General features: G+C 41.0%; 18 protein-coding genes and 1 pseudogene across 50 annotated transcripts; 11 read left to right on the top strand and 8 right to left on the bottom strand.

Annotated features, from left to right (window-relative positions):
* Positions 1–33,215: 33,215 nt before the first annotated feature.
* On the bottom strand, positions 33,216–35,529 carry ppk15 (pickpocket 15). Its single transcript, XM_065866880.2, has 5 exons — positions 35,303–35,529; positions 35,025–35,249; positions 34,787–34,967; positions 33,815–34,503; positions 33,216–33,647 (listed from the first exon to the last, which is right to left on the bottom strand). The coding sequence occupies exons 1-5, from the start codon at positions 35,428–35,430 to the stop codon at positions 33,386–33,388; spliced, it is 1,485 nt and encodes a 494-aa protein (XP_065722952.1). The 5' UTR covers positions 35,431–35,529; the 3' UTR covers positions 33,216–33,385.
* A 12,015-nt stretch (positions 35,530–47,544) lies between these two features.
* Positions 47,545–48,925, top strand: Ald2 (Aldolase 2). The gene is made up of 3 exons (XM_017085977.4): positions 47,545–48,446; positions 48,508–48,707; positions 48,769–48,925. Exons 1-3 carry the CDS (start codon positions 47,648–47,650, stop codon positions 48,862–48,864), a joined length of 1,095 nt encoding a protein of 364 aa, XP_016941466.3. The 5' UTR covers positions 47,545–47,647; the 3' UTR covers positions 48,865–48,925.
* An 11,549-nt stretch (positions 48,926–60,474) lies between these two features.
* LOC136117035 (uncharacterized) lies at positions 60,475–60,832 on the bottom strand (annotated as a pseudogene).
* On the bottom strand, positions 60,475–61,442 carry LOC108018419 (uncharacterized). Its single transcript, XM_017085976.4, has 2 exons — positions 60,896–61,442; positions 60,475–60,836 (listed from the first exon to the last, which is right to left on the bottom strand). The coding sequence occupies exon 1, from the start codon at positions 61,440–61,442 to the stop codon at positions 61,146–61,148; it is 297 nt and encodes a 98-aa protein (XP_016941465.4). The 3' UTR covers positions 60,475–60,836; positions 60,896–61,145.
* A 176-nt stretch (positions 61,443–61,618) lies between these two features.
* Positions 61,619–61,946, bottom strand: LOC118876775 (uncharacterized). The gene has a single exon (XM_036819638.3). It carries the CDS (start codon positions 61,944–61,946, stop codon positions 61,758–61,760), a length of 189 nt encoding a protein of 62 aa, XP_036675533.2. The 3' UTR covers positions 61,619–61,757.
* On the bottom strand, positions 61,619–63,086 carry LOC108018418 (uncharacterized). Its single transcript, XM_065865709.2, has 3 exons — positions 62,990–63,086; positions 62,038–62,485; positions 61,619–61,978 (listed from the first exon to the last, which is right to left on the bottom strand). Exon 2 carries the CDS (start codon positions 62,471–62,473, stop codon positions 62,288–62,290), a length of 186 nt encoding a protein of 61 aa, XP_065721781.2. The 5' UTR covers positions 62,474–62,485; positions 62,990–63,086; the 3' UTR covers positions 61,619–61,978; positions 62,038–62,287.
* A 7,185-nt stretch (positions 63,087–70,271) lies between these two features.
* Positions 70,272–71,032, bottom strand: LOC108018422 (uncharacterized). The gene is made up of 2 exons (XM_017085978.4): positions 70,956–71,032; positions 70,272–70,886 (listed from the first exon to the last, which is right to left on the bottom strand). The coding sequence occupies exons 1-2, from the start codon at positions 71,001–71,003 to the stop codon at positions 70,386–70,388; spliced, it is 549 nt and encodes a 182-aa protein (XP_016941467.4). The 5' UTR covers positions 71,004–71,032; the 3' UTR covers positions 70,272–70,385.
* A 9,945-nt stretch (positions 71,033–80,977) lies between these two features.
* tx (Helix-loop-helix protein delilah taxi) lies at positions 80,978–90,086 on the top strand. The gene is made up of 2 exons (XM_065865707.2): positions 80,978–81,945; positions 88,616–90,086. The coding sequence occupies exon 2, from the start codon at positions 88,616–88,618 to the stop codon at positions 89,771–89,773; it is 1,158 nt and encodes a 385-aa protein (XP_065721779.2). The 5' UTR covers positions 80,978–81,945; the 3' UTR covers positions 89,774–90,086.
* A 262-nt stretch (positions 90,087–90,348) lies between these two features.
* Positions 90,349–91,807, top strand: Hex-t1 (Hexokinase testis 1). Its single transcript, XM_017075889.4, has one exon. The coding sequence runs from the start codon at positions 90,379–90,381 to the stop codon at positions 91,780–91,782; it is 1,404 nt and encodes a 467-aa protein (XP_016931378.3). The 5' UTR covers positions 90,349–90,378; the 3' UTR covers positions 91,783–91,807.
* Positions 91,808–92,130: 323 nt separating this feature from the next.
* On the top strand, positions 92,131–93,821 carry Hex-t2 (Hexokinase testis 2). Its single transcript, XM_017075888.4, has 2 exons — positions 92,131–92,743; positions 92,908–93,821. Exons 1-2 carry the CDS (start codon positions 92,234–92,236, stop codon positions 93,757–93,759), a joined length of 1,362 nt encoding a protein of 453 aa, XP_016931377.2. The 5' UTR covers positions 92,131–92,233; the 3' UTR covers positions 93,760–93,821.
* A 691-nt stretch (positions 93,822–94,512) lies between these two features.
* LOC108020307 (golgin subfamily A member 7) lies at positions 94,513–96,485 on the top strand. The gene is made up of 5 exons (XM_017088439.4): positions 94,513–94,653; positions 94,851–95,019; positions 95,081–95,233; positions 95,487–95,832; positions 95,897–96,485. The coding sequence occupies exons 2-4, from the start codon at positions 94,858–94,860 to the stop codon at positions 95,625–95,627; spliced, it is 456 nt and encodes a 151-aa protein (XP_016943928.1). The 5' UTR covers positions 94,513–94,653; positions 94,851–94,857; the 3' UTR covers positions 95,628–95,832; positions 95,897–96,485.
* A 185-nt stretch (positions 96,486–96,670) lies between these two features.
* On the top strand, positions 96,671–96,992 carry LOC108020308 (uncharacterized). Its single transcript, XM_017088440.4, has one exon. The coding sequence runs from the start codon at positions 96,708–96,710 to the stop codon at positions 96,936–96,938; it is 231 nt and encodes a 76-aa protein (XP_016943929.1). The 5' UTR covers positions 96,671–96,707; the 3' UTR covers positions 96,939–96,992.
* A 514-nt stretch (positions 96,993–97,506) lies between these two features.
* On the bottom strand, positions 97,507–98,121 carry Pdf (Pigment-dispersing factor). Its single transcript, XM_017088442.4, has one exon. The coding sequence runs from the start codon at positions 98,037–98,039 to the stop codon at positions 97,734–97,736; it is 306 nt and encodes a 101-aa protein (XP_016943931.1). The 5' UTR covers positions 98,040–98,121; the 3' UTR covers positions 97,507–97,733.
* Positions 98,122–99,114: 993 nt separating this feature from the next.
* On the top strand, positions 99,115–99,554 carry LOC108020311 (protein new-glue 3). The gene has a single exon (XM_017088443.3). The coding sequence runs from the start codon at positions 99,133–99,135 to the stop codon at positions 99,499–99,501; it is 369 nt and encodes a 122-aa protein (XP_016943932.2). The 5' UTR covers positions 99,115–99,132; the 3' UTR covers positions 99,502–99,554.
* A 1,531-nt stretch (positions 99,555–101,085) lies between these two features.
* On the top strand, positions 101,086–104,436 carry LOC108010907 (transmembrane protein 26). The gene is made up of 7 exons (XM_036819628.3): positions 101,086–101,524; positions 102,342–102,887; positions 102,954–103,105; positions 103,166–103,364; positions 103,570–103,638; positions 103,702–103,908; positions 103,970–104,436. Exons 1-7 carry the CDS (start codon positions 101,331–101,333, stop codon positions 104,175–104,177), a joined length of 1,575 nt encoding a protein of 524 aa, XP_036675523.2. The 5' UTR covers positions 101,086–101,330; the 3' UTR covers positions 104,178–104,436.
* Positions 104,437–105,058: 622 nt separating this feature from the next.
* On the top strand, positions 105,059–114,882 carry LOC108020314 (uncharacterized). 2 transcript variants are annotated; one of them, XM_036819803.3, is made up of 7 exons: positions 105,059–105,214; positions 111,167–111,651; positions 111,712–111,926; positions 112,412–112,955; positions 113,017–113,672; positions 113,730–113,876; positions 114,148–114,882. In XM_036819803.3, the coding sequence occupies exons 2-7, from the start codon at positions 111,191–111,193 to the stop codon at positions 114,264–114,266; spliced, it is 2,142 nt and encodes a 713-aa protein (XP_036675698.3). In that variant the 5' UTR covers positions 105,059–105,214; positions 111,167–111,190; the 3' UTR covers positions 114,267–114,882. The 2 variants fall into 2 exon arrangements, with proteins under 2 accessions (XP_036675698.3, XP_065721778.2); XM_065865706.2 differs by lacking the exon at positions 105,059–105,214 and adding an exon at positions 110,031–110,171.
* A 77-nt stretch (positions 114,883–114,959) lies between these two features.
* Positions 114,960–185,258, bottom strand: plum (IgSF transmembrane protein plum). Its single transcript, XM_036819802.3, has 11 exons — positions 185,127–185,258; positions 181,543–181,852; positions 122,888–123,043; positions 122,614–122,814; positions 122,256–122,406; positions 122,029–122,097; positions 120,397–121,382; positions 119,842–120,290; positions 119,444–119,744; positions 119,111–119,280; positions 114,960–119,052 (listed from the first exon to the last, which is right to left on the bottom strand). Exons 2-11 carry the CDS (start codon positions 181,655–181,657, stop codon positions 117,769–117,771), a joined length of 3,882 nt encoding a protein of 1,293 aa, XP_036675697.3. The 5' UTR covers positions 181,658–181,852; positions 185,127–185,258; the 3' UTR covers positions 114,960–117,768.
* A 1,643-nt stretch (positions 185,259–186,901) lies between these two features.
* scrib (scribble planar cell polarity protein) lies at positions 186,902–254,451 on the top strand. Of its 30 annotated transcripts, none has more exons than XR_011604068.1 (30): positions 186,902–187,126; positions 187,827–188,259; positions 200,844–200,961; positions 211,432–212,014; positions 212,464–212,882; positions 213,466–213,540; positions 216,445–216,659; positions 217,296–217,592; positions 217,659–217,738; positions 218,099–218,361; positions 223,989–224,593; positions 224,678–224,878; positions 224,951–225,137; positions 225,568–225,896; positions 226,754–227,038; positions 228,904–229,014; positions 229,311–229,490; positions 230,096–230,254; positions 230,351–230,564; positions 230,625–230,713; positions 230,776–231,069; positions 231,141–231,461; positions 234,541–236,496; positions 240,505–240,631; positions 241,061–241,325; positions 248,194–248,667; positions 249,103–249,238; positions 249,621–249,806; positions 251,603–253,304; positions 253,967–254,451. XR_011604068.1 is itself a non-coding variant. In XM_070995990.1 (30 exons), the coding sequence occupies exons 2-30, from the start codon at positions 188,098–188,100 to the stop codon at positions 253,223–253,225; spliced, it is 9,714 nt and encodes a 3,237-aa protein (XP_070852091.1). In that variant the 5' UTR covers positions 186,902–187,126; positions 187,827–188,097; the 3' UTR covers positions 253,226–254,451. The 30 variants fall into 30 exon arrangements, 29 of the variants coding, with proteins under 29 accessions (XP_070852091.1, XP_070852089.1, XP_070852093.1 ...); XM_070995990.1 differs by having other exon boundaries at positions 234,541–235,986; positions 236,227–236,496; positions 251,603–254,451; XM_070995988.1 differs by having other exon boundaries at positions 186,902–187,117; positions 251,603–254,451.
* LOC118878096 (uncharacterized) lies at positions 192,141–196,666 on the top strand. Of its 3 annotated transcripts, none has more exons than XM_065865708.2 (3): positions 192,424–192,474; positions 192,766–194,588; positions 195,278–196,666. In XM_065865708.2, exon 2 carries the CDS (start codon positions 192,872–192,874, stop codon positions 193,391–193,393), a length of 522 nt encoding a protein of 173 aa, XP_065721780.2. In that variant the 5' UTR covers positions 192,424–192,474; positions 192,766–192,871; the 3' UTR covers positions 193,394–194,588; positions 195,278–196,666. The 3 variants fall into 3 exon arrangements, 2 of the variants coding, with proteins under 2 accessions (XP_065721780.2, XP_036675308.3); XM_036819413.3 differs by lacking the exon at positions 192,424–192,474 and adding an exon at positions 192,542–192,704; XR_011604070.1 differs by lacking the exon at positions 192,766–194,588 and having other exon boundaries at positions 192,141–192,474; positions 194,907–196,666.
* Positions 254,452–262,652: the final 8,201 nt, after the last annotated feature.

Here is a 262,652-nt window from a genome sequence, read left to right as displayed (position 1 = left end):
CCAGCATCCGCTTAACACGAAAATTCAACTTAACAAGCGAACAAAGTGCCAAGGAAATGAATAGAAGGAGTTGCTACCCAGGTGCACTTGGAAAAATAGGAATAATACAGTAAATCCACTGAAAAAAGGGCATATAGACTTAAAGCTGTAGAAAATCGATTGTGTTATACAAAACGACAAGGTTTACCCGACATTGAGAAATTGGTGGTAAGGGAAGTTCGAGTTACGACAGTTAAATGGTGGAATCCATGTAATATAAATATTATCCACCTAAACTAAAATACCCACAAATGTTGTAAAATAATAATAGTAAGTATAGTAAATAAGGGAAAAGTTGTAATTTTCGGAAAACAGGAATGAATAATTATAAAATTCGGTTTCTAAATCGAACGTTATATAGAAGGTTTTTAAGAATTTTTCCCCGTGTAGATTGGCCATAAAAAAGCAGAGACTCACACACATGGGGACTTATGCTATTAGGTGTTACATATGCATATGTAGGTCAGCCAGCAGGGGGCGTGGCTGGAACAACACTAACTGGGTCCACATGTCGTCCGGTTCCGTGACTGTCGCTCTCCATCGCATCGCATCGATGCCAAAGTTCGGACTCGATTTATCCGTTCGATGGCCAGTGGATAGCAGAGTCCTCTATCCTCACAAATCAGTCAGCCCTGCGCTAACCAGAGGTCTGCTCCTTCCAGAATGGCGCCCAATACGTGTGTACTTACAATTAGATAGCCGTCAGCAATCGATAACATTTCAAAGCTTCCCGGGAATGGCCAGGACATTCGAAGGAGCCACATTCGCCATTATTTTTCTGGCATTCCACTTTGGATTGGCGGCGTCTGGGATGCCGATTCCGATTCCGCTGCCGATGCCGATGCCTCGCCCATCATTGATTACTCGAGTGTAGCTGACGGCGGCACTCGAGCACACAAATTGGAAAATACAGCAGCGGAAATCTCATTTTCGTTTTCATTCCCATTTACCCATCCCCCGCTTTCCACTTAATTGAAAGTTCAAAGTTTTCGACTTGCCGCTGAATTAATTTTTCAACTTCATAATTTCACGTGCTCCGCGAAGCTTTAATAACCTCTACCCAGGCCATTTTCCGTTTTCCATTTGCCGGTTGCCATTTTCATCGCCAGCTGCCTTCGATGGCTTTTCTTCTTTGTTTGCGGCTCAGGCTGAGTTGGAGGTCCCGGCAATCTGAGCCTTTTGCCGCCATCAAATGGAGGTCCTTCGTCGCCCCTCCAATGGCGTGTTAATTAATTGCTCAATTAATTTAATGTTCAGAGCACTGGGCTGCCTCTTTGTTGCCCCTGCAAAAGTCAATTGTCCATCTTTTCGTTAGTGGTTTGAATTTTACAAGAAATGTCAGCTGGCCAACAAAGACCTTCATCCCTTTTCGGTTTACCCAGGGTCAACATAATCATGTAAATTAATAGCCCTCCTGGGCTCAGGTAAACCAAAGGGATGCCATCACACACTTGAGACGGCGAAGGACCATCCAGGCTGTCCAGTTGAATTATTGCCCACCGGATTGTTTGTCCTGCTCATTTTTGCATTATTGATGCTCAATAATTAACCATCGGGCGGCCATCATCAGCCAAGATATCTTCAATTATTCAATCGCAATTAAAATGGGCTTACTTAAGGCAGACATGGCCTGGCTCGCTCATATGCACTTTATTATTTTAATGATTGGCATTAATTATTTGCGGTGCATAATGTGCAATTTGTTTTCCCGGGGCAAACAGCATCCGAATCGAGAAGCCGTCGAGGCAGCCCGCTCCATTTATCCTTCGGTTTGCTTTGTCTGGCAAATTGTGTAATGAAAATGTCAATCAATTTTCCCATGATTTGCCATTAAAGTGGGAAAGTGGTAGTGGGGAGTTTTCCGGCCACATCTACACCTTGGCACACTCGCACACTCAATGCCAATTGCAAATTGAGTTCATCTGCTGGCGGCAAATATTGACATGACAGACACATTTTTATTTTATTTTATTTGCATTTTTATTTCACTCGCTCACTCTTTACCCTCTGGCAACCGCCAACCACTCACTCGGGCCTCCGTTTCTGGTTTATTTTATATTTTTCGCCTTTTTTCAATTTTCCCCCAGCTCGTGGGGGAAAAACTCCTTGGCTCTCCTTGCTGGCATGTCCTTCATCTCCCGGTTGGCTGTATTTGTAGTCTGTGTAGGTGGCAAAAATGACATATTAATTTCCAAAGGGGAAACGAAGTAATATAAATGGAGTTGTCGCTCCGAGCTTAAGCGTGTAAGCCGTCTTTGCTTTCTGGCATCGCATTCGTATGCAAATTGCCTGGCGAAATCTAAGCAAATAATATGATCGGGGAAATCAACACTTTGGTCCCGCCATCCTAGGTAATTGTTTGGGCATTACATTACGCGTATGTCTCGCATGAAAGCCTTGGCCGTATTTCGGTACATTTTTGGCGTTTTTGATGAAGTCGTTCGCTGTCAGCACACCAGAAGACTCCATCAATCATCCTTCGATTTTCCCACATGAAGGCAGTGCTCCAAGAAGGAGCGGCAAGGACTCGAGTGGCAGGATATGACCGTCAGTCTGTCACTGAGTCCGTAAGTCAGCCAGCGCCTCTGTCCATACCTCAATTGAAAAGCACTTTGGAAAAGGATAATAACGATAAATTTTTTATTGTAATGTGCCTTGCAGTGTTTACATGCCGGCTGCGCCTTATGGCAGATGGCGAGGGGAGCTTTAGGAGTTGTATTTTAGGTCATTAGAAACATCCTTATTTCACAAAAATATTTTAAGAACAATAGGACAAAGTATTCCAAAAAAGAAATGGGCAATCCTCTTATATAGTGCTTTAATTGGTAGCAACTAGCATATAAAGATGAATCCGATTTCTCAATGTAATGTGAAGTTATAACCAGAACATTGCCTCTTGCTAAGAGTTTTCTTTTCTTTCTTGTTATGATATAAAAAAGAGACGATTTATCAATGTCATGTCAAGGCTTAACCAAAACATTGCCTTTGGTTAAGAGTTTTCAGTCAGATTAATATTTTGTTTTTGATAAAGCACTTTAACTCTGTGTTAAAAGCTAACATGACATTAAGAAATCAGATCTTAATGTGCTGTTATTTTTTAAAAGTCACTCATATCAGATATATATCGAGGGTTTGTTTATAACGGTTATAAAAGAAAGCAAAATGGGTTACCAAAAATACTGGATTTAATACTTTGAAAGCTTAATCGGTGAAGTGTCCTTGTTATCCGCATCTCTTGTAGATGAAAGGAAAAACTTGGCCAGCAACCCTCGCTCAGCCATAACAACTGCCAAAATAGCGTGTATTGCCATTATTTTCCAAGCAGGGTCTGATGTCTTCGCCGATGCTTTTCCTAGTCCTCCGTTCTCCTGGTCCCCGCCAGTACCCTCCCCCCCCCCCCCCCACTTTCACCCCTCCCCCGGTCCTAATATGAGGACAATTTGCAGTCTCTGCCGCTTTCATGCTGTTGCGCGCGCTTACGGGCAACACTTAATCGGCTTCCGGGGATATTTGGGATTTGGGGCGGAAACCTATTTGTGTCAAGACGCAGCCAGCGTTCTGCTGTTCTGCTCTGCTTATCCGAATCCCGCCTGCCAGTCCTCGAGTTCGCCCTCATTTCCCTGCATTTCCCCGCCTTTCATTTTAGGCATTTTCCTTTGGCAGGCAGCATATTTAGTCTTTTGTTTCGCCACAATTTGAAGCTTGCTTTTTTACTTAGCCATACTTAAAATTTATAACAAAAGAGGCTCCATCTTAAAATGAACTACTTAGTTTTTCCTTTTCTTCTGGTGGCGGCTCGAGGCGCAAGGCATTACCACAATGAAGCCAATTCCGTCAACAGGCCGCGGGCTGTTGTGTACATAAATACACATTTCTTTTGGCTTCTGGGATAGTACGTGATAATGGCCAAGGAGCGAATGACACCGAGCCAAAAGTCAGTCATGGGGAATCGAGGGGGAACCATATTTCTTGTCCTGCCACGCCCTTTTCCGTAGGACTAATAACAGCAACCAGATGCTGCGGGGTCCATTGAAAAATGCTGAGCATCCTGACACATATATGTGTGTAAGTACGATGGCGAAGGGATTCCCCGGCTAAGCAGGACCCAGCCATATACGACTATATATGACTGGCACTGTATGCTTCTGCTAATGGCTCTTTTGTGAGCATTCCCACAACTTGGCTCAATGAAATGCCAGCGGCAGTTGTTCCACCCGTCGACTGGTCGCTCATTTTCAGTTATTTCCTTTTAAATATTTATGATTTTCGAAATGCCAGAGAGCCGTTCGGGAACTCGGAGTATTTATACACTCCCATTGCTGTGAAAGTCGCTGGACTTGGGCAAGGCAAACCATATACTTCAGCATATAATATAAAATAAGCCCAAAAGTATACAGGGTTAATTTAATTTTTAGTTAGCCCACTTAATTTATAGTAACAATGGTTACAAGTTGATCCGATTTTTTATTTGCATAAATTAAAAAAATGCATGCAATATACCAAAGAGCCATATGCACTGTATTACATTGCTGATATGCAAATTTGTATAGTGAATAGTTAATATAATCCCCTACCAAGCCAATAAATTTATCAAAAGACCCATATTTCTTTCATGGGTTTTCACCTGTGCAGAGCATTAAAACTCAAAAACGTGGTGTACACAATCATTATCGACATTTGCCCTGCCATTCCTTGTCGTCATCATTTTGAGCCATATTAACCGAAAAAATGCCTTCATTAATATTGCTTAAAGCATCTTAGTCTCTATCTGCCGTCTATTGTAATCATCGTTGTACCAAAAAAATCAAAAAAACGCGAGGGAAAATATGCAAAACCATAGAAACGTTGGCGGCGTCTAAAAATCAATAAGTGACACGTGCCTGGACCGAATCACGCATACGCCATGTGGCACGTTGCGCTGCGACATGATGCCTGCCCCGGGGCAGGGCTCATTTATTAGCCGGCACTCAAACACAGACGCATTTGCGGACACGCAGCGATAGAGGCGAATAAAAATTAAATAAAAGTGCGTATTCGACATATTGGTGTAATCAAATGTGCATCGGACATTACTCAATCGATGCAGCGGCATGTAATAATTTATGCGATAACAGAGATTATCATTGCCCCGAGTGCTATATTTTGGTACGCAAAAACACAAATAGTATTTTAAGCCATAAATTAGGGTTCAGTTACTTATGGCGATTCTATCGAATCACTTAAGCCACGGGCTAAAACCCATATACTCCATTTATACCCTCACCCTGCCGACGAACAGCTTATCAAACTGCCGCCGCTTCACATGAATTAATAACGTTTTTAATGCCATTTTTAAATGCAATTTAATTGCCACCACTTGGGCAAAGGGATGGGATGATGATGGGGCTTATCGATGCACATGATGCGCCTGCAAAGCACTTTTAAATTATCAACACAATTTTATTTTATTAATAAAAAACAAGAATGAAAAACGCCAGCAACAGAGAGCGCAGTGTGAACAAAACATGAATAAAAAACTTCCTCCAGCGATGAATGCAGGCGACGTGTGCCAGCCACTTACAAAACTTTTGATTATTAAAATGTAATCAAAAATTAACTTAATTAACGGTGCAGAAATGCGAACAACAATTTTTTATTGAAGCGCTCGCCCGCCGATGAGAACAAAAAAGCAGGGCAGACTGATAATAAAAATCAAAAATAACGCATACGCAACGTGCGCCACGAGCATGACAATGAAGAAAGGCGCCCCCGTAAACGTGTGTCATGCATAAAAATTACATATTAAAAGATATTAGTGTGAAAATTGATATAAAAATCAATGAAGCAGCATCGACAGCCGAGCTGACAGCCCGGCGACAATTTTAAAGGGTGACAGCACGGTCCTCTTGTAAAGCGTCATGGCCGTGTACTGTAAGTGTTGACATAATCATTAAATTTTATTGTCCTTTTATAGTTGGTTGGCTGTAGCTGTAGCTGTAGCTGTTGTTCTTCCTTGCCCCCCGGCATCTTGCCACATACTTTGCACTTTAGTTTCCATGCTGCGAATTAACGAGCAGGTTGCCCCGCCCTCTCCGCCTTTCCCAATATAAATTAGTTGCCCGGTCCGCCCACTGGAAAACACACACGCATGACATTAAAGTGGCTTTGGCCAGGACATGTCTTGAGGCGCGTCCTGCTGGGCAATAAAACGTATTTTTACGAGTCCTGCCATTCGAGTGGCGCACTTTGCATGCAGGCCAGGCCACCGAGATGCCGGCCCGGCCCGTAAAGGGAGTCATATCAGCGACAAATAGCGCCACTAAATGGCCACGGATTATAATGATACAAAGGTTGGCCGGAGCTTGGAGGCCGGAGTCCTCCGCTTGGAAAACTGGGCAGACTGGCAGAGCCATTAAAAGTATGCCAAACTAGCCGTGAACTAGGCACAGTCACAGCCAGAAAGTCATCAGCTATAAATGTTAGATTTTACGAGCCACTGAGACTTGCGACTGGGCGGCATAGAATACCCATCGGAGGCACTAAAAGAAATATTCTAGGACATGGATTCCAAAAGGGGGTTCGCCAATTAAGCGAGAAAATTACCAAGGTAACACCATTTTCAAAATGGTTTAAAAAAATACCCTAAATAGGATAAATGTTAAATAATTTACTTATAATATGCACATTTTTCTATAGTTTATGTTTTTAGCCAATTTTAGTATTATAAAAGGAGTAATATTTGCAATAAAAAAAAACAATATTAAATCAATAAATTTACTTATCAATAGAATATAAATAATAATTAATTTTAAACAATAATCTTGCTTTAAGGAAGGACCTTAACAATCTTATACCTTTCAAGCAAGGAGAACTTGCATGGTTGTTTAAGGACCTATAATTACGAGCAACTAATAACCCAGTATTTTTCTCAGTGCGGTGAAAAGCGACAGGTCCCAGCACGGGGCACTGAAATAGTTTTTGGTCTGGCGAACATCAATGTCAATTGATTGCAACCCTTTCCAGGACCGGAGCGTCCTGCACCACTAAGTGTTTTGTATGCTGGCCGATCCCATTGCCATTTGCCACCCGGCTATTTGAGAGCCAGTGGAGCATGCCGGCTGGACGCTGATTTCTCCATCTGATTTCTTCTTATTTTTTGCCCGAGCGCCACGGGATGCTTAAATAATTGAGCAGTTAATCGCACCAAATTGCTCGAATAGAATTCCCTGCACTCTCCACTTTTTGCTTTTATTTTTCTCGCTGCTTTTATTTTTTTTTGCCTGACCACGTGCATGATTATGTGGGCTGCCATTGATTGTATGCTCATTGAATTATGCAAATGTTGCATGACCTTACAGCAAATTGTCAATGCAGATGCCCTGGCCTCGCTCATTTCGAGTCGAGTGTGAGCAAATTATCCAAAGTGAAAGTGAATTGATTGCCCGTATTCAGCAGAAAATTTCCAGGACTTACGTGAGCGTGTTTTGGGTCAGCGAGCAAACTTTCGCCCTTAGACGTCCTTAGACGTTTGGCCTAAACATCTTGGTGACCTTTGGTAGAGGAGAATTAAATCTAATAGGTCTTAACTTAAGAACTTACGTTTTTTGCTACATTTCTTTAGGCTCGAATTAGTTTCTATAGTTAATTTTTATATTTTATAAGAATTTTAAATGATTGAAAAGACTTTACAGGTTTCACCCTTGACATCCATTGTCCGACCCGGATTCCCTAGTTGGATTTACCAGGCAGCATAAATCTTTGATTGGCTCTGAACGTTGAACGTTGCCCCCACTGTCAACACTGGATCTCCGCAATAATTCTCTTGTTTTCTCCCCTGTGGCTGGCATTGTTGCAACTGCAACAGCAACTTGCAACCGGCATACACAAATTCCGAAAGCCCCACCTGTCGTTTTCAGTTACGCACTCAGCAAAGCCAATCACGTTCTATGTGTTACACATCCAACAAAAACCCCCACGAACCGAGTTCAGCAGCTAAAACAATTCAATTGGAGCCAAAAATCCAGCGCGTATTTGTTTTTTCAATGATGCCTGATTATTGAAAATCTAAATTCCACGCGCTGATGATGCCCACGTTGATGATGATGACGTATACGTATACGTATGCCCTGCCAGCAGGACGATGCAGCTGTTCATGATCCTGGGTGCCACGTAAACCCCATTTCCCATTTCCCACTTCCCATCCTAAAACTCAACTCGAATCGACTCGAATGTCGCCCTCGCTGCCAGTTTTTGTTTGTTTTGGTCATAAAGCTGAGCTGAGCTCAGCGTTAAATGCGCGGGGATTTGTCGGGTGGATGGAAAAGCGTCGCCGGCTGATTGGAAAATAGCTGCAGGTGATTGCTTGCCATTTTCATTTATGAGTGAAGCGAAATGAATCGCAAGCATAACGCAGCAGTTTTCCCGTTTTTGCCCCCATTGGTATGTTGATATTAGAGGCGCTGAGAGCTGGGAAAGCTCAAGTTTTAATTCTATGATTAATCCATTTTAATTGAAATACGCCTACAGGTGGGCAACTGTTTTGCGTTTTTATAATCCGGCTTTTTCTTTTGAAATTGAGTTGCTTCTAATCTGTTTTCCTTGCCAGAAATACCAATCTACAAAATAGAAAATTTGATATCCTTAAACTGCCATTCATTCTGTGCGTAGATTTTTGTGTCTTCTGCTTCAGTAGCAGCAACTCATTTAATTTCTGCCTGCAACTGCAAAGATTTTGGTGTTATTCCGCGGCAACCAGCTTGAATGTAAATTTCTGCGACTCATAATTCAAAATTCCCGTCACTCAAGAGCTGTCGCCTCGGGGGCAGTGAGTCCTTGCAAAGAGCGACAAAATTTCGAGCATTCATAAAACCGCTCGGATACAATTTATTACCAATTTAAATATAATTTTAAAAGATATTGCGAGCGGGTTATGCTCAAGGAGAAGTTTCGAAACTGGCTCATAAAAGAACATAAATGTCAGAAGGAATTGTGGCAAGCGTCGTCTTAATGTTGTCATCGCTCGTTGAAACAGTTCCCAGTTCCAAGTTCCCCGAGCTGCGACTGCAGCTTCATATTGTGCTTATGTGGTGGCCATGATGAACTGCACGAGACAATGTTGGAATTTTTATTAACCATCAAAAATCCGCGCTTACTGTGGTCGGGAGCAGTGTTCTGCGGGCATCCCCAGGATCCCCAGGATCCACGGGTCCTAGGCAAGAACGCCTGGCGTGTGGCACGCACATAGCCACAGATTATCTCATGCAACGCGCATTCCGAACACACACAACCACTAGCAGTTGCCAGTTAGCACACTGAGCGAAAATGGTTTGTCTTAAAAATACCTTATTCATCTTAACAAGAAAATGTGGAAGCGAAATATAGCCCTAATAACGCATTACTTACAACAAATGTGGCTGCAATAGAAGGTATTTTTAAGAAGTGGTCAATATTATACTAATTTTAATACTTTTTTTAGAGGTTATGTAACATATGTCGAGAAATCAAATTATGTACATTTTTTTAAGCACTATTTACTTTACTTCCGAATTCTTGCAGTGCAGCCTCCGTCTTGAAAAACGCTCTTGAGCAATCAGCGTGCCCTGGTAGTCATCATAATGGCAGCAAAGCGGTAGCACACAGTTCGTTGCAGTGGGCGGAGAAGTAGGAGGCGGAGGATGGGGGCGTGGCTGGGTGGGCATGGTCGTGGTCGGGTTGCAGGCACTTGTGGTCTTAATATAAAAATCACTTTGTGTGTTGTGTTTGCCTCGCGCGCTGCTTTGCATTTCTAAGCAGGCTGAGCGCAGGCAACATTGTTGATGGGGCAAAGAGGCGAAAGAGTGCAGTTGTGGAACGAAACCCACCCACCCGCTTTGTTCTGCGGAAACGGAAGTACAGTGAAGCTATAAGGCTGGGGGAAAACTTTGAGAACGGGCCTGCATATGTTGGGTGCACTTTAAGTGCTGGTCCTCTATTCCGAATAGACAGAAGCTGCAGGGGGAGGCGAGACGGATGACTACCACTCGGACGACGGCCACTGACAATGGGTCCAGGGGTCAACGAGGCGTATGAGTAATGTCATAAACAGCTGCCGCCATCGCAATCACAGCAGCAGAAAAGCAGAAAAGCAAACCGAGCGACATTTTAAGCTCTCAGTGCAGTCAGGCGAAAATGTCGCCAGGCCACACAGACAACTCTCCGTCTCTTTCGCCCCCTATCAGGCCGTCTCTCTCGCCCCCTATCAGGCCATCTCTTTCTACTTGCGAGCGTCTTACCAATCCTCTTTTTCCCGCCATTTGTTTTCAGCTGCCTGCCTGCGTTGATGGCTTAAATGGATAAAAGTTAAGTAGCTTTGAAGTTGGCCAGATTAGCGCGCATATCGCGTTCGCCTGAAAAGGAGCAGCCAAAGAAATAATGAAAGCATAAGGAGCCTGAGGGGCCCTAAGCACTTGATGGGCCTGAAGAAGGGATACCCTTTAACATATCCGATTATGGAGTAGTTTTTCAAAATGCACATAAGGATAATTGTTGGGTAAAATCTTCTTTTTATCTAAAAACTATAGGTACTAGTTGAAAAACGATTTATTCTGACTATAGGGAAGAATATTGTTGGAGGTCTATCCCACTATAATCAGATAACTTTAAAAAATAATAATTTTGTTATAGTTTAATATTAACCTACAGATTTGTTACTTTTTAAACTTAACTTTGCTTACTTTTCACAAATTTATAACAAGCTTCTATTTATTTGATCCATTTTAAAACAAGCCGTCATAAATATTCCCAGAAGCGAAAAGTTAAACCCGCCTAAAAGTATGAGCCATCTGTCTGCGTCAGAATCCCGTGCAAATATTTTAAGCAGTGGGTACAAGCGGACTTTCCGACAAAAGCCAAACAATAAAAGTAAGCTCAACTTTCAAGCAACTAAACGCAGAGCCAGATCCACAGTTCAGTTAGTCAGTCAGTCGAAGCCTTTTGTTTGGAGTTCTCTTACCATACAAAAATGCCCCAAATTTTTTTCGTTGTAAAATTTTCATGAGCTCGGTAAAGTTTTCATAAGCTGGCGGCAGTCGGCAAACGCAGCACCAACAACCGAACAATAAACAATATCCATTCGGCGAAGGGAGGCTGTAAAAACTAACTGAATTTTTAATTATTCGATATTTCCACTCAATGAAACGAACTACTTTTTGGACAGATCCGGTGAGAGGTGGGTGGTGAGCCATCAAGGAGGGCATAAAATATTTTGAAAGGTTTTCATTTATTTATAAAAGGCAAAAACTAGAGTCCGTGGCGGTTGAAAACTCTTTGGCGACAGTCAGGGCGTATACTTAACAAAACGGGGAAGTAAACCTCTTGGTTTTTGCTGCAAGTTGAAAGGAATGAAAGAAAGAGTGGAAATACTGAGTGAAAGGAAATTATATTTTCTACTATAGCTTTTCTTTTAACACTATACTGTTTCACTTGGAAGAAGAATAAAAAAAATTAAGTAGAATTCTGGAAGTACACTTTTACTTGGTCATTGTAAGTCCTTAAAAGGCATGGATAAAATATTTTCTCAACCCTAAAAAATGTGCCAGTGTAAGCAGTAAAATTTAATTCAAGGCCAAAAATCCTCTTTTCGATTCCTTAAAGCAATTGGCTTTAAAACGGGCTCAACCCTAATAAACATTAATGGCCATTACTGGCAGCCTGCCCATCAGGAACTCAAGCTGAGTGTGAAACTCGCATTGTTGTCGCTGCTGATTGTTTGGCATTGATTTGGCACAAATTAATAACAATTTATTTATGTGCGCAATTAGTCGAGCCATATGAAATGGCAAACAATGTGAGGCAAAGCTCTGTGGCATATAGCGACAAGATTGGTTGAACAAATACGCATAATTTGCATATTTATGCACTGGCCAACACTCGCAAAGCCCAACAATTGCTTTTATAGCTATTTTTTGTGTGCTGGGCCTCAATAAACAAACAAACAAACTAACGTTATCGTTTCGCGGTGGCTGTGACTCCATTTATTGTGATTCTGTTTAATATTTATTTATTTGGCTTGCATTTTGTTTGCGGCTGCCAGCCTAGCTGCCTGTCAAATGATAAACTTTTTAAACAGTATGTACGGCATGGCTTCTTATCAACTAAAAAGTGAGTCGGTTTTTATTATGCAGAAATATGAATCAAGAGAATGTTATTAAAGAAATATTATTTTTTAATTAAAAATCTGAATTTCTATTTAAATTTGACTTTAATTTGTCTGCCACTCAAATCAATCACTTTTAAATTCCATTATTCTTTGCCTAAAAGTATGCAAAAATATATTTAAAACTGAGATGACAATGAACTTAGTCAGAAAGACTTCTATCAATTATTTACTGCATACTTTTAGGCACCTAAAATTACAATAAAAATGATTTTTTTTTTTTAGTCTCAAAATACTATGAAGTAGCATTTAAGTCATTGTATTCCACACCCACCCATATTGAATACTCTTGAAACCGAGTTCCGGGAATGCTCAATTAAGTGCTAGGATGGCGGAAGGCCTTGGCGTATTTGTTCCCGGAACTCGCACCCAGCCAACAACAGCGGGCCACATCCTTCATCCTGTCGAGTGTCAGTCAGTCATGCTGGGCGAATAATATCCTTCGAACAATTTGCACAACTGCCGTGCGCTGCCGTGCCGAAATTAGCAGCTAAATGCTACAATTCATTAAGGTGCCACCGATGCCAGGTAAGACTTAATGAAGTTGGCCTAGAAAACACGAATGGTCCTAGCATTTGTGTTTGCGCAACGTGTATTTTTCGGCACTGTTTGCTGTTTGTCCCCTTGTTTTTGGCACTTTTGTAATTGGACTGAAAAATACTCGAACACCTGCTGGGAGCGTGTGCAGAGTGTTGTGCTTTCTGAAGGGTGTGCGCGTTATGCCATTAAAAATGTTGAAATCACACGAGCAGGGAGTAAATATTTTACATTTGCATTTTGACGCTAGTTTTTTATAGTTCTCCCCCGCAACCCCCGTCAACAAATTTGCATATTTTTTTGTGACCTAGGTACTCTGGCATTTTTTTCCCGATTTCATATTTTATTCTCACTTTCGTTTAATGAAGTCAGCAAGTCGTATGAAAAAGTAATACCCTTACTCCGGAAACGCAGGAGATTTGGGTCACCTTTGTGTTTCGGCCAACTAAATATTTGTTACAAATTATGCTCTTAATTAAGTGACTCTGCTGTGACCGGGGGCTATCCAAACACATGCGCAGCGCTCGAAAAGGACTAAAACAAGGACACGGAAAAGGGGTCCTGAAAAGGGGGAAAAGTGGTAAAGCCAAAGGGGAAAGGCTACGGGATAAAGGAAGCTACGTGGCAGACGCATGACAACCGCACAAAGCGCCAACGAAACGAAAATAAATACTGCAGAACAGTGGCTTAAGGACACAGAATGCCTTTGGCCGAGTCCTTTGGTCTGACCAAAACAGTTGGCGGAATTCGTCAAAAGGCTTTTGACAAATGCGCGCTACTTTGTCACCTGGGTTGCTCATTAATTACCTTACAAAAAGTGTCAGGCCTTAGAAAATACAAAATCCTTTTACAGAATGAGTTATAACTATAATATACATATTAATTTATACATCTTATGTTATTACCATAAAAATACATACATTATAACTATTTAATATGCAAATACAAGCTATATACTTTTTAAGTAATAGTCAAAGAAAAGTTATGAGATGTTTTAGGGTGTTCTTATGTAATTAAATATTTTCTAGTTACATTTTAAGCAGTCCATGGTAACAGGTTACCTTTTAAAGCTAAGTTATAATACCAGTTGAAACTTCTCCTCATTACCAATTGCCTTTCAATTAACCCACATTTCCCACTTAATAAGCCAAATTAAATTGCAGAGTATCTCCCCAGTTCCTTTACCCAAACACAGGCCTTGGAAAAATGCTGGCCTGGAAACAGAAACCCTGTCGAATTGGCAGCATTCTTTGGTGTACGTGCTGCAATGACTGGATCTCCCGATGCTGACCAGTTGGAGACCACTGCGAAGGTAACCTCCAATTAAGCTCATCAGTTTAATGTGCTCTCCGTCGCCGGGCGGCATTAATATGTGTCATGCCCTCAACTGTGAACCCTGGACCCAGAACGCCTGACCCCTTGACCCCCTAACCCCATGAACATTCATCGAGCCACGTAACTAGCATGTCGACGCTTTTCCGTACGTGCTGTGGAATTGGGCGGGCCAAAAGAGTGGGTGGCCAGCTGGCTGGCCAGATAAAATGGCTTAAATTTCAGCTGGACCGAACCGAGAGTCGGACTTGGGATACTATTGACACGTTTTGCTGTAAACTTGGCATTGCTCATAAGCCAGCACATGGAACAAGCATAATCTCCATATATCCCAGCGCACACATTTGCTTATGACTCATGCAAACACAAAACAGACACCCTCACAGACACCAACACCAGCAGATAGAGCACTGGAAAAAATATAGCTATCTTTTAAAATGAAATAATGAATTTCAAATCTGAAAATGAGTAATTAGAAATTGTTTGAAGCCTATCATAGCATATATTTTGGTAAATAATTTTAAAATAGAAATACCATGATATATATATTTCCACTAAATAATGAGCTTTTTGCTGTTCTATGGAGATAACATTCAATATTTATGTCATTAAATCAATTAATTTAAAATAGTTTAACGAAAATATTACGATTTTCCTCTCTATAATGCACTATTTTGAACAAAAATTTAAGATAGAATAATAATCACCATTGTTATCATCTATAAATTTATAGCTATTGTGTGCATTAATAACTCTAAACTCTATTTATTTGGTTCCTCTCCACAAATTGCTTAGTATCTAAATATTAACTGAAGGGTATTTTCTATCAAAAGCATCATGCAGTAATATGATAATCCTATTAAAATGTATTTCCCTGCAGTGGAGCAGGAAACATCGACAGCTCTCAGTGCAGAATCTGGCTTACGGGGCGTATGTGTAATGCAGAAAATGTTCTGTTCCTCGTTCTTTGTCCTTTTTTCCCTCCTGGCTGGCTACTAGCTATTGCCTGTTTATTTGTTGCCATTTTTAGTTGCTTTAAACTAGCAGCTTAATGGCAATTCTCCGCTTGGCCACCACTTGGTCGGCAGGGCAGAGGCAAACCTTTTTCGGAGCACTTGACTTGTTTGCCGTACCGTTTGTCGTTTGCCCGCTGGTCGGGCGGTCAGTTGGCCAAACGCAGACGTCTCCTAAATGCACTATATGTGCTATATCTGCTATATGTACTATATGTTTTATGTGGGCCAGGGATCCGGGATCCTGACTACAGGCTACTGGCTGCTAGCTGCTGGTTCCGCCTGTTGCCTTTGACAGTTGTCCGGGCTAATACAGCATTTTCCCCGCATCTGCATGTTGAATCAGTACTCGCTCCACTCGAATATGTGTTTTACTTAAAGTGCAGCAGCAATATCTGAATGGAAAAGGGCACTTGAAGCATTTTGATTGGCTTCCAGCTGGCTTCCACCCATCCGTTGCTGATGAGCAGTTCACCAGCACAAATCTGGGTTATAAGGTGCATCATTTGACATTTGACTTGCAAAAGCAGTTAAGTGAAATTCGTTTTCTAAGGATTCGGTTTCACTTGAAACTCGCTTGGCGGGGTAAATTAATTTTCATTTCAAAGGGCTGTTTGATGAATGAGCTTTCCTTTGCCGTTTGGTTGCATGGCAACCGTGGAGGTATCCCATTCAGATGACATTATATCGATTTACCCATCCACGGTGGTGTTAACATGGCATTATCTAAGGATAAATTGTAAAGACAGATCAGATACTTTAGGAAACAGAAGGTATGCTACGCAAAGCCTTAAATAAGTGGTTCCTTAAAGTAATAATCTATTAATAAATATTAAACTATACGTAAAATAGAATTCCTATAAATCAAGTGTCTATTTAATTGCTTGTTAACTGAAGCGCCTAAAAGTATATACTTTTTGTTTTGATATTTCTGTGGTAACCAAAAGGAATATGCTTTTTATAATAGACAACAATTGGAACGTGCCGCAAAAACGTGTCAGATAGAGATGTCCCCTTTTTTGTGTGGGTTTTCAGTATATGCGTATAGACAAAGCCTGACTATTTGAATGGGCCAAAAATAAATATGTCGTTGTTCCAGATACAAAACATCCCAAAAGGGATCAAGGGAAAGGATATCCCGGATCGGCACGAAGGGAGTTTAAAGCCGCGTAATTTGTTTGCCCGACGGTGGAAGGGTCGCTTTGGTCAACAGAATGCGATTGCCATGGGGGCGCGGCTAAATTCCCTTTGAATTTGGCTTACACACTGCCTGGCAGGCCGGCTCTTTAACCTAATTAAACCGACAAAAGGCCGCGAGTCCTTCAACAGGCTGCCGGAGCCACGGTTCGTGTCTTTTGTAATGTACTAAAAATTGGTTTATAATTTTGTGAAATATTTTCGCACGGGCTGCATAAATTTTGGCAGGCGAAAATTTAAATATTTCGCCAACGAGAATTAATGCCATTGTGCGTTCAACGAAAGTGCTCTCTGTACCGTTTCTGCGGCAACTTTGTGTTTATATTTTTAGCCCTCCCGAAAAACAGACCCTAATTGTTATCTATGTAATGTCCTGGTTTTCATCTTTTAGAAGAAATTTTAGCAGCATGCAGCGAAAACATTTTCCTTTGCCATTCGTTAGAATTTTAAATATGTTCGCTGGCTGGCAATGTTGATGAAAATTTAATGAATTTAATGCGCCACTCCAAGGAAAACGGCCATTTCCTGGGGAAAAGCTGAGGCGAAAGTAAAGGAAAAGGGCTGTCTTTAAAAATATGCGGCAAGCGCACGCCATTATTTAATTAAGGTGGGAATGTTATGTATAAAGATATAAAAATAATCAGAAATGCAGCCTTCAGCGGGCAAAGAGGTTCTTGGAATTTTCTGTTTTGGTGGCCAGGGGGCAATGATATTTCCAGCAATTAAATGACTCAGATTTTTACTGGGGGTGGAACGAGATAAGCCTTTTATAAATAAACATGAAAGCAAAGCGTGGTATTTTAAGAAATTGAAAATATTATTTTAGGATCCTTTTAAGGAAGACGGTGCATAAATTACTTTTCAGGGTTGGTTGGGAGAATATATTTAGATAATTTAGGGAAGGTGAGTTGGTATAAATATTTAAAGGGTATATAATAGGGAAATCCATTTTTTGTCAAATAAAATTATTTATAATTTTTAAGCTCTTCTGAATCATTAATTTCCGCATTTCTATTGGCTGTCTTTTAGAAATTACTCTTTGCAAGCCTTTCCAATTGAATAAGCGCAGTCAAACAATTTGATGCACTTAATTTGCCCATTACCCCCACTTTTGATACCCAATTTCCTTTTCGCGTCACGCGCTAACAACCTCAAATAACCTCATGCCTCATGGGCCAAAACCCCGGACGCAACTTTGGACCAAGCAGGCGACCATTTATGGCATTTCAACAATTTCAAGTAGTTGCCAACGACCACTCCCCCAACCAAAATAAGGGGCCCACCGCCCCAAGGACGCGGGAAAGAATTTTTGTTTATGTTGTAAACACATTCCGAGCGCCTACTACAAGCCAAAGCTTTAAAGTACAACAACAGCGGAAAAATAGAGGGCGAAGATGAAAATCCAAAATAACAACAAAGGCGCGGTGGGAAAATTGTCCTTTTGTCAATGGCCGAGACACCCCATGCACCCCATCCTTTTCTCGCTGTGTATCTTTGCTTTCCCTGCCCACGAAGTCTGTTAACTGTTTGTTAAAATTTTTTGGCATTTTAGGTGTTTTTCCCATTCTGTTTTTTTCTCTTTGAGGCGGATGACGAGGACCCGAGTGTGTTTACCCTGCGATGGCACATCTGTGTTTTATAATCGAGCCTAAGCCTAGGCAGCCGCCAAGAGTGGACGAAAAAATCGTTGAATCGTGGCCAAAAGAAGATGGTCGGGCCCCCGAGCTAAGCTTCAAAATGCACTGGGACTTGTCAATTTGTAAAGGTACTGGTACCCACCATCGAAAAATTGATTTATTTTTCTGTACTCTTTTTAAATAAATGAAAAACTGCAGTTTAGGTATATCGAATAATATTAAAATATTTTTTGAGTTAAAGAGTAACGAATAAAAATAAAGGAAAGCTGCCTAATGATGTTCTATATTATCTAGTAGCTAAAATCTCCATTAATTAATTTTTGTATCAGCTTCCTAGTAAGAAATATAATAAAACACGAAGGAAAGACACTGCATTGATTGGTTTACATTTTTCCCTGTGCATGTGCAAAACGTGGGAGATCGGGAGAAAGCTGAAAAGAGAAAGTCCGAGAGGGACCAGGGAAAAAAGTAAATTAGTGTTTTGGCACTTTCGGCAAACAAAGCGAGCAACCCACTCGCAGCGAGTGACCCCGGGCCAGCCACCCAGTGACCCCCACTCAGGTGCTAGTTTATGCCGGACCTCCTCCACTGGACGCTGAGTTATCGTCCAGTTTTCCCCGGGTTTTCCCTCCACTCCCACAGTTTTCCACCCTTGCAGTTAGTTAGTTTCAGTGTCCTTCAGTTTCTGTTGCTGTTTGTGCTGTTTGCTTTCGCCTTGTACACTTTGTTTTGGTTTTTCACGACTGCCTTTGTTGTTATTTACCTTTTGGCGCCTTTATTATTACGTTGCACCTTGCAAAACAACAACAACAACAGAGGTCGCCGACCAAGTGACACGTGGCCATTAGGCGAAAGCCCCCAAATGAGCAGCGGAATTGCAAGGGAAATGCCTCCAAAAACACAGCATCCTGGCTAATGGAAGAGTTATGAATTTATAACAAATACGCATTAGGGGGCCCGAAAGGGAGAGAAAGCGAAACGGGTCCTGCACATAAATTAATTAGCCCGATAAAGAAAGCGTTTGGCTGATGCTGTGCAGACAAAGGCGGAAATTAATTTCAAATTAGGCAGGCGGCGAAACCCAAAACCGAAAACCCAAAAAGTGCGAGAGAAAAGAAAACCAACATCGAAAATTAAACAGATACTTTGTTTATGCTAGATACTTTGTGAATTCCCTTGCTTTAAATACAGAATTATTTTATATTATATTTGAGAGACTTCATTTCCGTTTGGCCTATAATTACTACTTGTAAAGTTTGAGCAGTTTATAAAATATATATATATATGCAATTAACTTGGAGTACTATTTTTGACACAGATATTGAGATACTGTTAGCTTATAAAAACCACGAACTTATATATCTTTTAGTACCATTTCTGAAAACCTTTCTTCGCATAAACGGACAGACAGATCTCCAGCTAGAGATGGTGCTATGGAGGGAGCAATTAACATGAAGGTCCTTGGACTTTGCCACTGCCTTTGCCTGGCCACAATTAGCGATAAGCCATGGCCAGGACAGATCTGAAATACCGCCCCTCGAGGGAAACAGCTGCTCAAATTATGGATAATTCCACTGTCGCAGACGGTGTCCTGATTACCCGATAAGGTCGCCCTCACTCAGGGAAAATTGAGTGTAAGCTTGTCCCGAATAGATAAGAGCTGAAAAAAGGACCTGGGGTCCTGGGCTGTGGGTTAGGGAAAATAATTTGGAAGTCACTTAAATGTGGCGGAGGCTTCTGTTGGAGAAAGGTGAAAGTGGGCAAATGAAAGCCATGAGTTTAGTCAGATAAAAATAACTGAATTAACATTTTGATTGCCTAACAAATACTTTCAGATGGAAAAATAAATAGATATTTAAATTAAATAAATTGAATTGAAGATTAAGAGATAAATGGATATGGTGAAAAACATATGATGTAAAAATAAACAATAAATAAGTTACATATATAGAGATATTTCTGTGCATTCATTAGAGAGATTATAAATAAAGGGAAACATTATTATAGTCGCATACTAATAAAGCAAAAAAACATTAAATAAACTGTAATTTATGAGCTTTGATTCAGATTTATCTAAAAAAATTTAATAGATAAAGTAATGTAAGTATATGGAAATGTTACAGGTTTTTTGGTTTAAACATTTTTGATGTAAGCATACGTTTTATTCAATGTGTTGTATATTCCAGCCTCTAATTTTCATTTTAAAGACTTAAGATAAATGCATATACCTAATTAGTCAGTAATTTATCTTGACAGCTTAATAAAGAAACTTTTTTTTAGTATTCCTGTTGCAATCCTTATCATTTGAATAAACTTGCAAATGAGTCCCATGTTCAGTGAGCTAAAACACTGATTCAAGATTCAAGATTACGCGTTTACGCTTCACTGGCAGTGCATCTGGGATTCGTTGTCGGAAACGCTTAACTCGATGTTTAAATTGTTTTTAATTAAATATGCAGTGCAATGAGTGCGCTGGCTGCATCCACATCCACATCCCAGTACACATCCCCATCCCAGTCCCCATCCACATACTCGATTTCATCCTCTTCATCGGCGGTCGGCGGTCGATGGCTGCCACAGACATCGGAGGACGCACAGCACGGAGCAAACCGCTTGACAAATGCCTTTTTAATCCATTTTCACAACAATTACGTGTAGCTGTCAGTTATATAAGCAGGCAGCGAGGAAAAAAAGAACTCCGCCGAACGGAAAAACAATGGAAAATGGCCAAAACTATGCATAAACATAAATCCATGCATGACAAATCTGTGCGCGCCGCAAAACTGTCAGCCTCCCGTCCATTTGGCTTTTTGTCTCATTTTGATGGCCAAATGGCACACATTTAAGTTTGGCCCTTTCTCCTTGGGGCTCGGTTGGCTCACATATTGTGCGAAATGCTGAAATACTGCAGCCTCCCATGTGTTTGTTTGTGTTCATACAAATGGCGTGGTTCGGTGACTGCATGACAGACTGTTAAAATGTCAAAATGACACATTTGCCTAGCGTGTCATTAATATGCGACAGTTTCCCCCACATTTTCCACTCCCCAGTCTCTCTGCAGATGTGGCATTTTAATTTCCAGGCTTCGGCATTGGCAACAGCCGCGCACATTGACTGCTAACCGACTGACACAGAAAAGCCAAAGGAGCCGACACACGAACGGAAAACAGCTAGCGGAAAATTGGAAAACTCCCCGAGTGGAAGAGAGAATTTCCCAGAGAGCCCTCTCTCTTCGGGCGGCTTTCCCCCTATTTTCCTCAGCTCTATTTTGGCATAATTAGTAAAAGAGGAAACTTCATCAACAAAGGCAAATGCAATTTCAAGACTCCTTCGCCTTGGGTGTGAATTCATTTTCCTTTTCCCGTTTTCCGACCACTCCCACCGGCAGCGAAAATTGACAATTTCGGTTGTTGACTATGTGTAAACCCCATTACGTTGGCATAAGTACATATTTAAAATTGCACTTGCAGTTCACATGGAATTAGAAATTATGCCAAGACTATTGTCTCCATTAGCACGGGCAATTCGTCTTTTTGGGCGTGAGTTCTTGGGTTTGGCGAAAAATTCAATTTAGCAAATGAGGCATCAGCATTTTCATTTGTTTCTGTCAAAAATGTTTCGTAAGAAAAAAAATACTTTGACTTTTGTAACACTTATTTTAAAGTGCTGGAAGGTAAACAAAAATAAATAAGGGTATGCTGGAACCAAAATTCCACGTTTTAAAGATTAAAGTTAAACTATGTATTGTAGTTAAATTTAATTTAAGTTATTTCTCCACACAAATTGCTAAAGTACAAACTCGCGTTCGACTAAAATGTGTTTTCAAATTCCGCGCAAAACAAACACAGTTTTATTAGAGTTCCCCAAACTTAACATATTCATTTACTTGAGGCATCTACGACCAAAGTTTTCCCCGTTTCCGCTGTGCTGGGAATGCCCGAGGTCTGGCTTTTCGCAAAACCCCAAAACTCGACGCAGACACATTTTCATTTCTTATAGCCATAATTCTTAACTAAATTGAGAACAAAAAAAAAGCAGGAGAGGCAGTAAAAGGTTGGTCTGGAAAATGACTGGGGTTCCGGGGTTAGCCTGCAATTTCCACAAACGGCCGACTGCCAACATTTTTCCGTACTTTTCGAGCGCCAATAATTCATTTTTGGCGCAATTTGCTTAGCGGACCCCTCGCCCGAGATACTTTGATCTGCTGTCGCTGCCGCTGACTTGGTCGAAAAACAGGATTACCATCTCTGGGCCCCGTTCTCAAGATACCTTTTCACACGTCTCAATGAGTTCATGAAATTTTTAAAAACCGAAACGAAAACAATGCGGAGTAAGAGCATAAAGCTTAAGTATAATGCAGGGCATAAGCGTGCGTGCCAGGGTCTTATATATGTAAACACATATATAATGCTGGGGATATAATGGTTTGGGGGGTGAGAGACCCAACTTGGGTACAAATTGCTTTTCAGCCTGTTTGCGCCTTAGTTTCTGGCTTTGCATTCGAAATTTTCACAACAATGCCCGTCATTATTATGATTATTTTTCAAAATCACACGGGCGCACGGGAGTCACAGGTGCTGTCAGTTGTTTTCCTGCGATTCCAGCACTAATCAGCAATTTAAATCCATTTTGCTTGGCCTTTTTCCCCGCTCCTAGCTCAGCTGCTCATCATTCAGGAGGACCAGGACACGCTCTCGCGAAGGATATGTCGCTTTAATGGCTGCGGAAGGAAGTCACGCGTATTTTGTTTATAACCCAAAAACCTGCTCTAATGTTTAATGCTGCTCTCCTGGCTGCTGCACAAAGGAAAAAGGTTTATAACTATATTTTCTTCTAATAAATCAATTTTTAAAATTGTAAAAAAGGTATAGTACCTAAAAATGGTATGGAAATGTGTGTTAAAAAATTGCAAGTTAAAATTATTTAATACATTTTATCACCCATCTAAAAAATATATATTATTCATTTTTATACTCACTATTATGTCTTGAAATAGTATAGCTAAAGTATATTAGAGGATTACCCAATTTTTGTGTACATATTTTTCTCAGTGCAGGAGAATGTGTACTCGCCTAGATGGTCCTTAAATCACGAACGGATGTACAGTCTTCAGCAGCGACGGCATCTCCAGATATTCCCGTCACCCCACTCGCGCCCTCGTCTATTGGGTATAATTAGTTTCAAATATTTGCACAGAGGAAATTTAATTTTTCCCAACGCACTTTTGGTAATTTCAATTTTATGCGCAAATGTAACTTGACATTCCGGACCGCCAAAAAAAGGGGGCGGGGCAGGAAGTGGGCTAAGTAAGCCCAGGTAATGAGCGAAAGACTGTGTATGTGCCCCGGTCTAATGATGTTTGGAAGTTTTCAATTACCCCAAAAGATTTTTGAGACATTTAGATTCGGGGCGATAGGAACGTGACCCGGCATGGTCTGAATCGCTAAAAAAATATATAAGAAAATATACCAAATCCGGATTAGTTAACCCATACTCAAAATTCAGTCACGAATCAAGATCTCCGTCTGAATATTCTTCAAGCAGCCAAGCCATTAGGAAAATTGTAAAACAAGTTTTTGGGGTTAGCCAGATATTTTCATAGCCAAACTTACGCATACAATCAGAGCGAGAGGCACGCATAAATATTCAATCAAAGACGCAGGAGAACTTCCCAGGCAAACTGCAAACAACAATAAAAACTCTATTAAATACGCATAAATTAAGGACGAGCGTGGAAGATATGGCATGTATATGGGCTGCAGATGGGGGATTCAGAGTGCTATCTGCACAGACACTTGAGAACTGAGAACTATTAGAGCCGTGTTCACCTGGATTTTATGACCAGCCGAGTTTTTAATGCCGTCTCCTGCCGCCGGGAGAAGTTCATGTGCGAACTTTTATGCCTTTTCCTATTTTTCCCTCCGCAGAGACTCATTCGCATTCAAATCAAATGAACACATCTACGGCTGAAGCCGCAGAGTGGAATAGAATTCAATGGAAAAGTTTTTGGGCTTACCACACCAGGACAAAGCCACAGTAAATCTAACAGTTTTGGGCCAGGCCTTAACGCCTTACCGTGGTGTTGGGCCCTGAAAGTTCAGACAAATTATGCATTAGACCGTTAGTTAGTTAGTTAGTTGGCCAAGTTGCCCTTACCCTCTGCTAAGGCAACTGTCTGTTCTCTTCAAAATTTTGGAAAACTCCATGGTTTTGATAGAAAATAGTAACTTTTCCATAGAGTACACTTAAAAGAATAGTAAGGGAATTCAGAAAGTTACTTTAAAAGTGATATATGCAAATTTTAAAGCGATTTGTCGACGTTTTCTCAATGGCAGGTTAAGATGGTAGCTTGTTAACTGGCGGTAAAACTTAACATGCTGTTTAATGCTTTTGAAAGATTTGTGTAATCGGCAAATAACGTTGGATAAAAGTTAACCAGACATTGAGAAATCGGCTCATAATATGCTACTTACGTTCGAACATTTTACATAGCATACTTCTTGGCACCTAGTCGTAATGACTCCTTAAAATGTAAATATTACGGGGTAGGCAGTCTTTTTTTTCCAAGTGAAGATGGCTAAAAACCTGCCGTTTCCAGGGCTGCGGCTAACCTCCGACTCACCTGGCCGGGATGTGCTCCGGTTTTGGAATCCCGATGACGATGACAGACAGGCAGCTGCAAAGCGCCCGAGCGAAAGTTCAACGTTGAACAGAATTGGCAGCTCCCAGATAGTTGCATTAGTATCTGACAGCCTGTAAAATGCATTGAACGTGTGAGGACGAGTTGTTGCTAGCTACTTCGGCAGAAATTGTGTAAATATTTTACTGCGAATTTATGGTAGAGCAGATGCCAGCTCAAGATAAACATATTGCGACATATGCCCCAAAATAAGCAGGAGGTTAAGCCAACAACATTGTGTTTCTTGATAAACATGGCTAAAAATGGTACATAAATAATTAACAAAGCTCTCGATGTGCAGTTCGGTAAATCAATGCACACTGAGCAAACTTAATAATAATACGCCCTGCAGTCCCCCTGGCATTGTTTAAAAGGTCAATAATTCTGGCAGCATGTGAAGCATAAAAACAAATGGCCCAGGGCCCTGAAAACTTTACTTTCACAAAAAATGTTTAACGAAACTTAGGGTAAATATACAGTTTTTCCAGGGCATATTAAATTCTCTACGGCAAAAAAACACGCAACTGTACATCAAATTTATATGGCAACAAACAGATTTGCAACTTAAACAGTTCCGAAAGTACACACATGTCATAAAGTCCTGCGAACCATAACAAATTCTCGACGATTTCCTACCCGAACCATCAGCCAAGCATTCCGGGCAATAACTTCCCGTTCATATCACTCAAAATGAAGATTTCCGAGCAGGAAGTTTCCACTGACACCGCCCATCAGTCAGCGGCAACTTTTGATATAAATTTTAATTTTTCCGACTGGCAGAAAGGATTTCTTAGGCGTTTGCCCGCCGGCAAGCACACACTAAACGCTAAATATCAGTCACTAAAAAGTTATCAGGATATTCTGAGTGAGTGAGTGTGTTTTGGGTGCCATTGAGGGGATTTATTACGCTTGTCCTTTTAACAAATTTTGCGCATTATTTACGGTTCTCCTTTACGCCTTTACCGCACTCTTCCACGTTTCATTTCACTCTTTTTTCCCGACCCGCAGCAGCTTAGACATTTTTTAAAAGTCACCAACACGCACGCATTTGTCAATCTCTATCAAAGGGCAAAAGGACTAAAAAAAGTTTAAAAAAGGGGAAAGGAGGTCTGAACCAACCCGCATGCTGACTGCCAATCCTTATTGACAGCAGCACTTCCGCTTTGGCAGCCAAAATAGCTGCGAGTCCCATAAATTAAACTCGTGTGCCACGAATTCAGCTCTTTTCAAACTGTCTGCAAAAAAATAAAAAGTAGAGAAGGCAGGAACTCTAAACCCCCCGCAGAACGAGAAAGCCTGGCTGAAAGGCCCTCAAGTGCCGTGGCCACAATCAGGGCATTCAGGACATTCGGGACACTCGGGACGCACTTGGCGTAAGCCCTCTCACAGTTTAGTATGCGGTAATTGACATGTAATGCGGTTGCGATTGACAACACCAACAACTGCGACAGCAACAACCAGGACATGCAACAATGTCGCCCACTTCCGGTGGCCATTTTGACTTGTCTGAAAAAGCGGAAGGGAGCGGGGGACTTCCTCCGCCGCGTGTCCAGTTGTGTGACAAATTTCGATGGCATTCCAAGGCGGCCACCAAAAAGGATCCGGATCCGAACTAAACAGAAGCAAACCCAACCAAACCGAAACGAACCAAGCCGAGGTGAACCACAGAAACGTACGCCACCTAAAACTTGGCCGGAGGTTCGGCAACTGACTTATACAGTGGGTTCTTATTTAAATAAATACAGAAAAAGTATAGGAAGTTGTAAGATTTATTAAGGTTTTGGTAGCTCACCTACCAAAACATGTCATAATACCTCAATATATATTAATTTGAAGAAAGTGCAAGGTATCCGATTCTTCTCCAACTTTAAACTTTGAGGAATCAATAAGTATACCTATTTCTGAAAATTTAATTTCATTGTATGGCTATCCTAAGTAAATAAAATATTTCAATATTATTTTCCCAAACTTCCATATTTTCCCTCACCTGCTTCCACTGTATTTTTAAGGCCGTCTTGGCTGGCAATAAAAAGCAACTCAAATGAAATGAACCCCATGAAAAATGGGCAAGTGTTTGCCAAGAAATGTTTGGTTAGGTCTCGCAGCTCGCTCGCTTGCCCTTCTCATTTCCAGCCTTATTTTCTTCCCTTTTTTGGGGGCCAACCACCTGACCATTGAGGCGTGCACTTGGTCCCTGGCAATCGAACTGAAGCCACAGCCAAGTCCAATGGCAAAAACAACTCCAACACCAAAAAACAGCGAGTTGGGGCACAACAACCACAGCTTGTCAACATAAATCAAAAGGCCGAAAGCAGAAAGCATCCCAGACGATGGGCCAAAAGTTTGTGGGCAGGGACAGGAAGCCATAAGAAATCATTTCTAATCCCAGAAGTTCTCTGCTAGCCCATTCGACATTGTGGTCGTCGTCGGTTGGCAAAGAAGCTATCAGCAGGCTGGCCATGAAATGTTGCTTACTAGCAACCGATCTAGAAAAAAGGAGGGAGTAGGTCTAAACTCGACTATCAAGTACTCGTTACTCAATTATTTAATAACTAATTAGTAGTAAGACTGATTTTTTGGAATTTTCGTTTTTTCATTGTATACTTTTAGGAACCCTTTTAAATACATTTTATTTCACCAGAAAAATATTCTTCAGAGAAAATCTACTTATAGTACTCGGTATTAAAGCCAGTGTTCAACAAAAGGGGAAGCCTAAAAAAATCACTATAACAATTTAACCAACCCTCAACCCACCGATTTTAGACTTTCCGACTTGGTTTTCGCTTTCGACCCGTTTTCCCACACCCGAGGGAACGCATAAATTGGACAACCAATTTAAGGCCTAAAAACCACTTTTGCGTTTATATACGGAAGCTGAACGCTTCTTTTTTCTTCGTCCTGGAAGTAACAACTTAAATGCCAGGACTCTCGGCCAGATACCAATGGCCCAAGACCAGAGGGATTTGTTTGAGCGGCTTCGGGGCTTCTGTGTTCTGGATTCTGGATCCTGGCTTTGGCCTGCTTTATGGAGCAGGCTAAGGTAAAGCACGTGCAAACATTTGTCGTGGTTATTTTGTTTGGATTTGAATCGTCCTTGTAGTTTACAGCCGCCTGATGATGATGCCCTGACACTGATAATGCCACGTCGACACTTGGCCATCAAAAGTGGCCACGTGGTCGCTTTGCCGGCCTTAACTTGGCTTCCATGGATTGCTGCGTTAATAGCCGGGGCGATAAGATTGGCTGACTGACTGCCGGGCATTATTTTGCAATGTTTACGGTGTGGACAATATTTTTTGGCCGGAAGATTGGCATGGCAGTGTGGAAATGGCATTTACAACTGCTGTATAAAGTAAGACAAAAGAATAATAGGGCATGAAACCTGCAAGCTTAACATGTATTGTTCTATTTTATTAAAAGCTGGCTTTTTGCAAGTTAATTAATGAAAATATTGTAGTGGTGTATGGGAAAGCTTATATATAAATTGCAGAAAATTCCTTGCAATATTGAAATGTTCCACAGACGAGACACCTGTCTTGATGTTCTACTGGAACTACTAAGCTTCGGGCATATCTTGCTCAAGTAGTTGGATAACACATTGAAAACCAGTCAATATTTGGAGAGCTCTGCAAGAGTTTCGCTGCAGCGCTGTAACCACTTTAGCAGCAGCCAGAAGGGCTAAAGATAACAGGCCAAAATCCAAGTATCTTGGCTTGGATCCCGCCGCTTAGCCATTCAACTCTTTCTGGCAGCAGCAGCATCAGTATGAAAAACACTTGCCAAAACAAGTCGCGCACTTTGGCATAACTTGACTGGGGAGGGGAAAAATGAGCAGGGATACAGCAGGCAGACGGCTCGTCTCAAGGACCCAGGCTATATGCATACGAGGCACTATAAAGTTTACCATGTATTCATATTTCACATATAGTATATTTCTTGTGCATGTGCAACTCTTTTGAAGACATAAATTTGCAAAATGCCGTGCGTTAAACAGCTGATGTTTTATGGCCTTCCGAGCAGCACGAACGTACAGAGAAAAAAATGACTAGGGGGAAATAATTTATATTATATTTAAGTCTTTAAAACCTTAAGGATTTAAACGTTTTTTAAATATATGCACTTCAATCTATCTCTCTTGTTGTTATGGCTAGTGCCCATAAACTTTATGGCAGTCATAAAAATGAGCCAAGCTCTCGTTAAAGAAATCCTATAAACTAGAAAATCTTCTTATAATTCCTTAAAAGCCTTTTAAATGGTTTGAAAGCTTAAAAAATATTTCAAAATAGTCATAGTCAAGTAAGAAATATATTTGAGACCATAAATGTATTGTTTTCTGCGTGACATTGCGGCTAGAAAGGCCGTCGAACTGCCTTGGCAAAGCAAATTGCAATGCATTTCCACTCAACGCGCCGGGCGTTAGTTGGAATTTCAAATTTGTTTTCGGTAGTCGTACTCCCCGGCCAAAAAGGCAGAAAAAATAAAGACAAAATACAAAAGAGATAAAAACTCATGCCTTGCCTTAATTTGTGTATAATAAGTGCTCTGCCCGGGCACCCTGGCGTATGATGAATATTTATAATGCAGAGCCAAAGGCAGCGATAGCGGCAGCATCTTCATCGCTCACAAACTCAAGCTCTGGAGCTCTGAACTTTTTAAGCAAACAAATGAAAAATGAATTTCCTGCTTATGTTTATGCTTGGCATATGCTGAATGCCCCAGCTCACACACTTTTACCCAGCAAATACCATCAAGGCAGACAAAGGCAGAGCGTGAATAAATATTACTCATACGCAGCGTTGTGCAACATTGTGCAAATGCCAGAGGCAAGTATTTACACCTAGACGGAGCACAATCAAATGCAGCACAAATGTGTGAAAAATGCATAATATCCACAAGCATGTGTGCGTCCGTCCGGGCATCCATATATCCGTACATCCCACTCCATATATATAGTTATATGGGAATTGGTGCTGCAAAATGGCTTCCATGGCAACAATGCTGTGTGGCAGCAAGTGCCGTCAGCAGCAGCAGAAGCAGAAGGCCAAGAAGAAACAGCAGCTCACGCTCATAATGATTATCCATTGAAATGGAAATGCCAGCCAAGGATTTAATATAATTCTCCATTCGCCGTGCGTAGAGTGCGATCTGCTCGGCGCAAAAGTTTTCGAAAACTTCATCTCTCGCCAAGAAAGCAGCTCAGACACAAGGATGCACCTCAGCATGAGTTGCAGGCCCGAAGAATAGAATTCAATTTAAATAGATTTCCGCTTAGGGGAAATTTAAAGGAGGCAAAAGAGCGTTTCCCAGCAGAGAAGGCAATTGTTAACACCGAGCCAGCTGGCTGGGGCGTTTCCGTTGTTGTGGATGTGTGGGCGTGGCATGCTGATTGAAAAACTACTAACTACAAACACTTAACACACCCAACCATATCCGTGAGGGCACTGAGAAAAAGCGGGATATCTAAAGGAATTTATAAGAGAAAAATCAAAAACTAAAAAAGTATATAAAATAAAGTAGGTGTGGTATTTTATTTTATTTATTAAATATATCTCTTCATAAAAATACTGAGAATAACTGGGGATTTATCTTGGAATTTATTTGAAAATTAAATGTTTCTCTGGTTAAAAAATTCAAATTAAATATTAACAAATACAAATAATTTAAAATTATAGTTTTAAAATAATTCGAGTCATTATTTCTCCCTGTGCATATTTGCACTGAGATGCCACACACAAAAAAGCGATAGAAAATAAATACGAAAATGAAGAGCTGGCATAACAATTGAATGATGTTTATTTAGGCGAAATTGATATTCTCTATGCGATTTGAAGAGCTGTTAATTTAAATTGATTTTGAGCCTTCTTGTGGCTCAGAGTATGTCCATTTTATAAATATAAGCTATATAAATTTTAAAACCTAAGCTGACTAGAGCCGAGGATCTTCGCCAGTGAAGTGTACCAACTAGTTAGGGCATTTCCCAGGATGTCTTAGCACTGCCCTCTTCGCTGGCAAATATCCTGCTCAAAGGAGCCGAATGCTAAGCAAACGTGCGTGCGAAAAAGGTAATTGAAAAATAGTTACCATTTCCTGTGCTACCTGGAGAGAAGGAAAACTTCAGTTTTTCTTTCGCTTTTCACCAGGGCCTTTCGACGATTTCCTTCGTGAGGAGAGGAGAAGTTCGCATTGGCAATTGCTTATTTTAGCGTTTCCCATTGGCAATTCGCAGTTGCCAGTGCTGCAATTGAAATGCAGCCAAGAGCCTGCCCACTTACTGGCAATTCCCTGGCACTCGAATTAAATTTTAATGAAGTTATTTGAATTTTAATTATTTCGAACTGGTTCGCGACACGCTGCTTCTTTGGCGCCGCTTAAATCAATGACCGGAAAGCATTATGCAATTGTATTTATACGCATATATATGGGATTCGTGTGGCTGTCAGCTGGCGAATGATTTAAGTTGCCATCCTGGTGCAATCCTGGGCTTTTTGGCCCGCTCAACCGACCACATGCCGGCAGCATATTTCAAACTGTCCGGCTAAATCACGGGGAAATGCAAAATAAAATCACAAAGGAGACCAGACCAGATGGACGACTGACTTTCGAAGGCAATAAAACATAATAATTAACATTTTGCGAGCCGTTTTGATAAATGACGATGCGGTGTTTCGCTTAAAATATACATGGCGTAGCATACTTTCCAGCGTTATGCTAATGGCCAAATGGCCAAGCTCAACCGCAGACTTGCATGGCAAGTTTTAATTACATTTCGCCCAAGTGTGTGACACATACACCGGCTGTACATACATATCTGAATTCTGGTGTGTGCGGGTGTGTGCTGCATTTCCCTGGGAAACTGACAGACAGGGAAAAGTGCGAGCGGAAAAGCAGAAAATGTAAGTAATGACTAAATGCGCACTCTGACAGTTTAACATGACAAAAATGTTCTCGTTTCCTTATTTCTGTTTTGCTTTTTTTCCCCCGTCATTTTTCCCCCTTTTTTTCGCTGAGCTTGATAAATGATAGTCACTAGTAACAATGTCCTGTGAAAGTTTTCCTGGACAGATACGGTTAACATTGTAGCTGGCTGGCTGGGTGGCTCTACACTTTCACTGCACTCGGGTCGGCAATTCGTTTGACCTCTTTGTTCGGGGAAAGGAAAACCTTTGAGTGAACGAGGGGGATTTCCATCATAAACCAAATACAAATGCACCATAAACGCGAGTGCGGACATGAATGTGTTAAAGAAAAAAGGCAAGAGGCCAAGAAAAAACAGTGAAATGAAATGGAAAGGAATGCTCAAAGAAAGCCAAAAAAAAGAAATGTAAATATATATACAAATGTGTGTTTGCCTGAAAAGGCGAGAGTATTATTTATGAGTTTGCGGCAAGTGGCGGTCAGAGATTTTTATTTCGTTTCCTTGGGTCCTTTGAGTGCAAAAAGTTGTGTGGGCCCAGTTTTATGGAGTCCTTTAATGCCCTTTAAGTTATTAAATTGTTTTACAACTGAGTAGTTTGACATTTCCATTTAGATTCCATTTTGATTAAAAACTTAAATTACATATAAAACTGTTGACTTTAATAGCACTTCATTATTAAGAATATTATAAATGAAATAAAAAGGCTGTTCAGCAAGTACCACTTAATTTTCATTACGATTCAGTAAAATGTTTATTGTAAAATAGTTTTCATTACTTTTTATATAGACACGATTTTGAACATTATTTCTATATTTTTTGTAGGTATTTCCTTTTAGTTCGCCGTAATTAAAGTTTAATTAGTTCCAAACGAGCTTTTCAAATATTCCCAACGACCCACTTCTGGCAGTGTGGCACATTCCTTTTTGAGACCATTACACTCGAATTTTGCAGCCGCTAAAAGCTTAGGCCCATTTCGTGTCTCTTTAATTGGTGTAGAGCATAATTAATTAACCTTTGTGGAGGTGACCAAAGGCAACAATGCCCGAAAAGGCAAAGGGCAAAGGCTAGGGCCTGTGGCAGAGAATTAATGTGATTACATTTCTCCCGTTTGCTTTTAGCACACTCTTCTATTGTTGTGTCATTTTAAATATTTAAAACTAAGCTACATGGCCCAGGCGAATGAAAAACTTAACAGGCTTGAAAGGTGGCCAAAATCCGAAGCGATATGCATGTATATATAGCACGATATATATATATATATATATCGTTGCAGTTGTCGCCAAGAGGCGTTTGCTGACTGTGCAAATTGTGAGTTCCATTGATTTTCAGTTTCACACTTGGCTCACATCGCTTTTCGGTACGAAGAATATCCTTGACATCCTGACGGCATGCCATGGCTGCATTTTTAATGCGCATTGCAGTGACCGAGCCGAGCAAATATTTAATAAAATTTTTAAATTGCGCATACGCCGCTGGTGGCCGAGGTCAAGGCACATCCAGCTCGGAAGACCGTATCCCAGTCTCCGTTTTCAATCCACTCTCCTTTGCACAACTCCGCGAATACACTCCAACAAAAGGGGTGCCACTATTCGGGGAATGATACCCTTGGAAAATTTTATAGTTAGCAGAAAAGACAATGTGGAAAGAAAGTTTTTTTTCATTTTATTGAACAATATCCGTTAGTTTAAAAATAGAAAAGCTTAAATTGGTTTGATAATACAAATTTAACGTGAGGCATTTAAAAGATAAGATTATTTTAAAAAGAAGAATCTCCAAGGTTTTTTCAAATATTTTAAACAAATTTGTACCTACAAAATTTTAAAAGTACTTTCTTATAAATAATTACATATACTTTTGATTGCTTTACTCCCTTTCCTGAAGTTGTATTCGGTTAGTTCTTTCAGTGGCGGAACGTTCTCGCAGCATGTTGTTAAGGGGTCGCATTGTGAAATAGTAGATGAATTCGATGGCACTGAGAATGCTGGCCCCCAGGAAAAGTCCCAGCATCCCGCCCATGGAGACCACGACATCCAATCGAGAGCGAATCGCCTGCCGCCGATACTGATCCGTAGGCAGGAAGGGCATATCTAATGTGACGTTGAAATACTTGTTTCCCGTTCGAGTCCTATCAAAATAAGAAATTTGGAAAGGATTAAAGATCATGTTCAGACCAAGAGTTAATGAAAGTCGAATTTAAATATAGAAAATGAATGGTAACTGACATACTGACAAAAATCTCTGTAATTTTAAATTAACACTTTTATGTCAATGTTGTTGTAAAGACATACTCACATTATGTTGGGTTCGTAAATGGTATAGATATCGCCATCATTGCAGGAAGGCAGGCAACCGCAGCTTTCGTTGTTTCTCTTGTTGTTACTCAAGAGAACCCTGGAATCCGGCTTGATCGCCCGTGTCTTCTCCAAACAGAAATACCCATCCAGATCGCAGTCCGGAAAGCGTTTATCTGCATTTGGATTATACATAAAAGCTGTGCAGTTGCACATCTTCATCTGCAATTCCCTGATGCACTCGGTGATGCAGACGCTGAAGCTGTAGGCCTTATAAACGCTTGTCGGTGGATTTTCATCGGGAAAGAGGCAGCTGCGAATCTTCGAGTCGACCTCCCTGACATCCGGATCGTTTGTCATGATTACCTGATTGAATTGCATATACTTTCCCAGTCCCGGAGTAATGGCCAATATACCAGGCGGAGCAAAGGCCGTGTGCGGAATATCCTCGGCATTCATCAAGTTCACTTGGATTTCCATTTGTGTGACCATGGTTATCACGGCCTTCCGATCGGCTGGATCCAATTGGTTGGGCAGCCAATGCTTCGAGCCTGGTTCATTGTTCTGCAGGGAATTCAGCATATAGCAACGGCCATAAGGCGTCAGCAGGGGTCGGAAGTACCGGCAACAGTCGAAGGGGTCTCCTGATAACTTGCACTCGACGAATAAGTCCGAGCAGTTGGCTCCATACTGTTGATATAAGGAAAATTATACAAAAACAAATATCAGAAAACCTAAAGATTATACTAATTGCTAAAGCGATTTGAAATCACCTGCAAGTGTGTCTAAAAGTATGCAACAAAATTTATTTTTGTTGGAACAGACGAAGATCCTAACTTTATTGCCTACTTTTAGACATCTTCATGAGTGATATCAGAACAATTGTTATACAAAATAAAATAAAATAATTAAAATTTGAAAACTATTATATTTTAATCTTTTTTTTGTCCTGTTTTTTGTTTTTAAAACTCACCCATTTGAGAATTTTCCGATAGTCTTTCGCAGGACAGTCTGCACATGGCCCTGGGCACTCCGTCGGGGCTATTCCACATTTGCCCTTCAATGCGTTTTCATTGTATAATACGGGGAAAAGAATGCTCGCTATCCCGGACTCCACTTCGTATGGGTACCCACCGGCCACATCTATTCCCAAACTAAAAGGAAACATTATTTTCTGATTACCAGACTTCAAAACCGTTTATCCAGCGCACCCTTTTATGAACTCCTCCATAGTGTGAAACAATTTGCCCTTGTGGGCAACTTCACAGACGCTGACCGAGGGAAATTGCCATTTGGAAAACGGTGGTAGACTCTCGTACACAATGCTCACGGCTCTCGAGGGAAAACTCCGCTGATATTCGATGATCAGATGGTAGCAGCCCAACGAAGAAACGATCACACAAATCAGCCAGAAGATGCGTTCCGTAAAATGTAACCTATTCAAGGGGAATACTAAGATATTGGCCACCCAAAACTGTGGGAAATTCACCTGGAATTGGCCATGTAGGCGAATCCGGCCAGTGTGCAATTGGAGCAGTAATCCTTAATGTGGGCCACGAATCCGTTGCTCTTCTTCTCCCTTTGGGCATTTTCCTCTGCATTTATAGTTCGAGCCATCTCTGCTCGAAAGAGAAGTTCTATAAGCCGATCTCCGAACTCTGGGCCTTCGTGGCGGACTGACCGGCCAGATAAATTGGTCTTGACCAAGCACGACACGGTCAGCTACTCGTTGGGTAAATTTGTTTGTTGTCGGCTTTCAAGTGGATGTGGCTCCATCGAGAGAAAATATACACAGACACTTTTCAGAACTTTTAAAATATTATAATTTTAAAAAATGTTTACTCTTCATACCTTACAATATTTAGAAGAAAGTTAAGCAAGAGCAATACTATTATATTGCAAAACAAGCAATTTATAAGTCCTTTCTTAGATTAATGCGCATAACGGCATTTAAAGGCACTCATCGTTTATTTTTCTGAGTGCAACAAAGAGAGTAACTGAGTATGGGGCATGCAACTTAATGGCATGCAAGTGCGGTCCCCTTTCCCCACTCACAAATTTCTTACCAACACCCCGCCGCCCACACAACCCATCCAAAAGTTGGCATGGGACTGCATGTGTAAAGCCTTTAATTGGTATTTGCTTTGTGCAGGTGTCGCAATAAGGATTTAAATGCACACTCACCCGCAAAACAGCACACCTCTACGAATGTGTGTATATGCATTTATGGCCACTTGAATTTCATGCATTTTGCGGCCCAGGTGACACAGAAATCAAGTTGGAATTGTCGCACTTAAGCTGCTGAAACTGAAATCCGATAATTTCACCAAGGTCGGTTCACAAAACATGCGTCACTGGCTGCACACGATCGAAGGCAAATATTTTTAATTGACATTTAAATGTAAACATGCAGGTAAGCCATTTATTTACACTTTAAAGCCGCATTCAAATAAATGCAATATTAATTTGATATATATGAAAATATTAAATTGACACAAGCGGTTTAACTTTTAATAGATTTATTGAGTAAAAATAAGTTGTGGGTAAGCATTGCACTTGGTTGAACAACTATATTTTGTTTTTTAATAATTATTTATTTAATATGTGATATAATACTTTACTAAGTTATAAGAATTATAATAAAATTGTAAATATTTCCATAAGGGGAAACCTTATATACTGGATTAAATATAATCAATATTTTTAACCCTATTTATTAAACATATATTATTAAATATTTGTATTCTTTAATATATACTTTCTTTTTTTCCCTCCGATCTTTGTATATCAAGTTCCTTTGGTAAGCAGTTCGCGCCACTTGCTGCCACCTGGGCTTTCTGCGAGTACGTTAAACTTTCCCGACGACGTCCCGACACCTTTTTCCACCCACCTCCCCCCCGATTTCGGTTGTTAACCCAGCCACCCACCAACCCACACACAGACCATAGCCAGACCTTAAACCACCTCGATTTTCCTGGCCAAACTTCAAGTCCTGTGCAGAAAGCACCTGCACTTACAGTGAGTTATTAAGTAAAATGAGTGAGTGCACACACGACACCGCACCCACACCAATGCAGCCACACCCACACCTGCGCACTCAGGCACTCACACACGTGCATTAATTGTAGTCAACATGTTTTTGGTGCTTAGAACTCGACGCTAAATTAGAATTATGCAATTACGGCTCATTTGCGCTGCACACGGCTGCTGTTGTCGCTGCTGGAAAAACACTTAAAAACAATTAGAGTGCTTATTGAAATTCGAGCTGACAACATGCGAGCTGCATGAAAAACTAATGCGAACGTTTTAATTATTTATGCATCTCTCTCTGAACACGCAATGAGGCAAATTGTTTTCTAAATCGCAATGCCAACGCTCGGCGATTATTTTCTACCATTTCTGTGACAATTTCCATTTGTCAATCGTTGGCTGCCACGGATGACTAATTTTAAAATTGTGCTAATATTTATTTTCCAACCAGTGTCCAAATAATCAAATCATATTAAATGTGTTAGAAATAGTTATTATTAATTTAAATTCAAAATATCATGTTATTCTAATGGTAATAAGAAATTAAATATTGGGTTATAGAGTTGATAACAAATTATCTTGTCCCATTTAAAGATTCATTTCTGCAAAAGAAAAATACAAAATTTCAAAAATATTTTAAATTATAAATATCTATGTTAACGAATCAGTTGTGGAATCTATGAGTATTGCAAAGTCTCGAAAAAAACAAACTTATCCCTCACTTGTCAAAATATTGTCAAGTTGTATCCACTCGACTCAGTTATTGGTCACATTTGTGTGGCAACACAGGCCAAACAAAGTTGTTAAATTTTTTGCATACTTCATTTTGGTCATTTCCTGAGAGATATTTCCAATTGAAATCGAAAATTGGACGAGCGACACGAAACCAATAAAAGTCCAGGGTAAACAAATATTTCAAAAATAAACAAACAAAATCTCCTTACCGGACTTGTATAATCGAAAATATAGCTGGCAGATTGCTTTCCAAAAAAAAAAGAAAAACAAATATCTTTGGACTGAGTGAGATGACCGAAAAAATATTTGCCAACTCACAAATCTGAATAACAAATAAAAAAAATCAATAGATCTTTGATAAGAAAATCTTTGCTTTAATCAGCGCCATTTTAGACTGCAGATTTAATTAAAGCTACCCTGTTGTTTGGGATTCACATATAACTCTTTTATAAATCCGCAATTTTTACATGCTACCAATGTTGAAAATAACAACGCATTGTTTGAATTTATCTTTATTTCATAGCACCTACACGTGACTGCCAAAATATTATTGTGTAGTTGCATCGATAGAACACCTATCAAATGCAGGAGATACAATACCGGCGGCATAAACTAAACAACTAAACAAGCGACAAGGCAATTTAAATACAAACAAGCACGCAAAATTCGGTAGACCAACAAATGTTGGAGTGTTTGGAAATGGGAATGGGATTGGAAACATCGTTGACGTCGACACACAATTAACTTCAAAATACTCCAAGCCATGTTAAGTGTCAATTAGCCAGAGCCATGGCTTGCCAGCCATGAATGCGAAATCATGCGGCTAAAATATCAAACATACACAAGTATTTACATATGCAGATATAATTTTATATATAATTGCGTATGCTAAACAAGTTAGCCAAGCTGATTATCGCCTCCAGATAGACAGGCCAACAAAATTGCAGGGAAATAATGAGATCTGCTATCAAGATGGCTTGCTGGGGAATGTCTAAATAGTAGAAGACCTATCAAGTTTAATGTGGGCAACCAGTGAGATCATCACGGAGCTCATCAAAGTCAGCCTTATGGGATTTATTTTCCCCAAAAACGAAAATCAAACCCAAACCATTCCATCATAAAAAGCCAATAATTTATTCGGGACAGACATTTAAAGTTTCTCGGCCAAATTATATATTAAAAAAGTTTCAATGAAGGCGAGCCTTCAACTAAATGACTTTTGCTTTTGACTTGAACTCACATAATCGGCAAACATTTCATTTCTAATAACCAACAGACCCAAAATGGTCAAAACAGCGGCAATAAATAAAATCGAAAATCGGAAAAAAATCAAAAATGATATTGGTAAAACATGGAATGACCAAATATAATATGCAGACCGCAGAACAATAAAAGTGGACAGCCAAAAAATTTGGGCAAAACAAAACCGAAACACACGGCCGGCGAATACAGCAAAAATCGTGTCCAAGTGCCACGTTTTGTTTGGTCTAGGCGACAGGGCGGGCTAGGGCCATGACCCCGCCCCCTTTTTTTGGCCATACCGTACTCCCACAATCCTGAATCCCCCTCCTAACCAGATCCATCGGTTATGTTTGGCCCGGCACGCTTTTGCAAACAAAACGCCGTTGTTTGTGTTTCCCACATGCGCTGACAATATCGCAACAATGTCGGTCGACAACATCCAAAGAACAACGAACGGTGCTTCACTGCTGCCCCAAACTGCTGCTAAAAGAAAAGCGCCCGAAAAAAGGAGGAAAATCAAATGGCAGGCAAAAAACTCCATGATGGAAATTTCAGCAGGAAATGCACAGGAAAAAAGTATATAAAAAACGGATGAAACCGATTTTAGTTCATACAAAAACGATATGATATTTATGATTGATATGACATTTATTTAAATAAATTTCCTCTTTTTAATTGATGTATTGCTTTAATATTAGTATTTAATGCGTTCAGTAGAACGGATACAGTTATAAAAAGAAATACTTGATAATAAAAAAAATAATATAAATATATGCTAAAGTATGTATACTTATAATACTTTAATAAGTGATATATAAAATATATATACTGTCTTTACATTTAAAAAGGTCATATCTTGGTCTTATCTTAAAGAAAGTATTAAAAAATCTTTGAAATTATTAAATCAAAGATATTTCATGTATTTCTCCCAGTGCCTCCCCGTAAACATTGGTGGAATGACACTAATGGCAGCTCCATTTTTGCATAGCACAGTGTCTTCCGCTTCTCCGGGCTGCTTCTGAGACAAGAAAATCGAGTGCAGAGGCAATAAAAGGCCAATAACAATGCAATAATCATAATAATACCAATGGCAAACCAGCCAGTCGGCAAATGTTGCTGCCGCAACAGCAACTTGCAACTGGCGACAACCAGTGGCAACAGTTTGCTGCAGTATCAGCAATAAAAGTTGTAACAATTATCATTTGAAAGTGCATTGTTCCAGTTGTCAGATGCGGCGCCTAAGTACTTGCAACAACAACTGGAATAGCTCGTGCCACAAGCAACACAGCCACAACAATTGTCTACGTCAGCGACGGGTAAAATTAATATGCACAATCCGCTGCAATTGCAATTTGTTGAAGAAACAATGAAGCGCGCAGGCAGCAAAAAGAAATATTTTACATATTGTCGCATAAATTTCAAAACGATAATCACCGAAGAATATCAATTAGTTGGGTGCTCTGCTGCCCCGGGGCCTTTGAGTCTTTTGTTTAATGTGGAGCAGAGCCCACATGTAATGAGTTATAGATTTGACTTCCAGTGATATATGACTAAGCCAGGAATTAATTGGTCCCATGCACTGGGAATACTTAATGGAATCAGCCAGCTTCGATGACAAACGAAAGCTGCTTTTTTGACGAAGAGAGAGAGATTTTGTGAACTCACTTTCGAAGTATTCAATCTAGACCCGATAAAGCCCTTGCTGTCAGGATGCGAGTGCAATTAAAACCAATACAGAGCAATTAGCCCCAGTGGCCATAACCTGTCGGCCGGCTGCTCTCTGTTGGCTTTTAATAATGAAACCACATAAATCTTTTCATTAAAGTTCAATTAATCAACAGCCTTCCTGTCACTGCGCATAAATCTCATAATGCACCCACCCACACATGTGGCTTTGGGCTTTGGGCCCCGGGTTCCGACTGCAGAATGCAGAATGCAGACACGGATGCACAGACACAAAACATGGGCCCATGGAGCCCGAGTCCCGATTCCCGCTTCCCGGCTCCATCCAAGTTATTTGTCACCATTTCCCCATTTCCACATTTCCCAGCCGACAACCGACTACGGACTGCATATACACCCCCTCAATGGCTTCGCCAAACAAATGTGCCATGTGTTGTACTTACAACGAAATTTGCCACGCCCACGGCTCAGTACCGCCCGCCACGCCCCCTTGACCAACGCCCCTTCCTAATATTCAGGCGGACAGGTAATAACACTGAACGGCTACAAACATTTGCATTCGAGCTGGCTGCGTGATTTTCTTACAGAAGGGAAAAACCAAGGAACAATTGGGGTTTTTTTTGGAATTTCGTTGACTTGAATACTGAGCTTTATTAATGTATATTTCGTATATTAAACTTTTTTTCAAGAGTTCATTGATTGTTTTTAAAATACCTTTAGGTAAAATATGTTTATTATCAAGAGAACACATTACCCAAAGTAAGAAAATATCTTGCATAACTAATACTTTAATTTAAATTTATTAAGTGCCCTTATTATGGGTTATTTTGTAACTAATAATGAACTAAGTACTAATAATGGATACATTAAAATCGAATAACTTAGTACCGCATAAAATAAAGCACTTTCTAAAAGGGTTAAGCAAGTTTTCAAACGGATTTCTTTGAAATATATTATAATTTGTTTAAGAAACAAATTTAAACCCAACTTAATTTCCTTGTGTAGAAGGCCTAATCGGAAGTGGATAATCCAGGCTAAGGATCCAGGGACTTCTCCCCAATCGTGTCACGCAGCCAGAGGCATTTTCGGATTAGACGGAGCAACATGGAGCATCGAACACCCAGTTGACCACCAATTCCTCGCAGCCTGATTACATTTGGCCCATTTTGGGCGGATGAACAGGGGCTGGCAGGTGCACGGCAAGGGCGTATTATGGTTTGTGTTTCTGCTGGGCAATTAACAAGCAATAAAAGCATGCAGCCAGCAGCCAAGTTGACAAATGCCAACAGACCATCGAAGGGAAAATCGGGTGAAAATCGGAGGAAAATCGAGGGAGAACCGGAGGGCGGGCTGTGCAATTAACACAGAGGTTTCGCAACGCCCTGCTGAATAAAGTGTCCCTGGCGGTGCCCGATTGATTTGGTGGCACGTCTTTGGCCTGAACTCTTGCCAAACGAGACGCTGCACTCTGAATGCCAAATTCGCTGTGGACTGACACCTGCGTTCCGCTGCCCGAGTCGCTTGTGGCTTTTTATGAATGAAATGCTTGAGTCACTGGCCGGAATCGCGTGGGTGGCCCACCGCCCACCGCCAAAAAGGCCAAAATGCAAATGCACAAAAAGACCAAGACCGCAGTGGGTAACGACAACAACAACGAAAACAATATGCCAGCGACAACAGCAGCAAAAGTGTTACACGACTTTACGAGCACATTCATTGACTGCAAATCAAAACGTGCGCCACGCCAACGCCAACGATATCGTTCACATCCACTTTTATGCACGGAAAAAAATATTGTGGCAAGATATTTTAACCAAGAAAAATATATTCCCATTCCCAGATTCCCATTTTTAAAATGTATGAATACTTTTAATAAAAAATGCACAGGAAAATATATTGTATTCATTTGTAGTGTGTGTCTACTTTTTTAAAAGATCATACAAAGTACTGCGACCTAAAATCACCAGCTAAGAGAAATATTTTATTATAATATTTAAAATTTAATAACATGAAAAAAAAATTGAACACCATCTACAAATTAATTTTGAAATTTAAATGAACATTAAAGTGATTTTTTAGTACAACCTTTAAGCCTTTAATGATATTTTTCAGTTTAGATTTCCAGTTAGGGGCTTATAAAGTTTAAAAAAAATATTTCAGAAAATATATTCCTCTTTTTCCAGTGCACTCACCTCAAGTTCGTAGCAAGTTGAACGCCAACGCCGATAGCAATTACCAGGTGACTGCTAACTGGCAAGGTTATGGCTCTCACAAAAACGCCGCGCAAATGTTTGGCATACCACACACACAAATACCTCCAGGCATTACGCATACGCACTGCATGCCAAGCCAAAAAGGTTTTTAATTTTTATTTCTGAGCGCATTACCAGGAACAGCACTTTTAAATTATTGAGTGTGAAGCATTTAACATTTCGTAAAGGAATGTGTTGGCTGGAACAATGGTTATTAACAGACGGAAAACCAAAAATCAGAAGGAAATCTTAATAGGGTTTCTAGCTTCAGTCCACTGTATAAGAAATTTGAGTAATAATTAATATAATATAATTAATATGATTAACAATAATCAATTTTGTATTAAGTATCAACTCTATATCTATCTATATCAACTCTATATAAGTGTGAAAAAAATAAAAAATATTAATTAAATTTTATAACATATTGTAAGCTAAAGTTGGACTAGGGCTAACTAAATGTAAATAAATTTTTAAAAAAATTATTTTTTACTTAAAATATATCTCATTCAGTTTTAAACACGAAAGGGCCAGGCTAGAAATTGCTTTAAAATACTCTGTAAAATTCCTCTGTCTGGAATTTAAAAGATAATTTTATTTTCCTCGATTTGTAGCCACTGTACCGGTGATTCCCCCTCGCCTGTTTGTTCCGCACACAGTTTAAAAATAATTGTTATTGGGCCGGGTCCAACGCCTCCTGAGTCCACCTTCGAAACGAGGTCCTGCCCCTCCTGGATCCTGCTGGAATTTCCTGATCCCGCTCCTGCAGCCAGGCCATTGTCGGTGCTAAATGTCGCACGCACATAAGCGAAATTATGTGAGGCATTTTTAACGACTGATATGCGCCGGGCGCGATATGGCAAACACACTGCACAGCCCGTGGGCCCATAAAAAAATACGTCGCGAAATTGAAACTGCCGCCCAAGTTGGCCATTTTACATGCCAGCCGCCCATTTTGGCCCACAGACGGTAAACGCGACAAACGCATGGCCGATGTACGTGAGATTGGGCCGCCGTTAATTGGTAAAAATTGGGCAGAGCCCCGCCCAAGTACTTCAGCGATAATGCGTAAATTTTAATGAAAACTGAAAGTACGAAAATACGAAAACAAAAACGCACTTCTTTCCCGGGTCGTAAACTTTGGTCCTCTGTGCAATCGCCTGGAAGTTGATTTAATGAAGATTTCACAAAATGAGCCTTCAGCCGTCGCCGTCTGACATGTTGGGTAGACCAGTGTATATGGTATGTCATCATTATTAAGATTTAGATATTGAAGTATATGTGTTTGGCACGTGTCCTGTCTGTCAGATCGTGCTGTTGGAATTTCAATCGGAGGTCTTTATGAACACAAATTCTAAAGACCCTCCAAAGTGTGAGTTATGGGGTATAAATCCGATAAGCTTAGCTAAATGAAGAACAAAGCTGATAAACTAAATATAAATGGAGTTATATAACGACCCAATGCAATGACCTATATATATAAGAGGTAAAATATAAGATAGAGTATTAGTTATGTTTTCTTTAAGCATTTGATGAAGAATTTAATATTAAAATACAAGTTATAAGTCTTTATATTTACAATTTTTATATTAAAAACTAAAATTAACTGGAATGTTTGAAAAGCAAAGCAAAAAATGGTTACATATAATATGAAATCTTTGGATTTACACCAATGTTGTAGAGCTCTTATTAAAAATGATATTTTCTTATTTTATCATCTATCAATTCAACTGATATAAGCTCAGCTAAACTTGAATAGATAAGTATTGGGAATTTCCAAATTTCCTAGTAAATTTATTTACATTTCATTGGTGGTTTCCACAACAGGAGTCGAAATTATGCAGAAAGTGGCTGCCCACCTACAAGACACCCAATCACGCTGGCCCCAATCATAAATCCCTGTCCAAGCCCAAAGACCAACACTCATTTCCATATCGAACAATGCAGATGCAGTGGCAAATCGCAAAATCGGAGAGTCGGCAACACAATGGTTTGTTACAACATGACCACACAAGCCTTTTCGCGCCAAGAAATGCCAAAGCAAACACCCCGGGCCGTGTGCCTAATTATGCAACAATATGGCCTCAAAGACGGCTCTCTCCATCCTTTATCCTTTTTTAGGCAAATTAAGCACAATGGCCGGGCCAAAATAAGATACGAACACAAGAAATTATGAACAACAAGCGGACGCAACACGATACCGAAATTATGAACGTGATTAATTCATAGATGGCGTCTGGCGCCTGTTTGGCCATTGTTTTTGGCCAGCACTGCATTTTGGCTTTTAGGATTCAGTAGGGGGATGTAGTAGGGGGATATGGCAGCACGATCCACGACAATAGCCAGCCGTGGCCTGCAGTTGACATCCACGAACGATGTGGCCAAAAAGCTAAATATGATTATGTGTGCTCGATTTAATCTCAGTCTGGCCAACTTCCCTCCTTCGCTTCATTTTATTGATTTTCTTCCTATTTTTTGGATTTACTTAAAGTGTGTGTGCGAGGTAGGCACATTAAAAATTAAGAGATTTTCCTTGAAAATGATGTCTGCGTATGGTTTTTGGTCATAACGACTGTGAGCTCAAAATTGAAAATCCAAAATCGTACAAAAATGCACCAAGAGCGTGAGTAAATCCCCCCGCCCACTTCTTAATCGCCCCCACGCACACCCAAAATCAAGAAATCCAAAAAAAAAATGAAAGAAAAACTACCACTCCAAGTAGTTGCCGGATTAGAGTCGTCAGTACAGTGGCTTTAGTCTGATAAAGAGTCGGAAAACCAATGAAAAAATTGGCTACTTAATTTGGTAATAACAATAATTACGCCTGACTGACTAAACGCTGACCAGCGGCCAATTTAATATTGAAAAGCCCGGAGCCAAGTGGCTGTCCATTGGATTCCCTAACCGATTTTGTGGGTATTACCAGCTGGTAATGCTCATTGCTTTGGTGTTTGGAGAAAGAGCCGAAGACAGTAAAAAGCCAATTACCGAAACTTTATAATTAGATAAAACTGGGAGGAGGGATATTAATAGTTCAAGGAAATGGATTTTCTGCGGGTTATTTAGTATACCGTCTAAGGGTATACTTAAAGTAATATAATAGAACTTATAACTAACTAACTTTAACATGAAATGCAAACAGAAAATATGGTGTTACTTAAATGTTAAGCTTATAAATATAGATTCATGGACCATTTTTCCATATATAGAGCATCTTTTGGATACCCAATTTCTGCTAAAGTAATTTAACTTGAGCTGTGTAATTCTGGTACAAAAATCGAAGCAATAAATAAATCAAAAATATTACAAACTATAATATATAATTATAATGTATATATATTTTCACCGACTTTTCCCGCACATAGAGCATCCCATTTTCGTTGCGTCAATTAGGTTTCCTCTCCGATTTCAATTAAAACGTTTATAGATAATCAATTAATAAGTCGAAGCCCCTTTTCGAGTAACCGGTGGTTACTTTACTGGCCGGCTGACTCAGCCACGCTCAATTAGGTGCAAAGACATCTCGGCTGGCTGAGCTCCGACCGAAGTCGAGGATTTTCGATTTCGCAGTTGATCATATTTATTGGCGTTGCGATTAGGCTCGGCGGACCCGATCCAAACCGATCCGATCCGGCGTCTTGCCTCTGGCCTAATTGGGGGATCTAAACTTGAATATTGATGACGGTGTCGGATCGAAACGGCAGTAAAAAAACAGACACACAATCCAAAATGCGATGCAATTGTTGGCTGCTACTAACCGTGTTGTCTGATATTTATCGTACTTAATTTTTCGATGTGTTTTGCTGTCTTGGCTATTTTTGGAGAATTTCACGTACGAGACTCATAATTCGTGCGATAATTTACACAAAATTAGGCAACTGTCTAGCCAGCGGACCATTTAAAGCTTTTGGGGCACTCCGATGCGTTTCCCACGCCAATTAGAATTAGTCGCCGGATCGAGCCGAGTTCAATTGAATTTCGAGTGGACTTCGAGGTCTCTCGATAATTGCAGGAGAAAATTGGGGAATTCAATTTACGCCCGGCAAATGGTCCGCAAAATTCAACATCACCTTTTATTCCGCTTTGTATCGCCTCTCGTTTTATGACACTTCGCACGGCTTCCGCTTATAATTTGTGTTAACAAAACTTTGGCCATAAAACGTCCAAAGTGAAACTCATAAAACGCAAAATTTTCGGTGCGGTCAGATATAATTAATGTGGGGCAAGTTTATTCTTCCAGCGGTTAATCTTCCACTCTAATCTCGGGCTCTGGCTCCTGAAGTTTTTGACTCCCATACTCTGCCAGAGCAATTAAAAGTCTAATTAGAATGTCATTAGACGGAGGCAAGTGCTAAATGGTCAGGTACTATTCGAGTATCACAGTAAATCAAAGTGCTCCATCTTGATTTGAAAATATCTAAATAATTGGCCAATAAAAGGAACTGAATAGCAAGCACTTTGAATTATGAATTTTGGAAAGAGCGTATAATTATACTAAGTGAAGTATGGTTTTACCTTAAGGGCTAATACAGATATTTTCAAAGGCCAAATAAAGTATCTTCATGTCATAAAACTTTGATAAGGTAGGTGGCATTTGGCCAGAAATTAAATTAAGCTATATAAAAGATAAGTTTAAATTTTAAGAATCTGTGCAAGCACAAACCAATAAAACTATAAGCTTAAAATGTATACCAATTAACTCTAGTGGTTAAAAAATCTGTGAAACAAAACTTTTAATAATTTTTAGAAAATAATTGTTGATTTCAAATAAATGTTTTGAGTTCCCATGATTTTTCTCTCACATTTTTTTGCATTTCGAAAACCCCCTTTGGCAGCTCTATCTCTGCTTCCAAAAACAACTTTCGGCAAGTCCAAATTTAAAGTCCACCGAAATGACGACGCATTTCTACTACCCCAACAAGGAGCTGCAGGAGGAGCTGACCTGCATTTCGAAGGCATTGGTGGCACCTGGAAAAGGCATCCTGGCGGCCGACGAGTCGAGTGCAGTGATGGGAAAGCGGTTCCAACTGATCGGGGTGGAGAACACGGAGGAGAACCGCCGGATTTATAGGCAAATGCTGTTTACCACCGATCCAAAGATATCGGAGAATATATCCGGGGTGATATTCTACCACGAAACATTGCATCAGCGGACGGATGATGGCTTGCCCTTTGTAGAGGTCCTAAGAAAGAAGGGTATCCTCACGGGAATCAAGGTGGACAAGCACTTCTCACCGCTTTTCGGCTCCGAGGATGAGTTTACCACCCAGGGACTCGATGATCTGGCCAATCGGTGTGCCCAGTACAAGAAAGAGGGTTGCAGCTTCGCCAAGTGGCGATGTATCTTGAAGATCACGAAGAATACTCCTTCACCGCAGGCTATTTTGGAAAATGCGAACGTGATGGCCCGATATGCGGCCATCTGCCAATCGCAGCGTTTAGTGCCCATCATCAGTCCCGAGGTCCTGGCCACTGGAGATCATGACCTGGATCGCTGCCAGAAGGTCAACGAAATTTTGTTGGCTGGAGTCTACAAGGCCCTCAGTGATCACCACGTCTTCCTCGAGGGAACTCTTCTGCAGCCCAGCATGGTGATACCAGGTCTGCAGAGTAACAAAAACCATCCACCATCGGATATTGGAATGGCCACAGTTCTCTCTATTCGGAGAACTGTTCCTCCAGCTGTTATGGGTAGGGGTTCCTTTATAAGTTGTATAATATAATCTTAATTTATACCTCCCTTTCTTTCCAGGAGTCCTCTTCTGCAGTGGTGCCCAGTCTGAAGAGGAGGCCTCAGTAAATTTGAATGCCATTAACAATGTTCCCCTCTGCAAACCCTGGGCCATGAGTTTCGCCTTCGATCGGGCTCTTCAGACCTCTATTCTGAGGACTTGGGGTGGCAAAAAGGAGCAGATCACCCATGCTCAAAATGAGCTTATCAAGCGATGCAGGGTGAGTGGGAACTAAAGTACTTACTTTATAAATTTAAAGTTTTCTCCCAAAAACCATTTAGGCAAACGGTCTGGCCAGCATTGGAAAATATGTAGTTGGGTCTGTGGAAAGCTCAGCTGGCACCGAAAGACTCATTCAAGAAGCCGTCGAATTCTAGGGACTCACTCATTGTTAGTTAGGGTTTTAAATTTAGAGTAGAGAAAAATTTTAAAAAATTTTAACCATGTATAAACAGAGATTAACTTAACAATAAATCCTATTTTTGGAAGGAAGATGACACATTTGTGTTAGTGGATCGGATAAACTTTTGTTTTACATATAATTAGTTTTTCTTTAATTAATTTGTTTTTATATCTGAGTGTTTTTCCTGGAGTGGGCGAGTTAAACTGCTCCTCGGTGACTTCTGGCAGCCACTTGACCGCAGGCCGCGTGTTTGATGCCAACCAGTCGGGCTGAACAAGTCGAAATATTGTTAACAAGCCCGAAAAGAGCAACATGGCTCTTGGAGCGGAGTGTCGGCTTAATCCGCGGAGATTACCAGACGACCGCGCGACACGCAGCTGCGTTCGGAGGTTCGCAGTTCCAGAGCTCCGCTGCAGCTTAATTAACGCAGGCGCATGCCAAAAACCAAAACGACGGCTATGTGCAACAGCAACAGCAACCTCTACAGCAGCAACACCAACAGCAGCAACAGCAACATCAACCCCGGGTTGAGTGTTTCGACTTAATCAGGCGGTTCAGAGCCGCTCAAGTTGGTGTCATGTTGTTGGCAAATTAGTCAGGCTGCCACCAGGAATCATGGTTGTAGACGGGGGGCGGGGAAAAGCAGGGGGGTTTTGCACACAAATCGCAATAATTAAAATTAAAGCAGTCACTAAGTTATAGCCTCGCCTTTCGCTGCAACGTCAACTCCTCCCAGTTGTCACGCACAGAATTTTTAAGCAGCCAAGGGGCCAAGTTTTCCATTGAGTGTAAAGACTTGCACATACTGTGTATTATTAAACATTTCGTAATAAAAATTATACAACATTTATAGTTTATAAAAAATTTTTAGGATCTCTGTGTTGTATTTTACTATATTTTGTTAACAGATATATTTACTTAAGCGTAAAAAAATAAAATCAGAAGAACTTTGTTGATTTAACTTAATATTTATATATAATATGTTTCCGATTTTATAAAATATCTGAATACCTTACTCTGCACAAAATATTATAAATATTATTTGAAGAATTTGTTCACCTCTCTCATCATTTCCTTACCATATTCCAGGGTACTTTTCAGGAAGTTTTGACCCCTTTAAATTGTTGTCTTTTCACCTGCAGCTTCGAGCAGCGGTTTGCGGTTAATGCAATCGCCGTGTATCCCGGGGCCGTGGGATGGAGTCCCCGTGATCCGGATCCGTCAGCACCCTCAGTCCCCGAACTCCCCCACTCGAATTTAATTCTCGGTCCCAATCAGGCCAACGCGTACGACATGTCATGTTAATTGGGCCCCCGTCCATAGTATATATACACTTGCGAATGTATTCGCGCGTGGCCGGTTGTGCTTGTGTGTAAATTGCCATTATGCTCATGTTTGCTTAATATGTGGCACACAACAACACCCACCGAGTTCCGCTCGATTCCCGGCCATATAGCTATGGCCATAGCCACATATACGTACTATAACGACGGCAGCACGCGACGCGTCAGGCCAATTAAAGCCAAATTATGGCAGCGCTTTTTTAATCACATGCATCGCTCTTCGCCGCTCAGTCACTCACAATCACAATCAGTTACCCACTTGCCTACCCGCCTATTCAATCACTCATTCATTCACGCAGTCATTCACTCAATCAGCGGTTTCAATTTGCCGCTGAAGATTTATGGGCGTGCCGAGCGCTAATGTGGCAGTGCAAATACAACCACTTGGAAAATTTTGATACATTTTAAAGGATAGAAGGACTTAATCTTTAAATTGTCTCAGATTAAATATATCTGTATAGTATCATTTTAAAATGATTTTTAGACACATACTAATTTTATCTGATGTCGAATAAGGTATGAGTATTTAATGCAAACAAAGATAGTTATGTTATGGGAAGTATTTGATAAAAACTAGGTAGTTATTGCATGGTAAGTTAGTTTTTCTTCTGTGTATAGAAATTATTAATCACAATTAAGCATCGATGGCTTTACAATTGTACTTCGCATAGATACTAATTTATAATTATATTATTAATAGTCATATTTATAATTTTTTAATGGCCTTTGATTTGTTATGGTATATCTACTGTGCACTTAAGTACAAAACTGCCATGATCGCGACTGCAAAATGTTGCTCATTGCCGGCGGCACGCGTTTGTAAGAAACTTCCACAGTCGCCAAAGATCAAAGCCAAATAGCCGACCAGCATCGAACCCGATTTGAGTTGGTCTTTAACGAGATTTCCACTTGCCAAGTGAACCGGCGGCTGTTGGCCATAAACGAGTATGCGAGAAGTGGGAGTGGGTTGGGTTCGGGCCTTTGGCCACCAGGCGGCAACCTGGCATAATTAGAAAAACCCAAGCCAGGCCAAACCGACGGGGCTGTGGCGCCAAAGTTTAATTCACAACTCCGGACGGAGCGGACACAAATCACTCAGCTGTCAAACGCTTGTTTTGATTAATTTGGTGTTTGGTGTTAATAACGCGAGCCGCACAAATCCTGTACCGTTCGGCAATTAATGTGGCCTGGTCTTTGCTGGCCTGCTGGCCAGGCCAAAAGCAAAGTCAAAGCCATACTTGGTCATCAAGCGTGAAAAACGAACGCTTTGCCCCACGGAGCTGCCACTGAGGATGCGACTTGTGTTAATTGAAAGTTTCGGCCCGGCCATATAAAGTGAGGAAGCCAAAAGTCTCCCTCTCGTACGACTTCGATTTCGATTTGGTTGTCTGCTGATAGCCAAAATGTGGCCAACTCAAACGGCCATAAATGGTGGCACACGCGTCCGTTTGGCAGATGGCAGGACGAATGGCAAGAATCGCAGGTGCACAAAGAGAAAAACTTGATATTCACAGGTTGGTGTACACGTTTAATTTTCAGCTTTGAGTAATGTAAACTTAATATTGAAAGATTCCATTTTTTGATTTGCTGATGAATGTTTAATAGAAAGTAAAAAATGCAATTTTCGGATATCCCTTTAAAAAGTAATTTCGAATTTAATCGAATTGCTTATCATTTTTCATCAATTTTTTATCAGTGTGATCGTGCTGGAGTTAGAGGTGGCCAGCTAAAAAGCAAAATATCCACAAAAGCGGGACAGTTTCGATTTTGGTTTCGCTTTCCATGTGCGCCACATCATCAGGCCAAAAGTAAGAGGTGTTTAAAATGCTAATTTGGGCAATGCCACCAACTGAATCACGTACAGTTGTCTCCATTTCTCACATGACTTAATGATGCCGGGTTTTGGATTGGCCAAAAGTTCAACTTCCCTAGCTAAATTGGCAAGGCGCTTGATTGGGCCTTAATTTCTGAAATTGATAGGCCTGCAGGGAACTCACAGTTCGTGGAAATACAATAAAGGTCAGGCATTTTCAGCGCAACTTAGGATTCCTTTAGGGGAAATCACTGAAATTTCTTTAAATCAAATTGTTAATTTGGAAGTCCTTGAATTTTCTCTTAACCTTGAAGTTAAGGCTAAAAAACAAAATAAATGTCTCTAAAAAATCAAGACAATGATGTTTTTAAGTCATATATTTCAAAAACCTTAAACAAATGACTATTATAATAAATGGGTATAGTCAGAAAATGCAACCATATTATTTAAAATAATATATATATATATATATAATAAAATACAGAATCATCTTGATATTCCAATAACACAGAGATAATGATGTTGTACATATCGCCAATAGTTGTAAAGGTTTCTAAATATTTTTCAAATTTTAAATGTCTTCTTGAGACGAAATAAAAATGTTTTTGGTATAAATTAACAATGGAAAAAATGGAGAAATTCCTTAAAAGTAAGGATCATTTTCCTTTCGCTGGCTTTACCATCTATCCAAGAGCTTTCACTGCCATCCTTACTATTAAGTCTGGGATCGACTTTAAAGTGACCCACTGGCTGCGTCGTATGCAAATGATTTCGGTTCAGTTCGGTTGGCTCCTCGACTCCACGGGATTGAGCTCCCTTCCTGCTGGGGGCTGTTGCCCATCAACGCGCTTGTTCAGCTGTCACCATATGCAGCTTCCTGGCCAGGACAGTAAAGGCCGAAACGCTACTGACGTCGCCGCCCCCGGGTACTGAATCGAAATTTGCTATGCCAAAATGTCAAAATGTCAATTCGAAAACGTTTAGCAGAGAAAAAAAACACGCGAATAAAGAGGGAAACGCAGCGGCGCTGCCAAATGTTGGCTAAGTAAACTTTTTGGCTATTGAATGGCCGGTCAGTTGGCCAGTTTTTTTGTATATATAGGTAGGTATATATATATATATACACGATATATATGGAGGCGTGTCGCTGGCAGTCGCTCAAGAGTTGGTCAGGTGTAGGCTCGTTTGTCTGTCACTCGTTACATTTGCTTACCTTTCCTTTATGCAAATGCGGGTGAATTTTCGTCTCCAACCGCTGATGGCATTGCATAAAGTTAAAGCTAGACTGTTAGTTGGTTGGGTTTTTTATTGAAAAGTCTTATTTCTTGGGGTTCTGTCAATGCCCCACAAGATGCCTCGCAACTTGTGTCGTCTGCTTGACAATCGTACGACATTTCTGACAAATACTGCCGACACAAAACTCCTTTTTTTTGATTTTCTTCTCTTTTTTTTTGGCTGACTGACATGCATAGGCAAAGCAAGTTGACAGGCCAACAGGCCAGAAATAAAAAAAATACTTATAAAAACTTAAACTTTTTGTTGCAAATTTTATGCAATTTTTCAGAGGTACTGTGTGTGCTCGGTTGTTGAAGGAAACAAAAATAAATTATACACCCAAGCTATTTCGACAAATTCAATGAGAAAAATCTGCAATTTAAATAATGTTAACTGGCATTTTGAAATGTATCCCAAACAGAAAACCATCTTGGACAGTTGTTGCATCACTTAGTTGGCCCCATGGAAAACAAAATAATATGGGTGTGTCCAGGTGAGGCTATTATAGCCACAATTCGATTTAATGTTAGTTAATAGAAGAGATTTAAATCGAACCACCAGGAAATAAATTATTTAATTTGGCCACCACACCAAACAGTTGCTTTCATCAGTTTTATTAGCATATTTTAATAAGAGAAAATTCCGGGAATCGAATCGTATGATATCAATCATGGAGTAGTAAATTAACTGATTTGAAATGTTCTATTTATTTTAAAGCCACATTTTCCTGTAAAAAAACATGCTTTCCGGCTAAGCGAACTACTCAATAAAATCCAAATAACCGCTGGCAAATTCACAGAAATTATCAAAATTAAAACATAAATAAAATACAAGGGAGCACGTACGCAAACGCTGGCAGATACCTGAATATATATATATTTTATATATACACTGGCACAGCAAATGAATTCAATTTCGAATGAAAAATGGCGGCAGTGATGAAGATGGCGACGTCGACGGCATCGCAAAATGCGTGCCTGCGTGAAAAGCGGGTGGAAAAATAAGAAAATAATGGGGGAGGCACAAACTTTATTAACATTTTTCGCATGCTGCACGTGCAGCATTTGTGGCAGGAACGTCGCGTCGCCTGGCGCCGCGTATTTCGCGCTCTTTAATGAAGTTTCATAAATTGTGAAAATCGAACGTTAATCAAATAAGGAGCGGAGAGCCATGTACAAAAGGTGGCGCCTTAAATGGCCGACAAACTGCAGACGTGGCCAAAAGAATCTGTCAATAAATCAATTAGTGTAATATAAATCAAGTGACAAACGGAAAGCGCGCAACCAAAAGGCCCGCTAGAGGGCGCTGTGGTGATGTTTCCATCTTCGGTAAAATGATATTTGTGGTCTTAATTAATTGCAACAAATTTTATGTCTGACATGTTGGCCGGGGGAGAGGAAGTTGTAGCAAACAGAGGGGGAAAAAACAGCAATAGAAAATATAGCATTAATAGTGGCCCAGAGCCACAATTAGCCAAATGACAAAGCCGACACGATTGCTCTGGCTCATAACTCATGACATTTTGCGGTTGCTGCCCGTCGCTGTGGTTTTTCAATTGTCAGTTGATGGCTACAATTACAATTGCCCTGCGTCCTGCACTCCTCATCCCCCCGAACCCTCCATCCACTTGATGGTAACAATATATTCGCTTCCTGGCAAACTTCCGGTATTTGCGAAGCGTTAGAGGGCGTACCATAGGGCGTATGCGCAATGCCCTGAAAACAACGTATTTTTTACCTTTTTGAGGGGAGAATACTTGACAGCTAAGGAAAAAGGAATTAATTTAATTTGCATACAAGGTAAATATAATTAGGTATTGTGTTACCGTTCTAAAAATGATTAAAGCTATTTATAAGAATAAGAATAAAAGGTATTTAAATTTTTTATAGGATCCTTGTTTAAGTTCCCACATAAAAATGCACACTTTATATATTCTACCTCGTAAGAAGTACTTTCCCTGGCTACCTAGTATTTTTTCCAGTGTACCAACATACTTCCTGGACTTGACTACTTTTCAAATTGTTTTTCAAGTCTCCTGCCGAATGCAGACCGAAAGCAAACTTCCTGGTCCGTGGCAAACAATTTTGACATTTGACTAATGCGGGACATTAGTTCTGCCAAAAATTTCTTAATTTAGCGTTAACACTGCTCCGAACATTTCCTCGAAGGTGAAATGAAAGGTGGGTGGAACGAGTCGGCTGGGATTGCATGGTGAATTTTCTTTTGGCCACAACCCCCTGCTTCAAAGTTTCCCGGAGCTTTATCTGCTCAAAATTTGTCACAGCAAATAAAAAGTTTTGCTTTTCGCCTTGGCGCTCGTTCTTTTAGTTTTTTATTTTTCGTATTTGTTTTTTAATCCGCCGAGCAGGGAATAAAGATAAAAACTTAAGCTAAAATAAGTTTCTATAAAAGTGTGCGAAAAAAATGGGGGAAAATGAAAAAAATGGTACAAAGCCAAAAAGCCAGCGATGAAGATATTTGAAGTGCAGCAAACTGCAGCAATAATAAAATAACAGAAAAGCAATTAAAAGCCAGCTGCTGGTGATTTGGCGGATTAGAGTCCAAGTTGACCAAGGGCAGAGGCGACATTGTCTCGCTGATAACCTTGAGAAGGGGTCGGAGGGCACTGGGATGATATATAAATTTTAACGCGACCAAGTGTCGCAGCTCAGTTGGACAATTAGTATTATGTAATTGCTCGGACATTGTATAAAAATGGAGGGTTTTGCTTGCGGCTTCGGAGGGGTTAAGGTGATAAAAATATTGGCTCAAAACTAAGTAAGATAATAATTTGTAACTGAAACAAAGAAATTCCAAGGGGGAGAACGAAGTGAATTTAACCAGGAAATTAAAGAATTCTTCTTATTATCTCCTAAAGAATACACCCACAAAAATCTCACGGTTTTAAAATCTCTTATACGGGTGTTTAAAAGTATGCTGTCATAATGTGTCGGATTACAGATTAAATGTTGCTGCATACTTTTAAACAATTTTTAGAAGTCACCTTTTTCAACTAGGGCATGCATTTCTAAACTTTTTGATTTCACATATAAAATTAAGTTTACAATTTTGTTTGTACTTATATCCAGCCTGTGTAAATGCAAGATGAAAGTCTATTTTATGGAGAGCATATGATTTTATATTCTTATCTTAAGTTTTAAAAGGCTTTATTCTGCACTCGACAGATGCTACCCAGAAAACCTCAACATTTAAGCCCGAACACTGTGCACCGCCGATTAAGCCGCTTTCATTGGCCAAGTTGTTGACAGCCAACTCGATATTTTCCGCTAACTCCGTTCAGGTGCAGCGTTTCAATATTCATCTGGCGAATATTTGCGTCGCGTAGTTGGCGAAATTTTACCGCTGCGCTTATTGGTCTTGTTGTTCTTGTTGGCTAACAAAACTTTTGGCCCACAAAACCGCACACTCGTACGTACACACACATATATTTAAGCCACATGCATAGACATCGCTTTTGCATTCATGGAGCATATGTTCCAACTCCCGATTTAGTTTTCGTTTTACGGTTTGAAGTTTCACATTAAAAGCATTTCTGGCAGATAAATAGAGCATGGGGGAGTGGGACAAAAACAGCCACGAAAGAGATAGAAGGAGAGATAGAGCGAGAGCGAAGATAACTCCCGACCTCCCTGGAACTCTGGGTCCCCTTGTCACTGATAAAGTTTTTGTTTTTGCCCTGCTGCTGGAATTATATTATAATTTCAACTATGAGTACTACTCATGCAAATAACTCAAATTAAAGTTTTTATGCCTATGGGGCACACACACACACACAGGGTCGCAAGGACAGACCGGAAACCGCCATCTTGTTTTTAGTTTTTGGATAAAAGTTGCCAGCACGCACAAGACTAGCAGACAAACAGGGCCAAAAGGGTTACAGAAATACTTGGTTGTAACTGGGAAGTGCACTGTGTAACAAAATAAGGGATCAGAAAAAAATTGCGCAAAAATAATTCCCGTTAAATACATTGATTTATTGTTCTGATAAGCTATGGTTATACAGTAAATTTAATTAGACAGATGTTCACACTATTTTGTTTGACTTATCACCTTATATATTGTAATATCTGTTGTCAAAAACATTTTATCAATAACAAAAGTATGGATTAAAGCTAATTTTCCAATTCACAGCACATTTTTTGTTCATCACACACATTGTTTTGCAAACGAATTAAGCCGTGTAAACAGCGATTTAGCAAACATTTTGATAAGCAAACATATTTAATAACTGATTAAAAGTACTAGTAAACAAGGCAATGGCAATAGCATGGCGATTTAGGCAATTTAACGGATTATTAAATTTGAAAACTGACAAGCTTCAAATGCTGTGCATGTTGGCAACTAATTAGCATAGTGTGGCAGTAATTACAGTAGTCTGCGTCGCATCCATTATCACTTCATATGCCGAACAATTACGACGGGTTGACGTCGTAAAAAGCCTGTAAAAGTGCATTTAAACTATTTCGAAAGTAGCCCCCGTTCTCGGGCCGCCTTTGGTGAGCCTCGTCAGCACTTCTTTTTGGCCAGCAGCATCAATAACGGGAAAGTTTTAGCCAGAAACCGGGGAACACCACCGACGACCACAACAGCAACACACCCGTCGGGCAGGACGAGCTCAAAAATTATGGCCACACTTTCGTTTTTACCAATGGACGGCTGGCAGGACGGTGGACAATGCCCCAGTGAGATAAGAAAAGTGTGGAAGAAGAGTGCACTGAGAGAAAATACGTTACTTTCGGATTCCAGATCCATTTATGGACAGTTACAACTGTATATGAAAGCTATTTTATTTATAAGTTTGATTATTATATTTTAATCTATAGATTTCTACATGTATTAGTTTGATTATAACCTTAATTGTTTTGATATGAGAGATATATTTTTAAAAACAATTTTTTTTCCCCTTTAAAAAAACATTTTGTAAATCAAATTTACTCTGTCTATCTTGGTTGGTTTGTGATAGAGTTTTATAAATAAAAATTTGACCAGTATTTTTTGGGATTGTAATAGATCCACATACCATCATTTTTCATGCCGCGATTTGATTTGAATTGTTTAGATATTACCTCCGTTTATTTTTAATTTTTTCCCAGTGCATTCGTGCTGCAGTATTCTTGAAATGCAGCCAAGCCGCAACTATGTGGCCGCCCATAAAGTTGAGCCGTCACCAGAGGAAAGTCCCCCTTGCTGGGCTGCGAAAGTTTTTTAGGGCCAGCTTGTGTTTATAAGATGGCCAAGTAGCGGCGTTCGGCTATCAGTTGGCCAGAACTTTACTGCTTACGTTCATCATATTTGCGCGAGAGTTTGCCGAGGCAACTTTTTCCGGGCAGCCCAGAAGAGCAGAAGACCAGAGATACCAGTTACCAGTTACCAGATACTGTATGCTATATGGCGAATGTAAAAGCAGCGATTGCTGTCAGCTGCAAGTGCTCCGGGCGGCAGGCACTTGAGACTTCTTTTGAAAATTGTCCAACAAGAAAACCGAAGCCCAGCTACAAAACCCAACCTGCACCTCAAGCCCAAACTCCGGGCCATCGGCCCAGAGGACACTGCAACAACTGACTGATAAATGTCGCTGCCAAGGCTGCAAATACGACTGAGGACATTTCCTTATTTCCTGCCGCCGTCCGCTGTCCGGCTGGCCGACTTTTGCTACAGGAAACTTTTAGACCAAAAGGAAACCCAGAGCAGCGGAAGGCATTCTGGGGAGAGCCCTTTTTTATGCAAGTCATAGAAATTTACAAGCCCCAGTGACAAGGACGTTTAGTTTATGGACGCGCAGCGGCTTCAGTGCTGACAGTTTGGTTATGGCTTTTAAGGGATTTATTTTGGCATTTTAACTTCCTTTGTTTAGCTATTTTATTTTTTTAGTTTTTATAGATAAAGGTGCAACTCTTAAAACCTTATTATAACATTTTCCCTATCGAATCATAAACCGTAAAGATTGGTTATATTTTATTGCTCCAATTTGTACCAACTTGAATGATTTTCAACTTGAAGCTATTTTATTATATATAAATTATTACTTTTTTTGTATTTTTTTAATGTTAATATATTCTGATATAGTTAGACAATAATGCGTTGTTATATGTGTGATATGAAAAATACTTGGTAATATATAATATTGATAGTACATGTTTGGCTATTTTATTTTGATAATATCCTGATTGAACTAGACTCTTTTGTCATGTTTCCATAATTTCCGGCGTTTTTCCTGCATAGGAAAAAACCTTCAGGCCTTGGCACTGCCATCACTGTTCGGGCGTGGGACATTTTGCTGTTGAAAACTTTGTTACATTGGCATATGCAATTGGGTTTGCTGCACATCCTGTCGACAGCTTGGACTTGCCAAAGTTTTTGCCACTGTTAAATGTTTTCTACGTTTTTATGTCTTCGCCAACGTTTTTTGGCCAGAGTTAAGAGGGGGGTTCAAAGTTTTTAATGAATTTTATAGCAGGCGGTGTTGGGCGATTGTGAGACGATTCAATCCGAAGGCGAGTCTTACGAAACGCTGTAGATGAGGTGTGGGTCCGGCGATAAGGGGGGGCCAAAGGTGAGGACAGGCAACGGGCCAATCAAGCTAATCGCAGGCGGGCTGAGATAGACAGACAGACACATATACACAGTACATATAGTGCGACGATCCGACTGACAGACAGACCGCTTTGACTTTGATGGGCTGTCGCTGGTGTTGGCCTGGGCATTAAATGCAGCACATTAAAGCCGCAGGAGCCATCGCCGCTGACGGCTGACAAGCGTTGAGTCAATTACATGGTAATAAACTAATGGGCAACGTGCCCGCCTGGCGACGACGTCACTCACCATCATCGTCATCACCATCGCCACCACCAACCATCCTCATCACCACCAGCCTCATCAGTTCTGGTCCTCACTCGGGCCCGTTTAGCCCCAACACTTGTTGATCTTCCCATGGCCAGCACATAAGGCCAACTATAATTGGCCCAAAGCGGGGCTGATTCGCAAATGGCACTCGCCTAAAGGCGAAAGTTGAAACCTGAGATGTTAATTGGCGGATGATTCGGCAGTGATTTAATTTGTTTAGTATTTATGTGAACCTCTTTTACGAAAATAACAAAATAACTATATTTAATTATTTTTCAGATCATTGATATTTAGTTTTAGTATTTTTGCACTATTTTATTTTATTTACTTTTTCCATGTTTACACACACTTTTCTAAGAAAAAGAATTTTCTAGACTGCAGATAGATCAATTTAAATTTCCTGCATCTTCATTTTAACATGGAAATTAGATCCTTAGTTGAGATCCTTAGGAGTGCCCACACTTGTTGATGTTGAGGCTGTAGGTGGATCCGGTGGGACAGGATCCGTGGATGGGACGCTCAATAGTGCATTTGTTGCTTTCGGTCGGTGGTGAAGATGGCAGGCTTCTGCCATCAAAGACAGGACCAAAAGCAAAAGCCAAGTGCATTTCAGCAGCATATTTGAAGATTGTATGGTACCCTTTTCGCTTTCTGCACACAAAATAAAACCACTTAGTTTGGAAATGGAAAACTGGGCAAACTCAACTCACCTCTGTAAAATACAAAATGCAACTATTTCAACGGATGCAACTGAAATGCAACTTATATAGCAACATATATGTTAAGTTGATGATTCCATCGATTCGACCTTAGTCTAGTTCCACTGATCTGAACTGGCGAAAGGCAGCCCACAATGATAACACCTCGCTGATAAGCAGCTAAGCAAAACAGTTTTGATTTAAAATTGTTTTAAATGTGTTCAACGGCTGATTAGTTTTTATTTAATATTTATTTATTCATTTAGTGCTTGTAGACACACAGGTTGACATTGGCACTGTATTGGGATCCAGGGGGGCACTCTCCTCGAATGGTGCGCTTGGCGGTGCACTTGTTACCACTCTTCTCGAAGGGAGCTGGGCAGTTCTGGGCCAAAACAGTCATGGCAAAGAGGGCCAGGACGAAGATGGTGAGCCACGAGAAGTTCATGTTGCTTGGAGGCTGCAAGGTAATATACAAACCATCCTCATCACCACCAGCCTCATCAGTTCTGGTCCTCATTCGGGCCCGTTTAGCCCCAACACTTGTTGATTTTCCCATGGCCAGCACATAAGGCCAACTATAATTGGCCCAAAGCGGGACTGATTCGCAAATGGCACTCGCCTAAAGGCGAAAGTTGAAACCTGAGATGTTAATTGTCGGATGATTCGGCAGTGATTTGATTTTTTTGTATTTATGGGAACCTTATTTACGGAAGTAAAATTATTTCAAAACAATTTTTAATATCATTGATATTTAATCTTAGCATTTTTCCAATATTTTATAAGAAATAGAATTTTCTAAGCTGCAGATAGATAAATTTAAATTTCCTGCACCTTCATTTTAACATGGAAATTAGATCCTTAGTTGAGATCCTTAGGAGTGAACACACTTGTTGATGTTGAGGCTGTAGGTGGATCCGGTGGGACAGGATCCGTGGACGGGACGCTCAATCGTGCATTTGTTGCTCTCGGATTTATAACCCACAGGACATCCGCTGCTGGCAAAGGCTCCTGCCATCAAAGACAGGACCAACAGCAAAAGCCAAGTACATTTCAGCAGCATATTTGAAGATTGTATAGTATCCTTTTCGCTTTCTGCACTCAAAATAAAACCACTTAGCTTGGAAATGGAAAACTGGGCAGCCTTAACTCACCTCTGTAAAATGCAAAATGCAACTATTTTAACGCATCCAACTGAAATGCATCTTATATAGCAACATATATGTTAAGTTGATGATTCCATCGATTCGACCTTAGTCTAGTTCCACTGATCTGAACTGGCAAAAGGCGGCTCACAATGATAACTCCTCGCTGATAAGCAGCTAAGCAAAACAGATTTGTTTTCAAATTGTTTTAAATGTATTCAACGGCTGATTAGGTTTTACTTTATATTTATTTATTCATTTAGTGTTTGTAGACACACAGGTTGACATTGGCACTGTATTGGGATCCAGGGGGGCAATCTCCACGAATGGTGCGCTTGGCGGTGCACTTGTTACCACTCTTCTCAAAGGGAGCTGGGCAGTTCTTGGCCGAAACAGTCATGGCGAAGAGGGCCAGGATGAAGATGGTGAGCCACGAGAAGTTCATGTTGCTTCGAGGCTGCAAGGTAATATACAAATCTTGTAATATACTCAAAAGTTATTTAACTTAGTATTTTCCCGTCGGTGACATTTTTCCATTTAATTTATAGTGAGTAATGTTATTTCATGGGAACAGATAATCGAACTGTGATTAGCTTTGTTTTGATTTACATTTATTGAATCGAATTTGTGTTTACATATGTAAGGAATAAAAAAAGAGATTTTCTTCTCGACCTACTTTAATATTTTTTAAAGTATATACAACAATTTAAGTTGGTAATGTGTATGAAATGTATTGTGAACTGATTGAACATTTTGGAAATCAAACTTAATTGCGTCAAAAATGTCTATCTTCTAATTTAATCACAGTAGTCACCAATTTTTAAATTATACAAATATTAAAAGTGAATGCAAATCATCAAAGTTCTCTCAAAAAACAGTTTTCAATACGAAAAATTTTAAAAATTCAACAAATTTAATTTGAAAACATTATAACTTTAGCTGGCCACTTTAAAACACTTACTTTCTTGTCTTTACTTTTTAGATAATCAAACTGAACATTTCGGCAGCCGGCAGCTGCTTTTATAGCCGCCGGAAAATAAAATTTGGGTTCCTCTGTCAATCGGGTGCCTCTGTCGACTTTATCGCGCACATGACGAACCTTTGACACAATTAGTGGCGTTTAAGCCGGCGCCGATAAGGAGCAGCGAAGGCTTGACACATGTGGCCCGCTGGATGCCTATCTTCATCAGCCGAAGGAAGCGGGCAACAATTCACGGGAGAGCCCCCATACCATACCATCCCATCCCATCCCATCCCATCCATACCTTACCATACCATCTCATCGCAGCGAAACAAAGGACATTTGCGTGGGGTCGACTGGGCCCAGAAGTAGGCGTGAAAAAGCTGCGATGGCGAGATGGAACTGTCGAATGGCAACAGAAAAATTCCGCATGAAGCAACTGACATCAAATTGTCGAGGGAACAGGTGAGGCAGCATTGTCCAGGTCCAACAATGGACCCGAGGATTGGGAATGGGATGGTGATGGGGCTCGGGATCGGGATCGGGGGCGCCTGTCAGTTGCAGGAGCACAATGGCCAGGACGGCAGCTCTCCAGCGCTTTTGTGCGTTCAGCATATGTCATTCATATACAATTACGGTCGCAATTTTCGATAGTTGGTCACAAGATGCGAAATGTGGGTGCAAAAAAGTGCAGTGCAAGAAAAAAGCTTTCAGAAATTCGAGTGCTTCGTGACAGCAAGACATTGGAAACTTTTTAAAGTCCAGAACTTTTGACAAGCTTTATATGGATAAAGTACCTTTTCTCTCAGATTCTATTATTATCTTACAATAAGAATGATATTATAACTTGTAACTCTTTTAAAAGACTAGAAATTTCTTTGTAAAAAATCATGTTCCTATAATAAGAATGATATTATGATATGATATGATATGCCTTCCAAAATATAGTTGCGCTCATCAATTATGGTAATAAGTGTACTTATAGTTGTTTTAAAGGAAGTAAAACTGATAATCAGTTCCTAAATGATAGTGGCAAACATTTATAAATAAACTATGGGGCTTTCCAAAATTTCTATTTGTGCGTAAACATGTATGTCAAACCATTCAAGCCTGTACCAGCTGATACCTGAATATTAAATCAGTGGTTTTGTTTACTCTATCCACAACAGTTGTTCAACGCCAAGCTGAGATTATCAGCTCTTGAAATACTGAAATATAGAAATACGCAATCTGGGTATTTCCCAAATCCTGAATAAATCAAATGCTAACGAGCCATAAAGTTTCAGTGTCAGGCGAGGCAAGAGTTCAGTATTTGTACTATACGTTATAGTTTGCATTTGATGGACGACAAACTGTTTTCGAAGGCGGCCACTCCAGTTCAGGCGAAAAGGAAAAGAATCGAACGTGGAGCCCGTATAGTGCGTCATAATTCACTCAGCACTCGGGTCTGTTCGATATATGTACTATATATGGTTGCGTGTCGAAGGCGACTTCTTCACTTGGCCAAGTTGGGGTTTTCGGGCTTAAGGTGGTTGCTTTTGACCAGTTGGTCATGCCTTTGGCTTTGAATTATTGATGGGCGTATTAAGAAGATTAATGTGATGAGCTATGGGGCACGGAGAGTTTTGTCGTTGGCTGTTGTCGTTGGTCATGTTAATGTCTTCATTGTCGGCTTCAAGCTTTACCTTTACCGTTAGCCACCACCACCCCCCACCCCCTGGGGGTGTATTGATGTGCTGGTTGTGTGTGTGTGGGCGAATCACTTCGATTGAGCAGCACAGCAAAAGAGCAATAACGTTCATCACTCGAACCCAAGTTCCCGGGAAATTCCCTCCTTTGGGGCCCGAGGTCGATTGGTCATTTTGTTATACCTCTCAATTCGGTGAGCTGCTTTTTTGGTTGCATTGCGCGTCTATAAGCCATTTTTCTTCCTACCTCACATAAGTTTTAAGCTGTGTGTAATTTATTTTTATAGCCATGTTGCCGACGTAAAGATTGCAAATATGTAGTTGACCAAGCCTCGGTTACGGTTGGAGCGCTAAAGGAATCACTATATAAGGGTGTCAAGATTTCTCCAATTTGGGGGTACAATGCGTACAACATGTACTAAAGTATGGGCTTACAGGCTGAGAAGCTTTTTCAAATTTGCTGCTTAAAATAGAGTTCAGAAAATCTAATAAATATAGAAATTAAAGTGGAATATGAACCTGAAAGTTATTACATAAGGCCTATCTTGGCAATAATAAATGCAGACAGTTTTTAATGGCCCTGCTAAACTGCGCCGCATTTCTAATTATTGCAGTCACGGAAGGATGAGTTCTGGTTTTTAGCTCTTAACCCACTGCTTATGCCCAGTTGGTGGAAGTCCGGTGGAAACGGCAACCTCAGACATTGACTTTGGTAAAATTGTGGCACGCCAAGCACATTTTGAAGCTCATCAGTAATACAGTTACACAACGGGCCGCCGGGGGAAAAGGCGGTAAGTGGAGGACTCCGCTGGGGCAGAGTCAAAGCCAAAACCGAAACCAATGTTGATTTTATTGCTTGCCGCAATGTTTTTAACTTTAGCAGGAGCAACGCCGCCGCCGCCTCTGTTGCCACTGGAATTACACAAAGAGAAAAAATACCACAGAAAGTTAATTAAAATTTTTCCATCAATAGAGTCCTTAGCATCGAAATGGTTTCTTTTAAATTTGTGAAATTACTCCAGTTTAAAAATATTTAAAATTCTGATTTAAAAGATAAAGATTTTATATTACAAGAATATTTTACTGAAATACAAAGTCCAGACTTTAATTTCCTCACTAATTTGTTTTTCGTTTCCATCAAACTTGGCAATTGCGTTTAGAGTTTTTAGCCGAGCAAGAACTATCAAAGTCATGATCTTAAGCTCGAAGTCAACATCAAAGCAGCATAATGTCCCAGGGAACTTTCAGTGATTTTTTCGCCGTGTTTCGAGAAGTTCCCCAGGGTGTAGGCAACTGTCGCGTTGCATGTTGCCTTGTTGCTGCTATTACTGCAGCACAGCTCCGCACAGCATTTAACCACTCAGGCAGCAGGGCAACAAGGCGGCCAGGCCAAAACAGCCAACGGCCAACAGCCAACATCCAGCGGCCAACAGGCAGCAGCCAAACTGCCAGACAGCCGGGCCAAAAGCTGGGCCATGCGATGGCAAAACGTGCTGAGTTTTCGTAATTAGTGCACAAGAGTGCAGCCCGATGGCCACGTGCAGGGATTTCCAGGGGTGTTCCGGGCTCCAAGGGGGTTTTCGGGGGATCTGAGGACCCAAAACACTCTCCAGCCGCCGGAGCACGTTTGTGTGGGACCGGTGGAGCTGCCTTTTCGGCCTTTTAGAGTGTGACATGGCAGTGGCAGTGCCTGCGTCATCTATCGCCTCCTTCTGCGATGAGGAGTGTGTGTTCCTGTTTCTTTGCAGTTGGCTTAAATAAGTTGTTAGTCGATGGCCGCGTTGCCTTTGCGCGTTTGACACACAAGTTGTCGCCTTTAAGCCACTGCCGTCGAATATTGAATTCCCAATGAGATTTTCGTGGTCCTGGTGCCCCAAGAATAAAGGGATAAAGGAATATGAAAAGAATACAAAGACCCGAAAGTTAGGGTTGAAATTGGCCCTCAGAATTTAAAATAGCATTGTTTATTCATGAAGATAATCCTTAGATGAAATGATGTTTTTAATAAATAAACTGATGTATTAAATAGCTTAAAATTAATGCTTAGACCTACTTTTAGTTTAATCTACTGATAAGAAAATGGGTAAAAAATTTGAAAAGAATATATAACTCCCAAGCAAGTAACAATGACCACAATGAAAGCCACCCCAAACCCATTTAGTTCTTTATGTTCTGTTTTTTAAGCAATCAATAGATACGAATAAAATCAGTGGCATAGTTTTAAAACTTTCTAACATCGCTCTTTATGTCTGCCAGAATTTTTTGTGGACCATTCGCTAACGACATTGGCAGGCAGCAAACAGTTTTCAGCTGCCATGGCCTTAATTTTACTGATTATGGCAGCAACCAGGCAAACTTTTGGCCATTAAAAAAGATTCGTTTTAATGAGTTTGGCAGACAAGGCAACAAGGTCCCCAGCCCAAAGCCCAGAGCCCACAGCCTCCCATCGCCCCATTCGCACCCATTCTCCATCGAGGTTCCCTTTATCGGGGCGAAAAACTGTCGCTGTTTATCTTTTGCCGGCTGGCAGTCAAAATGCAGCCAAGGTCTGCCGAACTGGACCTCAGATGCATGTGCAGATATATGTAAATAAATATGCATGGGCACTCGAAATAAAAATCACTATGGAATTCAGAAAATACCTTTCTTAAGATGTTAATAAATTGTGTTGAGGTGCTCCACAAAAAACTCACCCATTGTCGAAGATGAAAAATTGTGTTCCAGCAACTAATACAATTTTTCAAATACTCTGCTTTTAAGAAAACTATTTCTTAAACTACAAATTAACATATTCCCAAAGCGAAAGAAAATATTTTTAAGAGAAATATATATTTAATTTAAAATTTGTGAAGAACTAAATATAAATATTTTAAATATTAATATATAATAACTTCCGTATGTGCTAGATACTTTCCATTAAAGAAATCTCTGAATTTGGCTGCTTTTTGTTTACTTATTTAAAGAGTATTTTATTATCTGTATATTTATTATAGATGTTATTTTTAAAATTAAAATGCCTTATATTCCTAGACGGTTTGAATTTATTCTCAGAATTTTATTCAACATTTATTTTCCAAGTGCATGAGAAATCTGCATTTTAGTGCAATTAACATTTGGGATTTCATCCCAATGGGCTGGCATGGGGCGCATCGGTACCGAGCATTGTCCATTCCATAAATCAGCATAAATTGAGTGCGCAAATAAAGTAATTGTCCTTTTGGCCGTTTAAGGCTGGTAATTTCTGGGCCAACACCCGGAGACAAGTAAGACTTTTACCTGACCGAATTCGAGAGGAGTAATTTAAGTTGAGGGCGCTATAAAATCACTTGTTCTGCTAATTGAAAGCCCGGCACAATTAAAGTCGTCGCCAGGATGAGATGGGGTTTCCCTGCGTAAAAAACTTTCTCGTTCGCCGGACTTTTTCTGCCTGATTGACAGCTGTCATGGCGATAACCGCAGTGGGACTTGTTTCTGGTCTCCTTTTTTCCTTTTTGCCCGATTGGTTGGGTTTTTTCCTGCAAACTGCATAAAATGCAGATGCACAGCTCATTTTCTCACTGGCAAAACTCTAGCCATGGGTTGTGGGATCTTGTGTAATTTCAATATTTCACAATAAATCCGAACGCCGCCAACGCGCCGGACTTTCTCCATCTCCAAGTTGGCCAAGTCGCATAACGGTTGACAATTTGCAATGCGCCTGCGCCGCCTGTCACTCCAGATTTTGGGATCGAAGTCGAAGTCTCGGGATCGTCCCATGAAAAATGCATAAGTGACAAAAAGCAGAATAAAAAACCAAATCAGGAACCAACAATGGAACTCAAAATGCCGCAGAAAAAGATACTGCTGACCGATTTGACCGTATATGGACTTGTTTACTCCTTATGTTTATTAGTCCAAGTCCAGTGCAGTGCAGTTTCAGTTCGGTTTCAGTTCGAACGCCTACTGACCGAGTGACTGCCTTCCCAGCACCTCTCCTTTCCATCTTTCCATCTTTAGCTGGGAAAAAAGCCACTATGGAGCAGGTTATTGGCCATCGTCTGGGGCTTTTCAAGTGAAATTAAGTCATTTTTCAATGCATTGTATAAGAGAGCGTGTGGCAAAAGAGTGGGAGTCTTGGGGAAAATGTAAAAATGAGGGGAACAGCTTTTTATATGGTTCTTTTTTTTTTAATTTTATAAGATTATAAACAACATTTTTTAAAACCATATTAAATATTATATTTGACATCTTAAATAAGCCTTAACATAATTTCAGTTTAATTCTTAGTTATTTAAGATATTAAGTCTTATGCTTATTGAAAGGACATGATGGATAAAAATAGTACTCTATAGAATTACCTTACTTTTATTAAAGTACATATCTCTCAGTTCTGTGTTAAAAACTTAAATCCGAATTTTCCAGACCTCCCCTGCTAGCCACGTTTAATCGACGTGAAATCCATCATCAATTTGGCCTGAGTTCTCCTTCAATAATTTCTCACAATCTCCACCTTCACCACTGGGTGGACATTTCAAAGGAAAACCAACCAGCCACTTTCCACACCACATTGTGAACCCAATTTAACCCCACACCACCGATGTCCCCCGGCTTTATAGGGCCACTTTGGGCCATTTGTGGTTGCCTTGGCCAGTTTGCAAGATAGTTGGACTGAGGTTTTCCCCGGGACAAAGGCGGTACCCGCAAATATTTGTAAGATGGAAATGTTGTCATGCCAGAAACACTTAGTTTGGGGGTCGTTCTTATCGGGGTGGTAATTTAAGAGCAGGATAATGACATAATCGGGAGGTATTGCCATTTAAGTAAGTACGAAACTCACCTGGCGGCCATTTCAATTGACACAGATTTATGTGGGCCATAAAATCGATAATTACCAACAATCATGTGAAATCGCTAATTTCTACGTCGGAGCAATTAATTGAAATGAAAAAGGCCTCAGGGCTTTCTTGGAAGGGGAAAATGGGGAAAAATATAGACCGGGAATGGGGATTATGTCTGTTTCAGGCATTTTCTTTGACTTTGACTTGGAATCCCCCTCGTTCCGAGTTAATTAATGCGTGCAATTTAATAAAAGCATAAACGATATATTTAACCGCCATCGCCGACGGTCCCACACAACCGAACAGGCAATAAAATTAATCAAATAATTACGCAGAGCCTCCGGCCAGAACGCCCAGGAACATTTGACTTATCAGCGTTCCATAAACGAGACATTAAAACTGGTCAAGAAAAGTCGGAACAAGAAAGCCACTGGGTAAATATATATATATATATGGGAGTATTTTCTTCGTCGTGTTCTGTTTTCACTTGAGCGCAGCGAGGCATTTATCATTTTTAATCGAATGCGGAAACAATGGAGCGCGTCTAAGTGGAGCATTTGATGTGGGCGATGGTGGGCGCCTGTTTTCTTGGCAGCAGAAACCAGCCGAAGGCGAAGCGAAAAGGCCAACGAACAGCAGTAAGTGCTCAAAACAAATCTATAATAATTTCTTTTAATTGTTGCTCTTCCACTGCAGAAGCTTATGGCCAGATTGATCGAGTTGATGGCAGCTTAATGAGCTTATTGTACGGAGTAGAGTTATTTAGACAAGGGAGGATGTAAGTAAAAGATTTGTAGAAAATGGGAAGGATTTATTAAGCCTTATAAAAAAATGGTATTGATATAACTTTGAATTTTAAAGTAAATTAACAAAAATCTTTTCTTTCCTTAGTCAGAATTTAAGAACGCGGTCATCAATAGAGGAGGTTATATTATAGGTGCCGGATAGTACTCCATTTTTAAAAATTGACGCAACATGCCTGATATTTCCGCGGGCCAATATTGGCGGCCAATTATCCGTACTGATGGCAATGTTTTTCAGAAAGTGCGTTCCTTTCGGAAACACGCAGTCAGTCTTGTTGATGAAAAGATCAGTGTTCTCTTTTTTAATACTATCCGTAAAGTAGTATCCATAGTCATTGAAGAAAGTGCAAACTCCCATAGCTGGCATAGAAAAGGGCATGAGCTTAAAGTTGCCGTCGCGAGCAGGATCGTGGTAGATCTCTGTGGAGAATACACAGTTTTCATCGTTAAGATCCTCGAGAATTGTGAAAGTTCCATTCACTAAATGTTCGCGGCCAATGAGTCGGATATTTTTAAAGTCATAAGGCCATGAGTTTTCTGCCCAGGTAAGGGATAGCAAGGTCACTTCATAGGACTTTGGTGTCAGAAACTAAAAAAATGTTTATTCACCGATGGACTACTAAAATATTTATAATATTTTATAACAAGGATATATTACCAGCGCTTCGGGGATGACCACGAGACAAACGAACAGAACGAACAACATAACAACAGAACGATTCAGCTACTGACACCAGGGCTAAGTTCGCTTAATCTATATATAGGCCAGCTTTCGCTTATCCCTCGAATTCAGAATGATCTTGCCATGCCTAAACCTTTTTATAATTAGAGCTTACTTAATACAGAAACGTTACACGCCATCCATACTTTTAAGTGGAATGTTAACACGTCAATTATATAATATGGGGAATGGGCTATTATATTTATACAAACTATGTTGAAGCTGTAACAAAAATGATATAATACTATTTTTAATTGTATTAATATTATTGTATATTGAATATATTCAATCAGATCATTCCCAGTTCGACTTGAAGTGCAGCGCGTAGTAACCACAAAAACCCGGCCAAGATTTGCTCAATTTTTCCAACTTATCGTAGGCTCTCCCCTTGTAATTCCCCCCTTTGAGGGTGAGGGTCCAAATGGAAGGCGAAACCTAATGTAGCAGAAAATTACTTTATATGCACATGGCAGAGCTGCCGATAGATGGCGCTACGAGTTCATTGGCGACCCAGCCGAGCCGAGCCTCGCCTATCAGCAGGCAATAATCGAGCCGAACGGCAAATTTAATTTGCTTTAAATTGTTGTTAAATGCGAGCAATTGAAATTTATGCCAACAAAACACAGCACAACGGCAGGCAGTGGAAAACAAAACAAAAACCGTGATAATCTGCAGCTACAAAGCCTTTGCCACAGCCTCCCGGCCACCATCATCGCCATTATTACCATCGCCATCATCATCATCACCAATTTAGCCAGATATCGGTGACGCCGCCAGTTGCACACTGGTTTGAATCTATAAGAAACTAAGTACAATTTCACTAATTGCCCTGTTGTATAAATAGATTGACAGATTTTATTAAATAAAGTAAGGAAAAATCAGGAATCGGTCTTAATGCATTCGGAAAATTAAAAATAGTCTGTTCTACCTTTAAAAAAAAAAAATTTTCCTTCAAGGAACTTGGAAGTATTTTTTAAAATATTGTACTAAGTAGCTTAAATTCGCCCTTAAAGGTTATTAAAGGTTTTTAAAGGAGAATAGTTCCATTACAAAATTCTCAGCACAATATATTATTATTAACTAGTTTGAATGAGCTGTTTAGACTACGTTTCCAGCAAATCCCAAGTAAATTCAATCTATTTTTGAAAAACATATTTTTAAAATCATGGTCATTTTTTGAACCCACCCTCGTAATAGTAAGTTTACAGATGGTAAAAAAATATTTAAGATGACTTTATTATTTAACTATTGTTTGACCTTTTCCCGTTGACACTTTTGGTAATATCTCAGCTTTTGGACCAGTGTATTATTGGCCTGGCTCTGCAGTTTCGTTTTGGTTTTGCCATCGACGGTTTGGCGCCGTCTGGGGGCGCATGCGCGAATGTCCTTGTGCGCTATTTTCATTTTTTTCTTCGGTTTTTTCGCTCTTTTCGACTCGAACATAATAATTTTATAGTGAAAAGTGAAGTAAAACAAATGCGACAAAGCAAATGGCGCAAATTGCCGACTGTCTGCCGAGAGCTGTCGGACTGTCTGTCCGCGTGTCTAACTTAATACGGCATGAAATGTCAATTGGGCTGGCAACTGGCAACCTGCGGCCTGGAGACCAAATAGCCACATATCCATACATCCATTATAGCCTGCTGCACTCTAATCAAATTCAAAACAAATTTGTGCGAACAGAACTCTTTGGCTTTGGTTTGTGTTTATACTGGGTAAGTAACATGCGAAAATTGGCAACGAGGCTGCGCCATTTGGAACTGGTTTAAAGTTATTGTCCATCTTTTGATTTTCCTGGGCCTTCTGATGGCTGTGGTGTGCTGTGTGTTGTGTGTTGTGTGCTGTGTGTTTGGTGTTGCTGTCGCACATCGACAATGTCGCTGGTTTCGCTGTCTCTGGTTGGTGGCACTGCCACTTGCCGCCGGTCGCCGTTGTCTTTCGTTGCTGACTCTTATTGGCTTTTTGGCTCGGTGATTAGTAGGTCAGAGTTTTTCATTTCCAATTGGATATGTTGCACAAGCACACACGAAACAAGTGTACGAGTGTGTGCCGCCGCTTTTGGCCATATTAGGAAGGGTACAGGCAGCCAACTAGAAAACAAACAAACCAGCATTCGACTACATCGGACATGGCCACTATGACTAGACTATGACTGCGCGGACAAGGCAGTAAGAACCGCACTCCAAAACCAGCGGTTTGATTCATTCGATCCACTCGCCGGTGGGAAAGTGTCGAGCCCGTCCAACTCATCAGTTTTATGCCAGGGAAATGTTACCCGAAAATCACAGAAAGACTTGTCAGTGGCTTGGGATCGATGGGAAAGTCCGGGAAATTGTCAAGATATTAAAAAGAAGACACTACAAATCAAAATGGTATCTTAAAATAAGGTTGTATGCTAAAAAATAACAGTATTACGAGGAGTAAAAATTTAAAAAACATGTTATATATGTTATTTTATATATATATATATTGTATAAATATTACAAAATTAAGTTATGTTTTGTATTTTATTTAAAGTATGGCCTTCAAGTCAAAATATACCATTTTAGTACTTAATGAAAAGTAATACAAGGTATCATATTATAAATGTTTTATTTTAGTTCTAGGTGATAGTAATATGAAGTATAAAGATTAAAAAATCATATTATGTGTTGTATTCTATTTTAAGTACTTCAAATCTAAATATACCATTACAAGGAATGAACTAAAAACCCATCTTCGTACCCCAAGCTCTTTATACAAATGAGGAAAATCATAGTTTACACAACCTCAAGAAATCCACATATGATTTGGAATATTTCATTCAATAATATTATTACAATCGAGTACCTGGCACTCATGTTACACACAAAAAAGCTGACTCTAATTGCCTTTGGCAGCACTTTTGAATTGGTCAGCGAAGGCAACCAAAAACACATATACTTTACCCCGCAAAATCAGTAAAATATTTTATTTATCTTACGAGTGGGCCAACGCCTGAGACTGAGACTTTAACTTCGAGTTCGATTGAGTCTCACCTCGCCAATGGCAATGCCAGCGAGAAAGCATGAAAAACAAATATAAATTTTTATATTTATTTTCGTTGCCGCACTTTTGTGGGGGTGGCGCCAAGCCAAAGACCCAAACTCAGATCGAGACTCAGACCCAAAAAACACTGTGGTGGCCTCCAAAAGCACAAAATTCGCACGAGTATTTAACACCAAGAGCCAAATGACACCAACAACAATGACATTAACAAGCTGGAAAAAAGAGAAACAAAATAACAATAAAAGCACACAATAATAACATTCGGCCGGCAATCAATTTGAAATTGAAACGGGCTTTTATTGCGGTAGGTGGGTTGGTATTTTGCTATACCCGATATTACGACCGTGCGTAGGATTGGAGTCCCCCGTTAAGACTTACACCAAAAATGTGACTGTGCAGGCCTGACTTCTTTTGGCCATCACCAATTGAGGCTTATTACTTGCAATTAGAGCCGGCAGCCCAAGGCAATGCTGCTCTTTTGCCACTAAAAATAAACTCTGCCATAAATTTGAGAGTTTATTTATATTCGTTTTGATTGAATTTTAATGTGCGTAACTGCCAACTGCATGCAAACATCAAAGACTGGCCAATTAATCATCACGAGTGCTAAGTAGACTGATTCTCATTTTATGCTAAGCAATTTAGGGCGTATCGCCGGCAATCGATCAAGCAAAATGGCACCTTGGCCGATTTTAACCTATTTTCGATACGCTTTGGATAATGAGAAAATTATTTTATTTATTCATTTCTCAAAATAAACTAAAGCCGTGCCAAAGACCGAGCCAAAAAGGGAAACTCCTTTTAAGAACCAAACCCATTAAAACCACAAAGCCTCTTCTTTCAATCATTTAATCAAAGATCAGTAGACACACTCCCACGTTGAATCAAAAACTGAATTTAAAACTCCTAATCTTGATATATTATTATAAAAAAAAATCAAATTGACTAAATCAACTTACAGCCTAAAGCAATCAATATAAATTAATAAACCAATTAAAAGCATATTACACGTTTTTTGTCCTGTTTAATTATTCAATTAAAAACATTTTATTAGTTGTAATTGGATAATACATTTTGATTTAGTTAGTGTGAAAGAAGAAAGAAGAAAAGAAAGTAATTTATTACCCTTAAATAATCGATATATCCCAATACTCTGAATTATGATGCATTTACTGTTCTCATTTATTATCACAATAAATTATTTTTGAAAAATTCCATATTGTCCAGTTGCATTGATTAAATTTTTTTTAACGAAAAAATAACATTTTATCTTTAAAGCTGCTGTTTTCCCCATACATCGTTACGATTTTGTCAACTGCAGTCCGACACGATTCATATAAAATATGTAGATGATGACATATGGCCCCAATGTTGGACCGCTAAATATATCAAAATTTATAGTCTGTGCTCCGAGGTAGCCCCAATAAAAAAAAAAAAGGGAAATAAAGAAAATAACCAACTCACCTGCCGCCCTCGAGCACACTTACCTCTTTATTTGAGCCCACTTATTTATAAAAACAGACACGCACCCATATACATCACTCGAAACGGATCGGATGGATATATATTGTGTGTGCACTCGTGTACATAATGTCGAGCAAAACCAATCGCTGATGTGAGACGTCTCGAATGCGTTGGCGTTTTGTCAACACTTTTGGGCGGGGGAGGTACTATACCATATACCATACACCATACCATACGAACATGGGAACCTGAAGCAGACGCTGCTGCAGAAATCACTTTGATGAGCATCGGCATTGACATGTCGTTGAAATTATTACCCCGACTGTCAGTTGGCATCCACATTTATTCACTCGGCGGCGCATTTCGAGTGGTCTTTTATAATTGGCACTCGGACAGGAGTTGGTTTGTGGGTGTTGGGTGTTGGGTGTTGGCGGGTGTTGGGTGGCTGGTGGTTGTGTGCTGCCAAGATGCGACACCAATTCGAAATCCAAATCCCCATCTCCCGAGCACCGGGCTTAAAATCAATATTTATACGTCCTCGCTCACGCCCATTGATCCCCTGCCCCACCCAATTCCCCCGGCCAATCATGATGAGTTAATGCCGCCAACAGTCAGCCATTAGACGGGCCAGTGGACACTCCAATCCCCACGAAGCCCCCTGTTCACCCATTTACACAGCATGTCTCCCTGTCATTTCGAATGTCTGATGATGTCACACAGAGAAAAATAAATACATCTGTATCTTCCCTATAAAAATAAATGTTTTCCGTGATGATTTATAATTTTTAAACTATTATAAGTATATTTTCAAATAAAGATGAAAATAGTTTTTGATACAGCTATATATACCAAACTGATTTTGAGTATCTCAGTATTTTATCAAGAAGTATGTAAGGATATTACCTTTTATCATAATAATAAGGTGATGATGATCTAAATACGGGTTTTGAAAAAAAATTAATTTTAACTATATATATTTTTTTAACTGGGATAAAAAACAATACTCAATTTATTTAAAATACTATACATTGTAACTTGGGATTTTAAAAAATACCTGCATATCATACTTTACCAGGGGTAAATAAAAGGTGCTTTAAGTGTCTAAACTCATTTTTGATATACCTCTGATAATAATATTTTTTGGAAGCTTCGCATATATAGAGAATATTATAGACAACTATATAATAGTGGTACTTTTTCTCCCAGTGTCCCTGTTACTGTCCACGGAGATTTGCATTGGTTATTAGCTCAGCTGCTCATCGGGACCTTATATCTGCGTGTGTGTTCCTGTGTGCGATGTCTGCGGTTTCGATTTTGTTGACAATTTGTAGCGTAATTAATTGAACCAAAATTAATAAAAACAACAACAAACCGACGGGCAGACAGACGATGACGACAGCGAGCCATTGTTGTTTGTTGTGTTGTGTAGTGTTGTGTGTTGTTTGGTGTTCCTCGGGTAGCTGTGGTTATTGTTGTGTTTGGGGGACAAATGGAAAGGGGATTACAATTGGCAGCGACGAGTGATACATAATGTTAAATGACTTAAATGCTTGATTGACGGGGGCCAAAATCACGTTTTTCGCAGGCGGCAGCACCAGCAAACCAAGCTTATAACCACCATCCATATAGCCACCATCACCATCCGTACAACCACCATCGCTCACGATTAGCCACGATCTTTGGATCGCTGGGTTCATATTGCTTTGACTTTTCTGCAGTTTCACTTTTCGCCTTCTTGTGTGATTTGTTAGGCTTTGTCAATGGCCGGACATATCCATTATTCTTCACACACGATTAGTTTTAGATGCTTCAGTGGCGAACGCTTTTCATGGCTAATAAGCGTTGATTGATATGAGCAGGCCAAACTATTTTGCCGAGAGTGATCCATGTTTATGTCAATGGGTGTTTAAATCAAAGTGGTATTAGCATATCACAGATTTGCATCCATTTTCCCATACAATGTGCAAAAACAAGCAAGGAAAAACATACAAAATTAAATAAAGCAGTTTTTGTATGACCTCAATTTGATAGTAACTAATGAATTTTATAGAGACTAGTTTAAGGTATTTTTTAATAACCTTTTATAAATAAACCTTTGTTTTTACTATTCCATTGATACATGGATCAACTAATTAAATCAGAATGTCTGGCAAATGTTTGCGCAACAAACAAATAAAAAACACACTGAAATCATCTATTAAATTTATGCATGTAAATGATTTTGTATTAATTGCTTATTGTCGACCGCCTGAAAGTTTTACAAAGTAACTTTACTATGCCATTCATAAACTCACCAACTGATTCATATGCCCCGCACCCACGCGACCCTCACTTATGCAAATTAGAAATATCAAAGTGCTCACAAAAATTAATTATCACTAAAATGAGATGGATATACAAGAAAAAGACAACAACTTAATCGTTTGGCATTTCCGCTCGTCCAATTCCACTCAAAATAGCCAGCTTCCACTTCCCCAAAGCCAAAAAGCCAACGAAAGAGAACCTGTGCAGGTGGTTATGACCATGAGGGAGCGTGGGCCGGCCAAGTCGAGTGTATTTCCGCTTGAAAGCGGCAATAATGATATTTGTAATAATAAATTTACGTGAAATATAAAACAAAATCAACGTTGACTCAAGTCACCGCCCACTCAGCGACACCAACGCTTTTCGAGGCAGCAGACAAAGTTAACAACCGGCAAGGTAGCAACAAAAAAGTAAAAAGAGAAAAATCCAGCCAGAAACACGGCTCAGAAGCTTGGCCCAAAGCCTCACAATTAGCCAGTTGAGAGAGTATTTTCTGTTTTTCTCTGCTTTCTCACCGCTTTCCCATGTGGCGGCCTTAAATGGTGGCAGACACGTCTCACAGACTTCCTAAGCGGGATCTCCGGCTTATAGCTATGGTCTCGGGATCGGACTTATAAACTGGGCATCGCGCTCGCTCTGTGACCATATTAAGGCAAATGCGATTTCCGAAGCTGGCAATTAAAAGCCAGAGCCAAAGTGGTAACTCAGAATATTTGCATAAGCAATTGAGCGACATGGCAGGTGAAGAGGGATTATTCGCACTCAGATCGGTTTATAAATAATATTCAAATAAAAAAAGATTTATAGGTGTTGTTAGGAAGAGCCATAAATTGTACCAAATCAATTTAGTAATTGTAACACATTCAGTTGAGGAAATTATAATTGTATCACTATGTAAGGGAAACAATATAAAAAATAATAAAATACATTTTAAAATGGGTTTATTAAGATGAAAGCAAGATTTATGAGTAATAAGAACAGTTTAGCAACAAAATGTATGTCTTTTTATTACTATTTTAAAGAACATGGCTCTACATTTTTTTATTTCGAAAACTTTCATTTTAATGTTTGGTTTGTTACTTTATTTTTAAGTACCCCCTACAACACCCATGTATTTTCGGAAACAACCACCTCTTGATCATAAAACAAACATTCAAATGTGACGTTTGTTTTTTAATTATGGCTCGCTTATTCATGTTCTTGTCTTGGGATTCGTCGTCATTCAGCAGATTAAGCTGTCAGCAGAGAAAAAAATCAAAACACCATTGGCCAATTTGTATGTATTTTTGGATATGCTCAGTTAATGAAAAACATTTCTACACATATAATTTTTAGCTCACTTCGCACGCAAATCAAATTAATGTTGCATGCGTTACTTTTGACTCTCTGGAAATCCGTGTGACGACCTTGGGCCGTGCAAAATGTATGCTTTCTGGACAACCAAACGAAAAATTGTATAATCAAATTTAACTGTTGTCATCATGATTTATTTACTTAAGAACAAAACACGACAAACGATGACGGACTCGCCGTCAGACAGAAGCACAAAGATAAATTAATCGCCAGTCAGTCGGGGAGTCGATCGGTCTATTGCCCGCAGTCATTATTCACATTATTCACAAGTGCTCACATATATGAGTATATCGGAGCAAACTGGGGATCTGAAGCCCGAGTATGTCGTCATGGCAGCAATAATAAGAAAACAACTTGTTTCGCCCGCAGGAGCAAATCCATTTTGCAATTATTTGCCCGTTGTCAGTTAATTATAATTATTTGTGAAGCAACAAAATGCTGCGGAAAAAAACTATTCGAAAAAAGACTATAAACAATATTGTTTGTCGAGAAACAACAATAAAATCGGGTTTCAACAAATGAATTGTGACTTTGAAATCAGCTTAGCAATTCGAAATTAGACTCGATGTGAAACAACTTGAGAAGTGCACACACCCAATACATCACCTGAAACTGATCGAAACGAATTAGAATAAATCATAAGATCAAAATATTATTAATCACAGCGAACACACTCACACTCTGTATTTAATTTTATTATTATTTATGACGTTAGAAATCTTAACAGATTAACATGCTCTGTTCGGAAATGTAAATTAATCATCCTTGAACTTTATTTCGGTATCATGTTTAAAATAATTATCTACAGCGAGTTTCTTTTATGGTATGTAATAAAAGGTTCAACTTTAAAATGGAAGCATCCAGAAAAATAATGGAGCTTTTAAAAAAAAAAGAAGACTGATAAAAGTTAAAAATAATATTATTCATACACTACAATTGTTTATGAATTTTTCTTGACTTAAGATAATTATTTTTTTGTGGTTGTTATCTACTTTAATAAAAACCACAGTTTTTTTTAAAATATACTTATAAACTAAGTTTAAACATTATTAAAATTTTAAAATAGGGAATAAACAAAATAAATTTAATGTTATGATGAAAAACCAAAGAAGTTATTATAACAAACAATACCAAATCAGCACATTTCCTTGAACTTTAGTTCGACATGCATCATAATTCGCCACCAAATCCAAAGTTAATCCAAATAAATATCAAGACTGAGCATCATTTATGGTCTGGCATCAAAAGTTCAACCTTAAAAACGGAGATCCGACAGTCGAGCCAAGCTCGGTAGCCCCCGATACCATCTCAATCAAAGACGAATAAACATTTTTCTCAACTATTTTCAAGTGAGCTCGAAAACGCTGTCTGACTTGTACAAATGAATGTCAAGCGCTGCAGCAGCAGCAAATAAAATTAGCAATAAATTTAAATAAATAACTGCCTGGCGATATTAGATCATACGAAATCTCAGGGGGGCTGTTCCAGCCAGCACTCAAAGCACTCGAAACGAAACCGAAAATCTAACTGAATTGGAAATCACTCAAGAGAGTGCGCGCTGAAGATGAAGACCCATACAATACGATCCGATACGATACGATACGATCCGATACGATCCGATCCGGCCAACGCAAAAGGCACCCACACATCATCGGGTGGATGTTTGGTTTTGGGGAAAGAGAGAACGGGTTTCTCTTCAGTGATATTGTACTGGGTACTGGGAACTGGGTACTGGGTACTGGGTACTGGGTTATTTTGTGTTGGCGTTGGCGAGCGCCAGTGGGTTTCTCGGTCGTCGCTCGGTAAAAACGAGACTTGGCTGCCTGCTGCCTTTTAATGCGGCATTTCATTCATTGATCGTTCCAATAGCGCGCCGCACGCTCAGCGCAGCGGACAAGTGAGCCAAAAAGCCCGACTTCGACTGCCGCCCACTTGGTGCCACATAAAAACCTGGCTAACGGAGTCAAAGCCAACTGAGGAGCAGTCAGCTGATTGGGCCGCCAACCCATCCCATTCCGTAGCCGTTGCCGATGCCGCTGCCGCTGACGATTCCGATTCCATTCCAAGCACACTGACGATCCGCGAGATATATATCTTTTCAGTGCACAGCCGACAAGCGCAGCAGGCGGACGCAGCGCAGCATTTTCTCCGTTCTCCGTGTATTTTCGTATGCCAACTCGGGATATTGGATATACAGATACAAAAACAGACTCCGAGATACAGAGATATAATAATATACCCACACACTATACCGCGCGACGCGTACTCATAGATATTTTTAGCCACCGGCCTCACGCATACCGCCGCATATTTTAGTCCCGTCGCACTGACACACGCGGCTTGCACGTTTTTCACGGAAAATCCACTCTTCGAGGTTTTTCCTGCCAGCACCAGCCAGCAAATAACAAACAAAAATTCTTATCAATAATTAAATCGCCTAAAAAAGCCGAGTCAAAATCAATTCAAAACAAGTTCTCCAGTTTTTGAGGAAATAAAACTGAAAACAAATCTCTTTTTTGTTGTGTTAATATGCCAAATATATGCATGAGCTAATAACTTTAACTCGGATATAAAAAACAACAAATACCAAGGAAAGATCGCATATCAGAATTAGTTAGTTGACTAATTATTCGGTGCGTTGACGCAATTTTAATTTGCATACTTCTGCGCCACTTAATGAACCAAAAATTAAAATAAAAACATCAACAAATCTTAATCAGAGTGCCCAACTAAATTCAAAGCCTCAGCCGCATATTGTTGGATTTATGAAATCAAAAAGGTAAATATACCACCTCCATTTATCACACATAAATATAGAGATAGAGATATAGGAGAATTCCTCGATCTCCGGTTGCCGCCCCAATAAAAATAGACAAAAGGCATTCCTTTGGCCAATCACGCTGGTGGGTGGCAAGATGGGGCAGGGCGGGTTTTTGAGAAACTTCTGAAACATTTATTTGTCCAAGGTGTCGAAAGCCCCGATGTGTGGCAGGGAGAATGTTTTCGAGATGTTCAGCAGGGAAAACGGTGACGACAGCAGGTTGTCAACTGATTTTCAAAGGTTACCGAAGGGAGCAACAACTTGGCTTCGTTTGTTTGCGGCTAAAATAGAGGGGGAAACAGTTTAATTAATGTGTAAACAAAAGCTGTGAATTCATTACCAATGAGTAGAGTAAAGTGTCCCGGCACTCACTTTTACTCGAAAATGTGCTAATCAACGACTTCATGTATTTATTTGCTTTAATTTCTTGCGTTCAAATTTGCTTTTTTATTTTTATCATTGCTTAGAAAACATTTTTTTATAAAGATTTTAAAATTCCTGCTATCAGTAATTACTCCTTTTCCTCATCTTCATCACAAGTTGCTTAAAACTAAGTTCAGATAATACTTAAACTGTATACAAGAGCTCCAAGAAATTATCAACAATGGTCTTGACTCATGTTCATTATAAATCGTCTAAGTGTTGTCAGCATGTTATAAAAAAAGTTGTTTTTTAAATTTGTATAACACAATCTTTTTCATAAGCTCCAAGGGAAAATTCCAGAAATGATTTAATTACTCAAACAAGTCAAAATTTAATGATCTTAATTTTAATCCCACGGAGGAATAAATCAAAAATTAAATTTAGATTATGGACTCATGTATAAGTCTTCCGCGTTTTTATATATACTGGCCTACCTCATTGTTTGCTGTCCCCCTGACCCAAATCTCAGTCGATATGTGGGAACACTTCGGCGGCAAGGCGACAAAAACAATAACAGAAAATGGAAAAAAATCGAGAAAAATAAAAATTAGCCAAAAGGCAAATGCCAGAGACCTGTCAAAAAATCAAGCAAATCAAAAGCCGATGGGTAATACAAAACCACACCGAAAGCTATCAAAATATAACTCAAACGTGGGCACACAGCGATAAAGGGAGACAGAGAATGTAAACACGGCCACATCACACATACGCAGTGTGTGCCAATTTTAATAAACAAACTCAACGTAAATGGAAAATCAAACAAAATCATTTGGCCAAAGCAAAGGCAACAAATCAACAGCATAGAAAAAAAAAGAAAAAAACGCAACATACAAAGGAAAACAGCAGAAAATTAAAAGATGGCAAAAGGAAAAAATAAGAGAAGATACAAATAACAAATAAGAACTCGCCGCAGGCTGGCTAAAAATAATAGCTGCCAACGGTAGCACACACGAGACAAAAAAGATACAAAAAAAGATACAAGTTGCAACTGGCAACTGGCAACTGCCAAAAGCACGAGACAACAACAAAGGCTATATCCCCACCATATCGTAAAAGCAACAAAGTCGAACGCAAATGAAAGATTTTGACGCTTTCCACAAAAAGCGAATTAAGAATCACAAATCGAAAAAGATAAAAAATAGACAGAGCGCTACGAAAATAAGAAAACAAAAATAGTGGAGGTAAATTCAAGTTGCATACAATAAAAACTAATTTTAGAGCTGTGGCAGAAACAACAACAAGAACCGAATCAAACTCATGCCAGGCACAGAGACAATCTGAATCAGCCAGAGATTATATAGCGGATCAACTGAGAAGGCAGATAGAAAAGTTTGAGAAAATATTACATATATTGTTAAAGGAATTTAAATAGGGGAATATAAAAGACCCCAAGTTAAAAAAACCAATGTCATACATTTTCTTGTGTGAAAAGTTGGAAATAAAAAGTAAGAAAATAAAAAAGATAGAAAAACTAAAGAGGTATTTAAAATTAAAAAAATTAAGGACTTCAACACATTTTTTAAGCGTACCTATTATGATCTTAACGAATCATATTTAATTTAAAATATTTCTCCATTTTCAATAAAAATAAATTTTACAAAATAGTTTGTATTAAGATAACAAAAGTAAAAAAAGGACTTAATTACCAATTTTATGTTCATTTTTTATTTTATTTAAAGAGAACTGTATCTAAACTAAGTGACCTACCCTCGTTCTTTCAATGCCTCATGTGGTTCGGTTCAGTATTTTTTGTGCCCAAGCAGCAGACGCTTCATTTTCCATTTAACCGCACCCGACTGCCCGAATCCTTGAATTCTACAATGCCCCTGCCCCCTTTTACCCCCCTGTAAAACCCATGGGCGCGCAGACAAGCGTGCAGAAAAAGTTCTAAATTTAATGGCTACACCTAAAAATGCAGCGACTGCAACCGAACCAAAAGTGAAGGGCAGACTGGAGGGGGATCGCTCGCCGGTAGTTTCAAGTGCACTCCGGCTAGGCCTGGCTAACTTCCCCTGCCCCTTCCCCGTTTCCCCACTCCACTCCATCCGATTTTCCCAAAAAAGAAAATATATCTGTGAAACGGTCCGACCCACCCACACGCCCCTGCCCCGCCCCTCGACCCCTTCACGCCTCGCCGCACGCACGGCTCGCCTTTTGTCTACCTTGTTGTTGGTAAAAGAGAAAGGAGAGGGGAAAGGGATGCACTGAGAAAAATACATGGAGATTAAAACTGGAAACACCTTTAAAAATAAATTTGAACTATCCGCCAAAACTTCATTTCAATAAACATGTTGCTTACGTCTACTAGTAGAGAATGTTATAAAATATGTCCAATCACTTGTTTAAAAATAAATAAAATAAAGAATAAAAAATATTGAAAACATTTCTTACAAAAATTTAAAATAATTATTAAATAACCATACATTTTTATATTCAACTGCAACATTTTTCATAGAGCCAAGAGTGTGCTTCTTGATTTAAGAGCTAGCTCAAAACAAAACTAACATTTCAAAATCTTAGTAAAATATATTTTTGAGTACCTAAAACCAATTAAAGTATTATTAAAAAATTTTAGTTTCAAAACATTTTATGTATATTTAAGTAATTTTTCCATGTCACCATATTTTTTTCTGTGTAGGAATAAAGCGGATGGTTTTTTGTTCAAGAGGTAGAGGAACTGTTCCATGTTTGTTGTCTGTGCATTTCAATTGGGCGCTTTCTGCATTGTGCCGGCGTGTAATTGAAAACTTAAGCAGAATCGCCCTCCTCTCCACTCTTTATCCACGAAAAACGCGCAACAAATTTTCCAATCAACAGAGAACGAAAACAGGGCCTAAACACCCACGCCTTTCGCCCTTCGCCCCGCGCCCCCTCATTTCCCGGCTTTTCCGACTTCCTTCCTTCCTGCATATCCTGTATCCCACCCGTTACGCCCCCGAAAATCAGGAGGCCGCTTGTTGCTGTTTGTTCAACAAACGTTTATTAGCCGCGAATACTTTTAATCGCATGCAATTTGTTGATTGTGGCCAGTCGCTGCACTTTCCACGCTTTTCCACCCATCAAAACCCCACTTTGAGCGCACGGAACTAGGTAATTTTCACGTCGTTTTGGACCAAAGGGCGGGAAAAAGGAAAAAGGGGGAGTGGGCAAGTGAGCACAACGGTTGCCGCCCCTCTCTGAAGACGGTGCACAAATTTTTCTGTGTTGTGCGCTTAATTGCAGCTTGTTTGTTGCATGTCGCAAACTTTAACGATGCCCTTACAACTCAAGTGGGTACATTCCATAAACCTAGGGAGGGATTTTCCAGGAATGCTTTCTGTCTTGGAAAACTGCCTTAAAGCAATACAGATATAAATAGGTCTTAAATATAGATAGATCTGTGAGATTCTTCTTAAAATAAAATGTATACAAAAAAATATTGGGACAAAACATTGTAAAGGATGTAGTGTTTAGGGAAAACTATGTATAGTCTACAAAAACTGTGAGAAATGTAAGTTTTTAAAAAAAAAAACATACGAGTATATATCTACAGAGAATAAAATGTTACCAAAAGAGGAACGCTTACAAAAAAATTAACTTTTTAGGAAATACTATATAGACCTTTTAAAAATATATATAATTCCAGAGTATAACTTTAAATCATTACCAAAAAAATGTTAATGGAGAATAGATACCCACTTAACATTTCCTGAAAAGTTTTTGAAAATCACTTAAAAGTTTTCGAAAGGGCATGCAATCCGTGGGCGCATTTCCCAGCTGGAAAACTTCTGTCTGCAGGGTCTTTAAGCATTTCTTGGGATTGCGTGGTAAAAATTAATTATAGCTCAAATCTGAGGCGAAACGCCGCAGAAAATGCCGGCACGAAGAGAAAAACCTGGCCACGTGTTGAAAGTTGTGGCAGCGAAAGGTGATTTGAATGGACTTAGCTGGGATTTCGAGATGATCTCGAGGAATTTGTTCTCTCTTTTATTTTTTATTTCGCCCCGGCCAGACAAAGCAAACATTAACGGTAATCGAAGAAGAAAAGTAAGCACTGGCAATGTCTTAAGGAGAAACACCTCGCAACTCGTTTAGGCCAGGCCAAGAGTGAGCTCTGGGAATGGTCAGAGCTATGCAACAAGTGTCGAGCGGGCCAGCAGGCCAGCAATCTGGCAATCTGGCAATCCAAGCCGGATCGGGCAAGGTGGCCAGAATCGTCGTCTATAGCTATACATATGGCCAGGCCAATTTTGGACAATCTGCACTAAATTGTCCATTTAAGTGGGGCCGACTGAGCCGACTGAGCCGACTAACCCGATGTGAGCTGCTCCCCCAGATCAACTGACTGCAATCAATCTGCTCGCATTTACACCTCTGCATTCAGACTCTCAAAATGGCCAGCGATTTATGAGGCCAAGGCACAATTGCAAGGGCGTTAGCATCGATGCAGAAACATTTCAATCTCCATCTATTTCTGTGTGTTTGGGAGGTGGAAATGACGCCGTTGCGTTGGCCTCATGTTACATTTTCCATTTTCATGTAACTTAATTCTAGCATTAAAATGCATTCATTAACTGTTGCTTTGTTTTGCTGCCTTTGCTTTTGCATTTCCAAACCGCCAACAGCCACCGCAAAAAGTATCTCTTGATGGCGGGGGAAAAAGCGAGTGGAAAATATTTTCGTATAGCTGACCTACCGCAAACAAAAGAAAATAGTAAACATTTTACTCACCACAGGAACGCAAAACTTTCCCAATATGAAATGGAGTAGATTGTGCCCTTGGCAATGATGGGGAGTGCAAAACTTGTCAGTTCCCTCTCAGGGCTTCAAATTCTCTTGAAATACTGTATCAAGTTTACTTTTAAACCATTTTAGAGTTAAGGCGTTAACATTCTTTTGTGTGCTTTCGAATTTTGTTGTTGCTTTTAATCTTTGTGTGAGTAATAACAATTAGTAAACATTGAATTCTATTCTAGAAACGATAAGAACTTCCTAAAACAGCTGGCCTCAAGCTTAGATTTCGGTGTTTCACTTTTAATTTGAGTGTAAAAGAGTAAACACAATGCTCTCAACAAGTTGTAATTGCTTAAAATTAAGTTAATAGTTTATAAAGCCTTTTAAAAGTGAGCCGCAGGTAAATAATAGTTTAAAATAATTAAGGGACAATATGTAGACATAAAGAAATATAACCCTCTTGATAAACCCACAATTTTCTTTCACGTAGGCGTCTGGTTTTTTTAACCACACCATTTTTGCGGTATATACAATTCCGTATTTAGCTTTTATCTTTCTGAATAAATAGTGGTTTGTGTATTTCAAATAAGAATTTTAACGAGGTCTTAAAACATTTTTATTAGCTTTCCCGTATACGAATTTATTGCATTAAACGGAATTTTTATTTATTTTCAAAGCTATAGCGAAATCTCTTTGTAAATCAGAATGATTGTCAAACAAATATATATTTGTTCTTTTTTAATAAATTAAAAAAATATTTGGGAACAGGAAAAATATAAAATTTTGGTGTTTGCTATTCTAATATTTCAGTAATTATTTTTAATTTTTAAACTTCTGTTATATGTAAAGTACCTTTTTAAAGAATTGCAAACATCACTACACAACCGGCATTTGTGTACCCTTACATTACTCACACGCTGAGAAATACACTAAACTAATATGGACTTATAGAATGACCAGAATTTAACAACTTGACTAAACCATTTCTAGGATTCCCGGCAGCCAGCTCACAGAAATGAGTCGGATTTGAGGGGGAATATGACTCAGGAACAGATCTCGAAGATACTAAGAATTTCGTAGATTGCGCAATGCAATGAGCAATGAGAAATTTCATTTGGCAGGCCAATTTGTTCTTGCCCCCGCTAAATTGTATTTATGAGTTTTTTGGTTTGCTGCGTTTCGTTTCGATTCGGTTTTTCGGCTTCAGTGGGTTTTATGACGGAAGCACTACTCAAGAATCGACTTCAGTTCATTGAAGCCAATTCGAGAGCCGTTTACGGAAGTTTTCGGCGGGGTGGGTCTGGTCCGAAAAAAAAGAGCCGTTTCGCCTGATTGCACAGGCCCCATATGCTCCCCGATGTCTTTAAAAAAAAAAAAAAAAATAATGGTACAAAATTGTTAATTGCCCCGGGATGGGATGGTTTGGGATGGGTTCTAGAAAAGCCAAAAAGAAAACCCTCGACTAAAGTCTGCCTCTGCACTCCACTTTCAGATGAAGTCCAACACGTACGAGCTGCACAACTACGCCGATCTGAATGACATGGATGTGTCGGAGGACTCCAAGGATTCCCGGAAAAGGAAGACAGCCAGTGGTTCCCGAGGTGAAAAGTATTCCCTGCGACAGAAGAGGAGCCCCACCGATGAGAGCCTACCCGACTTTCATTTGGAACTGGATCATATAGTGGAACCCTCGAGTAAATCACGGAAAAATGCATCCACCAAGTCCAAGGCGAAAGCACCGCCTTTGAGCAAATACCGGCGGAAAACTGCAAATGCCAGGGAAAGAACTAGGATGAGGGAAATCAATACGGCCTTCGAGACCCTGAGACATTGTGTTCCCCAGGCGATAACCGGCGAGGATGCGGCCAATACCAACGAGAAGCTGACCAAGATCACCACCCTGCGACTGGCCATGAAGTATATTACGATGCTGAGTGATTCCATCAGGGATCCCAGCTATGAAAGTGAATTTATAGGAGAGTGTTTGGAGGAAAGTGCCAATCGAGAGGCCAGAGTGGACTATGATATTAATGAGGAAGCTGAGGTGGAAGTGGAGCTACCAGTCCCAGTGGTCAAAAAACCAGCCAAGGCCAAGGGTAGTGGCAAGAAGAGTTCCACAGCCAGCAAAAGACAGAGCCAAAAGCAGGCCAAGATGGTGCCCCAGGCTCAGGCTCAACCACCAATAAGTTCCGGGGAGTCCTGCTATGCCACCTCCTCGATAGGATCGCCTGCCTCCTCCGCCTATGCCTCCCTCTCATCCTCTTTGTCCTCATCAAACAGCCAGAGTAGCAGTCCAGGATTGGAGGTGGACAGCTTGGTGGGTCTGCACGAGATCAGTGCCCTGGATTCCCTGCTCCTGGAAGCCTCCGATGGGGATTCCCTGTCCTGTTTGAGTCCCGGCTATGGAAGTCTGTTGACTGGCGGTGGGGAATCCCTGTTACCCAGCTGTCGAGGGGATCTACCCATGTCGTGCCTGGAAAAATCCGATGTGGAACTTAGTCTGCGTTTAGATCTAGATCAAAAATCCATGGACTCCTTCGACTTCGCCAGCGATCAGCAGCCTTCGTCCTGTATTGCAGCGTTTTCCACGCTGGATAGTTATCCCTATAATTTACTAGACACCGATCTAACGGACATGTTTCTCGCGTGACGCGTATTTTTTAGTAACCCCACACTGAACTACTCTCTTCTTAAGTTTAACCCTCGTTTTAAGTTAGAGTGCAAGTTTTAACCCGACTTTCACACTTAGCCATTACTTTGCGATGCGCCCGAGTGGCGGAATTCATTGTGTCATAGCGAGCAGCTCCAAGGATACCCACTTATATCCACGTCCTGCGAAGCGAAGAGCTGCTCACCGCCACATCCACATGATAACTCAACTCAACTAGTGATCTAAGCATTTCTTTGTGACGCATTTCTCGTTATCGTGTAAATAAAGCACCCAGTGTTGTTTCATGAATCAAGTAACCTTTTTTATAATGGAAAGGGAAAGCCTTTTTCAGGAATTAAACAAAAATTTAGAAGAAAGCTGTGAAGAAAAGAGCGTCTTCTTTGGCATAAATTCCCATGGAGTTATCCGGATTATAAGAAATTCTTGCATACTTTTTTACACCTTATTTCTATTGAACAGAAAAATCCGTGAAATCCGTGAAAAATTCAAAGAATTTTTAAGAAAGCAGTAGTCTTTCAGAAAATTGTTTCTTAGGTATATTTTTAAATAAATAATAATCACTGATACTAGAGGTCCACAGCGCAATGGCTAGCGACAAGGTATTTATTCCGGAAGAGGACTTTCCGGAGGTGTACAAGGTGTGCAAGCAGTTCGTACCGAGCGACGACGACCTCGAGAAGATGAGGAACCTAATGGACCGTGAGATACACATGGGACTGAGTCGTGATCACCACGATCGTTCGACGGTTCCTTGTCACATGAGCTATGTGCAGGATTTGCCGACGGGCAGGGAGCGTGGTCAGTTCCTGGCCCTCGAGATGATGCCCACCAATTGCAGGATAATGCTGGTGAAGTTCAGCAGCGAAAAGGACATCTATACCAGTTCCAAGTGTGTTATAATGCCGCACACTGTGGCGGCGGGAAAGGGTGCCGAGGTCTTCAACTTCCTGGCCACCAGTATTGCCAATTTCGTAAAGGACAAAAAGGTGGAGAAGGATAACCTCCCCCTAGGCATTGCCTTTGCCTTCACCCTCAACAAACTAGCCTTGGATGTGGGTATCCTAGTTTCGTGGACCAAGGAATTTGGAGCCCAGGGAGTCATCGGCAAGGATGTGGTTCAGCTTCTCCGGGATGCCCTGGCCAAGTTCCCCGAAATATCTGTCGAAGTCATGGGCATTATCAATGTGGGAGCTGGTTCTCTATTGGCCCTATGTTGGGCCCAACCGGATACCAGGATTGGCTTGATAATGGGAAGTATTGCCAATTCCTGCTATGTGGAGAGGGTCGAAAAGTGCGAAATGTACGATGGTGAAGAGGACCGGAAACTAATGATCATCAACTCGGATTGGGCCCATTTCGGGGATAATGGAACGTTGGACTTTCTGCGCAATGAATTCGATCGCCAGTTGGACAACGAGTCCATAAATCCAGGTCAGCGGATCTACGAGAAGTTCAGCGGTGCCCTTTGCATGGGGGAACTGGTTCGCATAATAGTACTTCGGCTGATGAAAGCGGGCGCTATTTTTGCAGAAGACCGCCGTGATTATATAGGGATTCAGTGGAAGTTGGATATGGTGTCGCTGATCGAGATAGTCTCGGATCCGCCGGGAGTCTATACGAAGGCCCAGGAGGTGATGGACAAGTTCCGGATCCGTCACTGCAAGGAACGGGATCTGGCTGCCCTGAAGTATATCTGCGATGCGGTCACTAATCGAGCTGCCATGTTTGTGGCCAGCGGAGTGTCCTGCCTCATAAATCGCATGCGCTTGCCACAAATCTCGATCGCCGTGGATGGGGGCATATATCGTCTCCATCCGACCTTTGCCACGATCCTGAACAAGTACACCCACATGCTTACCGATCCCAGGAACCGATTCGAGTTCGTCATCACCCAGGACAGCTGTGGCGTGGGAGCGGCCATCATGGCCGGAATGGCACATGCCACCAAGTACAAAACGGACTCCAAGTTGTTTAATATGGATTACTAGAAATAAATTGTTTTTGCTTGCTAAATTTGTTGACTTTTTTTAAATGTTCCCAGAAAATTGAGAACGAATAAAAACAAAAGATCAAATGATCTCACTAATTTAAGAATAAACGTTCTTGAAATAAACAAGAGAGTGCCCTCTCTTGATTTTCAAATAGAGATGAAAGTACATTTTTTCGAAATAAATGTGTTCTTACAAACCCAGAATTCTTCATTTCGATTTTGAGAATTTAAGATTGAATCAAAACCGAGAAGGATTGTTTTAGTTCTGCAAGACTTTTTTGTCTCTTAAAAACGATACTTCAAGAACGTTTCTTCTTGTTTATAATTTTTTATACAGCACAATTAGTTGGCTATACATTTTCACTTTGTTTATTCGGCACTGTAGTCAAAATTGTTTTTCAAAATTTTTCATTTGGAAGTGGGCCATTTCTGGCGGTCGTGGGAGGACAATGCCGAGCCTTGTTAACATGGAAGTGGAGCTGGCGGTCAAGGGCTTCCTGATCGACCAGGAGAAGATGGCCGAGGTGGTGGAGCGCATGACCAAGGAGCTAAAGATGGGCCTGGCCAAGGACACGCATCCGCGGGCGGTGATCAAGTGCTTCGTCACCTATGTGCAGGATCTGCCCACTGGCAAGGAGCGGGGAAAGTACTTGGCCTTGGATCTGGGTGGCACCAATTTCCGGGTGCTCCTGGTGAACCTCGTAGGCCAATCGGACATACAGATTACGTCGAAGAGCTATGATTTCCCCAGCACCCTGATGACGGGTACGGGCAAGGCACTATTCGACTTTCTGGCCGAATGCCTGGCGGAATTCTGCAAGGAAAACGGTCTGGAGAACGACAACCTGCCACTGGGCTTCACCTTCTCGTTTCCCCTTCAGCAGCAGGGTCTTTCGAAGGGCATCCTGGTGGCCTGGACCAAGGGATTCAACTGCGAAGGAGTGGTGGGAAAGAATGTGGTGAGTTCTGGGGTTTTGGAAAAGAGTATATCAATTTATAGAAATATAGATTCTATTGATATGAAAAACTTTTTTTTCAAATTGAATAGAATGTTTCTAGAAGAAATCTATATTCATTTTAAAATATATCATAGATTAAAATTTAATGTACGATATACCTGTAGGTACAACTTCTCCAAGACGCCATCGAGCGAAGGGGTGACTTAAAGATCAATACGGTGGCGGTACTAAATGATACCGTGGGCACCCTCATGTCCTGCGCCTTCAACCATCCCAATTGCCGGATAGGTTTGATTGTGGGAACCGGCAGTAATGCCTGCTATGTGGAGAAGACCGTTAATGCGGAGTGTTTCGAGGGATATCAGACCAGTCCTAAGCCGTCCATGGTCATCAACTGCGAGTGGGGCGCCTTTGGGGACAATGGTGTCCTGGAGTTCGTGCGAACAGCCTACGACAAGGTGGTGGACAAGGTTACCCCCAATCCCGGCAAGCAGACCTTCGAGAAGTGCATCTCGGGCATGTACATGGGTGAACTGGTGCGCCTGGTGGTTGTGGAAATGATTGGCAAGGGCGTGATGTTCGTCGGAGATAGTTCCCAGAAGATCCAGCAGCGTTGGAGCTTCAAGAGTTCATATATATCCGATATCGAAAGCGACGGACCTGGGGAATATCGCTCCTGCAACAAGGTCCTCCACGAACTGGGCATCATTGGTAGCCAGGAAGCCGACAAGGAGGCCCTGCGGTTTATCTGCGAGGCGGTCTCCTCGAGATCTGCCAAGATGTGTGCCTGCGGACTGGTCACGATCATCAACAAAATGAACATCAACGAGGTGGTCATCGGCATCGACGGCAGCGTGTATCGCTACCACCCTAAGTACCACGACATGCTCCACTTCCACATGCGGAAGCTCCTCAAGCCGGGCGTCAAGTTTGAACTCGTTGTTTCGGAGGACGGTTCCGGCAGAGGAGCTGCTTTGGTGGCCGCCACGGCAGGCCAGAGCAAGCCCAAAATGTAAAATTAAGGCTTATGCAGCTTATCAAATCTTAGTTTGATTATAAATATAATATTTCTTTGAAAACAAATAGTGAATCCACTATTTTAAGCAAAACACAATATTAAAAAGTCACAACAACATAAAAAAGAAAATATAAAGTTAAAAGTTAAAAACAATACGATTTATTTGAAATTTAATATCAACATTTCGTTGCTATAGGTAAATATTAAATAGTATTGAATACAACTTTAGTGCCTCACAATAAAAAAAACACTTTTAAATTTGGCGCCAAGATCCAGTATTCTTTTTCTGACGATGTGGCAACGCCACACATTCACCGGATCTATCGATAACTGTACCATCGGTACCTTTTGATTTTGGTACTTCTTGTATTTTTTTCGTGCTTTTATTTTACAAATTTAAAAATTGTACACTAGTGTAACGTTTCCACTCCATTTCATGCTCTTGCTAACATTATAGTTTTCGCACAGCTGCTACAAAAAAGTACCTGTTTGAAGGAGCTCACTGTTGCAAAAAGGTAACTAAACAGTAGGACATTATGAAGAGGGGTAGTATTAATATTATTAATTATTTTTTATATATTCAGAAGAATACATTCTAATTAGCAAGGGACTACATTTTGTTCTATTATATTCAAAATATGGCTGTTGTAAAATATAGTTGCTGTTGCAGATGCGCAGGCAGTGTGAATGGTTTTTTAATGACAGTGTTGCCAGATCGTTTAGGGAACTTATTGTTAATAGGTAGCGAGAAAATAGTGACTTCCACATCTGGTAGCACTGCTCGGTTTGCAAACATTTGTCTTTCAACCAATTTAAGGGAATTTAAGGCAATTAGAGGATTCCTGCGAGCTCTTCGAGGCCAACTGAGGTTACTTTAAGCCAAGATAAGCAGGTATGTCACCAAGAAGGCCTTGCCTTACACACCAGTTCAGTGGAAGCGCCTATATTTGGGGCTGCTGGAAAAGGCAAGGCCAGCTGTCCATTTGGGATTGGATTGGGACACTACTCCAATCCCAAGATGATCGCCCTAAACCAAATGCATCGGGCGCTGCAGAGCGAGGCCATTAATGCCCTCGTCCGCCTTTTCAGCGGCAATATGTCCCAAGGCGGCGGCACTACTCCAGCGGGCGGCAATCCCACGGCGCTCCAGGCAACCCAAGGGGGCGTGGTCTTCAGCAAGGTATTCATACAAAGGGACTACAGCGAGGGCACCTCCGTGAAGTTCCACACCCGACTGCCCACAGAACTGGAGGGCATGGTGAGTGTGCCATCGGTATCTCCAGGAATTACAATCAACATATGTCTCCACTCCCGTACAGATTGAAAGACACGTCTTCGAGGCCACCATCAACAGGCTAAACGAGTTCTACGCCGAGGCGGAGGAGGGATCCTGTGGCACCTACTGCGAAGGATGCATTGGCTGCATCACCGCCTACTTGATCTACATGTGCTCCGAAACGCACTACGAAAAGGTGCGTCATTCGGGTGGATGATACCATAATCAGGGGTCAAAGTAATAGCACTGGAGATATGTAGCTACACCTATATGGTTTGAACTGTTAGTGGCTTTCTATGTGACCTAGTTTCACAGGCCAGTCATCACAAATTATTTCATAGTTCGTGGTTTTTTGTTAGGACACCAACAAGGCAGTTTCCAGTGCTATTGAATTGACAACAACCTGAGTACAATTACCACCCCTATTAATGTTCTGCCACCCCCAACAGACCCTTCGCAAGATATCCAAATTTGTGGCTTCCCAAAACGAACGCATTTACAACGCCAAGGGCCTGCAGCTGATCGATCCAACCTATCGGGGCCTCCGCGTCATAGAGATTACAATATTCGACCGTCCGGGGCGAACGTGACTTCCACTTTCCCATTCAGCCAACGAGTTTTTCATGTGAGATCAACCAACAGCCACAGTCGCATCAACAGGAGGTAGAAGGAGGAGAGTCCGTTTCAGCAACGATTAAGCAAAAGTCAGCGCCATTGTGTGTGTTTCCAAAAATATATAAAAATCAATACAAAGCTGTGGGATCAGCTAAAGCTTTATAACCTATAACCATATGTGTGAGTAGCTATGATAGCCCATATAAATTCCAATCCATAATAATGCATTTCCGCATCCTTGCAGCTTGGCAGAGCAGCGGCCGGAGCGTTTTTGGGGCATGCGACTTAGTCACGGGTGTGCTGGGAGACAGCCTCCGCTGCAGCCACATACGATATGCTAGATTAGCCGTTAATGATTAGCCAAGGCAGTGTACGGCCAGTTAGTTAGTATTTATGCATTAGCAGGCATAGTCATGTAAGTGAAAAGCTACCGAAACTGCATTTTGAGCCGAAGCAAGCATCAACATATACACACATTCGCATATGTTACCATTGTTCTACTTATCAGCCCGAAAGGCCAGCGAGAATTGATTGTTTTGTAATTGAAAGAAATTGTATACATCTTGTTTGTAGTAGTTACTAACAATTCTATTGTCTAAAGTTTTAATTTTAATGGCATAACACATAATACATAAATACATAGTTCAAGCTTAATCAGACAAGCATACGCATAACGTTTTCTATACAAAACTCTTACCGATTTCAAACAGCGCCAAATGAACTTACACATAGACAAGTGGATAATTGTTCGATTTTAAATATAGATCAGCAACATTGATTAAAATAGTTAAATATCTTATAAGGAAAAATATATATTGCCGTCATTTAAAGAAGCCTACAACTGTTTTTCGGCGGAGGGTAAACATCAAATGAAAAGCAAACATTTTAAAAAATGTGTGTACTTTGCAAAATTTGTTTTGCAGATTTTCATTGTGTTCCGCTGTTTACTTTTCATCGCTGGCTGTTTTTTTGTTTTCTGGGTTAGGGATTTCTCGGATATATAAAGGCCTCCTGAGGTCTACGGAATACAGTCACTATTGTTTCAACCCACAACAATGAAGCTAGCAACCTATCTCTTGGCCCTGGTCTTGTTCGCCGGATTCTTCCTGCTCCAGCCTTCCTCTGCGCAGACGAACTCCACCACTAATAGCACTACGGAGGCATCTACAACCACGACCACGACCACCGCCTCGCCCAGAACTGTCAATAGGAAACATGTCACGATCACTAACATGAGATACAAAGTCGTTCGCAGGATTAAAGTAAACAGGAACAGAACCGGTTAAAATAGACGCAGGTTTACGAACGTTTTGACAATAAACAATACAAATTTCTAAAAACAAACATGAAAGAAAAATTGTTTAATTAATTAAAAAAGTTATGGAGTTCCTCTCCTGGTTTTGGAGATCATAAAGATCTAAACCAGTGGTCGACAGGGTCCCATGATCGGTCTTAGAAAGTAATTCTGCTCAGCTACCAAGGTTTTCGTAGATAAGATTTTGTATGAGTTAAAGCCTCGATTCCAAATTCAAGAATAATTCATTCGATTTTCCTTTGAATTAGTTAGTTAAATAAGTATTCTCCAGAGATTCCAATATAAGTTAAAAATATATTTTTATTCCAATTGTAGCAACAAAATTACTCTACTTAGCGAACACCCTTGGCTTTAATTGGTTCGCTGTTAACAGCGTGCTGACCAATGTAATTTAACTAAATTTAATACCACTAAAGTGTCTATAACTAAAAAATATAAGAAGACTAAAATTTTTTGATAATTATTGTATAATATTTGGAGTTGGGAAACATTCCAGGGACGTTTATTTTCGCAACAAGCCTAATAATATACAACACATCTAAGATTTGCTATTTGTATATTTTTCTATATATTTTTTAAAGCAACAAAATTCATACGGTCTTTGCTCTCTATTAGACTACACCAGCTCTTTTCTGCGGATTTTCCCTTTCCTTCGACGCACCAAAATAAATAAAATGTAACACTAAATGATAGGTTCTTGTCCAGGTTCCGTGGTTGCAATGGTGCGGGCTTCCGATTCCGTCAACATATCCAGATTAAATCCCGCCTACTTTCCGGCATCGTTCATGTTCTTGGGCAGACTCAAGAGCGAGTTGATGAGCTCCGAGTTGCGCTTCCGGATGGGCACAGCCGGACCCAGAGAGTTCTCCAGGATTAGGGGATAGCGGCACAGGGTGGCCACCTGGCCGGGACTGAATTGCCCCACGTTGTTGAGCCAGTCGAGCAGATCCCGGTTGTACTCCTTGCGCACATAGCGCTCCTCATCCGGCAAGGCCATGGCCCCGGAGGATCCCCATCGGGCGGAAATGGCCAGGAGCACAAGGATGACGACTGCGAAGTTGTAGCGAGCCATTTTCCTAAAGAGCTGCTGGAGGGAGAAGCTGGAACAGGAACAGAGCACGGGACACCTGCAGCAGGAGACTTGCGAATGATTACTGGCTGGGATATCCCCGACTTATATAGGAACCCGGGACTAGGCAAACCCCAGCGGGAGACCGAGCAACCACGCAACCCGAAAGCGTCAGTATCGGTGTCAGCTGCAGGACCAATACATGTCATCCACAGTCCTCGATGGTCCTTCAAGTCGGGCAAATACGGAGTCAAGTTGGATCCACGCAAATATTTGATTATGCAGTGTTTTATGTGCCAACATGCAGCCACGCAGGAACCAAATCCCATTCGGGTCCAGCCATATTTGTTCGGGAAGGAAGCTTACTGGCGACACTATATGGCACTCAGAAAAAGGGGGTCTTAGTAGGAATATTATAAATAAATAATTGAAAAATTAAGTTCTTCAATAAGTAACGTTTCCGGAATGATAATGTGACAGATATAAAATTGTTTTTAGTTCCTCAGAGCTTATTATATTCAAAGAGTTCGCCAAAATAAATAAAAATATAAAGCTTTTAAGTAATAAGACTTAAACTCATTAAAAATTTGACCATGTAGCAATGACTTAAATTCCATAAAATCCTATAAATCAAGGAAAGGCTAGTAAAAAATAATTTATTAAAATAGAATAACAATTATTTACCAGAAAAAATGTGATTATAAAGTACTCAATAATATAGAAAAAAGTACCATATATTTCTAGGGAGAACTACTAAAACTTTTAAATAAAATCAGTATTAGCTTTAGCGTAACCCCTTTGTTTTCCTTTAAGTGTAGTATATGATTAATTTTAGAACAGGGTCGTAAAACTACAAGCTAGTCTTATATCTTATTTAATAGCTAGCGGATGTTGGCCCATTCTGAGGAATTCCAGCTTGTTCTTTTGTTTGATCACCAGACTGTGTAAATATGGCCAAAAAATTTTGCGCAGACGTAATTGGCGAGAGCATAATGCTTATATTTGCCAAGCAAATCTACCGATTGTCTTGGCCGCATATAAAACTGCCAGCCGGTGAGATGGAGTTAAACAGAGCAACAGCATCACACACCACAAGATGAGGACAGGACAACTGGCACTGGGATTCCTGGCGTTATGCCTTACCATTTGGCTAACCGACGGAGCCACGTCGACCACATCCACGGAATCCTCGACGTCCACAACAACCACCACCGCATCCTCCACATCAACCACCACCGCATCCACCACCACCACCACCACCTCGTCCTCGTCCTCCTCGAAGAGCCATCGCAAGAAAGTCTACATGACCAATCTCAGGTACTCGGTAAAGCGGAAGGTCCGTGTCAACAGGAACTCCACCTCCACTTCCAAAAGCAAAAACAAGAGCAGGAGGAAGAACCGATCTTCAAGACGCGTCAACTCCCGAAGAATTAATAGGCTCCTCAATCGCCGCAATCGGGGATAACTTACTATACCAAAACATGTCAACGAAAGCAATAAAATACATTTCTTAAAAAAGTTATATTTGGTGCTAAAATTTTCTAGAAGGTAACTAGTTACTAGTTATTAGAATACTTGATAAAAGGTATTGATGTAGTCTTTTTATAAACATGGTTCAATTTTGAAAAAATTCTCTAGATCAAGGGACTACCGCCTTATTTAAAGAAAGAAATAATTAATTATATAGCTCTATTTCATGAAAATACTATTCATTTTAAACTTATTCTATTATATATAGGATACCCATAAAAGTAGGTAACGTATTAATATATTTCGTCTTATAAACATGATACAAATCTGTACAAAATTAATCGATCTAGGGGTTCTCTTATTGTAGCTCATTATACTTAAAAATTAACTTCCATATGTTTTCCTTATATGCATGGCATAAATCTGTACAATTTAACCAGATCTAGGGGTTCCTTTGTTGTATTTTAAATGGTATTGATTTCTATCTTAATACCCATAAAAATAAGTAACTTATTAATACTTTCCTCTAAACAAATATTCTGATTCTATGGATTCTCTTGTGCATTGAAGGAAAGTTAACTTATAATATTTTTAACTTATGCCACCTTATATTAAATACCCATAAAATATGAAACCTATTAGTATTTAGCCTTAAACCCAGTCCATTATCTTAAAATTTCTTTGTTAAAATCAACAGGTGGCCCGTCTAGCATGGCTCTGCGCATTTAGACCACAGCCATCATATCATCCTTCACTTAGCCCTGTTCAATGACTTCACGTGCGGCGAAAACATTGACCCAACTTCTGCCCACATGAGCGTAAACATCAGCTATATCTTCGCGGGTGGTTTTACGATGACTATAACTTTCCTTGCAGCCACATTACCACGGTTTTGATGGCCAAGGCTCGGCGTCGTTCACTCCGGCGATTTGTTTGCACTGCATTTGTGACCGACCAGAACCAGACCCAAAATCCGGTGGGTGGAACTGGGACTCCTCGTTTATCGTCCGCCAATGTCCACCGTTGGCTGTCTTAAAAGTCAGCTGAAGCATTTAACGGTCGTGTGATTTCTAGGTACACATGAGTATAACACGCATGGGTTCGATTTCGTTTGGGATGTCATTACCAGGAGCGTTTCAGTTGGGAAATATAGAGATATATTGGAAATAATATTGAAATACGATGGAAAAAAATTTTATTTTTATCAGAAGTAAAAGTTTTTGTAGAGATATATCTTTAAAATATCATGAAGATAGAGATCCTGATTTTAAAACCTTTTTTGGGCATCAAAAATATTGTATATATTTTATAATTTTAACTTAAAAGATATTATTTCTGTACTGTTCTGATATGATATATCTGATTCTGATTCTTCATCATCATCATCATCTTTCTCGTTATTAAAATTTTGGAAACCGAGTGAAACTGTTTTGTTTTTAAACATTTTCCTCAGCTTAAAGAAACACTGAATCATTTTGGTATTCCTTATAGCATGTACATATAATAATCGTTCCTTCTTTTCTAGACCCTCCATTTCGTCCCTGGCCAAAACGAAGATGATTCGTCCTGAAACGCACACACAGGTATACGGACATCGGGACAGGGGTCCGCGGCCATTCACCAATTACGCGCCATTCGCCGCGGTGTCCTTAATTTCTTAAAAAGCGTTTAAACATCTAATGAAAGCATTTCGCAGCCCAGCGATTTCTGCTGTCGGTGGTCTCAGTTGCGTTTGCCTTTTCGCCGTGTGCGGTTCGGTTTGATTTTAGGTCCTGGTTGGCGAACTGCAGGCAGAGACCTTCGCAGGATTATGTCATTGCAGCCATGGCCAAGATAATCTCCACGATCAAGGCCATCCTCACGAGGATCATCTTCAGTGCCCACAGTCTGCTGGCCATTTGGCAGGTGGTCGCCCTCAAGAGTGATATCATATACTGGGCACTATGTGGACCCCTCTTGCTGCTGCTGCTCGAGGGCATCTTCACCATCATGATCAAGAAGACACAGGAGTGGCGCTGGTAAGGATCGTAACTGTGGGATCTTGGGAACTCTGATCTGATTAATCTCGCGAACCGAAATGTAAACAACAGTCAGCCGACGCTGACGTCATGCCGCGGGCTTTGATTTTCAATTAAAAGTGAAATCATGTGTTTAATGTGTGGCTAACCTTACCACCCACTCTGAGGAAAATCACACACTTCGGGGCCACACCTCCACACTCAGAAAAAAAGTATCCAAAAATATAAAAAACCCACAGGAAAAAGGAACCGTAATGAAGATTGTTTTTTAATCAATCCGCAGGGTTTTAAAATACATATTCGAATTCGAAATTGGGTTTCCCAAAACTGAAAATTAAGATAACAACCAAGATAGAGTTGATAAAGTTCAAGAAAAAAAGTTCACTGAATATAAAAATTACACAAAATTAAAAAAATCGCATAAATAAACATAGCATATTAGGTCCACAACAAATGTAGAACTTAATGAAATATTTTTTGAAAGTTATAAATTCAACACAGAGCTTTAAGCATAGTCTTCTTCAAAATCGGCTTACAAGAAACTAGAATTAAAGTGAAAGATTTAAAACTTTTTAAGAAACTTCAACGCATTCAGCAATCTATAACTATTCTAGCTAGATTTTAATGTGTAAGATGTCCACCCCCGGTTTTATATAGTAAAAACTTTAATGGAATTTCTTGTGGAGCGGGTGGGTTTCGAATGGATGGAGGAGGAGTGGTCTTTCGACTCTTGTTTACCTTTCGTCGCATCACTCAGACTTGTTGTTTGTTTTGGCTGTGCGGTGGTGCCACCTCATTTGTGTCCCTTGCCCCGCAGGTTCTGCCCCTCGGTGTTCCTCTACCTGAGCAGCATTGTGCCGGCTATTTGGCTCCTGGAACTGGACAAGGTGGCCAAGCGAGTGGCCAACATGACTTCGACCAACACGACTGTCTACAGCCCGAGCAACTTCACCATTCCCGGAGGGGGCAATACCACTGGGTTCTTGATTAGCACCAACAGCAGTGTTCCTCCGGTGGCCACCCTGCTGGGACAAGCCGGGGTCACCCTCTCGGTGACCCCGGACACTTGGACAACCCTCATCGAGCAGTTCCTCATGCTCATCCTCATCGTGGGTCGCTGGCTGCTGCCGAAGGGAGATCTTACCAGGGATCAGCTGAGTCAGTTGCTGCTGGTCTACATTGGCACGGCGGCGGATATCATCGAGTTCTTCGATTCCTACAAGGATGACTCGATAGCTAGAATTGGCTTTCTGGTTTACCTTACCCTGGGGATTTGGTCCTGGAGCCTCATGCAGTTCACAATTGTGCTATCCGCCACAAGGGGAAGAAGACCAAGGGGCAGTGGATCCCATCACAAGGAGGAGTGAGTAAAATGTCTTTAGCCTGTTCTTAATTTTTTGGAACTATATTTTAAAATTGTACCCTTTAGACATACAGACTGTTGCCAAAACTGCTGTTGTGGAATAGATGTGTGGGGCATTGTTCTCAATGTGATCCTGCAGGATGCCCCCTTCCTCACCTTTCGTTTGCTGATTATCTTCCAGTACAAAATTATAAACTACATGAATGTCTTCTTCACCTGTACGATTTTTATTGGACAATTGCTTGAGATTTTTCTATTAATCATTTTTACATATTCAGGCAAAAACTCCTTGGTTATAATTCTCCAACTATATCGTCTCTATGTGGTCAACGCCGAGTTCTGGAAGAATCGTCGGGAGAGCCGTATGGCCAAGTCACGTCAGTTCCAATCTCGACGGAAAGTTCAGGATGCAGATCAGAATAGCATTTACATGATATCCAATGAACGAAGTGGTGATGTCAAAAAGAAAATCAGAAAGTGAGTATTCATTTTTGAAGATGGTAGACTTGGGAAAAACTTAAGAGTAACTTTAATTTCTACTCGGAATATTTGTTCAACTCATAGCACTGTTACCAATTATTCAAAGGTTTTACCATTTAAATCTAATATAACTCTTTTTAGGTTATATATTATTTTTTCGAGGTTCTTTGAAAATTATAAACATTTGTTTTTTTACTTTTAGGGCTAAAGACAAGGAATATGTGGAGCAGGAGGCGATGTACAGCAAAAAGAAAAAGGACAAGAAGGACAAGTGGGTTTTCCGTGATTAATAGGTTTCCACAGGAGATTTTTATAAATAACCCACTATTTCTAGGAAAAAGCGAAAGCGCAAGGATACTGGTTACTCCACGGCCAGTTCGCAGAACTTGTATTCCACCAAGGCTAGTGGTACGGATAAGGAATCACGTCGCAAGGACAAGAAGGCCAAGAAATCGAAGCGCACCTGCAGCAGTTCCCCAAGCGATTGCGACTTGGCCAAAAAACAGAAGAGGGTCAAGAACGGGGATAAAAACGATAAGAAGTAGGTAATACTCCGGGACTTCACAAGTTATCCCTCCATTAAAACTCGCATCTTTCCATAGAAAATCCCGCAAAATTGAAGCAGTTGTTGAGGAGTCGAGCAGCTCGAGTAGCAGCAGCTCAGATTCCAGTAACTCCACTTTGCCAAGTTACGAGGTTATTGACGAGAAGAAGGCCAGGCGGAGGAAGCACCGCGGAAGCAGTAGCGACACCTCTTCCGGGGACAGCAGCTCCTCCAGCTCCTCGTCTTCCAGCTCGGACTCGTCGTGAAGAAGGCATTTTTTTGGAACTAACGCCAGACGTTAGGGAATCTGTTTTTTGGTCGTCACTTGGGCACAATTTTTTAGTGATTGAGCCACCCTGCTCCGGAAACGCAGATCTTTTGTAAGACCTTTATGAGCAGGTCGAACCTTTTTATCATCAACACATCGAGCTTTAGTCTTGCAAATATCAGAAGCTTACAAGAACATCCTTGAGTTGAAAAATAATAGTACGGAAACTAAGATATTATCAAAAATGGTTTTTCTAAAAAGTTCATAACTTAATATTGCGTAAAGTTTTATAAGAGGAGATCTTGTATATTACTATTTTTAATATTTGATAATATAATAATTAATATTTCGAAAATTTAATATTCGGTCTCTTAGCAGAAAAAGACTAATATTTTCCATGACAAAAAAAGCTTAAACTTTTTTGTGGACAAGTAAAAAATATAAGTAAATATTATTCTTGTAATTGTGACACATAAAAAATTAGCACATATGATCCCCAAATAGAAGGCTTCCTAATAAGTTCGCTTTTGCTATTTTCGTGGTTGGAGCTCGATATATTTTGATATATTTGTATAAACTAAACTATGATATATTTGAATGGATAATAAAAGTGCGGGCTACTTAGCGATAAGTTGGCAGCCTCGCCTTGAATATATTGGAGCTCTTTGGGGTTCTCTTTATAGAGGGTTCGCTTGGGTCTCTTGGATGTATTTAAAGGGGGTCTGCTCTCTTTATAGCTCTCTTTGCCCCATGAAAAGCTTAGCAACGCGAACAGCTGCTAAACTTTTGTTGACACACTGATAGCTGTGATATTTTATGGGTGTCTGTGTGGGGAGATGGGGCTGTTGTGGGGGTATTCTATACTGTCTGTTGGAGATTTTTCGTGAGCGTGTATTTTTGTAATAGCACCATAGTTGCTGCCGAGCGTCCAAACGCTGCGGACGCGTTTTTCGCTTGGTTTTTTTTTCGTCGGGTTCGTAACGCTTTTTAAAAAAAAAATCGCGTACCGCCGAGAGCTTTGTTGTTGTCGAGTGTGTAAGTTAAAGAGTGTGTTTGTGAGTGTGTGAATGAGCGTGCTTTGTCGCATCCACCACATATGTACTTTGATATATACAAATGTACGATAAATTAAGAAAGGTTCTTGAAAAGAACTCTTGAGCATGTCATCAAGTGCTGTCTGTCAAAGCCCCCTTCTACAATCAACCCAAGTTACCCCCTCTCTATATAAGATATACAACCCAACAAACCAATAACAAATATCTTCTCCCCAAAAAACTCTATTAAATATTAACAAGACACGCGAAAAACAGTTGCCAAGCCAATTACAATGGTGTTTTTTGCTCTGTGAATAACTCAATTAATACTCGTTACGAGGCTGACAAATGTTTGGCGAATGGATTCATCGCAGATACAGTGCGAATTCCCCCGACAAATTGGCTCATCGTGGATTCGTACACCCCACACACGAACTATATATGGTATATAAACAGATATACAGGGGGTGGACTGGACTGGACTGGAGAATCACGAACTCAAAACACGTTCGCGGCCTTAAAGTTCAGAAATTATAGCTCCTTGGTCGGCTCATTTCGTTTTCATTTTCATTTCAATACTTCTTCGGAGGCATTTCTACCTGGGCACGCGTGCTGAAGGTGAAGGTTTCAAGTCTTCGAATTTCAACTCCCACGCCCCCTTGGCCCCCCAGCCCCCTTTTGGCCCCACCCAGCACGTGTTGTTTTGTTTTCGCCAACCGTTGTTTTGCGTTTTAGCCAACTTAACCACCCATGTATGCAATACCACAGCAGCTTTTGTCCGAGAATTATCCCGCTCTTCGAGGGTTTCTTTGAGAAAATCCCTCAACTCTCCGCTCTCATTTTGGCGGTTTTCATCGGAGAGTCTGAGTGTGAGCAATTGTGGAAAAACCAGCGGAGCGAGAGCTCTCTTACAGAGAGAAAAACGTGGGAAACTCATTTGCATAGCGCTGTTATTGGTATTTTATTTCAATCGATATTTGTTTTTTTTAAGTGTTCAAATTGTTTGATGTATTTATTTTTAACGGGAAAGAGATATATTTTATACTCATAGCTAACAAGGTAATCTTATTCTACTACTATCTGTTGTTGATTGAAAAAAACGCAACTGTATAATAGTTTCCAAGGGTTCATCAATATGTGCATATATTTGTTTATTTCTTGTGGCTGAATTCGCATTTCCTTATCGCATATGTATATTTGTTCAAATGTTATTCTGTAAGCATTATTCTTAAAAACAATGCCTTTGGGGCTTTTCTTGTTTTCAAAGATATCTAGTGGATAATGTTTTTTGTGCTACGCATACGAGGTCTACATATTTAATGATATTTTACAACAATGTTTTTTTAATGTGTGAATTCATGATATCTTATAAACATCATTTGAAAGCTATATCTACATATCTATTTATGTCACACCTGTCTGGCATTTTCTTTACACAATTAATAATAAGATTAACAGATTGTTTCATTTTCTTACGCTTTCATTTATAATCAACAAAGACAGCGTTGCTGTGCCCCAAAATAACCAGTTTGAATACGAAAATCGTTTGCAAGTATGGGACATTTTCCAGATATTTTCCCCCCGTGTAAACATTTATATTTGTGTCTGTTTGCCTTTCATGTTGGGCGATCAAAGTCCACAGCTGGCCGGCGACAGTTGCCAGGGCTTAATCAAAACAATCCATTGCAGGATAGTAATTAATCTCCAGCGCGTTTTTCAATCCATTCGGGAAAACAACTAATTAGCAAAGAGAATGGCCCGTCAAAGGCCGCAAAGCAGGCTAATAACCACCCACTCAAGGTTATTCGGGTCAGGGTTCCCCATCACCGGCGGTACAGTTCCTCATCGTCGTAGTTCATAGTCATAAGCCTCACCTGACAGAACCTTTTCAGTACAGCCTAAGCCATGCTCTGCAGATACAGATACAGAAACAGCCGCAGATATACATAATCTAAATGAATTGCCACTGGCTTTGCATAACTCGTTTTCGAGCTGGTTGCCAGACAACTTGTATGCAAATTATACAAATGTATTTCCAAAAAGTGAAAATGATGTGCAGCTGGGGGGAATGCTTTTGTTTGGCTGGGTGGGAAATGATTGTCGTTTCAATTGTTTACCAAAATAAGTTGACACTCTGATTAGTTATTACAAACAAAGAGCTGGATAATGAAAGTGGCTGATAAGCAATATTAAATCAAATTGTTATTCGAGGTTTTCAGCTCTTCAACGAACGAATCTTTATTCTCTTTTCTTGCTTTTATTCTATAAAGATATATGTGCCTTTTGCGGAAGACAAAAGGATAAACTGGTCATGATTTTCCGTTGTCTTCTGACCCAGTTAAGAAACGGCCTTCCGCAGTTCAGTGCTTATCTGTCAGTGACCCGTTAATGGGTTTGATAATTAACGAAATAATTATCGCTGAATGCTGCTGTTTCCTTGCTACTGATGTGATTTTTAAGGGTAGACAGCTGTTTTTGAGCTAGTAAATTAAGCTTTTAACGTTTCGACGTTTTGTTGTCCAAGTATGACAAATAGAAATGCCTATCTTATCGCTATGGATATTTCTTGAACCTGAAAATCGGTTATTTTTTGATTAAGCGGCTAATCAATTGCGATGGTTAGTTTTATGGATGAAAGACGGCTAGTTATCCATATTTTAAAATACCTTCGAATTAAAATGATATCTTATATAACAACTATGACATAATCGTGGTCCAGTTTAATGGCATTGTACGCGGCATTGTTTGGCGATGTTTGTTCCAGTTTATTGCACATTTTACACAATAATGAAGGAGACAAACAGGTGAATTTACTGGACCATTCGAGCATGCAATCTCCGTCACTAAATTCGCCAGTTCACGTGGCTGCAACATGCGACAAATTAATTAGCATGCGGAACGCCTTGCGTGCCATGTTGGGCATTCTGCCCGCCCCTCAACATTGGAACCCCATCCGCACGGGCAAATCCCATCCAAACCAACCCGATTATTATGCATAATAACAGCCAATTTCCAGCTGACAAATGTGCACACATTTAGCAGCTTGTTGGCCAGCAATTATGCATCACAGATTGCATTGGATTCAGTAAACACACCCATGCGATAATGAAAATGGCAAATTTGGGTCTCGCATTTCAAAACCCTTTTCCCCTGAGTTCCATTTGTTGACAATATCGACACTGGTGTGCATTGAGCTTCGATAAAGAGCAGCGGACAAAAGCAAAAGCCATTTGCGACTGCACTTGGTACACCGACACGATAAAAGCTGCTGGCCAAAGTCCACGCGGCGAATGAGTAACTCGCGCGGCAGCCAGAGTTCAAATTAAGCATACGCCCAGTTGGTGGAACCACTGATCGAGAGAAGCGCTGCTCGGCGCACAAGCATGACCACCTCTCCCGATTTCAATAAACATATACTGCACTTTGCAATTGCAATTCTTGTCGATTGCCATTAGATAAGAAATTGTTTTTCTACCTCCCAGGGGCGTAGATTTAATGAGCAATGGGAAGTGACATTCACACGGATTTCTGCGCCTCAAAAAGTTTTCTAAGAAATTTTAAAATAAATTATAAGATATGTTTTTCCCAAAAAAAACTTTCGCTAGCAAGCTTTTTCAAGCATTTTCATAAATCTAGACAAATAGTACAGGATTTAAATTATACAATTAAAATAATGATATTACAGAAGTCGTTGCAGTACAAATTTGTTTCTTATTCTTTGGTTCATAACATTAAAAATGAAATATTACAAGCAAACAGACGACATTAATTTTAAAATATGTATACAAAAAAAAAAATTAATGTTATACAATATAAATATATATTATAATGGTATATAGGTTCGTTATACCTTTCTTTATGGCAATAACATTATGCAATAAAAATATGCTTTAAAAAATAATGCAAACAAACAGAAATTGTCACTAAATTATATTTGAATTTTATAGAAATAATAACTATAAAATCAGATAAGCCACACTAAATGTGAAAAGAGCTTTTAAAATGCATTTGACACATTCATTTGGGATTATCCGGGCATAAAGAAATAACTATTGTTGAATAAAAACTAAAATGGAGAGTGCATTTAAAATGCATTTAACTCATTCGTTTGATATTATCAACGTATAAAGAAATAACTTTTATTGAAAAATAAAAAACCAATGAAGAGTGCATTTAAAACGCATTTAGCATAATCATTAATTTTTATCAGTCCCAAAAGATCTTATTTTTTCCGTGCACTGCCCACTGAACACCTACCTCACGCCACTTAATAGTTTGCCTGCTCGGCTCGCATAACAATAGCTCGGCACTTGATTTAGTCTATCTGGGCATTAGCATTTTATAGGCACCATAAAGCATACTAAGTGCTGTCCGTCCGAAGAGTTCGCAACCCCTTCAATTGGATACGGGAAAATAAATAAATTCGCATAAGATAAGAGCGCTAGTTTGGATTGGCCCCGTGCGCCGCCATCTGGGTGATCCAATTAATTTAGGAAAATTTCCATAAAATCAATTTGGCTGGCTAATCCATAAGGCGATGCCTATCGGTGGGTCCCTTGGCATTTAGATAAGACCACTTTCCTGCTCTCCAATTAGTTGGGGGGAACGCAAATAACTCTTCCAGACAATCGACTTCGTCGCACTTAATGAAACAATGTACGATAAGGAACGCTGTGATGTGTGCCAAATGAATTGAACTCTCCGTTGTCTCTTCAATTTGTCGAAAGGCAGACAATTGCTGCTCTGGGCACTTCAGGCCAAAGTATTTTCCTCAATTCCACTGCGGCAAGTGGCCAGTGCTTTAGGGGCGGGTCTATCTATAGGGTATAACCGCAGAAACCAGGCCTCGTCAATTCGTATCGTCAAGGTGCCGTTCCAGTCGGTCTGAGATTTCCACAGCGAGCGGTTTGCATTTCTCCGGTCCTCCATCCTACAATCTTGCAATCTTACAATCGAGTGTAAGTCGAGTGGGTGTGCGGTTGTCATTGTTATAGTACCCGTACATAACTGCCATTCTAACTTGTTGAATTTTTTAATGTACATCTCTCAACCACTGTGTTTTGTGGGTTTGCATATATTGCAGCATATTGCGGCATTTTTTTGCTATAAATAGCCGCGAACAAAAAGCGATGAGAATATTTTCCCAGTAGAGAACCGTCTTCTTTATAACGCGACCCTCAACTTGAACCTTTTGCTGGCTTTTCATAACCTGAGGGCGTTTTCCACCGAGCGCACGTCACTGTCATTATGCGGCAGTATAATGTGTATATCTGACATTTGTTGCTTCGCATCTAATTGGATTGCAGCGGCAGGGGAAAGTTCTTTATAAATACCTGTGCTCACGGAGGGCAGTAACATTTTGTAGGCTAAATTGAATGGTGCAACAATGTTTATGCAGTCAGAAAATAATTAACCCCTAAATTAGGAAGTTTGTTCTGCCTAAAAAGGGTGCCACTTGTAATCACTATATTTAAAAAATGTTTTTTCTTCAACCTTGCTTAATTGTTAGAACATATTTTTATATTCGAGGTACTCTTAAACTATTTTATTAATTTTATAGAGATCTTTCTTGATTAAGTTCGATTAAATCGCAGTAGTATTTTCTTTTATTTTCATATTTGCGCTCTGCGTTGATTTTTCCTACGAAAGGGTTCGTTTTTTGCCAGCAATCTGCGCTTGTCCTTCGTGCAGATGCTATTATTACACCACGTCCACGTGTCGTATAAGTTATTTACTGCAGAGCGGCGACCAGAGTGAATGCGTTATTTTTAGCCGGTGTGTTTTCCTTGAGGGGATTGAAAACAGAGAGCAGGAAACCGAGGGAGAAAACTGCACTTGACCGAATTGTTTTTAGACCACTGACCACCATTGACATTGATGCATGGCAGCCAGTGTTCTTTTATTCCCTGGCCTATGATTAACAGAGAACTCTGTGATTTGTACAAATTTGCAGATAGACCTGCCAGCAACATGTTGGATGCGATTTAATTGGCCCTCAGCCAGTCCTTCGAAAGCAGCAGCAGGAAACACAAGAGCAGGAAGTTGGGAAATGTTTGCCAGCGCTTCTGAGCCAGCCCAAGAATCTTTTGCCTGCAATGGCATTCCCGCCGTGGAAGACGCAGATGTCGCAGAAATCAAGAACCTAAAAAACAATAACCAGAGCGAGAATAGAAGCCCCAGTTTTGGAGAAGAAGGAGGGTCACCGCTTCAAGAAATCGATGAGAATTACGTCTGCGACATTGCCATGATGCGAATCGGCGGGGAGGAGAGTCTCCCGGTGACACACAAAGCTCCAGTGGAGGATGATGATTCACCATCACCGATGGCCCACAATGGCAGTACAAACAATGAGAACGAGGTGGAGATCGATCGCCAGGAGGAGGAGCAGGCGGTCAGCGATCTGGTGCGATCGAGCAGTGCCGGTGCCCTCATGGAGGCGTAAGTTGTAATATAAATTTTGTAAATATCTAATTATAACACCTACAAATCCCCCTCTAGAGATAGCAAAAATGGAGGCAGCATGCGAGTGGTCTTTGGCATCCTGGTGCGACTGGTTCTTCCACTGGCCAACGGCGTGGCCAGGGGCATCAAGGGCATTCGAGATGTCCGGGTGCTGAGGGTTCTACAGAACCTGGCCTCCAGCCGACAGGCCCTCACCAACCTGGTGGCCTTTGCCGCCAACACTATATCACTGAATCTGTCCTCTGTTCAGGGTGAGTCTTGATAAATATAGAAAAAGTATGTCAAAGTTCGGTGGACTATATACAAGATCACTAGATATGAGGCCTTGATTGTCATTATAAAATATAATCGTATATATACCAATATTCTAGAAGGTATTTCTATTTATAATATTAAATATTAAGTCAATTTTGGAATAATTAAATGATATACCTAAAACATATTCATATTAAAGGGATTTATTGACAGAGTAAATTAATTAAAAGTCTAAATGCATATATTAATATATCTTTTAAACATTAGAAGATCTTTTTTTCAAAACTTAGAATTGATTGCTCAAGGAAATTACATTTTTATCACAAAACCCTTAACTTGGTTAATAGAACTGTATAAGTTATATCATTATTCGTCATAAAATGTGATATGACTTTTTTTTAATCTCGCCGAGAGTGGTTTCTGTTTTTTTTTGTTGTTTCGATTAAAATATTTCTAATCAAACACCTTTTCTCCTTCCCAGTTTCCAATCGCATGGGACCCCTGCTGAAGCTCCTGAAAATGCGCAAATCGCAGGATGGCCTTGAGAGTCTTCCCGACACCCTGACGGCCCCCTCCACGCCCTGCAGCCCATGTCCAACCTCCAATCCGATGCAGGGCCCGCCCTTCTACAGCGTTCGCTCGGATGCGCCCAGCTGCTGTACCATAAACATCCTGGCCGAACCGCCACCGGGTCAACCGATCCGAGCAGACATTGTTTTGATTCATGGTCTGCATGGATCCCTGATGAATACATGGAAGCAGGGACTCTGGCAAAACGATCGCCAGCCAGTGGAATTCGAGAGGCCACCACGTCCACCAGTGCGACCGCCGAAGAGACCTCGTCACTCCCGCAGTGCGGCCATTCATCCGGCTCCGCGGGAGAAGAGGGCCAAGTTTGCTTCCCTTAACAGGTGTCTGGCCACCCCAGATGATTCCCCAGTTCGTCGTAGGACTCGGGTGCAGAGATCCATGGCAATGAGGCCAGAGAACTTCCAATTCAATGCTTCCGATAGCGATGACAGCGAGTAGGTTTATAGGAAAGAATTCTTTTATAAAATATTTCTTAAAATGTATTTTCTTTCCTAGTTATGCTTATGTTTGTGGAGATCCGGAAGACATTCAGATTTGCGAGGGAATCGAGTATAGTTTTCCCACTTTCCGGCTGAGGATGCAGGACAATAGTAGACTACTACAGGCTGAACTGGAGTCTATGTTGCAAGCCAATGATGGCAATGAGGAGGCGGGAAACGCAGGGAAGGATAGCCGCCCACGTCCCGCCTCTCCGGCCACGCCCAGGAAGTCCACCAGAAAGAGCAAGCCCTCGCCCAATGATCCCAACTACTCCAAGTGTTGGCCCGGCGATTGGTTGCCTCTGGATTGTCCTGGAGTCCGGGTTATAGCCCTCAATTATACAACCGACCAGTACCTATGGAGGCCTTTATGGAAGAGCAAGGAGCCGCGCTCCAGCTTGATCCAACGCTCCCGGGAAATGGCCGAGTTGCTCATCCAGCACCGAGTGGGCCATGGTCATCCCATTATATACGTGGGCCACTCCAAGGGTGGGCTCTTCATTAAGCAACTGATGGTGGATGCCTGGGAAAGTGGTCGTCCTGCGATGACCCCTCTATGGAGATCCGCCCGCGGTTGCTTCTTCTACTCGGTTCCACATCGAGGATCCCATTTGGCCAGCATAAAGGCGCCATTACTATCCAGATCTGTGGAGCTACTAGAGATTGAGAAAAGTGAGCGTATATAGATTATCTTATCGGTTATAACAATGTGATTTTATTTCCCTACAGACAACAAGTACTTGCTGGATCTGCATAGGAGATTCGCGGGACTTTACCATCTGGGTCATTTAAAGATCGAGGTGTTTAGCTTTGTGGAGACCGCCTTAACGCTCATGTCAGTGCTCTATCTACGAATTGTGGGAGTGGACTCAGCTGGTTAGTACTTATTATGCCTTATAAGACTATCATAGTTTTTAATGATAATGGGAAAAAAATGAATAATGATAATAAGTTCTTCATGTCTTAAGTTCTTATCACTGAATAAAGTGATGATAACAAAATCACATTCTGAAAATCCGACTATATCATCATCCAGTAATATGATGATAAGAAATCGCAAGTTTTTCTTCACCTCTTTATCATTAAAAAAGTAATAATTTAATTAAGACTTCCTTTAACTAATAATCTCTATATTTCCTATCTATAGATCCTGGAATTGGCGACGTCTGCGGCATTCGTCTCGACCATCGAGAGATCTGCAAGCCCCGTGGACGGGATTGTATTCTGTACAAAGAACTGGTGAAAATGATTGAGAAGGTGTGCTGAGCATTCGGCGTAACTGAAATGCATTATATGTGTGTAGGACCTGATCTATTTGGAACCGAAATGTGAATAGAACCGACAACTCTGAGGTGTCATGATAATTACGCGTACCTAAATATGATGTCCCAGCCTAACTGGGGCATGCTTAGTGTTAGAGCGTCGCTTGTTGATTAATAGTGCATAGCATAGTGGTTTTCATAAACTTTAATTCGCCTATCCATAGCTCAAGTTAGTTATACATACATTATGTGTTGCCTCTAGTTTAAGCCTAAAAATCGAGCAGCTGAAAATGCTTAGACATGCCATCGGGCGTCAATGATAATTTTGCAATTTTTGTGATCGATTGTGATCATTTTTTTTAGCACTTTGTTGTGATGATCCCCAAACACCCGTGAATACGTTATTGATATTGTACCATACATATACCTTATATATTTAGAGTTCGGTAGTACCATACATTTCTTTATCTATACACCGAAACCTACACCGCTGTAAAATGTTACCAACGAAGACAAAATTTATGCATACATTAATTTCCAGAATTAATTCAATCGATGTTTTATACTTAGTTAATAAGAATTGCTAAAATTAATAAAAAAGTATATTTTATAAAATTAAATGTTTGAAAACTTCTTAATGGGTAAACAAACCTGATGAAATCCAATATATCTAAGAAATCAAACACTTTTCTGTATGTTTTCGATCATAACTTATTTTTTAGTATATTTTTCCAATAGTTAAGGTTGCATTCATTTCTTCTTTGCCATATCTCTTGTATTCTCTAAACAAACACCGAGCTTTCTTACATTTTAGACTCTTTTTAGCCTTGCCAATTTTGTTCGTCCATTTTTTGGCCTGGTTGGTTGCAGCTGCCAATTTTACTTGCATCGAAATCTTTAACACGAATCCTTGGCAGCTTAGTTGCTTCAAATAATTAATTTTGACTGCATGTACAATGCATATAAATTGCATAAAAAATACATTAGTTTTCGTTTCGTTTGTTTTCAGTTAGGGATAGTTGAAATATGCCGCTCTGATTCTAAAAACGAGGAAACCAAGCCTAAATATGTTTACAAAAATTTAGTTGTTCGCCACTCTACTAATGAGGTATACAAAATGTGGACTTAAATGCAAATTAAAGTTAAAAACATAAAAATACACCTACGCATAGTTAATTTTAGTAGAGAGTTGCGCTTTTAGGAGCAGCAGTTTCGCCAAAGATAAGAACATAATAATTGTTTGCTTACAATTTTAGTGGACTCTTAGTTATTGAGTGGTTTCCGTTGGCCAAAAACCGTTGCAAAAGTCGCAAAACGCGTTTCCATCTTCTGTCCTCCTGTCTTCCTAATATTTAATTTCATTATCTCTTTATTGTTTTTGCGCTTAAATAATTTAAACATTTATCACATCCACTTACACGGCGATCACAATCGCAGCTATTTTACTTAATTTCTCGTCTTGTTTTCTTATCCTTTCCCTTCCAAACACGTACATTCATATGGATTTCTTACGCCTAATTATATAACTTTAGTACATAAATTTTCCTTTTCGCCTTTTGCTGCATATAATAGTTTTAGTTAATTTGTTGGTTTCTTAATTTTCGTAACGTTTAAAATTGATTTTCCTTCTATTTTTGTGTTTTTCTTAGGAATTTTGAGTTGTTCTTTCGGAATATATTTGTGTGTATTTAAATGCTTTTCGTAGGTTAAAGTTCATTTTGTGGCTTTTGTGTGCTTTTGCGTGCGTTTCGCACACATTTGTTTTGTAAATTGTAAAATTATTTCGGCTATAACTCCTTTCGGTGACTCGGAAGTGCAAAGTCTGCGGCTTTAGTCAGCTTGAACACAAATCAGATTGTTTATTCACGGATGGTATGGTTATGGTATGTGGTATATGGTCTAGGTTGGGATGGAAATTCGCAACTAACCGGGAAAGTCGATGTGAGTCTGCTACTTTGAACGTTGCTTCTGCTTGAGTGGAAAGGTACTATTGTTTATAGTTGTTGGTTTTGTTCTGCCTCAGGGATCTTAAAGGTTACCTTTTGCTATTTAATTATTTGTTGGTATTGCACTTAGACTCTAAATACGTATACAGTTACAGTTACAGTTGTCAAACACATTTCTCGTTCACATTGAATACATATTGTATATATATATTTTCGTATTTGTTTTTTACTCATTTTAAAACGTATCTTGGTGTTACGCGTGTGTGTGTATTTGGTGTATCTGTGACTTGTATACGCCTGTGGAATGTATCTTCTATAGTTAGGTTTTTTTTTGCAGGTTGGGGTATATGTGGGTGTTTCTGTCTCTGAATCTCGTAACAATTTTCGCATCTCGTTTCACACTGAACAACAATTCACAAAATACATCTGCAAACTCGACAAATACTCGTTGTGTTGTGGGCCACTACTTCAACTTTCCCTATCCTATCAAAAATAATATATGAGTGGAAAGGAGCAGAGGACTTTCGTTTGGCGTAGCTATGTGTCGAGGTACGGTTGCTGGATTCTATATATGTTACAATACGATGGATTTTGTGGCTTATTATAGAGTTATGTAATATGTGTGCACAAACTGGAATTGTTATTGGTTTCTGTTTCTGGGGGGAGGAGTGTGAGAGCGAGAGCACAAAAACAAGAATGCAAAATGAATATAATCAGGTACATTTGATATATCGGTTGTGTAAACAAAACAAAATGCAGCAGTAAATATGCGGAAATTAAACATTAAACAGTTCGCTTAAAAAAGAACTACAAATATAAATAAAATAAAATTACAAATATTATTGAATAGATTACGTTTTAAATCGGAATCGATGTGAACACTTGTGACTATTGTGGTTTTATGGTTGGGTTTTCATTTTTGGGTTGAGTGGGTGGTTGAGTGTGGGCTATTGCAGTGTTTGTGGTTTTTTGGCTGTTCTGTTTGCGTTGTGTATATATTATACTATGTGAGTGTAATTGAATTTTTTGCGGCAACTACGAAACAATTGTTAAACGTAGTAATTATCAGCGACAAATATTGTAATGCATACTTGCGGGCTGCGCGGTCTATTGCTATGTATGTTTGTTTCTATTTCTGTGTGTGTTTGCCATCGAAAGCAACAATAAATTATGTTTATATGTAAGAGAAGTTACAAGTAAAAATTAGCCTCAATTAACGGAAAGAAAAACAAACAAAATCTATAAACAAATACAAAAGTACGGTACAAAAATCGCGACAAAACTATAGCATACAACTTAGCGTACATGTTTTGTATACGAGCGTGTTTGTGTGTATAAATATCAGCTTAATTAATCATTTCTCCCATAGTTCCATAGTTTCAGTTACTAAATATTTACATTTATAAAATGTACTCTTTATAAATGCTAAAGATCTCCGCCATATCTCATATCTCATATACTTTTGGAATGTTTCGAGCTGTGAATGTGGTTCATCCTCCTCATCTTCCTGTTTTGTTTTGTTTGCTTCTATGTGGTAGCTTCGTTAAAATACTGCTTGCTTCACCCATTGGGATCCACCTGGGCCCGTCGATGGACCACCGTGGTCGCCGCTGGCCAGGATTGCTTCTGCTTGACCCCCGGCGAATGGCTGACGTTAACGGACGCCGGTCCGTTGGCAGGAACTTTGGATGCATTGTGGCTGAACGAGATCGGATTGCCATTGCCTCGCGGCTGGCACTCCTTGGCAGTTGCTGACTTCTGGCTGGTCTTGCTGCCATTGTTATTGTTGGACTTGACCACTTCGGCGGGCAGTTTGAAACCATTGGTGAGGCACACGGCCGCATATTCCCGCTCCGAAGTGGGTGTCAAGGTGGCCGCCGCCTCCTCCTCGGCCAGCAGGCAAATCCCATCGTTGGAATTCGAGTGGCGCACAAAGTTGGTGTGAAATTGTTTTTTGCTACTGCCATTGCTGCTGCTGCTGGCACTGCTGCTGCTCAGGCTGCCACTCCTCCGACTGGAGGAGCCAACACCTCCTCCTCCTCCGCCTGCCACGCCCAATCCCGGCATGGTGGTGACCAGAGGTAGCGAGTTGGGCGGCACAATCACCTCCAGCTCGGAACCACCGGCCACCGCATTGGGCGGCGTATGCCTGTAGGGTATATAGAAAGCCTTGGCCTCCTGCAACATGGCATCCTGCACGGTCTTTCGCTCCGGTGAGACGCCTCCTCCCCCTCCTCCGCCGCCGCACAGGGGCATCTGGGAGAGATTGTGCACTCCGGCTATGCCCAAATCCCCTTGAGCCGCTGCTCCTGCCCCTCCAGCATCCAGATCCGATCGCCTGGCCACCTGGACACTGCCATTCCCGTTGGCCAGATGGACCACCGCCACGGCCGCCGAACTCGTCTGGTATTCCAACGTGTGCTCCGGCAGCAATTCGATGTGGTAACGCGAACGCGGGATGAGGGTCTGCATCTCGTGGCAATCCTGCTGCAATGTGCCACCACTCAGACCGCCGGCACTGTCGCCCGGCATCCCGGAGGCACTGCTCAGATTACCGAAATTGATGTCAGTGGGTGTGGTCAGGTGGGTGGGTCCTTGGGCACGGGCCTTGAAGTTGCGCTGCTGGACAATTATAAACAGCCCGAAGAGGAAAACGCAGGCGATGGACAGCAAGGAGCCGATGGCAATCCCACTATAAACCTCCGAATGGGATGTTTCCCTGTCCTCCTCCAGCCATGTGTGATTATTGTTAATCATGTCGAAGTAAATGGGAGCGCCAGCTCCAGTATCACCCACCACGCGAACTGCCACATGGATCTTGGACGTCTCCGAAACATTGGGAAACTTAAAAAAAATATGTAAGATAAAGATAATACCATAGTTTTTCTCCCATCTTAGTTACCTTGTAAGAACAGGCTGTGCAATCCCTAACAACAGCTTCGTGGGTCACATTATCCAAGGACCACCGGATATCATAATGATGTACTCGACCATTTGCAACTTCTGGTGGCCCCCACACTAATTTCAAGCCATTCTGTTTAATCAGCCGCGAATTGCTGACGGTGCCAGGAGCTATAAAATTTAATAGTTAAGATTAATCATACTGGGGTGGTACACAAATCTTTAGAGTTATAATCACTTTTATTGGTTATTTTAGGTGTCTAAAAGTATACTATAATATATTTAGGCACCTTTAAAAGTAATTATAGTTTATTAATTATAGTGATAAACTTACGATCCTGTTCGGTCTTCACATCTATTTCGCCATAGAAAATGCGCGTTTTGCAGTTGTAGAAATGCAGATTGTAATTAACATCTGCTTTGAGACCCGTGACAAACAGCATGGAGTTGGAAATGTTGCGTTCCTGGCACTCTGGCTGCTGGCTGGGAAAATTCATTTGTTTCTGTATCACCGTGTGGCACTCCACCACACAGGTTTCATTAAGGCTATCCAGAAACTTGAAGGTTAGGGCTCGAGATTCTATGGTAATAAGACGAAAGGGCATATTTGCCTGTTCCGAGGTGCCATTCTCAATCTGAAAGAGGGAAGGAATTCAAAGCATGTTATTAGCCACCCTTTTTAAGGATATTGGAGAGATGAAAAAATAATCCCCTACAGTACAGTCTACTCACAATCTTCCACTGAACATAGCGAAAGTCCTGACCCAGGAACTCATTCTCGCTGGTGATGATCAGAACTCGCATCTTGATGCGTGTGAAGTGCTGCAGCAGCATTCCCGTCACATTGGCATCTACTACCAGGCTGAAAATATCCTCCTCCAGCTCCAGAGTCATGTCATCCACCACGTTGTCCTCGTGCTCGACATTCCTTAAAACAGTGGCGGCGGCAGATTGATTTAGCGGCTGGATTATCTTCAGATGTCGACGCACTTCGTCGGCTTTTTCCTCAGGAGAGCCGTCCTTAGAGAGGGTACCGTATAGAGATCCATTTAGCAGCTGCGCGGGATGCGGATGGGTGTGATTGATGGAGAACTGCAGGATGAAGTACTTCTTGTTGTCCAATTTACCCTGCGACCACTTGACAAAGGTGTCGTTGCCCACGGCGATGGGTCGGAGCATTACTGGGGAAGGGAAATATAATTATTTCGGAATATAATATTAATCGCGAAAGCCACCGAAACCTCTACAACTTTTAGACTTTTTACTTTCGGAATTAGTTTTACTTACATCCCTGAGTGCAGCAGATAACCGGCGTACTCCTCAAAGAACTAAGTATCATCTGCTGGGGAACCGAGGTCCCTGTTCTCACCTCCGTAGTGGGAAACAAAACCCGGGTGATCAGGGCAAAGGGCTCATAAACCGGCAAATTAGTGGATATTACTACATAGGAGGTCTGATTCAGCTTCATGGGCCCAAAGGAATTCCAGCTGTGCGGATTGCTTTTCACGATATAGACCACAAACATCGAGGTCAAGCTACGGCTGTCAAACGTAATGTTGATCGTATGGAAGCTATGTGGATAGCACCGGATGTTCTGCAACGGGTTGATCTCCTCCAGCTGCCGATTGAAACGAAGTTCACCCGTGGCCGAATCCGCGCCAGCCACATTCCTGGCCACACACTGGTAGATGCCCTCCTCCTTGGAATCAAAAGAGTGGACATGCAACTCGTTGCCGCTAATGTAGCGGGTAAAGGAGCTATTCAGATGGACTCCGTTGTGGTACCAGGTGATACTCGGCTCCGGATGACCCTCGGCCCGGCAGGTTAGGGTCCTCGAGAGGCCAATGTACACCACCTCGACGGGCAGGCGATTGACTATCCTCGGTGGTGTGGTCACTATCACCTGGAATGTTTGCGTTTCCAGCAGCGTTACGCAACTGTAACGACCCTCGTGCTGCGAAACACTGGCATTGGTGATGGAATAGGCCACACTGTTGTTGCTCAGGCTGATCACCTTGTTGTTGGCCGAGTGCAGATACCAATCGATGGCCACAAAGTCCGCCACCGCGTGGCATTGCAGCAATACGGATCCTCCAGAGGGCACAAAAACCGTTTCATTCTGAAACGCCGGCAGTAGTTGGGCCTGCGAAACGGCTGTCTCCGGGATCCCAGCCTCGTTTTTGGGATAATATGGGGCATCCTTGGGTTCCACGCGCAATTGCCAAATGAACTGGCGGTGCGCCTTGCTGGCAAAAGTGTTCTGGGCCACGCATCTGCAACAGAGGGAATAGTGAATGGATAATGGATAATGGTCAGTGGTCTCGCGCGATAATTGACATGGACAATGGCCGCAATTACAGCCACCAGTGGGCCGCCGCTAAGTGTTAATTAATGCATTGTTTAAGGGCACGCCGGCGGTGGTGCGAGCGGTGCGTGAATGTGGCAAGTGCCACATGTAGTGGCTCTCCTCATGGAGTGCCGCAAAAGGTGTTGATTTTGCCACAGCGGCGAAGGTGGAGCGCTGCGGCGGCAGCAGCCAAATGGAAAATTGCCTTCGGTCTTAATTTAGTTAAACTGGGCAGATCGGAGAGGTAGTTATGCGGAGTTAGGGAACTGTATATCAAGGTAAATGTGCCAGTGTGTAAAACTGCATACTTAGCAATTATCTTTAACTGCATCTTAAAAAACTTCACCTCTTGTATGTTTTTCATGGTGTTTATATGATTATTACAGGGTGTATTGACAAGACTTGTAAGGCAATATTTGCTATAAATGGTATCTAGAAATATTACACTCAAAAATCTATACGGATTGAATTTGAGAAATTCTGAATTAAGGTCGATTTCTTTTAATTTTTATGTTTTTTCTTTTAAAATTCTTAACTTTTGATTATTTATGTTTTATTTTTTCTTTACTCACTTGTATTTGCCAGCCTGTTCCATCCGCAAATCTCGCAATATCAAAGTACCATTCGACAGGATAAGAGCACTGTAAAAATATAAGATTATTGATTTTTCAAAACAAATTTAAAAGAAAGAACTCCAAGTGTGGGTCAACCCATCCAGCTGGCAAGCTCTCCAAGTATGCAGGATTATCCTACAAGTCTGGGCCCGCTGCTCGATGCTTCAACTCTGATCTTTACTCGCCTGTTGTCATTGGTCAGGGAATCGTTGCCGAAATACCAGCTAAAACGGGCAGCTGGTACACTCAGGAAGGGACAACTCAACACAAGGGGCTTGTTTTCTATCGCACTGATGTTGGCCGTCTGCTGTTGACCCGGAAAAAGACGCTTGAGCACTGAAAAAAATAAGAAACACACATTTTTATATTTCTTTTAATTGAAAATGATTATTTTATGGAACTATACATACAATTAAAGGTTGCAATTTAAATTCAAAACTAAAATATTACCTTAAAACGGTTTATGAAACATGCAACTCTACAATTTTTAGTCGAAGGCATTATATTTTGGATATTAGTATTCGTTTTAAAAGACCAACTTACCTGGGTACTCGACAGTGATCCGGTCGGAAATTACCGCCGACTCATCCCACTCGATCTTGCAGTAGTATTCTCCACTGGCCTTCTCATTCGTGGGCAGACGCAGCGTGCCATTGTCATAGATGAAGAAGTCATTCTTGCGGAAGGACACTTGCTCGACGACCAAGTCATTCCGATACCAGCTGCAGTAGATGGGCTGGACTTCTGCATTGGATAATAGATTATAAATATTATTTAAAATATTAGATCTCCTTAACATCCAATAGAAAGTACTCACCCTGATCATAGTTGTAGGGCGATAGGATGGGTGTGCATGGCAAATAGTACGGGGAGTGGGGCCTGCTGATGGTCAGTCTTGTGACGGCGTGCCTCTGGATCTGCAGATACGGCAGGAGTGCGGTTGAGTTCTTCGGTTGGGTGACGGCGGCGGCAACTGCAAGAAAGAGCAAAAACAATTGATTAAGAATCTGTGCTTGGCGCGACGCTGCTAAATTATTGGTTCCAATAATCCTCCGCCCATTGGCCAGACAATAGACAAAAGGCGGACAACAAAGCGGGCAGAAAAAATCGGGCCGCAAAAAAACTGAAAATGTTATTTATATTCTAGCTTAATCTATTGGCTGTTATAAATTTCACGCTTTTCACTTAACACCGCCCCCAATCCGCCCAACCTCCCACAACTGCATCGAGGTTTTTACTGCAATGGCCATAAATACCCAGATCACACAGAAAAAATCTGAGAAATAGAAACTGCCAAACAACGGAGCCGTGCTGGGCTCAGGGTTCTGCAGTGCACTTCGATAAAACATTTTAGGACAAAAAACATTTCTAGAAAATATTAAGCAATGATTTAAGTAATAACTTCAATAAAAATTCTTTAAATTTAAGGTTTGGATACAATTTTTAGGAATATAAACTTTTCTTGAGACATAGAAAATTTTGAGAAAACATATAAGAAGTTTTAATATATTTATAACCTTGATTTAAGGAACAAACACTTCAAAACTGTAGATAAAAAATATCTATTCCCAAAAAAATATAGAACTAATTAAATACGTATTTTAAATTTATATTATATAAACCGATAAGTAATTTAAAGACATGGGGGTGCATTGAAGATAAGTATAGCTTTAGATCTATTATGTTTTTTGGATCATCTTTTTAAGATCAGTTAAATATATCTCAGAGTTCTTTAACTGGGAATCCAAGCTACAACAGATAATTTTTTCAGTGTGCTTTTGGGTAATGGTTCTGAATCTGATTCTGGGTAAGTCCCTGGCTCCGGTCCTCGGTCTGGGTTTCGGTGGGTATGGTTTCGAGTGTGGGTATGGCCATGGGTCCGAGTCCGAGCTGGAGTCTCCGCTACGTGCTGCAGGCGTGTCCAGGCAGACTTGGCGTGTTAATTAATTTTTCTGCTGCTGTTCTGCTGTTGACGCGGCCATGGCGACGTCGTCGTTTTTGTCTGCACTCCGGTAACTGGTAACTGCAGCGGGCGAACGGTGCGTATACGTGATATTAAGCAGTTGAAACAATTACATGGCCAGCGGGCAGAAGCGGCGGAAATTTGCATACGACTTTGTCGAAAGTCGTCCATCAGGCATCGCATTATCTATTAGCAGAACGAGCAGTCGGAGCTTTTCCAGGGAAGTGGAAATGATAATGGCCAATGCCAGGTTGAGAATAGTACTTGCCGGGTGAAAAATGGCCAAATGCGGCAGTGGAACCCCCCTAACAAATGTCGGGACATTAGTCAAATGCGTTGAAATTTATGCTAAAAATGCAATCAACTTGCGTTCCGCTCGACGGACGTCCTCAGGCCCCCCAAAGACCCCCCTACTAAAATACGAGAAAAATAAAACCCCAACCACAACCATGCAGCTCCAATCAGCCTGCCACCCAAGTGGCCAAGTGCACTCGGTTGTTGCCAAATGCTGAATGTGCTGACTGCTCGTTAGTCAGTCACAAATTGTGGCAAGTCGGTCGGTTCTTTTTGCTTTTCGCTAGCTGCGCTCGGGAACTGAATATTTGTTTCGGTTTTGATAAATGGACTCCAATAAATTAGATAATTGCTGAACATGCTGCGAGGGATGTATCTTAAAGCTCGGGCTCTGGACTCGCCGCTCTGGAATTCCCCCGCCTCCTATGTTGCATGTTTGTACGCAATGTGTTGCAATTTTTATTGCAGTAATTACACGCAATGCCCCGGCGGCAATTTGACGCATGGAAATGCCTTCGACGGCCACGTCAGCAGAGGAGCTACTGCGTCCCGCTAAGTGCGGCACATTTACAAACACAGCGCACTCAAAGGGCGAGGGGCAGCAGGAATATCGGACCAGGGGTAACCACGGGAGCACTGAGAAAAATAAGTATAAAGTAAAAAAGAAAGTATTACAAAAAAAACGCTTTTTGACTACGCTACTGAATGTGTAATAAAAATCTATCATTAAAACACTTTTCTTTTATATAATTTTAGTTACCTAGGTTTAAACATTGGTTAATAAGAATGTCTCATTCGAAAATAGTTTTAACAAATTCTAGAACTCAAATGACTAAATTTCTCATGTCCAAGATGAATTTAATTTTATCATAAAGTATTTTTGTTGCAAGTTCTATTAAAACGTACTCTAGAAAGCCATGTTCCAATACGAATTATAAAAGTCCCATTTAAGTGGATTTCACTGTGCATTAATTCTTTGTTTCGCGTGAATAGCATTATATGTATAGATGAAAATAGCTAGATGATTAAGAAATTTAGAACTTTTATGACACATATTAAGCAACATTTCTCCCAGTGCAGTTGCAGTAGCAGTTGCATGTGCAACCAGGGCGTAATTGTTATAGCGTAATTGTTTCAATGGCGGGGCGTTTAATTGCGCTTTGGCAACTACTCCGCCGCTAACGACGCTCGGTTTTCGAGAGTCAAAGTTCAGCGATTTTTTGTCATCCAGTTGTGCACACCTTGCCGTAGTGCAATTTGCCATTTGTCATCGCCCGTTTGGGGGGTTGAAAGGTCGGAGTTGGCTGGTCGGATACTTGGCGGATGGTCTGGGGCACATGTCAGCGGCAGCATTACCCTGAAACCTCCTGCTCGTGTGCTCCGGAGTCGTTAGCGGAATCGTTAAACTTGCAGATTAATTGCTTCGCCGCTCAACGAGGAGTCAATGTTCGCATGGAACCATCCATTTAATGCGCTTGACATTCACTTCCAATTGAAACTATTCCACAGCTTTCTAAAAACCCCTCGGCTAGGGGGCTATCAATTGTGTTAGATCGCTTCTAGACTTCTGGAGACCGTCGTCGTCATCATCATCATCATCGCTGGCCATAACTCAACGCAGCTGCAAACAAGATCGGCAATCTCGGTGATTGAACTGTCATGACATTCAGCTTTCGTCCAGACAACACGTTATCTATCCATCCGCAGATCCCCTTCTCCAATTTCTACTGCAAACCATGTAACCCTATATAATTTCAGCTCATTTGTATTAAAATCTGTCGTAGTCAAAGCAATGCATAAGTCTTCCCAGTCAACTCAGCGCCGAGGAATGCTTCCCAGAATCGTGCTTGAATGCTGTTTGACAAGTATATATACGTGTGGTATATACTCCCATCTGCACTTACTAAGTTGTAGCAAGTTGCAAGTCAATAGTGTGGGGGGCAGATTGCAGCAGAGATGGGTTCTGAGTTCTGAGTTCTGCGTTCTGGGGTCTGGGTTCCTGGGGTGTACGAGATGGAGGAGGCGGGCCACTGGGCGCTGCTGCACAAATTTGCATAGTTGAACGCACGTCACCGCACAGTGGGAGTTTTAACGATGAAGCTTGCAAAAATTCTAATTGCGAATAATTGTTTTTCACAACATTTTAAGTTAAGGTTATAGCCTTTAAACATTCGTTTTCAGATCATTTAAACATTTTGTATTACACTGTTTCCGCAGTTGTGTAAAAGCAGTAACATCTTTATGTTTGAAAATCATAAAATTTATAAAAAAAATTTAATATGATACAATAACTGTGTATTTTTGGTTTTTATTTTTATTTTATTTCATTTTAAAGAAGAATATTTTCTTTTGAAATTGTAGAAAGAAAATTGTTGAAAGGTTAGTTTAAGTTTTTTTAGTTTAACGATTTGGTTTAAACTATTTTAAAATACTCATAGATATTTAAAAAATCTATTTCTCGTACAAAAAAAAAAATATTTTTCTTTCTTTCTCATACATTTTTCATAAAAATTATTATTAAGATCATTTTAAAAGTGTTAAGAACCCAAGTAATTTAAAAAAATTATGTTAAGAAAATTTTCTTAATTCTCAATTATAATCGGTGATAAACTTTTGAAGAAATTAAATTTTAACAAGGTAAACCTATCGAATCTCCCACAGTCCCCCATTCGCTGCGGCGCATTCCAAGCAGCAACTGTTGCTGCCGCTGCTGCAGTCGATGATGAATGCAACTGCAACTGCAATTGCTGCTGCGGCAGCGGCACATAAATTGGCGGCTGCTGCGCCGAGCTTATCAAAACGGCAACATCTTGTGCATAGATAAGCCGGCCTGCCGGCAGAGGCCTCGGCCTCCAACTATATGGCAACCAGCTAACGGGTCTGGGCCCCCATGGAATTTCGCAAATTCAAATTGCCTGGCATCCTTTAATGCCGCTGCTGCTGCTGCTGGCTGCTGGCTGGTTGGCACAGCTGCAACTGCAACGTTGGCACACTTTTACCGCTCCAAATCCAAAGGCAGCGGCAACATTTTATGCAAAATGCAACGCGCACGAGATAATTTATCGCCTAATGACGTGCTGTTCTAAGGTTGCCCGCGTTGTTGTAGAATGCAATAATAAAATGTGCCTGCAGCAGGAGGATGCAAAGTTTGAAAAAACAAAAAAAAAATCGTCATTCTAAAAAGAAAGAAAATTAAAAATGAAATTTAAATGCCGCAGTAGCGAACAGCATCAGCTGAGAGACTATGGATGGGGTTGGCAACTATCTGTGCACCGGGAGATCCCTGCCCCTCACTGTAATGGCATTTACACGGAAAAAAAATGATTTAAAATTTAAAATTAAATGATATACCAGACATTTTCATCAAAAAAACAACTTAATCATATTAAAATCATTCATGTTATGTTTAAATAAAAAGGAATAAGACAGAAATGTGTTTAAAATTTATATACACTGATCTTGAGTATGGTATTACAATATATCAATCTTTTAAAGGATTTTTTGTATTTCACATAAAAAAGAGTGGAAACTAAACACAATATTTATTTTATCAAATTAGGAGAAATAGGATAAAGGTAAAGTGGCCTGTAATATAAGACATAAATTGATTAAGATATATTTTTACCGAACCAAACTAAATTTTAGGTTGTTTAGAGGTGGTTAATATATTATTTTATCTTCGTCTAAAAATTGGTCGAAATATTTTTTGGGTCAACATTTAAATTCCCATCAATTTAAATTGGCTTCTTTAAAGTAGGTTAAGTGGCTAGTATTATATTACAAAGCTGGTTTACCTGGTCAAAAATTTGTTTTAATATTTTCCCCGATTTCCATTTCAATTACCGTCAATTTCAGTTAGTTTTCGTGATTTTTGGTGAATTCTTTTCTGTGTCTAGAGAGCACTCCTTGGGCTCCAGTCTGCTGTCGCTTTGGGGGCGCTCAACGAGAATTTATGAATGTGCAAATGCATACGACAATTTCGCGCATAAATGTAAGCTCCTGCCATGCAGTAGGGTGAAAGTAGTGGGATGGGGGTTCGAGAAAGAAAGGGGGGTCCCAGGGGCCAGGGACACCCACCACAAGTCTGCGGAAAGATGGGGAAAAGCTGGGAGATCGGATGGCAGTCGAAGATGCGTGTGCACATTCCATGGCATTCCGCTGCGGCATGTGGGAAGTTCTATGGTTGCACAGAAAGTATCTTGTAGCTCGTGTTGCTGCCGCACCAGCAACTTGAATCGCATCTATTGATTGCACACAGTTCATTGGCGCGACTCGGGGAAAAGGATTGGAAAACGGGGGGAGTGTGAATGCCTGGATGCCCCAGCTTATTTGGGTTAGCAGTTCAAATAGTTTTACGTGCTGTTTTGATCAAATTTCCAAATGCCAACGGAGAGAATTTATTGAAAAGTCCCGCAGGCAAAGCGAGGGGAAAGTGGCAACTGCAACTGCAACTGCTATAATTTCTCCATTCGGTGCAGCATTGTTTGCCTTTTGCTTAAGCTGCATATGGCTGCTCAATTGAATGTCTGTGGTTCGGTGTAATTGAGTGGTTGAAAATACTCGAAATGGCAACTAGTTAAGTTAAATGTGCCTTTGCCACATGCACATACATAACTAACCGCCCACATCCTAACACTAGAATACTTATAAGGCATTCGATATACATGGGGCCATTCGAATTTCGGAGCACTTTAGACAATGGCGGGAATTTACTTGGCAAAAGTCAAAGATAAATTGCTTTTTAACCTACAAGCTCCGCTCTTGGTTAGTTGGTCCTGCTCTCTTTGTTTGTTTGCCACATGCCATGTCCTTTCCCCAACTTTATAGCCATTTGCCCCCCAGCTCCCCGAACCCCTTTATCACTGCCACACAAAGCATTCAACTGACATATTTGGTTAACTTTTGGCGCTCTAGAAAATTCGCATTCAGTAGTTGGAATAAATTTTCTTTGGCAATTTGCATTGCACGCACAGGGAACAAGACATGGGGTCGAAGTTCGAGATTGCACTGGAAAAATTAGCCAAGATTTAATATTTCCATTCATTTATGACTCTAATTGAATTACTTTGTATGTTTAAACTGTAATCAAAGAATATTTATTTTAGGCTTTTTTAGTATGGAGATTTATGAGCACAGAAGAAGCTCTTAGGAAAAATGAGAAACAGGAAAATGTTTTTTTTATTTATTATAGATGATATTGTAGGAAAATTTGTACAAATATGAAAATGAGTTGTTTGATTAAAAAATTAATATTTAATTTACTTTATTTTTGAAGTACTAACCAACGAATATTTACTTTTGACCATTTTTGGTGACCTGAGACTCTTTTAGTAAATATGACATTCTGATCATCAAAATGTTGAGGATGTTTTAAGAAAAATATTTTCCTTTAATGTGGAATCTTAAAGATTTCAATTAAAACGAAGATGAAATATTTAATTTATGAAAAGCCCCAATAAATATGAATTTTTCTTAGTGCCCAGACATAGAAGGATGCCTTGGCCTGGAATGAAAGTGGAATGGAATTTTATCTAAATGTTGTTCGGGGCGTGTTGGCAGACCCACCATTGTGAAAGTTGTGTTTGTGCAAAGTCGGAGACTATCGCCCCCGATATAAACGAGTCAAGAACAATAGGAAGCGGCTTTGTTCGAATTTCGAGTCGGGGCAAATATGTTAGCCCAAAAGTTTTGCCGGGGATTATTAAAGGATTATGGGGGATTCGAATGGAAATTTCGTGCATAGCCAGTGGTGAATGGGAATTTAATGGAAATGCCAAACGGATTTCGATTAAAATCCCGACTATCTGCTGCTGCCAATTCAATTGTGGGCCCCAGCTGCCGTTCTTCTCCGTAAACAGAACCTAATTGGCCACTTCGCAACTAGCCAGAACACACATCAATTTCTGCCCGACTCGATATTCGGTAAATAGTAAATACCTTCCTGAATCTGGATCTGGATACCAAGGAACGACTGAGCTGGCCAATTGGCCAAATGGCCAACTTGCCGACTCAATGGCTGTCACAATAGCGGATAACCAAAATACAATATGCTGCTGCCCATAAGCGAACTCATTTCCGCTGAAATTTGGCACCAACTTTTGCAGTGCTGTGCATTGCAGTGCAGTGCCGCAGTGCAAACATTTCCCCCTCAATAAATCATATTGTAAAATTTCCGTTCAATATTTTTCGCCGGCAACGTAAACACACAACGGGCAGGGGCAACAACGAATTGAAACAGAAATGGCGTGAGAGGGGAGGAGTGGGTGTGTGAAAGGAAAAGAGTTGGTGCACAGAAAAAAAATATGTATAATAACAAAGATTTTAATCTGGGAATTTAAAACATATTGCAAATCTACTTTCTTAATTTCTGAAGTCATAGGGTCGTTAAAATTTATTAAAAAGAATTTTTAGGCAAACAAATAAAAAGTTTATTGTTGGAGTTCCTGAATTTAAGAATTTTGTGCTCTTTACATAAAAAGAGAAAATGTTTTTCTTGAAATGAATGAAATAGATGACAGTCGTTTGTTTATATATTTATAATTACTTTGATAAGAAATGATTCCTCTTCAATGAGCTTCAAATTCAAGAACTTTCTGCTCTTGCGAAAAATAAAGAACATTTTCTTCTTGAAATTTAGGGAATGAATAACAATTTTATTGATTATAAATGTATAATTACTTTTCAATTGAATATATTTCCCCTGTGTAAAAGAAGTTACCAATGCAAGTTTTGTTTGGCCACATTGTATGCTAAATGGCGAAATGTGGAATGTGCGTCTGCCCATCGTCGCAGCGGATGAAAGGAGGATGCTGATGATGATGGGCATGAGTTGCACTCCTTTCCTCGACTTTCCCCCACTTTCCCCTACTTTCCGCCCTCCACCAGCTCGCTTGCATTTTTAAATGGGTTAAACGTAAACCATTTACCAATGACTCAATACAGCTTCCTGGAAAACCGACGAACCCCTACCCACATGCATTAAAACCAAATAAATAAATAAGCTGCCGATGTGCGCTGTTGTTGAAAAAACTCTGCCAAAAGAGAAAGAAACCTAAAAGTACAGGAGCAGGAGGCACCGACCACGGAGGACGGAGGATGAAGGATGGCTGGTCAATAGTCAATGACCAAATAGCAGAAAATAACAATGTTGCCAATGGCCAACGAACCGGACAACAGCAACAAAAACATCAATAAAATAATAAAAACAAGCAAACGGAGACCACAAAACCATGGTCAAGCCAAGCCAAGAAAAAGGAGGAAATTATAAAAATGTTTCAGTTGAAGCGGGTAAATAATACAGCTTTCGAACACACTTGCAGGAAGCATTGAAAAAGTTGATACTTGAACTCAGCAATTGGGTATTTTATAGCTGGTAATTTTGGACAACAAATGAAATTTGGCTTAAGTGCTATAAGAAAGCTTTTCTGCTTTCTACACATTATTTTTAACTGATTAAAATCAGGGCTGTTGGCTTTCAAAAGCCACAATTTGAAAGGATTTCATGCTTAATTAGAGCTCTTAAAAGTAGATTTTACAGATTATATTATATTAAATTTTATAATATATTTCTGTTTATATGTTTCTAGGGATTGTTTAAAATGGAATTCATATGTATTTCTTAAGGATGGCTTTAAAGATAATTTTTTTTGTATGTAATATTTTTTATTGTGTAAAAAAGTACTAAGATTTAAGGCAGGAAAACGGGAAAGATCGAGTGCCAGAGGGAGAAGGAGCCCACTTTTTTTTCGGTGGCCAACGGAAGCCGAGGGAACTTTCGTAAGCTACGCAGCAAAGTGCAACCACAAGCCGCAGTCAGCAATTTCAGTCATGGGTGGGCGTGGCATCCCAGGGCGTGGGCGGTGGCAGGCTACAATGTGTGTTGATGCACCGAGTGTGTGCCTGTGTGTGTGTATTATTGCGGTCTGTGTCCGGCGAGCGGCAACCTTCCACCAAATACCAACTACCATCAACCATCAACCCGTCCACCGGCACACATCCACATCCACATCCACATCCACTTCCACAATCACAAGCTCATCAACGTCGTCGTTCGCTCGTCATCCTCATCGTCATTCTCGTGATTGCAAGTGGCACGTACAGCAGAGGTCAAGATAATAGAGCCGCAATTGGGAGGTGCTATATTTTTTATCAGGGGATCTAATAGCGAACTGCCTCTCACAGACCGTCACTTTAAAACAGTGGTCGGCACACACATACCATCACAAGTTTGCCTTGCATTAGTGTGAGTGTAACAAACACGAAGTTTGCGCGCGGCGTGCTGAAGCGAGACGTTTCTCTGCTTTGCACTGAGATCCTCTGCCGCAGCAACAAAAAAGCGCGCCGAAGTTGAGACAAAAATGACCCGAAGACCCATGCCGAAGTCACACGAACATGTACGTTATACGTGAGCGAGCAGAGGATGGGCAGAACACTTCCCTATGCTCACTAGATAGGCCGCTGCCGACCACTGCTTTAAAATAACGTTTGGATTGCAGAATTGAAATTTTTCTATTCGCATTATAAATGTACTTGTAAAAATATATTATATCAGTAGATCATGAAACGGTTCAGATATTTGTTAAAGGTACAAATTGTTTTAAATGTATTCTTATATCTTCTATGATGTGAACAAATTGTATTATTTCACTAATGTTTCCAGTGAAGAAAGGCTAGTATTTAATCGTTTGACCTACTAAAGCGTTTCTAAGCTAACGTGTACCCACATTTCTCCAAGTCCTTGAGTCCATTATAGTTTTATTATCCTGACCGCAGTTGTTGCACATGTGTGTGCTTTTACTATGATTTCTTTCGTGCCGCCATTACCGCCCATCGTGGAATGCTGTCCCACATCCCATAGAGAGTCCCATGGAGCATGGACTCGCGTTTCCACCCACCCACTGCCACTCCCTCCTTTTACCGCCTTTCACCTCACTGAAGCTACCAAAGCTCACCCGCTCCCGATTATTATGCATCATTTAACAGGAAACATTGTTGCAGTCAATGCCTAGAGGGTTCCAGGGTTATAAAGAGGGGTTTTCGGGGCTTTCGGGGTCTATCGGGGTCTTTCGGGGCCTCTACTACCGCTGACGGTTTGAGGAGGCAACGTCACGAACATTGCTGGCGACGAACGTGCCACAAAATGTTTTACCGAATGCGAATTGCAAGAAAAATTATTGTTATTATGAGTTGCTAATTGAATGGAGTTGATGCGGTGGCCACCCGAGGGAATGAAAATGTTTGGGGGCGTGGTGACGAGCTGGGATCACCAAGTTGGTCTACACAGTGGTTCAGTTTTAATATAATAACTTTATTCTTAGAATTAAATAACAACTAGTCTCTTATTTTATAAAATTCCTTTTCATATATTTTGTTTTTCTTGTTTGTTTGACATTCTTTCACATTCCCATAAACCTTGAGAAGCAAAACAAAACATAATTTGATATTCAAGTTATGTAATCTGTCTGCCAACTGATAGTGTTGTTTACTTCATAAAATTACTTGTTTGTCTGGTAATTGGATAAAAAGCTTACTAGGCCTTTTTAAAAAAGCATTCAAATTCCATTGAAATTTAAAACAAAATTATATATACCATGTATGCTACAGACATTTTAAAGAATCCAAAAACAAACTGATTTTAAAGATTTTAGTGGTTCAAGACTCTTAAATTTCGATGAAAAATTTGCCATCGCTTATCCCCATGTCAACTTCATCGTTGAAATCATTTTGAAATATTCATTGGCAGTCGGAAACAAAAGTAAACTGTCAAATATTGACAGCTGTGCATTCGCATATCAGGGGAATCAATACAATAAACACAAACAAACCCTTGTCAGCGTGTTGACAAGCCCAGTCAAATTTCGCTCAGTGCATGCCAAACTAACTGTGCAAAGTAAATAAACGTAGAATGCTGAAAAAATCATTTGCATTTCTTTAGTGCTGGAGCATGGCCATTATGGTGTGTGTAATCACCGTGTGTGAGTGGCCACTTGCCCCGGGTTCTCCACCGGGTTCTCCATCGGTATCCCCTTCGGAATCCCCTTCGGAATCCCCCCGATATCCCCCGAAAATCCCCCCTTTATCCCTAACTCAACGCTGTCAATGTCAAAGTCATACATACATGATTCCCAACATGCCAAAGCCAAAAGCGAACATCAACGGCAACACAGCAACATGCAACTTGCAACCAAGGAGCAGAAAATGGAGGAGCTAGAGGCCACATCCCAGAGCTCGAAACCCAGGGCCCAGAACCCAGTATCCACAGTATCCACAGTCGCTGAAATTCCATGCGCATAATTTATTTAAAGATTCTCTCAATATTGGACAAACATCGTCTGCAGGTGAAATCTATTTGCATTTATCGTTGAGCCGGAAAATTGCAAAACTAAACTGCAAACTGTAAACTGGCAGTTTGGCATCCTAGTACATACAAACAGCAAACATACCGACATACCAACCTACCAACAGCCAAGGCACCAAAGGAAGCTGGGAAAATTCGTGATTTCCCTCGAAAATGCGTTTAATGTGACGCTGTTGCGTGCAGTGGACAGGCACTCGATTTGAAAATAAAATCGTATGAAACCGGAGCTGTTTATGCCCCATTCCATCCCATACCAACCCATCCAGATCCCATCCCCCTCCCGGTTTTCCAGGATCGATTCGCCAAATTAGCGGCAACATGACTTTTTGTGTTGTAAATAAATTTTCCACCACAAGAAGCAGAACACGCGCAGCGGAAATTAAAAAGGAGCAGACTGGCAGACAGAAAAAGGAGGGGATCGCATAGGAAGTTGGCCAGAAGCATCGATGGAGGGGATAAACCCGATGAGATAATGAAACATTCGATTCTTAATTACACGTGCCTGGTAATTAATTTACTTAACGCATTGGTTTGCCTTTCATTGAGTACAATACAATTAAATCAGGAAGAGTTTAAAGTTAACAATCGACTTTAATTGTAACACCAATATTATATAACAATAATAATATAGTATAATAATGTAACTCAGTAATAAGTAAAGCTATTCTATAAACTTTTTTTTAAATAAGTTATAATTACAAAGTTTGTTTGGACTCGAGTGTTATTATTATTATTATATATTAATCTTAACTCCAGTAATATCGTGTTATAATCTTAAGTGTTTCGAAAAAGACCTCGAGAATAACAATTACTACCCCTTAAAGAATTAAACCCTATACCAATGCTAGCATAAAATATGTGTTTTTGAGATGTACCTTCTTATCTTAATTAAAATCGATGGTTTTAATCAAATTCATGGCAATGCCTCTGCGCAGGGTGCCTATTAGTATCCCCCTTTCGGAACTCGAGGTTGCCGCAAAGTGTTGCAGTCAACACGTTTAATGGTTTTGCATTAACTTAAAGAGGCATTAGTGCGTAAGTATGCTGTAATCTACAGTGAGAAGAGGGGAGAATTTCCAGCCAGCTGGTCCTCTTCTCGGGGACTTCTGGGGGTATTCTGGGGGACTTCTGGCCTTTGACGACCAGAATGGCCAACAAGTCAACCGGACACTGGACGCGTTCGTTGTACTTGTTAATTGCAGCGGAAGCACTCAATTAAAAGCGCGTGAAACGACTGCGCCACCTGCGTGTGTATGTGGGTAAAAAGAGACGGGTAGCTTTGGTTACGAAAGAGACGGGGAGATATTTACGGGAAAGAGACGGGACGAAGCGACCACCACTGACTGACTGACGGGGACTGATACAAATTAAGGCCACAGGAAACAAACAAATGCAGCGTAATCAAAAAGCGGTAAATGGCTGACACTGTAAATAGTTTATAGGCAAATGCATAAACTTGCAAATTGCCAGCAAACAAATCCAGACAGACCAGATAGCCATCCGCAGACCGTCCAGACTGAAAAACTAAAACCCATCAGCCATCGAGGAAAAAGCGGGAATGCAATAATGCAACTGTTTGTCAATGTTTGCCGAGACTAATTAGATGGCAGCTAGCTGAGCGTTCGACTGATGAAAGATGCATGAGGGGACCTTAATTGGATGTTTGATGGATAGCTACATATGCCAAATAGATACCGAGTCGGATAAATCCAGTCGAACATGAAGCATTTGGCAACTTGTTAGTCAAATTTCACTTGTCAATTTCAAATTTCGGCACGCGGTCTCTTTTTCTCGTGGCTTAAACCCTGGGATAAACGATTAATCTTAATCTGGCCTGGTATCTAGTTGCTTGTAATGAAGCATATCTCATGATTCCCCTGGTAAACGACAGTTACGGGGCTGCAAGCGCATCATCGATCATCCGGTAAACTCATCTATCAATGGACATGACCTGCCTGCCCGCTGACTGTCAAATTAATACACCAGGATGAGCTGCAGAATCACCTTTTTGCATTTCAGTAACAAGATACAATGGGGGGTATACTTACAGAGGAGAAAACAAGGTATTTTAAAGATTTGAAAGCAATATTAGCAAGTATTTAAGGGATTATTGCCTATGGTTTTCTGTACTTTTGCTGGAATTTATACAAATAAGAACTTATTTAGCCAAAAATATATATACATTAAAATTTTGGAAACATTTTAAGAATCACCATAGAGTTTTTTTGAGCTAGGAATGGATCTTATCCAACTTTGCTTTTAATCTTTTTAAAGCCCAGAAACCGAAATCCAATTTATCTAACCATTTAAATTTAAAGAATTCCAGAAAAACCCTTAGTATGCCAAAAATTAAAGCCCACTGGATTCCGCTTAGTCTGCATTTATTTCGTTTAAATTCGTGAATTTTTTCATCCGTTTTTCAAAGCCCCAGCTGATTTTGCTATTATTCTCACCGCATCTGTTCGCTGTGAAACTCCGGCCACAATGTCGCTGGCAGAAAACAGCCGCAAAGTGCCGACTGGACAATGTCGTGGGGCAAGTTGCAAGTTGCAACTGTTTGTTGTTGCGGCTGTCGTGACATCATAAGGCAAAATGTCAGCAGTTTTATTATCAGAGGCACACACGCATAACTTGTCTCTTCTGGAGGCCAGAGAACTGGGCACCAAGAACAGAGGAAGTAAGAGTTGCGGCTCATCTGCGCCTCTGCCTTCAGCTGTTGTTGCAGTTGCAGCTCTTGTTGGGGCATTCGCACAGTGTGTCGCATAAATAATGCAGTTCATTATGTCATTTAGCGGCACGTTGCGTGAGCTGTGAAACGCACAGCCAAGACGCCGCTGCAACACCAGGGCACTGAGAAAAATATACACAAAAATCCGATAGATAATACCATTCAGTAAAAAATAAAGTAGTCGTTTAAAAAAATATTTAAATTTAACTTCTAAATTAATTAGCATCTCTATTTAATTCTTTAAGTATCCGGAATATCCTTTAAAAGATATGGTTTCTCAAATACAGCTTTCCGTTTTGTTAATTAAAAGATATATATACTTTTCTCCCTCTGCATCTGTGGATCACATGCCTTTTGCTCTCATTGTTGCTGCACACGCCAAGTGCGGAAATGAAGTTGTCAATGAGCCACTTCCACAATTTATGACCGCTGCGATGCTGCGGCAACCACCGCCTGCCAAGATCTTAATTATGACTTGAGTAATGTGGAATAAACGATAAAGCGTGCTCACGCAAATACACTGCAGAAAGTATAGGCCACAAGAACAAACACGAAAACGGCTTAAAAATCTTACAAAAATAGTTTTAATGTAAGTTATTAGATAATTTCACCACAAACTCATAGAGGTATCCCACATCTAAATCGGAAAACAATTGCCCAAGTTATGAAATTTCAAAGTGCAGTTTTGGGTTCCCATTCTGAAAGCCATAGGAATTACGGAAAAATCGAACATGAAAATGGGTTCAAAATCTGACGCTCACGTAGATTAATAATTGTAATGTAGATTATTAGAGAATTTCTCCACGAATACATAAAGGTATCCCACATCTACATCGGAAAACAATTGCCCAAGTTATGAAGTTTCAAAGTGCATTTTTGGGTTTCCAATCTCAAAGCCAAAGGAATTACGGAAAAATCGAACATTAAAACGGGTTAAAATTTAGACCCTCGCCTAGAAAAAGAATTTAAATGTAGATTATAAGAGAATTTCACTACAAATTCATAGAGGAATCCCACATCTAAATCGGAAAACAATTGCCTAAGCTATGAAATTTCGAAGTGCAGTTTTGGGTTTTTAATCTAAAAGCCATAGGAATTGCGGAAAAATCGAACATGAAAATGGGCTAAAAATCTGACCCTCGCCTAGAAAGAGAATTTAAATGCAGATTATTAGAGAATTTCTCCACGAATTCATAGAGGTATCCCACATCTAAATCGGAAAACAATTGCCCAAGTTATGAAATTTCGAAGTGCAGTTTTGGGTACCCATTCTGAAACCCAAGGGAATTACGGAAAAATCGAACATGAAAATGAGTTCAAAATCTGACCCTCGCCTAGAAAGAGAATTTAAATGCAGATTATTAGAGAATTTCTCCACGAATTCATAGAGGTATCCCACATCTAAATCAGAAAACAATTGCCCAAGTTATGAAATTTCGAAGTGCAGTTTTGGGTTCCCATTCTGAAAGCCATGGGAATTACGCAAAAATCGAACATGAAAATGGGCTAAAAATCTGACCCTCGCCTAGAAAGAGAATTTAAATGCAGATTATTAGAGAATTTCTCCACGAATTCATAGAGGTATTCCACATCTAAATCGGAAAACAATTGTCCAAGTTATGAAATTTCGAAGTGCAGTTTTGGGTTCCCAATCTGAAACCCATGGGAATTACGGAAAAATCGAACATGAAAACGGGTTCAATGTCTGACGCTCACGTAGATTAATAATTGTAATGTAGATTATTAGAGAATTTCACCACGAATTCATAAAGGTATCCCACATCTAAATCGGAAAACAATTGCCCAAGTTATGAAATTTCAAAGTGCAGTTTTGGGTTCCCATTCTGAAACCCAAGGGAATTACGCAAAAATCGAACATGAAAATGGCTTAAAAATCTGACTCTCGCCTAAAAAAAGAATTTAAATGTAGATTATTAGAGAATTTCACTACAAATTCATATAGGTATCCCACATCTAAATCGGAAAAGAATTGCCCAAGTTATAAAAGTTGGAAGTGCATTTTTGGGTTCCCATTTGGAAAGCCATTGGAATTACGGAAAAATCGAACATGATAATGGGTTTAAAATCTGACCCTCGCTAAGAAGAATAATTTTAATGTAGCTCATTAGAGAATTTCACCACAAACTCATAGAGGTATGCCACTCCCTAATCGGGATCCAAGAACAGAAGATATATGATGTAGAATACAAGTTTTGGGCTCCAATTCTGAAAGCCATTAGAAATAGGGAACTAGTAAAGTTTTTCCCCAAGTTTAGTGCTAGTTTCCCAGTTACCGGCTAGCCAAGTCGGCCAATCGACTTCATAAATCAAGCAAGAGCAAACCTCCTGGACTGCGGCTATGGTTATGGAGTTGGAATTGAAATTGGAATTGGTATGGTAATGGTTTCGGGCTGGGGTTATAAGGTTTTGAGAAATGCGAATAAACGTCGGCGACACGCTCGTAAAAACGTCAAATAAAATGTGGCAGCCATTTTTGTGCATTTGCCAAATTTGCAAAATTTAATTGTGGCGTAAAAAATGTGCAAATTTATGATGATTTTATGGCACTCTTTCGGCCAACTTTGGCAGCTGACCAGCACGAAAGCGGGCCTAAAGCGTTTTTATTTTTTCTAGAGCAACTTGCTGGGAATAACATTTATTTATACTTATGTGCTGGCTGTTTGTTTGTTTGTTTCTCGGTCGCTCGCCTCAAATCCAATGATTGAGCCGCGGTCTTGGGAAATAGAGTGCGCCGTCTGGCGTCCGAACAAAGCCGGGGCATTAAGGAAAATCTTCATCAGACTTATTTTATTGAGTGTGGAAATTTCATTGTAGCAAATCAATTAATAGCTGGTGGAGAGAAGGGGGCCCACCACCCTCAGAGGAACCTGGAGTCAGAAGGGACAAGGATGATTGTTGCTATTTGGCGCTGTGTTCTGGCTGTCGGCAATCAGCAGTAATCAACCGTAAGTGGATGGGGTTGGGTTGCTCCTCGGGGTGGCAAGTGGGTGATCCGGATGGAGAACCCCGTAATCCGGCTGGAGAGCCGGAGGACCGGACCCCAATACGGTGTCAGATGACGCTGCCAGCCGTGCCAGACATTACGTCGCACGTCTGAGTGCGCAGGCAACGGCAATAACAGCGGGCCAGTCGGAATAACCCTATATCGAATGCCGGAATACCCTTAAGATCATATATGCCGTATAAAAATATGTTTATCATATGCCACAATCAGGTTTTAAAGCTATAGATCTCATAAAACTATTATTTGAAATAACTTTTTTTAATCTTTAAAAAACAGAACTACTTATAATTTGAATCTATTATATTTACCATTGTTAAAATAATATTAAATATAATGTCAACTAACACTATTATGAAATACAAATAAAATTATTATTCTTTTTCTTATTAATTTAATATTAAAGGCACGGCAAATTTAAATCGTTGGTCCATTAATAATCCACTAATATAATTGTTTAAATTGGCAAATTTAGTCATATTTGGTTCTTATACCATCAGCAAACACACAAAAAATACTGGCTTCTTTTTTTCCATAACTAAAATTTAATCCTACAATTGTTCTATAAAAAATGTTACCCCTAGAGGATTTTAAACTACCCCCTGCTAGGGTATTGAAACCATGATGACGCCAACACGATGGCAACATGGAGAGGGCCCCCGACCGTCTGAAGGGCGGTGGGGCTTAATCGATTATGCGATTTAATTGAACTAAAAACGCTTAATAAGCAATAAAAGCTCACACAAGCACAAACCGAAGTGCAGGGGAAAACAAATTAAAAGTAACACTTAAAATTACACCACGTAGACGTTGGCTAATGAAAGAAGCCGGCAAGGCGGCTAAAATCGCTTCTAGCCACTTCACTCCGCCAATTTCCAATTCCCCGCTGCCCTTAAAGAAACGTATATAATAAAATTGTATTTCCTTTGAAATGAAATTTTGTGAGGCGTTGAACAGCACTTTCAGCTGGTTGACTGGCCAAATTTTGAGCACAACTACACGCCGGGGAGAGCGGATGACGGAGGTCAAAGTTTAAATGCTGTTAAACACATTCATTTATCAAATTTCATTTTATTAATTCGCCTCTTAAGTGGGCGGTGGTGGTGTCCCTGTTTAGTGAGTGTTGCGATTATTTTCGAGCAGGGCTGTGCCGCTTCCCTCTTTTGGGGGGCAAATGCTGATGCGGATACCGATTCGGCGAAGAAGAGCCCCAGTGGCATGCTACAACATCAGCATTCACCATTCACCATTCGGCGTCAGTGGTCTTAAAAGATTATAAACGATTCCTGGAAAAATGGCAGAGTGATTATTCCATGTTGCCATGGTAGCTTAGCCAGGGACCAAAGCTCTGCTGAGCCAACTGAAATTCCGGAATGCGAAACGAGAGGCAAATGATTCATTAGCAGCAAATATATTTGTCTTCCTAATTTCAATGGGATTAAACTGCTGGGAGGATATATGTGGTATATTATATTCCGTGGTCCACAAACACACAGCGCTGTTGAAATATTTGATTTAAAATATTCCAATTATTATACTATAATATTTGCCCGGCTAATCATGGCTGCAGGCTAGCTGGCACACATACAATTTCGTAAGAATTCTAACTTAATTATGGTCGAAATTGTTTGTTCATCATTTGGCCAGCCAAAGGCAGTAAACAAATCGCTTCTGTGTAAGTACGCATGAGTCTTCTTCAAGTTCAACGAACGCAGTGCGTGTGCGAGGATTTGTAGGCAATATGTGCGTAGTCACTGTGCACTTGTACGATATGAATGGGGTATGCAATGCACTGGGAAAAATTTACTCAATTGGGAAAATAAAATTCTCAATTATTACGAAAATTTCATGGAAAATGTTCAAAAGCTTTAAGATAAGTATTAGGGAGTTTGAATTTATAAGCCTTATAAAGATAGTATATTACATTTATTTGTACGGTTAGATGGACTTTAAAAATTAAAGACAATATAAAAATGCTCAAAACCAAATAGGCGCTTTAAAACCTACCTTTAAAAATCTAGTACAGTGTTTATTGCTTTTATAAACCCTTTTTTTATGATAAACAGAAATAAAAAACTAAATAATTTAACCAATCATAATTAACCGCAACGAAAGGCTTTAAATCAAGCTTTATTAAAGGTTTGTTTGCTTAATTATATATTTTAGCAATACAATAACAAATATGTTACTTATACGGCAATATTTACTGACAGCCACCCTATTAATATTAATTAGCAGTGAATTTCAAAGCAGAGCTTTCATATTTTGATTTATAAAATCGATAAAAGGAAAACAAAAACATTTGTTTGTCAAACAAATACATTTTTACTAGTGTTCCACCGAGTGAGTCAGTTTGGCTGGAGAGTGCTTTAAATTTAGACAAACAACAAACAAACAGACACACACAGTCACTTTCAGACACAGGCAAACAAGCCTTTACAGTTGTTAGGTGGTGTTTGTATTTGTGTTTGCCTAAGTGGCATAGGCAGCACTCACACACACACACACACTGCCGGCGAGCACAACGCGGCGTATGCGTAATGTGCAATTTGTTCTACAGCTGTTGGCAAATTGCAGCTCGCAGCGCACACACTAAAAACCAATTTTATGACAGCCAACATATTGCCTGGTTTTGCTCGGAAATTCGATAGTCAACAAAACAAACAAGTGCAGCAGAGGCAAATACAAAAAAAGTAAAAAACAGGGGGAAAATCAAACAAACTTTTTCGCGTTTAATAGCATTCATTAACCGCCTGCCCAAATAGACCCGGTAATTGGAGTTGCTGCGCCGACACACAAAAGAAAAAGAGGCAAAAGCCCCGTGCATAAACAAATTAAAATTAAATATTATCGGACAGCAGGTCGCCGACAAAATTGCATCCATGCGCCGGGCATGTTTCACATTACTGCCGCCCCATCCGCCCCTCGGCGAATAATGCAATAATACAAATAATTCAATAATAATTATAATGAAAGGGTTCCGGGGCCGCGTGGATGGTCAGGATGCGAAGCTCCTGGTAGTCCTTGGTTCGAGGAGCTTAATATACACACATAATTGAACACGCGCCAATATCGGGAGCGGACCAACTCAATTCCCCCAACTACCCGCTGAAACAGAGCCCACACACGAACTCCTCCACAGATACAGATTATTAAATTCCCATGTAAAAAAGCAAAAATCAATAAAATTGACTCTATATCTAGTGAAGTGATGAGTGCTGAAATGAAGCCCCGCAACTGTGAGTGGATAAGGAGCAATTAAAAATTCTTTAATTCGATTTGCTATCAAGTTACATGAAGAGAAATGTTTTAACTCCACACTCGTTGCACAATATGGCTGGCATATGGCTAGAGTTTATTTATGTAATTTAAATGAATATTGGATTACACAGGTGTGGTTAGGAATTCAGACCTCGTTTTAGTACTAATTGGGTTACAAATTATTTGAAATTTTGGTCAACGTTTTTGTTACATTTTATTTTGAAATTGAAATTGAATTATTTTTCTGTCTCTCAGTTAATGATTTTTACTTTATTAAAAAGACCATTAAGTAATAAATATAAACAGTTTTGGAAACAACCACTCAATATAATGTATATATACTTTTTAATATTTTAAAACTAATATTTAAAACGTATTACCAATGCTTATTAGTCTCCAAAAGGATGCCATTAGATTTTCCTATTACAATCTTCAATCACTAAGGAAACACAAGCAAGAATTTGGTAATTTGATTCAGAACAAGCGCAGTAAGGGATTTATTCCTCCTCTCAGACCGATCCCTTGGGCAGGAAATATTTGGGAAATTCCATATCGCATCCCTATCTGAGATAAACCGAAAAACCAGGTCCTCGATCCGACAGCCAAGATTTCCAGTCGCCTGTGGATATGCTCGAAGCGGAAATGGCGTGCAAAGTGAATCGGAAGCGGAACGTTTAGGGAAATGTTTAGGTTCAAATGCAAGCACATTCCATTCGTATTGCATTCCCATTGCCTATCTGTACGTATATGGGTGGTGTCTATCCTATCCACCTATCTGTGGCATATGGGAGAGGCCTTCACACACGCCGGAGTCCAGTCCGGAGCCCCGTTTTCCGGCCCAGGATTTGGGATGGGAGTATGGTGCTCCCGAAGAACCCAAACGGGGTGTGCGTGGCAGTTGAATAACCTCTGATGTCGGCGGTGCCATCGTCTGTATCTCTAGGATCCCCACACACACACACACACCTACAAAACTCACGCACTCGCACCCACACTATGAGATTATTATGACGCTCAGTCAGCCATTACGGTTTGCTCGGGCTACTTCATTACGCTGCGTGTTTGCACCCACATATACAGTACCCATATACCGTACACTCACGGCTGCGGGGGCGTTACCAGTAAGTCAGTTAATATAGCAGCTAGTTGGCTGCCAGTTTGGCCAACGCAGAGGAGAGCCAGAGAAAAAAACAAGGACGGAGTGGCAACAACATCAACATATCCACAGCCCGACAAATAGAACCCGACCAACATAAGCGCCATTCAAGCTTTTTAGTTCACTTCAGTGAAGCAGCAACAGCAATGAGGACGACAAGAACATCAACAGCAGAAATTGGGTGGAATGTTGGGAGGGGTTGGCATGGGGGTTCCGAAACGGGGTCCAAAAGGAGGGTCCAAAACGGGGCTCTAAACGGGTGTTTTCGGGAAGCCAGGGGGAAAGGAGTAAAATTAACACGTGGTTAGAGGTTTACGCTCCCTGCCCGATTTGACGGGCTGAGCCAGCTCAGCTTTTGTATATATCTCATTATGGCCTTAAATGTGGGACTCGCTCTGTCCAAGTACACAAAGAGAAATAGATATTAAATCGAGGAACCTTTAAATAAGAAATTTTAGCTATCTGTAATACTTGGCATCAATTTATGAAACAACAAGGAAGAACGCTATAGTCGAGTACCTCGACTATCAGATACCCGTTACTCAGCTAAATGGAGATATGCAAGCAGCAAAGCGAGATTAAAATGCGCCACCTACCGGCGGTATACAGATTTAAGCGTTATGGGCGTTAGAGTGGGCGTGGCAAATTTTTTTTTTGGACCAATCGCTAGGTATTGTCGAGACCAATACATTTCAGTTAAAATTTTTTATCTAGCATAACAATTTTGGGCGTCACAGATTTTCGCGGTTTGTGGGAGTTAGAGTGGGCGTGGCAAATTTCTTTTTAGATCAATCGATAGGTATTGACGAGACCAATACATTTCAGTTAAAATTTTTTATCTAGCATGAAAATTGTGGGCGTCACAGGTTTTCGCGGTTTGTGGGCGTTAAAGTGGGTGTGGCAAACTTTTTTTTGGATCAATCGATAGGTATTGATGAGAACAATACATTTCAGCTAAAATTTTTATTCTAGTATCAAAACTGTAGGAGCCACAGTTTTGGGCGGTTTGTGGGCGTTAGAGTGGGCGTGGCACTGTGCTGAAACAAACTTGCGCTGCGTAAGAAGCTCAGGAATCTGCACGCCAAATCTCAATAGCCTAGCTCCCATAGTTTCCGAGATCTCAGCGTTCATCCGGACGGACAGACAGACGGACAGACGGACAGACGGACAGACGGACATGGCTAGATCGACTCGGCTAGTGATGCTGATCAAGAATATATATACTTTATGGGGTCGGAAACGCTTCCTTCTGCCTGTTACATACTTTCCGACGAATCTAGTATACCCTTTTACTCTACGAGTAACGGGTATAAAAATGACTTAAAGTCAATAAAATGTCACAATTTGGGTGAAGAGAAAGAAATATTAAAAGTGAAGCAAATAAATCAAAGACTTTAACCATCAACCAAACGACAAATGATTTATACAGAAATGTAATAAAAAGTATTCCATCTATTTATTGATTGCAATTTCATTTAAGGTCAAAAGCATTCAAGCAAAGAAATTTAAGATTTTTCTCCCAGGAATTCGGTAACAAAGCATTCCTTCTAGACCAAATTTTATTCCTAAATAATTCATTTTTCCCTCAGTGTACGTGTGTGTGGCTTTGAGTGGAGATACATGTATGCTTGTCCCTGTGTGCGGTATTTACGCATTTTCCCTGTCGCCCTCCCCCTTTTCCCACCCCATTTTCCTGACTTGTGTCACACCGTTGAGGCTAATGAAAAGCGGAAATGAAACTTTTGTATTAAACAAGCTCTCCTTCTCCAACTTTCTCCTGGCTGCCTGTGTGTGTGTGTAGGCGTGCTTGTTGTTTGTTTGCGTGTCTGCCCCGCCCCCGCTCCCGCCCCCGCAAGCCACCAAGCCTTTCAGCAGCCACCACGCACTGTTTATAATATAAAAAACATCGCAGATTGCGTATACGCAGCGTGCGCCACCAAATTGCCTCGGTCGAGACGCCCCGCCAGCTTGGCCTGTTTTTCCGCTTTTCTTCTTTTCTCCTTTCAAGCCGCCTGTCTCATAATGCGCTCGGATTAAATGAAGTCCTATTAAAATAAAGTAATTTCTTTCGCGGCTTACAAAAACAAGGTCCACCTACGCAGTCCTTTCTACTCGCAAAATGAGAATTTCACTCGTAAAGGCAAAACAAAACTAAAACTGACAACAAAAGCGATAGGATTGCCTGTTAAATGTGTAAAATACGCTTAGTCTTTTGGTTACAAAAAAACAAGAAAAACCTACACAAATGGGAAAAAATTTCTGGGGTTTTCCGGGCAAGAGTAAACTGCGTGTTAATGGCCAGGGAGATAGAATGGCCAACTGAGAGAATGGCTGGCTGGATGCTCCAAACAAAAGGAAAAGCACGAAATATGGTCGAGAGAAAAGAAAAGCGAAATGGAAAATTTTATGCAAATAACATTTCATTTAGTTGACGGGGGTATTTGCTTAAAAATGTGCAGAGCGAGCAAATATTATACGAAAAACTAAATAAAAATTAATTGAATTAAGCGATGGCAGCAAAAACAGAAAACTTTTGTTCAGCGCAGACAGGGAAAAAATAGAAGATGGAAACAGCAGGAGTTCTGCGGAGAGTTTTCATATTTTGTTTGCTCCCCGCTTTTGTTTAATGAAATCCCAGCATAAACTGCACGGATTGTAAAGTTTTATAAGATTTAAAAGTTGTAAATGTAAATTTGAATCGGATCATGGCAGTGCGATATGCACTTCAAGTCTGTTGTTCTGTGCGGAGCAGAAAAACTCTTTCAACAATGGGTTAATGTGGAGGGCTTCTCCATTTTTTTTCGGCAAGTAGAGATTTAAATGCAAATGAGTTCAAGTTCTCTTCGAGGGAAACTTTACTTGTTGCCTTTGTAATTTTCGGCTAGGCAAAGTTTTCACCAAACCATGTAAAAATACTTTGGCACAACACAATTTTAATAATTATTTTGTGCTTCCATCCTTAATTCAATTTCTGATTAATTTAAGAAACTTTAACTCGATTCGGAAGCAAGAAAACAAAAAATCAAAACAGAAGCAGGAGCAGCAAAAGTTAGCTTGATCTAAAACTTTTGCACCGCAAACTTCATAAAATAAAACAAATTATGGCAACGTCATTGCTATCTCAACAGCTTGTTATGAGCCCCCTTTGGAACCCGCCCTCCAGACGGGATGCCAAGTGACGCCATCTTGACAGAGCCAACAACAATGAGCGGGCCCTGAGACACGATATGGGTACACCACATATGCAAAAGTCGTCTGCATATATGGTTAGACGCACTGCCAGACAAATGCGCGTCAAGTTGACTGCATGTCTCGAGGCAAGTCATTCACATTCGTCATCGCCGCGCCAGACTCCGTCAGCGCCAGTCCGCCAGTTGCCCGTTGCCAGCATTCAGTTGCCAGCTTCCAGTTGCCGGTTGCCAAGGTGCTAACCAACCAGCAACAGCAACAGAAACACAGCAGCAACATCAGCACAGCGGCAACACCCACACAGGACATCCAAGGCACACACATGTGGGGCTCTCTCGACTGGAGTCGTTCACCGGCACAGTTTGGGGCCCAGCCAACGCGTTCAGTAGCAGCAGGTGCACTGAGAGAAATATCAAAAAATATCAAGAAAACCCAGTAATAACATAAGACCTAAGAAGATATAATCCAATGTAGAATAAAAGTTAGGAACTACTTTTTAAACCGAACCTTAATGATGTTAATATAATTTAAAAGGATTTTTATAATCGCCTTGCAATAATGTTCCACAATATTAAAAATTTAAGAAATAACAAAATGAACTTTTAAAAAATATATCCTTTAAATATATTTATTCTTCAATAAACTCATTTTATTTTTATACCGAAATGAAGCAAAAATATTCTTAGCTCTAAACAATAAGAAAACCTTCTTTACAAAACTTTCACATTACAATGTTTGAAGGATTCTTTAAACGTATGTTTGGTCACACTGAAGATTTTTCTGGTATATTTTAAGAGAAGAACGATTTTATACTCGGCTTATTTTATATAAATAAGATTATTAAAAATAAATTCCTTCTTCTGCTACATCCTAAAAATAAACTAAGAGCGGAATATTTTTTCCCAGTACCGCTTCATCATCAGTCGCAGTTGCCGTTGCAGTTATTAATCTAACGCAATGCACACACGGCTGTAAGGCCCCGCCCACGCCCCACTGACATCGCTCGGAAAGCCACTATGGTTATGAGCGTGACTGTATGTTAGCCGCTCCATTAGTAACGCGCGTATTTTGGTAGCTGCGGCTCATGTTCGCCCCAATGAGTGTTTGGCCAAATGGGTCTTTGGCCAATAAATCGAGGTGCCCCCGAAGAAAAACTAACTATGGGCGTGCTTAAATTGCCGTTTAAGCATTTTTTATGAGCGTCATTTATCAAAGTTAGGTTTAATAATTTTGCAGAGCGAAAGAGACAAAGTTATGTGGAGCCGCTTCGGTGACACACAAAAAGAGAACGAACATAAAGTATTGCAATTTAATTTGCATAAATTGAGCGGGCAAACAACCACCCACAAAAAATACCAGAAAAATACCAGCAAGGCTTAAATAATTTCCAAGCTTACTTCTAACACTGCAGGCGACAACAACAACAACAAGAACAGAAAAGGCAGGAACAAGGACGAGGACAACAAAAAGGGTTTTCGGGCAATTTTGTGCCTTTGCTCATTTTGCCGGCATTAAATTTTTGCATAGCGTAGAAAGCACATAATTTGAAGCATTATGCTAAAATATGCGTTCACTCCCATCCGAAAAGGAACATTTTGATGAGAGGGGGAAATGGGAAGAGGGCTGGAGGTCTTAGGATGGGAGCCAGAAAACATTTCGCAAGAATTTCCTTACCCATCCCCAAAGTTTTTTCTGTGAACAATTTCATTATTAAAAAATTTTGTTGGTTATGTCGAGTGCAGAGCACTGATAAGCAGCAAAAAGGATGTTGGCTGCTTCATCCAACTAAAAACTCCCAGAAAGAGACACAGACAGAGAGTAAATTAGAAATTTGTGCTCTGGAAACGACTTGCAAGCAGAAAAGAAAACCCATTTAAACACACTGCAAGATGGAATATTATCATATTTATGATTATTACATGGCCCCGGCTTAGAGCTACTTTTGGCCCAAACACACAATTCCAACTCATCTGCATAATTTCTAAGCTGCTTAAATGAGGAGATTTGTGGCAGTCAGGTTAAGATGGATGTTCTGTTCAAAGTTGCCTCCAAATACGGATAATAAAGTCCCGGCTAAGTACTGCAGTTCGGGACTCCGCCGTATCGGCTTAATTTGTCGAAACAACACAGCCCGAAAATCCACACTCAAAAGTGGCCCTCAGGACCACTGACCATTGTAAATCAGTGTAAGTACACGGGCATATAGGTGCGTTTGCATGCATATTAGTTCCTGGCCATATCTTTCCATCCATGGTCATCATCAACAGCATCTCGACAGCATCTTAATTAGGAGTCCGTTCGGGGTAAGTCCGCAATCTGCATAACAAGCATTTGCTTGGCTTGGCCTGTCTTAGTTTTAGTTTTGCTTGCCTTGGTCCTGGCAAATACGTATGCTCTAATTGGCCTTCGGCTCCGGGCCATGATCCCTTGCCAGGTGGCATACGGTGCGAATGTCAGTTGAGACACACTGGGGGAAAATATTGTCTGTGGCTTAAAACTCGGCCATAATTCAATGACCAACCAACCAGCTTTACTTAGCTTTTAAGTAAGTATATAAAATAAAACATGCCAAAGAGGCATTAAAAATTCTAAGAAATGTACCTAGAATACTACCTCTTAAAGTGTTAGACCAAATATACTATAAAGACATTATTCTCTAACATTTTTTATTAAAATATTATTAAATGGGTGTGGTACTGGTCTGCCAATATATCAAAAATAAATAAATAACCCCCTCAATAGAAAATTTATTTCCATCCTTGATTGCTTTTGCTTGATAACTTGATAATAATAAGTGAGATGATGACCCATATTATCAAATTTATGTATTTTGGATAGTAGAAAACAAAACGATGACCCACATTCTCAATTTTATTTTGATAGTTGAAAATCTACACCCATAAAATGTAATTAAGTTTGTGGTTGGAAAATGTTTTTGCCATTTTCTCAGTGCTGCAATTACGATAGCTTGGCTTTTTTGCAACCTAGATATGTACTAGAGCCCGGACCCTTGTGAACCTGATTCCCAAGTAAATTTACCGTTTGATGATGATTTCTGGCAACTGTGGTGCAGGTGTTTTAACCCCTCGATAACCCCTTGATGAAAACTTTGCCGAAGGCAAATAGTGTTCATGTGTGCAAAGCCGTTTCGGCTGTTTGTTGTGTGCACTAAAAATTGAATTGAACTGCAAATGCTTGGAGTTGGGATTGGGTTTTTGGGTTCAGGCTGCATTGCAGTCCGGTTCCTGGGGTTCAAGGGTTACTTTTTCAACGGAATCCGAATATCCCCTTCGAATTTGTTATGCGGTAGACTCTCCTCAATTTTGGCACACACTCACACATGGCAACAAAAGTTCAATAGCCTCAGGAACACATATACACACCCTGAGTCATGAGGACATCAAAATGCAAGCGTTAACCGAAACCTATCCTAATATGTTTGAGCTTGATGCGTTTTCATGATGTTACCTGACTCCCGGGTCTCTGGCCTACCCTCACATTCCCATTCCCATCCTCACATCCTTGCATCCTCACATCCTGACAGGCATAATAATGACATACACACACACACACTCCCCTTTCGCACGCACACAGATACGAATGTCAGCTAAAGTTTATTGCATTGCGACATTTGAGCTTCAACACTCAATGTCTGAGGTCTGCCGCCTCTGCCTCCGTCGACGTCGCTGCCACGGCCTCTGCTGCGGTCGCCGCTTCAGGATTCCAGGTCCTGCGAAATCGGAGGGTTGCAAAATTCCCACTGCAGTGCCTGAGATCCGGCGGCGGGCGCTGCGTCAGCGGGCAAATAACAATGGTCCTTATGTATTATATAACAAGCGGGGTGTACATAAGCCATGCACCGAAAAAAAAGGAGTTCTTAAATGAAAGGATAGCAAAAAGGATACTAACCTACGATAGAATCAAAAATGATTCGTTAAATAACAATTAAATCAGAAATGACTCGTTTGAAACCAATCAAATCAAAAATGATTTGTTTTAAAATATTCAAATCATAAATGATTCCTTTGAAAACAATCGAATCAAATATGACTCGATTCAAAAAGATCGAATCAAAAATGATTCGTTTTAAAATTATTAAATCATAAATGATTCGTTTAAAAACAATCGAATCAAAAAATGTTCAATCTTTTCTTATAATATGATAAACATCAACATTTTTCTATGAAAAAGATAATATTATGACCTTTTACTAATGAAAAGGACATGTTATCCAGAACTTCTAAAAATGGCTTTATTTATAAGGTCAAAATATTTGTTAACCTAAGGTTACTTAAGATGATTGCTGATATTTCTGTTATTTATTTCCTTAGCTCTCAAAGTCATCCCATTACTTTGAAGTACCTTAAATCATATAAAAATATATTTACATTTCAAGAGTGCCCAGGACCCCTTCATAAATCAATGATTTCATCGCTGAGCCCATAAGCCCCCCTTTTCCCTCAGTGTTTGCTACGTACGCACGGGTGTGTGTATCGAGTGTATTGGTGCGTACCTCTGGAATCCTTATGAATCCTTTTGCATACACACACATTTTTTGTGCCCGCTGCGTTGTTTAACTTAATAAACAAGCCCGTCGCCGTCAGACAGACAGACAGATCGAATGTGGCAATCTAAAGCCGAACCATCTGTCATAGATACTGTCAGTTAATATTGATTTTTTTCCTTCCTTTTTTTGTACTCTGGTTCCTGCTGAGGACGACCACCAGGAGCGATAATGTCGCCGATTGTTGCCAACAATGGAGACGTCTGTCCGTCCGTCTCTCATCCTTTCTCGCATTTGTTTTCCTACCTGACTATTTGCATTCAACTTGTAAATAATACAAAATGCAAATACAAATGCATTGACTGCCTGCCAGACGACAAGTCAAGCCGGGCCAAACGAAACGAAACGAAATGAAACCAAACCAAACCAAGGTCGAGGCAAACCGAACCACTTTTGACGCATTAACGTCACTTTAGTTACACTCACTCAGAAAAGCATACATACACTGGGACCGCCGAAGGACCCAAGCGGCGTATACGTAATGTGAGGCAGCACTTCCATCCGCAGCTCCATTTCAAGGCAAACAATAGCTAATAGTGCTACAAACTTACACCCACAATGCCCACACTCGCACACTCACATTGCCATTGTCAATATTTGCCACGAATGCTACTCCACTTTTGCTTCGGTGGCAGCGGCAGCGGCAGCGGCAACTTCAGCTAACTATGGCCATAGACGAAGGCAACAACAACATTTGGCCAACCAACAGGCAGCCAGTCAGCGCGCAACATGTCGAACAACATATTGAACAAATGCATTTCAATAAGCCAACATCAGCGGCGGCAACAACAATAACAACAAGAGCAACAACAGCGACCAGAGACGTTGCCGTCATCGGCAAAAACCGCCAACCACAAACAACAACGGCAGCAATAGCAACAGCCCAGCATCAGAATCTGGGTGGGGCAGGTACTTACACTGAGAAAAATCAATTTGTGAAGGCAGTGATTAGTTAATTTTCAAGGAAATAAATTCTCCAGCCACTACTAAAGTCTCTTCAACATGCTTACAGTATATTGATCACCAAAAGGCCTATTAATATTGGATTCCTCGTAATACTCAAGAATTCGCGTTTTAACTTAAATAGTATCTATCTATTACGTTACCATGAAAACGTTTCTGTAATTACATCACAAATCGCTTTATTTTTTGGGTATCCATTTTAATTAAGCCTGAAGCCGATTAAATTAAAAAGCAAATTACTGATCCTGAAGAATTCGCGTTTTTATCAATTTAGCATAAAATGGATTATAAACGTGCTGCAGAGCATGCATAAAATGTCTTCTTCTAATTTATTATTCTTATTACTTAGAACTATAAAAGACTAAAGCCAAACAGCTGCTAAAACTCCTCAAGAATTCGCGTTTTTCTGTTGATGCGTTTTAGATTACACATTTTCGATAGAATTTGCCAAGAACAATTAATGCTTTTGTGTTTTTCTCCCTGTAGGTAAGCATTTGTCAAGGGCTGGGAGTTAGGAGGCAGGAGGCTGGGCTCCTCAGACGACGAGATGGAATGGAGACTGAGGCCAAAGCCAGGGCTTCCACTTCCACTTGCGTGCGCTCTGCACGCTTCAGCTTCAATTGTTTGCATTAAAATTGCACTTCAACTTCGACAACTGCAACAACATTGCCGGCAAACAGCGGCAGCAGCAACAAACAGCTACAAACGGAAAGAAAAACCACAACAGAAACAAAGCTGTCGCTGGTGGCAGCTGATGGAACCACAAAAACCCGACCGTAGCTAAAATAGCATGGCAAAAATCGTTTTTGATAAAATGGAAAGAAGCGAGCGAAATGAGCAGAACGGGCAATGGCAATGGCACTGGCAAAAGCAAAAGATTGCGGTTTGCTGTTGCAGCTTTTAAGTAAATATGCAAATAAAACTAGCAGCAGCAAGATGAGAAGTGGCATCCAGAGCAAAGCAAAAGCAACAGTCGGAGTGACATGATGGGTAAACGATACCGGGAGCAGAGGCACAAACTATGAGCAAGCTATCAAAAAGTTGCCTGCGGAGGAAAACGGGAAATTTCACTTAGCCGGATCAGAATTTTTTGGGTGAGGGGAGGGCTAAAAAAACCTCCATCCTAAACATATATAGCTGTGACAGCCAGGCGCGCTATCAATGACAAATGTCAATCATATTTTGAAAAGCAATTCAGACAAGCTTTGCATTTTATTTAGCTGTCAGAGGAGCAGAAGAAAAGCGAGTGGAAAATCTTCAAGCTTCAGCCATCACAAAAGCCCATCGTTTCCATTGTCAAATCGAATTTAAACATCAAGTTTCCAGACAAACACACACATATTGTGCGCTGCTAAAAACATTTTGATTATAAGAGTTGCATCGCTCAAGTGTCATTTATTTTGCTCAAACTTTCAACTCTCGCCAACTATTGACATTTGATGTCCTTTCGCCTTTCTCATTTCTCCTGCTCAACTTCAACTGCAACTGGAGGCGGAAGGAAGCATCTCGCACAAAAGCCAAGGAAGTCAATGTATATACAATTTTTAAGCGCTTCATAGAGCTTGATACAGGCGAAAAAGTTTTTGGCCATGGTAACTTCCCTTTTCCGGCGTCAAACTCCTGATATCCCCAAGAACCGTCTGGACCGCATTTTCCGCTCGCTCGTCCTGCAGTCCTGTCGTCCTGTCAGTGTCACAAAAACCCAAGCCCGAACCCAAAAACGGAGTGAAACTTTACTAACTGCTTGGAAATTATGAAAAGTTTCGCTTCCAATTTCTTTTGAGGATGCGATGGAACTGTGTTAATGTTTTTGCATTCATGTCCGCTGCAATGTAATCCAATCAAACTTCATTATTATAATGCTGTCAACTGAAGCGCACGCAAAATCTCCAAGACTTTGGTGAGGGGCGTCGGTGGTGCCGGGAAAAACAGGAAAAATAGACAGATAGACAGACAATGAAAGCAAATACAGGGGAGTGAAGTTATACTAGCTTTAAGGAAATATTACGTTACAATTTACAGAGGAAAAAATCTTCCAAAATTGATCAGCCCACTAAAAAAAAATAAAATTAGTGGCTTGCAAATCAAAAATATGTTAAAAATTTAGTAAATAATAAGAATTACCTTGGTATAAATTTTTACATCTTTTTATACCACGTTTTAAAGACCGTCTTCTCGACCGTCTGTTAAACTAAAAGTAAGTCTTAAGACCTAACGACGAGATAATGTCCCAAAAATTTTGAAATTTATCGCTAGTTTTTATCAAAATAATACAATCTTATAAAACTGGTTTTCATAATATTAAAACTGTCTATGGTTATATGAGTGATTCTTTGTGAAATGTATCGAGATTTTTTTTATGGTCCTAAAACAATATCATATTTTTATCAAAAAATATATACTTCATATTTTTTTTAACTCCTATATAAATGGTAAAGTATTATATGTGTTTAAGAAAAAAACATAAAATATATATTTCTTCTTTCTTTCGACCTGAGCTTTTTTATATTTTTAAAGAACAACTCACATAGCAAAACAGTTTAAGAGGCAATTGAGTGAATAATGCTAAACTCAAATGTCTGTCAGGCTTTTTTTCTCAGTATGCAAATAGAATTTCAGTTGCAGTTCTTGAAGTCCGACGCTGGGGAGGGAAAACTGGTATAAGTGGCCAAGGCTGAGGGCTTGAAGCATAACAGATATCAAGGCAGCAAAGCAGCAAAGCAGCTCGGCAACAACAATGCCACCAGGCTGAAGTGCCGGCAAGCAAAATGCCATAAAAGACTTTAAACAAAAGCAAAATGAGTGACACGCTGAGGATGTTGTGACGATGACGATATGACGATGTCTCGACCATGGCCTACGACAACGTGATTTTTAGTAAGTTTCGTTATGCCTACGTCTGCATGTGGTTGTTTTTGTACGTCTGCATATAGACGGGTATAATATATATGCCGGTGGTCGTGTGTCAATTTAATGTCTGCTGCCCCGACGTCATCGTCATCCTCATCATCATCGCCTTAACCATCATCATCAAAGCCAACAGTACCCATCTCCTCCCTGGCAACTTGCAACTCCATTATGTGTCCTACACAAGCGTTTCCCTCTCCTTTCTCTTAGCGTTAGCCTTTTCTCCTGGTGATTTACGTCGCTTTCAAGCATGACGTCAAATTGTATATAGCCGCGGCTGCAGCGCAGCTTCAAGCAAAATTACTTAACAAATAACCCAAGAAACGCAACAAAAAATCAAAGGAAAATGGAGATCAAGTGAAGGGTTACGACGGTGAGGTATCCAGTATTTTGGTTCATGAAATTTAATTATTTCGAATTTCGGGCTTAAAAACCGGACGGAAATGTTATAAAACTGAAATTTCCTCCTGATAGTTTATACAATATTTAATCCTTGATTTTCTTATCCTATTGTAATATCCTTCTTTACGATGTGTAAGATAAGGAATATTTAATAATCTAGATATAATAATCTTTTTTAACAAGAATAAGATTTATACCTATATTAACAAATATTTTTTTGTATATGTATCATTTTTTAAGTTAAGAGAAGATCGAAAAATTGCTGTAAACGGATATAGATTCTTTGCCTACATACCATTTTATGATTTCTGATAATATCATATTAAATGAAACCGTAAAATATATGGGGTTGTCTTACATAGAATTTTAGTTGAGATAAGTTTTGATTTCATGGATTTATCGACTTTTTATGGATATCTATTTACATTGTACAGGATTACATTTTAGAAATGATCACTATAGAACCATACATGGGTTGAGTACATTTTTGAAGTCAAGACCCCTGATGTGGCTACCCTACAGAGTTGTCGCCCGACGAATACAACTCCCTGAAGGACGGGTATAAAAAGCTGAGAGCAGCTCTCGGCTTATATGCACTGCACGAGTGTGTGCGTGCTGGTGCGTCTGTGTTGGTGTGTGGGAGTTCTTGTATTGACAGAGTGAGCAACGTTTTACAATAGCCGCCATTACGGAGTGACAGGGAGTGGGAAAGGAAGGGGAAGCACGGCCGGAGGGAGAGGGAGAGAGAGCGCTGACAAAGCGTCTTCCACAGAAGAGCGTTTGCTTTTTGGCAGTTCTTTATTATGGCTTCCGACTCCTTGGAGGGCCAGAAGGAGCTTTCGGGGGGAAACGGTTATTTGATTGCCTTATCGAGTTTTATGGCTTTATTGAGTTGGGCCCCAGGGGCGTGGCAGGGTGGTCGGATTGGGGCGCTACTGTAAGCGAAACTAATGTAGTTGCTGCTCTCGAGCTCCTCCACAAAGCAATCAAAAGGGAATCGAACTTGAAGTATTATAGACTTGAGATGTCTTATTCTACCCCACAAAAAAGAGCACAATCGCCTTTCGAAAAAGTCCACAGAAAGGCTTAACTTAGTAGGCCTGGAGTTTTGATCCTATTTGACGTTTACTTCGAATACGCATTTTTTTCCTTTCCTTAAAAAGGAGCTGTGTGGAAACCCTTTAAATTGCATCTATTTTGAAGTGTTTATTTTTTTACATTTTTTTTAATCCACAAGATCCTTAAGTCTTCTTTTAATTACTTCTAGGATCCCTTGATTACGATAAATATGTTACGTTTTTTTTTCCAAATTTGTATTGTGCTTTTGAAGATTTTGAAATATTTGAAACAAAATAAGTTCATGAAAAATCCTCATTTTAAGCCCAACATTAAGATAGGGTTTTTTGTTTTGGATGTTCCCCAAGGATTAAAGAACCTTCATTTATTTATCCTGACTTTAAAATGGAAGCTCATTTATTAAAAACGAATTTTTATTGCCCTTAAATTGGAGCATTTATTTCGAGTTCATAGTGCTTAGTAATCTCCATGATATCGCCTTTATTTGGCCCTGCATATTTTTGGTCATTTTTCTCTTTTTGGTTCCTTTGTGTTTTTGGGTCGAATAGGGATTGCCTGGTCATGTCTTTTGGTTTGGGTTCATTTAAAAAGGGTTTCGGCGTTGGCTGCCACGCTTAATGAAGCAACCCTTAAAGTTTGGCACGTCTTCGCGCAGCCAGCAAATGAAAATGAAATTTTTACGTAGAGCGAAGTGCAATGAACTTCGCTGAATAAAAATATTCAGTTTGTTTGGCATCAATTTCTTTGTTTGTTTGTTTCGCATTACGCTCAAAACGATGATGATGAAATTGCGAAAATAAATCGCCCATCCATTTGTTCTAAATATATATTTCAGGGAGTGGAGGTGAAAGCGTGAGGAAGATTTTTTGAATGGTTCTGAAATATTTTTTATGAAATATATATTTTATTATTACTTTATAAGAAGGTTTTGTTTGTGAGATAAATATAGAAATATATATTTACTTATTAGTTTTAATATTTTCGCCTCTCAAAAACTTTTGTTAATGCAGATCTTAACTTTAATCTATCATATTGATGATAGGATATCGACTCTGAAAATAAAATGAATTTATTTTATGAGTCTCCTGTTGGAATTTATTATAAAAGTTATACACTCACGCATCTAAATAGCCTACAAAAAGCACGAATATCACGCTGGCATCACTGGCATAGACCTTTTAATGACTCAGGCAGCAGGCGCCGCTCCTAATTTGCATAAGCACGGCTCAGAATTGCCAAAAAGAAAACATACTTTTTGCGTAATCAGCATCAATGCGACTCCTTCCGGCCTCTGGCCAAACCAAAGCGAACCGAAAACGCACCGAACCTGTTTCTAATGGTGGGAACTTTCATTAACCAACTGCATGGCGACGACAAACACCGAAAAAATACAAAACAGCAAATATTAAAATAAGAAGGAGAAAAAATAGCTGGCAAACCGAAACCGGCCGGCAAATGGTGCTGCAAATTTGTTTATGCAAACGAGTCGCGGGTCGGGGAAGTTGGCACTTGGAACTGAGAACTGAGAACTGAAAACTGGGAACTCAGAACTCAGAACTGAAAACCGAACACTGAAAACTGAAAACTGCGGACCGGACGCCGGCAATTTGACCGAGTTAAAATATGCGCCGCTGACGTTTATGTTAATTTTTTCCACCATACGAAAGTCAGCCCGAAAAATAAACAAAAAACAGCTTAAGAAAAAGCGGCAAATAAAAATGTAACCATAAAATTCTGTATAAAAAAAGCATATACCATTAAAGTATGGATAATGCATGTCACGTTTCCCCCGCGGCAGCAGCTGCAAACCCGCCAAAAAGCTAAACAAATTTGAGCCTCGTTGCCGGCCCCTTTTTAATTGCAGTCTCAGGAATAGCTTAATATTGTCGAAAATTCATTGAGACAGGCCGGCTAACCGGTGCTACCGATGACCCCACGATACAGTACAGTATGCCACAACATTCCCTTAGCATTTACTCATTAACATTATCTACCCTCCGGGATCTGCCAAGTTTCCAGTTTGTCTGCCTCGATGCAAACTCGCCGTGTGTGTCCGTATCCGTATGTGCTGAATTTATTTCATTAAAATCAAATTAACTTGTGATAAATGTTGCGAAATATATCATAAGAGATAGGAGCGAGTGTGCAGCGAACAATGCTGCCTGCCGAATATGCCCGGGCCAACCCCCACACTCGGAAAAATATTAGCCATTAAGATAGGGATCTTGAATCTATATATTATAATGACTTTACTGATTATGCAATACATTACAATTTCATCAGTTGTACTTGTTTCAGGGGTACACTTCGTAGTTTGCTTAACTGTTCTGTATCAAAAGACAAAACTTATTTTAAAAATGATATGGGCCTATTTAAAAATTCAGATAGGTTAATATTTCCTCTAGTTTTTATACCCGTTACTCGTAGAGTAAAAGGGTATACTAGATTCGTCGGAAAGTATGTAACAGGCAGAAGGAAGCGTTTCCGACCCCATAAAGTATATATATTCTTGATCAGGATCACTAGCCGAGTCGATCTAGCCATGTCCGTCTGTCCGTCTGTCCGTCTGTCCGTCTGACCGTCTGTCCGTCTGTCCGTCTGTCTGTCCGTCCGGATGAACGCTGAGATCTCGGAAACTATGAGAGCTAGGCTATTGAGATTTGGCGTACAGATTCCTGAGCTTCTTACGCAGCGCAAGTTTGTTTCAGTAGACTGCCACGCCCACTCTAACGCCCACAAACCGCCCAAAACTGTAACTCCTACAGTTTTGATGCTAGACAGAAAATTTTAACTGAAATGTATTGTTCTCATCAATACCTATCGATTGACATAAAAAAAAGTTTGCCACGCCCACTTAAACGCCCACAAACCGCGAAAACCTGTGACGCCCACAATTTGCATGCTAGATAAAAAATTTTAACTGAAATGTATTGGTGTCGTCAATACCTATCGAGTGATCCAAAAATAATTTTGCCACGCCCACTCTAACGCCCATAACGCTTAAATCTGTCTACCGCCGGTAGGTGGCGCATTTTAATTTCGCTTTGCTGCTTGCATATCTCCATTTCCCTTTGAGTAACGGGTATCTGATAGTCGAGGTACTCGACTATAGCGTTCTTCCTTGTTTTAATCTAAAGAGTTTGGATTACTATTATGATATTAAGATAAGAAAATATTTTCATCCTAATACACTATAAATATTTTTTAAAAGTTAACGAGACTCATCTCTTTTTTCCTGATTGAAACCACATACTTAGAAGCATAAGCCAGCTTTCCCTCGTATATCTAAAAACTTCATATATTTTTATAGATATTTTCCCGAAATACAGTGAATTTTCTGCGAGTGCCGCAAACAATGAACCTTCTATTTGATATTTATCTGCATTTAATTTTGCTCTTGTCCCCCTCCACACACTCGGAACATAACGTGCGCCGAAAAGCAAAGTAGGGGTAGCTGAAAGCTGAAATAAAGGCAGAAGGCAGCTTGGCCCGGCCATCGTGGCCAGAGAAATAAAATGCCATATCTGATTATGTAGAGCACATAAAGCGACGGGGGTATGGGGATCGGGATCGGAAGTGGGGAGGTCGAGGCAGCTGGGCGGAAAAAAGGTGGCCAAATGTACGGAGCAGAGCTGGCCCATAGGAGATGCCTGGCATATTAGCGGAGACATAATGGACTAGAGATAAAGTAATGGCCGGTGCACTGGTCAGCACCGTCACGTTTGCCATTACCAGGAGCATTTGGCCAGTTGGCTCTAGATTGCCAGTTGGCCAGCCAGGCAACTTGGCCAGAGATAACCAGCCCGGTTCACTGAAATGTGAACTCTGCTTTATGGCAGCCAGAATCGCAGGAGGATGTCACTGTCCGTCCGCAATATCAATGACTTTGACAAGACCAGGCAAAGCATAATCAAGGATTGTCTGATGAAACGATGTGGCACTTTCATGGGAGCTCAGGCACTCGGAGAAATTGTATGTAGTTGTATGACAAAAAGATTATAGAAAAATTACTATTTCCACAAGAGGTATCTAAGATAAACCCATGTTAAACCATTATTTAAATATTGCTTTACAGTTTTTACCGATTTGTGGCACTTCGTTTTTATCCTCTACAATAGATCGATGACGTTAAGCATTATTATTACCTGCAAAGATACAAAATATAAGTTTATTTAGTATGTTAAGTCATAATATTTGTGTTATAAAGAGGTATAGTATAATTATGGAAACATTTCAAACTTAAAATGCATAAGATTAACATTTTAATAAATATTATATTGCAGGACTACTTTTCATACTTAAGCTTTTATTTTTGATGTGCTGATTTAGCCTTAAATCAAAAGAAACAAAAACAAACTGGCTTAAATGTTCTGTTTTATGATTGTTTGTTGCAAACTTCTCTCTAGTCCAAGTTATTCTGCCACTGTTTTGTGAAGTGCACCCGCTTTTGGGAAACCTTTCAAACTTAATTGCCACATTATGTGGCAGTGTTCCAAGTTGATGCGTTCAACTTGGCATATTTCAATTGTTAATCCAGCAATTGTGTGTGCCAGAGCCATCAACACTCCAAACATGTCAAGTGGCGAACGGAGCTGGCGAAACTTTGCCGGCCAAGAAATCCCACAAAGTTTTTGCCCCCGTCGAATGGCTAAAGTTTTCCTGCCCAAAGCCAAAGCCCAATGCGAGTTTAGTTCAGTTTCAGTTTCAGTTCATCATCCTGTCACAGCTCGAGCTGCAAAATGTAATTGAAATGATTTATACAGTTCTTTTCTGTTTCAGTTTCAGCTTCAGCTTCCAGTTTCAGCTACTGTTTCTGTTTCTGTGTCAGTTTGTGATTGCGATTCCGATTCAGGAGACAGAGTTGAGCCATCACGCATACGTCCTGCTGCCCCTCATCGGATGAATATTTCACAATCGACTGTGACACTGTGCGAACCGAGTGCAATTCCCCTCCTGAGTGGCCCGCTTAAAATGCAATTGGCAAATTACGGACATGCCGGCAACTTGCCATTCAGCACGCGCTCGCACTTTATCATATCAATTTCAATTTGACTCGAATTAAGGAGGAAACCACACATACACACAGCAGCTGAAACACCGAAACTACAGGACTGCCTGTAAAAATAAGCCAAAATAGCTTAAAACGCAAAAGTATAATTACAATTTAGGCAATACTCAGCACGGTACATGAAAATGTGAGCCAAGGGCCTGGAATTTCCTGCCGCCTGCTGAGCCAAGGGTGAACCAAAAAAAAAACAGGACACGAAAAAGAAACCCTAACCAGAATAAATAGGGGAACAAGGAACATGAAAAGGAGCTGGAACTGGCAGGCCCTTCAAAGGCTCGAAACGACAGGCCCAGAAGACATGGCGTGAAGTGAAACTGCCAGCCGCGACAGCTGAGCCCCAGATCCAGATCCCAGTACCCAGATCCCAGAGACCCGATCCCAGACCCGGGCTCAGTCCCGGTTCCGTGTGCCACGAGCTCAACTTGAATTATGTGCGCCCTGTCTGCCAATGTCCCTATGAGGGTGTGCGTGTGCACTGGGAGAAATATTTACCCTAAGTAGAAGTACTTTCTCATAACTGTCAAGTAACTGCAACTAAAACCTGACCACTAAACTAGGGTAGATAAATACGTTATAGTGGTAAACATCCTTTCAGAAAAATGAAACTAATAAGAAACTTGAAAAATCAACTTAAACAATAGAACAAAAGTTCTGTTTTAAGTAAATAAACGTCATATGTCTAGTTATAAATGTCATTTAAACAAAATAGTACACTAGTATTTGGAACCCGTTTAAGTATTTTGTCTTGCTTAAGTCTGGCCACACTAAAGTGAATTTCTCAATGTGTTAATTCAAAAACATTTTTAACAAAAAGGAGATTTTAATAAAATTTAAATGTTGTGGCATTATATAAAATTACTATATTAATCTACTTGCAATTTTGATTTAGAATTACCGAAAAATTCCAATTAGATGTCCTATTTTCGATTACATTTTCCTTTTTTTTAAAATATTTATTAAAGTTCCCCAAATGTTACCATAGCTTTTCTTCGAGTGTGCTCGTGCTGCGAGATGAATGGGCTGAAGGAAGTGGCGTTGAGTACTGGCATAAGGAAGCATAAGCTGAGCCAACCGAGCGGGACCCGAGCCAGTTTATGCAAAGGCGGGTAACCAGCCAGCCCAGGGGGAAGCTGCCTCGCTCCCTGGTACTCGTACTCGTACCCCTCCCCTGGTACTCCTACCGCCCGACATTACCCCCGGCCGCCGCCCTTTGTGAGCTCTTTTGCTATCATTGTGGAAGGAAACGCTGCTCGCGCTAATGATGACGATGATGTACTGCAGGACGTGTTGGTTTTTGCTCTTTGCTCAGCTTCAGTTCGGTTCAAAACAAATTAAAATCAACCAGGAAAACCAGGAAGACGGTCCCCAGTAAATTCAGTCTAGTAACGAGGACAGGATACCTCGCCGCCGAGCAGACTGCTTTACATGATAATTTCATGTTTTTACGTAATTATGCTAATGGATGGATTTGCCTGGCGCCCCGAACTTTGCGACTTTGTAAAACTGTAAAATTATATCAAAGTGTTAATTATGTTTGTGGAGCTAAGGCCAAGCCAAGGCAAGCCGCTGGCCATTTAATTCACTGCCAGGAACAGACGCCTCCTATAAATCCCTCCACATCTATCTATATCTATATATTCTTGGCTACCTGGCTGGCACACATGTGAGCGCATAAATTTTGTGCGCCGCATGTCAGTGAGGAGCAAAAAAACAAATGCCTTTATGATTTGTCGCAAATTACTTTAGAAAAGTTCGGCACACCGGGTCTCACGTTCGACAAACAACAATAAATCATGGGCTATATGGGGCCAAATGTTTGAGAGCCCCACCGTTTTGCAGCACATATGTATGGAAAAGTTTCGCATTTACCGCCACCTGTAACAGAATTTAATTAACAAATTGAATCTGGGGAACGGCGAATGTAAATCGAATGCTTCATTAGGCAATGAAATGTCTTGGTTCCATATGCTGCTCATTTTTGGGTAAGTGGTTACAATTCGTGTCATTGATTAATTGGCAGAACATCATCGAAAGACATTTAAGCTCTACACGTGCTGTGGACTGCTAATCTTCGAGATCCCAATACTAAATTGCTTCTAGACCTTTACCCAATTCTGCTTTGAACCCTGCTTTGTTTGTTTAATTTTTTTTTGCGATTTCAACATGGCCTAAGGCCATTTTCAATGTCCAAAGAGATCAATATAATGGTCTATAATTATGTATAATGAAAAGGTGAACTGGGAATTTCCATGGATTTTTATGGCAGTTAATAAACATAGAGCCATGCACAGCTGGTAAATTTCAAAACCAGTTGTTGGAGAACAGAACCAATTATTTTAACACTTAAATTTAGCTTTCGTGTGATTTATGATGGATCGAATCAAACAACAAAGCAGACATTTGGCCTTTGAAGATGTAAGCAACCTCTTAATTAATCCCTAGGAATGCATTTCATAGAAGCACTATAGAAACGCTTTAAAGGTAATCTTCTTATGTTTTTTGGGTCTAACACACTTTGAAAAAGGGTGAAGGTAAAATTAGCTGGATTGATATTTTGATGAATTTTTGGAACAGAATAGCATCATTAACTATAAGAACGCTAAAATGTTAATCTTCTTCTATTTTTGGGAACACCACACTCAGAAAAAAAGTTTAAATTAAATTACATTACAAAAAAAATATTGTAACAGACTGCCTTTATATATGTATTGCCAATTCTCCCTAAAATGTTAAACAAATCGTGTTGAACAATTTTCTTATAAGTAATGCCCTTTCTTCTACATAAAAATAAATACCTTTCAATTATAGAGAGATCGTAGACTTTAACCTGCATTTTTTCCGAGTGCAGCTATGCAAACACAAAATCAAATCAGTCTTTTAGTTGTTTCCGCACTCAACCTGAAGGAGAGACACGCTCAACCTGTTTGCCTCATAACTCATCTGGAGAGCTCTCTTCACGGGGGAAATATAAATTTTCCGCTACGAAATCCTGCCCTGAAGAGCCTCCAGCTCACCTGTGCTGCTCAACGCTGTTCAGTGCTGTTCATCCGGGCCATCAGAACAAAACAAATAGCCTTGTCATTTATTTGCCCGGCCACGTTGCTAGGACACATATTGAATGGAGGAGCTGTGGAGCACTGGCTGGTGTCCCGGTGTCCCGGTGTCCTCTATCAAGTGTTTCTAGTTCCTACAACAGCCAAATTGAGTGGGCACAGCGATCTAATCTCTGGCCAGCGATGACACGTGCTGCCCTCGACCGGCATTGCGTATACGCAGTGTGTCGCAAATGAAACGTTGCTAAGTGGGTTTCGTTATTAGATGACCGCAAATTCTATTAGTTGGCCCGGAGCGAAATTAATTAGGCTCGCAAATCAACAAGTGTGTGTTTTGTTTGTGTCGTGTCGGAAAGCTGTGATTTTGACTTTTCCCATCTTGAATGAAATATTCAATGTTGTAGTTGCCAATTTTCCGGGCTGGATAATGCCGGCACAGAAATAAAAAGCAATTAATTAAGGCCAAATACAATGTAAACACAATGAATTGAAGCGTGGCACAGGCCACAACGGCAGAGCCAAGAGAATCATTGCATAATGGCTGTCTGGGTAATTTACGTTACGTATACGCACTATGTGACAGTACAGGGCAAAGAAATCCAAGTGCGAGTGACAGGATCACTGTGTAATTTCAATTATAACCGTCAAAATAATCAAAAAAACATTATTATCAATCACTTATTTGAAACAACACCAGATTGTGAATGAATTGGCTGTCGCACTATTTATCAGACTTCATAAAATTATAATAGGTTTATGTTACAGTAAATGTTATTAAAATAAAGTAAATAAAGTAAAAAATTTTAATACTTGAAATTAAAATGCAGTTTCGTGGTCTTTATATGTTTTTACATTTTAATTTTAGTGAATGTTTTTATTTTTCCCAGTGCCACTGACTTTAGCTCCAGGTTCCAGCTCCACTTATTATGTAAGCGGGCATTAAACTACTTGCATAAATCACTCGCCTGGCAACGGACACAGCCTTGGGGCCCTGTCGGTGATTAATTATTGGAAAAACTGCTACAAAGGACTCGAGAGTCTGCATCCGAAATCTCTTCCTGCTCGCTCCATTCATATCGCCTGCCATCGCTGCTCGTCGATATGTGTATGAAACAAATATGGAATGTTTTTCATTTCTCGCATAATTCAATTGATGTTGGCATTTCCATTTAAAAGCAAGTAAATAACAAAAAAAGGAAAACTGAAAATAAAATTCAATCATATACGCACTTCCCGCCTCAACACAAAACAGCGCACATCACCGCATCATTACAGAGAGAGAAATGTATGTTAATTTACTAATTAAGTATGCAAATTTTTTTTTAATTTAACATTATTAGAATAGGATTTTATAGGATAAAATTGCGAATAGTTTACTAATTCCAAATAAATTTTATGTATTGGTAATAGTTTTAGTATAGTCATAAAATCGTAAGTATATCTAAGGTTTAGAAGTGGGCTAAACAAGTGAAGAAAGTACTATACAAATTTTGAGTAAATACAATTTAAGCCCTAAGTTGTTAATAAATATTTTTTTAATTATCGATACAAATCTAAAACTAAATGACTAATTTTCCTAATATTTTCCCTCTGTGCTTATCACAAAGCTTTACAGACCCCAAGGCCCGGCTGTGTTGTTGTCAGTCCTCCCCGAGGGCAATATGACAATTAGTTACCAAAGCAACAACAGAAATACCTACAAATGACAGCAGAATACACAGGAGAGCAGGCGGACCAGCGTTTCTATGGGTCGGGTGGTAAACATGGTGGGGGAGTACGGGATTTGGGGGACCCTGAATGGAGGACACACACCGCACAACATGGCCGCATGGCAGCCATTTTGATGGCACCAGGAGGACACTCAATGGCTGCAGAGGCACGGCGAACGGAGCTCGGAAAAGTGAAAAGTCCCTGCGATACATTTAGTTGATTTTTCACAGGGAGCCCGAGCAACTGGCAACCATTTAATTAGAAAATACGTATACGCCGCTTGGTACGTGCTACGAACCACGTGTCTGCCGTTTCCAAGTTGCCACGACAGCACGGAATCCCTGTCAACTAATTCATCAATTTTTCCAATTTTCTTTCGCTTTTATTTATTTTTCATCATTTTTACAAATTCAGTTTTAATGATTTCTGCAACGCCTACATTGGCTCTTAAATCCAACAGTTTGTTTCTGGCTTTAAGCTCCGTTTCGAGTCTCTGCGCTCGCTGCATAATTAAGATAAGTTGCACGGTGCTCGAAAGTAATTAGTTGAGATATTTATTACAATTACCTGTCAGCGAGAACGAGTGCACTTGGAATTGCGTGTAAATGAACTTTTGCCAAGTCAAGTCGTGCACTTGGCTCAAACTATGTTAATTCGTGTGATAGTTTGTCGCGGCTCCAAATGTCAAACGGTTTGGCGGACGGTACAGTGGGGCCTGCCAGTTGGAGACCTGATAAATTGCCGAGACCAGAAGAACTTTAAATAACTTGTTATACACCGCGACTGAGAAACTTCTAACCGCCAAGATAAATGCCCTCATTAAATATATATCGCTTCGAAGAGTTGGAGGAACCCCCGAAAAAAAACAAAATTTCGTGGCCGAAACTTCTTTATTTTTTTTTGGGTCATTAAACGTGCTGGCCAAAGGGCAAAGTAACTAAACCTCACACTAACTCGTAGAGAAACATTAAAAAAATATTTCCATGGACTTTGTACGGTGCCAAAGTTTTCTGGTATCACAGCCATTCTTAGGCAATTAAGCTCACTGTGCCAGATTATTAGACAAGATCCAGCTAAGCGGATTAGCTGTAATGTTAATTAAAACTTTATCTTTATCGGCCCCCCTGACACCCCGAGTTCCCCTAGTTCCCCGACTACCCCACTCTTTGCGAAACTAATTTGCAAACAAAGTTAATCACGTTCCTCGCATTGATATCCAATATAAGCCGCAATGAATTCCAAATACCCGTGCATATCGCATATTTATGCAAATGGGCACTGCGAGTGAGCTAATTGAGTATTAATTAAATAGCAGTAGAGTGCCTAAGCCCTCGTAATACATGGTATACCGAGTGGGATTATGCTTTGTCAAGAATCAATGGCCGGGAAATGGAATCAAATCAATTATGCCGGCATTTGCGATTGCTCAACTGATGAAGCTCGACAATCTTCAAGCTATTCTAAGCCAAACTATTGTGTATATACCCTGGGATGCCTTATAAGCCAGCCAGCAATTTGCATAAACAATTAATCATGCAAAGCGCGAAACGTGCGCAAAATTCGAAAGGAACAACAAACTAAATTTAGTTGTGCCACAGACTCGCAAGAAGGATGGAGAGTATATGACTAGGCATAGGGATCCAGGGAACCCATCTACAATGGAGGGACCAAGGAGAACTGTAGCACACGAGCTTGTCTGAAATTCATAGAAATTGCACCGCATATGATTCAATTTCGCCTTTCAGCCAGCCAACTTCCACTGAGCCTGCTCAAAAACTGGCAGAAGGCAGCGCCAATAAACGTGGCCCAAAAGAATGCAGTCCGAAAACCAGTTTAGCGTACAGCCTGTGGACTTCTCGATCTCCAGCGTGCAGAGAGCACTATACACCGAAAAAATACAAGAGGAAAACAAACAAAAAGGCCACGAATATAAAAAACCAGAGAAGCGGTAGCATCCCTAAACACACCGAAAATAAATCATGACCTCGAAAAGAGATTTTTATTCTGAACGAAAAGATCTGCGGATTGTGGCATGGTACTTTTAGGAAAATCCCGAATCAACAAGAAGAAAATACAAAAAATTGAGATACATTCATTATCTTTTATTACAAAGTGTATATCTTTAATAATCAATTTTCTAAAATAAAGTGTTTAAAAAAGCCAGGTAAATTTTAAGGAAATTTAGAGTTATCTCAAAGAAAAATGAATTAGTTATGCCATGAATTCCATATTTACTATAGATTTTGTACGTCTTGTTCTTTGATTTCCTATTTTGAAGCTTCAAATTTATAACTAAATAATAAAAACATCTTATTATAAATGGCATCCCTTTAAAATTGAATTGCTTAAAATCCAATTCCCAGTTAATTTGTTACAAATTCAGGCTTCATCTATATAATGCCTCCCCAAATTGATTACCTATTTCTAAGCCATTTTTCATTGTGTACCACTAGCTACAACAACAAGTGAACCAAATTCTTTTTAACGAGCTTGCACGAACATTTGATCCCCAGACCCAGAGCAGCAGGTAAGTGGGGTTTTGCCAAAAAGCACACCTAAAAAAGGAGCAAAAAATTGAAAACCAAAAAAAAAAAATGAAAAAAAAGAACTAAAAACCAAAAACGAAAAGAACCAACCGAAAAAGCCATGGCCAAGCCAAGAAGTGTTAAACCCGAGCCAAGTTTTTGCTTGGCCTGTCCGTGTCCGTGTTCATATCTCGTGTCAATTTGCAAGCTGACTTCTTTTTTATTTATTCCTTTTCCATGCTCTCCATTTATTTAATGCTTTTTTAGTTGAGTTTTGGTTTTCGTCTTTACTTTTTGTTATTCGGCGCAATTAAATTGCAAGCGGGCACACCCTTTTGCACACACCTCAACTCGAGCTTCTTGTCTCCAGGTTTTTTTTAGGTCTTTTTCGGTTCTTTTCGTGGATCCTCCACGCTTGGCTAGGTTCCTAAAAAATGCCTGAGACACATGCAACGCCACTAGATGGACGATAATGGCCATGGCTAAATATAATTATATATTTATGAAATTAAGCAAATTATGCTAAATGCATTCTACTATTTAGTTAGCCGCACCATCGCCGAGCCATTTTGCTGTCGGCCACTTCAATCCGAATTCATTCATGGGATTTGGGAACTGGGTTCTCGGTTCTCGGGAGTGGGTTGCCTTGTATCTGGGGGATTATTCTACTTTGTATGGGCCTGGAACCGGGACAAAGATTCCGCCGAGACTGGCGGCAGACTGACGGACACTTAAGGTTTGGCTTCAGCCTGTAGTGTTGATTGGTAAGCGTGGAATACAAATTAATAAATTATACACCAGGCTCTTTATTTGGTTGCCTTATGTTCTTGGACTTTCTTCGCCACTTTATGTAAGTTATGCTCAAAATGTTGTGGATTTTTTGGGCAAGAAGTCATTTATTCTCAGGTGGTGAGAAACTCGTAAATAATAATTTTAAGCTTTCAATTTGATTACAATGTTGATATTTATATTTAAAAGATTATCTTTATTAATTATGTGTTAGCTCAGATTAATAAATCCACAAAGCGTTATATCTGATTCATTTTTTTGTAATTTTTTAAAATCAAATTCTCTTAAATTAAGTGTTTAACTTCTTCATTAAATAAACATAATCATCTACACTAATTATGTGTCAACTCGACTATTCAGATTTATGAGTCTGTGTGAAGTTTCAAATCAAATTAATCACCATCTGATTTTTTGCACGCAAAACATTCAATTATAATAAAATGCTTTAATCGAATAATGTGGAAAATTTCATTTTCCAGTTCATTGGAGCTCAATTTATTATGCGTATAATTAAATTTATAAATGGTAAGGTTGATTTCTGCAAATTGAAAATAACGTAACACGTTCTGCATATTTAGCTTTTACATTTTTTTGCAACACACGTGTACATATGCTCAAATTGAATTTGATATGGACATCTCTGGAACTGACAAAATCAGAAGAAATAAAAAATCAATCGGCAACAAAAATTGCCATTTAATGTGAGTAATCAAGTTTGAATAACCAAACATTTATTTTTGCCATTCCTCGCTATTATCACAATTTATGGCCTAAATTTAGCAAGCCGCCCACACTAAAAACTTTACAAATTTGGTAAAGAAATATAAAAATAAATCGAGAAAGAAATATGCGAACAGAACATTCCACAGACATAGACATGAAATTGAAAGCCAAAAAATTTGTATCTTTTATTTTGTTGGGGGATGTTCTTTTTTATCGCCATCGCCCAAAATGGGACACTCCATTTTCGTCAATTGATTCGCCTGTCTGGCTCTTTCAAATACGCATTAATTTCATTTATTGCAATCATCATTGTTGTTCCTGTTGTTGTCATGGCGAGAAAAGCCAGCGCAAACACGAAACTTAGACTGAGAAATTTCCTAGGTGGGATGGGATGAGCTGCCTGCTGACCAGGAGGAAAATCAGGAGGGGATGGGGGCGTTCCTGGGCACTGATTGTGTTGATTACGGTGACCCACTTCGCCTGCCAAGGCTCCTGCTCTTTCTTTCCTGGCGGAACTCGTGTGTACGAAGCTCCACCACCTCCACCACCCCTATTCGTCCCTAGTCAAATTCAATGAACTCGAAACTTGCTGATAATACTCGCAATAATAACAATAATAGTAGTAATAATGTTGTTTTCAAATGACAGCACAGACACGGGGGAAAAATAATAAAGGAAAAATAAAAACGAGAGGAGGCGGTGGGAATGGCGTTGTCACTCAAAGTTGAACAAGAGTAGATAAATGGCGTTGGCCAGCCAGTCCTCTTATTTCTCAGTCCTCCGGCTATTCCTGACACCTAGATCTAAATATTACACAAAGAAAAAATAGGGATTTCCCAGCATTTTTGTTTTTAACTGAGATATTTCAATTTTTTTAAACTTTTTCATTTTACTTGAAGGGTTGATATTTTTTAAAAAATCGATACATTATCGATAAATTAAAATCGATGTTTATGAAGAAGTATTATTAATTCATTTAGAAATAAACGCATAATATGATATTATTAAATAAATTCGTACGATTTAGTTTTATTTTTGTTGTGGTCGAAAAGTTATATGTTAAAATCATTATTTAAGCTCCAAATCACAAGTTAGAAACTTCTGTAAAACTATATATTTTAATTTCTGTGCATTCATAATGTTTTCATAGCCCCAAGCATACAGCTCACCTAACAACAATAACAAACTACTTGAAAGTCGCGTTTATTTTTAATGGGCGAAACACACACTACATAAATGGGGAAACCAAAAAATACTCATACACTCTCCCACAAATTGTTTTGTTTTCTTGGCCACACAGAGTGACTAGGCAAAAAATAAAAGTTTGGACACCTCCAGCTTCACCTCCCCCAAATCAACTATGAAATCTGCTTTTATGCTCCAACTGGCTGAACATATTTCGCTCGAAATGCCGACACATACAGGTAAGTGTTCTGGGGTGTTCAGAGGTATTCCGGGGATTTTCGGGGGGCACTTGCCTATCGACATGATCGGACACAAAGTTCTTTGCCATTGGCGATTTTTGTTTTTTTTTTTGCTTCCTTTGGGTTTCTGTGTATTATTGTTGCTAGAGTTGCAAAAGCGTCAATTACCGCTTCTGTACACCTGCAACTCCCCTTTATCACCACTATTTTTTCTCCCTGTTGTTTGTCAATAATATGCGTCATTCTAATACAAAAAAAAGAGGAAAAAAATAAATAACACGCAGAAAAAAGAATGTAGGAAAAAACTCGGCTTACACGTGGTACTACTTTTAATGGATTTTATTTGTACTTGCCACTGTCGGCCGAAGTTGCCCCCAAGGGGGCGTGGCGGGCCCGGTTCAAGTTGTAAGTGCTATTTCCATTGTTGTTCGCAAAGTGTTGCTGTGTTCTGTGTTCTGCGTTGTCGGTGGTACTATGCGTAAAGCAGTCAAACGGACAATGACAAACAATATTGTTTGGGAGGGGGGGCTATGTAGGCATTCCAACTCCGATTCCGACACAGGAATGAACCACTCAAATTGGTTGGATATACGGTGAAGAATGGCCAAACAATTGGGCTGGTGAAGCGTGCGAGAGGCTTATAAATCGAGTCAAATGGTCATGAATTGAACGAGTGATAGGCCAAACAAAATGGACGAACAATCAGTTGAATTCTGGTTAATTTACTAGGATATGGGATCAAAGGTTCTATTATGTTTTATTATTATAAAAACGATAACTTCGTTTGAAGTCAAGGGAAAAAAAGAATTTAATAAAAAAAACTTATTGTACCCAAATATATTACAACCACGAAGTAAAAAACTCTATAAGGAACGGAAATAAAATATAATATCCTCCTACAATGACAGTTTAATTATAAGTTCTATACAATCTTAATGATAATGATAATGAAAATCAATAATTTATTTTATAAAAGCCTTTTGTAACTAAGTATATTATAAGAACAGTCCAAACTATATACTACAATTCTTAGAAAGCTACTAAATGAGTGAGAAAACTTTAATTTTCCCCAAGCATTTTCTGACTTTTATTTAACTTTTTTAACAGCTTTAGGCAGCATCCGCGCCACACGTCGCGCTTTGAACTTCTTAAATGTTCTCTTTATAAACACTAAACATATCTAATTGCCCAAGTATTAATATGACATTAAGGCTCTTTTGCCATTCGAGTCGCACACGCCTGTTAGCTGGCCAAATGAAAAATAAAAACGCTACGTCATCTAGGCCACGTTTGACAATGTTTAAACTTCAGACCCAGTTTAGTTTTAAGGCGCGTTTCGGTGCGCCATTAAAGCCTCTCATTTTCCACCATTTATGGCCCTGGCCCACACGCCCACTTTTCCGCAGAAACTTCAAGGCACGCCCGCCCCGAATGGGGAAAAGTTTTCTAATGCGGCGCCACGGCTACGCAAATTCATGCCAACTAACTTCTAATAATAATTTTAATTGCCAAACGGCAAACGGCAGCACTCTGGCCATTATGGCGAAGTGGGGGCCTTTTTTTATGTTTTAATATATTTTCCCCCCCTCACTCTCTCCGTATTTTATATAAACATTTCGAAGAAGTTGACGCATGGCACATGTTGCAAGTAGGGGGGCTTAGGGAAATATAAAATTTGAAATATCATGCTGACTAAGGGGGATATTTCCTACAATTTTCCCATTTTATTCCAATTTCATATTTCTCTTTTAACTTTCTGTGAAATTCGCAAAGTCTCGGGAAGCCTTAATATGCTTATGTGCCAACTGAGCGGAAAAGCGCCAAGAGCCAAAATCACACATCACATGCGTGTGTTCCCATATTGAAGTCAAGTTTACCCCATGACTTCTCACCTGTAATGAATGAAATTCAATTACATTTTTGTTTTCATATTAATATACCACCTTTAAGTCGCCAGCTTGTCTGGTGTGGCAGAAAGCCGTTTTCTAAACAACTTATTTTGCACATTGTCAACATGATGAAGTACTAGTAGTAAACAAAAACTTTTGTCATCGCCGTCTAGACGATTTTATTAAGAAACACTTGGTCTTGACCATATTTCTTAGTTTGTCATTTGGAAGGTAAAAACGTGTAGACGTAATCTAGGTTGATGTGAAAATAATACAAAAGTAAACAAGCTGAATAAACAGGAAAACATGAACAGCATGATAGGGCTTTTAATTTGGAGTACCTTAAGCTAAGACAGTTCTATTTAAAGAAGTTAAATATTTGGACTATAGCCAAGAAATGTTCACATCAGATAAGCTTTAAAAATAACATTTTTTATTTGCTTTAAGTTTTTCTTACCACACACTCCCCATTTCATTACGCATTTCACACCTTTTTGAGCTGAATTTTCCCCTTCATTAGTATTCCAGTAAAATGAAGAAACTCCAACTTTCTAATTGAACTAATAGAACTCATTATATTTTTTATATACGCCATCGCACGCGTCACCAGATAAGAGTACCTGCGAATCCGGAGGGGGATGATTTCCGTATAATTGTCAGGGGAGGAAGGAAAAAAGAGGAAGAAGGGAAATACGTTTCTCGCTCGACCCTCTTTGCCATTAGAAGATTATGAAATTTATAAAATATTTTCCCAAAGATTTTTCTCGCCACGAAAAGGCAAAAAATCTTTGCTCTCCTGCCAAGTGCTAACTGCCGTCGGGGGAAAGGTCCGCGATGTACTTAACTGATTTCCGAGAATTTTCACACAAACACAGCTGCACAGGAGGGTGTCCCTGTGTGTTTGTATGCTTGTAGGTTTGCGTGGAGCAATCAGTTTAAAGCTGTCAGGGCAGCGGCAAGGATTTTCAATGAGGCTATAAACCGGAAACTGCTGCGAGTAATGCGACGCAGGAACCTCCCGGCAGAAACATCGTCATGTGGCCATTGCCAATGCTCGTGTGCGATACTTTAATCAGAGCGAATGCGCTCGAAAAACACACACTTGGGTACATCGAAAGAAAGATAGTTTGGTTAGTTTAGCATCCATAAAGGACAGTGCTCCGACAAGTTGTAAAACTCATAAGATGGGGTACATCTTATTTTGATACGAAATCATCCCATATTAACCTGGAATTTGCCAAAGGATATACCAAAGTTATAATAAAAGTTGTCATGGCATACGATATGTGGGTTTAAAATAAAGTTTGTTATAATATAAACCATTCTTTAACCATTTTATTAATATTCTTGCTTTCTTTCCCCCTGTAATTGGCACACCTGTGTTGTTCTACTTTATAAAAGTCCTCCAGAAAGTTTTCCACTTTCACATATCACGTAGGGTAGAACTTTTTCTTAGCTCCAACTTTACCAACTCAAAGCATCTACTTATATTCGAACTTTTTTTAAAAGCAATAAAAAGCTGAATAACTTAAAGCTAAATAAAATTTTAACTTTTTTACTACGACTCATGGCTCTGGGGTTATTATTAAATGTTTTCAGAGATCAAAGATATTTTAGGAGAAATAAAATAGAAGAAAATGCTACCTGTTAAAAATTAGACAATTGTTTCTCATATAATATTATTTGATCTTTATAACATTGAAAAAATCTGATTTATTCTATAAAAGCTAAAGATACCAAATGGTTATTATAAAGGCCGTTTTATTGTGAGCACGGTAAACAAAAAGTACACTCAATCCCCAAATATTCATATCTTTTCTAGGTTTAAAACCCACTTTTAATTGAACATGCGATAGAGAAAATGGCATAATATATTTTAAATTTAAAATTTGTTGTGCTAAGCAGTTTTTGGCACAGTGTAGAGCTTTGTTGCTGTTTTGGTGTCGCTTTTTGGGACTTAAAAGGCGGAGTTGGAGTGGAAGTCAGCTAGTTTCGGTCCCCGAAACCCTCTACCCATTTATCCTCCCTTTTCCACCGACTGTAAGCCGGCGCCTGGAGCATTTTAGGCTCATCGTCGTCGTAGTCATCCGCATCCTCATCCCAGATCCCCATCCCCAATCCTCATAGCCATCATGGGTCGTAGTGGGGCACTCATCCAGTCAAGAGCGGGGAAAACGGCTTGCATTTGTGGTCTGGATGAGCCGATTTTCTGTTTTCTATTGCGGACCAGGCAAAACGTTGACTCCTCAAGTTGTTATTTCAACTGTTTTTCCAGAAGCCCCTTCCCCAACTTTCCCCGCTTTCCCCGCCGAGGGTGTTGTTACTGCCATTTGTTGTAACGCTGCTTGAGATGTCAAATAGCTGAGCGGTCTTGCAACAACAACAGCAGCAACAGCAGGAAGCACTTGAAAATTGAAATCCAGCATTGGGGCGCCACTTTTGCAGTCGCAGTCGACGTCGGCAGAGACGCCAACGCAGCAAAAAAATAAGAATAAAAAACAATAACATCTCAGCGGAGAACAAAGGTCCTCGCCTTCCTATTTGCATATGAATATGGAGCACTTGGAGGCAGCTTTTGGGTTGTTGCTTCCACAGGCTTCCACTTCCACTTCCAGCAAGAATAACATCAGCTGTACAACAACCACAAACGATTTGCTGTTTGGCATATGAATAAACCAGCAACAACAACACGGATCCGCAAAGAAAACTTATTGCTGATGCTGTTGTTATACCCTTAACTTTGGAAAGGGTGACTCTCCTTCATGGAGAGAAAAGCTTTTCTATTATGAAGACTTAGTTATAGATCTTTTTCGGATTTTTATGTAAAGTTCTTTTTTTGATAAGGAATATTTAATTCCGAGAGCTATACTAAGGTATAATGATTCTAAAATTATTTACTATTAAAGGAACTTAGGTTCCTAACCTAGGATCAATTTAAAAGTAAGATACATGTAAGACCTTTTGTTTAAAACGACTAAAATAGGAGATTTTGATTTATTTATATTATAAATCATTTTTCCACAATATTAATTACTTGTTATATCATATATATATATGTAGGTATTAGAATGGTATTATATCTACAACATAACGAAACTCTGAATAAAAGTTGGTTTGTGGCTAAACATTGTTTTCCACTTTTTAAAAAGTAATTGTACTTATATTCTTATAGATAATAATTTAATTATATAATTTCTGAAATATGAAGGCGGGGAAACACCAGTATTTTTAATTAATCATTATTTGAATGCCATAGTTTTAAGCAGTTCTATTGACAATGTTTATATAAGTTTATATCTTGGGAATTTCTTTACAATTAGCATGTAAAAAACATCTTTATCTAGATGGAAAGAGCATATGGTATTCGGTTTTGGTAAGGTAACCCCCTCCAATCTCTCCTTGGTTGCTGATGCCTGGGTTGTTGTGGGTTGCCCCCATAGCTTATGGTTTGCCTGCAGTGTATTGCCGGCGGCAACAATAACGCTCAACGCTTGTTGCCTTTGTTGTTGTTCTGTTGCTGGAGTTGCTGTTGCTGGCTTTGCCGGCGGTGGGCGCTAGATGGCGCCACACGCCAGCGAAAATTGAATAAGAGGCTCGAGTTGAAGGCAATTGCCAAAGTAGGCAGGCAGGCGGAAAGCAGGAAGCTATACCAATACCAAACACACACAGTGGAAAACTAAAGGAAGAGACTCCCACACACATGCCGAGTTTATACGGAGGTCTCTTTCAAAATATTTCAGGAAAAATGGTGAAAGTCGGTCTATGACATGAAACTAGCTATAAAGCACATATTTCTATCCTAAGAAATACAAAAATGTATAATTTAAAAATGATTTTTTACATTTTTAATAAGAATAATAATAATATATCATATCATATCATCCTTTTCAGGCAGTTTTTTGTATTTCCTATATGGTTATATGGTATATAACGTTCTTTTGTATAAAAACATAGGATAATAATGAAATCTTTCTTATATCTATCTATCATATCTATTCATGTTTTCCCTTGCTGTTTTCCAAATTGAAAACTTTATGGAATTGCCCTGCATAAACGGGGTAGCCACACCCACATTCACACACCCGACAGGGAAAAGTTATGTAGTGTTCTGCGCCATGTTCCTTCGGATACCTTCCTCCGTAGGTTTTCCTTTTCTTTTTTTTTTATTTTCCCCCGTTTTTGCTTGTTTTGGGTTACTTTGAATTTAATGGAAAATTTATTGACGACATGCCGCTTAGTCGTTTGACTTGGACTTTTGCCTTTGCCTCGGAGGCAGAGCCACCCACCCACAATTTCGCCATTTCCTGGCCCCCAGCCCCCAAGAACCCATCCTAGCTGCTCCGTCATGTGTGCAAAGTTTTCGCATTCGGTTTGCTTTGGCTGGGTTTCATGAACTTGCCCATGCCCTGCACTCCGACCGATTCTTCCGAGCAATTGGGGATAAATAGTTGATGATTGTGTGTGGTCGGGGGGCTGGGGGCGTGGCGCTTCTGGGGGCGGTGGCAGGGAGACAGGGGAAACATCGGAAAAATCAGGCGGTACTGATGAATGAGGGATGACCGCTTGATGTGTCTCGGATTGATTGATTGTCCCTTGCAATCCAATATGTTGCAGGACAGCATTTGAATCGATTCATGCGGGTGGCTCGGGAATTACAGTAATAGCTCGCCATTTGCCAGGATATTGAAAAGCCTGAGGCGTTTTTTCAAAACCACTTGACAATTTTTCTCGATATAAATTCGATAAGGGGTATATTTTTGTTCTCTCTCAAAATGAGAAAACTGTGGGTAGTTTATCTAATTTAAATTTTACAGAACAATACATTTTTGTATTAAAAAATATTCTTTAGGTTAAAAATTAAAAATAATTTCGGATGTTAAAACATTCCCATATAAACCTTCATCCCTTATCTATCTCAATGTAAATAACATTTTTTTAAGGTACTTCTATAAAACATACTATAAATATTCAACATATACATGTTTAAAGTTGTACTATTTCTTTGTGATAAGTATTTTCTTATATAAACATCAATTTCAAGCGAAGGAATCGATGCATAAAATAAATATGTAACGCTAAAAGCATTGACAAATTTTGGTATTGCTTTCCGCAATGGTAAGCATAAATCAAACATCACTTTACATAAATGAAAATGCCTTATAAAGAAAATAGCCCGTGTTGTAAACTTTTTTGATGGCCAGCACACATGAGTAGCTCGGCCAACATCAAAAGAAAAACTTGAAATTTTGTATTTGAATTTGTGGCTCTTTGAAATGGTTACATTAAAAACGTGGGAACGCTGCAGATGACTGGCGAATGGGGGTGGCATAATATGGGCCTAGAAGAATACGTCAGAATTTGTCAACTAATTGGCCGGCTAGAGTACAAGAAACTCCCTAGAACAAGATAGACTAAACGTCAACGTCATGCCTTGACTTGTTCACTTACAATAAATTAGAATTATAACCCCGCTTAGCCAAATCAACGACGCAATAACCTCGCAATAGCCAGAGTACATGCAAGGGGACTGTTCGGGAATCCTACGGGGCTTTCGAGCCCCCCAAAAGCAACCCCCAAAAATAAAACATTCACAAAGGCAGCGGCAAGGGGTAGTTATCCTGGCCTGACGCCACAATCCTCAGCGGAATCGTGCCGCGGAAGACCGAAAAACTTTTCTCGCGTGTTTTACCAACTTTAATATTTCATGTTGCTGATTTTCTTTATGGGATTTGGCCGTGGAAATCCCGGGGACAAACACCCTAACACCCAAAGCACCCACACACACCTCGACCAATCTCAACCCCTTGAAACTCAACAAGTTTTTTTTTCTCCAGGCTCTCCGCTGAGAGTCTTGAAAAGACCTTTCGAGTGGAATGCGGACACGCCTGCCATGTTACGCCATTAGTTTATGATTATTGCCTGAAGTTTTGTGGGTCCCCAGCGGAGTTCCGGCTGGCACTTTGGATCAGTGTTGTCAACTATTTTAAAACTAAAGTTGGTCAAAGCGGGCCATAAAATAACAGCTGGTAAGTAAATTGCACTGAAGGTACATAACAAAGCCATCTAGATTTGGTTTGCGATATATTTCGTGTTAGGTATTTAGGATCATTACCAGTTTGTAGATTTTTTGGATAATACAAACTGAAAAATTAAAATACCCAACCTGAACTTTGCTAAATCCTATAACTATGTGTCTTTTTGTAAAGCTAAAAACAGCTCTATGAACCTTATGAAGAACTTCTATATAGAACTAGTTATATCCACAATATATAGATGTTTATAAAACAAAAATCCTTTGAATATCTAACAATTCTGGTAACCCTCAAGTCTAAACTATTTCGATTTGGCCAGAACAAAGGCCAAATTGGCAACACTATTGGCAGTGTGAAATGTGGCTACGGAACTCACCTGTTGTCGACTCCTTCGTTAGTGTCAGTCGTCCATTGTGGTCGGTTAGCAGCAGCAGCAGCAGGATCTCAATCAATTGAATCACGAAGAGGCGTCGATTGTAAAACAAACACATTGCAATCCCACGTCTGTTGTCACCGCTCTTTCCGGTTGGGGGCTCCCTTTTCGTTGGGCCCAACCGCGATTGTAATTATAATATTATATCTTTCCGTGTTACGCGATTATTGGAACGTTAACGAACTCTTCAGGCTGCCAGTCAATTCGATTACCAAGAGCATTTTATCATTGCTCCTCTCACTGCGATGTTTGGCTTCGGAAATGGACGGAAATCGGGGGATAAATCAAATCACCGAGTTTTATTTACTAATCTAATGCACACACCCTTGCACACACACCCCCTCACAGGCACACACATACGCATAAGTATGCTAATATATTTTGGGCATACGCATAAATATTTTACGCGAGCAACAGTGCGTATACTCAATTTGTTTAATAGTCCGCACCAACATGCCGCCAACACGATGGCCCGGCGCCAATGTCATTTGTTTGTCGGCGCTCAAATCGGGAAATTGATGAGGTGGCAGGGACAGTAAGGCCTGGTTTCTAGTGGCTCAAAAACCAGGGGATTGTCAAGAAAAAAACAAAAAGATCATATTTTTAGTTGACCTTTTGCTTGTGCAATTTTCCTATCAAATTAGATATTACTTTACAGGAAAAGGTTAAAGTTTCAAGTTGTTTTTAATATTTCTTTATTTACTTTATTACACTTTTCAAGCCATAAAGTTTTAGGAAACTTTTTTCAAAGGCCAACCAAAGTTTGCGCTCCTTTGGTTTCTGTTGTTTTACAAACTTCAATCATTTGCGTTCATGATTTTTCCAAACTTCATTTTATTGGCCAACCTAGTTTGAACTGAGTTTTTGGTTTAGGTGCCTTTTGGACATATAAATATCAAACTCTTCCTAAAGTCCAAGTATTACTTCCTCTGATCTCGAAACTTAATAAAAAGTTCAGTCGTAAAAGTCATACTAAGAGTTTTCCTATTCTCACTATATTTTAAAATAGGTTTATGTCTTCTTAATAACCCTAAATTTAAGTATATTTTCAAGTTACCAAGCCAAAGGTAAGTTAGAATGGAATAAATGTTTAAATAGTATTATAAATAAATCATATAATTTATTATATTCAACCATTATCCCCTTTTCTCCAAATGAAATATATAAAAAATCTAACGGATACTAGTTTTAATAAAAACTTCAGGGATAAAGAAAGGAGCCTTTATCCTGCTTAAGTCTCATCCTTTTTTCTCCTTCCGTTCCACTTCCTCCATCGTCATCCTTTTATCGGCCTTAAATTTGTACTGGCTTTTTGTGTGTGTTTGGACTTAAGCTGCGATAAATTCGCAGATTCTTCGCCTCAGATTCTTCAGCTGCCATTACGCACGCATCACCATAATAATGATAGTAGTAATAATCGTAATAATGATGATGATGATGCCGGTGATGATGCCACATAAAAGGCGGCGGGGCCCATTTCAATTTCAATTCCACAAAAGGCGCGTGTATCTGCAAGATACATTTCTATCTCGAGTGCGCAAAAATATCGCGGCAAACCAAAGTTCACCGAAAAAATCGCATAAATGAATGCTAAAATATATTTCGGCGTCGTTGGCATTACTATTATATTGTTTTGTTGTTTCCATTGCTATTTCAACTATGAAAGGCTTTGCAAAAAGTGAAGCAGATCGCAGACAAACTTTTATATGTATGACAATTGAAAAAAAGAACTCAATAAATCAAAAGAAAAATGCAAAAAGTGCTTGTGCGAATTTGAGCTTGGCTTTTTTGTTTTGAATACACGGAAAGAAAGATAGAAAATTTATAGTTAAGTATAAGAATTTTGGGGATATGAATTCTATGTCTGATTACTTAAGATGGTATAATAATCTTTCAGTTTTTAGAGTTCATCTCATCATTTTATTTGGTATTAAAAGAACTTGTTGAAATTATATCTTATCATGTTATGATTTTATTACTATCAATATTATTTTTCAATATTTTTGGAATTAATTAAAATATTGAAATCATATCATATTATAAAAAGAAAGAAAACTAAAAGAACGAATTTTGTGGATATAATTCCATATTTGAACACTTAAGATGGTATAATAATCTTGCAGTTTTTAGAGTTCATCAATTGTATTTGGTATTAAAAGAACATATTGAAATCATATCTTATCATATTATTATTTTATAACTATCAATATTATTTATCATAATTATTATATTAAAATCATATTATTATTTTTCTCTGTACACAATGGCGTTCATTTGTTTACAGCCCAGCGATAAAAACTTTTGCTTTGTTTACAACTCTTTGGGAATATCCAAAGTATATAATTTCAATTTTTGGTAAGATAAAACCGAAAATTGGGAGATAAGCAAAAAAGCCGGCTGAGCAAAGGAAATCACATTGGGGTAGTTGTTCTTATATAAAACAAATTGTATGCGAATTTTTGCACAGAAACACACACAGATACAGCAGCACACACACAGATACAAAATCAGGCGCTCAGGAAAACAGAGAGCGAAAGAGAAGATGAAGAGGATGACGGCGAGAAGGACGAGGGGGAGGGGGGAGAACAAACGAATTTCAGCAACGACGCAAATTTCGATTTCCTCGAAATTTCTACCTTCTATTATGCTCGTTCCTCTCCCGGCTTCTTCTTCTTCTTGTTTGGGCATCATATACATTTTGTTTGCAAAAAAGAAAGAAAAAGTAAAGAAGCAAAAAAACACACAGAGAAGAAGAAGCAACAGCAGCTTTCTTTGTTGTTTTGTACTAAGCTTTTTCTCTGCCGCCGTTTTGCTCCTTGTTTTTGCTACGCTTTCGCTTTGCTTTTGCCTTGCTTTTGCTTTTTTGGGTTTTTGCTTTTCGGTGATTTTGCTTTTTGCGGGCACAGCACAGCTTTTGTTTTGAGCGGTTCTGTTAATACGCTTGGGATAGCCATCCAGTTACCTGTACTTCCAAGTTTTCTAGACTACGCATATCCTTTTTGCCGCTTTGTTTGTTTGGCATTTCTCAATTTTCAAATACTCCAGCCACCCACACATACGCACTTTCTGCTTTTTTTATGGAACTTGCTTTCCCTTCAGTTTCTTGTTATTTTTTGCCCTTTGTTGTATTATGTCATAATTTATTTGCCACCCAGGACTAAACAACAACGAAATCTTGGACAATTGATAAAGCCAATGAATCACACATTTTCGTTTTCATTAGCCCCCCATTTATTGCTTTCTCTTTCTCTCTCTCTCCGGCAGCACCGGCTCCTGTTGCCTCCTCCCTCTTTTATTATTATTCCTTCTTTTTTGTTGCTACCTTTGTTGTCTTTTTTGCATTTCCGCTTTGGGTTTGTGCTTCGCTCGCACTCACGCACTCAAACACTCGCAAACACACACGCACACATGGCTGCGATTATTGTTGTTGTTCCAGCTTGTTTAACTTTGTTTGTCACACGCACACACACACACGCACACAGTGGCACGCAGAAAAGTCGCGAATTCACAAGCGCCGGCAAAATTACTCGAGAAATCCGCCCGCGACGCAGCAAACACGTCCAAACAATTTATCCGCCATCGGAGAACTGCGAGCACCGAGCTTTGCCGCCTCACTTATGAATGGAAACAGCAGTTGCCGGTTCGACACATCGCTGGCAGTCACGAATCCAAATGCGAAAGTTCCCCATCCCCAGAAATACGAGTGCCAACTACCAGATCGTCGGAATTACTTGGGCGCTCGATTTGAAATAACCGAAGGTTAAGTTTCCAGTTTAATGCAAACATTAAAATAAAAACTTGTACCTTGTTGAGCCTAAGAATCCCTAAAGTTATATTTATAAAGATTTCTCCTAAGGAATTAATAATATCTGAAAGCTTATATAAGTATGTATCTCTTATCGCTAGATTTATGTTCCTTTTTTCTTGAAATTGTAGAATTAAAAATAACATTACATTAGTATCTCTTTTCGCTAAGTTTATTTTCCCTTTCCTTATTTTTCTTGAAATTCTAGTGAAAAAATCAGATCGGATGGCCAGTCGTATGCGTAATTTGGTCCACCCAAAAGCTTTCTAAAGTCACCGTTACTAAAAACTTTGGGAGAGGGAGAGAGCCAAAGAGAGAGAGAGAGTTAAGAATAGCTTTGGCCTCACTTGTGGATTTCGATAGTTTTGACCTTATCGATACCACATACGAAAGTTTCTCATCTTCAAAAACTAATTGGGCGCTCTTTTTTAAAACGTAGAAAATACAAAAAGCGACATTGAAAAATTGAAGTTAGGTTGAGTTAATTTGAAGCCTATAACAATATGTACCAAAAGGAAATAAGAAGGGACAACTTTTGAAGAGGATTAAAGGCGCTATATTTTATAATAAAAGACGACAAGCTCCCCGTTGGCAAGCTGATTTGTCAACACTCGTCGACACAAATATTTCTATTGTCCGTTCGCTGCACTAATAATATAGTACCCGCCGGATTCCGTTTTGAAAAATAGATTAATATTTAAATCGTGATATTTTTTCACCTGATATATCGAATATTGCTATTTGTTAATCGATGTTAAGATTTTTGGTGTGACCGTGCCCTGTCTAAAAAAATACTGCGAAACGCAAAAATGAGCAAAAATACGATATTGCCTACCCCTCGACCAACAGCCATACGGTATTGCCAATTTAGCTACTTTCCCACTACATCTAGAGTTTTTTAAAACTGGATAAATTATAAAATAGCGGTTTTATCCATTTTTTAAGCCAAATTTAAATATTTTTGAGCTAGATTACAAGCCAAATTGGCTGTGTTTTTAGTTTCTAATGAATGTGCAAATCAGTTGAGTTTTAACAAGGCAAGGTAGAATATGAAGTGAAATACATTCAACAGCAATATTGATTCATTGGAAAGAGGTGCTAAGTTTTTTTTTAAAGGTTGATATAATTATTGAACTCCCACATTAATAATTGCTTAAGCCCTGATAACCATCCTTTATAAATTTGCATTCAAACTTTTGAAGAAAGGCGCCAACTACACAAAAGCTACCATTTTTTTGGAGCATTGGCGCTTTCGTTAGTAACTAATTAAATAAAATAAAATAAAAAACTTATCTTTAATAAAACAAATAGAACAAATAAAGAGATCGGCACCGTTCAGTGAAAAATTTGAATTTAAATATCGATAAATACCGACAACAGAGCCAATGTTAGTTAACATTGATTTTCAGAGTGACCGCTTGCAATATTTACAAAAATGTAGAAATGGCATCTTGCGCCGTTTGGATATTTGATCGACTGTTCCGCGGCCACACTGTCCAAGTTGTTGTTGTTGCGCGGCCGAGGAAAAACGGAAAAATTGGAAACGCGGATGAAAACAACGGTGATTTTCGCCCGACGCTCGTGATTTTCGACCGCTTTTGAGTGAAGAAAAAACCCGCCTGTTTTTGTGCGTGCCAGTGTGTGTGTGTGCGCGCGTGTACGTGTTCGATTTTAAGACGCGCCTCGCGATTTCTGTGCTGCCTTGTGGCTCCTGTAACTACAGTAAATACTCGCGCGAACAACGCGTCAAAGCGTGCGAAAAACGCAGGGAAAATCGCTCTCTCTCGCTCCCTCTTTCCCTCTCCTTTTTGCTGATTTTTCGCCGCCTAAGACTAGCATTTTGTTGTTGCGCAGCCTTCAAGTGTATGTGTGTGTCCTGCGTACGTGTACGTATGTATGTGTAAATTCCAAAACATACGCCGCTGCACAGTGGGCACAAAAATGAGAGAAACCACGTAAAGTAATTCCAATTCCATTTCCAATTTCGAGGCCCGGCTTTCGGGTTTTCCTTCTCTGTTTGGGTGTGTCGCTTTAATGTTAATTTTCCGCTCGAGTTTTCCACCATTCCGCCATTCCATCCAGTTTCGTTGTCAAGGGGAAGCAACAAATGCGTTGCGTTTCTTTTGTTGTTCGAACTACGTGATGCAATGCGTTTTATGGCATTCCAACCAAGTGCCAATTAGAATTGATTATTATTCATTATTTCGCTTATTACGCACACAGCCGCGTTTTTGTGTGTGTAAGCGGCTCTCTTTCTCCCTCTCTCCCTCTCTCTCTCGCAAACAAAACTCCAGCAACAACAAAATGGCAAGGCCAGGCAACAAAAAAATATCTCCCCTCCTTACGTTTTTCCGCAACGCAACGCAACGCCTAACGTAGTGTGCAAAAATAAATACAAATAAAATGTTTAATTTAATTGCAGTGAAAAATGTGGGCGAAACGTGAGCGATAAAGGCCCGATAGAGAAAAAAAAGTGTAACTAAGTGTCTGCCCCACAGACGCGGCCAATGTCCGCCAGCTAGCCAAGTTAAGAGACAACCGACGATCAAAACGAGCCAACGTTACGATATATCACATAGATATAGCATATAGCATAGACCACCCCCTAATTTTCCCCCCCAATCACCCGAAAAGCCGGCAAAACGACGTCCAAGAAGAAGCAGACGCAGCCGACGCGGCCGAAGACGAGCAGCATGTTCAAGTGCATTCCCATCTTCAAGGGCTGCAACCGGCAGGTGGAGTTCGTGGACAAGCGCCACTGCTCCCTGCCGCAGGTGCCCGAGGAGATCCTGCGCTACTCCCGCACCCTGGAGGAGCTCTTCCTGGACGCCAACCACATCCGGGACCTGCCCAAGGTGAGTGGGGGGGTTGGGTTCTATAAAGAACATCCTCTATGAGGAGGGGAGAAGGAAAAATACTTATAACAAGTATCCTGGGGAGTATTTTGGGAGAGATTCGGGAGGAATTTTGGGAAAACCTTTATCAGTACGCACCTATAAATTATTCCCGAGTTTTTGTTTTTATTTTTACAATTTTAGGTCTAACAGTATTTTCTGTACCTTAGTCCTTTCGAAAAAATAACCTTCTTTTATATTTTTATTTTATAAATGGATTTACCATTTTATTACTATAAGATATAGTACCCCAAACATCATGTATCTTAAAGAGTTTATTAAAAAACTTTAAATTTAAGTTCTTAGAACATATTGAAGGTCTTATTTGAGTTCAGAATGTTTTACACGGTTTTTAGGAACGAATGTTCTCAAATCAAGAACAATGTACTTGAATATATGTCTCTGGGTATATTTCTCCTTCTTTACATTTCTTTTTTAAATTTGTTTTTTACTCTTTAAGTACATGATATTCGCTAATACAAATATTACATATATAACAAAAACAATACCCACTTATTATAATTATTTATTAATTAACAAAAAATGCCAGAAAGGGTGGCTTAGGTCAAAGGTGTTCGACTGTATCATCGTGGTCCCTGGAAAATCAAGCTGGGCTGACTAAAACTTAACTTTGGGCTGCTGCGTGGTGCAAACCCGCAAATGTCATAGTTCAAAGTGCGTGGGATATTGAATAAATTCCGTCGAGTCAGGTTTGGTTTTGAGAAAAACCCACATAAAATAGTGGGTGGTAAATGAAAATTACATTTTAATAGATGCAGGCTTGTATTAAAATATAGAGATACAGAAGAGGCTGTGACAGGAAAGCCACAGGTGAAAGGGTAATAATAATAATTAATTTTAGGTTGCTTTGTCTGACACTTAAAGGAAATTCTATAAATATTAAAGGGAATAATATATATGTTAATAATATATTTATAATATTTTTTTATTTTGCTCTACATGGAACCTAAATGAATTTCCAAAGCTATAAAAAGAGATGATAATACACTTATAAAAAATATTTGCAAAGAAAACAGATAAATGTCAATGGATGGCTGGTCATTCCGATAGGGATTTTTTGATCTGCTGGAACCCCTCGGCTTTTATCTGCTCAACAACTTGGAACACAACGGCCTTGTCTGGCGGCGATGATGTTGGCAAACTTGTCCCACCGAATGGCCCTAAGCTCAAGGGGTTGATGGCTGGGCACGTAATTCGTAATTTGCATCCCCGGGTGCGTTGACCCCCAGGCCCAGGGCCATTCCTCCGCCTCCTTTTTTATTTTCCACCGTGAAAAGCCCCCATTCTCCTCTGGTCAGCTATCTGCCGGGGCATCTCGGCATTTACCATTTACCAAGACAACAATTACCACAAAAGAAGAAGTTCCCCCTGAGATGGCGGAAGTCTTTAATTAATGCGGGGAAATGGGGGGAAAAAGGCGCAGAGCTGAGTGGCTGAGCAGTAGCCTTTTCTTTGACAGTGCAGGGCAGTCATAATGCAGAATGGCTGCATAATTGAATCGGCAATTACGCAACTGCGACGATCAAAGCCCTCCGCCAAAGCAAAAGCATTCTAATTAGTGGCCAAGTGCCCTGATAATGGCCACATAAATTGGGTGTGGTCGCCGGCTCGATATTCCATTTCCAAATAATTCTTCTGCCTGTGGTGAATAATTCTGTCGCGGTTGTTTATTTGGTTTCTGGCCGCGGTCTTCCGCCACGATTGCAGCTGTTGAATAAACAAGTAAACAAGGCAGTCGGACATAAACATTAGTACTATATCTACAGCCATAGCTCGTTGACATAGCAACAAGTTGTGGGCGGGGGAATGGCGGGAGATGCATCTCTGGTTGCAATTCATTTGCGGTCAGCTTTCAGAGTCTTGTGTGCCGGTTTCATTAGGTCTGCTGGAGTTTTCCTATATAGTTTTCCCCCCGGGTTCTCATCGAGCTTCCTTCCCGCTCAGCCGCACTCACTAATGAACTTCTAATGCAAATTCAGACCGCTCTACCTTCCACTTACCGAAGCAGCCACATGTTGCAACCGCAGCAGCAGCAACTACATGTTGCTGCCGGGCAGCAACAGCAACATCGGATCTACAGCAGCAATAGCAACAGCAACTACAATGGTCTAGTCAAGTCTCCCATATAATGATGATGTTCTGCTGCCGAGTTCGTTTGAATGGCGGACCAAATGACAGCGGCGGATGTGATTGTTGCTTCAGTTTAGCTTCTGCTGATGGAATCGCCCGACTCAACTCAACCCTTTTTGTGGACGGGATTGTTGAGAGCGGTACACAATTTCCGCGTTGTCATAGCATCGACGAGTGGGGAGGGTACACCGCAAGAAAGGGGTATTAAATAATGATTGAATGGCTAATAAATAAGAAATCCGCATTCTTGACAGTTATTATAATACCCCAAATGTGGATAAGTTCAGATACAAGAACCCTATTGCGAACTACTAAATCTTATTAAAAAACCATTTCCTTCGGAGATTTTTTGGGGCTTCTGATCTTTTTACTATAGTATAATACATTTAAACCACTTTTTAACAAATAAAAGTTATATAATAATATATCTGTTTCTCTAAAAAATATCTAGCACAGGAAAAACTTGTTGACTTCAAAATAAGTTATATGCTTCATAAAATTTATAGATTAGTTTAATAATTTTTTTTTTTTTTTGATTTTTCATCATTTTGTTTAAATTACAGTCCATACCAATTTCCTTTTATGGTTTTCTTATGTTATATTTATTTTTAGACTATTATCTTTTTCGTAGTGCATTAGAGAACTGTCTCCCTCAATTGAATCGTTGTTAACTCGGCGACAATCTGCCTCAATCTGCGGCCAATCGCTGGCATTCATCAGATGGAGTTGGCTGGCAATTGAATGGGAAAAGGCTATTTTAAATTTAGCATTTTCCGCAATCATTTAATAGGTCCCTGTCTCTCCGTCTCCTCGTCGTTCCTTCTATGCCTCTATATAATTGGTAATTTGCATGATGCAACTGCTCGATTTGGGGCTCTTCATCGCCGAGATACGATACTATAGTGTGTAGTAGAACCTACCCCAAGGAAACGCTGTGGACACAGCGCATAGCAAGAAATTGGCTTCTTGGGGTTAATACTAACCACCCGAGAGCCCACACCCAAACCCATTCACAGTCACAAACGCTGCTGGCCCCATTCATTTGGGCCAATTAGTCACGCTCGGAGATAAGATACCGAGTAATCACCTTATCGCCTGGCATTGCCCCAATGGGCCTGAGGTTCAACCTGCTTAGGAGACCGAACCACCAACCACCTACACCGCCCCCTTTTCGGTTCGCTTTTCTGGCTTTCGCAACCTGAAGCGGAGCAGGTGCCTTTTCTTTTTTCTTTTTTTTTTTTAGAGGGCAGGGGACCGGGGCTCTTGTGAAAACTTAACCGGCAGTCTGGCTATTGAACACACACAAAGAAAAAAAACAGAGAGCCAAGCGGCAATGACATCATTTGGTAGTAATCGCGCGTACCTGACACAGCGAACTCGACAACAGCTACGAAAACAGCCAACAGCCAGCAAGAATCTAAAATGGCGGCCCGCTTTTAGTGAGTTTGGCTAAGTGAATGCTACTCACTACCCGCCGCATAACTTGGCTTTAACACCTGCTGGTTACCCCCAAAAAAATTTACAAAAAAAAGCACCAAACTCTGATTTGGCAACTTTTTGGTTGTCAAAAAAGCTTGGAAGATTTTGGACTGATACTTTATTAATGGTTTGGTGACAGAGCCTACTAAAATATATACTTTACACTATAATTAATTGTTAAATAAAATATTTATGTGTGTAATCACAGAAAATAATATCTTAAAGCATTTCTAAATTTTTTAGCCTAACATGTCATTTTTCCATGAAATTTCATGTGATTTTTATGGTTTTAAAAATCTTTCACAAATCCACTGTAACAAAGTTTACATTTGTGATTGCATTAAAAATGCATAATTAAAGAAGAAGATATTAAAAACAGAAGAAATTTGCTGTTCTATATGTCAAAGTGTCGTTTATTTTCAAATTATTGTAAAAAGTAGGCTGCGACTTCACCGTTTTCCTACTTGCCTATGCTCCGAGTTTTTCATTCTCATTCTAACTGGAGCATTCATACAGAACAGTTCAATTATTTTTTTGTGTTTTAAGGTAATATTTTTTTGGTGTGAGTTTTAACTCAAATGCATTTTCGGTCTCACAATTTACGGTTTACCCCGTGTCCTATTAAAACGATTTGTGAAAAGTAGGCTGTGACTTCACCGTTTCCCTATTTGTCAACGCTACGAGTTTTAAATTTTCATTCTAACTGAAGCATTCGTACAGAACGGTACAATTATATTTTTGTCCATTTGAAAAACATTTTTGTAATATTTTTTTTGGTATGCATTTTTACTCAAACTTATTTTCGGTCCATAAAATAATATTGACGCATTACAATAGATCCTGTCAACGCCAATGATTGCATAGAATCTCTAGTGAGGAAGAAGCCGTCTTCCATTCGGTAATCGAAGTCTGGCAGCGACTACCCAAGTCGAGTGCTCGGACAATGACGACTGCTCTGGGAAGAAGGCCTGCCTGGACGCGAAGTGCATCGATCCCTGTTCCCTGCCCAATGCCTGTGGAGCTCAGGGTCGCGGCTCGGTGCAGAACCCTATTGGAATCTGCTCCTGCGCGGCGGGCAGCACCGGAGATGCCAGGTTGGGATGCGTGCAGCTGGAGTACTGCCAGCAGGATGAACAGTGTGCCCAGGGAAGCATCTGCTCCCACGGCATCTGGAGTGCCCTGTTCCTGTGCCTGCCAGGGAACCTGCAAGTCCAACTCTACCTGCCCCAGTTCCACTTCTTTTCGAATAACATTTGTACCAAGGAGCTGGAGTGCCAATTGGAGGACGAGTGTGTCGAGGATGAAAGCTGTCAGTGATGTCTACGGACGTGCCAAGTGGGAGTCCGTGTGCCTGGGCAGCGCCGCATGTGTCTGGAATGCCGAGAGTGTGGTCCGATCTCCTATGCCTCTGCAAGAAGGGATTCTTCGGAGAAGCCAAGTACGAGTGCAGCAGCGACGACGATGACTGTTCAAATGACCATAGCTGTGACAACCATATGTGAAAGATCGCCTGCCCTCTGCACCAGCAGCAGTACCATTTCATCGACAAACTGACGAAGGAGCCATCTTCCACTGTCTCAACCAAGTCGGCATCCGGGCCCACAACTTTCCCGTAGTGCTTGTTCATCGACACCACCTCAACGATTGTTGTGAAATTCGGACGAGTCCCTATTAACGAGCATTCCTCGTCCTTCGATGTTCTATCCCGGAATCGTTGAGTGAGTGGAAAAGGGGTTTTCCAGAGGGAAAGGTCTTTTCCCACTGGCTCAACGAATCCGGCATAGACCATCCAAGGACGAGGAATCCCCGTTAATAGGGATTCGTTTGAACTGCGAACTATCGAAGTGGTGCCGGTGTCCAAACAGTACCAGGAAGCTGTGGGCCCGTATACCGACTTGGTTGAGCTAGTGGCAGGAGGTTGCTTCGTCAATAGAGTTGCGATCATGGCCTGAGCCCGGCATTTATCCGCAGACACCGAGAAACCATGAACATAATAAATTGATGTAAAACATCCTGAGCTAAATATATAATTATTGCAAAATTAAATTTTATTAAAATATGGGAGAACGCTACAGTAGAGTGATTCGACTACCAGATACTTGTTAAGTAAAGGGAGCGGAAGGGAGATGGAAATAAGCAGCAAAGCGACTTTTTAAAATCAATCTATTTAGTGGTGTTGGCGTTTGTGGGCTTTAAAATGGGCGCGGAAAACTTTTCAATGTCAATCGATGGGTATTGACGAAACCAATACATTTCTGTTTGATTTTGTATTCTAGCACTGTGGGCGCCACAGTTTTGGGCAGTTTGGGGGCGCTAGAGTGGGAGATTCACTTTGCTGAAAGGAACTTGCGCAGCGCGAGAATCTCTAGAACCTAAATGCACTAAATCCTTACACTAGCTAGTTTGTAAAAATCGTCCTCGATGGACCGCAATTTCATAACACTTAATATTCCTGCTCGGAATATATGGATGTGAATCCAGAAAAACAATGTTTTATCCCATGTCCTATTCAATTCCCAAGTGACGTTAATTTTCAAACGATTTGTGAAAAGTAGGCTGCGACTTCACCGTTTCCTACTTGCCTATGCTACGAGTTTTTCATTCTCATTTTAACTGAAGCACTCGTACAGAACAGTTCAATATTATTTTTGTGTTTTAAGGTAAAAAAAAGTTTCAAGAAATTTTTTGTAGAATTTATTTTCGTGTTAATCTTTACTGAAATATATTTTTGTTCTCACACTTTCTAATTAACGCGTTACTATATGTTTCTTAATACTTAATATTCCTGCTTTGAGTATATGGATGCGGATCCAGAAAAACATGTCCTATTCAATTAGTTAGTTTTCAAACGATTCGTGAAAAGTAGGCTGTGACTTCACCGTTTCCCTATTTGCCTACGCTCCGAGTTTTTATTCTCATTCTAACTGGAGCATTCATACAGAACAGAAGAAAAATATAATTGTTTTTTGTGTTTTAAGGTAATATTTTTTTGGTGTGAATTTTTACTCAAATGTATTTTCGGACTCACAATTTCTAATTGTCGCGTTACTATGTTTCTTAATACTTAATATTCCTGCTGAGTATATGGATGCGGATCCAGAAAAACAATGTTTTACCCCGTGTCCTATTCAAACGATTTGTGAAAAGTAGGCTGTGACTTAACCGTTTCCCTATTTGCCTATGCTAGGAGTTTTTCATTCTCATTCTAACTGAAGCATTCGTACAGAACAGTTCAATTATATTGTGTTTTAAGGTTCCTAGAAATTTGTTGTATTATTTTTTTGTGTCAATTTGTATGGCAATATATTTTCGATTTCACAATTTCTAATTGACGCGTTACTATATGTAGATCCTGTCAACGCCAATCATTGGATAGTCTCTATTGAGGAAGACCCCTTTTTCGCTGACTCATCGATGTCGGGCAGAAAATATTCAAGATGGTACTCCTAGCTGTTGGAAGGGCATCGTTCGCAACTCTGGCGAATCGCCATTGACGAAGAAACCCCTTCTCCATTGGCCATTCAAGAAGATACTTCGTACCTGACGGACGTCCGAAATTTCAAAGAATTTTGATGAAGACCTTATGCCTGCTCATCGGCGCCGGCCAGCGTCTATCCAAGGAGTGACTCTGCCTAGCTGTTCGAAGGACATCGCAACTCGGGCGAATCCCTATTGACGAAGAAAGCTCTTTCGGGCAGCGACCATCCACGGAGTGAATACTTCTTGCTGCTCGGCGGACATCCGAAATTCTAAAGAATATTGAAGAAGCACTGTTCTGCCGGCTCATCGGCGTCTGCCAGCGTCTATCCAAGGCGTGACTCCTTGATGCTCTATGGACATCCACAATTCTAGAAAATCTGTATTGACGAAGAAGCCCATTCAAGGAGGAACCTCATCCTTTCTGCTCGGCGCACATCATCTGCAATTTTTAAAGAACTTGGGTGAAGAAGCCCTCTTTTGCCGGCTTATCGAAGACGGGCAGCGTCCTTGCTGCTCGTCATGAATTGTCCAAGCACCGATCGTCGAGGTGTCGACTGCTGTACCAATGGTGGTAAAGGAAGCACTACTGCGGTATTTCAAAGTGTTTCTGAACGCATTAGATGCTTTAGTGGCGGATAAATAGTGTGTGCGCAAGCAAACTGTTTCGGACCCTGCCGGGACAGAATATACCTGGAAAGCGAGCTTCAGGGGAGTTGAAAACGGAGAAACTGTGACCTAAGTCGACGCTAGGAGCGTGAAGTGTTTGAAGAGAAGGGGTTATGTGATCAAATTCTGGAAACTGAAGGCCGACTTCTTGCCCGCGTTCTAGTCATCCAGAATGTGGGCGAGAAGTCGACCTTTAGTTTTCACAACGTGAATTTGATTACAGAATATTTTCTCTTCAGGCTCTTCATGCTCCTAGCGTCGATTTACTAAACAGTTTCCCTGTTCTCTACTTCGCTGAAGTCCACTTTCCAATTATATTCTGTCCAGGCAGGGTATGAAACGGTTTCCTTGGCCGCACACTATTTATCCACCATTAAACCATCAAATACGTTCGGAAACACTTTAAAATACCGCCGAAGTGCTTCTTTTACCAACAGTGGTACCGCAGGAACCACCTCGACTATCGGTGTGCGGTCAATATCTGACGTGCAGCATGACGGAGTAACTCCTTGGTCTGGAATTCGAGAGCTACGACTACCGGATTCCCGTTACTCGGTCAACCAACTTATAAATAAACAAATCTTACATTTTATCTACTCTTAATTTCTATATTTTACTCTTCCTGCGCTGCGCAAGAATCTCTAGAATCCGCTTGCTTAATCCCAACATTTGCTTTTATAGTTTCCAAGATCACAGCGTTCATACGGACAGACGGACAAGGCTAGTGATCCTGATCAAGAATATATATACCTTAAAGGGTCTGAAAGGCTTCCTCCAAAATCTACTGTACTTTCCCCGAATACAATATACCCTTTACGCTACGAGTAAGGGGTGTAATATAAATTATCAATAGATAAAAAGCTCAGTTAATTGTATGCAACTGTTAAAAAGATGAGAGCATATAAATAAAGCTAAGTAAAGCCCCTTTAAAACTCGTCAATTTGTGATGCTTTAAACAAACCTAATAACAGTTTTCAAGCACCTCTATAACCTCGAGACGAACTGTACTTCACTTGTGGAATTTTTCATTCGATTTGTTTTGAGTTTTTCATTTCGTTTTCGTTACACATCGCATTCCCCATCGCTTACCACTTTTATTCTAGCCACTACTGACTGAGCTTGTGCAAACCGGTTTGCCTATAAATAAATAAATGTTTTCCACTTAATTGTTTGTGAATGCTTTTGTGCCCAACTACTGAGAGCATTTTGTTTGCAGCTGTTTAAAATGTTGTTTAGCCAAAATAATGCATTCTTAGACGGAGATTCGGCAAAGATGCAACCGAGATTTATGGCGTTTGATATGGTCATTGCGTTGCAGTTTCTATTTATTTGCATCTAAAAAAGATACTAAATTTCCCAAGCAGCTGTTTGGGAAACGAGGAGCGGTTAAGTGCTTTTCCGCTGACTAGCAGTTGTATCTTTTATTTTTTTTATCCGGTGGCTGCATCGTCTGCAGGCGGCCATAAAGAAAGTCGTTGGCTGGCTTGTTGGCCTGTTGGCATTGGCATGACAAATGCATCGGGGCTCACACAAACAAACAAACAAACAAACACTCACTGCACTTGGGGGCTGCAAATGTTGGATAGAAAAATGAAGATGTACAGATTGGAACAGGCGCCCAGATACACAAAGGCAGACACTACTGTGATTCCAAAATCCCCGATTCCGATTCCTTCTGCGGATGCCACTGGAGAAGCTCGCTAGCTCGTGTCTTGTTTGTTCGACGATTACACATATTTGTATATTTTTCGACTCCTCTGTTGCTGTTGCAGTGGCAAAGGCACCGGCAGCCATTTGTATCTACTTACAGAGAGAAAAATTGGGGGATTTAATAAAGATTTTAGGGGCTTATATTTAATTTTGCATTTAATCTTTTTAAGTATGTTCCGTTTATACAAGGTTTATATTAAAGAACAATATACAAGTAAATTATTCAATGCTAAAACAAATTAAACAAACATTTTAAAAGTTAGCAGTGTGTGTTGAACCCGGAATATTCGCTTTATACCCTAGTCGTTTACTCCAAATTCAGTTGAGGTGATAAAATAACAATGTTTTCAAGGCATTGCATTAAAAAAAAAAATCAAAAAGAATTCAAAATAAAATATTTAAAAAAAAAAAATTGCTTTTAACCTCAGTGTCCTTAAGGCCGTATACTTAGTCTCTTTCTAATATTATTATGTATTCAAAAGGCTTTAAAAATGTTGATTTTTTTTTAAAGATATTTTTCTCTGTGTATTTGTATCTCCATTGCGGCGTGAAGTACTAAACGTAGTCGCAGTCTTCAGTTCCAGCTCTGCACATAATCGCCGTTGGCCGTCTGTCTGCGCTGTCTGTTCTCTGTTTTTCTGTGTTGTTGGCTGTTCTAGCTCAGCTGGTTTCGGCGGCTGTAGATGCGTCCGTTGAGATATATATCCGTGCCGAAAAATGTATCTAGAACCCGTTTTCGTGGCGATTGTGCTGCGTTTTCTGGGCGCCTAGTCATTTGCAACATGCACACACCACTCGGCAACTGCGACTATATGTTTTATATGGCTAGATGGCTATATGTCTGTACGTGCGTACATCCCCCCGTTTTTGTGAACAGTGTGTGAGTGGGCCAGATACATTTGGCTTTTCAGATTACACTTGCAGATACACTGGGGCACATTAAAAAATTGCTGGCGGGCAGCGAAGCGCACATTTCCATAAACCCCCGTCGAAACGACGTACTATACACAGGTCATGGTTCAGTGCAGTTGCACTGGATTTGCTGTGGATACTGGACGTTGGAATCCGGAAAATGGAATCCAGATCTATTAGGTTGGCTTTTAGGCAGCGCAAATTGGTTTTCCCGACCAGGCTTTTAACAATGCCAAATTGAATTGTTTTATATACGTCGTCTATTCGGGGAGATAAAGTGCCCGATGGCCGGGCCAGAAATCGAATTATGCACATGATGTGATGCAGCTCAAACAGCCAGCAACTTGTCTGCGTTGTCTGTGATGCAACCTCGAACTGTTGGCCTGGCCAAAAGCGAGCAGCAGCTACTGCCACTTGCTGTGCGCCTGCTCCGACTAGATACAATAGTAAAAGTGTGCTGCCGAGTGAGTGAGTCTACAGTATATCTATATATCTACCAGACAAACTGGTAGTGCTCCCCCCAGTTGGTACTCTGTACTCAGTACTCATGGCTATATATGCCGGCCGGCAGACCGACCGGCCGGTAATTTATGGCCAAGATACATACAACAAGCCCGAGTTGCAGCGTGGGCTTTTGTTGCTTGGTTGGGTGGCAAAAAAAATGGGAGGGGATGGGGGTAGCACTTGGCGAAAAGTTTACAATTCGCATTCATTTTTATTGTCGTCATGCCTTGTCCTCGTTTTTGTCTCTCGGCCATTCCATTCTGTTGCCCCTTTTTGTGGGCCATTTTCATATGCAAGTTACGTTTCTTTTTTTTTTTTGCCAGCCTGCCTGCCTGTCTTCCTGAATTTTTCCTACATTTTTTTTTGTCGCTGACAGTGGCAACTTTTTGACGCATGATTTGTTGAAAGGCTTTTCGCTTTTCGCTTTTTCCCTGCATAAATAGCAAACGGAATCTGGCCATTGTAGGTGGCCAAAAGCAATGCAGCTGACACTGATGGAGCCTAAGCCGCTTTGTCTTTAAAATAAAAGCCCCTTGTTCTTGTGCTTTGTTGCAATGCCCAGTGGTTTTTCTGACATTGAGTTTTCTTTCCAGCTTGAGGTACACACTTTAAATACCTAGCATAATTACTGTGTGATTATTATAAGTTTTTATTGCTTGAAAATGGTAGTGTTTTTATAAATAGACAGTGATAAAAGCGAGCCTCATTGAATCCCCACTCAACCTTATCAAAATTATTTCAATATAGCTTACTTTCTCACCTTTTCATAAGAGGTTAATGCAATATTTATTTCCTAGGCCTCACGTTCATTCAAATCATTTTGGTGGATATGAAAATGAATTTATGGTCTGCCGTTCCCAAAATAAATTCCTTTCGATTTGTATGACCATAAATGCCCAAAAGCTAGTGTGTCTTGGCCGAGGTGCGGAATTCGCTTGTTCAGTGCCCCAAAAAACTGGGTCAACAACTCCCAGGCACTTGGCCACTTCTATTGTCATGTGGGGCAAACAAAGAAAATAACAAAAAGTACAGGAAAATATAGAAAGAATTTAATAAACTTTACGGCCACAACTACGAATTATTTTCATTATTCTGGGTGCTCTGTTGGCGACCGCTCTTTTGGGTTGGCCCCGAGTTAAGAACCCCGTATTCCAAACAACAATGGCCGATAAAAATCGCGCTGGCAGAACAACAAAAGCAGCGGCTGTTAACCTTGAGGTCTATGACTCAGTAAAGTCGGTGGGGGGCGCAACTTTCTTTCCCAAAGAGAGATGAGTAGGTACTACTCCACATTGCAGGAAGGTCAGGGTATGGGTATTTGGTCTTCCCTTCACTTTGGAAAGTCCGCGTGGAGTGCCAACATAATTTATTTCGAAATTCGAATCGAAGTCGTGATTTTCATAAATGAATTGTTGGCGACATGTCTATCTGTCTGGGTCGAAAGGAAAGCTGGCGAGGATTCTAATGGTAAACTGACTGTTTGGACGGGTCACGGCACTAACAAATGACAACCCCTCGAAGATTTATGACCACGAAAACGAACTAACTGAGTTGCAATCCTGCAATCCTACAATCCCCTGGCTTTTGTCTACCGAGTCGTGCTGAGGTCTAAATCTTGTGTTTCTTCTCTTTCGTGCTTGCAGAATTTCTTCAGATTGCATCGCCTGAGAAAGCTGGGACTGAGTGACAACGAAATTGGCCGCCTGCCGCCGGATATACAAAACTTTGAAAATCTCGTCGAGCTAGATGTTTCACGCAATGGTAAGTCTTCCAAAAAAAAAAAAAATAATAATACCCATAAACATGCAACAAGTGCCCATGATGCTCTAAGTGACATTGATGGACCCTGGCTTTGGTTATTTTCGGTGAGACATTAGGATAGACATTGATTGAATGACGGAATGAGGCAGGCTTCGATATACATAAATCCGTCGAGTGCCACACGAAATGCAACACTGATGTGGCAACAATTGCATATGATAATTGCATCTGTGTCATTGATTGGCCTGGGTTTATGCAGATAAAAACCATATCTGCGGTTGGAATTGATGAGCCTGCAACTGAATCAGCATATCAAATGACGCATTCAGCTTTCACCCACGTTGTGGGCAGGAATATCAACCTAATTAGCGAAATGCCGAGCTGTCAACCTACGTGGTTATTGAGTTTTTACTAATTGCACTTCTTGCACACAATTTCAAATGTAATCCCGGCTTATTTACAAGAGATTAAAATATTAAAAAGCAATTATAATTCCCTCCTACTTAAAACTGGACTAGTTCATCTAGATAAAATATTAAAACTCTTTAAAGAGTTACAAAATCACTAGAAGAGATACTTTACTAAATAGATCTTTAAGCCATTAAATCTATTTTAATGACTACCCATTAAAGTTGAAAAACCCCCTAACTTTGATCATCTAATACCTTTCTTAGTCATCTATTCACTTCCCTCGACAGCATTGTTCTGGTTTTCCATTAAAAGTGCTCTTCCTGCGCTTTTATCTTGTTAAATTGCTCTGTATTACAGACTTTCAACGACTTTAAACTCAATTTAAGTGCAAACAATTGCATTGTCTTATCTCTCTTGGCGCATGCAACATCCGTATTGCCGCTGCTCTTTTCATGTTTTCCTACAAGTTGTTCCTCAAACAAAGAATATGCAGCTGGGTTTTTAATAACTTTTCCCGAGCGAAACTTCTGTACAGCCCGTATAGATACGCACAACCACCGACTCAATCAGCGGCATACCATAAACCCCCCCTCCCCCACATATATGCATTTTCCGCTCAAGCGAGCATAAATCCGTAAACAGAAACCCGTAATTGGAGTCAAGTGCAGCTCTTCAAGCCAAGCCGCCCATACATATCATAATAAATGGAAACAAAATATATACATATACAGAAAATAACTTGGATAAGTAAATCAACTGCAGGGGAAGCAATGGCACATACCCGCCGCTTTAAAACCCAAACCCCTGCACTTGACAATATCCATGGCAACAACACAATTGCTTACGAATACCGAATCGCCCATTCATTCACAGCCCCTGAAATTATCGACAGTGACGTCGATATGATGGCGCTTCCCATTTCCGTCCAAAGGTTTCGGTTTCACTTGGTCGCAAATCGAAAATCAGCAACTTTGCGGGGCTATCGCATAAATACACAGTGAAAAATGTAATGGAAACAACGATTTTTTAAGTATTATTTATTGGAATGAAGTTATAATGCTTTTAATAATATTCTGATCCCATGAAACTTGCAGTTTTTTAATAAAATGATAGTATGCTCATACTTTCCTTTCATTCTTTACAAACTAAATGGATTGATTTTATAAAGGCATTTTAGTAAAGACAATATATTAATCTCTTTTTCTTTGGATTGCTAATCTTCTTAAAAACAGGCCTTAAAACTTCAATATAAAAAACCGAGGGAATTTTGTTAAATCGTTTTTAAAAAAAATGTTGATATTTTTCACTAAGAAAAGCCTGGTTAAAGTTTTTTCAAAACATGGACTTATTAGCAATCCGAAAATAAGATGTCTCAACAGATCAGCTATTTAAGTTTTAAGTTAGTTATATTACCCAGTGTATTTGCAGTTGCGTAAACCTTTTGTGTGGGTTATACATTTTGCCTTCTGGCCATTTAACCATGTTGACTGCACTCATTACCTGAATTTTCGCTGATTTCAATATGACTTTGGCGGGTCGTGTTTGGGTTACTACTATACAGCTTGTTGTTTTGCTGATTATGCAGTTTAGTGTCGGCAGTTTGCCGCTTATACACATGACCCACAAATGACCAGAAAACTTACAGCTTATGGCCAAGTGAATGGGTCCGAGGTGGTTTTCGTTTTTCGGTTTTCAGTTTGCAGTCTGCCATTTGCCGTTGAAATCTGAGCTGGATTTTCCTGGCTCTCTGGGTGAAAGGCCGCCCACGTTAGCCTCGGCCGAGATTATCCGCCTGGCAGGAATCGGTGATTAATGGTCGTTAAAGCGCGATAAGTCGATCAGCGAAATATTAAAAGATCTCCTAAGAGCGTCTGATGTGCTTTCTATTTACCAAAGAGTCTGTGTGCTTTATGTGTGGGTGGCTTTAACTTCTCGCCTTCGGTAAAAGCCTTTCACATTCAATTCCTGCAGTGCTCGAGTGCACATTTTATTGAACCCGCTGGGCGCGAAACCATATTGTATATGTACATATATATAGCACAGGTGCTGTAAAAGTTCGCAAACCTTTCTATGTAATTTCCCATACACATTTTCTTATTGCCAACCGCAGGGAAATTGTAATTCTCAGGTGTGTGTGGGAGTTGCAGTTTTTATTTATTTATTTTTCTGCACTTTTATGCTGGCTCAAATTAGCCAGCTCGATTTGGTATTCGCCTGCAGTTTGCCTTGCCACAACAATGGACGTTCATGCCGCAAATTTTGCAAGTGCAACAAAAGCTACAACAGCTGCCACAACAACAACACAACACTCTCGACCGACTGCACTTGACAATTGAATTTTGTACGCGACACAAGCATTGTGCATTTTTGCCACCCGCGCCTGTTTTCCTGCATTTTGTATGCACTGCAAGCGGCGGCTATAATAACAATTCTAATAAAAACACAAATTCCCCTAGCTCTAGTGGATTGTTGTGGGTGTACGAAGTGTTTGCGCTTGTGGGTGCGTCTATATGTGGGCACAGCTGAGGTCAAGGCAATAGCAGCTGTATACTGTCGAGAAGGTAATAAAGTGGGTCATATATTAAAATACCTATGTTCTACTTTGGACACATGGTATACAAGTAAAATTCTATAATTCTATTCTATCTTCAAGATATTGGAAATTGGTAGGATATCTTACAAAATATAATAATAGTTATCGATACATGGAATATTTTTTTAATATGTTCCCAAGAGTTCGGAACCGAATCATAAATAATTCTGTTGTTATCAATTTTCTTTTCTATGTTCAAATATATTTCATAATCCTTCCAAAAAACTAATAATGTTGCTTGTTCATAGTTATTTATCGATATGTAAAATCGAAATTAATCGAAGTCATATAAGCCTTGTATTTTCAAGTTTAAATGCTCAATAAGGTATATAACAGTCAATAAAGTTAATCTTCCCAACACGTCTTAGCAATCACACATTGAGAATGGTGATTAATCTAATCACCTGAATCGATTGCCTTCAAGTTCAAGACCTAATGCTATAAATTTGACCGCCACTGTGCCTTCAAGTACAGGTGTCATTGTTAGTCGTCGCTAGTTTTGCACGTAAATCATTATGACAAGTTGACCCGCTTACCAAACGTAAGCCAAAAGGGCTCAGTCGACGTCGCTGCTGGCTGAAATACTTTTTTTTTACTTTTCACAAACTGCTAATTGTTTGTTTATTTGCTTATTGCGTTTTCTATTTCCACACTATATATATCTGCCATATATTTTCGCATTTCGCTTCCATTGCAGTTTTGCCGTTTATAGAGAAGTTTTTTTCCTGCCGTGTTTTGTTTATTAAATAACAAAAATTTATGTTTTTTCAAAGGCGCTGCCGTTGCCAAGCCGAGACTATTTGTACGATTGCGTTGTTTTTGGTTAGCAGCAAAAATAAACAATAGAATTGTGAGAATTTGTCGCTGGGCCCTAATTTTGGGAATGGAATGCCAACCTGATTGGATTTCAGTGTGACGAGGCGTAAAGATTGTACAATCTGAAAAATGGAGGCTCGGGTGGTTCGTAGGGGAGTGCTTAAATATTAGTTGTGCATTTTCCAGATTTATCCAGCTGGAATTTCACTTCAATATTTGTTTTCTACTTAGTTATTAGAGTGGAAAGTCTGACTCTGTGCCCGCTTTTAATCAGCGTCTGTTGTCAACTTTGCAGCTTTTCTGGTAGCTAAATGTACTACAGCTTGCCCAAAGCTGATTGAAAACTATTGGAGAAATGTCCGATCGCCGAGGGCCACCAACTCAAACTCAATTAAATGCTATTTGAAAGTCATGCCCTTAGGCCCTGTATGACACTTGTTTCCCCTTTCTTTCTCTTGTGGGGCAAAATGTGTGTCATCTTTTCCTGCTGATGTTTTCTTCGCTGCATGTTGCAATCGAGGCGTCAACTGGGTCAAAGTTAAAGTGCGCGCAAAATAAAAAAAAAAACGAAAAAAATATACAAAATAAAAAACAAATCGCGGCGCCTCTGTTCGAGTGGCGTGCTCATTTTGTTGTTCTTGGAGAATGTCGGAGCTTGGGTCCCCAGGTCCCAAGTGCAGTCACTTTCACACACAGTATGGGTATGGGTACAAGTAGGAGAAAAATAAGCCGGAGACGACCCTCGACAAGGCATCAAAAGAACTTAGTACAGTCAGAAAAATGTAGTTCCAATAATTAGGGAATCATGAAAAAGCGATTTCTTAAAGTTCCCGTGTTTTCTTTCCATGCAGTAGATCCTTATAACTGTGAAAAAATCTATTTAAATTTTTGTTCATTAAAGTATACTAAAATTTTATTGAAGTATAACTGAACTTACTTAAAATAGATTAACTAATATTTCAAGATAGTACAGTAAATAAAGTATTATAGATATTCACTGTAGGTATCAATAATTTATTATTTTTGATTTCAAACCAAATTACATACAACAAAGTTTACGAGAATATTTATACGTATAAATCTATATCGCTTTTATTTTTAATGTGCAACATAGAACTGGAGGTTCTTAAACTTTCAAGGGCGACTGTTTAGTAATTTTTCTCTCTCTGCAGGGTGAAAGAATTAGTAATACCGAGAAGTGGTGAAAGAAGAATCGGGGCAGCGAGAACAAAGGCGAAAATCAAAGCTTTGTCGTGGTCTTGGACCAGCAGGCCATTAGCGTCCATGACTTTGTAGGAAGTTCTCCAAACGGCAATTGTTGGCCCAAAGTCAAAGCAAAGCACACCGAACAGAACCGCCAAGTGATGGGAACATTTCAATGTACTCTAAACAAACAAACAAATCGAGGACTGACGGACAAGAAAGAATTGTATAATTAATAGCATTAAACAAAAACTAAATCAAAATGTCAGCGGCGAAAGATCAGCGCAAATTGAAAAATCATTTATTCTCACATTGGGTAATTTTATTCCGTACTGCCGGATTTCTGCTACACACACATCTCATTCCCATGCCGATTTCTATATATATTTTCGATCTCGTCGATCTCTGGAGCCCATTGACGTCACTCGGGGGATGAGCAATTAAAAACTACTCGAGCAGCAGGCAGCAAATCCAACGAGCTTGTACAAACAACAAATCAAAAGTGAATCCTCTCGACTTGGCAACAGCGATCGGCCGACGGTATTGAGTTGGCCAAAAGAATAAAACAACAAACATAAATGTGGCAAACAAATCGGTAGCGCGTGTGAAAATTGTTTCGACTTTTCAGAAATGCATTTTGATGTTTGCCAAAGCCATACAGCTTTTTTGTGCATGGATTAATCTGGCAATTAGTTAATGGGCAGCTTGGTCAAAATGCTTTAATAATGGCCAAAACCAATAAAGCTTATCTCTACTTGTTTAACAAATGGGATTTTAATGCATTACATTTACGGATTTATCTGGCCTGCATATGAAGATTAACTATAGGTGTTCAACAAAGGGATTATCATGCACTTATTGCAGCGATTAAACCATCAATTAGTTAATTAAAATGAAAGTTACGGAGTGGCGCAGGTGGGCAAAGGTTATGGCTGGATTTTGATTAAATGAGAAGACCGGAAAATTGATTACTTGTCCTTGGGAAAGGTAAACCCTCTTTGGCGGAGGCTTAAAATGTCAATTGCAGGTGTGTACTCGGCTGGGAAGTGACTGTTTTTCGGGCGGACGCATCTGTGTTCGTCTTGTCAGGGGCTTTTCCTAAACCTGTTGCCTGCCTAACGAGCGTGAAACAGTCATTAAATCTACCCTCCCAGCCAACCACCCACTGCAAAATGGCCTGAGGCTCTTTGTTTGCCTGCTAATTGAATCTGAATTAAAAGGCTTAGTCAAATACACTTCATATGCGCTCGTTAATTCGGTTTTAATGCACTCTTAAAGCACCTGTTGCGCTTTAATCAGCGCTGTCATCATCATCATTATAGTCGCATCTTTCGTTCGCCACAATTAAGAGTCATTTACTTATCACAATCTGGGCAGCAGCAGCCCCTTACCTTTCTTTTCATCCCGTCTCAGCCGAGCTTAGCTCAGTGCAATTCAGCTTCTGCAGCCGATGTGGCAAGCATCCCGGGGTGCCGTCAGTGTTGCAAACTGGCTATTACAAAGGTTTAGCTTGGAAAATCCTTCTAAAAAAATATATAGATAGTAGCTAAAAAATAAATTAAAATATTCCTTATATTATTTAAATAAATGAGTTGTCATTTTGATTTTATCCTTTTCTCTGTTTCGGAGAGTTTGAAACATTGCTTCTCGCTCTTACCCAGAGTTGTTTTGGGCACGAACTCTCTCTCTTTTTCGATGTGAGAGAATTTTCGGAGAGAGGAAATCAAAGAAACACCATTTTTCACTTTCAATTTAACAATCTAACTCATACCTTAAAATGAAACATAATATGTTTACTATGGGAAAATCAAATTAAAATCTAACATTCTTGTTCTTTATGAAGAAGCTCTTTCTTGCCTTTTTTAGGTTAATTTAAATTTAAAGCTACATTTTATTTCAGTTGATTAAAATCTTAAACCATTAAACATTTTTTAAATTGGAAATTTGGTTTCCTAACTGATAAAGCTGCAGTCTTTATTGGATTCAAGGCACAATAATTTCAAAATGACACCCTAAACTAGCCAATTGGGACTATTAAATGGCTGAAAAGGCAGCACAGAAATACAAGCCATAGCTTCAACCTTGTTGCTGCCACTAAAGAAGACGCTCAGGTTGAACGAGCAATGTGGTGGCGGAAAGCCATTTTCCCTGTTGGCGCTTAGGGATTTGCTCTCAACAATGGCAGCCGTAAAATTGCAGGGACGTCGGGTTGTCAGGATGGCGATGATGATGACAGCAAGGACTTGCCCCAACAGCAGTCCTGAAACCTTTTCATCATTTTGGATGCGGGTGCAATAAGCGAAATGGCAACGTGCCATGGCAACTCATAACGGATGCCGAGTGCTGGGGATTAAAACGTAACCATCGAGCCATTGAATCGGGATTCCACTTTTTCCCAATGATGATGCAAGGCGAATTGAAAAGCCCCATCCCACATCCCCATCCCCTCCTTAATTTTCCTTTTTGTTCCGCTCTCCACTTTGCAGCTTGTGAAATATGCATCCTCGACATCGTCTTCATTAAGTGCAGTTCGCATTGGGGAAGATGCAGTATGGTGGATGGATGTGTGATGTGACCTCGATCGCATATGCCTATACCTATACCACCCACTTTTCCGTCTGGGTCGCCTTGATGGACTGATATACTGACAAATCATTTCTCATTTAACACAGGCGTCAGAGCAGCGTGCTCTTAAAATTTTTCTTCGTTCAATGACATTGAAAAGAATTTTCATATGTGTTTTTCCCAGACTCCCCTCGCTTTTCTTCCCCAACCACGCCCCCTTTGGCGATGTCGTCGTTGTTTGCTGACGTTTCGCTTGGTTTGTTTTATTTTCGATGGTCTGAGTTGCTCTTTTTTTTTATTTTTTGGCACAGTTCTTCTTCATTGATCTTGTCTGGTTGGTGAAATTTATAAGCGCTATAAAGCGAGGGGAAAAAGAATCGCTACCGCATTGTTCCCGATTGTGGAGCTATTTTTGGACAGCGCAAAAATATGATAAACAAATTAAATACATTTCTGGGGCATTTTCCGTTTCTTTGAAGGGCACCGCGCCTTTATTGCATAATTGCACAAATTGATTACAATTCCGGGCGTTTCTATTTTTTTTCCTCTCTAACTGTGCACGGCACGCCCATCATTTCCTCTAATTTCCCGTCTCCAAATGGGTTTCCAAATGTTACGGGCCCAACTGCCCCAATTTTCTATATGGGCTGTGAGTGCGAGTGTGTGTTAAAGGTCAACGAATTGTTTGTCACCGCCGTTCATCTAATGACCGCCAACTGTGCCGCACAGCTGAGCATCTTGTGCTGTGTTTTGTGTGTGGCTGCCATATGTTTCCAATTGCCCCAGTGTGGATGGATTTTCTCAGGGCTCTGAGTTCTGGGCTCTGGGTTTTCTGGGTGGTAAAATGAGAAAGAAAAGCGCCTTGCTGCGTCCATTTGTCTGCAACTGGCGGGATCCAATTTTGAGTGTTTTGCTTGACGGATTGACGGATGTGTGCGGCTGCGGCTGTTTTTGCTGCAAAAGCTTTTAGGCCCTCTAAAGTTCAAAGAGCACGAGCAGCTGGCCAAGGATCGTAATGCAATGTGGCTAAGACAGTTGTACCTAACTAACTCAGATTTTTTTTTTGTTTAATATTGGTTATAGTTCTAAATTTTGGGGTCAATGTATTGTGAAAAAAGCAACTACAATATAAACATATATTTATTTTTAGTTTATTTTTGTTTTTTATTATTTTTTTATTATTATTTTTATTTTATTATATTTTATTTTTTTTTTTATATCAAATAAAATATCTTTTAGCTTTAAAATAAATCTAGATCATTGTGTATTACAATTTTTTTGACAAAGTAAATTTTATTTTCATTTATATATAAATCTATTCACTCGAAACTGAGTGTCAATGCATAGCGAAATCCACATAAATGACTAACAATTTCTTATCATCAACTTTATATAAGTGTAAATTTATTTGCTAAGGTATATTAAAGTTCCCCAAGGGCTATCAATAAAATAAAAAAAATGGACGAACCTGTTTAAAAACAATAATTTTTAAAGGACAATTTTGTTTAACAAAAAAGACAGTGACAGGCAAACAAGGTCTGATACTTCACTATAAACTTGGATATTTCATACCTACATACCTAAAATTAACATTCATTCATGCAACTTTAAAATATCTAGCCCTAAACATTTTCTTTAAGGCCCAGCTGGTGTTGCAAGTTGTTCAGTTTCAACTGTAGCACGAGTATCTATAATTGGCCAGCGCGCTCAAGGCCATGAGCAAGGCCTGCCTCGGCACACAATGCAGCGCAATGTCAGGCTGCAGAAACATGAAAATAAATGTCAGTTTATATTTTTATATAATTTTAATTAAAGGCTGCTGCAGCAGCAGTGTGGCTGGCAATGTGGCAGTGTGGCAATGCAGTTGCAAATAAATAGCTTATCGGCAACCTGCCACAACTGGTGACATTCCCAGCGAAAAGCGGGGGTCTATGACTGGCCACATCCGGCGATTGCCAGGAGGCCACAGCCTCGTCCATTGTTGTGCCACACAACTCGAGCATGTCCTGCCGGCAGGACACATTCCCCCCCTTGTTTCCTGGCTGCCCCATCGGGAGGCGGGTTCGCTCTGGTCCCACGTGTCGTATTAGTTGGATTGAATGTGGACACATGGGGCAAGTCACCCCGCGTTGACCGATGACGATGTTTCGATGTTTTCCGAGGGGCGGATGGGCGTACAAGTGTTCAACCGCCCCTCTCCTCATGTATCTGGGTCAATTTAAACAGTGTGCGGAAAAGGCTTGAGGCCATTTCCCCACCCACTCCCACTGCCACCTGTCGTTTTGCTTTGGCTGCCAGTTTTGTGGTTTTCTGTACGAGGCTCTCGTGGAAAAGCTTCTGTGGGCGTGCTGGCAAACAGCGCACATACACAAGCGCAAACACTCTGTTTTCCCCATTTTCCCGGGTCCTTTGCGTGCGCATTTCCGCTTTGGCAGCTCGAAATTTATTCGATCAACAAGTTTCGTTTGTCGTTTTACGCTTCGTCTCGCTCTATCAGACCGGGCGAAACGAGTAATAATAAAGAAAGCCTTGGCTGTAAGGTGTAAACCCAGCCAAAGTCGATAGTTTTACCAAGGTTTATTCCCCCAAAACTTGGTCTTTAAAATTTAAAATCTGAATTGATAGACAATGACAAGGCCATATGCGGAAGTCTCTGGCTCGATGGGTCTCATGGAATATTTATAGCAGATTTATTAATATATTAACGCGGCCCTTTGGAGCAATTCATGCGTAAGCAAGTCAATCAGCCGAGCAGATAGAAATGTGTAACCCGATAACCTAGCCAACGAGCTTGGGGCTTTGGCTCCGGCTCTGGCCCATTGAAAAGCCATAACACAGCAATCAGTAAACAATATGTTTTCGCTCTGTTCATCATTTTCCAGATATACCCGACATTCCCGACGATATCAAGCATCTGCAGAGCCTGCAGGTGGCCGACTTCAGCTCGAATCCGATACCCAAGCTGCCCTCGGGCTTCTCCCAGCTGAAGAACCTGACCGTCCTGGGCCTCAACGACATGTCGCTCACCACATTGCCAGCGGACTTTGGCAGCCTCACCCAGCTGGAGTCGCTGGAGCTACGCGAGAATCTGCTCAAGTACCTGCCCGAGACAATAAGCCAGCTGACGAAGCTGAAGCGCCTGGACCTGGGCGACAACGAGATCGAGGATCTGCCGCCCTACCTGGGCTATCTGCCCGGTCTGCACGAGCTCTGGCTGGACCACAACCAGCTGCAGCGCCTGCCGCCGGAGCTGGGACTCCTGACCAAGTTGACCTACCTCGACGTCTCCGAGAATCGGCTGGAGGAGCTGCCCAACGAGATCAGTGGCCTGGTCAGCCTGACGGACCTGGATCTCGCCCAGAATCTGCTCGAGGCTCTGCCCGATGGCATTGCCAAGCTGAGCAGACTGACCATCCTTAAGTTGGACCAGAATCGATTGCAGCGGCTGAACGATACGCTCGGAAAGTAAGTATTTATTGTTCAAAAGACAACAGAACAGAATATAAAATCTTAAATTGGTTTTTTATATCAGGGTAACTAACTTAAATGCTAAAACTTTACATCTTTACTCTACAATAATCTTATTTTTCATTATCTTACTATTGTTTCGAGTATGAATTGTTTACCATAATTCGTTTATTGATTCATAATTTAAGTAATAACAACCTTTTCAAGCGCTAGAACCATCTGATACATTTTTTGTAATTAATAACCTGCCCACGTTTTCGTGTTCAGACCATAATCTTATCTTATCTTGGTTGTACCACAATATTTGCAAAAACAAAACAAAAATATTTGAGTTAGGAAAATATAAAAATATACACCCAACCCTTTTAAAATATATACGTTTCTTAATAAAAAATTGAATAAAATATTATACCCCATCTAATTAAATTTGTTTTCCCTTTTTATAGCTGCGAGAACATGCAGGAGCTGATCCTCACCGAGAACTTCCTCTCCGAGCTGCCCGCCTCCATTGGCCAGATGACCAAGCTGAGTAACCTGAACGTGGATCGCAATGCGCTGGAGTACCTGCCCCTGGAGATCGGCCAGTGTGCCAATCTGGGGGTGCTCAGTCTGCGGGACAACAAGCTGAAGAAGCTGCCGCCGGAGCTGGGCAACTGCACGGTGCTCCATGTGCTGGATGTGAGCGGGAATCAGTTGCTGTATCTGCCCTACTCCCTGGTCAATCTGCAGCTGAAGGCCGTCTGGCTGTCGGAGAATCAGTCGCAGCCGCTGCTCACCTTCCAGCCGGACGTGGATGCGGAAACCGGGGAGCAGGTGCTGTCCTGCTATCTGCTGCCCCAGCAGGAGTACCAGCCAATTACCCCAGGTGAGTTTCGGATGAGTCAGCTGGGGAGCCGTATAAATTCCCCAGTGCCCCACTGGTTAAAGGTTGCTCCACATTTGGCGCTGTCTGCTCGTGGTGTTCCGAATTTGGCCAAGTTATGTGGCTTTATCAGCACCTGACATAGTTTCCACAAGAACCCCTCCTTCCCCATCCAATCCCCCCCGTATCGTTGTGCAATATCTTCCATCTATGCTCGCATTTTCGCGATAAGATAAACCCCGCAAAGTGAGCAAACATCGCCAACAAAACGAGCCTTATCCAAGTTTTGTACGTTGTGTACTACTACCTTACTGGATGAACAAAAAAATATATACAAAAACTTTGGCAAGACTTATAAATTAAATTTAAATGTTTATAATCCCAGCAAGTTTTCACCTATTTTTGTGAATAAACTATCTTCTAACTGTGCTTCCGGCAAGAGCACCTTTTTCCATAATTATTACTATATGTTCCATACTGATTTCGATTATTTTCTTTGCATTCCGCCACGTCACGCGCTCTCTTCTCTCAAAAACCTTTGCACCATACTCACCCACTATTTTATGTTCATCCAATCCATCCAAAGACTATCCACCCATGACGCTTTATAGATCAAGCGAAAAATTCGATTCGACGGAATTCTTCAGTTATCAGCAGAAAGGTTTGCGTTGAGTATTACCTTCTTTGTTAGTATCAATAACAATAAGCGCTATATCTGCCTTGTACAGTTAACGGGTCTATATAGTAGAGTTGCTCGTCTTGGAATTCTAGTTCTCGCCTGGTTTAAGCTTTTGGTTCAATTTATTTGAAATTATGTTTTTTAAAATTAATTTGAGTTGGAACTCTACTGTATTGGCTGGCCTTTTGCATGTACGCTTTGCTTTGAATGTGAATGGTAGAATAATATTTACCTAGATATAACATATAACTAATATAATATTATAAACCAAAAAAGAGACTAGAACTAAGATGTTCTATAAGAAAACCACACCTAAACAGCTTTTCTAACCTATTCCGGTTGGCATTTAACCATGTGAACTCCGTTTTCTTGGGTTCTTCGTAGATAATAGCATCGTAGCTCCCCAACACTTTTGGTTTTTGGAAGCGCATCTTGGCCAGGCCAAAAGCCAGCCAGCATTTGTGTTGGCTTGTGTGTTTGGAATAAAAACACTAACCGGTTTCTCACAGCACACCAGAAAAAAGTGACGTCATGGCAACAAGTTGTTTTTTTTTTTCTTTATAAGTTGGGTGTCTCAGGACCGGGCGTTGGCTGAAAAAAACATGAATATATGTTTTCTATATGGTATTCACTCAATACTCTTACAACACGCAACGTATCTCGATGGATGATGAAGAGTGTGTGTTCGATTTGGCTTGTTTGATTTGATTATGTTATTATTTTGTGTTTATATTCCATTCGATTTGACGGACCATGCGTGTTTCCCATCGCAGAGATCAGTGGCGATTTTGCGTTTGGTTCCCACACCCTGAAAAAAACCCACTTGGACTGGGGAATGGCGAATGATTTGGATCTATTTGCCCCCGAATTGAGCAGTTCTAGCTGCCTGACCAGTGGCAGCATGCCAGATCAAAGCGGTCCAGCAAACAGACGATTTGTTTGTTGTTGGCTGCTGCAAATACCCGAGATCCATTACCATTTAATCTGTAGGGGCAGATTATTCTTCCCAGGCGTATAAAGTATTTGGGGCACTTGAGTGATGTCAACGGGTCTGACGTCATATGGGGCGAAGGGGCGTGGCCATTTGAGAAAAAACTGGGGCAAGATCGGCGAGAAATGTAATTATATGTATGTAATATTAATCGCCTGGCTTGTTTCGATGCGGTGTACGTGTGTGCATGCCACCAAAACTAACTGTTGATTAATGGCCTGTCACAGTGGGTACAGTGGGACCTGGCTGGGGAGATCTTTTTTCCCAGAAACCAGTTAAAAATTCAAAAAAGAGTCGTTGAACTCGATAGAATATTTCAAATATTTTGATGAAAAACAAAATTAAATGGAATTTACTTGTATGAATCAGAATAAATGTTAGAAACATTAAATATAATTCAGAAGTTATTTGTAAATATTTTGATGTGCTTAGATAACTATCGTAAAACTAGGCTTTAACATAGATATTTTTTAGTTACGCAAGGTGGTTTATAGTATGAACTTAAAAAACCAGTCTTACTTTAGTTATATCTAGTAAAAAATGTAAAAAAAATATATTCTTCAGTATAGTCCTCGACTTTATAAAGAAGTTCTATTTAGAGAACTTTGCCGGTAGTAAATATGCAAATACCGCCTAGCCTAGAGCCAAATTCGTTTATCACCAGTCTTTACTGCGACATTCACTGATTGAGTGCCTTATGATTCAACCTGTATTCGTTGTTACCAATGTTGCCATTGTGGTTTCGGTTCTGTGGCGTAGTTGCTTCCCAATCGAATGAATGTATAAGTAGATATATTGTAACTGTTATTTGGCTTCCAAACGGGTTTTGGCCTATTCGATATGCGACTGCCTATAAATAGCTTATATCATCAGCATGTTTGGAGAACCAACTTGTCTGGTAGCTTGGCATCAACGATCAATGGTCAATGACGGATTAAGTGCACACATAACGCACATAACTCATCCAATTTAGACGAATGTGTGAATAGTTTCAAGATCACATACCACCGTATGGTTTAGAGCCATGTAAGCGGTGTGTTCAAATTATCCAATTAAAGTCATGCGACTTTAGGCACCCAGAAAAACTGAAAAACAAGAGGAAATAATTTTCAAAGCGACGAGATGGCCTCTTATTATTGTCATTGCCATTACGAGTTGTCGCTTTATTTGCATAAATCTTCATCTTGGCGCTTGCTTAACTCGGACTCCCCACTGTTTTGGGGCCTCTAAATTTATTTGTCTATGCTAAAATCGGTAACGATTGTAAGTTACGACTGCGCCGGACATTCCGAGTCCACAATTGTGTGGATGCAGCCACTTGGGCCCATCTACAGGGGCACTTCCTGCGTGGAAAACAGTGATTTGCATTTGTTTACTGCCCATCCATCCCCTGCACTTGCTGCGTAGATGGATTGATTGGTGGCCCAGTGGGCTGGGGACTGGGCAATCTGATTCTGAATCTGAATTTCTGGCTACCCCCCGATTGCCCCACATGTTGCAACTTTTATGTTTTGTTTACCCATGTTCGTGGTGTGAAGAATTTACGGCGCACACACTTCTCATAAGCGCTTGATGGATTATTAGTCTTGGTCCGGGCAGCAGACCGACCTGCCAAAGTGTTTATGCCTGCGATCCCAAAATAGTAGTTTTAATGGGCGGTTTATTTATTGATTTGTGCAAAACCAAAAGCGTAGAGCATTAAGCGTTTTGCATATAAACCAGTTTGTATATAATAAATATCTCTGTTATATATAACCAAAAACTACGTAGTGTGTGCATGGGCATGCAGTTCACTAATCTGAGACCCCAAATCCCCCAGCAGCAGAAAAACACCTCGTTGCACTGTTGATTTACATGCTAATGGAATTCGTTTGATTTGCCCCTGAAAAATATAGCCCGTGACCTGGAATCCGATTCGGAGCCGTTCGAGGAGCGCGAGCCGTCGCGCACTGTGGTCAAGTTCTCGGAGGAGGCCAGCCAGGAGAAGGACACGCCCTTCGTGCGCCAGAACACGCCGCATCCCAAGGATCTCAAGGCCAAGGCCCAGAAGCTGAAGGTGGAGCGCAGCCGGAACGAGGAGCACGCCAACCTGGTCACGCTGCCCGAGGAGGTGAGTTCTGATCCCGATCCTGGTGCTGGTGCTGGATTCGGATCCGGATTAGATCCGAGTGCCAAGCTTCTGCTGTGTTTCCATCGGTAGAGGGGAGGTCTAAGTACCTATTATCGCAAATATACGATTGCTTTCACACGTTGTATTGCTTCTCTGGCTCAGTACTAACCATAGAATTAAGGTATTTTTAGAAAGAATATAGAAATAGGTTAGATTTAACTGGGATTGGTAGAAATTATAGGTGCCTGGGTTCATTACAACCTTTATTAATTAAATATTCAATTCAAAACTTTGTAGGTGAGTCATAAATTAGGTATTATATATTTATTCATTATAGGCTTTATTATAAATTGTTATTTTGTTTAACTTACATTATATTTTTTATACAATCTCTATAAACACAATCTCAGAAATCTCTTTCAACCAAAGGAAGATGAAATTTTTATTGATGTACAACCAAATTTGTTTGAAAGAGTTTTCAGCGATCTCTAGCGGCACAAACTAAATCGAATGTAACTTAAACATATTTTACAGATACAAATAAGTAGAATTGCAAATTACACACATTGTTAGTGGGAACAGTAAAGTACCCAATGTAAATGTAAAGTAAATAATAATTTCCCTTTTCTTCCCCAGAACGGCACCAAATTAGTGGAGACGCCAACCGAGACACGAACCATTGCCAACAATCACCAACAGCAGGCGCAGCCAGTGCAGCAACCCACTGTTGGTGTGAACTCCAAGCAGCCAGTGGGTGTAGTAACTCCCACCACGACGACAGTCGCACCACCAGCCATACAGGGTGGCTCAGAGGCCAGCAGCACCACCGCCAACAATGTGAAGGTGGCCACTGCAGCTGTGGTCGCCGAACTACAGGCTACAGTTGGTGGAACCGATGAGGCCCAGGATGAGGACGAGCAGGAGGACGAGTTTGTAAGTTTCATAATGGTTTATAATAATACGATCATTTTCTAAATCCTGAGTTTATTTACTCCTCAGGAATCCGATCGCCGAGTGGGCTTTCAAGTGGAGGGCGAAGATGATGACTTCTACAAAAGGCCCCCGAAATTGCACAGAAGGTGAGGTCTAATTAAGGATAGATTGAAAATATATATGTTTAACAAAAATATAGTAATAATATAATAATCGTACGATTTGTACATATAAAAATTCCAAATTCTTAAATTGTTATAATCATGATTTATTATGAATCGTAAAAAATAAATGGATCTCATGTCTTTTAAAAACACTTCAAGTGCTATAGAAATGTTGGTCCTAAGTGAAGCGTGTTACTATAGATCATTTAGTGTAGTCTTGCGCTTTAAGGACCTAGCTTCTTACATTTCCAGCATCTTTTTTCCAATCCTTAGGCCTAGTAACCTCTATAATCAATTTAAGCATTTTATATTAACCATAACTACATACTTTCTCCTAACCAGGGACACTCCGCACCACCTGAAGAACAAACGTGTGCAGCATTTAACCGACAAGCAGGCCAGCGAGATCCTGGCCAATGCCCTGGCCTCCCAGGAGCGCAATGATGGCACACCGCAGCACTCGCTGTCCGGCAAGGTGACATCTCCCATCGAGGAGGAGGAGCAGCTGGAGGTGGAGCAGGAGCAGGAGCAACAGCAGAAGCATCCCTTCGACTCCTCGCTCTCGCCCATTCCAGCTGGCAAAGCAGAGGCTGCCACCGACTCAGGTAAATACCAAAATTGTTTCAATTAATTACATTTATATTGCTCCATCTCGGTGAACTGTCCCCGAAATGTGGGTAATGTGGGCAAAGTGCTTTGGGTGCAGCCCCTGATGGGAAATCGATATGAAAGTGGGCGGTGTACTGGTGATTTTCACTCATTTGCCAACCGGCTGACCTGAAAGGGCAGACACTGAAGTGGAAACTTAATTGGCAACCTCTCAGTGGCTCTATTTGGGATGCAAACTAAACCACAAAGAGACCACCCGGGGAACCTCTTTAATTGTTCCGTCTCTCCACACGCCATCGAGTGTTTTTTGGGGTCTAGGCCTCGTCAAAGAGCCAAACAGTATGTGCTTCCGATACATAATTATATCAACAAAAAAAGGTAGAGAGCGGGAGAGCCCCGATTAAAAGCGCGTTATGACAGCGGAATACTACAGGTGGCTGTTGCGAAACACACGCAACAGTTGAGCGTTAACTTGGCCCAAAAACAGGCAGGGCACGTATGTAGTGCGCTCTCGCCTTATCAGGCCACGATATCAGCTTGCAAAAGCTGATAAAACTGAGCTGATATAGGGGAAAAAACAGTGCAAACCCCACTCAAAAGCGGGCTAAACAAGCAGAGAGCGATAAAAAATGGTGCAAATGAAACCGAAATGAGCTGGTGTCGCCTCATTATATAGGGGGTACACATAGGGCTAGCTATACCTGGGCAAACTGAGAGTGAGAAGAGCTGGCAGAGAGCTGTGTGGAGAGACCCAGACTGAGACCCCGAGTGCAATTGCCAGACTTTGCGGCCGGGTCTGGCCGCCCGCTTTAGTCATTCTTCAGTTACGCTTGCGTTTTGTCAACGTCGCGAGAGACGCGCTACACTCGTCTATTTGCACTTGTTATTATACGGTTTTATTTTCGTATTAACATTCAAAACAGAGAGCCAGTTATGGCCAAGACCCCCGAGATCTTGCCCAATAACAATGGCAGCAGTAGCTTCTCAGGCAGATAAACACACGCCTTGACTTAGTCATAAACAATACTTCTCGGGAGCAGAGTGTGAAATGTTTTCTGCGCTGCTGCTTACGTGTTTTTTTGTTGCTATCGATTTTTGTCTGTCATAATTCCTTTACGGAGACGGAGGAGGTTTAGTTGAGGAGGCATCGGTTCAGTCGTCTGGAAAGTTTCACACATTGCGCTTCGGCCAGAGTATGATGGCCTGAGGCCATAATTGAATTTCAACTGCACATCAGCTTCGCAGTCGATCCAAGGTTGGGAAGTGGGAAAGCCCCGGGCCAAGTGGCCCTCCCTATTTGCATTTGCATTGCATATCCCCGAAAATGAGCTACTTGCAAGTAAATTTAGTCTTGTTTATATAGCACGAGCATTGCCAGGAAAAGTGTGTGCTCGGTTCGGTTCGGCTGTGTGCATATCCGGTTTCCCGGCATTTCCTTCGCCTTTGCACAGATTTTTCTGGTTAGATATTGCAAACGCTTCGGCAATACAATCAACATTTGCACAATTCCTTTTGACATTCCTACCAGAACCAGAACTTCTATACACATCTTTTTTTCTGTTTTTTGGTTTCTGGCAAACAATAAGTTGCATTTGCTGCACATTTCCTGCAGGGTTCTTAAAGCCCAGACTGTTGAGAGACCTTCTTTGGAACAGAAAGCGGAAAAGCACCGTCGTCCGAGTCGACCAATGTTGGCCAATAAATAAACCGTTGATAAGCTCAAGGCAATGGCATTCATTATTTATGTATTGTATCGTTGATTGCATGGGATTCTTATTGAATTTTTCCCTCAGTATGTTGCGTATATATATGGATTTATATATATGATTGTTTGTCGGTTTCCCCAGTTTGTTTGTTCAGTGCGCCCTTTTCATCACCCATGTAACAAAGTATGCATTATTATTTGCTGTTCTCTTGCAGCTCTTGTGCAAACAGCAATTTAAACTATTTGCAGTTGGGCATTCTTTCTATCAATGGCCATCAAACAAACACGATTTCGGTTTCGGCTTGCCGAATGTTTAAGTTTTGAAAATGTACAAACAGCCCTGAACTGGGCCTTGTGCTTTTCACAGTTGCATGCTAAGTTTATCGCTTAAACTGGTAGAATTTTCCCACCCCCCTTCCCGTCACCCGTGACAGTTCCCCCCCTCTAAAAAAAAAAAAAAACAAGGAAAACCTCCCCATCTTGCCATTTTTCGCGCTAGAAAACAAACAAAAATGCAATAAACGCCAGTTGCAGCGGGTCAAAGAATTCCACTGCGTATTTTCCAATATTTTCACCGCCATGTTGATAGCATGGAAATGTGGAAAATTCGAGTAATTGTCGCTAGAGAGCAGAGGCATCTGTCTGTCCTGGCAAACCAGACCAAACCAACCGAGCGAACATTGGTTTGTCAACAAACATTGATGCGGGAATGTGTGACGACCTGAATTGTTGGCCACACATTGCAATCAAAATGAATACACTCACTATCACACTCGGGTTTTCATTATCAAAAGCATTTTTCGAGCCCATGATATCATCCGTATCGTTATAATCAGTACAAAAACAAAAGCTACCACAGGTTGCCCCTTTTATATCAGGAAATAACGCATACGACAGGTGGACCAAGGTCATTAACTACCACTTGACTTTGCTGTACTGGCTTTTTTGGGTTAGTTCCCCTCGTTGTAATGAGACCTACGTATGTGTCCAAAAATTTCGTAATGATTCAGAGCTGCCTTATCGGCAGTTTGTTTAACTACTACGGATTCGTTTTGTTTCCCTTGTTTTGCCTTATCACTTTGGCTTAGGCATTCCAAAAGTTTGATTAGATAGCTGTGTTTTGAACGTACACCCCTTTCCACTCTCTATAGGAAAGACCCAAAAACAGCGAATGCCATTCAATGCAGTCAGTTTTGATGGGGGAAGCTTAGTGTGGGGATATTTTTCAGGCTGTTTTTATGGCAGCATAAAAACTTTGTTCATTAATTTTTGTCGCCACATTTAAGCGGACGTCACACGGTCGCTTTTGTTGATTTCCAAAGCTTAACACTCGCAATTTGTCAGTGGCATCGCCGCTTAACCTGGCCGGCAATTAATCATTCAGCCAGCTCTCCATAACTCCAGAGTTTTTCGCAAAAAAGTTGGAAACTAAAGGGATAAAAGAGTGCTGATCAGGGGCTTTAAGCTGGCAACTTGAATACTTGATCTCTGGTCATTGATAATGTCGGGGTAATTAAAATCGATTGATTCGATGCGGTCATTGGCTCAAATGCCCAGCCAGAATGGAAAGCGGAATTTGCATGAATGGGAAAAGTTTCTTTTTTCACTTGTCGTCATAACGAATGTGTGGCATCTTGGCCACAGACTGTCATGGCCATGAGGAGAAAAAAAAAGGAGACAGGCGAATGAAATATGATTTCTGCCTTTTGGCATGTGTCCATGCTGTTGGCTAATTTCCCAGGGACAGAGAGGAGTTTCCTCCTCCATTCTACCAGGTCATTTACATATAAATGACAAAACAAAACAAAAAGAGAGCTCCTCCAGAAGTTGTCCATGCCATTGATTTGGAATTTGGCATCTGAGAGGGGAGATAGCTGGAGATTTCGCCACTGATTCCGATTCATAACCAGCGTGCAAATGCTAATGCATTCGGGAAATCATCATTTCTTATGGCCAGCTTCTCGTTTTTTACGTCTGTCGGTGTATTTAAATTTTTATATGCTTATGTTTATGATGAGGTCCTTACTTTTGAAGCTGCACGCGTGATGTCATCGTAAAATGCTTAAATGCCCGCTTAAGTGGGTGCCGCAAAAAGTTCGCAGGCAATCGGCGAAATAAGTCTGATAAGGAATATGAGGAAAACAAATGACTTTATGCGATCCTTCTTGTGCAGTTCCTGGTTCTCCTGCTGGTATTAAAACCCCCATTTCTTCTCCCGCATCCCAAGGATTGCCTACATTCCGGCGTCCTCAGGAAATCCGGAATAAAAACACACAACACAGCACGTGTCATTTGTCCTCCTCCCCGGGAAAAATCTTATTTTGTTTTATGGCCTTTTCTCTGGTTATTGTTGGACCGTTCTTCCACCCCCTCCCCCCAGGAAAAGCATGAAAAGATGGCTTTATTCTGAACATATGCAAGTGGCCCAGATATATCCATAAAAATATCTCTTGGTTACACATTTGTCCGACAATTCAGGGCATCCAATCGAGAACGATGGAGATGAGTTGTTGATGGCATTTAAAACATTTAAATGGGATGTTTTGCTGCCACAACACCTTTAGTAGCCCATTGAAATTGTTGAATTATGAAGAGTAAGCAGGCAAACAAACAACTTTGGGTCTGCAAGAGGTACAAGTTCTCTGAATACCCCACTCAACTTACCAAACTCAATAATGGCACATCGAGTGAATGGCAATGTCTGAACCGAACAGAACCGAACTGAAATCCAGCTATATTAATGTTGACTTGACAGGCAGACAGGAGAGGCTAAAGCTGAGTGCCTCTGTCTTTTCATTTATGCCTTGATTAACATGAAAACTCGCATACAATTACAAAGTGAAATTGTCTCGAGAGCGGAGAGTTTCCCGTCCTCTTGGCCCAAAAGGAAAATCATTTTGTTGGGCCAAGTGCCGACGGATTTATTGAGTGCAAATCAGCAATAGGGAAAATAAAAGCAATAAATGTGCTTCTGAGTAGGGAAAAGTGGCCACCTGTTCCCAGCCTCCTTTCTTCACTTTTCTTTTACCTGAGGGACGTCTGAGACTTTTCTGGCAGACTGTCTGTTTATTTATTTAATAATTATACAAAGTCCTATTCTCAGATGGGGGATTTCGGGGGTGTATATCTGCCAAGGTCGTTGCTTTAATGTCTGTTTCCAGAGGGGGGGAAATATGGCTTTTGCAGCGGTTCATTGACTGCTGTTTATGGCCAAGTACCAGCTGCTGTTGGCCAACTTTCGGGTCATTCAATTTGAATATCATTAAGGCAAATTCTAGTTGTTTTCTTAGTGGGTAGGTGTTTAAAATTTGATTAAATCAAGGCAATAAATGTGTAATTCCAATGGGGTTTTCCATTTCAATGCACTTGAATGGTTGCATACGAGTATAGGGTGCCGACTTTTGTCTATGCCTCCGGCAGACTTAGATCGATAGCGCTTCTTGTGAAAAGTTGGCTTGGCATATTAAAAAGTGCAGTCAAATAAAATAAATAGGTTGTTTCCTCCGCACACACAGGGTGTCTGGACAAGATGCCTAACGGCTGCTTATATTAAAAAGTGCACTCAGATAAAAAGCAAATCAAGCCATGTTCAATGTCAAAATCAAAGTCAAAGAGGGCAACAATACCCTGCCCCGAAATGGCCAGCGTAGCAATGGGAACTTTGGCTACTCGGGAGCGGGAAGTGGTCGCAATAGTCCGGCGATGAGCAGCCTGCGCAGCTCCCTGGCCTCCTCCAACCGAAGTCCCAGTGGTTCGCTGCAGCGCAAGGGCAAAAGGGTGAGGATAGTGACCAGCTATGATCCAGTGGATCGGGATTACGAGAGGCAGAGACAGCATTATGGTAACAGTTTCGGAACTATACTATAACATCCCCCTTTATAAACAGATATTTAATCAGTATATCCCCTATTTTTCCAGACAATCTGGATGGCGTCACGGAGCTGCGCTTGGAGCAGTACGAAATCCACATCGAACGCACTGCAGCCGGACTGGGCTTGAGCATTGCCGGTGGCAAGGGTTCCACGCCCTTCAAGGGCGACGACGATGGCATCTTCATATCCCGGGTTACCGAGGCGGGACCCGCCGATCTGGCCGGCCTCAGAGTGGGCGACAAGGTGATCAAGGTCAATGGCATCGTGGTGGTGGATGCGGATCACTACCAGGCGGTGCAGGTACTAAAGGCCTGCGGTGCCGTCCTGGTTCTGGTGGTGCAACGGGAGGTGACTCGCCTGATTGGACACCCCGTGTTCAGCGAGGATGGCAGTGTGTCGCAAGTGTCGGTGGAAACGCGACCACTGGTTGCGGGGGCTCCTCCGGCTGCTTCTGTCAGCCACGAGCGTTACATCCCGGCAGCCATTGAAGTGGTGCCCCAGCAGCAGCAGCAGCAGCAGCAGCTCCAGCAGATACAACAGCCCATTCAGCAGGTGGCCCCAGCACACAGCTATTCTGGCAATGTGTTTGCCACACCCACACCCACTGCCGCGCCTACTGTCGCCCCCAATGGATTGCTACTGAATGGCAGGGTGTGTAATCCTTGAAATCCCTCCAACTCCCTTCACTATTTGTGATTGATTTCTGGTTTTGCTTTCGATTTGTGGCTTTTTCAGGAGGCGCCGCTAAGCTACATCCAGCTGCACACGACGCTCATCCGCGATCAGATTGGTCAGGGACTGGGATTCAGCATTGCGGGCGGCAAGGGTTCGCCGCCCTTCAAGGACGACTGCGATGGCATTTTCATATCGCGCCTCACGGAGGGCGGCCTGGCGCACCGCGATGGCAAAATTATGGTGGGCGACCGTGTGATGGCGGTGAGTGGGAGTCCTTCGGCAGCCAGAGGTTGCAATCTCTGACCCCAGCTAATGGCATTTCCCTGTACACAGATTAACGGCAACGATATGACGGAGGCGCATCATGACGCGGCCGTCGCCTGTTTGACGGAACCGCAGCGATTTGTGCGTTTAGTACTGCAGCGCGAGTATCGAGGTCCTCTGGAACCGCCCACGAGTCCACGCAGTCCGGCCGTGCTCAACTCGCTGAGCCCCTCCGGATATCTGGCCAACCGACCAGGTGGGTATCCTACGCAGTTGAAATTCTGTAACTTGATTTTCCAGCTAATTTTTGGGGGAAGATGGAAAGGGCATTTTGGTTTACATTCTTAGTTTAACTTTCAGCAAATCATTCAAGTCATGAATTGAAAAAAGACGATTTAACATGGGAAGATTATTTTTTATGGAAGGCATTTTAGTTAACTTTCATAGTTCTATTTTCAGTTTATCCATCATAAATGTCATGAACTGTAAAACAAATGGAAAAATGGGAAAATCAATAAGCAGTGAAAACAGTTCGACATATAAATCTAAATTCAGAAACCAAAGTTAGGAAATAAATTATTCAAAATGAAAACTAGTATTGATTTACTATAGTAAAACGTTCAATAAATTTATATTTTTTAAAGAGAGGTAATAACTTAGGGTTCTCTAACCTCTTTACCCAACAGCCAACTTCAGTCGCTCGGTGGGGGAAGTGGAGCAGCCCTACAAGTACAACACCCTGGCGTCGACCACGCCCACTTATACTACCACGCCCACCGTGCCAGCTAGCATAAGCAACAATAATAACACGCTGCCCAGCAGCAAAACCAATGGATTTGCAACAGCTGCTGCGGCTTCGGCTGCCCCTTCGGTTGCTGCCTCTTCGGTTGGTGCCACGATAGACAGTGCCACGGGGCAACCAGTTCCGGCTCCCCGGCGCACCAACTCGATTCCCTTGGGCGACGGAGACCTTGGAGCGGCCTCCACCACCAGCGGCGATTCTGGCGAGGCTCAGGTAAGGCACATTCGGATCTCAGTAGTTGGTATTCACTAGTCTAGTCTTTCTGTTTAGCCAGTTGCACGTCATTTTAATGTTGCCCATAAGCTCGTTACGTTACTTTTTTGTTTGTTACAATCATGTTCAGTCGTTAGGTTTAAGAACAAAACCCCAAAAAATGTATTATCTTGCGCTGCAGTATCTCACACTTTTTCTCAATCAGCTCAGAAGGTAAGTGACCAAATTTAAACTGTTCAAATTAACTAACTGCAGCGCAAGTCGTCCAAGCAAATTGTTGTTGATATTTGGCGTCCCAAACAAATTCGGAAAACATAAACATGAACACACTAAATAGTCGTAAGATACCTAATATGTGCTAATCCATATCTCCGCCAGATTATCAATTACTCATAACCCTAGCTGCTAGAACTATATATTTGCTCATCTACTCGTATGTATAACGAAATTGTTTGTGTTTGTTTTGCATGTGCCCTGTGCGCCTTGTTTGTCCTCCCAGTGCTATATGCTCATAAATATAGTCGAACTATAAACCTATATCGACCTATTAGAGACTAAGTTTGCACCTATTTGTCTACCAGCTTCGAAGCACTCATCCAAAAAAAAGAGTAAAAAAAAATAAAAAACTAGGGAGCGTTTGCAGGGTTGTATATAATTTAATGATAATCATACTTAGGCACGTTAGCTTAGTAATAGAACCCCTCATCCAAAGTGAAACCAAAATTTACAAAACATATTTCTGTTTCTTTTTCTCCGATCAACATACCACCCCCTCCAAAAAATAAAACCAAAATCTTGCTTAAAACCGATTATACCGAATACTTTGCTAAATCACGAAAATCACGAATATTGGGCAGCCCTCCTCGCTGCGACCGCTGACCAGCGATGACTTTCAGGCGATGATTCCGGCACACTTCCTCAGCGGCGGCAGTCAGCATCAGGTGCATGTGGCCCGGCCCAACGAGGTGGGCGTGAGTGCGGTCACCGTGAATGTGAACAAGCCGCAGCCGGATCTGCCCATGTTCCCGGCGGCACCCACCGAACTGGGCCGCGTCACCGAGACGATCACCAAGTCCACGTTCACGGAGACCGTGATGACCCGCATCACCGACAATCAGTTGGCGGAACCCCTGATCAGTGAGGTGACTATCTCCACATCCCGCATACACTAGAGCTCAAAAGTCAAAAGTCGCTGCCCCAAGAGTTAAAGAAATCGTTGTGTAAAAGTCACAAGCAAAGATAAACCCGGAACCTATCCCATCAGATGATCTGAAAATATGTGTATAAAAATATAGGGTATCTATGGAATTTGCACTTAGCACGCACCATCCACACCAAATACACCAAAATTTTTTAATTTTATATTTATATATATATTGGCACACTTTGACCTATTCGCCCGCGCGTCCTTTAATTTGCTAAATAAATATTTGTGCGTTTTGCAAACGATTTGATTTAACTATTGGTCAAAGGCCCCTAGTTTTATGTGGGTCTGCCTTGGAGGCGCCGAGTTCACATATGTTTTCATGCCCAGCATTATGCAAAACATGCACATTTACAAGAGTTGTGATTGCTCCGACTAATTGAGTAGCAGCTTTGAATTGGAATTGGATTAAGTTGGTTATGGCAACGGAAGCTGGAAACTGTTGAATTAATTCATTTAGTGAAAGCATAAGACATGATTTTCCTTTCTATACTAAGCTAACTTTCTCTCTACTAACACTGGACAAATATACTTGCCTAATTTTCTAAATAAAATCCTGGTTTATGTTTCTTTTGCAAATAACTTGAGACTGTCATAATATCTTTTTAAAGGGTTATTGGGATTTTTTCTGGTGGCTACCAAGTGCTCCCACTTGAATATTTAGTGTAGTAACTGAATCTATTGAAGCGACGAGCAAAGCGCCTTCATTTTGAACAACAGAACGGTTTACCCACTCACTTTCCACAGAGCCACTCGAGTGTCATTGCCGACGTGATGCAAATCCCGGCAAGAAATCTCCGAAACTCTGTGCATGTGGCAAGCTTTGTCACTTGCCACTTGCGGCATAAATAAGTAAACCAGTGGCAGAGTATGCAACATGCAAACCTTCTTAAATAATAAAGTGGGGCATGCCGAAAAAAGATTTAGATACTCTAAATGACGACACACAGTTGCGTTTATTTTGTGTGTAAATACTTCTCTGTTTGGCCTGGCAATCTTTAAATCTCCATCCGTGTGTCTGATTGTGAGTGTAAACACTCTCCGGGGCAATGTTATATAAAATATTTAATTGTTTTTAATTTAGTTTTCCCCAACTCCTTTGTTTTTGAGATAGTTATCCAATGACTTCGAACTCGAAAGAATTCAATTTCATCGAGGTAATTGGCAAAAGTTAGTAGCAGTTAGCCAGGTACATGTGTTTATTTGGCATCTTGACACGAATGAGCATTTGTGGATTTGTCTGTGCGAGTGTCAGGAGTCTCAGGAGATAGTTTCTCGGGTTTTCCGGCAATGAATATAGAACAGAAATATTATGCTTTGATGTTTCAATATGCCAGCACTTGAGATCTGGAGCACCTCAACCGCAGAAGGAGCCACAAAAGCTTTTGCTTAAATCTGTGCGAAAGTGCGTGGGCCACCCACTCTCTCCTCGTTGCACGTTGTTTAATCTAAAATTAAGTTATTCATAAGAAAAGCACAAGAGTAATTCATTATTTATTGAATGTGAATCACGCTCGGTACTCGGATTTGATGTTTAATGAATGCCCTGACTTAATTGCATGACTTTGTTACTTGGTGTTTGGCTTGTCTTGGTTTTATGTCTCAAAAAAGGGTGAATACTCCCATGTTATTTATGTAAATTTAAATGTAAATATCACCAACAATTTTGCACCCCCATTGAAGCACTCTTCATCCATGGATCACCAAATACACGGCAGTCTCTGTAGGATTCTTAGCCCTAGGCCCATTACATTGTGAATTAATATTGTGATGTGCTAACACCTTATTTTGTTATTTCTGTAGGAGGTTGTGCTGCCCAAGAACCAGGGCTCCCTGGGATTCAGCATCATCGGCGGAACGGATCATTCCTGTGTGCCCTTTGGCACTCGAGAGCCTGGAATTTTCATATCGCACGTAAGTTGGGGGCACGGGTATATTAACTAACAATTACCTTCCACAGCAGTTGGGTGAAAACTTTTCGAATTAAAACACTCGAGTGGCCGCAACTGGCGAATGCAAATGAGCTCAGGCTGCTGCTGCTGCTTCTGCACAATTGTTCAGAATCCAGTGGCTCGGACGATGGCTTCATTATAAGCAGCCAACTAAGCCAGCTGCTGGCAACTCGAAAGTTTCAAGTTTTTTCGGCCATTCATATAACAATTGCCCTTGGGGTTTCTCTACTCTTCTCTATTCTACTCTGAATCCAACAGATTGTGCCCGGCGGGATTGCCTCCAAGTGCGGCAAGCTGCGCATGGGAGATCGCATATTGAAAGTCAACGAGGCGGATGTTTCCAAGGCCACACATCAGGATGCCGTTCTGGAGCTGCTGAAGCCAGGTGATGATATCAAGCTGACCATCCAGCACGATCCACTGCCGCCAGGATTCCAGGTGAGTTTGAGGGGCCTCTCAAGTCCTTAGAAATCCACTCTAGGCTGCTTTCTGTACTGTAAATATGTATATACGCTTTGTATCTACTTTCCACTCCTCTATAATCGATTTTTGTATACTCTGCCACTGCTCACAAATTCAATACGCACAGAGCATAGAAGTAGTTTATGTAAAAACAGAGGTAAGCTCCTCGTCTTGACTTTTGAGAGGAAATAAAGGGGGTGTTACAGAAAATCACCAGGAATTTCAAATCACTTTTAAATATGGTTTTAGGTGTCTAAAAGTATGCAGTTAATTGTACTTTTGAGTTTAAAATATTTTGTTGCATACTTTTTGACACAAAGTGACATTGCATATTTCAGATAATTTAAATTACTTTTAAAAGGGATTTTCTTAGGTTTAATTTTTGTTGCATACTTTTAGACACCTTGAATTACATTTAAAGGTGATTTTAAATCCCTTATAACTTCTGTGGCACCCCGCTGTATTAGTAATTAGTCGAAATGCTTTCTCCTGGTTTTATGCTTTGTTTTTCCAATTGTTATTTGCCAGCTTTTAATCCGAATCCCTGCTAATTTCCATCTCTCTAACTTTGTGAATCACAGGAAGTGCTGCTCAGCAAGGCTGAGGGCGAACGTCTGGGCATGCACATCAAGGGTGGGCTGAATGGACAGCGCGGTAATCCTGCCGATCCCTCCGACGAGGGTGTCTTCGTGTCCAAAATTAACTCGGTCGGAGCGGCCAGACGGGACGGAAGGCTTAAGGTAACGTAGTGTTGCTGTCTTGGGCGGAGACCACCTTTGTTGTCTGGGGAAAACTCGATTGAAACTTTGGCTCCACCTCCTCCGATTCCATTCCAGGTGGGCATGCGTCTGCTGGAGGTTAATGGACACTCGCTGCTGGGCGCCTCGCACCAGGATGCGGTCAATGTGCTGCGCAACGCCGGCAACGAGATTCAATTGGTCGTTTGCAAGGGCTACGACAAGTCCAATTTAATTCATTCCATTGGCCAGGCCGGCGGCATGAGCACTGGCTTCAACTCGTCTGCATCCTGCAGCGGTGGCAGTCGCCAAGGTACGTAATCGTGAGCTTAACGCCCCAGTTGAGGCTTGCTTAAATTGGTTTTCCCCCTAGGATCTCGTGCCTCCGAAACGGGCTCGGAACTGAGCCAGAGTCAGAGTGTATCCAGTCTGGACCACGAGGAGGATGAGCGACTGCGACAGGTGGGTTGTGCGGAATTTAAGGAGCAGAATGGACCTTAAATGTTCCTTTTGTTTCTCCTTAGGACTTTGACGTCTTTGCCTCGCAGAAGCCAGATGCCCAGCCAACTGGCCAAACGATCCTGGCCGCCGCTGCCGCCATGGTGCATGGCACCACATCGCCCACTCCCGCTGCTGTGACTGCCACACCCACTCCTGCTCCTGCTGCTGCTCCAGTGGCATCTGTTGATTTACCGGCCCAGGACACGCCAGCCACCCAGACCGTGGCGCTCATTCACGCAGAACAACAGGCCCATCAACAGCAACAACAGCAGACGCAGCTGGCGCCTTTGGGTCAGGAGAAGAGCACCCAGGAGAAGGTAACTGGACTGAACTGGACTGGCCTGGGGAGTGAAACTTATGCCTCTTCATTGTCTTGCTTGCAAATTAGGTGCTGGAAATTGTGCGCGCGGCTGACGCCTTCACCACCGTGCCACCAAAGTCGCCGTCGGAGCACCACGAGCAGGACAAGATACAGAAGACGACGACGGTTGTCATATCGAAGCACACGCTCGACACGAATCCCAGCACCCCCACAACGCCGGCGGCACCTCTGCCCATCGCCGGATCTGCTGAGTCAGCGAACTCTGCTCCTGCTACTGCTCCTGCATCCTCGCCAGGTTCGGGGCCAGTGCTGCCTGCCGCCACCGTGCAGACACAGACGCAAACGACCTCTGAGGGCAGAGATGGCGAGGAGCAGTCGCAACTACAGGTATGTACCCACCTCAGGTTGGGATATGCACGTCTCTTGTCTTGGCTTTAATGTCTGTCTGTGTGTGCGTCTTTCAATACCTGTGCGTGTACTTTTCGTTTGTTTAAAATGTATAATGCCTGTCTGTGTAAGAGTTGGTTTCCCAGATCCAAAAACAGACACAGATACATATATACAGATACAGCTACACCCATGTAACAGCTAACACGAACAGACAGTCGCCCCAAAAACAAAAAACTCTAAACCCCACCAATCTCTTAACTTGATTTTTGTTTCGTATTCCGCTTGTTATGTGTTTGTGTAACTTCACTAATGCCTTTGTCCTGTCACTGACATTGTGTGCGTCTAAGTGTGTGTGTCGAAAATTTTAAATATATATAGTATAAAAAGAAAAAAGATGACATACCCAAAAACACCATACTACCATCTAAACCATCTCCACAAAACCACAGAGGTCACCGAACTGTTGTGATAAATTTGGCATGTGAGGCCAGTTGAAAAAGATAGAAAAAACATTAAAAGTAAAAGCTATGTTTTCAACTGAATTCACAGGTAACAGCATGATAGCATCAGACCATTAAACCTACTGACTGTAACTAAAACCAAAATAATCATGGCAAACACTTTCATTCTCTCATGTAAACACACTGGCAGCATCGATATCCATTTCCATTTTCCCAGTTCGAGTGTGTTGTTCTTTTGTTGCGCATACTGATGTTTGTTTTAAAGCGCTTTTCCGTTGCAGTTTGAATTAAAAGTGAATAAAAAATCATAGCCTATCTTTGTGGGCCGCGTATACCAGGGGGCGTATGAGTTATGTGTTCTGCATGTGGATTGGATGTTGCTCCTCCGAGCTGCTCCTTTGCTCCTTGGGGCCTGGATGAGTGGGAGTGGAGTGGCACATTTATTGATATGGCAGCAGACAATTTATTATTTATTAGCATATTGGCTGCTGTTTGTTGCTCCTGGCTTTCCAAGGAGGTCCTTTTTTTTTGTTAGCCAGGTTCACTGTGATCATTGTTGTTGTTGTTTATGCTACTTTCATATTATATTCATTTCAGTTTGTGTCTTTACTGTTGCCGTTGTTGTTACCTCTGCGTAGGCGGCATTGTTATTATTGTTTGTTGTTGGCTTTAAAGCATGCCCCCTTTGAATTTGCATTGAAAGCTGTAGTAGGGAATAAAAAAGGAGCATATATACCAACATATATTCTTACTATATAGATGGCGCACGTATAATAAATGTAAATGTAAATAATTCAAAAACTGCAGAAAGAAAATTTCCATTAAAACGTCTCTCTTATCTTCTTCTCGTCCTTGTTCTTGTTCTTCTCTCATTTTCCTGAATTTTCCCTTCAATAATGTGCGCGCTGTACGCCGCTTTTCAACGATTTGTTGTTGATTTTCCCCCTTTATTTATAACTTTTCCTTATTGTTTTCCTCAATCTGTTCCCTTGGTTGTGTTTGCCGTATTGTTTGCCTCCCGCCTTCGATTTCGATTTCATTGCAGCTTACTGCTGAGCAGCGCATTGCTTAACAAGCGGATGTTTATCACCATAAGACTGAATATTTAGTTTAAACTGACAGAATACAAATGCTAGTAACCAAAAAAGTAAACGGACAGGAGGCAACAGCTTGAAACGAGCTGCAATTTATAGAAAATAAAGGGAAACTAAGTCTAGGATTTGAGGAGGCGTGTTCAAAGGGCCAAGAGTTACTACTTATAGCACTTTCCTCCCGAATTCCACCTCCCCACACTCGAAATTCAATCAAAATCTGAACGCTCTCAACTCTGAAAATGGTTTCAATGTCTTTCTCCATCTGAAAATTGTTAAAGTGTGTCCTTATCAACCTCCAGCATCCTCACACTACCCACACACAATTGTTGAGATAAAAGGAACTCACTACCGAAAATGTGTAAATGTATTTATGAACGTGGAGAGCTCTCTAAAACTGCCGCCATTTTGCGGCATAAAGTACTCCACCTATACATATAGTCTTTCGATGTTTATACTATGTGAAACCAAAACTGTTTACTACATAACACACAGATATATATATATATATTACTAAATGTGTAACAATGTGTGGCAAGCACACACAAAAGGTCCAATTATGCAACTGAATAATACTCGAGAAAAGCTGAGAAAATTTCCGACGAACTAGAAAACTAAAGCATCCTGTTATACCGAACCTTTTGAAAGAGCCAAGCTATACCTACTGTAGGGATATTTTGTTAAAGTATCTACCAAACTGTTACCACAAAGTTAGAAAACCGAATGTTCACACCGCATTTTGATCGATTAGGTTCGAGTTTGCCCACTTTCGTTGTTACCTAATGATAGTTAAACTTAAAGATAGCTAAATGGAATTCGAAGTGTGCATTTTTGATGTCAATAAATCTTAATGTATTTGTCGTAAAAAAACCGCCAAAAATGGGTAAAACTTTTAATTGCATTTCGGTTTTTGGGTATTGGATTCTAGGAAGTTTCCTAGTTTTTCGGTTAAGAAGTTTTATTCAGGAAAGTTTTCGTTTGATTTCGTTATTTTACTTTTTTTTTTGCCATGTGACTCGTCTTTGTCTCCGTATTTCTGCTATCTATACCTGTTCTGTGTTTTCGTATCGCTGCTACTTGCTATCGCCATCGCCTTCGTGTGCCGAGTTCATCAACCCAAAATCATCATCCAGCAAATTGGCCAGAAGAGTCGTCGTCGTCCCAGTCGCTCACCTCATCATCAAGCAGAAAAATCACTGGTAATTGGCTAATGGAAGCAGGTTGCAAAGGAGGTTGCACCCCAAAAACAAAACAGTACAACTTTTGTGTGTGTGTCGTTTGTGCCACTATTACAGCATCATCAAACAAAAAACAAAAAATCACCCAATGTTTCACAAAAAGAATACTCCATCACCCATAAAACACCCATTCACCATTAACGCTGCACTCTGCAATTTGTGTTTGAAGCTTGTGTGCGATGACGTTGCACCCGAATAAATACCACAAACAAAACCAAAAACCAAACTAAAACGAATCTATACCGAACTAAATGAGCTATCCACACAATGATTTAAACTTCAATAGCAACGAGGCACCCAGACTCCGGATCGCCTGGCCCCCGGAGCACGTTACTCCTACCAGCAGATGCTGGAGTCGCAGGAGGAGAACCGAGCCACCCCATCGAAGCCCAAGAAGGCGGAGCCCGTGTACATCATAGATGACGAGGATGACGATGATGAGGAGGAGGAAGAAGAGGAGGAGGAAGACGAAGACCATGCTGGTTCCCATAGTCTGGACGACATAAATGCCATCCTGGAGGAGGACGAGGAGGAGGACACGGAGAGCTCTCCGCCCTTGGAGGTGCAGTCACCTCCTTCCTATGCCGACACCGATTCCGATACCTTTGATCGTCGCCGTGGTCGCTACACCAGCGATTCCGAGAGCGATTGCCGACCTTATAAACCCTCTAGATCGGGACGCAGCACCCCGGAGTATGGAGGTCATCGCAAGTCCGTGAGCTTCGATCTCAGCGGGGATGAGCGCTCCAAGTCGGACTACGAGCGATCCCGCTCCCGCACTCCAGATGGCTATACAAGGGCCTACGATTCGGAGCAGGATACTCGAGGACCGGGTCGGAATCGCCTGCCTCGCAAGGGCATCCTGCGGGCCACCAGTCCCTGCTCCACGCTGGACAAAGCAGTGCCCATTGTGCCGGCAGTGGCTCGAATCCGTGAAGTGGAGTCGCCACAGCTGCAACGTGTTTCCAGGGCCACCTCCCCAGATCCTCCCGCCGGCGAACTGGACCGGGAGAATCCCTTCCGGTATCCCACACTCGAGGATGATGAGTACACGAGGATAGCCAAGGAGGTCAGCAGGTCACCAAGATCCCCACGCTCCACCCGCGAGCAGTTCTTCTTTGGCTCTTCGAGATCTAGCGAAGATCTGCTAGAGCAATCCCAGTCGCAGTCCAGTGGACGCAGCACACCCAACACCGTGATCTCCAAGTCCACGGAGAACCTGACGGGCACTCGACCAAAGATACCTCCACCAGTGGCTCCAAAACCGCAGCTGAAGAAGGCGGATCTGGTGCGGAATGTGGCGCTGGAGACCTTCCAGAACACTGATGTGGGCCAGGGTGACTTTACGGTCTTCGAGCACGATGCCAGCACGAATACGATCCATCCGGTGGAGGCCAAGCTGCCCGTGAGGGTCACCACCAAGACGAAACCGAATCGCCCGAGGGAATCGCCACCACCGCCGCCCGTGAACTTTGCCACGCTGCCAACCAAGGTGCCTAGTACTCCCACTCTACGGGATGTGGAGGAATCCATCTACATGGAGGCCCTACCACCGACCTCGCCCTCGCAGTTCCGCCCCCACGAGTTCCTGCACGAGAACTCACCGGACAATATCCTGGTGTCGCCGCAGGAGCACCGCGAGTATTTGCTGCGCGAAAACGAGCTGAGGAATCAGCTGCGAGCACCCTATGAGCCAGCTCCTCCGGTTCCCATCACCGGTGGTGGATATTCGGTAACGAATCCCTTCCTAGATCCCAGTTTCGACACCGACATTGACAGCCTGCCATTGCCACCACCGCCCACACCGCCTGCCCACCAACAACACACACGTCATTTGCATGAGCCGCCGCAGTTTCCACAGTTTCCGCCACCACTAACCGCTAACGCATCCACGTCTTCATCTTGTTCTTCCAATGCTGCTACTGCAACTGGTGGCGCCACTAACCGCTTGATGGACTCGCCGCAACGACAGCTGCTGGTCGCCGGGTCGCCCAACCAGATCTTTCCCACCGCCCAAATACTGCCGGTGCAGTATGCCAGTTTGCCGCAACCGCAGCAGCCCAACACGCTCACCCTCAAGCCCGCCTCTCCCTCGGCGACCTCTGACCCCAAGCCCAACCCTAGCCCCGCCCCCTCTGCCTCTCCCCTTTTCAACCTGGTCCTCCTGCCGCCCGGCGACCAGGTGGTGGCCAACAAATCAGGCTCGCCGGCCCTGCTCTACCTGCAATCTCCGCAGTTATCGGTGAGTGAATCGGCTGTGTTGGGTGGCCCACCCCGGCGGGGGCCACCGCCTCCTCCGCCCGTCACGGTGACCTCGCCCACGCCCTCGTATGCCGCCATGAAGTTCCCGACCTTCTCGGAAATCGTGGTCAACCCCGACTCAAATAGCAATTACCAAAACATGACCACGGCGCGCGTCGGCACCTCGAATTCCTCGCTGGCCCACAGCACCAGTTCCTTCTCCATTGGCTCCTCCAGCTCCTCGCTCCTGCTAACCAAGGGTTCGTCCTTGGGAGGCGGAGTAGGTGGAGTCCCCTCCAGCTATTACGAGACAGCCGAGGAGATCTACTCCACCATCGAGGAGGAGGCCATCTACAGCAATACCTCGTTCTTTGACTCGCGGCGCAGTAGTGACACTTCGGTATCCTGTCGAGCTTCCAAGTCGCCCACTCCTCCGCCCCTTCCACCCAAGCGTCCCCTGAAGCCCACCAAGTTGCGTACCGCTCCCGCCCCTCCGCCGGTGGCCCAAAAACCACATGGTCTCAGGGGCATGGCCAGTTTTAAGCTGCGCTCCCAGTCGCAGCCCCAGTTGGAGGGGGCGTGGCATCATCCCGCCACTCCCAGAACGCCCACCACGCCCACTGGCAAGGAGACAACTGTGTAGGTCCTCGATAGGGTTCCTCTGTTTAGTTCAACTTTGGGTTGGAATCGATACTAAGAATAAACCTTAACTGTTGGCCAAAGTATTCCCAAAGAATCAACCAAGTTTGTTATTTCGAAAAGTTACAATAACATACTGATAATTTAAAAAATAGTTACAATGGATAAAAAATAGTAATTAAAGAACTTCTTTTGAAACCCACCGAATCAGATTGGATTGAAAATATTTAACCATTCCCAGAATACGTTTTCAAACAAATCCAGTACAAAATCTTTTTAAGTTTTTGAGAGAAAACCAAAAATAAATATATTGAAAAATCGTTTTCCACACTTAACTACAGTACAATATTTATTTCTACAATATTTTTAAAGTTTTTTATAATGCTTAAATTATAATATAACAAGTACAGCAGTACAATATATTTTTCTCAGAGGCTTATAACTCTGCAGAAATCCTTAAATTCAGCTAGTTCAGTACAAATTTGATAGGAAAATCGTATACCCTCAATATTTTTCCAAAATACCCAGGCATTTCCTACCGCAAGGTACGATTCTAGATTTATTCTTGTTTAAAATCGATCCACCCAAGGTAGACCGCCATACCAGCCACAAGCACTTGCCTTCGGTTGTTGGTGTGTTCAGCGATGACGATGGTTTTAATTGCTCCTAAGCTGACCGCAGAACCTTCCTGTTTCCACCTGGCCCCCCTCTTTTCCCCCTCTCCCATCCCGTGTCATTGCTCATACATTTTAATTAAATTCTAACACCTTTTTGCCATCAATTAAATGGCCCAGCCCCTTGCCTTTTTCTCGTTCTCTCTATCTATCGACTGCAATTTTCAATATTTTCATTTCACTCGCCCGCAATTTAAATTGATTGATTTGTGGGTCGTGTCTGCTGCGCCGAGCTCTGGTGAACTTGCAGCACACCTTTCCTGCTAATTAGATGCAACTTTTTGTTGACTTTCGAGACACCCAGGCTGGAGGTTCCCCCCTTACAGCCACTTTTCCCACAAAATTGCAGTTGAAATTGAGCAGCAAGCGGTGGAAGTTTAATGGGCACCACCTCCTCCACCTGGTCGTGCTCCTCCTGTCACCGGGTTCAACTGGTTCACCGGTTTCACCTGCCAGCTCCCTCAGTCTCGGGCCAAGTTTAATTTGACGTTGATTGAAACAGTTGGCTGCTTATGGTCGCCCACCTGCAGTTACCACGCCCACTGGGCCATTAATTTTTGCTACTACTGTGGCTGCTGCCGCCGACGCCGCCCCGTTTTTTATTATTTTGCTAAACAAAAAAAATAATAAAAAATCCAAACAGAAAAACACGAAAAACCAACGAATAAATAAGTAGTATAACGAAGAAAAATACCCGAGTATAAACGAAATAACAGAAAAACAGACAGAAAACACAATTTTACAATTTATAAAGTTAATTTCGCCGTAGCGCTGCTAAGTTGATTTTAATGCTAATTTATTTTATCAAGACAAAGAAGCAAGCTGAACATTTTTAATTGCATACCTTAAGGCAAATAAACATTGCATATTATTCTTATTTGCGTTTCGTGGGCTCTTTTCATTTTGTCTTGTCCAAATACCCCCTCCCGAAGTCGAAAAAACGATTGTTTGAATGGGGGAGCAATGATAGCCCCGTATTCAGTGACCTTGACTTACTTAGCGTTTTTATCTAATTGGGCCATGACTTTAATGGGCCAAGTGGAGCAGACTGGTTAGCAACCTGCCGCTTTGGCACCTGGCCCTACACTGATTTGGCTCTCGACTGGCTGCCCCTTTTTAATGTCCCCCATATCTTGTTCTGTTCGCTTTGTTCCAATCTTATCGCAGAGTGGTCGTAATTGCCCCGCGATAAGGAGTGCTTTTTTGTATCCCCTATCAGCGCCTTATCGTTGATGTCACCCAAGTACATATACGAAAATCTCTTACCCACTAACACTGCTCGCATGGTCTGAATAATTCAATGGCTTATTGGCTTTTAATGCGCTGGCACAGGGCTAAAATGCACACACATATCACACTGGGTTCGGGTTCGGGTAGAAACACACACATTCTCAACACTTTCATGGCTCAATAAATTCCTATTAGCTGGACTGCTGAGCTAGCTCCTCCGGCAGACTGATGCTGATAAACCAGCTCCAGCCAGCTCCTCCATTGGCTTTAATTGAAAATCGAAAAATCCGATACGAAATTAATTTCTCTTCTAAAAATACAGCTCAGTTAAGCTCGATGGCTGGCACTCCTCCTTCTGCTGCTTTCACTTTTCCCCATGCAATTGTACCCCCACCTCCTTTCTCCAGCTTGGTTTATTTATGAGCTCTCTAGGACTGGACTGGTGTGGTCTAGTGGTCCTAGCTAGAGGTTCGAACCCTACACGGAGAAAAAATTGATAAGATATTATGATTATTATAAGGAAACTTAGTATCAATTTCGGAGAGTTTCAAAAAGAGGAAATTCAAGACCATACCATTTCTCAATATCAATCTAACATTACTCAAGTTTCGAAGAGAGGAAATCTAAGAAATTACATTCTCAATATCAAGTTAACATATTTCAGTGGTAATATCAAGTCGATTTTTAGATTTTTTTCTGTGTACTACTTTGGTATAAGGTTGCAATTTGTGCAGTTTAACGCTGGCCTTTGCCCTGTTTGCCTTTGTTTCGTCTGGGTTCTGGGTTCTGGGATCTCGGCCCTCGGTCCTCTGAACCTCCCTTTGCCCCAACCTCCACCATTTAATGACTTTGTCGTCGTAGTCTGCAGGCACTAACTATCCACCCAACTTGCCTTTATCTGGCTACTGTGTGTCTCATGTTGCCCAACACGAGGAATTGCATGAAAGCATAAAACCGACAGTACACACGACTTTGGGTGATAAATGGTCTGCTCCGGTTTGGTTCGGTTCGGTTCGTTTCGCTCCCTTCTAGCCCAGCCCACGCAGCTGTAATTTGCGCCCTCTCCAATTCAATCCCAGAACCAGGGGAGCCACCGAACCAAACCCAGACCCCTCTGTAAATTATATGCCCCGAGTGCAGGACATCCCCAAAATGTCGGCTTGGTCACTTTATGATTGAGCCAGCCTATGGCTGATCCTGCTAAAATCCCGACCCAAACCAAAACGCCCCTTTCTGGCGTCTGCTTTTTAATAAACTTGTGTAGTGCCATCAATTTTCTTTATGGCCATTTCGGATTTTTCAGCGCTGGCTTTGAAAATTGCAGTTTTTCCCAGTCATTTAATTGAAAATATGGCAGCGGGCTGCCTGCTACATCTCTTTATTGATTTTTTTCCTTAGTTTTTCTGGCGTTTTAACAAATCCTTGTGCGTTGAGTTGCTAACGAAAAACATTTTGCCATTTTGCAGTCAACACCTGGAGCTGCTGCTGCAGAGCCCACATCAACACCGAGTAAAGTGCCTAAATCGGTTTCCGATAAAAAACGCTTCTTTGAGTCAGCCATGGAGGATCAACACAGGCCCACACAAAAGACAGGTGAGTTTCCCAGTGGTTGGCGGGAAAAGTTCCATGATTGAATGAGTGCCAAAGGGGGCGGGGTTGGGTGGATTGAGAATGTCTCTCTGTGGACTTTGGCCCTGGTAAAACCTAGTGGTCTGGCCACTTAAATCTCACTTCTTGGCCCAACTTGTCAATCAAACCACTTATCTGCGGTTGCCAAGCCACCTCAGCGGTGGTCGTCACCTTTAGCCTTGTGGGTGGATGAGGGGTCCTAATTAGAAAGGAGTTTAACCCAACGCCATTTGCATGGCAAAGGTGGATGGGATGGAATCCACTTAGGCAGCTAACTGGCTAAGCTGCATCGGATCGCTATTTATTTAATTTCCCAACTTAATAGCGGGGCGATGTCCCTAGCTCACACTGATTTTATATACTCTGTGTTTTTCCCATTTTTCCCCTCGACAGAAAAAGTTTTCTCATTCCTGTCAAAGGATGAAGTGGAAAAGCTGCGACAGGAGGAGGAGAGGAAAATTGCAACATTGCGCCGTGATAAGAATTCCAGATTACTGGATGCCGCCAACGACAACATTGACAAGAAGGATGCCGCGGAGAAGAGGAGCCATGGCAACAGCAGCGGCGAGGATAATGATGACAGCGACCAGGAGGAGGAGGCGGAGGATTCTGTTGACAACGCCGCTCTGGGGCACTTAACTGATGCGGAGGACATGAGGTGAGTGGCGGATGTGCAGAGCCCTCATTTTGGATTATTGGTGCTTGCATTATGCGCTTTTTATGTTACATCTGAATGCACAGACACGCCCCACACAACGCAAACCAAACACACACCCACCCACCCAATCAATCAATCTATCTATCAATCAATCACCCTTCACCCCATGCGATTATGATAACCCCACACCATCATACACACAAAACCCACACTTTCACGGTGTTTGTGCATTTGCTTACTTTAATCTCTTACTCGAATTTCAATTTTTAGTTTTATTGGTCAAGTTTTTCCGCTGGCTTTTGGTTTGGTTCTGGTGCCGGTTCTCTTTCAACCTCAAAACGCTTTCAAATATATGGGTTGCTCTTAAGTTTAGATGCCTTGCATACACACTCTACACTTCACTACAAAACACCCCACAAAACACCATCATTCTGTTTACTATACCCATGCAGTCAACTGACGGAGCTGCTAATCATCATTGAGACTTAGTGTGTTATTAAATAGGGATAGCGATCTATGGCTGAGAGGTCTTTAATAGTAAGTACACACCCCCAAAACACACACATGCATACGATTATAAGCGAGTAAGCCCTAAGCAGTTTAAGTTTTATGTAGCACTTAAGCGTTCTATGGACTCGTAAATCGCAGCCAGACTCTCAGCCGTTAGGCTACTTAAAAAAGTGAAAAATAAGGAAAAAATGAGGATGAGTAAGGGAGGAGTTCTGGAGAAAAATGACGGCAAAACATGTTATGGTTCTGGCGTGGAAATCTTTTTAGTACATAGACCACGCCCGGTGGGCTTCAAATCTCATCTTCATCTCGTGTGTATGATAATCTAGTCGGAGTGGCTGAACTGAAAAGTGTAAGTATTTCCGCTGCTTTGCTTAATTTTTTTCGCCCATTGCGTATACGCAATGTGTGCCCCTCAGGCCAGGCACCCTTCACCCTTGCCCTTTAAATTTGTTCCTGGTACTCTGGTTCCTTCCGTGTGGGTGTTCACTTCACTCCAATCCACTGAAATTCCCTGCGGCACAATGCCAGCTGTTTTTACAATTGAATAACTTCATTTGGGCATTCCGCAAATTGCGTTTTGTGCGTTTGCTCACTCAACTGGGCGGGGCCAGCTTTACGGTTTCAGATTCTGATTTGGATACGGATTCGCATTCGCAATGGATCGGCAAACGAGCCGTCAAGAGAGCGCCACGCAACACGTACGCATAATTCAGTATCCGCTGGGAATCGATGATTTTATGCTAAGCATGTTGCAGTGAATTAAGCGCCGCAAATGAATCTCGGCGAGGAACTCAAAAACACAAAAAAGACACTCGTATAATAATGATATTTTAATGTCCTGCTGCTGAAACAGGCAATTATAATTAGCGCCATTGGGAGTGGGTGGTGTGGGAGTGGTGGCGCCCACTTGACGACTGTCGGTGGCATGCAACACGTAGCAACCACAGCAGGCTATTGTGTCAAAAGGCAACTACTGGTGCCAACCACCGGCGAACAAACAAAAACTGAACAATGGAAGAAACTAAAAGCTTATGCCAGGTGGTCTTTATACAACCATTGCAGTGAACCCTCCCTAAAAACCCCCCAAATCCACCCACATAGCAGCCATTTTGTACGCGGAACACTGGCGCTTATCAGCCAACTTTCACACATATGTGCTTCGCCTGGTTGAAGGACTCGACTCGACTCGTCGTCCCCACGCGATGTTCCAGTGGCTGACTCTAACAACATTATATAATGAGCAACAACAAAGTAATTTAATACAATTTCGCCCCAAAGCTGTTGCAGGAAAACATTAAAAAGAGCACACAGTTATCAAGCTTGAGTCAAAGGTCGCCTCTCAAATACCCTTCCCGGGGGTCAGTAAACCAAAAGATCAGATGACCAGTTGCTTGACCTATCGTCATAAACAAATAACCTGAAATTAACACTTTATATCAGTTTTTATTTAAAACTAGTTATAAAACTACTACCTATTGACGCTTAAAAGGTAATAACTTTGGTTCCAAAAGTTAGAGAACAAAATATAACCATAATTGGTCAAAAGGGTATTCACTGGTTCCAAATAGTTGAATATTCCTGTTTAGAAGGAAAAACAAGCAGCCACGTATGACAACAGCAGATATCATATAGCCTGACAACAAGTTCCCGACATTTAAGGACTCCGCGGTCCTTTGTGCTTGCGAATAAAATTTACTCTAAGAATAGAGCCATGAAAATAAACGCGAATGTACACAAAAGCGATGGCTAATTTCACTCAAGCGTTTATATTGCATTACAAAAGCGTGTTTTGATGGAATTTCAAAGGAGGCGTCAACACTTTAGGTATTTTACCATAGAAACCTATATCTCCCACGGCATTTGTTTTGCTAACCTTTGGCATAAATCAAGGAACCACAAGAACTAATCATTAATTTGTTAGAAATTTTCGAAATAAATAACCCATGATTTCATAGTTCCCCCAAAGCGGAGAATTCGGCGCAATTTCCCCTTCCAGCAGACTGGTTGTCAACTTGGCCAAGAAGACCTTGGCTTGGAATTGGCTTGGGCCCAGCTGCCAAAAACTTCGGGAGCGACCTCTCCACCTCCACCCTTTCCACGTCTAGCCCATAGAAAAAACCCGCCTGCCAGCTGGCTTTACAACTTTACATGCATAATATAATAAATTGAAATGTGTGTTATTATGTTGCCTGGGCTCGGCGGCCTTGGAATTCATAACGAGGAAAAGAAGATAAACATGTTAATAACCTTGTAATAAATTTCTAGCAAGAATTTCTACTAGTTTCGTTCTTCTTTCCTGTTCTTGTTTATATCTTTTCCATGCATAAATTGTGTAAAAAAAATGGAGAAGTAGAATATATGCTGAAAAACCCCATATCAAATTAGCCGGCAAACTATTTGTATTTATATTCAAATTAAACTCGTCTAAATCTATAAAAGTTGTGGAACACAAAAGGCTCGCCAGATCCGTGTTTATGAATTTTTTTGGCGACACAAAAAAAGATCAAATTGGCTTCCGTGACGACAAAAACGTTGTCTGTCTCAAAGATTGTCGGCAAAACGCAATCGAATTCTTAGTCGTGCATTAATCGTCTAATTTATTGTTTGATAATTTATGAACTATTATTAGTCGGTCTGGCCGGCTATTCCAAAAGCCACTATCTTCTGCTCCACTCCGCTGATGGCTGATCGCCGGATATGGCTGGAATACATATCTATAAATATATCTGAATATATACTCCCTCGCTCTCGCTTTCAATTGGTTTGCGGTTGCTGTTGACCCTGAAATATTGGCAGCGACAAGACAATTGGTGGATTTTATATCTTTCGATTTCTGAACTTTTGGTGGTCAACTGGAGATGGCGGCGCGGTTTTTGTCTCTTCTTTCGGTATTTTATATTAAATTTTTTACATTTAAATGTGTATGTTTGCGGCCGTTTGCTTCTTGGACGTTTTTGTGATTTTATGCAGATGAAAATATTTATGTTTTGTTGATTGCGCATAAATTAATTTATATTTTATGGCGTTGGCGCTTCGTTCGTTCCTCAAATGGATCGCTCCGCGGCGTATGCAAATTCGGGGTGCCGTTGTCTGTGTCTCCGATATAAAAGCATAATTTGACCTTAAGCTAAAAATGAGGGCGTTAATGATGTTTTTTGTTTTCCTTTTCTCAGTCTATTTTATTAATTTTTTCCGTCAGTAGTATGCGTTTCGGTTGATTGTTTTGTTTAGATTGTTGCTTTTTTGGTCACATAAATATTAATTACAAGTCGTGGAAAAACCAAAGACAGAAGAAAATCCCCCTGGAAAAAAGGAAATAGAAGAGAACCAAACCAAAAGATAAAGCGGTGGAAATCCTCGGACCCAAAAGAAAGCATTGTGTGTTTATTATTTTACAATTAGCTCGACTCTCTGCACCTTTTAATTCTACACCACAAAAACTCTCTGTTTCTGCTTCTCCCAACCACTTTTGCAGGAATCCACTCGAAGAAATCGAAGCAGTATTTAGAAGTTAAACTAAACTAAGCTCTGACACCCTCACCACGACTTGTGCGAATGTGACACGTTTATTAACCATAGCTTTAAGTGTAACCTATACCATATATAGTACTATGTATGTAAAGTGTGTATTTCGAACGAGACTTTTATTCCGAGCATAAGTTACAACTACTGAAGCGAAAGCAGTAAACCAACTAATCTGCAATATAAAGTCATTTTTATACTACGACACGAAAACTTTTTATACCCGTATACTGAAACCCCGCAACATGTTAACCCGTAACGCTGAAATGTGAACTTTATAGAGTGACAACTACGCCCCCGCACAGCCACGCCCCTCACACCTGATATGGGATAAGAGGCAGGTGTTAATGCTGCCCCGCCACTCCCTTTTGCATTTTATTAGCCTAATTATTTCTCTCTTTTCAAATTGCCCAACTTTCCGAACAACAACTACACTAGTCTGTCTGAGTTGGCTACACTTGAAATTTTTCAGTACACCTCCTGCACACTCACACACCTGCAGCACTTCTAGGACCTTCACACAGATACACACCCCCACATATACATATATAATATATGTGTACTAAACACCCCTTCACACAGATGAACTCCAGTGCCTTGTGTGTTGCTTGCATAATTTATATGCATTTTGCATTTTTGAAAATGTTTGTTATTAAAAATAATGATTTTTAGAGCAGGACAAGAAGTCTCATTAGTTTGCCATGTTCTTTTGCGTACTGTCACCTTTGGCCCCTTGGCACTTTCACCCTTTTAATTGCCATAGATTAATGTGAGTAGATAAAGTCACGATTTCGCAGTCAGACACGCAGGTATTGCCGGTTTAATGTCGACTTATCGCCTAGGCGATAGTAAATCCTTGGATTACGCTGCATTTACCGTGATTGTTATTCGTTAATAACGCAATTAAAAAACTGAACTAATTTACAGGGATTCCAGGTTTTTTATTTTTAAACATTGAAAAAGTCTAGCCTTTAAAGTTCCTGACTTTAAGTTAGCCGTATTCCGAAAACCAGCTTTCAGCAAGGCAAATGTATTCCTAAAGTCTCCAGCTAGTTAAGTTTAACGATAGTCAAGCAACGGTGTTAAAATTTTCGATATATTTTATAAATATTTATATGTTAAAAGAACTGTGAACAAAGGAACCACATAAATAAGAACTGCTTAACAATGTATTAATATTACTACTGACTACGGTTATGGAATCACAAGCATTATATCATTACCATCATTATTATTATAACTATTAATCATCCACATATGTACGTATTTGTCATCGATTTGTGCCATACATATTTATGTAACTCTGTTATTTTGCATACACAAAAGAAGTACAATTTATTGAACTAGAAATAAAGGCGATTGAGTCAAACTAGCTTTATGGCAATCAATTTATTGAACATCCACGTTTGCATAATTGTTAATTCGTTAACTTTAACCAACATTCGAGCACTCTTCGGTTGTGGTTTTTGCATCATTTATGTAGAACAACTACCTCTTTTCCCAGTGCCACTTGACTTTATTGGGGGTGTTTTTGATTACTATGCTGGCTTTCATCATTATGAGCGGCCGAGTCGAGCAATTAGCAATTGAGAGATGAAAAACAATCATTTAGAGCCATGAATGGTTGGGATTGGTGGGAATGAAAAAGGAAAGTTTCATTGGGCATTGCATAAATCTGTCAATTGCAAAAGTTGGCTAAAATACCCAGGGACCGGCTAGGATTATTATTGCAGAGGCGGCGGCGCGGTCGAGTGCCGGGGCAAAGTTCATTTAAAAGTCGAGAGGACAAATGAATGCACAAAAGGAGCCAAAGAAATGAGCAAGAAAAGAATTCCGCCGTGGAATATTATAAGTGCAATTCCCGGGGTCAGGAGATGGAGCTACTCCACCTTAGTTGGCCCCCTTATACCGGCAACTGCTCGTCGGATTCGTGAGGCATGACATTTGCGTAGGTAGCGAGAGTGTTTCAACGAAAAGTTTCTCGCTCTCTCCTTTTCCAAGGACCCAAGGACCAAGGAGCCCGGCGGCGTTCAAATTGAAAAACATAAATCACTCAAGCAGAAGTTGTAGTAGTAGTAGCACTAGTGGTAGTAGCCCCGGCTTTGTGTGAATAATTTCGTATTAAAGTTAAATTGAAAGTGTGTAGCAATTTGTTAAAGACAAAAGTCAGTTTGGCAGGCGGGCAGGCGGGCAAGGAGGATGGCATATAAAAAACCCGATAGGATAGGCCACAAAGTTCAGACAGGAGAAGGGATTCCAGCCAAAATCCCATTGCAAATAGTTCTAAGGCGCTTTATTTTAAAATTAATTTTGCATACCACCATGCTCCTGCCCTGCACATAGTTATATAGTGGCAGACAGCGCTTGCCAAGTTTTACGACTCCACAGACAGGATCCTCTGCTCCTCGGCACGCTAATCTCCTGCTGCCATGTTATTGCACTTGTTGGCAAAGTTTTTCAAAAAGTGATTTTGTCAGGGTTTCGCCGGCTACTGGGGCACTGAGCTGCTCCTTTCTGGCTGCCAACTTTGCAGTATGTTTCTTGGTTTTTAATTACAACAAATTCGACTTGTTATGCCGCAAAGTTTTCAGACCCTCGCACAGATTCCAGATTCCAGGGGGCACGTACACACAAGTGTGACTAAAAGAAATTAACGTCATTATGTTTTGTAACTGCTCATATCACGTGCTAACCGCATCTCACCGAAACTCCCCTTTGGTTTTGACAAGCAAATTATTTGATTAAATTTATATATATGTGTATTCAATGTGTGTGTTGTTGTTTTACTTTGCACCATTCGAACACGAAAACCAACTCTCAAAAATTATGACAGAACCGCACAAGAAAGTCTGGCGCAGACATTGCCACATGCCCCCAGCAAAATACCCAAGCAGAAGAAGAGACCCATTGAGGCGGCGAATCCTGTTGATCCACCCAAGCCCTCCCTGCTGCCCAAGCCAAAGGTCAAGGTGGTCATTCCACCGGGACTGCAGCAGCGGCTTAAGAAGCAGCAGGAGCAGCAGCAGGAACAGCCATCCCAGCCCGAAGAGCCCTCGATTCCGGAGGAGGAACCTCATCAGCAGCCGGACCTGCCATCCTCCTCCCCGCCCGCAGGAGGCAGCAGGATACCCATAAGAACCCTGAAGGCCGAACGCCGCGCCCTGGCCTCGGCTGCCCGCCAATCCGGACTCAGGGTGGAGGAGTATCTGCGGCAACTGGAGGCGCAGGATGACAAAGGGTCCCCCACTCCGCCCACCACACCAACTACTCCAACTACGCCCACTGGCAAGAGCCGTTCCATGATTAAGTAAGTTAAAAGCGTGACGGTCAATGAGTTGACATGCGTGCAGGTCCAGATCCAGGGTCCCAGAAAACCCCCCGTGAAGGTTACAGGTCAAGTGGCGCCCCCTTGTGGGCGCGCCAAATGCCACAGACTAGCCCCATGAACTATATAGTACACCCACACCAAAAGTGCACCCACTCACGCGAGGCAATACGAACCAATCTCTATGTTTTCCGTAAATGTATATATCTATGTATATCTCCACATCTTTGTTTTTAGTTAGCCGGTGTCTGTCCTAGTCACACCCACTTTCTTTCTATCTATCCCTCTGTAAATATACAACAGTATCATATCTTGTATTTAGTTTTGCTTAAGCTGGACTTCAGATTGAGTGTAGAGTTGCCCATAGATGATAAGATCTAAGGACATATGCTAATCCATTGATTCTCATCCATTTAGTGCTGAGAAGCGCGCCTCTTGGCGGGCAGCTCGTCTTCGATCACTGGAACAGGGGGCCGTGGAGGCCCAGGATGTGATCAAGAACATGCGCAAGATGACCGACGATCTTATCACCCACGAATCCAAGGCCAGCGAGGTAAGTTCCCAGACGGGGTGGTATCCCCAAAACTAACCAGCGAACCCATAGCCAAACCCAAAAAACCATATCCATTTAACATATGTGCCGGATGAGCTGGAGGAATGGCCCGAAACTTGCCTGCAAACATAATAAAACCAAAAAAAGAGCAAAAGAACCCACATAGCTACATGGTTTGCTTTACTAACTAACCGCAAGATATACTAATACTCGATTGTAACTAATGAAGGATCAGAATGGCAAACGAAATCGAGTTTGGAGGAAGTGTGTACCATGAATGCAAATTGGAAACCCCCCCGCTGAATATAATATCTATTCCCCATACCTGCATCTCTCACCCACTCTATCTATCTTATTTATTGTCTATCCCCCAACTAATCAGGCCCGGCCGAAAATAGTCTTTCCAAAAATTGCCATAAAATCGAGCGATGGTCCAGTCATTGTGCGCGAACGCGAGAAAATACTCGATGAGAAGATTGTGCGCCGCACTGAGGAGGTGGCATGCCCCATTACGGGGCGACCTCAACTGCGCACCGTCGAGTACATTGAGAAAATCATCGAGACGGAGGTTAGAGCCAGAAAATCAAATTCCAACCAGCAATTACCGTATTGTACATATCAATTGGCACCGTTTTGAGTTCCGTTTTGAGCATTACTTTTGGCCTATATAGCGTATACCACCCACCTAACTATCGGTTTCTGTTCGTCGTTGTGTCCCCTTGTAGTCCGCATTTCCGGTTGCACATTAAGTACATTTAATGCACTACACCCCACAAAAAGCACACTCATTGTACAAAAGCATCTTCCGTCTTAATTATTTTATAGAGCTCATAATTTTTATGGTCTGATAGGGCTGTCTGTCTGCTACTTGGGTTTCTTCTTGGGTTCCGGAAAGTTGAGTAAAACAAATTTTAATATCCTCGAAGCACTCAGAGTGGCCAAGGGGATTTTGTTGACATTTGCCGAGCTTACCAGGCGACCAGGTGCTTCACGCCCACGCGGACTCTCGAAATGGCAGGCTGGCAGGATGGCAGGCTCACAGGATGAAGTGCAGCGCATAAAAAGGACAATAAGCCACTTTTGCCAGCCACCTACGCGAAAAGGTTTCCGTTTTCGCAGCGAAAAATGATTTCCAGTTACTGTTTGCCATTTGAGTGTCGCGGTTTTTTATTAAAGGTCGAACCCTCAAAGAGTTTCATTGTCTGTCTTTTTAGGGTTTGTTGTTGTCACGTGTCTATAAAGCTATAACGACTCAGTCGACCGTCATTTGGGGCTTGATTCTGGATACAATTTTTAGTATGCAAACGCATTATACTGACGCTCCGCTTTTTTATGGCCCAGTCCATTAAAATTAAAGCAAAAGTTTTTTGTTTGTTTGGTATGGGCAGGGGTATTTAATGAGTTTGAAAATATATACTTATAAAAAGAATGCAAATAAAAACAAACAAACAAGGCAGGCAAACACGCAAAGCATTTTATGCTCTATTGTTATTCTGCGGGCACGTGTTTTGGCCCGGTTTTTGGGTATTTGCTATTTTGTTTTTTTGTTTTTTCAATTTGCCAAACGGAAGGAAGGAAGAGTGCTATCAGAAACAGCAAGATAGAAGACCTTCTGGCTGGGGAAAACTGCAGATGCAGCTGCAACTGCGAACTGCATCTCATCTCTGGGGACTGCAAGCGATGCTTTAGCCGTATCTGATTCTGAAGCCGAATCTGTGGTTTCGTTCTGGTAATTCGAGTGCACAAAAAACTTGGCTCTGGGGCAGCGCCACAAGAGAGAAGGCAACTTTGACCCCGTTGCATTGAATTCGCCGCAGGATGTCGCAGGAGCAGGCTCTGTTCTCGGATTGCCTGTCAGCTGCAGTTTAGTTTCGGCTTATCGTGGTCCTGTATAAGCCCCATCCCAAAAAAACCCCCCTGCCCTTCAGGACTAGATGAAAATGCAGGCAATTTTCCTTTTCAGCCGTTTGTCAATTTGCCTCATATCACGTATACGCCTAGGCTGCCCCTGTGCGTGCTAGCTTCTCAAAATTCGCCCAGCTCGTGATCAGATCAACTGGAACTTTCAGAGTTTTGCACGTCCTTTAAACCGCCCACCCACTAACCACCACCCATAATTACTAATGTTAACTATGCTAACCGTATGTATATAGTTTGTAGCTTTTACTTTCTGTATATCACACCTCCATTTCACTCGTCAAGCTGTTGCCTTTCCACCTGGCTGTATAAATTAGCTTTAGAGACTCTCATCTGGCTCTCTGGTTGCGGTGGCTGTGCCTGCTCTGCTTTCTTGGCCTTGCTTCCATTAGTAGTTAGTGTGCTGGCAAACCGAATGCACAACGTATCCGCCTCATCTACACTTAGGTGGAGACCTGCAAGGAGCGCATCATATCCTTGGAGCTGCAGGTGCCCGAAGCCGATGACGAGGTCAGGCTAGATGACACGCAACCGCCGCTGGAACTGCAGGCAGATGACTTCCAGGACGAGGAGGATGAAGACGAGGATGAGGAAGATGACGATGAAGACGACTATGAGGATGAGGACGAGGAGGAGGAGGACACAGCCTCTATAGTCACCGTGCAGGCCAACAATGAGAAGCTGTTCCTGCGCCACGACTCCGATCCCTATGGCCCCTCGTCCATTGAAAGCGTGGCATCCGGCAAGGTGCGCATCAAGCCCACTCCCCTGTCGCTGCACCAGACCCTGGCCAAGGAGACCACCATTGTGGAGGTCTTGAATCCCGTGATTGGGGGCGACGGCAGTGCCCGCACCATCCATGTGAGCGGTGGCCTGCCCTTCGACGAGGACGAGGACTTCGAGCAGGGCGCCATGGCCGTCCTTCGCAGCGAAACTTTCGTCCTGCCAGGAGCCGCCGGCGGTGGCAGGTCTGAGCTGTCATTAAATGCTAAAATGAAAACCGTGCTCGAGGAGCTGCTGGAGAACGAGCGCGTCAAATTGAATTTGCAAAAGAGCCTCGAGGAGGATGAGGATGAGGAGGATGGCAGTGCCTATGGCGACGCGCGGGACGACGAGGAGAGCGCCTACGGCGATGCCATCGACGATGTGGTTGACTTTGGTCGACCAGCTGCTAATGACCACGATGATGCCAAGAACGACAATCAGCAGCTGCTCGAGGAGCTGATTAAGGATAGCAACCGCAACACAATCATTGCCAAACTGGCGGGCCAATCGTCGGACGATGATGAGGAGGACGACGACGAGGAGGAGGAGGAGGAGAGCAGTGACTCCTCCGACGAGGATAGCGATGACTCCGACGAGGAGGACAATGCCCAAGAGCAGCTGAATGTCACCTATGTGCAGGGCGCCCAGGTGATCGAGAATCTCAATACCCTAGCCACCGGTAGCAAGCTACAAAAGTCGCAGACCTATACAACCATCAAGGAGGCGACTGACGAGGAGGAGGAAGAGGAGGAGGAGCAGCCCAAGGAGGACACCAAGCTGGAGGAGGCACCTGCCTGTGGCTCTGATACCTTGGCGCAGCTGCAGGCCGAGCAACGCGCCCTGGCCGAGATCTCAAAGCAGTTGCGCAAGTCTGTGGAGGATTTGCTCAGCGCCGAAGGCGATGCAGTGGTGGAGACACAAAGGACCTACACTTTGCCCGCTCCCAGCGACAGTGCATCCGTGGTCACCGTCACCGAGGTGGTCAAGAAGCAGAAGAAAAAGAAGGTGGGTGAATCTGGAGAGGAACTGTTCAATCGCCTGCTTAGTGCCGGGGAATCGGAACGTCAGGTCTTCGACCGACAGCAGGGCGAGACCATAACGACCACCACCACGACCACAGAGGCTGTGAGCTCCGAGGACAACGAGCCGAGCACCAGTGTGGTGACCACCACGCGGACCGTGTCCAACATTGTGACGAGCGGAATTCCCAGGCCGGAATCCAGCAAGCAGAACAACCGCAGCAGCAGCAGCAGCGGCAGCAACAATAACCGCAACAAGAACAAGCGGAAGGGCAAAAAGAAGTAGATGATGGAGGAGAGGGGATTTCCGGTTAGCAGCTGGAAGGAAATGGGCCAAAGTGTTGAAGTTGCGTATACGCCGAGTGGTGGGTATGGGTTGACTATGAGTATATGTGATCCAAGCGAATCCTGATTACACGCACAACCTCCCGCACAAAAACACCGACTCAAAACCATCCACTCAGACATATCAGCGTGTAGAGGGCTCGCTGTCATCATTTTATATATATTCTATACATAACAATCTACCACTAATTGTATACATATGTATATTATGTATGTACGATATTACGATATTCGCATATGTATTGATAATTTTAATTAATTGTGCAAATAACGTGTCCCCTGCATTTACAGCAACCCATTTGTTACTAATCATGAGAGTGTACATGCATTAAAACAAAATATTTTCATTGCAAATTAAAAACAAATCGAATCGAATCGCGCAATGAGAGATTGCAAGAATTTATTGGTAAATTGTAAATTTAATGTTGTGCAGCAACCACAAAGAAACGACAACAACACACAAATCGCCCATCAGAATTGAATTAATACGAAAGCAGCTCCAGAGTGGGAGAAAAAAAATAACAAAAATCTTATTTAATTGAATTAAATAATTTCACTTTGTTTGCATTTAACTATCATTTGCATACACAGCATCTGGTTTTTCTCCCTCCATTCTTTTTTTGATAATTTCCAATGGGCATTGCTTATTTTCCGCAAATTAAATTTACGTTTTATGTTCTAGCACAAAAAATAGGAGCCATCGCAGCCGGCGGAAGTATTCACGATGAGATCCTTTACGAACCATCTATAAACTTTAAGCATTCCCGACTGCCCGCGTTTTTTGGGCCTACTCTTCTTAGTTTTTAGCCCTAAGCAAAAACTAACCATAAACTAAATTCGAAACGAGCGAAAAAAGCGATGAGAAAAAATAATTAAAATTATCATAAATAATAATAGTTAGCAGTGTGTAAGAGCGTCCAGTTGTAATCCGTAGTTTGTAACACAAGGCATAAGCACAACTATGACAAATGTCCTATGGCGATTGCGATTTCAGTTTCCACTTTTATACAAATGTAAAAATATTTACAAGCAATTTTATGTAATACCTATATGATATCTAGTGTGTAAATTTGACTTTTTATGAAAAAGGAAAGCAAACCGCTGAACGCAAAACGAATGAAAATAAACAAAATGTATGCATTTTTATTTAAAAAGAAAACAACCAAATTTGTGTTAATTTAATTCGCCAAGAGGGTTTATATTTTTTTTTTTCGCCATTTGAGCCCTATTGTGTGTGGGCGAGGGATTTTGCTTTATGGCATCTGAATGGGGGATTTTTCTGTCATCATTTTCGCCGAGGGCGTGTAATTACGTCAACTGGCTTTGCTGCAAATAATCCATATCTATAAACAGAACCAGTGGCTGCTATTTTTGTGCGGCTTAAAATCCAGTGAAAATGCTGCTGGAATGCCTGCTTAGTCTATAAATATGCACGTCAGGTAAGTTGCTTCCACAGCCAGTGCACTGGGAAAAAATCCCTTGAGAATGACTTTTAAGGTGGACAGCGGTTGCAGAACGCCAGCAGAGCAGCGGCAGAGAAATTTACTACCCCGCGGGTTAACTGTGGTGCTTTTGCTGGTAGCCTCTAGGAACAAAAGTGGATGAAATAGGATCTTCCGCTTAAAGATGTTTTTTTAAGATATGTTGTTCTTCAATCATTCTCCCAATTACTTTTGATTTCAGAATAATTTCTTCTTGAAAAAGTGGGTGTTAAATTATTTGGTTTTATAGGCAATTGACATTTTGATTCGGGTTTTCCCCTTAAACATGATTTTCTTAAAGATATAATATACTTAAATCCGCTCTCCTTTTATTTTTAATTTGAGAATATTTTCTTCTTGAAAAAGAGGGTGGTATATATTTTCGTTCTCAAATTTTTCAGAGTGTATATAGGTAATTGACATTTTGATTGCATTGGGTAAAAAATGGTGAAATATGGTTAAAGGCCTGGGCTTTTAAGGGAAGGCTTTATATTTATTTATGCGGCACACAACTCTCCATTGAACTCGGGACATCATACGTACATGTTCCTCTGTGACGGAGCGGAAGGAGCTGCCACGCCGTGATGGAAGATACGGCGGAGATATGGGACTATATGGTTCTGCAACTAGGACGCGGATGTACAACAAACGTCTTCCGACGCTCCGCCTGTTGAGGCAGTCAAATAGATAGACAGCTGTCCGATGGGCGTGGCTGTTGAATGGGGGGCGGAGGCAGTTGCTAATGTGAAAATCGTTAGAATTCGCTCAGTACGCAGAACTTTCCACCGGAATCGTTGGGGATCTCACGTTTCCCTGTTTGCTGCAGTGTGCATAATACGATTTGGAGTGCGCAGCATATGAGATGGATACTTACATCGGTATGCACTTGCGTCAGCATCTTAAATATTTCATGCCCACCAATTGAATTAAGCCCTGCTGACGTAGATGTTGCATGTTGCAAGTGCATGTGCAATGTTGCTGCTGCTGTTTCTGCTGCTGTTGCGCCTGAAGAAGACAAATGAATGCGGCGCCCTTGACCGCCCGCCGCCTTTTTCACGCTCTCCTGGCCAGGATGCATCCATTTGCATTTGCATTTCACTGGCCAGCCTTCCAGCCTTCAAGTGCAGCTCGGAATCCACTAATGCAGATGCAACATCATAGCAGCAGCCCCGCCAGCAATGCGCATTAATCAAAATCTCATCTTCGTGGGCGGTGGCAGCCACAAACAGCCAAACAACCCAACCCAAGCACCCACGTTGTTGTTGAGGGACGGAAAACAAAAACAGTTTGTCATATTTTAATACACTCCAGTGGTCCGGCAATGCAGTAGCAGCATCCACATCGCTGTCCTGGCCAAAAATCCAGCCAATTGTCGTCCCCTGTCACATTTAATAGGATTATGCTTGGTTAAACACAAATATCCTTGGACACACACACACTGCCGACTGGGTGCCACATAAATTTACAGCGTTTGCTGCTGGAAATTTTTCACATTACACACATAAATCCTGCAAAGATGGTCGTCGAAACCTCTTGAAAAATGTCCACTGTTTGTTTATACAGCCCCGCACATATGCTACATACAGCAGGTAAGCTCGTGTGGGCAGGTGCCAAGAGGGAGGTCCTTGCTTTTTGGTCCTGGGTCCTTGGACGCGTGCTCGGCGAGCTATTTGCCGCCGCCCGTAGCTGAGTTATCTGGCAAATAATGGAACGTGCTGTGCAGATGATGCGTTTTCATAAATTTTAAATAAGCACAGCAGCTGGCAAGCGGGTCTGGGATTCCGGGCCAGCCAATCCGGAGGAGCAGCTCCTGCTTTGGAGCCAAGACGCCGGAGAAGGACAGTCTGTGCCGCTGCATAATATCCCATTTCATTCGAAAGTTTAGTTGCGTTTGCTTAGCGCCCAGCTCTTAAGTTGCCTGATTCATTTATCAAGCACTTTATCAGCAGCAATCGGTGAGAATGCAGCCTCCAACGGACAATAAAATATCCGCAGAGAGCGATAATATAATCCTTAAGCCCCCAGAGTTGCACACAGAAAAAATACATTTTAAATCGGACCATCGATTAAAAAGTTTGGCAATCAAAAAAGCTCTTTTAGGCTTCTAATCTTGCAAAACATAAATCGTTTTTAGATGCCAAAGCAATTCCTTGAGCATTGTAAATGGCTTTCATATTTTATTCGAAGTTAAGCTCCTAGGGATTCTGTGAATATCAATCAAAGGGAAACCTAAATCAAGATACTTAAATTGTGAAATTTTAAAAATTTAAATTAACATTACATTATTATAACATTTATCAAAAGGGGATTAAGAAATCTGAAGTTTGGATATTGATTTTGTTCGTTTTAATATTAGAGCTAATTTTGGATTTTTTACTAAATCGAAAATAAGATCTTATCCATGATTTCAGCTTGACCTAATAAATACATCAGATGCAAAACATTCTTAAAGTATTCTATGAGGAAATTTAAAGCAAACATCCAGGTAAACAGAAACATCTTAAGCTGGAAGAGTTTTTACATTTTTAAAATAAAATACCCCACAAACCTTTTAGGGTTTATGCGAATGCAACCGTGTGGTATAATTTTAAATACCTGAATACATCAAATTACCTCGAGGTAACAAAAACGGTAAGGTGGTTACATAAAACCCACGTTGTTATGCTTTTTTGTCCGAGTGTGTCAAGTTGATCCAGCAGTGAGTTACTCTCCGGTCGGGAATCCCAGGAAGGGGCCTTTGGAGGAGGGACAATGAGTGGATAGCTTGCAGATGGGTTGATGGTCTGATGGCCTGATGGGTTGATGGGCTTTGTCTGGCCCATAAAAATGCACGGCCCGCATTGCAATTTCGATTGCGCCGCCCCCTCGGCAATAGGAACTTGTTGTTGCTCCGTTCAGCCTGTTGCTGTTCGGAAAAGCGGGAAATGGAAAGGCTGGGAAATGCGCAGGCGCTGGAAGGGGGCCACAAACTGTTGCAGTTGCGAGCACGAAAACATTGCCCCTGCGAGGGCCATTTTATCCGCTGCTGCTGCTGCTGATGCCACCTTATCCAGGGGAAGCCTAAGCCTTATAAAAGTTGTTTGCGTGGGGCAGGTCCCCAAAGGGACATTCGACACTCGTTTCGGGGGTAGCTCCTCTTCGTCTTCGCCGACATCCTCGTCGTCGCCTGGAAGCCTATGCAAAGTTCGCTTTTTGTTTCTTGGCTGCCTGGAATGTGGGTATTTGTGCTGGCTTTAGCTAACTCCAATCCACCACCCGCTCAACAAAAAACCACCAAGACCCTCAGGCCTTACCATCTCCCCCTAGTTTTTTATACTTTTTGCCTGTCCTGTTCCGTTGTTCCTCTTTTTCGCACCACTGCGGCAACGGCTGCTTTGCAATTGCAATTTTCAAGGATATGCTTGAAACAGATTTATATGGAGGGCTCAGTACGTGCGGAATTTATTAATGCTGCCCCGGAGGAGCTTTTCTCTTCTTATTTTCTTTGCCATCATTAGCTGGAGCAACAATACCGAATGTTACGTAAGTTGACTCAACGGGGCACATCGAAGTTCGCTCATTAATAATGAGCTGTGTGTGAAATTTGAATCGTGTGTTTGTGCTGCATTTTCTATTACGAGATTCCCGACATTTGCCTCGGAGGAAGGCAAATGGAAACAGACACCCAGGTTTGTTTGTTTGCTTTACCTGCCCGCGAACTTTGTAAGGAACAGAGAACAAAAATTAAGATCAATATGATATTACTATGGTAAATGTACTGGGTATCATTAATATTGTTAAATAAGTATTACAAAATGGTATTTTTGAACATATAAGTTTTATTTAGTATCAATTTAACCACTGGGTAATGTTAAATTGAAATTGAAAAATGTAATGTTTTTGGTAAATGCTTTCTTCGAACATAATAAAGTGGTTAGCGCAATAAAGGGGTGATAAGACATATATAATACAGATTTTCTTTAGATATTTTTATCAGTGTAGGATCGAGATGGTGTGGCAGTTGATGGGCCCGTTTTTCCGGCGAATCTGAACGGCGCTCACGTACGCGCATTAACGAACTTCGGTGCTTAAAGTGCAGTCGAAAGGCAAACAGAAAGGCAGCAATAACAACGGATCCCCTAGCTCTTGGCGCCCGCAAAAGTTTATCCGTGTTTGTGCAGTTGGCAAGGGAACCCCAAACACCAGGGCCCCGTGATAATGAGGTGCTGTTCCGCGAAGAAGGTGAAGGCTAGTGACCATGGTTTAGCATAATTTATTCCCCAGAAGTCGCCGCCTTCTTCGATTTTAACTGCACCCCGTATCCCAAAGGTATTTTACTGCGATTGCCACCCATTAAGTTGCCTCAATTAATTTTCCATCCAGCTCAACTGCCGTTAATTAATTTCCATACATGCCGCGCACATGGATAAGATAGTCGCAGGAAGGATCCTTGCCATCCTGGCACTTCATCAACGACGTGCAGGCGGGGAAAAATCTGTTAAATTGGATGGTTTCAAGCGGGCCTGGCAATCCCAATCCCCCACCCATTCTCAATTTGCATACATTTTGATTGTGATTATCCCGGGCCACTGATTTAAATACGGACGGATAAGGACGTGGCTTGATGGAGGCGTTGGAGCGGCCAAAGAGGACGACGGCTCGGCTGCATGTGGCAGATGGACCGCTGCACCAGCTCATTAATAAACACGGTGTCCTGGGCAACAGTAACAACTACATGTGCCGGCAAGCGCAATTCCGCGGCTTGTCCTCCGCCTTTCCTGCCAATCCACCTCCTCCGCCGCCGACGACGATGATGAGCTTGTGGTCAGATGGACCATTTCAGGCCCATTGTTTGCCGTCGGTTAATGCCCATCCTGTTTTTAAATCGAGTGAATAAAGCCTATATGTATCGCTGGACAGAGATATACATACATATTTTTAAATTCCATTTTAATTAAAATAACATTAACCGAGTGTGAATCGAACACATGTACTGGCTGCATGTGAAATGCACTTACTTCCCTGATGGGCCAATGCAATTATTGTGCGCTTTTAAGCATTCAGTTATGCGGACTATTTTGCAACTGAGTTTAATCGAATAATTCATTACTGCTTCGGAAATAAAGTTAATGATGTGAAAGATGCGGGAAAGTTAAAGATTAAACGGTATTTCACCGTGTTATTCAAGGTAAGTTTGTTAAAAAAACCAATGGATCATTCCAGTTTATTGAACCTTCATGGTGTAGAATCTAGAATGGTGCAGAATAATACTGCTATTGTTCATCAATTTTATACCATATCCATATGACTTTGTTTGTTAAAATGACATTATTTTCAACCCTTGGTAAGTTAAAGGCACCTGCTTGATTTAACAACTATCATATTTATTTTTACTTTCAAAAATTCCTAATTTTCCTCTTTGTGTAGCCTAGAAAGCAGTGGGAAATGGAAATTCGCTGATTGCCATTACATCGGAGAAGCCATCCTGGTATTCAGAGTCCTTGTACTCAGCGCCAGAAAAATGAACCCGCGATGGAGGTCCGATAGCCCGCTGCTTTCATTTCTCATCAGACTAGTCAGACCAGTCAGCTCGGTAACTCGGCAACTTGGCGGCTTTCAGCTGAGTTTGCTGTCTGTTTCAGCCGCAGCAGAAGCTGCAACTTAGCTGCACTCAACATTAGTTTGTTATCAACGCTCGATTGCTGCGGAAAATTGAAAAATATTGTCGCTGCAGGATGGAGCAAGGAGGATAAAGGTCGCAGGATCTGGGTGGAACGGCAGCTGCTGTTTCATCATCGCCTCCTGCGGCTCCGCCAACCTCCAACCTAATGATGGATTGCGCTGAAAGTGTCTTAAGCTCACACGCGCGCACTCTTCAAATAAAAGTTTCCAAATGTCGCCTATGCAGGCGCAAAAAGACCATATTCTCTAAACCGAAAAACCCAGAAATGACCTCGCCCGCCGCCCCAACCGCCCATAAAAACTTTGCTTTTGATTTTGCATGAGAGGCAACGTCGTTGTCTTCCTAAAACTATTTGGGTTTTTAGCTGTGCGGGCTCTGCTGGCTGATAAAGCGCACCCATTTCTGCCTTTAAGTGCACTTTAGTTGGGGAATTTCTGCCTCGCAAAATAAATCATCTTGATCGAGTGAGCGAGCAGCAAGTCCGCTTGAATATTAAAGCGAGTGTTTTAAAATCGAATTTAAGCGATGAATTTCCGTTGCAGCAGCTGTTGCAGACAGATAAAAGAGCCAAAGTGAAAAATCGTTCAATATTTTTGCAGCAAAACCCTTTGGCAAAAATGCGGCAGCTTGAAAGCATATATTTTTATATATTTTATTTACCCCCGAGCGCTGGTTGTGGTAATTGAAGTTGTCAAATATATATTGCCGCCTGGAGATAGCCGGCTGACAAAACAAGACATTCAAATTTGTTAATTAATTTCCTCGTTATGGCAGGTGAAATGGACAACTTGTTGCACTTAAGAGCTCGGCAGACGGGCTAATGTGGTCAATGCCAACTGTTGCAGGACGGCCCAGGCGACAGGATGCAGCCGGAATGACTCTATAAATGCAGCCCCTCTTCAGAGGCCCCCTTTCAGCGCCTCTGCCCAATAAAAGTCAAGTGCATGCCTGGCTGGCAGTGTTCCAAAATGGCGAAGATGGAACGGAAAAATGGCGATGGCGAACGGAAACGGAAGCGCGCAAAAAAATTACGACTGCAAAATGGCGATGGAAATGGCAATGGAGGGGGAAAAAGGGAAGGGGAAAAAGACGACAGAACCAAGAACGACTAAGTGGCAAAACATGAACAAAAACTTTGTCCGTCCTGCGGCCGCCGACAAGTTGAAACTAATGACAATTTTGTTGTAATTAGTTGCGGCTTTGCCGTAAACCAGCAAATGCGACAACGCCAACAAATAAGTTGTCAGCGGACTTAAGTTAAGCAATTTGGCTGGCAAATCTTTTAGCTCAAATTTGTCGGAAATGAGATTCATTTGTTTCCCTTGTTTGGGGAGTGAGTGGAGGATCAGGATTACCCGCACACAAGGCCAGATATTTCAAGGGGTTTCGCACCCGGGCAGCTTGGCTTTTAATTATTTAAAATTGCAGGACTGCAGCTGCTGCTGCTGACGTGTCCTGCGGGAGGATATGTGCCAGGTACACACAGGGCACCGCAAAATATTCGCAACACCATACGAGCTGACTTAGCACATTTTGGGGGGTTCTAAAAATTGCATTTCATAAATTCTGGCAATTAGGAGCTGTCCAGAAAGGGGAGGTTTTCCCTTTTCGTCGGGTGTTACCATGTTACGCAAGGACACCCGATCCAAAAGGCTGCAGGCATCCTGCCTTAAATGACCCACTCTGAATTGTAAATTCAATCCATACCATACATATCCGAATGTGCCAGCATTTTCGCACCGTAAATACGCACATTGTAAATTTTATCGAGCGAATTGTGAGGGTGAATTGGGTGGGTGAAACAATTGAATTGCCGAGCGGTGGAAATCTTTATGTGCCGCGCAGCGTCTTTATTTTATGCACCGCAAAAGTAAGGAGTGCGAAATGTGCGGGTGTAAAGCGCAGGACCTCCTTTGAGCAGCGACTCCTGATTTCATTTATTTGCTCTAGAGCCCACAGAGGAAGGATATAACATCCGATATATAGACGATATACAGGTCCTTTGGGCGGGCCAACTGTCATCGCAAATTGATGATGTGCGGAGGACAAATGAAATATTGGCCCAAATACTGCAAACTGACAGTCGAAGGGGCGTGGTCAGTCCAATTCCATTGCGGTCACTCACTCGGTGTCTAATCAACATTTAATTGTTGTTGCTCCCCCGGCATTTCTGACTTTTATGCTCCACGCACATATATAAAATATATATGTGTTCGTTTTCAAGA

This window comes from Drosophila suzukii, chromosome 3, assembly GCF_043229965.1.
Source record: "Drosophila suzukii chromosome 3, CBGP_Dsuzu_IsoJpt1.0, whole genome shotgun sequence".
NCBI lineage: Eukaryota > Metazoa > Arthropoda > Insecta > Diptera > Drosophilidae > Drosophila > Drosophila suzukii.
Note: the sequence above shows the minus strand (reverse complement) of the source record. Positions and strands in the feature narration are given on the sequence as shown.

Excerpts from the sequence above, each read along its gene's own strand:
- Pdf (XM_017088442.4), bottom strand. The coding sequence starts at position 98,039 with ATGGCTCGCTACAACTTCGCAGTCGTCATCCTTGTGCTCCTGGCCATT.
- Hex-t2 (XM_017075888.4), top strand. The coding sequence starts at position 92,234 with ATGCCGAGCCTTGTTAACATGGAAGTGGAGCTGGCGGTCAAGGGCTTC. Across the intron at positions 92,744-92,907 it reads GAGTGGTGGGAAAGAATGTG|GTACAACTTCTCCAAGACGC; the intron begins GTGAGTTCTGGG and ends ATATACCTGTAG.
- plum (XM_036819802.3), bottom strand. The coding sequence starts at position 181,657 with ATGTGTTTGTTTTACAATCGACGCCTCTTCGTGATTCAATTGATTGAG. Across the intron at positions 119,281-119,443 it reads TGTGAAGACCGAACAGGATC|CTCCTGGCACCGTCAGCAAT; the intron begins GTAAGTTTATCA and ends TAAATTTTATAG. Across the intron at positions 119,053-119,110 it reads GCACAGCCTGTTCTTACAAG|TTTCCCAATGTTTCGGAGAC; the intron begins GTAACTAAGATG and ends ATTTTTTTTAAG.
- tx (XM_065865707.2), top strand. The coding sequence starts at position 88,616 with ATGAAGTCCAACACGTACGAGCTGCACAACTACGCCGATCTGAATGAC.
- LOC108020308 (XM_017088440.4), top strand. The coding sequence starts at position 96,708 with ATGAAGCTAGCAACCTATCTCTTGGCCCTGGTCTTGTTCGCCGGATTC.
- LOC108010907 (XM_036819628.3), top strand. The coding sequence starts at position 101,331 with ATGGCCAAGATAATCTCCACGATCAAGGCCATCCTCACGAGGATCATC. Across the intron at positions 101,525-102,341 it reads AAGACACAGGAGTGGCGCTG|GTTCTGCCCCTCGGTGTTCC; the intron begins GTAAGGATCGTA and ends CTTGCCCCGCAG. Across the intron at positions 103,106-103,165 it reads CATGAATGTCTTCTTCACCT|GCAAAAACTCCTTGGTTATA; the intron begins GTACGATTTTTA and ends TTACATATTCAG.
- scrib (XM_070995988.1), top strand. The coding sequence starts at position 188,098 with ATGTTCAAGTGCATTCCCATCTTCAAGGGCTGCAACCGGCAGGTGGAG. Across the intron at positions 213,541-216,444 it reads CTTCAGTTATCAGCAGAAAG|CCCGTGACCTGGAATCCGAT; the intron begins GTTTGCGTTGAG and ends TGAAAAATATAG. Across the intron at positions 217,593-217,658 it reads ACGAGCAGGAGGACGAGTTT|GAATCCGATCGCCGAGTGGG; the intron begins GTAAGTTTCATA and ends TTTACTCCTCAG.
- LOC108020307 (XM_017088439.4), top strand. The coding sequence starts at position 94,858 with ATGTCCCAAGGCGGCGGCACTACTCCAGCGGGCGGCAATCCCACGGCG. Across the intron at positions 95,020-95,080 it reads CCACAGAACTGGAGGGCATG|ATTGAAAGACACGTCTTCGA; the intron begins GTGAGTGTGCCA and ends ACTCCCGTACAG. Across the intron at positions 95,234-95,486 it reads CCGAAACGCACTACGAAAAG|ACCCTTCGCAAGATATCCAA; the intron begins GTGCGTCATTCG and ends CACCCCCAACAG.
- ppk15 (XM_065866880.2), bottom strand. The coding sequence starts at position 35,430 with ATGGCTCGAACTATAAATGCAGAGGAAAATGCCCAAAGGGAGAAGAAG. Across the intron at positions 34,968-35,024 it reads ATGGAGGAGTTCATAAAAGG|TTTGGGAATAGATGTGGCCG; the intron begins GTGCGCTGGATA and ends GTTTCCTTTTAG. Across the intron at positions 33,648-33,814 it reads ATTTACGAACCCAACATAAT|GACTCGAACGGGAAACAAGT; the intron begins GTGAGTATGTCT and ends TTATTTTGATAG.
- LOC118876775 (XM_036819638.3), bottom strand. The coding sequence starts at position 61,946 with ATGCTGCTGAAATGTACTTGGCTTTTGCTGTTGGTCCTGTCTTTGATG.
- LOC108018419 (XM_017085976.4), bottom strand. The coding sequence starts at position 61,442 with ATGGGAAAATCAACAAGTGTTGGGGCTAAACGGGCCCGAATGAGGACC.
- LOC118878096 (XM_065865708.2), top strand. The coding sequence starts at position 192,872 with ATGACGACTGCTCTGGGAAGAAGGCCTGCCTGGACGCGAAGTGCATCG.
- LOC108020311 (XM_017088443.3), top strand. The coding sequence starts at position 99,133 with ATGAGGACAGGACAACTGGCACTGGGATTCCTGGCGTTATGCCTTACC.
- LOC108018422 (XM_017085978.4), bottom strand. The coding sequence starts at position 71,003 with ATGTTGTTCGTTCTGTTCGTTTGTCTCGTGGTCATCCCCGAAGCGCTG. Across the intron at positions 70,887-70,955 it reads TGGTCATCCCCGAAGCGCTG|TTTCTGACACCAAAGTCCTA; the intron begins GTAATATATCCT and ends ACATTTTTTTAG.
- LOC108018418 (XM_065865709.2), bottom strand. The coding sequence starts at position 62,473 with ATGAACTTCTCGTGGCTCACCATCTTCATCCTGGCCCTCTTCGCCATG.
- LOC108020314 (XM_036819803.3), top strand. The coding sequence starts at position 111,191 with ATGCGATTTAATTGGCCCTCAGCCAGTCCTTCGAAAGCAGCAGCAGGA. Across the intron at positions 112,956-113,016 it reads TCCGATAGCGATGACAGCGA|TTATGCTTATGTTTGTGGAG; the intron begins GTAGGTTTATAG and ends TTTCTTTCCTAG. Across the intron at positions 113,673-113,729 it reads GCTACTAGAGATTGAGAAAA|ACAACAAGTACTTGCTGGAT; the intron begins GTGAGCGTATAT and ends ATTTCCCTACAG.
- Hex-t1 (XM_017075889.4), top strand. The coding sequence starts at position 90,379 with ATGGCTAGCGACAAGGTATTTATTCCGGAAGAGGACTTTCCGGAGGTG.
- Ald2 (XM_017085977.4), top strand. The coding sequence starts at position 47,648 with ATGACGACGCATTTCTACTACCCCAACAAGGAGCTGCAGGAGGAGCTG. Across the intron at positions 48,447-48,507 it reads TGTTCCTCCAGCTGTTATGG|GAGTCCTCTTCTGCAGTGGT; the intron begins GTAGGGGTTCCT and ends CTTTCTTTCCAG. Across the intron at positions 48,708-48,768 it reads AGCTTATCAAGCGATGCAGG|GCAAACGGTCTGGCCAGCAT; the intron begins GTGAGTGGGAAC and ends AAAACCATTTAG.